Raw genomic sequence first — 288,358 nt, forward strand, 5'->3', positions numbered from 1 at the left:
ACGCATGAGGGTTTCTCAACCATTTCCAACTCTATTACCCGTTTGAACAAGGGAGAACAGATAAAAGAAGATAGCTATCGTCATTGCATTTCATAACGCTTCCCCCAAAAAAGATTAGGAAGAAAGGGCCAAAATTAACTGATAGTTAATCAATGATTCCCATTCTTTTTATATGGCGTACCACTTAAAAAAAAATAATTGAATGATTTCCCAGTTCTTCCATTATTTGAAATTTGACAATTTTTTGCCAGAATGTTATGCAAAAAAAAAAAAAAAACATTATATGACTGTTTATAATAAAAAAGGAAGTACTTTTTTTTTACTATGAAACCTCTCCTAATCACTTCTCCACGTACCGTCTATCTTTGTTGGAGAAACATTATTCTATATAATGGTGAGAATGTGTTTATTGCTTTATTCCAAATACTTGGAGCTCAACCAATCAACTTTCACGACACAAATAAGAGTAACCAACAACTGAGTAAAAAACAAATAGGATTTTTTGAGAGTAGCGAGATCTCACACACTGATATGAATTTTACAGGGATGAGATTTTTGAAGAGTACAAATAAAAAGGTTGGAGCGAAACTTATGGTACTATTGAATCGACATTCTTGTTACATAAGCTGCCTGTTATATGATTTTGGGAGAAGAAAAAGAATTACTACCATAAAAGCGAGAACCAGCAACATTTAAAGAACATTAGCGTAGTGAAAATATTATAATTATATTTGAGCACATATATATTTATTTTATTATAAATTGTATAAGAATTAAAATGAAAGATAGACCTAATTTTTTTTTTTTTTTTTTTTTTTTTTTTTGATAGGTAAGTGTTAACACTCTGTCGATCTAAAGCTTTAAATCAAATAGCGAAACGAGGGCAATAATAATTAATAAACAGATAAAAAATGTCTTGGTCAGAATTTACTTTTTTTGTCCGCCAGAGGCAGTATTTTATTGTTATTTCTTCCTTCACGTAAATAAAAACTCTAGCTACTAGCTATAAACTAGAATATATTTGTATATTAATACTACAAAAAATAGCAAGAGTGGAGTGATAAGTGTAGAAAGTAGAATGAATATACATTATTTATTATCATATTATATTTGACTAATTCATGCATTAATGAATAACTAGTTTAGTTATTTTAGTGATAAATTATGCGAGAGGATAAGATGATGTATGAGAGTCTTCCGAGAATTATCTACTTTGATTGCTCTATATTTTTATTCCTGAATGCTAGGAAAATTGGTATTTTAAAATAGCTTATTATCGTTTCTGAAATATCTAAGCATCTTTTCTATTTATGGCAAGTTGATTAAAGAGATAAAAAGTATGGAAGTCAAATGACAATAGATGGGAGTAATCATTTATTTTTATGTCATTAAATATTAACATAGTAAAATCATTTTTGAAAGGGATAAACGAGGCAAAAACCCGTTCCTTTGTTCCAAGCAAATTATTATCCGTGAAGCATGTCAAATTATTTGTTTTCTTTAAATAGTTATAACTCTACTTAGTATTGGCGTGATTATTGATTATTGTGTATACCTATTTGTATATATTTTTATGGGAGGGGTAGGCCTTACCTTTATTCCAAGTATAAAACAAATTTTAGCTTAAATAATAATGTACAATGTTTCTACGGACATTGAGGTTAGAGCTAAATTCAAGTGAATCTCATTCTAAGGAAACTTATAAGTTAGGTTCATTTATTGGTAGATAATATCCAATGAGTGTCTTTGAAACCGGACTCAAAAGTGGGTAATGATATGGGACATGGAGTTAGCTTGCTTATCTCAAAAATCACACTGTATTTTTATCAACTGTTGATATCTTCATTTTATTTGATACGCATTGTCTATCTGATAGCTTATTGTATTTGATAAATAAATGAAGTAATAAACTATTATCTATTAATGAATTGTTTCCATAAGGGTAAGAAAACAATTTTTTACTTATCCCTGGTCATAACTATATAACAAGTTATTATCATTATTATTAATATGACTGAACTTTAATTATAATTTCCAATTTTGAATTAGACGCGCTTTTTACTTTTTTTTCTTTGGACTTGGTTCTCGGAAAAAAATAGTGGGAATCTTATTTTCATTGAAGAATTCTTCCAGTTCTTCATTTTTTGAGCAGTTGGTATGATTGACTTATTTGCTTAACTAACAACAGAATTTAGGCGCTTTTTACATTTTTTCGGAGGAAAGGCTGCGATATACAATGAAAGTAGTGATTTGGTTTGTTTCGTTATTTAATTAAATTCATTAGGAATTATTTTTGTTTGAGGGGAGGGGCCTTAGGTCTAAGAATCCCCCCGTCTAATGTTATTAATAAGTTTTTCTCCACTCTTTCTCTTTGTTTTTTTCCATCACATTCTCATCAATTAATTGTCCTTGATTCATTTTTTGGTTGTATTTCTTTTCCACAAAATCTTTTTTTCCCCCTTTCAATTCGTGAGTTGATTATTATTTATAATAGCAGACGCCTATCAGTATATAAAACTATATATAAAAATATACTGAAAAAATATTGGATGATTAAAGAACGCAAATTGTATAAGATCAGGGATTCTCATAAACATGCAAGGCCTCAATTTATTATACATTTATACGCTATGTAGAAATATGTTTGTTTCATAGAGGTACTCGATTATCTGTCATTTTGAAATTGAATCTCATAGTGGTAAGTAAGGACAAATTTTCAAGGAATATACAGGGTTCGGAATCAAAACGTGGACTGAATGACTGATTTTAGAAAAATGTGAATAATTTTATTTTTTTGATAAATAATTTTGAAAAATTTGAGACACGACATTTGTGAACATGTTGACTCATTATGGGAACCCTCAGAAGCAATCACAGCCTCCACACGGCGGTGGAAAGCCTTGCAGGAGTTGATGATGAACTTCTCGGACAAGTTGTTCCACTTTTTCACAATGGCGTCCTTTAGGGAGTCCATGTTCGGGTGAGACGTCCAGTTAGTCTCCCTGTCCAATGTGCACAACACAGCAAAGTCCAAAGGGTTCAAATCTGGTGAAGATGATGGCCACATGTCCTTGGGCCAAAAATCAGCCATGTTGTCGGCGCAGAGCTTCTGGCATTTTGCCAATGTGTGTGAGGATGTACCATCTTGGGTACACACATAGTTGTCCTCTGGGTCGGTAGCCATGAGCCATGGCAGTATGGTGAACCTCAGCACCTTGTAGCTAGCCTCCTGGCCGATTTTCTCCCCAGCCTTAAAAAATAAAAGAGGCATCTTCTTGCCTCTGGACGCCACGATCCCCAGTACCATTGTTTGGGTCAGATATTTTGTACGGTACACCCCTTTGACCTTTTTTTACTGTGGATCCATTTGCGTTTCTCTTTTCAAGTTATGTCCTCCAATTCCTTCTTTCCTTGAGAGGTTTTTTCCATCCTTTTTCATATTGGCCACCTTGAAAATGAGGGTCCTGGAGCACTTCACAATGTCCATAATCTCTGTCACCTCTATTTTGGCATCCAGAAGGTCTGAGATCCTCTGCCTTTTTGCTTCTTGCTCACTCATCATGAAAGATTTGAGAAATGTTTATTATTGTTTACTTATGCAGAAAGAACAGAAAATTCGGAATATACAGAAAAATCACAAAACCTCCCTAATTAATAATATAATTGGTATTTATTAACAGTCCACGTTTGCTTCTGAACCCTGTACATATCATATTTATACTTCTTACGTAAGAGGTTTTGGTAAGTTTTCTGGTTTTATTCCTAATTTTGACATTAGAATTTGAATAACAAAAAAAAAATTGCATTATTAAATTGAACTGTCGTAAGTAATATGTTATCAGACGTATTAATAAAGATAGATTTAGATACGAAATAGCAAAATTTGCGATACTATGTTTAAATTATAAACCATTTTTATCTAATCCCACTATAGTCCAACTCTAATTTTTTTTCATCTATAATTCAATCATTCAACAATTTGTTAGGGAATTTACTCTCGCCTAAGTCAAATGTTAAAACCACGAATAAATTTAACAAAAATCATAACACAAGTATCAAATAATTTTTTTTAATCATTTTAAGGCAAATTCATACTAAAAATTTTAAATTCAACCAGAGAGAGAGGAGAAATAAAAGTTTTAAAGCGAGAGACACTTTCTGAAAAATTCCGGAGTCAATAAAACGTATCTCGGTTATAATCGTGGAACAGAAGCTTTTCTAATCATTTTAGTTCATGTAACTTATCATCATCAAATAAATTCAGGGTTTTTTTTTTTTTTGTTTTGTTTTTAATTTAAACAACTTTTTGTTTCATATGTTAATAAAAAATAAACTTTAGAAAGTATACAAGTTTCAAAGTTTCTACCCAGAGTATATTTTCTGATTATTTTGCAAATGATATAAATTTCTTTTTGAAATTTTTTTATTTATAATAAGTAACACAACCCAAAAAATTCCTTTAAATTTTTGCTTCTTGTCTCCTACCTTGAAATTATTCCAGCAATGGTTCTGATACGGAAAAAACCCACTCATTTACTTGTTCTGAATTTAGGTTTCCATAAGACAACAACCTTTCTTGAAAATATACTGCAATTTTGGTATAACCCTTAATCTCAATTTCAAAAATATCTCCTGATATTTAGTAATATCTGACTCTCTAATAAAAAAGCTTGAGAAAAAGAGTTTTGTGCAATCAATTGTATAGTGGTTCCTTTCCAATACCCCATTGATACTCAAACCTAATTATATTGCAATTTGAATCTCATTCATATGCATCATCGTTACTCCAAGTAAAATTAAGTCGATCAAAAATTTGACTATGCGCTCCCAACATCGATTGCAGCTCAGGATGGGGAACTGTGATATAAATCCTATACATTCTTTAGCAGACTCATTTTCTTGGAATTGATCATCGGAAGAATGATTTTCCTTTTCCTTAGCCGTTGGCATTATTATTTCTTTCTTGACTAGTGAACACCATCCTTCCCCAAAGACATTCAATTATATTCAAAACCGATTGAACATGCGTGTGTGCACATAAAAGACGGAGCGTAACCTAGAAGATTTGTTGCGGAGTTATAATTGCAAGTTCTTGTTGGGCTCAGAGTAGAATTGGGATCGAACTCGGAGTATTATCTTGTCGCAGATAATTGTAGCTGATCTCCTCCGAAACATTCCTCAAATTGTCAGGGTTATCATGTTAATTGTAGGTTTCTTTTTTTTAACTTGCCCAATATATGTACACAGTGGTGTTCACAGTGGTTGAACGTGATGTTCAAAATATCCATGTCGAAGAGGAGGAGGAATTAAATTGAACGAATCTTTTGCCCTGTTCATGCAACCTTCAGCATTTTGAAATGCTTGTAAGCATGGATAAGCTCTTCCAATGGTTATCAATTTTGCCACTATACAACTTTCTCCACTACAAAAACAACTCTCACAATCCAAATAGCTGTATAAGAGCTAATACTTAAACAAAAATTAGCTAACTTCATGTAGTTGCACGGGTGAAAACAACTTTTTCAGGGTCTATAACTTGAAAGAGTTTCGTGAAGTTCTCTTAAAATTTGAGACATATCCTTGACAATGTCAACGATTATCAAAAATTTTACCCTACTTGAATAATATCATTTAACAACTGCAAATTTATTTTTGAAAAGTGATTTAGAAGGTATTTAGGTTTTTTCCTGAATTTTTACATGCCTCAAAAAAATTCACAACACCACCTAAACATACTTAGCTTTGGCATGTAATTAATTGTACTTTTTTAAAGCTCTTCATACCTTTAAAAAGTCAAAAAAGATTGTTTTAGAAAAGATTTATTGTCTAGGTCTTATTTTACTGAACTTCAAAAATATTTTTGAAATTGAGATTAAAAGTTACTCGAAAGTTGCACTGTATTTTCAAAATGGCTTGCTATAAAGTGGGTTGTAGGTTTGGTTTAAATTAAGAGAAAACACATTTGAGGGTAGGTTTCCTATTTGATGCATTGTTGGTGTAAAATAGGTAGAATACTACAAAGAAAAAATTGATTTTTATTTTGATGGTGTTGTTAAGTATCAACTTCAACTTTAAAAATCTAGAATACAAATATCTTAGCATTGTACTTCTAAACCGATTAAAGAATATAATTTGATTAAATAAATACACTTGAGACTTATATATACCTTCCATAGTTGATTATTTAATTACTTATAATTGAAAAGTTGGTTAAATTAAAAAAAAATCCTGTAATTTCTTTTTTTAAATCTAGAACCCTAAAACTATGTCAATTTAATAAATCAAAACGATTTTATATAGATTTTGTCGAACTTATTTCTGCTTAAAAAGCACCGTGATATAGATTTACTCCTAAAAAATGATGTTTTTCACATCAATGAGAAGATTTCTGATTAGTGATGAAAATCGTGTTTATTTGCGCATGTTAAAAAAGAAATCGAAAATCAGCATGTAACCCCGACAATTTGAAGAATTTTTTGGAGCTGTCATGTCGTTTCATTAGATCAGCTACAGTCAACTTTGACAAGGAAGATGGGGAGAAGGAAATAAAAAAAGAATTTGTGAAGAATTACTCCGATGTCGATCCTCAATTCTTCTCTGATTCTGACGAGAACTTATAGTTATAATTCTGGGACAAATCATCAACGAGGATTCTGCCTCTTTTTTTAGCACACTTGCAAGCTCAATCAGTTTCTGAATATAGTAGGAAAGGAAGTTTACTACTCAGGACTTAAATAATAAAGAGAACAGAGTAATAAAAGAAAATGAATTCTTCAAATTACCGATTTAAAAAACAAAAAAATGGTTCAGCTAAAAAATACGTAGCTTATAGTGTTTTTATTTGTTCAGTATGTATTTTATTGAGTGATATGTATAGATAGTCTAAATGCATGGAATTAATAGTTGATAGACTTACAGAGATAGATAAAGATTTCTATTAAATTGACTTGAGTAAACAACTAAAGTTTATATATTTTCAAAATAAATACATAAATATATGTTTATTTCATAAGTATGTATGTTTATGGCAACATAAAAGTGGCAACAAAAAACTCCATCTGTGGAATGAATAAAGAAAAATATATAACATGATATAATTTGTATTATGTCAAACATCAACATCTTCAACAATTTTAGGTTGAGTCGGAATATTTTCCCTTTTAATCCGACCATAAACACCAATAAGCGCGAAAAATAGAATGAATCCTAGAACGCAAGGTATAAATGCAAAAGCCTTAATGGCCATGGAGTATCCCATGTAGCGGGAATTCATGTATAAGTCATCTAATGGAAGAAAATAAAATTGAATTAAAATTAAATTCAATAAGACTCAATAGGTATAAATAAGTCTTACCGTCCATATAGGGTAATTGGGTATGGCTATTAATTTGTGACCTTGCTTCATATGTCCATAAAGACTTATCTCCTGCAGCAAGGATTGTTGTGTTTGTAACCGTATATACTCGGCAATCAACAGCTATTAAAGAGATTTCAAGTTTGAAATTTGATTGATTAAGTGACATAAATTAATAAAGAACAATTAAGGCAAGTTTACAAACCTACCGGATAGATATCTAGTGACATGATACTATAATTTCCAAGCTTTAAAATAATCATTTTCAAAACAAAGAGGTTTAAAGTGTTCCTTATTATTTGAAGACAAAACATTAAAATTAAAAAAACTTAACATGTTAAAAGCTGTCGTGCTTCAAAATTTAGTTTATCGTGCCATTGGTTTGCCTTACTATCAAGATACATTTTAAATTCATAGAACCTCCTCAAATTGTTTTTTTTTTTTTTTGTAGAAATTTGAAGATTACAATATTTATAAAACCCCCGGAAGCTATAGGTATTGCCCAGTGGTCAGTTCCAAAAGTATTCGTGTACATGTCCTAGAGATGTGGAAACTCATCTAAACAAAGAATTGTAATCAATTTCTTACCTGTGTATTGTCCATATCTTTCTGGGTAGTAAAATATTTGATTCTTCCACATGTTCAAGTCGAAAATGATAACTAAGAAAATGATGCCGTAGTTGAACCATTTACCTATTTGGATTAGAATTATGGAATACTTTATTATACATTAGTGCATAGAAGTTAATGGGTGCACATGGTTAATGTGATGTCTCACCAGAAATTTGAATTTCTACCGCCTGAAAGAGAACTTCATGTTTATGAAACCCAGGGAGATTGACGTCCAGAGTATTTGTGAAATGAGGGAAATCCCAATCCTGCATCAATATCATTAAATCCATCACAAGAATAAATGATGCGAGAAAAGCTCTAGACAATTCTAAATAAAATTTGTTTTTGTTTTTAAAGTTCATTTTTCGCCTAATTTTTTCCTCACCTGTTGTGGCAACAAAGTCCCGGTTAAGTCTGTCCCAAGTAATCCAGTCTGTGGCAATGATCATAATCACAATTGATGTTACAAGAAAGCTTCCACCCCAGAAAAGAGCAATACGAAGTGCATTGTGGGAACGCCACACCTTTCTATGTAATATTTATCAGATAACCCGTCCATGAACAAATAATTATTATTTAATAGTATAATTACCGAAATTTAGTTGCCCAAGTAGGATAAAGATTATCTTGAAGCATCATGTCTGTGACGATGAGTGCAGTCGTTAAATCCCCAATCCATGTGCCACAAGCTGCAGCCTTCATCACACTAAAAAAATTATAAATTAATTCAGATCTTATTATGTATGTATATATTTTGTAGAAGTTGTAACTTCTATAAAAAACTTCAAAAATTGTAACCCAAAAATGAAATGAAGAATTTAGAGATCTTGTAATAAGAATGATACCATAATTGAATATTTGTTGGATGTTCTATATATATGAATGGTGTACATAAGTAATTTTCATCAAAAAAGTCACAAAATTATAAGTATTTTGTCGTCATTATATTCTTCAGATGCACACGGTAATATTACTTGTAAATAAATAATAAATAAGTAATTGGAAAAGGTCAAAATGAAAAAATAGCATCAGTTCATAATTGGTTTATTATAATGACTGATGTTGTAGTTAAATAAAACGTAATAAGACGTTAAAATCTCAACTTGTTCACAACATATACTTACATATATAGGGTGTATGTATGGATATTGCACAAAGCTCACACTTACTTTGAACTAGAAACACCCATTTTGGAGTCAATGACGAGTTGCTTTGAGGCAGGAAAAGTAAGGACAAGTATGACATTATAAGCATGTGAAAAAAGAAAAAGAGATATGATGATAGTTAAGAACTGAGCCATCCAGGATCCCTGGTCAGCACGAAACATTTTGAGTCGGAAACAGCGTCTTAGTATGATTCCATGTATTATGGTTTTCCTACGACCATTCCACAAAGAATGGCCACCATCCACATGGCAACCTACGTAATAAGAATTTTCTGAAGTTAAAGTACAAATCACCAGTTCCTAAATCCTTTAATCAATTTATGTGTGTTAAATACAATCATGATTCATATTGGTGAATGAATTTAGTACAAATAAAATTTGCTAAAACGCTAGTGCATGCGATTTAACTAACCTTAAGAAATCTCCAGCGCCAATCAGGGGGATACTTTGTAAATATAAAACTGAAAACATGTCCAACAACGGGAATTTCCGATTCTGCAAATGAAATGCGTAAAAGAAAATCATGAGTAATGATTTGATTTAAATGATTCAATTATTTTTTAATATTGAAACAAACACTTTAGAGCATACCCATTTTACTATGTGAAACCGGGTCCTCAGCAAATACAAGAAAGTTGCAAAATATAACAAAATAGATAACGAATAGTCTCAGGTACGGGTGCTGAAAGAATTAAGTTATGAGGCTCTATGATTTTTTTTTATTAAATAATCTTTATAAATACCTGAAAAAAATATTTTAAATTCCCATCAAGACTATGAAGGGTGAACCAAAGTGCTATTCCCTGTTTTGAGGCTGCTGAAAGGAACTGTCCATGGCCCTATAAATTGTAATATTCGAATGTTTTAGATTATTGTAAATATTCAAATAGTATTTGAATTTACTTTATTTTTCCAGACACAAATAACATTTTCTTGCCTTTTGACATCGGAGAGATCCCTTCCGATCCTCAGACTCTTAGCTTCCCGCTTAAATGCAGAGAGTGAGCCTCTCTCTAACTTATACTTGGTACAAAAAGACTGATCTTGCTTATTCAGAGAAGTTGTCAAAAGACCAAAAGGAGCCTCTTCTTCCTCCTCTCCATTCAAAGCCAGATCATCTTCTTCCTTAATCCCCGAATCCCTTTCAACAAGGCGCATTCCACCATCATCTTCAAAGTTACTTAGTTCATTAAATCGTGATGATAATTCTTGCTGTGCCACCTGCCTTTTTGAATGTTGACGATGAAAAGAGGATCTTTTGAGATCCATTTTTGTTCTTTATGAATGCTAGATTTTCGGGGATGATTAAATACTCTCTTCCTTATGATATTCTTCAAGACACAAGATGTATGATACAAGAACCATTACATCCTTATAATGGTCTCGAATTATCATTTTGATTAAATCCTTTAAAAGGAGAAAATCCTATAGAAACTATGTATTGTATGTTGTACGAACAAATAAGTCACCACCCAAAAAAAAATATTTTTTCTAAAGTGAATTTGAACAAAAGGCTTTCTAACTAACGACTGCTTCCTTTCTTTTCTGCCGATGCCAATCCTGCCGATTTGAAAAAGATATCATGATACCCATCATACTATAGGGAAATGTTGATTATAATTATTATTCTGTTCTAAAAGTCAGATATTGTTTGAGTATCTATGCCTATTTTTTACTTTGCAACTTATTGATGTTCATAAATACTCATTTCTACATCCATAAATACTTGAATGTTTATTATAAATACTCTATGATGATTTATAATAGCTTTTAATTCCAAGCACAGCATGACTCATAATCAGTCAACAAGAATAATATCTACTACACTTTTTTTGAAATGAAGAAACTTCATTTTTAACTGACTATACAGTTTGACTACTTTGTACGATAATTATAATTAATGACATGTACTCCAGAAAAATAACTTTCATTTCCATCCATATATTATTGATATGATGCTCATGTAGTTTGAGGGTGTAGAAATAATTGATGATCACAATAAGAGTATTTCAAGCTATGTACAGTCTTGAAATAGGTTGTCATTTGCAATTTTATATCGTAATTTTATAAATTTTATTAACCATTTATCCGATTTTTAATCCTTTATTTCTGTGAATATCATAATAGCATCTTTTTTCATTCAAACAAATCATAATTTTTTGTTTATTTTGCATTGTAGTTTTATGTTGTGTAATTACAACTTGTATTAATTAATTTTTTAATTTTTTTATATTCTACGTTTTTTTTTAATACAAAAATAAGTAATATAAACATAAATTACTAAACAAAAATATTTTATCTATCATTTGACGAAATTTTATAAAGCTCCTTTTTTTCACCACCACCCAGGATTCCATATTACTAGGTAGGGCATATGTATGAGCAATGACTATATTTAAAGTGGCCTTTTTTCAATCCTTTTTTCCGAATTAATTTTTTTAGTACTGTCTTTTTATAGGTTCTTGCTTAAAGATTCGTCAATGGGACTTTTTAAGGACATTGGAAAGTGGAAAATTGGGGGCACTGCTCCATCAACAAGAGTGCACTTAACTTTGTGCTTGATGATGTCAGAGTCATTGGAGTACTTAAAACAGATCCTTGACTATCTGGTTTGTTTCCAATCTTGGGGACAGAAGTTTACTCTCCATTACTTTAGAAGCGCTGGATGTTTATGACATCTGAAAATAGATGGCTATAATATATATGGAATATTAAATTGAGTAACAAGGATGGCAAAACATATGATTGTTTTACTTACGGAATAAAGTTTATTTTTACATAATTGTGGTCAAGTTCACTTCCACAATTTACTATCAGGATCGTGTTCCAGGAATCTAGAAAAAGCCGGTGTTTTTGAAGTACAATTGAATACAATTTAAGCAGGCATTGAACTCTAGGAATAAAATAATAAGAATGATGATAACCACTATGATAAGCTTATATAATACCAAACTCCTTTAGTAAAAATTAGTAGGTTATTTTATCACTAATAGTTAATTTATAAAGATTTTAAGAAATATTATTAATTACTGTAAGGCTAGTGTTGACATAATAACTGAATGATTTGATCATTATGTTTTCTTTATTGTTCATGAGCTGAATGCTTCAATAAATTATCCTCGCCATTCTAGAGATTAAGCACTCTATACTTTACATCTCAATGTTTATAACCTACACCAAAATCAGTGACATATTAAATATTATATTTCAATCAAACAACATAACTTTCTTACACATCAAGAGAATTGAAGGAAATTTTCATGAATTACAGAGTACAGTATTGTGCAAAAAGATGATATTTTGAAATACCTGCGTATAATATGAAACTTGAGGTTCTAGGACAATTGGCTAAAAACATCTTTGGCGAAGTAAAATTTGCCGAACAGACATTTCGTCGAAGGATAATTTGCCGAATGCACATTTTACAGAACCACAACCGAACGAATATTTCACCGAAAAATGATAATAAATTTATTGATATTTACGATTGCATATTTTAATTCCATTTGAAATTATAGTATGATAAATATATATTGTTGATATACTATTACTGCAATATACTTATGTAAATTAATTTGTGTTATATTGCAGGGAAATATTTTTATATGAATTATATTCTTTAATGATCATTTTAGAAGCACAACACAGTAGTTTATGGTTCGAATGTCGTTCGAATCAACCGCCGATGCATTTTTAAGCAACAAGGACCCCTTCTAATATGTAATAATACATCCCAACCCGCATGTTGCGTGCATTAGCTACTGTGCCCTGAGCCAGGTTAAATTCTTCGGCTGCCACTTCCTAGAGCATCAAAGAATCCTTCTAATATCCCAAATACACCCAAATACAAATCTTTAGCTTGTAGAGTTGAAGTACTGGACATCAAAGCTCTTTAAACTCCACCGCTCCCGCGTTTCTAAGCACCGAGGACACCTTCTCATATGCTATGACACATCCCCAGACCTCAGGTTGTGCGCTGTGTACTTCTACGCAAGTACTTATAAATTCATAAAATTTTCTACAATTTCAGCGGCGGTAGGATTTCTTTTGTATTTTTTCTTCGTTGGAAAGAAGCTTGAAGTTGACTCAATTTCTACTCGATCCTACGGATTTTCACAAATAATCTCAGTTTTGACAAGAAGGCTGACTTAATCCACTAAGACTTTTTTCATATATTTTTGTAATTCTGGAGAATCACTAAAACGTTCCAAATCTCTAAATAATGGATGAGTAGCTATAGCTAACAAGTGGATCTTATCTTTAAAAAGGTGCCCCTATCTTTTTTTGATTCCAGCTAATAAAGCCTATACTAAAGCCTTACAAAATTTAAGACTGTGCATCAGCATTTTTCTTTACCACTGAAAGTGATGGCAAAATGTAGCCAAGAAACATATTCTTCTCACCTTGCAAGATATCTAGGGCAGCTTCAAAATCCTTAAAGCACAAAATGTATTCATTAATTAAGTATTCCTTTGCTTTGGAGAAATACATCAATCCAAGATTGCCAAATAACTCATGAAGTTCATCACTACTTTTTTCAAGAGCTCTGAAAATGTCAAAAATACCTTCCAATTTTCCCTTCCACCTTGTCTCTTTTGGGACTCTCAGAAGTTTCCCTACAATATATTTAATAGTTTCAGCTGCAACAATACTACGACTTTGCTTGTTCCAAAGTGATTGACATTTTCCAAAAGCTTTGTCAAATAATCCTTTGAACACAGGATCTTTGAAAGCTGAATCTATCTCTTTCTGTGGAATCAAATTAATACAGTGAACAACACATCTGAAATGATTTGGTAGGCAAAATTCTGAATCTTTTATACATTAATTAATTAATGTTAATTCAAAAAATTGAATATCTTCATCCAGGAAATAATTTTCTTCTTTTTCGTCAACTTTAAATCCATAATTTTCAAAACACTTCAGGAAATTTCTTGCATAGTCGGTAATGGTTCTTCCATCATACTTATTTTGCAAGCCATAGTAGAAAATAATGGTTTTATCGTGAGTGTAGCTGCCTTTTATTCTATAGCATGCTAATACTGCTTGACCAGGAGACAAATCCAGTTTTATCCAATGCCAAGTTATACCAATATAATTTTTCAGCTGACCAAAAATCTGCTGTCAAACAGAAACAGATAATATTTGAGAAAGTTTGTTTCATTTTTCCTTCATGTTAATAAACTGATGATCAATATTTTTCATGAGTGCTTCATAAGAAAGGACATTTAAGCTTGGACAAGTTTCTTGAATAAGTCTCTTGAAATGTTCATCCCTCACTAAAGTTGACGACTGAGATGACTCACATTAAACGATAAATTCTGCTATTAACAGAATGCAAATAGTTTTGAAAAATGTGAAGTAAAAAACTTGAACCTTTAGTTTCAAAAAAAAAAAAAAAAATCTTGAGATTGTGAATATATATAATTTTTCAAAGACTTCTGTACCATGGCAGGACTTTAAATGACGTCGTAAATTGAATTTCAATCTTTCAGTTCCAGTTACCTCCCTCCCACACTTTCAAATTCACAACAAAATTTAAAACTTTTTTTTTTTCAACAGTAAAAAGAAAAAAATATGTTCCAAGTTCTAATCACATTTCAAAGATTATTTTCCTGCTTCCATTTTTAATAGATTTTATCACGATTTTTTCAAAATGTCCTCAAATTATTTCAAATCAATACCAAAATTTAAGTCCATATAGAAGAGGTTTATTTTCAAAAGTACAACATAAAAGTTATTTTTTTTCGCTGAACTTAATGTTAAAATCTATCATACCCTCGTATAATTTTTGTTCTTGATTGATGTGCTCCATTTATGAAGTACTTTGTATCATGGAAGAATAATTATCCATATATTGCATTTTTTCCTTACCGGCTTTAGTTGAATTTGAGCATATTTATTGGTAATTATTATTCATTTTTTATAAAGTACTTCATTGGTACAATAGAACAGTTTAGAGGATTTTGTTGGTACCCTTGGGGAGGGATATGTATTATTCTTTTTTTGTTCCTTCTGATGAGTTGGTGTACATCCATTTTAATTAATTGTCTCCTCTTTTCACAAATTGATATAACCCAAATATATATTTTTTATTTTGTAAAAAGTAATATAGAATGATTGTAGTCCATACTCATATAAGTTGTGTAGTTCCTATTTTCTAACCTTAAACAATAATAAATAAATTGAATTATTATCTATTATTCAGACGAATGTATGTATAAATCAGAAAGGTGTATTCGTGCTTGATTAGATCTAACGGCAATTCTGCCAAATATTCAAGTTACAATTATTAAATTGATAGAATTAACGTTACCACAATCAAATCAGATAATATTAAGTGCTAATGGGCATTGTTTTCCAAACGGTGTATTATGAGGCAAGTTCAAGTGAGCAGTACTATTTATGATAACTATACATTATTTGGAAGAGCTTATAATAATCAATATGATTGGTTTAAAAAAAATAGGTTTGTCAAGAAATTTTATTTGTTTTTTGGTGTACATTGAGCAAAAAAGTTTTAGAACCACTGTCTTAGGGGTATGTAATTCCGACGCAATTTCCTCCAGTTAATCCGCCTGATAATTTGTTTGAGATTAAGCACAAGGTTCTCAAGTTTTTTAAATAAGGCTTGCGTGAGATTTTGAGACCTTATATCAATTTACAAATTACAATATTAGAAAATCGTATTTCGGTTGGGAAAATTCGTTTTACAAAAAAGAAAGATTTATCTTCCAACGCAATTTCCACACACGAAGGAGATGGCGGTGTCTCTGAGGACATTGATGTCTGAATTTTCATAGAGCGACCAGCTACATGAGAGGCAAACTCGTCATCTGAAGTCAGCAGAGAGCCACAGATATGGGATAGAAAAAAATATTCTAGCTTATCTTGAGACATAACTTAAACCGTCTTTTCTTGTAATCTTTAAAAATATTCTTTAACCCTCAAATTTTTGGATGTTATCTCATAAGATGGAGAAAACTTAAAAATAAATCAAATTTATATGAATGAGCGGAAATTCGAGTGATTTTTTTGCTTTTCTAAAATGGGGAGCGTGCTCTCCCTTGCTTTCAATACAATGAGTGTACTGACTAATATTTTAGTTAACATGTTGATTTTCAGTTTCTTTTTTTTTTAACTTGCCCATTCTACACTTGGTTTTCATCGGTGCTTATGAGTCATTCGTTTGTTTGTACCGCAAGTTTCCCATATACAGAATATATCACTCAACCTCCTTCCAATTTTGTTATACCTCAGGTGATTTTGTTAAGTCATTATGAATATGTTTAGTTAAAGGAGCATATATTTGTTTAACGCACGGTAGTTCATTTCTTTGTTACTTTGAGTGCACTCTCATTGACGTACACGAACGACTGTAAAGTATACACCTTAGTACTTTTTACAGAATTACCAAGAGAACTGGTTCACTAAAATAACTAAATCCCCAGAAGAACTGAACCAATAAAAGAACTGACTCATCAAAAGAATTGACTCCTTTAAAGATAATTCATATTTCTTAGATTCGATTCAGGATTAGGTAGCAGCTCACTTGAGCTACTCATAATTTATCCTTTTTGGGGAATTTTGTAGTTTGGGGAAGAAGAGTGGAGGTGAATATAGCTGAGTCCCAAGCAAAGGGGCCCTAAATTTACCTTTAAGAATAAAAAAAATATCTTCGATTTTTTAAATGTCTCGAGTACTCCAATTTTTGACGACCTAGCTAATTTTCAAAATACTCAGCATATAACTTTTGGGGCAGCCTCGAAGCCCTTCATTTTTTTTCAATAACATCCTTATTCCCTATGCTTCGAGAAATGTACAAGTTTGATTGAAAGTTAACATTACCATAAGTAGTTTCCAAACAAACTTGGAGGTAGATGAGGCTAATTCCCCAAGCCAACGAACCGATGGACCCAATTTAGAGATATTATTTTATATTTTAGAAAATTACCTATAGTCATTTTTAATTAGTTACTAAAGTGCAAGACAGTGATCAGATTAATTATGACTATTGTATTATGTAACGAATATTAATTGTGTAATTGCAATTAACTCAGAAATTAAAATTAAGGAATACCGTAACTTAGTTATCTATAGTCCACGATATTTTTTAAATAGATATTTTATACATGGTATATTAAAGAAATTTACATCAAACAGTTTATATTTTTTTTGTAACGATTTTATCTTTATATTTTTTGATACATTGATTTTTTAAGTATCATTTCAAATAATTCCTAAAAATTGTAGATTTTTTTTTTAGTAGCGGGGTTTCAAGTCATTCAATTTACAAAAAGGAATCGCAATTCTCAGCACTAGGAGCAAGAATAGAGGCTACGGTTTCCATGCACCTTCCTTTTCATAAATATATTATAGTCTATGAACATTAGAGGTTATCGTACAAAATGAAAATTGAAATAGCAAAGTTTTAATGCTCAAAACATTTTGCGCTCAAAGGTTTCCGTATGAATAAAACTTTTTTGTATACATCATTTAAAAAATAATTGTATTAAAAAGTATTTGTACTATCAATTATCATACAGCGCATATCTTATATATTTTTTTAAATGTTAGGGGATTTTTGAAGGGTACAATAAAGTAATAAAGGCTTGCACGCTAAAAAGGAAGAAGAAGAAAAAAATACTTATGCCCTTTTTTGCAAAGAAAATACTATTTTATAACCCAAATAATGTAAAATACGTTTTTTTCATTGTTCTGTTACATCTTCTGGTAGATGACTCTTTATATGACACATAATGCGTCATATTTTAAAAATGTTTGTATGGCGATCTCTTGATTTATTAGTTAAACAATTTTACTATTGAAGTATTTTACATTAGGGTGACTAGACGTTCTAGGAGCATATTTTATTTGGCCAACCAAAAGACCTTAATCCAGCGAAAGATGTCTTTCGATGTTTGTTGAAGATAAAGCAACTTTTGAATGAGATCTGACCTGGAAAATGGGTGAAAAGGGACGCATACAATCAGACCACTGAACTTTGATTTCAGTATGGGAAAGGTTTAATCCTCCAAGAATCAGTAAAATATTTGGTCGATTTTTGATAGAGGAATGGAAAAAGACGAACTATGTCTTATTGCCATATGGACCCTTCCCTATTGACTGTATCGTTATTCTTGGATTTTGTCAAGTATGATTTCATAGTTCTACTTTGCCTCTTTGCACGATACTCCACAAAAAATCGACCTTTAGACTCAATACCGACTATTTCGAAGGTTCCATAGGGCAATGAGACATAGTTGTACTTTTTCCGTTGCTCCACCGAAAATCGACCTATAGTCTGTAAAAAAATACAAAAATTGGAACGTCGAAAGATTTTTTCAAACTTTTTTTTAAGTGGACTAAACACAGAAAATATCAAAGCTAAGCAAATGAACAAAGAGAGTGAGGATATGCACGACATTTACTCATGGGAACATTATAGCAAAGGGATACCCAGGGATATGAGTCGTTGCTCTAAAAAGATCCCTGTGGGAGAAATTGGCAAGGATATATTGAGCAGAAAAATAGGACTGGGATGCTTGAGCCCATTGACAAAATTGCAAGAAAAAGGATCATGGAGTCAAATAAGCAGAAAGAGAGGGAAAGAGACATAGAATATAAAGGAAAATTAAAGCCTTCTGAGAAACAGTTTACCGTAAGCGGCATTTCAAGATTTGTTAACATAACAAAATGATGAGCAAGAAGAAAAAAGTAATTACGATTTTTAACCATTCAGTAAGAAATAAACTGAACTACCCAAATCTTGCAATTATGACTGACAGATTTAGACTGTCTGATACTCGCATGTATACTTGTTAATTATCCTAACACTTTTTGCTCACTAAAAAACTCTGTCAAAAGAATCAAATTTTTTAAAGAGTTATTCTTCGGTGCATCTTTTTTTCATCGGTATTTGGAAGTCAATTAGCATAATATGAAGATTTAATATGTTTCTCTACCAAGTTACCAAAAATTTAATAATGTAATAAGAAGATTTTTCAATTACAATAGATACTTTGACTGATTGTTTTGATAGCTTAGATATAATTTTAATAAATATGTATTCATAATCCCATGACAAAAAATTGGCTTAACATTGAATTTAAGTATAATAATTATTACAATGAATTTGGGGATCGATTTTTGAAGGAGTGTGTACATGTGGCAATAATAAGTATAGGAGAGAGGATTTTCAAATAACACCTTAAATATGTAATAGTCAGGAATATTAAAATGAAATACTTAAAAGTTAAATGAGTGAATTATGTTTCATTGTTAAAAAATAATATTTTTTCTCATAAATAAGGAAGAGACAACAATGATGTATTAAAGAATAAAATAAATTAAACATAGTTAGTTAAGAATTTATTGCTGTTTGCCATAGTACATACATACATTATAAAATAGTACAGATATGCATACATTACAAAACTATTCATACATACTTATGGCAAAGAACTCGACCACACAAAGGAGTATACGTGCTACTACAGTAGAAATTGATCTTAAGTCCTACTTAATTTTATAGTTATTAATTATCATCAATAATTTGTTAAATTTTTGTACATTTCATAAATTTAAGGATGCGAAGATCTTCGTCCTCTTCTTGCATTGCTTGGTATTTCTCACATGAGAGAGATGGGCATCTGTTAATAGAGAATTCTGGAACAAACGATGTCTGAAAATGATTTCAGTTCGAATTCATGCTCTTGGTTTTAACCCATGTTTGCAATGGATAGTCTACCCACTTAGAGTGAGGCTTTTTGTTGAGCCGTTACTGGCGTATGGCTCTGTTAAATTAGACATATTGAATAAAAACCTGCCACTTATTTTTTTCCATAAAAATGTTATTAAACCCACCGATTAATAATTATCTAAATACTTTCATAGAATGAGAGGTTGGGAGAGTGTGTGTGTTTTGTATATATAAATAGTGTGACGTCATATGTGAACATTTATAACCAATAAAAATAGTCATAGTGGTTGTTATTTTCTTTGGTGTTATTAAATTAATACACGCGGAAACCTCTGTTTGAATAACCGATCATATTCAGAATAATTATTATTGAATTAATAATAGAACATTTGAATTGTTTGATCGATAAGAAGGGATGAAGATCGACGAAGTGAAGTCAACGGTTAAAACCCAGCGTATTTCCGCGCATAGCCACGTCAAGGGCTTGGGGCTGAGCCCTGAGACGGGAACTGTAATGAAGAGTAGTGCCTCAACTTGCGGTTTAGTGGGACAGGAACAGACACGAGAGGCTGCAGGGATTGTTTTAGATCTCATCAAGGCAAAGAAAATGGCTGGAAGAGCTGTCATTCTCGCTGGACCTCCAGGAACGGGTAAAACTGCAATTGCATTAGCTGTGAGTCAAGAATTGGGCTCCAAGGTGCCGTTTTGCCCCATGGTCGGATCTGAGGTCTTTAGTTCGGAAATAAAAAAAACTGAGGTTTTAATGGAGAACTTTAGAAGAGCTATTGGGCTACGTATCAAGGTAAACGAATCCTGATAGTATAATTAATCAATTAATAATTGAACGAATTTTAATCATTTCCTTGAATCTAGGAAACAAAAGAGGTTCATGAAGGAGAAGTGACAGAGTTAACTCCTGTTGAAACAGAGAATCCAAGTGGAAATTACGGAAAAACCGTGAGTCACGTTATTATTGGTCTAAAAACAGCAAAAGGAACGAAACAACTAAAACTGGATCCATCAATATTCGAGTCTCTTCAAAAGGAAAGGGTTGAAGTAGGGGATGTCATTTATATCGAAGCAAATTCTGGTGCATGTAAAAGACAAGGAAGAAGTGACACATTCGCCACCGAATTCGATTTGGAGGCTGAGGAGTATGTTCCCATACCTAAGGGCGATGTACATAAGCGCAAAGAAGTGATTCAAGATGTAACTCTACACGATCTTGATTCTGCAAACGCGAGGTAATAATCTTTTTAGAAACGTATATTATGTATAGTAATAGTTACATTTTTTAGACCCCAAGGTGGACAAGACATTCTGTCAATGGTGGGTCAACTTATGAAACCTAAGAAGACCGAAATCACAGATAAGCTTCGAAAAGAAATTAATAAGGTGGTAAACAAATATATAGACGAAGGTATCGCAGAATTAGTTCCTGGAGTCCTGTTCATTGATGAAGTTCACATGTTGGATATCGAATGTTTTACTTACCTTCATCGGGCACTTGAATCTACAATTGCTCCTATCGTTATTTTTGCAACAAATCGGGGTAAATGCACGATTAGAGGGACGGATGTTATTTCTCCTCATGGAATACCGCTCGATCTTTTGGACAGAGTACTCATCATCAGAACACTCCCATATTCTATGGAAGAAATGGTCCAAATCATTAAAATTCGTGCAACGACAGAGGGCTTATCTCTTGATGAAGAGGCCATCAATTATTTGAGTGAGGTTGGAGCTAAAACAACTCTTAGATTTGCAACTCAATTACTTACTCCTGCAGCGACAGCGGCTAAAATATGTGGACGAACAATTATTCGAAAGGAAGATATTGTAGACATTGGCGAGCTATTTTTGGATGCTAAATCCTCAGCTGCTATGCTCAAAGAAAATGATGATAAATATATGCATTAAAAGATCAATCTAATGTATAAATTTAGAAGACATTTTAGAATGTAAACCGAATATTCCACTTACTATTTCCCTCAGCATTTGACTTATTGTACCTTATTTTAAAATATATGCTCCAAATAATTGGGTTTTTTTTTCAATAATTAATTTATTCTGATTTTAATCTTCTATTTTTTCATTTTTGGAGGAAGGTTTTGAATTATTGGAAATGATCTCGTTATTATTTGCTACTTACGATTATGAGCAAAAATTATTACTTGAACCAAAGCCTACAAATTTGAATACTGGAATTATGCCCACACTAAATCCATTAGTTAGCTCCAGGGTCTCGTAAAAACAAAGGATAGTCAATATGGCTGTGATGCATATTGTCCTTCTCCTTTGGTGCTATAATCATTTTCACATTATTCATTCCTCTGGTCACATGCACTGTGATGGGAATTCCCGAAGTTTGAATAAAAATAAAAATAAAAAATTAAGTTTATTTTATAGCTTGTAGTCTTCCTTAATGTAAGATAAAATAAAATATAATTCGTATATTACTGGTATTTAATTTAAAAAAAATTTATTTATGACTTATTGTACCTACAATTCCCATATTACTTACTTTTCTTAAGAAGAATTTGAACATGCTAGAAACAAAATAATAAATAAAATATAACAATTATATTTATTTTTTTAACATTAAATGACATACAATTTTATTATATAATTGTTATGTATAAATATTAATACGTACCTAACTCATAGAGACAAAAAATATTTTATCTATGTGTCCTTAATAGGTTATTAAATATTGTGAATCGAGTATTTAATGGATGTAAATTTTACCTACATGCTAAGGAGTTATAAATCTTGAGTGGTATTGGATCTACTACGCAACCTCATCGGTGCGTTTAAAAAATGTTGGGGGGGGATAAAATAAACTACCAGGTTTATGTATAATTGACAAGGTCGTGCCAAGTTCAGGTTAAACTGTTCTATCGGTGTCGGTTCTTTCATTTCAACGGTCTCGTGTATTTTTATATAGGTTCAGTTTGGTAACAGGCACTTAAAACAAGGGGTGTCGCTCGAAAATTCAGGGCCAGGAAATAATATTTGAAATAAACAGGGCCTTATACGCAGAGTGCGCAGTGCCCCAAGTTCCAGCAGTAAACTAAGGTTGCTTAATAAAATGGGTTTCAAAGTGAGGGGAGGGGGCACAGGAAGATGGATAATTGAGGATTGATTTCAGTCTACACATACATAGTACACATGTTTCATATAAAGGGGGTAATAGCTAAGCTTTTAATAGAATATTTTTTAAGCAATATTATAATAGAATATCGAATTAAATACTATTTATGGCTTTAATATTATGAATAATACATATGTGAAATTCTGAATTCTTTTTAAAAATTGTGAAAAAAAGAATATGACAATAATGTTTCGTGGTACTTAAGAGAAAAATAGCAGTTCGTATGAGTAACTTATTTGCCTAACTACCACATGATTTCTGGCCTTCTTTCTGTTTCTTTTTGGAGGAAAGCTTGCGTGATACAATAAAAGTAACGACGTTTTTAAATTACATAAAGTTATGTACATAAAATATTAAAAGGTTATAAATATACAAAAAAAATACAACAAACGAAAATGAGCACAAGAACCGAGATTGGTAAGCAATATACTGCGGTCTCAGTTCGATTTTGTCGGTTTTGATTCTAGCTGTTCAAGAACCGCAACTGCTAGACCAATAAAGGCAAATTTTGATAATTTACTTTATTTTTCAATATATCATATTGTCCCGTGATCCCATATCTGGGACTACATCTTATTTTCATACTATACGCTTGTCGACATGAAAGAGGAAAATATATTTACGTATATTGTATAGGGAAAATTGCATGGAATTACTTCGTAGTCGATTCTAAACTCTAGACTTAGTCCAACAAATAATTTTTATCAAAACTTAATTACAAAATTATCATTTCCATGAATCGCATTCAGTTTATGGAGGGCATCAAAGAAAAATTCCTTCATCATCAAGACAAAAAAAACACACAAACCAAACTGTTTAAATGTATTAACTGTGATGGGAATTCCCAAAGTTTGAATAAAAATAACGCAAAAATAAAAAATTAAGTTTATTTTATAGCTTGTAGTCTTCCTTAATGTAAGATAAAATAAAATATAATTCGTATATTACAGGTATTTAATTTAAAAAAAATTTATTAATGACTTATTGTTACAATTCCCATATTACTTACTTTTCTTAAGAAGAATTTGAACATGCTAGAAACAAAATAATAAATAAAATATAACAATTATATTTATTTTTTTAACATTAAATGACATACAATTTTATTATATAATTGTTATGTATAAATATTAATTTTAATTACTTTTTTGCCGATAATGAAGGAGAAAAAGTATAGATTTATGGCAAGGCTTCTAGAATTTTGTCATGTGACCTTTTTGATTTTGGGAGCCAAGAAGAGAAAAATTCGAATTCCAACAGCATAATAAAAGTTATAATAATTTGAAGCTTTATTCTAAGAATATAATGAATCAAGTCCTGATTCTTTTAATTTTATGTCAGATATGAACAAGATACATGTCTCCTGCAATGCCCCACTCCATATTGAGATTCATACAAATCTTATAAAATTAATGCATATTTATATTGGCAAAGCCTCTTCTCGCTACCACATTACAAAGTCAATGGAGTCCCGAAGTAAAGTATTGTGGTCAAATATTAAGAAAAAACTCGCAGGAAATGATAATCTTCTCGTCTTAGACAAAACTACCGTCCATGACTGCAGTATTGATAAGTTGCCCTTATTTCATAAATTTGGAAGATATTAAGAAGGCTGAAAATAGAAAAATTACAAGCATTGAAATAAAAAGTCTTAACAACATTTTGGGCTCCGATTTCTGTAACGACAGACTAAAGGTTTTTATTATCGATGGTGTACCTTGTTGTATAAAAACAGTCAAAATCTTAAGCAATATTTTTCAATGATGTTGCCTGTCACTTGCCTCACTCATTGTCTGAACATAATAGCAACGCTCTGTCCTAATTACTTCGAAAATAGCAATACTGATATTTCTGAAGTAAATTTTTTGTTTCTTAATCCTGATGATCGAAAACAATTCAATTCAGTCTCAATGGCATGGATGAAAACAGTGATGCAATCAGTAAATCAACAATGATAACGTTATCCATTCATGGCATATAAAACATCTGTTATAGGGAAATTTATACGCACAACTTAAATGTGTAGTGATGAATGAGGTCGCTACACATTTTCGTCGAGGTTATTTTCAATAGAACCTACTTAGTACAATCAATATAAGAAACAAAATATTAAGATAAAATACTATACTCGTATCTACCTATATTCATAATTCTAATCAGTTATTTTACATCTTCATATTCCATAAATAATTATTAATGATTAATTACTCATTCTAAATAGTAAATATAATTAAAGAAAAGAGTGAAAATCCAATACTGTATATATACAATACAATAGCTGTATTTGAGTCCAAATTTTCAGTGTTCAGGAAAAATCAAAGTCCTCATGCCCGAGGTTTTTTCTAGTTCCGAGACCATGGAAAAATAAGTAATGTCTGGATCTACTTGTAGTCTCATCTAAGGCATGATATCCTTTCCCACAAGTTATTCCTTAATATTTGCCAACACTAATTTATTTATGGACTCCATTGGCTTTGTGATGGTGTAGTGATTATAAAAACAATAAAAGAATAATGATGACAGCTTTGGTAAATAAAAACATATAGTAAGCTCCTTGAATCAGCTAGGAACTGAAAAAATCCGACCCGCTTTTATAATAGCTTTTTGAACATCTCTAGACATTACCATGCGCCATCTAAATGAGGATGAGAGCAAGTCGAAACTCTTCTACGAACTCTTTCTGAAGGAATAGAGACAAGGAAACGAATATCGGAATTCCTCTTAGCAAATGAACCTTTCTCAAGAACACATAAGATATAATCCCAAATAAAAAGTTATTTGTTTGAATATTTAATAAAATCACACGCCATAAGCATGATCAAGTTGTAATTAAAGAGTAATCTTTGCCACGTTGAAATACTAAAGAAGATTTTTTATTTTTATAGGATTTATAAATTTTACAAGGTTATACCGTCTATAACGCGTGTACGACTGATGTTTGACTTCCACCACGCTTTTAATAGTGGCTTCATGGAATATGATTGGTTGCGTTTTTTGTCAAAATCTATCTGTCTACCCCAGCAGTGGGTACGATACATCAAATTGAAAATTCTAGTAAGGCCGATTACATGATGGTCTAACCCTGTATTTCTATTAACCTTGTATATTTTATATATATGATGTCACAGAATTGGGCATGTATATCAATAAAATTTTCATAAAAATAGCGTCTATGATAACCTTGTCTATTAGTATTTTGCTTTTAATAAAATTACCATGCAAAAAAATATAATATTAAGTATTGCGGTTCTGCTTACACCAATCTCTGGCGCTCACTACTTTTAACTGTACCGCATTTCAACAATGTCTACGCGCATATGGTAACACTGTACCTCAGTATATAACAAAAGTAATGCAAGTCAAGCTGTGCTGAACATCAGTTTTTTAAATTATAAACGGTTCTAGGATGATTCCCCTTAAACATTTTTGCCTTATACGTTTTTGCCTTGTAACACTTCCGTCTTGAGACGCTTTCGCCTTTTAAAGCTCTCGCCTAAAGACGTTTTAGCATTGCACTGTTTTGACTTTAGAGGTTTTCGCTTTGAGACTTTTTGCCTTGGATAATAATAGAGGAAATATTACTTCTTCTCAGTTATATAGTTGTTAGTTGAATTTTTACTGTTGTATTCCAGCTTATTGAAACTAGAAATAAAAAAGTAAGCCAACTAGACAATCGCAATTCTTCAAATCTTAATTAATTACGTAGGCTTCAAACTTGGGGCATGATTCAGAATAATATATTGGTTCCAGTTTATTTATATTCAACTCTCAATATATAGGAGACAGATAGAATAAAAACAGTTGTCAATTTAACGAGAGTTTCCTTGATATTCTTTTGGTTAGATATGATCAATTTCCTGTTCACATTAAATCTCCAGATAAAATCCTCCTGTTAGTTAGATAGCTAGAATAAGGACTTTTTTCATTCTGCATGAATTAATTGAAAGGCTGATTAGGAAGATCCCTAGGATTTATTGTGCCATATCTTATTTGATAATTGTTTATTAAGGTGACTCTGATAAGTAAGTATCCTCTTTGAAGACATATATTGCATCACAGTAATATAAAGATGGTTAATTAATGGCATAGAATCACAAAATTACATAAGATATAAACACACAAGACTGAATAAAAGAAAATTTACTCTTAAGGCACAGGGAGAGAATCACACGTGAAGTGTCGAAGCGAGCACAATCAAACAAACCTATGATTGTGATAACTGATAAGTTGAAGAAGTATTTTGATACATTACATAAATATTAAATATATCATATTCACAAATACATCTAGAGTTTTTGATATCTCTTCATAGCATTTTGAGTAAGAAATGAACTGCATATGAATGTTAATGATTCTTCGCAACGGACCGTATCAGTAGCATTCCGTGATTCCTTCCCAATGCTTTGAAACCTACCTATTATAGTTAAGGTTTAAAGAATTGTAAATACAACGGTAAAAATTCCACTAACAAACCTCCTTAACTAAGAAGAAATAGCATTCCCTCTATTCCCCTAGTATCCAAGGCAAAAAAAGTCTAAAGGCGAAAGCGTCACAATATTTAATGTCGACGAAACAGGATTATTTAAAACAAAAAAGTTCACACGCACTTTTATATTGGCAAAAGAAAAGTCAAGCTCTGGAATTAAAATTTCAAAAGATCGTCTGACACTTATATTATTTGGAAATGCGGCATGCGATTTTAAATTAAAACTGATCCTTGTGTACCGTGCAGAAAATCCTTTTGCCCTCAAAGGTTATTCAAAAATGCTCCCCAGTATTTTGGCGTGCAAATTAAAAAGTTAGGGTCATAAAAGTTTGATTTGAAGATTTGTTCAACCACTATTTTTACCCTACAAGTGAGAAATATTGCACAGATAATGGTTTAGACTTTAAAATTTTGTTACCCTTAGATAATGCACCAGGTCATCCTACAGGCCTTTCAAATTGTTATGTATTGTCTTTTATTTACTTTTAAATCATGACGTAGGGATTTGTTTTAAATAGATAGGTAGGTACCTAGTGTTTTACGAGTTTGTATATTTTAATACTCAAATGTATGTACGTCCTTTTAAATGTAATCCCTTACAGAATATATGTTTTAGTGTATGATAGTACCCCCAATCCAAAGGTGTTCTTATTGACTTTACTCCGGTCCGTTGCTTCCGTCTGTAAGTGGTGTTCGCGGAACATTACACAAATTTAAATGAACATACTAAAATTTCTCTTTTTCGACCAAATACAATATCCTTCATTCAGCCTATAGACCATTGCAACTATTAAGGCTTATTATGTACTTACACCGAACATTCGTGTAAGGTATCAAATCTACAACGGGAGAAAATACACCCTCATTAATTGAATTTTTTAAGACTTATAACCTAAGCAGCATCAGTGAGCTAAACGTTCTTGAGCGAGAGGGGGATCGCGCTCATTGTTTTGAATAGCAAGCGGGAGCGCGCACACCATTTTAGAAGAGCTATAAAATCGCTCGAATTTTCCCTCATTTATATAAATTTATATTACTTGTTCCGTTCCTTCATCTTATGAGATAACATCAAAAAAATTCGAGAGTTAAAGAATAATTTTGTTGATTTCAAAAAAAGAAGGTTAAAGTTATGTCTCAAGATAAGGTAGAATATTTTTTTGTATGCTGTATATGTGACTCTCTGCTGTCTTCGGTTGACGAGTTTGCCTCTCATGTAGCTGGCCACTCTTAGAAGACTCAGTTCCTTCAAAGATACCGCCAGCTCTTTCTGTGTGGAGATTACGTTGGAAGATGAATCTTTTTCTTTAGTAAACGAATTTTCCCAACTGAAATACGATTTTCTTATATTTTAATGTTGTGAATTAACATAATATCTCAAACTCTCACGCAAGGCTAAGTTAAAAAACTTGAGAGCCCTGTGTTTAATCTCAAACTAATTATCCGGATTAAATGGAGGAAATTGAACGATACCTTGTAATTAAATGTCCCCTAAGACAATGGTTCCCAAACTTTTTGTACTTAAGGCCACCAAAAGACAAATGGAATCTATTTACATACCTATTTCCATTAAATCAATTATTTTGAATATTATAAGTTTTGCAAATAATGTATGGTTGTCAGAAATGATGCAGTAGACTAAAAATTGCCACAAGACACACTTTTTGGGAACGACTACCCATTAGCACTTAATATAATCTTATTTGTATGTGATAATATGAATTCAATCAATTTAGTAATTGTTCTTAATTGTAATTTGAATATTTGGTAGAATTCCCTTCAGATCTAATAAAGCACAAATGTTACCTTCTGATTTATTCACTGCTGTCCTCAGCTACCGTTGAGAGAGTATTTATTAAGGTGGTTTACTATTTAAGGATATATGTCAGAGTTTAAAAGATGAAAACTTTGGAAAATAAAACAACTTGTGTGAATGAATCAAATATTTAATAGTGTTAAAACATTGGTTTAATTATATTATGGATTTTTTTAATTTTAAATATAATTTTAGATGTTTAAGTTTCATTTATACTTGTACCTGATTTCTCTTCATTTTTTGGTATAAATAAGTTAAATAAATTTCAGGAAATTGATTGCAATCATAAAGAGTTGTCAAATTAAGATACTTAGCTAAGAGTGAAAAAAAGAATGTCACTGGTTTTTAATTCAGTGGGAGCGCGATTAAAATTTCTTGAGCAAACTAAAGCTTTAAACCAAGTAGCTAAACGAGGACACACGTGGATGTATTTGCCTTGATAGATGCACGAACTTTCTTGCACCTCTGCAGTCTCATTTCCTTCAGAGTGTCTGTCAACAGGTGGTGTTGTGTCCTTGTGTAAGAGGACAACCCAAAGGCCTCCTTCACATCCCTCCTGATTGTCCCCTCGTCCACATAAAACTCGTTAGAGAGGCGATTCATGGATTTTGTGGGGTTCTCCTTGATCTTCTTCTTCAGGTCCCCCAATAAGCTCAGAATCCCTTTTCAAGTTGTGTCCCCCACTTCTTTCTTTCCTTGAGAGGTATTTTCCATCCTTTTTCATCTTGGCCCCCTTGAAAATGAGGCCCCTGGAGCACTTCAATTTTGGCATCCAGAAGGTCTAGGGTCCTCTACCTTTTTGCTTCTTGGTCACTCATCATGAAAGATCTGAGAAATGTTTATTATTGTTTACTTATACAAAAAGGACAGGAGATTTGGAATATGCAGTAAAAATCACGAAACCTCTCTATCTCTAGTGAGTTATCATTATAATTAATTGATGAACGAATCAAATGAATAATGTGATATGATTGATTGATTATTATTATAATAATAAATGTATGATTTAAGATACAATGGTCAATTATTGTCAGAGAGGAGAAATTGGACTCGAGACTTAAATTGGACTCCATAGTGTAATATAAATATATATGAAAAAATAACCAAGAATAAACATCATAATCTTTGAACTAGAATAAACAAATTATTGGGTTAACAAAACTCCATTTTATAAAAATCTTCTCTAGTTAAGCTAAGTTTGTCTTCTGGACTTCGAATTAGCATTTTTCAAAACTAGTTGGTGCTGCAAATTTGAAAATGACGTCACAAATCATAATAAACATAACGCATACCTATTACTATTAATAATAAATAAACTAATAAACTTAATGAAAGCACCCAAAAAAAATTTAGAAATCACTATTACTATACAATTTATGTAGTTTAATAATTATTAATTCAGTAATAATCTCTATTTACAAAGAAGTAAATACTAATTTATGGTATATCTAGTAAATATTTATAAACATTTTGCAAATTATAATAATAAAAACATTGTAAGATTAAGTTAATCAAAAAAAAAAAAAAAAAATTAATCTCCAACTAAAACATCAGCTCCTAACGCAGACGCTGACATTTCGCTTTCTTCTACAGTGTCGTATTTTTTGGTTTGAGACCAATATGAAATATTATACCACATTTCATCTAAATTAAAATCTTCCACTTTGGCATTAAAGTTTTTAAGTTGTGAATCTACAAGCGATAAATGGCATACATTTCTTTCCATAACTTTTCCTTTTAAAATATCTTAAACCTCAATTTTAGTCCCTTTTTCGATATTTTTAACATAATTAAATGTTTTTTTTAAATCACCTTTTTTTTAATTTTTATTCTATTTTTTCCCTATAACTATCTTCCTCCGATGCTTCCTTCAAAAAAAAATTCTCTTCAGTAGTTCCTTTCCAACATCTTCATCGTATATATATATATTTTTTTTAAATGTCTTTCAAATTTTACACTTTTTGTTATGTTGTCTTCTCCAAGCGGAGTATCCATCTTTTCTAAATAATGTACTGTATCATTCTTTGAAGCTCTTAATCGAAGTGATATATAGTCAATGTTGTAACACCTTGCCAACGTAATTTCTTCCTTCAAGTTTTCAGATAAGTTATCAATGTCTAATTCAAAATACTTTTTAAACTGCCTCTCTTAAACAACTCTTGTGGAAGAAATGCAAGCTTTCGTCAATCATTGAAGGAAGAATTAATTTTAATTCTTTGAAGTTTACGAAAAGAGTTTCCTAAAAGTTCTCCAAAGAAATCATTATTTGATTTAGAAATCGATGCAGAACTGTTTTTTAATCGTTCGACAATTTATTTAACTATTTGAGTCGCATCAAGATTGTTCAATTGATTAACATATGAGTTGTAAAAAATTTTCATCCCTTTCCCCGTCAGAAGTTTGCGCAGCACAGCTAGAACATGAAGTTGGGTTAAACAAGTAATGTTGTTAAAATCTTCATAAATGGGATGTCTTAAGCCTCTACAAGAAGTTCCTGTACTAAAAAATAATCTAAATGTATCATCATATTCTAAAAGTTTTCCAGCAATAAGAAATATAATATGTAGACGATTTTCTCTATATCTTGGTCATTTTTTTTTTTTTTTTGTAGTTTATTTATATTCAAGAAAATTACAAATCCAGGGGGGGGGGGTAACCCTTTCCATTTTTTGTATCTCAATTTGTTGATGTTATATATTAAATTAGCAGCTATCCAATCTTTACCCTTTGGTAAATTTACTTTTCCTTTAGACTCTTCCAATTTCTTCAAAGCTGCCTTTATAGAAGACGTAATTGATTCCACGGGATGTTAATTACAGTGCAGCTTATTCAAAGATATATCGCACTCTTTTTTCATTTCTCTAATGGATGCATGGTTTGAAGGACATCGATCGGTTAAAGTGTTCTTTATGCTGTTAATTATGTTGGTTTAATTTCATTCGTTTGTGGTAAAATGAATGGAATTAACGTGAACGTCTTCTTTTGTTGTCGCATCAAATCCTAGCGTAACATTGGGTTTATTTAATATGAATTCACCAGTTTGGAGACTAGAAATAATGCCAAACTCCCTTCCCATTAATTCTATAATGCTCCGTTTTGGTATAATGATATTATCATTTTAGGGCAAAAACCATTTAAACAAAGTTCATGGTCTGAACCAAGATTCTAATTGATGTTGGATAAGTCTTCAAAAGTAGGACGGTATTAGAATTTCTTGTTGCTATCTCAGAGCTAAGTTTATCCTGTAAGTATAAATTTTCTGATTTTAATTTATCAATCATAGATTGTATTTTCCTAATTAATTTTATATAGTTGAATATAGCTCTTGGAACTATGTGGAGTAACTTATTTTTAGACATGATTCGATTATACAATATTAATTCGTTATGTTTATTTTATATATTTTCAAGCTTGATTTTGTAATTTGAAGTTCTTTACGTAGTGCACTTCCGCTCACATTCTTCAAATTGATTTTACAAGTTTCTGTTTTTTTCACCAAATTAACGTTTTTCTTAGTTAACTCTTTCAATTGGGATACCAATTCTTTAACTTTGTCCTTCACTTTCTTCATTTCCTCAGTGCAGTAGTCAATTGCTTGGTCCTTTGTAGCCAAAGCAAGCTCCAGTCTTCCAGACTTTGCCTTATATTTTGATACTAAAATTTCTAAGTCTGTGTTTTTGTTTTGGAGTGTAAAAAGTGAGACAAATATTTCATTGCATGTTTTAGGGCACTTTGAGAAAGAGAAGCTTGGGGTTCATTTAACTCGGAGGTATTTTGAGTTGTTTTGGAGGCACTTTGAGAAAGAGAGGTCTGAGGGTCATTTAAGTTTGAGGTATACAGAGAAAGATTTATATGCTCAAAAGCGTTAGGCGACCAAAGGAACGGTTTATTACATTCGTCTGATAATCTTGCCATCATATTTTTATCCGAAAGTTTCTTGAATTTTGTATATATTCTTAAGACAATCCGTTTAACAGCAAAGTAAAACAAAAAATATTTTGATATTCCATATCTTGATTCGCATATTTCCTTCAACTTTCGTGAAGATTTCATTGCATTATAGTTTCTGGATATTACATGGACATAAAGAATGTGTCCATTTCTGAGATCCTCGTTTGATTTTGACTCGTCGTCATTTTTTTTCACTGATGAGAGTCGAGATCCGATGACGAATTTCTAATAAGTTTATTAGAATCATTCATGCCTTTGCAAATGGTTTCTCGCATTGACGAAGAATTAAAAGATTTCATATAGGCAAATATATTTTGAAACATACTGATAGAAGTAATCTTCTCTTCAACTGTTACGTAGGTTGTTATATATATATTTCGGGCCTAGGATACACCAAGTGTTGCCAGGTGCAATTTAACATTTTTTTAGCATAATCGTACTCATAATTTTTTGAAGTATGACCATCATTTTTTGTTGTTTAAAGTGACTTGAAAAAATTAATTCGGCAAAAAATGAAATTAAGTCGTGAACATTTTCGTGCGATCATTTTTCACAACTTTTAACGTGGATTATCACGACAAGAGTGCGTTGATGGAATTAAATCTTTGTATGGCGATGAAGCACCATCCTATAACACTCTAAGAAACTGGTTTAATTAATTCAATCGTGGCCGACGCTCGCTCAAAGACAAATTCCGTGTTGGTCGTCCAAAAACGGCCGTTGTGCAAGAGAACATTAATGCCATGCCTGAAGTGATAATGCAAAATCGTTATGTGACATACCGTGAGATAGTGGCATCCTTGAGCATTTCTTCTACCAGCCTACATTCGATATGGCATGTACACCTGACCGTAAAAAGGTTTGTTCTCGTTGGATATGCACATATTGACAACCGCTCAAAAGAAGACTCGTGTCGATTGGTGCAAAGAAATGTTGAAAAAATACGCTCACAGGTGAGTTTTTTTGTGGATCTATGCGTATGAGCACAAAACAAAACATTAATCGCCCGCGTGGGTCTTCAAAGACGAGTCAAATCCAACGAAAGTTGTTCGTGGAAGAAACACTTCGAAGCAAATGGTCGCCTGTTTCTTCGGCAAAACTGGTCATGTGGCGACTTGAGCATCGTAGGATGGTCAATTCTGAGTGGTACATTACAATTTGTTTGCTAGAAGTCTTTGAAGAAATTCGAAAAACGAACAAGAGAAGACGAATCATTTTTCACCATGATAATGCGAGCTCTCCACCTCGGCTCAAACCAGCGCCTTTTTCACTAGCCACAACGTCGAATTGATTGGTCATCCTCCGTACAGCCCTGACTTGGCACCCAATGACTTCTTTTTATTCCTGCACATCAAGAAAAAATGCGTGGTCAACGATTTTTGTCGCCAGAAGATGCTGTTGAAGCGTTTAAAAACCATGTGTAGGAAGTGTCTCAATTGGAGTGGAAAGAAAGCTTCGACAATTAATTCGAGCGCCTGCAAAAGTGTATGAATCATGCTGGAGAATACTCTGTAAGACAATGAAAAAAAATTTATGATAAATAATCGCATTTTCATTATTAGGCCAGAAATATATAAATAGCAGCCGACGTATGTGTTCAATAATCTTATGATGCATTTTGATATTCTTATGGAAAAGTAAGAATGTCATATCCTTTTGAATAAAAAAAGTGAATATTATTTCAAGGAAGCATTGTTGTCAACCTTCCAAGCAATAAAATTGAATACAATTATCTTTTTTTCTATAATGGATATTAGCCAGAATTATTTAACTAATCACTTTTGAACATAAATCATCAAAGTCACCCACAGAGTATATTTTCCAAAAAAAAATCTTCATCTTGGAGAATACTGAGATTTTCCGCTGCAAGCCTTGTTGATAAAGTGCCTTTTTAAGTTCTTCTCTCATGCTTGTGATTAGAAAAGTACTTAGGAAGATTTAGGAAAATTTTCGGAATAGAAGATGGTTTTAAATATAGATTATTGAGATTGATATCCACCGATTTTAACTGTTTTTTTTCCGACTCTTTTGGAGCTTATCTCGATTTTCTGTAACAAAATCATCGTCTTGAAAATGAAGGGAGCATACTTATGAATTCTTAGAAGGTGCCTAGACTCCATCAGCTTGCCTAGGAATCGCTCTAAGCCAGGAACTTTCTAAACATTTATCATGAGGGAACGAGTGTAGAGACACAGTAGGGGCCTTTGGTGCATTTTTATATCCACTGCGACAATTTGGTACTCGATAGCAGGCTGGCATTATGAAACAAAAGATCTGAAACATGATTTCCAATTAATTAGCTACATATGTATATTATATAACAAAGATTGTCTCTTCAATTAATTTTTATCATTAATGTAATAATCATTCAAAAGAGTAAATATGGAGTCAGTTTAGTCAAATAACATTAATTTTCTTACAAGCTTCCTTTAATTCTAGTCTCGACAATATTGGCTTAACGATTCTTAGAATAGGGAGTGAATGATCAAGGATTCACTCTTAATTAGGGAAATGAGGAACAATACCAAATTTCGTTGTTACGTATAAGAAAAATAAAACAAACTAAATAAGAGAACAAAGAACCTTCCCTGTAAGAAAAAAAGGGACAAATTATAAGTGTGAGTCTTACATATGTCTACATCCATTGGACGCAATAAGTTCAACTACACAACTTGTGGGTCGTGGTGTATTACAGTATATTAGAAGGGTTGTTTGGTGTCTAGAAACACGGCAGCGGTGTAGTTTAAACTGCCTTGGGCCGAGGAATTCACCTATTAAACTTGAGATATTAAAAGGGGTTGTTGATGCTCAGAGAAGCGGCAGAGAATAAATTTAACTTGCCTCGGGACTCAACAGTTCACCTACACAACCTGTGGGCCAGGAGTGTATAAAGCCATATTAAAAGGGATGTTTCATCATTATTTAATAGTTTTATCGTCTGAATATAATATCAATTGCAACGAAATTGCACACGATAATATTGTATTACAATGAAATTAATCACTATCATATTGCTTATATGTAATGATATTGCTTCACGATGATATTACCCACAATTTTTTTGTGACACAATGATAATGTACACAACGATATTACCACGTAACGATATTACCTTAACGTTTTTGTCCACGCCCTTTTTACCAAAATTATTCTACCGTATCCATTTAAGTGTACCAATTTTAATTTAAAAATGTTCTTAAATAAGTATTAAGATTTGATGATAAACTTTGCTGAGGCGTGTTCTTGTAAATTAGAAATGTAAATAGTATGATTTTTTTTTTTTTTTTTTTTGAATTGGTCATCTGAAGAATGCATTTTCTTCAGTTGTCATTATTATTTAATTTCTGAGTAATTTACTTCCTTTCCTAAATAGATTTAATTATATTCAAAATCTGATTAAACATTTGCGTGTGCTCATAAAAGACGGAGTGTAACCCTGAGGATTTGTTGCGGAGTTATAATTGTATGTCCTTGTTGGACTCAGAGTAGAATTAGAGATCGACATCAGAGTAATTCCAGCAAAGGTCCTTGTGTATATCCTTTTCTCCTTCCTCTCTTGTAACGGCTGATTGTAGCTGATCTTCTCCAAAACATTCTTCAAATTGTCAGGGATACCATGTTGGTTTTTGGTTTTCTTTTTTCAACATGCCCATTATACACATGATTTTCATCACTACTTACAATCTCTTTTAAAAAAATGTGTTCAAATATATGTGAATAACAAAATACTGTGAGAATAAAATATATAAGCATAATTTAAGAAGTAATTATAAATATAACAATAAAATATAAGTATTTATGCAAAAAAACCGGAAGGCGCCACCTACAAAAAATAAAATTTCGCCAGTATTTAGAAGAATACATCGTAAAGGGATTCACTTCCACAAGCTCTAGTCTTCCCATGGTGATTTTTTTTTCTGTGAGGAGAAGTTGGCTAACAGTAGAATGAAGCCAAATAATCTCAAGCATAATCTGAAGCCAAAGCATCAATCTCATGTTGGTAGGTAATATATGACTTTCAAAAGAAAATTGTAGGACTCTAGGTCATCTCAAGACACAATCCGGAAAGCCTCCACAACATCAGTTAAAGCTAGAGTTCAATTTGTATCTGTTTATTTGATACAAGACAAGAAAAATGAGTAATTTGCACACAAAAAAGGACAATAGATGTAATTTCTAGCAAAAATGTCAAAATGAGTAATTTTGTGTGCAATTGCTTTTTAATATTGTCGTCATAGTGTATGAGTGGTTACATGTTTTGTCAAATTCTGCCTTTCTTGCCCAGCACTCGGTAAGATACATCAAATTGGAAATTATAGCAATAGTAAAATCATAGACTATGATTGGTTGTGTGTCTTGTCAAAATCTGTCTATCTTAGTTAGCAATCAGTACGATACATCAAATAGAAAATTCCAGTAGGCCCTATTACATGATGGTCTAACCATGTATTTCTATTAACCTTGATCAAGGACTCCTGTAAGTAGGACAGGGCACGCGCAAACATGAATTCAAATTCGTGTGCAACATGGGTCTATCGAAAAGAAACAACAATACAACGTGTTTGGTAAAACAAAGAGTAATAAGTTATTACTTATTAATAACTAAGTGTTGTGCTCCAGGGTGTAGAACGGGCTATGACAACAACACAACAGTCTTGTGTTACGATCCATCTGTGGCCAAACAAAGAGAGAAACTCCGGACTTCATACCGCCTGGCTGAGACCCATTCCAAGAGAAACAGATCTAAAGAAGACAGATTCGGCAGCATCCAAAAGTACAAAGCTGTGTTCCCTGCATTTCAACGACTCTGATTTCATCTGTGAGTCTAAAAGAAGTTCGACCCTTGGCAAGGCTCTAAAGAAGAGGTAAGACAGCTCCTCACTTTCGATGCCTTCTGTACGTATCTGTTTCTGTATTTGTATAAAATGTTGGAAAGATAGTATGCTTATAACTGTCCTTCTTTTACAGGTACCTCAAACAGATGTAGTACCATCTCTATGGTCAAACTACCCCAACTATCTCTCAACTCATAAAGCGCCATCAAGGCCAACTCAAGTTGCAACTACATCACGTAGGGCTCAACAGTTCAATGACCTACAACAGCATCTGGAATTTGAACTCTTGATTGAGGAGTCAGTCCTCTCCGTAGAAGAACTTGGTGACAAATTGGCCAAGGAGACATTCCCATCAGACTTCATCCTCATCACAAAACCAAGTGTTGCCCTTTTAAAGCTATCCCATGATGAGAAATTGGGCCCCAAGTAGTAGCCAGCTTCCAGTTTGAGACATCACCTCAGAAGGCAAGGTCAAGACTACGATTCAAGCCATTAATTTGGCTTCCATTCTGGGAAGCAAAAGAAGAATTGAATCAAACAGAGACCTGGCAAGACATTCTCAACAAGTTAGTGAAGTTTCTCATCTCCTCAGAGATTGAACCTATACAAGCTTCTAAGCTCTCTTTCATTCGTGAGCCAATGGCTCTCCTCTTCACCAACCCAACAGTTAGAAAATATTTACATTGTTTTCTTTCAACCGCACTCATGTGGGAAAATGTGAGCTCAGGACTTTATCTGCAGATCTGCTCATCTAATTTGGTGACCCTGCTAACCCCAAGACACCTGAAAAGAGTTGCTGCTCCAGTCAGTGTTGAGTAATCAGAGACACACCTCTGGACTCAATAACCTTCGATAACCCGACCAATCAGCATGTAGACCTGAAAGAGTTCGTTGACATAATGAGCCAAGGGAGGATGTCGACTCCATCCAACCTTCTCTACCTCTCCTGTCTTTATGCTCACTCCATGTTCTCTTAAACCACAGCTACTCCTGAAGATAAAGACAGTTTACTTGGCACCCCAAATCCTAGAGATTCATTTGTTGCCACATTCATTGACAGGATGCAGGACAGTTTAAACTCTGACATTATCGCTGTAGTAGGAGTAAAGTTCGAGGAAGGACACTCCTGGTCAGCTTTTCTTCAAAGAATTTCATTCGCTTTGTTTAATGTCATGGGTAAAAATTTAAGTGCTAAACTGAACATACGATTTTTAACAAAAAAGAGAATGTCAGCTAAGAATTCAGAAGCTAATAGAAAAAAAGCTAAATTTCAATCAAAAACTTTTGAATTATAGACTTGGACCAACTTTTTGCTTTTTGATAGTGCCTTTTCTTTTTTATATGTTTTTAATGTTTATTTTGATTAAAGTACTAATGAAATACCACTTCTATTAGAAATATATAGGCTCATTTTTATAATTTTAAACCTTAATTACTTACCTTAGATATAAAAATAAGACTCCTTTATAACTGATAAGACAATTCAGGCAACCATTCTTAACTTATTGTAGTTTTCTAACATGACATCGTAAAGATTTAAAGCAAAAGCTAATTATGTAGTAATGTCCAGCCTTATTACTCCTTATTAAGAGCATCAAAAAAAGATTTCCCCCCGGTTATTTATGCTTGTATAACAACATACTATTATCATGAAGGATACACACAATTGCTAATTATAATGCTACACCCAATGCAACTACCCCCATTGTTGTGACCATTTAAGCCATTTTTTTTGCCTTTTGATGAGTTTTCTGAACACCATTTCTTGGAGCTTATGAGCCATAGCTAATCCTTAAGTGACAAAAAAGTAATATTTATTGGCTATGTTTTATTGGAAAACTTAATGATCATACCCAAGTCTTTAAGTGAAGAAACTAGTGTCAGACAAACTAGTTGCACACCATCCAAAGTTACAACCCCCGTTGTTGTGACCATTTAAGCACTTGTTTTTGCCATTTAATGAGTCGTGTATCATAATTCTTGATATGTTTAGCTAAAATAGAATGATATTTTGTGGTTAGATTTTAAAAAAATTGAATAGTTACTGTTACATAGTACAAAATTCAGAGTTCCATTTCGAAATTAGTAAATATTTTATACTTTTAACTGATAACTTGATCGTAATTTTGTGTAGATAACTCAAGACATGCTGAAAATTATCTCAACATCACAATTTATAATGGGGGTATTTCTATAAATGACATCCTTACCAACATCCTCCATTAATTTAATGATGGTTCCTCGGGAATGGACGTGTTTACCCGTATATTTCTCCATAAATTTTTTGAACGTAGGATGATTAGAAATGGATGAGGGTATATTACATACAAAAAGCATCTTTGTGAGATCAGAGTTAAATTCTGACTTGATGTATTCATCATTAAATTGATTTTTTAGATGAATATCAATGCTCTTGATATGAGATGAGGATCATGAGTGGTGTGGAATTCTAGACAGGGCAATAAAGGCACATCATTTATATCGACAAATCCGACAAGCCATCTGTTTCTCATCCGGTAAGTATTTTCCAAATTCCTGAGCCTCCATTTTCAGAAATCCAGGCAGAAGGCGACGTTATTTTAGGAATTTTATTCAGTTCTCTATCGACTATCAGCATCTAATATTATATTAATATTGAATAATATAGGCGAGAATGATAACGTTCTTGATAGAAGATGTATATTATTTAATCAATGATGCCATGCGTATTTATTCTTTTCTCCTCGCACGATTTTCTATTCTTACCAAAATTATGACCCTTAATTATAATTAAGGCTGATAACTTCATCGAAATACTCTACTTTGCTGTTTCATTAGTTATTATTCTGAGAATATGGTTCATAATGAATTACAATTTTATGGAGTGTGACGTTTTCAAATCTTCCTGTAACGGATAAAAAACGTCAAAAAAAGTCAATTATACGTAGTATATCTTCATTAAACATTTTGATAATAAATACTTTCGTTATACCCTCAAAAATCATAATAAAGCAGGCAGCTGATAATCACATCAGTATTTTAAACAATGATACCAAAAGTCTTTCTCCCCCCTTCTCCTTGCATGCGTTTTTTTCTACAGATTTATCAACTTTAATCATAATATATGATTGCTCTAAGCTGAGGTTTTATAGTATTGAGTGTGTATGTATGTATGACGTAATAATATAGTAATTATATAAATTAATTGGTTATATATATTTGTTGTGACTATAATTTAAATATATATAATATATATTATGAAGATATAGATTGATAGATATATATAATAGTACATAATATACGGCTGTATAAATGGAAGACATTAATTTTTTACTTTTTTCACAGATGATGAAGACGTATGTAAGCTTTGAAGAGTTTAAAAATATTAAAGGTTACAATAATATGATAATAATTTAAATATTAATTTCAATAATAATAAAACACTCGAGCCCCTCTGCAGCAAATGAGAGTTGAAGAGGCTTAATGAGTAGTGGTAAAATGTACTTGGTAATGTGCATGAATCCAAGAGTGCAAAAGAGCGAGAGAACAAAACACGAGGGATGATTACATTATACATATCAAGGAGTGACAATATGTACGTCGAGGGAATGCGACTTAAAAAGTTTTACTCTTTTCGGGGAGGGGAAGGGGCTGATGAGGTTCTGTTGAATCAATTTAAAAAGTTGTTTTTTGAAACGTTGTCTTTTCAGATAAGTTCTTGAGGAACTATATAGAAGGATGCAAAGTCGAATCAAAAGTGTATATTATGTATGTATAAAAACAATGGACGTTTCCCATTTGGAGAAGGCTTGAATCTCCCTTGCTTCCTCTTTTTCTTTTTCTTCTATGTAGCTTCTGGGTTTTCTTTCCTTCCCTTTCCCTCTTCACGAATTGAATTTGTGTAATAATTATTATTAAATAAGTATTTAAGTTATTTGTAATTTGTCTAGGCCTATTATAAAAAGGGGTGGATAATTATTATTATTGAGTATATCTCAGGTATCCAGTTAGGCAATAGAGGGTAGCCAAAATGATGGTTGAAGTTGAGGCACATAATCCAGAGGTTCCTCCACATAGTTTGATCTCAACCTCCTGCAAAAAAAAAAAAAAAAAAAAAAAGAAGAAGATTAATTATATTATGTACAGTGTGACTATCAGATTACATTATAATTATTATGATTGAATTTACCTCTGGATGATAACTAAGACAATGAGCAGGCTTTTTTCTATAGATATTATATTTTAATTTCTCACAGTAACCTGTTTCGTTGGATGGACCATACTCAATTTTAGTTGGTACAATCGTGAGTTTAGTTGAGAAACAAGGACAGAGTTTATCCGCGACAATGAGCATAAGATTCGTATGTGGAATCAATTGAACACTAAAGGGTCTCTCACACTCGCTGTTGTGACAATTACTAAGTCGACCTTTGATGGGACGTGGTTTTCCGGTTTGTTTATTTGGTTTATAAAGCTTTTCGTCATTGAGCTCGTAGAGAAAGACTCGCTTGTCGCAAGGCTTGGGTGTAGTTTTGTTAATATAAGTCATTGGGAGTAGAGGAATTGGACTTCCATCTTTTAGTGGAAATTCCTCAATTAAAGGATCGTTGGTCGTGGAAGAGCCTGTTGGCTCTGATGGATAAGTATCGTCGTAGTAATTGTCTACATAGTCCTTTACTTCAGGAGGACTTTGTGGCATTGCGAAGCTCCAGTCGGGGTTCCAGATATGGTGAATCTCCATGCGAATTATGAACCATGTAAAATGACTCAATAAAGCCTGGAATGCCCAACCAATCATTTTGAATGGAGTAAATATCATGGATGCATCACTTCCATCCTTTTTCGTTTCCAAGCAAATGGCTTGATAGTCGAATATTTCAATTTCTTTATAGATATTATGTTGAATCAAACTCTCCATAATGGTGCCATCTACTTCTCCAAAAAACTTTCCCGTGTGAATGGGATCCTCAGATATCATTACAAAGCCGTTGTTATCGACAACATAACATTCTAAATTGTCGGATGCACAGGTCCTTGTACAAGGTTCCTGACTTCCTCGTGTCTGAACACATTTCTTAGTTTCATTGAAAAACATTTGTCGGAAAGTGGCATAATCTATTTGCATTCCAGCAACTGCTACAGGGGCCTTCCGGTTTCCTTTACCAACCATGATAGCATGCGTTGCTGTTACCTTGGTTTTTTTGTCTCCCACATCAAAAGGAATGGAATACACGAAAGCTCTTGGATTTATTTTATGGTAGTCAACAGCTCTTTTGTACCAAACCTCTTCCGTGGCCTTGTTATTGATATCCGCAAAATGTCTACGTAAAAAGGGGGCAAAAAGCTATAAATAATTTTTTTCAAGAATACAAGTTTTATTTATTACGGTTCCCTAATATCGTCTGGACTAAGAGGTGGCGCATTTGGGTCCTGAAAAAGCTCAGAGTGATCGCTGAAGCGGAGAAGTCCGGAACGTGTGGCAACAAATGCCAGCTCAATTCCAAATTGCTTATAGGTTCGATTTCTAAAAAAAAAGAAAATATTCTTAGTTATATTCGTAAATGATAATTCTCTAGTTGACAAAATTTTATCTTTTTTTTTGCCCTTAGATTGAGATGGTGTGCCCCTCATTGTTTGACGTCAAAATACATGATAATAATCCCTAACAATACGAAATTTCTACTTTCGTGGCCTACATAGTTTTTGTTTTTTGCAAGTTATACCTTTACAACATTTAAATGACTAAAGCGTGACAAAAGGACAGAATATTATTTGTAGGTTTATGTTTCGAGATTACAAAAGTATTTTAATTATTTATCCATCTTTTCTTTTTCTTTTTATTCAAAATTTCTGCATTAGTACCTAGAAAGGGATTTCTAGTGTTCACCCAAGTGTTTTTTTCTTTTTTTTTTTTTTTTTTGCATTGAAGGATCTAAATAAAATACAAAAGCCATAAAATAGGTATAGTTTTTTATATAGATTTCTAGATTTAAATTTTTTTTTAAATTATTTCTGCATCTTATTCTAAATGGGAGAAGGTGAGCAAAAAATGAGCTCTTTCTTTGAAATGAAAACGGAAAGAGTACCTTAAAAAATAATCCTTTCTTCCTCGAAAATTGATATTTTATTTATAAGTATTGAATAATTATCTGACTTTGTTGACAGTATATGAAATGTTGCACTTTTTAGGCCACAAAAGCAGAAATTTTGAGTAATAATAATGATTATTTCTATGTACATCGAAGTAAAATACAATATGGGATTGGTACATTATCTCAATTCCAAAGCAAAAAACCAGCGGAATAATTCGTTGTATGAATACGCAGACCATAAGTCGCAACTCCTATACAATCATTACACATATGATTAGTATACCTATAACACATAGAAATATGATTGATCACAAATAAGTTAAGCAGTTAGTATATTACACATAAAATAATTAACATATGTTATTGAGCAAAGCAAAATCAGACAGAAGGGACTCAAATCACTCGTACATATGTATGTTACAAGACACATCAAGCCGCCTTACAAGTCTTGGACTAAAGCCTCTTCATCCAAATTTCCATCATCTGCTTGATACTCCTCTTCCACATTTTCAAGATTTTTGTAAAGAGGAGTCGCTTCATTTTCCTCATTAGATTCCTCATCACTCAAATCATAACAGAGAAAGATAAAAAATACATAAAAAATTTTAATACCCATCTGTCTGAGAATATGATTAAACCAAGTCACATACATCTAAAATGTTATTTCCCATAAAACATCACTTATAAAAAGTAAAGAACAATGTACTACATACGTATTTAATCAATGGGACTAAACTTTTACCTTGAGAGGAAATCAAATAATATTTCTAATCCGGAGCCAGCATTAGCTCTATTTAAATTGAGAGAAATACAAAATTATCGTTTTTATTATTGTTGCATAAATGAATGAATTGATTATGGAATGGTTGATAAGATGGATGGAGTAGAGGGGGTAAAAAAAGAGAAAGAGGTGTGAAGGAAAGAGGTAATTAGGAATAAAATAAGAAGAAATATTCATTAATAATATTTATCACATTTGAAGGTATACTGTTTTAAATAGTATAAAGGCGGATTATTACATCCATTATTCGTGTACAAAGAATTTATGTTTATGTCCGTATTATAATTTTCAAAGCTCAACGACTTTCAAAATAAAGAGATTCGGCGATTCAAAATATTTCTTTTTAGGAGGGAAAAATGCAAGGTTGTTAATTTTTGTGCTTCCAAAATTTAATTTATCAGGGTATTTTTACTCAAAGAAGACACATTTTAAAACACATAATATGTTTTTATGATAAAGTGAGTTATTGAGCATTGAAAATTATAATATGCAAAATTTCTATAAATAAATTATATACGTGACATGATAGATGCAGTAACTTGCCTTTAGATATACAAATATTTTAATCAGTACCCTGAACGATGATTCATTAATTATATTCTATAATTTATAGATACCTCGGTAACAATAAACAAAGAAATGAAATACTTACTTATTTGAAGATTTGAAATTTTGAAAATTGTGTGTCACTTTTGCATCAAAGACGAGGGACTGAAAGAGCTCTCGATCACCTAGGAAAGGTAAAGGATGAGCATAGGTAGGCATGTGAATTAATATTAATGATACTTAAAGATGACAAAAGTATAGAAATCCTTCTGAGTGCAAAAAACACGCATCAGAGAATGCCATAAAAAACCAACAGAGTTATATAAGATAGTCCTAGGTAAGGTATGTAATAATAAAAGAAACCGAAAATGAACGTGGTAATCCTCCTGAGCATTTGAAGAATGTTTGGGAGGAGAGCAGCTTAGCTGTCATGACTTTTATTAAATCAGCTGCAAGTAGCCGTGAGAGGAAGGAAATAATCACAAATCTACTCCTTACATAGACTGGAATTACTCGAATATATATCCTCAATTCTACTCCGAGTTCAACTAGGGCTTACTCTTATAACTCCCAAGAAAACCCTCATTCTCCCTCCTCAAGAATTAAATGATAATGATAACAGCTTTAGAAGGTAAAAAATAATGATTAGGTTGCTTCTGAATTTTCTTCATTTTTTTTTTTTAAATTTACGCTCCTGTAGATTTCTACCTTTTTCACATCTTTAAATTGATACTAAGCTTACACATATGAGAATTAATATTCATCATTGGCATTCCAGAAGCTGAAAGAAAAACGATTTAACATATATATATATTTATATGTTTAGTTTAGTCTCATCCCTTCTAGGGAGTGAATATAGGAACATTACATTTTAAACAATTTGCATCATTCTTTTGTTTGTCTTGGCATTTGGGAAGAGGTTGAACCTTTTGTGTTCCCCATGTCCAGTCTCGTTGCTGAGATCTCATGAGAAAATGTCGTAGAGTTTCTTCAGGACCATCAAATTCGCGTCTTTCATCTCCAGCATAGTTGTATTGACAGTAGAGCCAATCTGGATGGATCCTCCAATTACTATCAGCGAACCAATCCGAGACTAAAAATGAATATTTAAAAAAAAACATCACTTTCTGTACTCTCTAATAAAATCAAAAATAAGTGGGGAAGACATGGACCTACCGTTTTTCTTGGCCAATGAAATTTCGACTTTTCCACTCACTCTTTGCCGTCCATAGTCCCGAGGAAGAGCAATACCCAAGGAGAAGGGGGTGTTGATAAGGGGATGATAGAAGTAGTCTTGCTCTCTCACGGTGGCACGTTTCATATCATCAAAATGTTGTCGAACTCGCATGGAAACTCCTCCCTGGAGTTGATCCACCATGTCTCTTCTCATCTATGGTTGTATGAAATGACAAAAATCAGACTAATTTTAAATAGATATTCATAGGTTCAAAATGTAATGCAGTTTAAAGGGTAGAGAAGGACTCGAGGAGATTGATCGGAGAATCCATTCAAAACTTATACAATTGTCTATAGATTTCCTCCCTCAATAAAAAGGTATTTAAATTGGTTGATAACTTATAAAAAGGGATTTCTTTAAAAGTAAAAAAAAAAAACACTCAGTCTTAGAATCAAAAGGACAATTAAAAAAACATCCGTAAAACGAAAACTTTATAACAAATACACATAACCTTCCACACTCAAAGAGAAGAATAAATCAAAGCTTTCAATATTTGTGTATACCTTTGAATTATAATCTCTAAAGCCCGTCATGCCTTCCTATAACGAAATTAATATATATACATACAAATATGGAACATAAATTAATAGTTATTCCATCAACATCATTGGCCTTATTTTCATATTGTACCATCTATAAATATCAAAAAAATATTTATATTACATACTTACATGAAACAATTCAGACTCATTTTCCCGTGGTTCAGCATAGGGTCTGTCCACAATTTCAACCTCTGCCAGATCCACACTATTATAATTGGGCTTCAAAATCTCTTGAAACTAAAGATTATTAAGCGAAAAATAAAATAATCAAACGTATGTAGTTTTAAAATATTTGTATTACCATAGGCCGTAGGTCCGGATGGAAGAGGATGTAACCATTATTATTGACGGCAAAGGAGTACCCATTCACACCAAGCTGTGAAAAGTGAGTTTAAAGTAAAAAAAAATAGATAACTTATGTATAATCAGCAGAGATAAAGTAATAAACAGATCTATTATTCCAAAATTTCGGTAGTATGGGCTCGGAGCCCCACTAAACGTTTTTACATTATTTTAAGAGAGACATTGAGTCTTTTATGTGATAAGGGCAATAAACTAAATGATATATAAAGCTTACAGAAGATAGTTATAAAAGAGGAAACTTAATTGAAAGGGCTTAAAAATGAATAATTAAGGATTAATTATTTTTAAAAAAATCTCCTCCTGTTCTTATATAAATGTCATCCATGCTTTTAGTGCATACTCTTTATTTTCTTGCCATTATAACACTTCAGCTCTCGTTTTCAGTTATTTTATGACTCAGTTTCATGTTCTATATAGATACTAAAATCAGCTTACCATGTGAGGAGGAGTTAATTTTTCAATTTCTTTGATGGGAACATCAGTGCCTGCAACACCTAGGAGCTCAGCAATCCGGACCTAGATAAAGGAAGATAAAGAGGAGTCATAATTTTGTAGGAGGAAGAAAAACCCAAGAAGGTTCTTCTTCTTTTTTTTTAGTCTTTAATGAACAATAATTACATGTAATATGTAATTATAGTAGATAATTGAACTTGTTAACAGTTAATCAAAAAGACTACTACTGCTGTTTGGGTTAAGAGGAGAATTGAAGTAAATACATAAATAGTAGGTATTGGTAGAGACTACTGCAGCTGTTATGCATTACAAGGATGGATATTCTACGTATTTATGGAGGTAGGTGATACATTAAACAACGAAATGGTTAGTTAACATACGAAGATACATGATCATGCTGTGTTACGCAAAAACATAAGGACACAAACAAACTATGGAGGGGGAGGGAGGAGTAGACCAAGTTAGGCCTTGGTGTTGCACATGCTACTACTATGACGTCGACGGGGGGGGTGAGTGAGTGAGAGAGAGAAAAAAAAGACAGAGGGTGATACCAATTGCTTAGCTTATTTTTTTTATATGTTTTTTTTTTCTTTCATTTTTTGAGGTCATGTCCTCGATTTCGCATGGGAGGTGTTTTGTAATTAATACATATACATAAGTTTTCGTAATTCATTATCATGATAATGTGATGAAGGAGAGGGTTGAAGAAGAAGATGAGCAAAGTATACACACACAAAATAGAATTATAATAGTACTACATTTGCTCCAAATCTAATTATAAATAATTACAAAGACTAATGTTAATAATAAAATAATTCGTCACGGGCTATTCAAAGCAGTTACAAAACGAACGACAAAATGTTCCGCGTATCGAAGCGAATATATATAGATATTATACATAATATGTAATAAAGAATAATATAATTCTAGAAACAACGATGGTATGAAGAAGATGATCGATCAAGATACTCAAGAGTCTTCTACTATCAAATGGTGACGTCAAATTTCAAATTGTCATAATATTGATTTCTGTTACTACTAATTAATATTAAAAATTATAATTATAATAATACAAAAAATGATGATACTTTTTGTCTAAATTTGATCCAATCTAAAACTAAATAATATATATATATATATATATGTATGTATGTAATAAATACAAAATAAAAATAAAATAATACAACTAGGATATAGATAGATAGAGATAATTATTGAACAAGTCTTGGAGTTTTTTTTAAATCAATGTTCGTAAGGACAGATGTGTATTACACAAATAAAAAAGTCAGAGGATCCACTCCTCTTTGCTTCATGTAACGCACATCGTATTAACCACACAGTCATAGACGAAAACAACGCTACCCTCTTATTAATTGTATTCTAAAATATGAATATAAGTGCCTCTCAACCTCTAAATTGGTTCAAATAAACTTATACATAATATATTGAAGTACAAAGATGTGAAAAATAACCCTTCCGAACGATTTTTGACCACTCAAAAACTGGTTCCGTGTAGCGAACTTTGAAAGTAAGGAGCCTATTTAGCCTAAAAAATATTTTTTAGATTACTAAATTCTCAAAAAGTTGTTCGGCCTCTACAAAATCATGTCAACTGAGTTAATTATACTGTAAAATACGGACTAGATAATTTTTTCTAAAAAATAAATGTTTGCTCCATCATCAACTTCTATTCATAAAAGCAACATTTTAAAATTATCATAAATTAAGTAATTCCAAAAATATTTCGTATTTTAGAGATTATATAGATATGTCTATAACGTATAATTTATTTAGTTATGAACGAATCATAAAAAAAGTATTTATATTTGTGTATGTAATCACCAAAGTTTTAGATTCACTTTGTAAAAAGATAAAAGTTTTTATTGAAACTGAGGTGTTGATTTTATCTAGATTTTAGTATATTGATATTTTAGGTTTGAGAAAGCTGACATCCTTTTTTTGGAACTATCGCATTTTTTAAGCAGATATCTTAAACACATTACAAATTAGAACTAAAAAAAGACTAAATCATATAACCTTTCCGTAAAATATCAATTCGGTAATATAATGGCTACACCTTTATTCCTTCTCTTATCTAAGACTCGATAAATTTCAACTGATATGATGTCTTCCATTTTTACTATATTTTATAGTTTTTACACACATCAAGGGGCTTTCTTCACATCTATATTTATGTATGTAATATCAATAAACATTTCACTGACTTTGTCAATGAGTAAATGTAATTGAATTGGATTGAGAGTCACTAACTCTAAATACCAAAAGGTCAGCAACAGTTGTTTTGCAAATTTATATTAATGAATATCTAAATTTGTACAAAAAAAAGCAGCATTCAACTTATAACTTTTGCATACTACTGTTATGTTATTTTGTTTAAGGAATCATTATTATTTGAAAGGTGATTCTGCAAAATCAATATATTATGTAGTAGTGAAAATAAAAATGTAGTGATTCCAAGCCTTGGATCATCGGCTTTTCTTTCAATTTTTTGAGTGTGTGTGATTGTGTGTATGTTTTTTTTTTTTTTTTTTTTTTGAATTCTGATGATACCTTTCTAACTTTTTCCACTTTCTTCTTATCCGAGACTCTGACTTGTTCGGTGTAATTCTGTGTTTGTTTGTGTGTGTGTATGATTGTGTGGACAAGTAGTTCAAAATTGATTGTGAAAAAGAAAAATTAAAAGTGTCAATGGAAGTCAACTCATGGGGATTCAAGGAAAATTATTAATTTTTTTTTTAGGTGTGTTATTTTTAAATAGTTTTTTGAAGTATTTAATTATTTTCCGCTTTTTTTTTCTTTTTGGCTTGTGCAATTGAAAGTAAAGATTTTAACAAATGATTGTATAGAACCCGAAGGTTTTACATAATAAAAAAAAAGTAGAAAATAATAATAATAAAAAGAGCAACAACAAATCAAAACAAGAGTGAAGAAAAGAGAAAAAAAACGTAAATCCGTGCAATTTTTTTTTCCCTGTTCATTGTTACTTAATATAAGAAAATTATGATTTAAAGACGTATGAGTAATTTTAATAAATGATAATTAATTTAAAAAATTTGCAAAAATTCATTTGATCAGAAAATTCATGAAGGATTTTTTAAATAACATATATTATCAAAACGTTGACTTTCCGTCATGAAACTTCTCATTTTAATATTATATACGTATATAACGACATTATTGTTATAAATAGTAGCAGTAGAATGAAAAATAAAAAAAATAAAACATATTATGAATAAATAAATAAGAATATTATTAGTGCAGTTATGAACTTAATAAAAAATATAAAGATGCCTTTTCTCATAAAGAAACTTTGAGGAAGAAAAGAGGTTGTTAACACTTAACTCTATAATAATTAATAATATATGAACGTATGTATAAAAGAACGTATATACATATATGATGTAGAGATTTATCGATAAATAAACAAAAAGTGCTCTGAAATAAGAGTTAATAAATATTGTATGAATAGAAACACAAACAAGATAAAAATTTAATTTTAAATCATTGTTTAAAAAAATATATATATATAAAATATAGAGAGACTAAATTATATAGTTTAGAGTAAGCCCTATGTAGGAAGCTATATTCCTTCGTTCATCATTCATCATTTGGATCAATTCAACAAATAGTTTATAAATTATGTATGGAAGAAACGCCAACAAGAACAACATCAAATAAGATCAAAAGAAGAAGAAGTAAGGCCCCTAATAATGAGGGCCTGTTATTTTGTAGAATAATTATATTCATTGTTGTGGGTCATCAACTCTCAAAAAGACATAGATATAAGGGTACATAAACTATGCAACTAGAACAATTTTTCTCAAAAATGAGTCTGGATTAGTAACATTTGTATTCATCCATGAAGAAAAGTTATCTACAATTTCTTTAAACAAATTATTCTTATAAATTGTTTGAAGGCGCACCAATTACTATCTAATGTTATTACAATGATAGAATTAAATTGCCTTGTATGATCGAGTCCAAAATAACATTTTCATAAATCAAATTAATATTTTTAAACTAAATTTAACATTCTTGGGCATTTCAACATATTCCAGAAGTTTGAATACAAAGCCTATAATTAACCTAAATACGTCTATGAAATATTGGCAGTAAGCATTGTATATATGATGTATAAAAATAAATTAATTATGTTATAGATTTTGGTTCAAGATTGTTTTTGTGTTAACTCCTCACTCCTACTCACAAGGCTCAATGTACTTCTCCTACAAATGAAGAAGAGTGGTTTTTGTGAGGAGAAAGAAACCTTGAGACCTTGATAAGGAGGAGGAAGAGGGTGGGGTATAGGGGGTTGGGTGCTGAAAAAACATATATGTGATGGGATGGATGGATCAAGCCCTGTCAAATATGATGTAGTAATATAAAAAATATAATATGTAAAACACTTGACTCCTGTATATTATGATTAGATAGATAAATTAATTAATTAAAGAAAGAAAGAGAGAACATTTAGTGCAGAAAAAGTAATTTTAGTAGTATGAGTTATATATTTTGGTTGATGTGTGAGTGTAAAGTGACTGGGTGTGTGAATAATAGTGAGTGATAATAATCATATCCGAAACATAAGAATAACAAACAAAATAAGTGTAGTTTTGTTTTTTAATTATGGTTATAAATAACAAATTTGTGCAGATAAATAAAACATTTAAAAAGAATATAAAGAAGGAGTTGATTAATTAATTATTAATGATTATTTCTTATTTATGTAGGTAATAATTCATGAGTGTACAATACATATGTGAGCAGTATATGTTCAAACAACTCTGATTCAGGCAAGTAAGTAATCATTTTTAGTAAGTAGCACCGGTAGTAGTAGAGTGAGCAGTAGATTGGTGGTTGCTACCACTATTATTATATAGATTTGAAAGAATCAGGAGAGGAAGGAAGAAGATACGAAGGGTATCTCATTGCTGAATTATACAATGACATATGCTTTTTCTTTTCTTTTCTTTTCTTTTCAAAAAAGGGAAGAAAAAAAGGAGAAAAAGAGAAGAGAGAAAGGGGTAAAAAGGGAGAGAAGAGAAGAGAAGAGAAAGAGGGAGAAAGGAGATAGATATTAAAACGTACACTCAGTTAAGGAAAGAGTACTTTCTTTCCTCCTCCCCCCTCCACACTTCTACGACATCTTAAATAACTTGATAAAAAAACAAAACCTTTATTTATGTTTCCTTCATTATTATTATTACTTTTTTTCTTCAATTTTGCAAATGAGGTTCTTGTTATTACTTTAATATTTAGACCAAAAAAACAAAAGGAAAAAACAAGACATAATTTCTCTTTTTTTTTTTTTTTGACTTTGTAGGTAGGCAGGTTAATGTAATGTGTATTTCGCTATTGTATACTTTATTTAGATTCATTTGTGAAAGCCAATGTTTTTATTAGTCCAAAAAGAGAAATTAAAATGACTTTTTCTATTAATTTGCACAAAAAACATTTCAGAATGGACAGAGGAATCAATCCCTGGCACTACCTTTCTAAACAGCTTTCACTTATATATTACTTCGAGAAATAATTAAATGATATTATTTAACACTCTGAAATGTTTTTATATATATATAATAAAAAGTGATTGGAGTGTAATTGTAAAAAATTTCTTTTCTTTATAATTTTTTTTTGTTTGCAAGAAGGCATTCGTTAATAATATTAAAATAAATAATTAATTGATTTTCTCATTAATTTTGTGGTGATGTTAGTTTTTTTGTTTTTTTTTTTGTTAATTGTTTTTGTAATATTTTTTTTTGTAAAACAATTATCAAACCTTTATTAAAAATGAGCCTTCTGACACTGACTTTAATCCAATTTTTTCAAGTTCCTAAAAAGATATTTATAACTCTAAGAATCGTGGAATTAAATATGTAATGAATAATTAATTAATAATATGTAAGAAATATCATAGCATATATTGACAATAATAGTAAAAAATATATCAAATCCCTGGAAAGTAAATGTCATTGATTATATGATTACCCTCAAAAAAAGAAAATATAAGTAATGAAAAAAACCAAATACTTATAATACGTATTATTGAAATATTAATTATTATGATAATAGATTAACACTCGTATGAGTGTAGAAGATAGTAGAAAAGATAAAGAAAGTATTACCGTGTGATTATTCTTGTCAAATACAGGTATGGAAACGGAGGTCATGAGTCGATATCCACTGAACTTATTGGTTCCACGCATTTTGTCCTATATGTGTAAAAAAGAGATGAAAAAAACATACGTTAGAAAATTACTTATGTTGATATTTGAAGATATTAAATAACACAAGACGACAAAATTTCAACTATATGTTGCCTCTTGATTGGAATGTTTTTTTTTATTACATTAACTCCGAGAACCCCGATAATAACATCGATAATTGGATTTTTTTTGCTTTTGTAGCCTAGAATGTGACTTTTTCGAAATTATTTTTTTACAGCACCTAAATGTCTTAAGTTTTTTTTTTCGCCTTGAAAGATATAAATAAAAGAAAAAACCTACAATATAGTTTGTTACATATATGATTCCAGATTCAAAAAGTATTTTAACTATTTCTGCATCTTCCTCTAAATCGGAGAAAGATTTTTGTAAGTACAAAAAATGAGACCTTCTCTTTGAAGGCCAACAAAGATTTTTATCATTTTAGAGCAAAATGAAAAAAAATACATATAGCTTCATTTTTTTAAATAGTACAGCTTACAGTTATTTCAGATTTGTTGCTTTAAAAAATATTTTTTTATGAGTATATAATTTATCAAGTTTTGTTCAAAGATAATTCAATATTACATAAAAGCACAAATTTCTGAAAATAAAGGCCATCATCACATTTTTCTAGGTACAAGCAATCAAAGACAGCATTTCCATTCAATGGGCAAAAATTGGTTGATTATCGTAATTGTTTATTGAAAACAAAAGTGAAAAAAAAATATACAGAATTGAGTTAATTGTGGGATTCTAATTAATAAGAATGCTTGTAAATTTGTAGGGGGAAAAAATCAAATCAACTGCTACTTTGATTAAATTATAGGTATTTTTTATGAGTTTATATATTATTATTTTTAGTACAAATTCGGATTAATAAGTTAGTTGTACATTAGTTGTAGCAGGAATGAGGTGTTACTTAATATTAAAGTGTTTTTGTATGTTTGGGTGAGTTAGTAACGAGTCTAGAAAAGCAACAAGGGATATTTAAAGTAAGAAAACAAAAAATAATCTCTGAGTACATGTGTACAATTTTACAACCATTGTACACAGCACAGCAATAACTTATGGAATGCAACAAACAAAAGACACATCAAAAGGGGATGTAAGAATCCATTTACACACACAAAAAAAAGGGAATATCAAATGCAATATAGTTAAGTAAAAGCATATTCAAACCATCTACAGATCCAATAGAAGTCTACATATAGTTGTATGTATAGAATAGTTATAGTAATTTTGTTGAGCAGTGTTCGATTTGGCTCATTACGTTCATGTAGAGTCTACCTATAACATATGTAAATATATATATTCTATATACTACGTCTGCAACTGCTGATGAAACCTATGGCTTTCTTAAGAATAAGTACAATGAATTAACTAATTATTATTATTTAATAACTTATAGTATTAAAAGACATGAACATTCCATAAATAATATTTGGATGATCAAGCGATACAATGTAAAAAAAATAAAAATAGAGAGATTGCAAAATTGAGGATAGCAACATAACATTATATCAAATCCTTTTTTTTTTAAAGTTTTTTTTTAGTTTTTTCTTTGCAAGCTCTGTAAATAAATACCTACTTAATAATCCATATGTATGTTATATACAAGTTGTAATTTGAACGTCTCATAAGATCAGCCATTTTAAATATTAGGTACTAAGTATTTTTCATGTTCTCATTTCATTTTGATCTATTTATATTACATATATTACTCTTCAAAATAAAAGCAAGCTGGAGTCATTTCCCTCAAAATGAGACTGGATTACATTTGTATTATTCGACGAATTACCGTCAATTTTTATGTTACAAATTATGCTGATTAACCTTTTGGAGGCGCTGAAAATTGTTATTTAAAGTAGCAAAAATGGATATATTATAATGGGAAGAAGCAATATAGGGCAAAATAAAGTCTCATAAGTCATATGAAGAGACTAAACTATAGTTAAAATTAATGGACATCTCATCCCAAAAAATTGAATAGAAAGCCTAAAATTGACTGAAATATATCTCTGAAATATTGGAAAGTAAAAAAAAATTGACATTTCTCCTTTTTTTTTTATTTAAAAAAAATGTTGCTTATATGTGTTAACTCACATGTAATATTATTCATGTGCGTACATATATTAAAACACGTTCACTAGGGATTTTGATGGATTAAAATTCAAAAGCCCATTAATTGACTTTGTCTAAAACCGGTCGATTTAATTGACTTTCCAATGTATCAGACCGTCCCTAATTTTCATAATCATATACGAATAATATAATAGTAGACCTTTGAATTAATGTAGCACATAATATTTTTTCATCAATTAGTAATTTTCATCTATCGCATATTATTAGAATAAATTCTACCTTCATAGATTGCTTCATCTCATTATTAGTTTGCAACTTGTACAATCACCTGTTGTATGAGCTACAGCTTGCCCAAAATCCCAACTAGTACACAACATATATAAATAAATAGATATAATAAAAATAGTAGGAAAAAAAAACAGGAAAAAAACTGAGACTAGTGTCTGATTCATATTTATGTATCAAAGGTCACCTTTCTTCTTAGTGACTTTTTCCGTTTGTCTTGCATACTATACAATCGCGCTGAGGATATGGCTGGAAGGATTTCAGGCCCTGTCATAAGGCTTACTCTCTTCATAAGTGGAGATGGTTGTTTTTAAAGCAATGTGTTTTTGTTTTTTTTGGTTTTTTGTGTGTGTGTGTTTTTTTATGATAATTTTTTAAAAGAATATTCAATCATTAACATACATCTTTCAATAAATCAAATGTAAATAAATCAATAATAAAGATAATAAATGAATTATAAATAAACAAAAAAAAGAATGACTGCAAAATTAGGGAGGAAGTGAAAAAGTTTCACATCATGAACAAACATGTAGATTTTTCAAGAAAGAGGTAGGGAGAGAGAGAAAGAAGGTTGAATGAACAAAACACATACACGGTAGGAATAATTATTCTTCTGGTCTTGATCAAGTTTAAATGTTCATCTCTGATTTGCTAGAAGCAAAACTATCTAAGCAAACTTAAGCTAATTGCCCTTTTTTCACTTCTTAAAAGAAGATCATGATTATATTATTACATATATATAAGGGTATATGAGGGTGTGACTTCACTAACAAATTTTTTTAACAGTATTTGTTTTCAGCTGTCCATGTTTATTATTCTTATCCGTTTATGAGTGTTCTTAACGATACGTTTCAATACAAAATAGCTCTAGTTAAACAGTCCCGAACAATTATTGAGGAATAATTACATAGTTGAGAAGAATGATCTAAAAGCTACCAAATGATTTTTGGCCTTTTTCCTACTCCTTTTTTATGGAGGAAAGGTTGCAAGGTGCAAGGAAGTCACGCCATGATATATATTGTTTACTTGTAATTAATTCTATCAAAGCAGAATTGTACACTAAACTCCAAAGTAAGGGATGTACTTCGGGCGAATAAGAAAATAATTTCATCTATAATTATAAATAATACATAAATGTAAAAGTATGGTTGTAATGTGTATATTTTTTGAGTGCAGACAGTGTCCAAAAAACCAAAGCCCCCCAAAAATAACAACACTAGCTATGCATGTATGTACATAATACCTAATAATATCTAAATAACTAACACATTTTTCTGTATTCTTGTTAAATGAATTGTAATGCTGTGTAATCTAAATTAAGAATACTCCTTAATGTGCCATTTCTCCAATTGATCCTACATACAGGTAGGTAGTCAATAACTCCAGCCTTAATATACCTATATTCATGGGCTACAGTATACATATCTTTGTATGTATTTACTTATTTACCCATTTATGTAAGTAATACTTTAAATCATGTATACCTCTGAAGGCCTCATATTTAAAGAGAGTCCCTTGGGTGGAATCGTCCATTTTTGTGTTTTGGCATCAATGATTTCACGAATAAGCTATAAATTTATGAAATATTAATAGAATGTTCTTTGGATCTGTGTATCCAAGCTTACTCTTTGCTTCATTTCCTCCTCTTTCTCCAGTCTCTCAATGTCCCGTTCCGTCAAGCCCCATTTGCCATAGGACAAGAAATTTGCCAACTCGTTGTCGTCAGAGAGTCTTGTGATCTTTTCCATAGTTTCCTTCGTGGCTGCAGAGTCGTCTGATACATCCACATCTGCCAAAGGGTCTGCATTCTCTTGTTGCATCCGCATGATTTCCCGATAGTTCTCTGTTCTTTTCTTTTGACGTGATCTCTCTCGGATGTCCCAAAGCCATCGACTCGTTTTTGGATCCTTAGATGGTCGATTGCGTTAGTATTAAAAAGTTAATGAGAAATTAAATTAGTCATCTAATTCACAGAAAGAGATGCACTTTCATGGATTTAAATCAATGTTAGTGAACAAGAAAATATATTAAACATATCATTGTTATAATTAATAGAAAGCGGCCACACTCTCAGAACACAATTTCACACAAGTTCTTACAAGGACAGACTTGCGTATCTTTTTTTCTAATTTGATCATCCATAAGTCCTCTTCCTGTGCATTCTATTCATAGAGCAAAAGATGAAATGATGTATGATTGGCTTCGTATTCATATTATGAGCATGTGATTGTTTTTTTGTTTAAAACTCAATTTTTTTAATATATCTTTGAATAAATAAATGGAATCTGGACTTACCTCTATATCAGCGTACACTCCTGTCCATGTGATGGGATGATTATCTCTATACATGACCATGGGTCGAGCCATGACCGGAATATACTTTAGAACCTGCTCTTTTACCTCCGCCAGAGTGGTCACGTGTGTAAAATATCCTACAATATGCATTGTTTTCATAAATAGGTACTTAATATGAAAAAAGGAAAAGTCAAATATGCCTTACCCTTATTTTGACAGGCAATCCAGTTAGCAGCTTTCAAATCCGAAATTTCCCTTCCAATTAAATAAGTAAATACTCGAACGGGCTTATGTGGCATGTTGTACAGTCTAAAGATTTCTTCATAACGATAAGGAACTCCATCTGTAACGAGCATAATAGCCTGATTGCAGTTGGCTCCCATATCAATATCCCCTCGACTCTTGATCAAGAGCTCAAAAGCCACAGTTAGCGCAGAAGTAAAATTGGCAATATCCTCCGTTTCGACCTTGCTCACAGCTTCTTGAAACTCACGAATGTTTTCATTTGTTGCTTGAACAAGCTCTGCCTCGCCGTCAATGGTTTTGAAACACTCCACAAGAGGAACAGGGTATTTTGAGAATGCATAAATCGTCACATAGTCATCCTCACTCAAAGTTTCCAAAATATTTAGAACGACATGCTTTGCGATTTCCTTACGAAGCCCAGTCATAGATCCAGATGTATCTAGTAGAATTACTATTTCCTTTGGAGAAGCAGCAGATTTAATGTACCAGTCTCGCATTCGCGCATCGTAGAGATCAGGTTCATTTTCATCCATCATCCATTTCATTGCAGGATATTGCCTCATAAAACCCGTAGAAGAACCAAAATACTGCCAGGATAAGGAAGGATCACGATTGTAATTATCTGCGAATACGGGATCAAGACCTCGTGACCATTTAATGGCATTGATCACTTTGGGCTCACCATCAAAAACATTTGTAGGAACATGAACAGAGCTCATACTTGTGTTCACAGGAATGCCCGAAAAGTATTTATTGGAGGTCAATTGAATTCTAGAAAATCCAAGAGCAAATCTTTTGTCATTCTTTTCTCTGTCATGAGCAGAGAGGAGAGAGTCCCACTCTTGGAACTCTTCTTCCTCATCATCGTCACTTTCGTGCAGCACATTTATTTTTTTTGCATTGTAGTAGTGAAACCCCCCATGATTAGGAATGTCTCTGAGGCGATGACCTAAGTCCTTGTCATAGTCATGATCCAAGGCCAAATTCTCTGCAAATTCCATTATTCTTTTGATGGAGTCAATTTTATGCTGCATCATGGTCTCTACAGATGCAGCCATGTTCTTAACCATTTTAAAACCATCAACAGTGGCTACTTTGGCCCCTTGCGAATGAAAATTTTTGAGAAGTGTATCAAAATGAGTGGCTTTCTTGGCTGTTTCCCAAAGTAGGACTCCAAAGCTGAGAGCCCAATTGTCAAGTCTGAAAAGATGGCAAGTACATAAGATTACAACATGTTAAAACAATTTAGATATGTGCATAGTTCATGAAGTCAGTCTTGGTTGTCTAAATTTCATTTTTTATATCTTTGAACATATTTTTATTATTTATAGTGCCTACGATCATACGTGTCATTGATTCATGAAAGCAATAGTTAAGGAGGGAGATTCTAATTTTCCCAGCCTTATCTATGGATATTTTAGATTGATAGGAAAGAACTATTCTTAACTTACTTGTCATTAGGTATTTTTTCTTCGTAATTGGCTCGTGTATGATGACTCTGCGAGTCTGATAGAGGAGGTAGCACACCTAAAAGGATGCAACATATTCCGAGACTCAATGCTGCAATCCTCATATTGTATCAAAATATATGAGAAGCTAGTTTATGAAGGATGCTTGAGTAGATAATATTTTATCTTTCACCGTGTCGCTTGAAGCTTAAACTAATTCATAATACTAACTTTAGTTTGTAAAAATTAATTTAAACACATGTAAGTCAATCTCATAAGACAAAATATAAAACAAGTTTATTTTTTCCTAGAGCACAACTTTAAGAGTCATAGATGTTGGCGTACAAAACACTACATTTATGTAAGAAAGAAAGCTTTTTAAATAATAATAATTATCCAAAAAGAAATATTTTGTCAGCAGGAGAGTAGTCGGACTTTGATCATTTCACGTACTCATACTGGACATGAATGGAAACTTAAACTAGGTATATATATATATGCAATAGTTTTTTTCATCACAACTTTATCACAATTATTAAGTGTACTATTAGTATATATGTTCTTAGGTACACTCTAATTATATCCGTGTTCGAGTCAGTAAGATCATCTTCCTTTTTTTTTTTTTTTTTTTTTTTGTATTTGAAAAGAAAGTTGAGATGGAGAGAGAGAGAGAATAGTTGTGGAAAGAAGGGGAGAAAAGAGAGCGGAGGAGTAAAAGCTTTTTTTCTCTTCCCTCTCTCCCTCCTTATCAGCCCTACGTCACTAGGCCAATTTTCCCATATTTTACTCATTCTTATATATATTGTATTTATGCCTCCATTTTGTATAATTACTTTATAACATTTTTCAAATTGAATTATTTGGTGTTTAATTTCAACAGGGATTGAGTTTCCTTCACTCATTTTTCTTCTCTCTCTCCTTATTTATCTTTTTCTTTGAATTTATTTATTTTTTATTAATAAATAGTAGACTTCATTTATTTTTCTTTACATCCTTAATGCAACCAACAGCCCAATGAATTATATCCTTAATATGAGAGTGATTAATCATGTCACAAGATTTTTTTTTCTCTCTTCTTATTCCAAACATATTTTAGAAAGCATCTTACTCGTAAAGTTTGTTTTTTTTACTATAAAAAAATAATAAAAAGATCTTGTGTCTCTCTTACTAAATGGTAATTTTTGGTAAGTATTGAAAATAACTTCATTGTCTTGTCTTTTTTATCTCTCTTTCTTTCTCCTGCAATCCTCCCCCTTCCCCATGCATCGATTTCGTGGAAATGACACAAATAGCTATAAGTATAGAGGGTGAAACATGAATTTGTATTCAATGAGATGGTTTTTATATTCAAACACACTACAATTATTAATTAGTGTATTCAAATTAGTAATAATATCCATGATATTATGAACATTGTACATTAGCATATTATATTAGTTATGTATCGAATACTAATGATGTGGTTCTTAAAAAAGGGTCTTAATTCTTCAAAGTCTCGTTATCCAAAACCAAGATCGTAGCAACAATATTGATGTTCCTATTCAATATATTAAAAAAATAAACAATTTATTTATCTTGATCTTGTCCTGGTATCGAATGCTCAGGCTTGGGTATTGAGCGGAAATGAGGGTTGTTAATGCATTCCAATCATTTTTGAACTTCTAAGTATCTGCACAGAAAATATCTTGGAACGTTGTTCATTTCTTTGTTCCTTAATTAATTTTATCCAAAGACAACTTTAACCACAGGACCAAATCTAAAACTTGTCCAAACTTAGTTGATTACAATAGTTATTTTTTAACGCTATGGACACTGAGAGAGAACTAAAAATCACGCAACCTTTATTAATTCAAACGAAAAAGTACCATGTCATTAGTGGTACCCTAAATTAACAACTTGAGAGTGAAAAAGTTTTCGTTGACAACTCAATTTTGATATAAATTGATCACGTGATCTCCGTTTCGTTTTAAAAAATACCCATTGAATGAAAAAATAAAGGGATGAACGGAATTTTTAAGAACTGATCAGAAAAGGTGTGAATGGGTCCCTGCTTGGAATACACACAGATACCCATTTACCCCTACGAATGATTCATATTGTATTAATATTCACACTCTCATCCACAAATTTCGAATGCTGATTATTTAATTCTAAATATCCACATTTTTAGATATACAATACATCACTCACAATAATAGTAGTGTATAATAAACACAAAACCAAAAAAAAAAAAAATCATTACAAAATGAATTTATACGACTGACATATATTGTATTTTTCAACCAATTTGTTATTATTAGCATCGATTTCTATTTAATAAATTATTCAAATTAATCTTTGGAGAACAGAGAACAGTCGAGATGCCAAATTAAGTCCATAATCAGATCTCAAGTGTACAAAATTTGTGTCTTATGATCTCAACCACCCGGTTGGGGAAGGGAATAGAGTACATGAGTACATATTGAAGTCAGGACCTATGCTAAACGTGCACCATATTTGAGTGTCCCTTAGGAACGAATAACTGAGGAATGGGCAAAACCTGACCCAGGCATACTATTAAAGTATGTTCGTCACTTTGAGCCCGGTTGACGCGACTTATTGAGGTCAAAGTGTTTGATGCTGAATAAGTATGAGTTTCTAAATTATTCTTAAGATATGTCAAAATATCAAATGTCTAGAAATAAATGTTATAGAGATAAGTAAAAAAATGTTTCATTGAATCTAAAGTGTGTCAAAATCAAATTTATAACCTTGTATTTCTATTAAGCTTGCATCTGGCGTTATAGGACTAAGACCCCTCCCCCCTGTCCTTAGTATCTAAATTCAACGTGGAAAAACAAAACCTTAAAAATAAGTCAACTTATTTACATATGTGTCCTATCAACGAAAGAAAAGTCGAAAAATTAGGTTCATATAATTTATTGATCATAATTTTACTTCACTCACTACTAATATCAATAATCAACATCTAGCTCACTATTAATAAAATATTTATGAAGTTAAATATGTAAATAATGATGTTCCTACTATTTATGATCAACTCAATGCCAAGGCGGAATAGTTCCCCTCCCCTTATTCATATCATATATAAAGTCATTTCACATTACACTCGTCTGTCTACACCGACATAATATATAAAAAAAATAATTTTCTTTCAGAAAAATAACAAAGTATTCACCAGTGTTATAAATAAAAAACAGATTCCTAAAATTATGTGGATAGAATATTTCATGCTAATTGTAACATAAAGACATGTACACCAATGAATAAAATAAGACAAAACATTAAAGACATAAGTAATAACTTGATTATTATAAATAAAGACATATTAAATACAATTTAATATTTTTTTTTACAGGAATCAAATTTTGATTATGATTAGAATAATGATTATAATACTATAAAATGAATATAGGTTTGGCTAATGATACAATTTGTACCGATATTAATATCTAATATATGTATGGATCTATATGCATGAAACACAGGGGAAATTTCAAATTATTATTCAAATAATCAAGATGGGAGTTCCCTTCCCCCTAAAAACAACATAAAATAATAATACTAAATAAATTTTGTTAAAAGATTGATTTTTAAAGAACATGTATAACAACATTTTGTGGAATTAATTGATGTGTTGAAATTGATGTCGAATATTTTTTCTTATTATTTCAGCAGCAAATAAATAAAAATATATGCTCTTTCAATTAGAAAAAATAATAATTTTTTAAACACTTTAATGATGGAACAGTTGACATGAGTTTGAGTCTAATTTAATGAAAAAAAACGGAGTTAAAATAAGTTTTTGTGTGTTTGTTTTTTTCTTCATTATACTAGATCCTCATTGCATTCTTAAACCGAGTAAGTGATGATAATTTTGGACTTTCCATGTCCTTGTTCATATATTCAGGCTCAGAATCTTTGTTAGGAAATTGTAATCTATAAATATCGGGATAAGAGTCCTTAAACTTTTTTACTTTCTTTTTCCTATCTCTAGCTGAAATTTTTTTGTCATACAGCAAATGAATCAAAAGGTCCTGAAGTGCTGATTTAGAACCAGAATCTTTATTTTTTTCATAATTTTCTTTAGATACCTGATGACAATACGTGATAGGAAAGCGTTCTCCCTCGGAATAATGGCTATTCACTAATGACTCATAGACACGTTCTTCCACTTCCCTTCTCAAGCATTCCGGAGGTGTCCAAATTTCTTCATAGTTTCTCACGAAAAAAGAGACAATTTTTCTAACAAGTTCTTCGTCACAATTAGTTATATCACTTGGTGCTAAAATACTACCTTGAAATGTACCAAGTAATAATTCACAAGTTGATTTAGTAGAAGATAAAATTAATTCTGGATTACTAGAGGCTTTTCTGATAAATCTGAGCAAAAGTTGTACTTTACGTCGATCACTAGGTCGTAACAGAAGAGCCAATAATTGAAATGACCTTATTGCCGAGTCTGAATCAAATCTATTTTTTCTTTTTTCTACTTCATTTAAAACCGAATCTGCAGATGAAGGACCAAAAGGTACCTTTGGGGTTTTAACAATAAGATCACCAAATCTTGTTGATTCATACACTCCTTCACCAGTCTTTGGATGGACTAAAGGATTATAAAACCCTCCCATAGGATAAGCAAACCTGTCCTCTGGGCGCCCTCCAGTGGATCTATCTCTTTTGGATTTCTGCTTCTGTCTCCTCACGGTCTTTGACTGAATAACTGAAGGAACATCAGACAAGGGAAAGCGTTCTCTTCCAGCCAAATCATCAACGGATCCAGACACTTTATGATACTCTTCATCTTTTTCACTGTCATCTTCAGCATCTGTTACGGCAGCTCGAAATCTAAATTTCTCCATGACTGCAATAGACTTTCTCGAGCGTGAGGATCTTCTCCACCCTGGTAATTTATATCTTTTTTTATCCCAGCCGTCATTTTTAGGGGGTGATATGAGATGAAGACTATCAGTTTCTTTTTGAGCCACAATTCGAGTTACAGGACTTTCTTGCATGAAAGCTGTTTCGTAGCATGTCTTTGGTGGTAAGGTATCTCTTTTCTTAGAAGAATTGTACAGTGGAGTGGATGTGACGAGGGATGCACGTAGATAGGCACTAGCAAAATGGGAGTAAAGCTCATGAGGGATGAGGGGGGCAGGGAGGCTCGTAAAGTATTCTCTGATCACATTGAACACATCATTTTCAAATCCCTTGTAATTAGGAAGAGGATTCTCCGACTCGGACGTCGAAACCGGCCAGTCAGCTAAACACTTAATTGCACTCATGACCCAATGAGGCGCACGTTGCTTGCGATCCTCAGGAGGGAGCACAACTCCATTGTTGGACACTTTGGTCATATTATCCGTCAAATAGGACAAGTTGACGATATGCGAAGTAATTGCAAGGCCACGTAGTGCGCAGAGCGAGAGGAACACATCTTTCCAATGAATCCCACCCTTATCCATCAGTATGAGGGGATGCAAAATGGAGTCACGAGGCCTAATGAGGCTTCCATGAAGTCTTTCGATGTCATTGGGGAAAACGTAGAGCTCAGACTCCTTGAAGATTTCAGATCGCTGGCCCTTAGAGGCAGCCCGGAATATCCCAGCCTTAAGTAACTTTTCTAAAAGCAAAAGTGTTTGGTCTTTCGAGACGCCAACTCCAAAATTCGCATTTCTCTGAAACAAGAAGACAAGATAAGTAATAAGGAACGAACTCCATTCCAAACATTCCAAACATTCCAGTTACAGACCTTGAGGTATTTATGAAGCCAGTCTACTGCTTCAGAGCCAGAAAAACAATTATCCACTGCTTTCGAGGCCAAAACAGATTTCCTATGACGTTTCAAAGGCATTCCTCCCTGAAAACTCCCCACAATCTCGTTCCACAAACGTGTAGCCCTCCATGGGCCCTTAGGTTCTTCCTCCATCTTCCTGGAGACTCACAAACTCAAAGCCGGACCAAGTGAGACACAAACGAAAACAACAAACAAGAACCTCTGCTTCATACAACAATTCATTTAAATCTTTCTCTCTTCCTTTTCATTCGTTACCAAGAAAGAGTAAGTAGCCAATCCAATCCCATTTCTTTTTATACGCGCGCTTTCCTGTCCATTGTAGTTATCGCTCATCTCTAGCTACCTAGTCACAATTATCTAGCTATCATTTATCACTTCATAATTATCGTCCTGTTATTATATGATGATTGATGTCCAGCTACAACTGAAAGACTCAAGGGAGACCCTTGAGTCCTTTAGATACAACCATCCTAATGCACTTTCATTCCATAATTGGGCGCTGTATTTTTCACGCATGCTATGACAATAATGATTAGTGATGTGCGACGAGCAAAACTCCTAAATTGGTACTTCAGTTTTATGAAGTCAATAAAAAAAAGTTTTAAAAAAACTCAGCTCGTGGGCATAAACAGTCAGAGTATTACTCGGAACTCGTCAAAACCTTGGAATTCATCCAAACTTGGGATTCTTTGTTTTTCTTTTTCGAGCCAATTATAACATCTAAATCTTCATAGACTGATTTCCTTTCTCTGTGAAATATAGAATTTTGTTTTCCATAAGTTAGAAATGTGTTGACTTTTCTGCAATGTGTACTGTTAATTCCAGTACATTTTAAAAGTAATCTATGTTTGATTATTTTAAGACTAGCGGGTGTACTCGACATTACTTGGAATTACTTAGCCGTCTAAAAACTATTATTTTTCTACATATTTTCATTAATATGGATGCAAATTAATAAGCTTCAGTGCCACTAAACACATATTTGTTACAATTTAGCACCAGAATATATTAAAATATTGGTGTGTTGACTATTTAAACTGTTGAATTACGCTTATTATTTCGATTCCAATAAGTTTAAGTAATTTTTAAATTAATCTGTGGAACATAAATTACGAAAACTATTTTGTGTGGTCATCACAAAACTTAAATTAAATTTATTATAGTCCTTCTTGTATATTAGTAATATTTTTATTATAAGGTAATTTTATAGAATATAGATGTTCCTATAAACAACCCTTGTCTTATTACTCCACGCCTTTCCTTCTCCTCATTTCTCCCGTTCGTCATGGATCGCTCCTTTTAATAAATAATTGGTACCTCGGCAACCTTCGTCAAGATGCAACATGTACATGTATATATTCAGTTATAAATGCTAAGTCCTCTAGGAACTATACAAATTTATAAATGACAAGTTTCAATCATTCATTAAAAAAATATGATTTTTTTTTACTGACAAGTTTTTTAGGGAGCTAAAAGTCTTTGGGTGAGTATCCAGTTTTCAGGGAAGTGACCAGTAAAGCTCGTAATTCCTTGAGTATTTTTTTTAGATACTCAAAAATACTCATGTAACAAAATTCAGTTCGCGGCACATCACTAATAATAAAATAAAAATAGTATCATATTCATATCATTCATGACTTTACATTGAGTCGCAGTTACATGATATGTAACAGCAAATATGACTGAGGCAGGGGTCCTATAATTATTGAGAAGTGCCAGTAACTATGAAACGTTGGTTTTTTATAAGTAGGGGATTACACCTCTCCTACAAAGAACCCTTAATCAAGTTGTTCATTTACTTCATCTAGCTCCCCAACAGTTTGTACATGCAGATATTTTAAATACAAATATTTTAACAGTTATTTCTTTCTCCAACTATTAATTATTTTTATTTTTTTGTGGCAAAATCCTCTAAAGAAAATGCATAAAATGAAATTTAATCCCTATACTTAAATTACACACACGATAATCAATAAACTTTACGACTAATTACCGATTGATTAAAACAAATAATAGTCACAAATAAAAGTTAGGACTAATTTTGAAATTGAGAATACATAATTGTACAATATATATACTTGAATACGAGTCTTCAGTTAGAATGGTTAAATAGTTATTACGGAAATTATAAAATTAAAAAAACCTTAGTAATCAGCAGAGAATCGATCATCATATGTATCCATTGTTATGGGTTATTTAATTATCATCTCCCAAATGTGGACAATAACTTGTAATACATGAGAAAATAAGGAAAAAGTTATATCAGCTTAAAAGTTGTTTATCAAATATTATAGATTAAAAAAGATGAAAATCAAGGGAAGTGTATTTCTATCAACCTTGATGAAAATGAAGGATCGTGCTCTTTTTGCCATTGCATCCTGAAGGGATTTTTTTATTTTCCAAAACTGATATAATTTAATAGCTGAAGTAATTATTAGTGCGTGAAGAAGAAAATTAACAATGAGGATTTGTTAAGGAGTTATAAATGTGAGTCCTTGTTAGACTTGGAGTAGAATTGAGGATCGACATTATTGTAATTTCTGCATATATCATTGCTAGATACAGAGTGTTATTTGTATTTATTTTAATGAGAAGACGATTAAATAAAAACCCCATGCCGATTCTACTAGAATTCCCGATTCCTGAAAAAGTATCCGATTGTCCAATTTCAATTAATCGTCCCATCACTAGTTTCTTATGTTTTTCTCATGGCTGCTCGCAGTTAATCTAATGAAACGTCATGACAGCTTAGCTGTTTTCCTCTCTAACATTCTTCAAATTGTCAAGATAAATCTGATTCATTAGTCATTACTAATACCTACGTCATTAAGTTAAATTAATAATTAGATTTATACAAATTATATGGTTGTTATAGGATTAAATGTTTGATCGCATGGTTGCTAATTATTGTAATTGGGGATAAAATGCTAGGGGATAGATAACTCGGGGATTGAAATGCTTGGGTGGAGGGTAGTGCCCTTGAACCAAATTGATATAACCACAAGCCCCCCCCGCCCTTTTACACCCTAGTATTATACTCCATGAGCCATGAAGTTGAAAAATATTTTTGTTCTAGTATTATAATTTTAAGGATTTATAGAACTCATAATTACTTTCTGATTCGAACTTGAAAGTTGCATTGCTCAACAACTGTTCCAATCGACCCTAACATTCATTAATGACATTGCCCCTCTATCATTTACTAACTGTACTTCTCAATAATAATCATAAGGATGAGAGGGAGGGGGCTAAAGGGTTTGGGGGGTTAGATGGCTCGCGGAGTGAAATGCTTGGGGGGGGTCTATGCCGGGGATAGATGTCCTGTTCCCGAAATATTGTATTGAGTAGTTACATGTGAGTGTGCTGATAAAAAACGGAGAATAATACTAATGATTTTTGGGGACCTATTTTCTATTTTATCAAAAAAGCTGTGTTTTAACCGAAGCCTAATTAATCCAGTAAATGCCGGATGCTACCGTTAGTAAATAATAATTTCACTTATGTAATGAGTACGAACCTGAGAGAAAATAAGTAATATTAATTAACAATAAATGTAAAATAAAAGAAAAATAATCAAGCATGACAGCAATTCGAATGGAAGAAGTGCTAATCACTTAATTATCCGTTATCAAATATGATTAAGCTGTAAACATGATAGAATATTCATATTGGAAATTATTATTGAATGGACAAACAAGCATAACATCAGTTTAGACAAGTTCAGTGATGTCTGCTTCGATATGAGCCAGGATATGTCAAAAAGAGAGACGATTGGATGTGGTGAGGCAAACCACAGAAAAGATTTGGGGAGGCACTCAAAGGTCGGGTCGTAGGAGAGTACGAGGAAATGAGTGATATAAGCGAGGAAAACTGTAAAGCTAAGTAAATTACTCTCTTACGACACGACCATACATTCATAAAGGCAGACATGCAAACTTTGCTTTAATAATATGACTATATTAATGCTCGGATATAGTGAAGAGGGATTAAGCACAGAGATTGAAATCACACCTCTTTTTTGCTGAGGGGAACCTTAGATAAATAAATCTTTGATATTTGGCATGATTTGGAGACAAGCCAAGGAACAAGTCAAGTATCCTAATATAGACGAGGAGATTATATTCTTAGAACAAGTAAAGGACTTCAATAAAGCAACATCTATAATCAGTGCCGTATGTCAGGAAGATTTTTCGGTCCGCTTTACAAGGGTGAAAGGTTGATTTTCAGTGGTGAACGTGGGATATTTAAACAGGGCAAATGCTACAGCATATATTAAATCTTGCAAAAATATGGTCCAATGGACTGTCTGACCATTATTTTCTTCAGGCAAACATTGGGAAAAATAAAATGAAAAGGAAAAAGCCATAGACGGAAAGTCAATGCCGACCTATTCATAAAGGAAGGAGTATAATGGAGTATAAAATGCACGGTGCAAGAATGAGAGAAAAATTTTTAACTATACAATTAAGTCAAACAATTTAAACCTCCTTTTTTTAAAATAATAACGGATGAAGATAATGAACGAGATTATAATATACCATGAAATGGTTACATCGACAGAAAATAAATTATGTTCACAAATCTTGATGTTCTTAACTCGCATGTATACGTGGTGATGTGTTTGAAAAAAATGAAGAAAAAAATGCATGTGTTCTTTATCATGAATAGAAGAAGAAGTTTTTCCTCTCTTTCCTTGACGCAAAGGTGTCAATCAAACTGTCCATGTCTTCATGGAGCACCTTGTCCACCATCACCCTGTCCATGTTCAAGAGGGTGAGGGAGGAGAGCCTCTCCTGGTCCATGGTGGTCCTCATGTGGTTCTTGAGCCTTCTGAGACAGGAGAATGACCGCTCCGCCTCACAGCTGCTGATGGGCATTGATGCCAGGATAACGATCACCTTGTATAGCTCCGGCATCAGGCGGAACAGTCCCGAGCTTATTATCTCCGCAGCAATTTGTGACGAAACCATGTCTTCTGTGTCAATATCTGCCTAGAGAAACATAAATTTTAAACATATAATGCAAAATGTAACATTATAATATTAACCTTGAATTGCTGGAAGATTGCATGGTCTGACTGGAGCTGCTCGAGTTCAAGTCTGTAGTGCTTGGCGACACGCTCAATGACACAGGTCTCCACTTCACTGTCATTGACGATTGCAATGAGATCCATTGCTCTCAAGCTCTAATACAATGTTATTGATTGCAACATCGAAATGTGTTTCACGGAAGTAGGATTCAGTTGTTCCTTTCCACTTTATTCTCCTTGGAATCTTCACCTCCTTGAATTCCAAATCAATTGAGTCCTCCTGGTCAAATACTGATTTCATCTCAGACGACTTCAACTCAGCAAGTTTCCATATTGATTCAAAGATTTTCTCATTTTTAAGATCTTCAAGAGTCCTAATCACTAGGTTGACGTGTTTCCGGGCCTTTGTTAGGTCAACCTTTCTACCTTGAAGTTCATCTGACAAACATATTGTTGTTGTTGACTACAGAGAGCTCCTCGGGAGAGAAGATTGGTCCGATATCGAGATTAGGAAGTCTTATTCCATGAGAAATTCGTCTGCTGGGGTAATTTGATGAGTCGCCATTATTTTCTGTGTCTGCAGTAACTTTCTCTTCAGCAGAAACGGACTTTTCAGATCTTGGTTCAGGCAGTAAGGCCTCAACTGGAGCAGGGTCATCGGGACAGGAGGAGGCAGTGACTGAGGATGAGGATGTAGCAGTGGAAGTTTTCTTAACAGCAAAGTTCAATGTTTTCTGCTTCTTATGATCAATTTTCACTTGATACTTGCAGCTGGGGTCATTCTTATGGAGTTTAACTTTGTGATCATTAAAGTTGTCCTTCTGTATTTCCTTCTGACAGATAGAACAAATCACCAACTCTTTGTTAAAATGCGTTTTCCGCTTCCCGTGGTACATTTCTGATAATTAATAAATTACTGCAACAATCCACTCTAAAAAGTACATAACTATTATTTATATCCCTTTTAAGCAGTAATAATTTAATTTATCTTGTATTCAATGAAACAAATTCTCACGCTCTTAAATATTTCAAGAGTACTCCATACGAAAAATGTTGTGTACGTCTTTTTTTTTTTTTTTTTGGGCTGTAAAGTACTTCGCATTTGCAACCAGTAACGTTAAACGTAATATCTAACTCAAATATCCACTCAATGTGAAGTACTTTAAATCTATACGAAAAATGTTGTGTGTCTTTGTTTTTTATTTTTGGCTGTAAAGTACTCTTGAAATAATTGAAGTAATTTATTAATTATCCGAAATGTATCACGGGAAGCGGAAAATGCGTTTTATATTCAAAGGTTCAATCATTTATATTTATAAAATGACAGGCAATATTTGAAAGAGATATTACGGTAAATTACAGGATTTGAATTCAAATTTCTGCGATGAATTGAAATACCCGAGAGTGTTAACTGTAGTTTAAAACCTCTGTTTTATCTATTTGACTTAATTTGGCCCCAATATTGTCTTTTTTTTTTGGTCCGCTGAAGCGGACAAAGCGCAATACTGACGTACGGCCCTGTCTATAATGTAGAAAATAATTGGGCATGTTTTCTAAAATCTACCATCACCACTTTCTCTTTCTAATTATTCTTCCTTTTTTTCTCCCTCTCTCTTTTTATACGAATAACTTTTTTTAACTAGATATTAAATTTACTGTAACATAGAAAAGTACAAATATAGGAAATTAATGAATTATATACTACAAATTTTTATTTTTATAATTTGAATTTGAATGAGTATGAATCAATGAAGTATCTGAGAATGAATGATACTAATTTATATGTTTTCAATAACCCCAGTATATTTTTTAACGACCACTTCCACCACCCTTGTATAAATAAAACAACAATTTATGATATATACATAAAGTTTTATTGATATCATAATATTTATATTAAATAAGTAAAGTAAAATATATATCCATAATAACAAGCAGATTTTTTCTATAATTTCCATAAGTCCACTTCCGATAAACATCCAATATACTTCATCAATTTAGATAAAAAAATATAGAATCTTTGTAAAGCAAATATTTATTCTTACCTTTTAATTATCCAGTATTCAACTCCTTATTTTTTTCGTCTGATTATCAGAGGTTCAGAGAAGCAATAGTTACTAATCTGTGTTTTCTCTTCATTCACTTATCCCGTACAGACACTTAAAGTGGTTATAGCTCAATAATATGATTCAAAATGTGATCAAAAACTTTAATCTTTGATAATTTCTTTCGCCACATATACTCTGGGAGATAGGTGGGAAAGAAATCTCTTGAAGTGTTGAAAACACCTAGCTTACGCATCATGCCCTTGACTCGACTTCACAAAGGCTCAATAGTCTGAGTATGAGCTCTAGTCTATGGGTCCACATTACTTCTCTCATGCACCACAGTAAAGTGCATTTTAATGTATTAGGTTGTTGTAGGATTAATATCTAGTTGAGTACAAGATACTTAGAGACAAGATAGGTCAAAGACGAAATTTTCATGAAAATTTTATTCATACACACGGCCAATTCTGTGACGTCACATATATAGAATATCTAAATCTTATAAGCATAACAAATCATCTTAAACTTATATAATTTCTTGTGGCAAATTTCCCTCTTTGATTATAATATTAAATTATAAAGTAACCACTGTGATAATGAGTTCCTCAAACTTATCAAAAAATATCCTGGAGACTGATGATCCAATTCATTATTCTAAATCTGATCCATTTAGTGAAAGACTTAAATAGTCGATAAGATCTTGTGCTATCTTTAATTTTCCAAATCCAATTGATACTTCCTACCATTTATTCCCATCCAATCATGACCTTAGACAGACTTGATTCGCTAGTTTGTTTTCTCGCTTGCGTCAAATAGGTGGTTCTAATGAGTACCATAGTCCAGTATATGCTCTTAATCGCATTCGACTTTTAATGCTGGGTAAGTAAGCAGAATTTGCTGCTCCCAATGTTCCTATTAAATGTAGAAGCACAAACGAAGAAACTCAAGATATGCCTCCCTTGAATCAATTAGAACCTACATCTATGTCAAAAGAAGAGGAATTTGAACATCATAACTTGGAGGATTGCATATCTTTGTCAATGGCTCTAACTTTTCAAAGGGAATCCTAGACTGAATCTTTTTCTTCATCTCAACCAGACGACCCTGAAGAAATAGGTGTTGAAGTATAAGATTCAGACTTTTACAATCTTCAAATGCAAAGCGAAATACCTACAAGCTTACAGCCGAAGTCATACTTAAATATGCTAGGATAAGAACTTTCATTCGAACACAAAAAATGAGAGAAAAATATAAAGAAGAAAAATCCAAAAATTTAAGTAATAGAAGTCTGAGAAATTTAAAAAAAAAATCAATATTTGAAAAAATTATTATTATTATTCCCGGCCATACATTAATATAATTGTTAATGATATTTTTTTCAAATTGTTAATATATATTTAAAAAAGTAAAAATAGTGATAGATTATTATTAACCCCGTATTTTATTAAGATCGTTGTTGAATCCAGTACGATTGTTATTTGTAAAGTGGTTTTTGGGTGGGATGAACTGGAGATAATGAAGTGGCCCAGGAGCTATTTACGATTGATGGAAAGACCCGCCCATTTCATATGTGATATATTAATAAACAGAGAAGTCCACATCCTTCCAGAGTTATTCAAATAGGATATTGGATATCGCTGAAAACATTTTTAAACTATTGATGATTGTTATTGGCTGCCTTAAAGATTTACAAAGTGAACGTGAGATGAACCAAAGCTATATCCAAATTTACGAGTCTGAGTTCAAATATTCCAAGTTAATGCGCTTCCAGATTTCATAACAAATTTCCATTGGAGTCCAGTCCATTATAAGTTCTTCACAACCTCAAATGCGAATGAACCCATCCTTCTTAATTCAAGGTATCTTCTTATCACGGGAATGAAATATATGTGTGAGTAGTTATCATGAGTTAAGAACAAGGAGTAACATTTTTCATCTTTATCACACCCTCGATTGACAACTGTAAAGCTAAATCTTTCCCAGTAAGTAGTGAATTTCCTGAAAAAGGAAGAATATTGGTTTTGGAAGCTTCCTGGTCTTCTTAGGAAGACTCTTTGGATCCTCAAACACGGGTAAATATCACAATTTAGCAAACTATTGCACATATTTGATATTACGATATTTCTCTTACACCTATTGACTATTGATATTATTAATAATTATAATTTATATCATCTGGATATATAAATATAATTAATGAACTTGTTAACAGAAACAGCTGACTATATTATGTTTTATTCAGCTAGGGAGCACTTTTATTTATCGCCTTGACGTCATATCTGCCTGGCGAATTTAAAAAAAATGATGACTGACCTACCTTTTCTCTAAGTATCTTGGTTGAGTCTAGGGGAAAAAAGTTATGTATAGAAAGAGAGAGAGAGAGGAAAAAAAAGGAAGAATAATTAGAAAGAGAAAGTGGCGATGGTAGATTTTAGTAAACGTACCCAAATAATTTATTAAGATTATATAAGCCAATGAAAACCAATAATAATACATTCAAGACTCCAGTTTAAATAAAACTATGCATATTATTTTTTTTTAAATGCCCTCACAGAAAAATAAAATAGTGCAATATAAATAATATTTTACCCTGAATACAGAATTGAAATGCACATTTCCTTGCTACAATATTACAGATACAATTATAATATCAAATACAACAATTTTTGGATTTAGCCACATGCAATGCATTTAAAATTCATTTGACAGTTCATTTTTCAGAGATTGAACCTACACAAGCTTCTAAGTACTCTTTCATTCTTGAGCAAATGGCTCACTCTTCGTGAGACAGATCCTGGAAGCAGAGAAAAAGATTCGTATTCTGAGTCTTGTCAAATTCTCAGGTAAATAAGATATTTGTTAATAGTAAGCTTTTTTATTTAGGTATTACTTATTTTTACAATATAAAACAATATTTGAGTTTTTTAAATTTTCAGGTCTGACTACTTCAGATATTTAAGGTCTACTGGATGAAGACCTGGTAAAAGCTGAGCTCATTTTGACTAACTGGCAAACAAATGACCTCCAGGAACTAGCTTCCAAGGGAGAGAGTACTTTGTTGCCGGGTATATTGGTTTTTCTCTGAAGAAGAAGATCAGCTGTACATCATGCCAAGAGTTAATGGTCATCAGAGACTCTCCTCCGGACTCAATAACCTTCGATATCCCAACCAATCAGCATGTAGACCTGAAAGAGTTAATGAGAGAGGGGGGTTGTCGACTCCCTCCGACCTTCTTTACATCTCCTGTCTTTATGATCACTCCATTTTCTCTTACATCACAGCTACTCCTGAAGAGAAAGACAGATACTTGGTATCCCAAATCCTAGAGCTTCATTTGTTGCCACATTCATTGACAGGATACCAGACAGTTTAATCTCTGACATTATTGCCGTCGTGGGAGTAAAGTGTGAGGAAGGACACTCCTGGTCAGCTTTCTTCAAAGAATTTAATTCGCTTTGTTTAATGTCATGGGTAAAAATTTAAGTGCTAAACTGAATGGTGACATCCGATTTTAACAAAAAAAGAGAATGGCAGCTAAGAATTCAGAAGCTAATAGAAAAAAAGCTAAATTTCAATCCAAATCTTCTGACTTGTAGACTTGGGCCAACTTTGTACTTTTTTATTGTGCCTTTTCTTTTTTATATGTTTTTAAGGTTTATTTTGATTAAAGTACCAATAAAATACCACTTCTATTAGAAATATATAGCCTCATTTTTATTATTTTGATGGATTTCCCTAGCAAAACACTTTTAAAAACTCTTTATTTTGTAGCAAAACACTTTAAGAGATACATTACATATAGATAAGGGTGATAGTTTTGGTAAGAATAGAAAAGCGTGCGAGGAGAAGAGAAGAAATACTTATGGCATCATTGATTAAATAATATACATCTTCTTCTATCAATAATGAACGTTATCATTCCCGCCTTTATTATTCAATATTAATATAATAATATTAGATGGTGATAGTCTATAGAGAACTGAATAAAATGCCTAAAATAACGTCGCCTTCTGTCTGGATTTCTGAAAATCGAGGACCAGGAATTACCGAATGAGAAACAGATGGTTTGTCGATATAAATGTGCCTTTAGTCCCTTATCAAGAATTACACCCCACTCATTATCATCATATCAAGAGCATGAATATTCATCTAAAAAATCAAGTTAGTGATGAATACATCAAGTCAGACTTTAACTCTGATCTCACAAAGATGCTTATTGCTTCCCCCCTTCTCCTTGCACGCGTTTTTCTCTCTCTACAATATTATCAACTTTACATATAGAATAAACAAACACCCATATTGGAAACGCGTGAGCGCAGTGTCTTGTCCTGTTTAGAGGAGTCCTTGGTCCTTCACAGAGGAAGGTAAGGCAACAGGAAGGAGCAAAACGGATAGCAGACATGAGGGGAAAAAAATTGGTACAGAGCTACCTTCATGTACCTCCTCCTACCAAAAGTGTGGTGCTTTGAAGTTTAAGGGGGTCAGGTGGTCAGCACATAAGTCAGAAAGTGAATCATCAGGCCTCTATTGTGAGTGTGGAAAAGTGAATATCGTTCCAACAAAACTACCCTGTATACATTGGAGACTCTCCAGTATGGCAAAAGTTCGGAGTACTTCCTGAAGAACATCATGCCATACAACTGTGCTTTCAGTATGACAAGCTTTTTTAGGGCACTGAAAAGAGGAAAGTGGGATGGATGGTGACATTCAGAGTGTAAATGCATGTGTAGCATCTCATTGGGTCACAAGGTCACTATTATTAAATTATCTTCGTCTCAAATTTAACCGAGCCAACGGCGGGTAACTTCTCCCAGTATATTATGTATAGCAATGATTATGAAGTTGTTAATATATTATTGGAATACCCTATAGTAAAATCTTCCCCTCTCCTTATGCTAATGCCATTTTATATTACTTATTAGTATATAAAAAAAGTTGTCAGTTTAAAATATGAAAGATTGAACCCAATTGATTGATATCTAATAAAAATTAAGTCATATTTTAAGTAGGACCTTTACTTCATTTCTAATGCATATAATCTGCAGTAGTTTATTAAGTGTACCTGTCTTTACCTTGCATGACGTCATTACATTTATGGATGGAATAAACGAGCTCCAGTCTTTACATTATTACGTTTCTTATGGGTTCCCTACTATATGATATGCATCTTTGGACAATTCGTGATGATTCCACTAAAATACACTCGGCGGATTCTTCTTGCTTCAAATATGCAGACCGATCTGATAATAATTATTATAAGTCTAGTAGCGTAAGGTCTTTAATGAAATTCCCATCATAATACAAATTGTATTTGGTGATGAATGGAAATCATTCAAACTTATCATTGATCTTTTGTAGGATAAAGTATGCTACGCAGATGAGAGAAATACATCTTGGGTGTTGAATAATAAAAAACCTTTCAAACTCAAGTCTGGGATTCGTGAAATGGAAAATCTTTTATCAGAACAAATGGTTGTTTTTTCTAAATGGAGATCGCCAATTTTGTATCAAATGATTTTGTCGTCTAGCATCCTAATAAACATAACTATAAATAAGGAAGGGGGAATAGATAAAATAAATATCGATAAAGTAGGATAGAGTAAAAAGTCTTAATTTACTTAACCTATCTTATTTTATTCAAGTCCCTAGTTGGAAAGGTGATGGAAACATTAATCTCCGCGGATTTTAATTCGAGACATCTGGTTGCAATCAATGTTGAATCAAATGTTGCTGTTGTTGATTTTCGAAAACCCCTATCTTTCCATTCCAAAATAAATGATCCAATTTCATCATTCATTGGAAAAATAAGCAATTTAGAAGTTCAAGCCACAACTTTACAAAAGCGGTAAGAAAGCGGGATTGGAGAAGCATATATATTATGCACCCATATATAAAATATCAATATGATAAAACTACTTTTAGTTGTTATTTGTAAAAAATCTAGTAGTGTACGTCATGTTCAACTCTCTAAAGATTCAAACTTCCTCCTTATCTGGTGGCAACATTCAAGTAATGAAGTACATCCTTGGTCCCCTTCGAGTCCTGATGAGGATAACCACAACATTTACATGTATAGTTTGAAAGATGGATGTAGCCAAAAATTATTTTCAATGTACTCTGGGAGTAACCCACTGCGGTTCACCTTCAGAGGAACTGAGGGTGAGGTTTTGTACCTTGGTCAAGAGGTTTCTTCACTTATTTCTCCTCTTGTCAGAGATCAGTTTGAAACACCAGTGTCCAAAAATATTTTAGAATACACCCTTATAGGAGCTAGCAATAAGAAAATGAAGCGAAAAGTAAATGTCATTTCTCAAGTCACTTGTGTGGGACTTATCAAAGAATTAATAATTATCTGCTTCACTAATGGTAATATACAAATTTTTGATCTTATTCGAGATCAAATGGAGGCAAGCACTAAAGTGCCTTTCATCCCATTCATAATTGAAGTGCACCCTGATGGAGCAATATTTTTTTACCTCAAATACAAGAGGGGGTTCTTCAATGTTTCGATATAGCCTTAAATTCAATTAGGTAAGCAATGATATACCTATATTAAATAGAAAAATAAGAGTATGTAGTACGATATGGGAAGGCTATCTAGATATATCGTACTACAAATTTTTGTTTGTTCTATATACCACCAATATATCGTATATTTAATCATAACTTATTCATCTTCAAAAGGCTTTGGAATGGAGAATGTACTGAAACATCAGGATATATACTTGACCTAGGGCAATATTTTAATAGAACATTGACATTAGAAGATATGCAATGGTGTCCCAGAGATCTTATAGATATTTCCAAGGATGTTTTTCCTTTCTCAAATCGTGTAATAATTCGATTCCAAGGTGGTCCTTTGGTACTTTTGAGGATATTTGGGGGATGCTATAATAATACTGGGAGTATTCAACCAATACACTTAACATTGGAGTACTTAAAATCTAAGAATTATAATTCCATAATACGTTTGCTACGACTTCTAAATTGGTCTTCAGATGGTCATTCCATACTCATTTCTCTCAATGCCTCATTCAATGCTGTACTCAGATCAAGACGTTCGGATGATATTATTGAAAAACTTTTGTCGCTTTTTTACAATCCCAGAGTTTCGATACCACAGACTATTGCAGAAGATTATTCTGAGCAAGTACGTGATTTGAGTAGAAGATATTTCCACCATCTCTTAAGACGTGGAAGGACAGGCAAAGCTTTCCAACTTGCGGTTGATATAGAAGATTACGATCTATTTATGGATTTATATCATGTTGCTACAAAGTACAACTACTCTGATATCGCAGATGCTGCACTCATTAAGGTGTTTCTTTTACAAATATAAAACAGTTTTCATGTAATTACTGATATCCTATTTTTATTCTATAGGCTCACTCTATTTACGAATCATCATCGATTTTGAGGAATAATCACAAAATAGTTAAAGGAAATCGTGTGGTTAGTTTGAATAAAAAACTTAAATTTCGGAAATTAAAATTACTATTTTATCTTTAAGATAGATGAGCCTCATCTTCAACCCCAACTCAATGCCACATATACAAGAACAACGGCAGCCAAACTCATTTCTACAATGTATTATCATCAAGTAAATTTTCAATCATTTATATATATATATATATATAGAAAATCCTTGAATTACATGGTCAATTCGTTATCGAACAACTTAGAGAATATTACTCAAGATCTATAGGTATAAATGGCGATTTTATATGAAAGTAATACAAAAAATTTGATGTCTCTTTAATTTTAGAAATTTTATTATATTTTTTCCGTAAAGCAATTGTTGATCGAAATCGAATTTTTACAAGGATTTTCTGTAATAATATATATCTACTTGATATTTATTATAAATAATGTTTTAAGTAGTTCATTGATATTTTCATTTCTGTCTTCTATATATATAGGAAAAAAATGAGGGAAACAACGAAGAAGTTTTTGATAGTATTAAAATTATCAATTTTGGAGCAGTTTAAACGTTCGAATCTTGATTACTATTTCATAATCTTTCATCAATATATTGATATTTATACGACTACATGTAACATGTATTATTTAATCATAGTATTCACTATCCATGAGTTCTCATTGGAAGTGCTCTCCTTACAGCTAACCATCTTTTCAATGTTCAATACATTCAGATACAAGGAAAAAATCTTGAGATAACAGGATAATAAGTTAACCAAAGAAATGTCCCAATATGTTTATGGGAACCACACATTGAGTTGAGATATATTTGAAATATATATGATATGACTGAAATGTCGTTAAGGCACTTTGCAACTGCACTACCGGTGTGGATGGTGGGTTGCAAGTGTTTATTATGCCTATAAATTTTATTAATGAGGAAAAAACTGAATCTTCAAATGATTAATCTAAAATTTCATTCAAAATAGAGCAATCAGTTATTCTATTAAGGTTAGCTAGATCATATGCATTGTAATACTAGAAATTTCTAATTATATGTAGTAAAAGAAAAGGTGTGAATTTTGGGCATGTTGAAAAAAATTAAAATCAACAAGGTAACATTGACAATTTGAAGAATGTTTGAGAGGAGCTAAGCTTTCATGATGTTTCATTATATGAGCTAAAATCAGCTGTGACGAGGCAGGAGGAGGAGACGGAAATAAAAAGGACACAAACAATGATGAAAATCCAATGGAAAATGAGAATGTGAAGAAAAAAGAAAGCGAAAATCAACATAGTAACCCTAACAATTTGAGGAATGTTCTGGAGGTGATTAAGAATAATGATCAAACGTTTCATTAGATCAGCTATAATCAGCTGTGACAAGAGAGGAAGGAGAAAGGGATATAAACATGAACATTTGCTAGAACTACTCAAATGTCGATCCCCAATTCTACTTTGAGTCCAACAAGGACTTACAATTATAACTCAGCAACAAATCCTCAGGGTTACGCTCTGTCTTTTCTGAGCACACACAAATGTTCAATCAGGTTTCGAATATAATTGAATCTATTTAGGAAATGATGTTCACTAGTCAAGAATTAATTAATAATGACAACTGCTAAGGAAAAGGAAATTCCTTATTTATTTTACTAATTACTAACTAACGGGTCACCTAAAAAATATACCGAATTTACATCATTGTACATAAGTCCGTCCCGAACGTTTGCTTGTATTAGATTACATTAAAAGAATCTTTATCAAAATACGTAATAACAGTGAACTGCGCAAGAGATGAAAAAGGGCATATACAGTATTTTTGACGAATCAGAATTAGAGATAAAGGAACATTCTTGATTGTTAAACATAACGCCTCTATAGCTTATATTCTTCAAGAGACTGTACATAAAGGTCTCTAAGGTAATTTGAAATATAATTATATAAGTATGTCAATAGGCTAACTAAATAGGATTGTTATTGTGACGTCAGAGCCGATATGAAAAGTTTAAATCTTTTTAGTCTTTTATAGGAGTTCATATTTTTGCCATTTGGAGGATATCCAAACCACACAACTCTCTTCGACTTCATGTTCAAGGGATCTCTCCTCTTTGTACCTCACTCTGTGGATCTCAGTAACTATTTCTAGTTCCCTTGGATAGTCTCTTTAATTAAGCTTATATATATAAAATATTATTATATTTCCTATTTGATGTACATGTGATTGTTTTGGAAAAAAAGTTCAAAATCCACAGCTGTTCAAAAAATTGAAATATTTTTACAAAAAATTTCAATATTTTAAAATTTTGATAAAAAAATATTCAAGATATTAAATTTTTTGAAAAAATCAAACATTCAATTTTCTAGAAGAAACAAAAATTCCTTAATGGAGGGGGAGGGGCTACAGCAGAGGTCCCTGAGTTATGATAAGGGTACAAGCTTGTTCATAACTTATGAACAAGCTTGTACCCTTATTCCGTTCAATCATTCATTTTGTGAAAACTTTACGTTAGTTGTCCATTCGTCCATTTTTTCTCCCGTTCAATCCTTCAATTTTTAAATTTTTATTTATTCATTTAATGTTTATCTAGTATAAATAGTATAATTTAAAAAAATACTCATTAATATATAAAGCCCTTTTAGTTTCGTTATACATAAAAATGAGCCTCAAGGGCGTAGCTTACTAAAACCAAAACAGGCAATCCCAGAGGTCCTAAAATGATTTTTATTAAATTAAAATTCAATCTAAAAACAAGGAATACTATGTTCTTAACGTAATCGCCCTTATTCTGACTTTTCACTAATGGGGAGACTCACTCCTTCACTTCTCTCTCTCTCCTCCCCCCGCTCCCCCCACTGACTGCGTGTCTAGCAGGAGGAACATGAAGCAGCTTCTAATTTTAAGCCCATCAGAATTGAGAACTACTAAACCGTACCTTCCTTGCATTGAGTGACAACTTTTTTGCAAACGTTCGGGATGGGGCTTATGTACAATGATGTAATCCGGTATATTTTTTAGGTGACCCGTTAGTTAGTAATTAGTAAAATAAATAAGGAATTTCCTTTTCTTTAGCAGTTGTCATTATTAATTAATTCTTGAGCCTTTATGAAATAATCATCCCTTGATAAATTTTTTGGGCCGTAAAGGAGCATCTGGCTACTGATTTGTAGTATGGTAAGTCTTGTGCTTTGACTGAACTAGCTGCAAGTAGGAGAGGAAAAAAAAAGAGAAAAATTACCCCAGCTACGAGTTCGCAGCTAGCTCACTCAGTTCCTTGATACTTAATAATATTTATAAATTAATTACTAATTGAAATTGTGGATAAAATGGAGGTGAAGGATGGCGTGAGTGAGAAAAAGGATGTGGTGTGTGGTGTTGAAGAGGGAGAAGAGTCTTTTGATGCGGATGGGGGTGGTGAGAAGTGGAATTATCAAGAGGCTCTCAAGGATTTGAGTAATATCGCTCTGAGTGGAAAGCGTATTTTGGAGGAGGACTCTGGATCTTCTTCTTGCAGTAAACGAGCCAAGAGTAATGATAAGGAAGAAGAAGGTGGAGGAGGAGGAGGGAACGGGAATGGAGGGGAAGAGAAGGAAGAGGATATTTTGGAGAAGGATGAAGACTTAAAGAGAGCCTTGGAGTTTGAGGATTCTTCGGTGAATCCCAAGAGTGTGAGTCCTCCTCTGGCTCTCTCGGATCTCTCCTCCTCTCCCGACGGAATCCGAATGGAGAGTTTGAAGAAGGAATTCAAAAAGCTGAGTCGCTCCGAGTTGGAGGACTTGGTTCTCAAGAAAATGGTGGCTTTTCTCTGTTGTGAGTCTGAGATTGGAGAATTGCGTCAAAAGTGCGATTTCTACGACGAAATGAATGAAAAATGGAAGAAAAAAGTTCAAGCACTTCAAAAGCAATGTCAGGACCTAAACACTGTAATGCAACGCTATATTAAGGATGTGAGCAACAAATCAAAGGACAAGGTCACTCCTGTCCGTGTAACTCGGTCCGTGGGTCTTCAAGTAGCTACGGATCGAAAGCGTATTCCTATCCATCAACAAAAGCTACAACAGGAACAGAAGCACACCATTAACACCACAGCGCCAAGCACACCCTCCATGAAAAAGATTACAAACAACTCTTCTCTCACTGTCCTCCCCGTATCGGACTCGAAGCAAAATATTGCAGTCAAAAGTACACCTGAAAGCTCTCATAGTAGAAGTATTATTTCTAATAATCGACCAGAAGCTTCAAACAATAAGAACCCTGGTGTCATAGATTTAATTGATTTGTCGGATGAAGAAGAGGATTCCAGCACAAAAGGAGCAATATTGAAGACGTCAACTCCAGCTAGAGTTGTTAGATCAGACTTTCCTCCTCTGAATAAAACAATTAGTGGAGGAGGGATAAATAACTCTGTTATCGGCCGAGCCTCTCTTGTTCCACTTTCCAACTCTTTACCTCTAAGAGGGCCGAACCCTATACTTCAATCTACACAGTTCGCTATTAGTCAACAGAGACCTAGACTTGTAAGGTTATCTACCGTGACTCCACTACAACATCCTGCACCCCTACCAGAGCAGCAAGTTCCCATATCTAATCCTGGTTGGAAAGTTGTTCCACCTAAACCATCTCTTAAACTTTCTAGACTTAGATCAGGAATTGTTCTGTCTTGGAATTTAGATATGACAATTGAGCATGATAGCGTTCTTTCTTACCAGTTGTTTGCCTATCAAGAATCAAATAGTCCTCCTTCTTCAGCGTTATGGAAAAAAGTAGGTGATGTAAAGGCCTTACCTCTTCCAATGGCATGTACTTTGACTCAATTTATGAAAGGAAATAAGTATCATTTCGCCATTAGGGCACTTGATTCTCATAAACGCGTTGGTCCCTTTAGTGACCCATCTTCAATTCTGCTCTCTTAACTGTAGTCATGATCTTCATTCATGTAAGAATAATGGATAATTTAAAATAACGCGTTGGTCCCTTTAGTGAGTCATCTTCAATTCTGCTCTCTTAACTGTAGCCATGATCTTCATTCATTTCAGAACAATGGATAATTTAAAATAAATGTTTGCAGCTTCTATAATATACATGCTTTATTGATCATCCTTCCAAGACCAAACAGATTCATACCCATAGGAAGTTACTGCCATATATTCTATCCTTAATAAACGCAACTAAGGATGTAATGAATGGGGTGATTAGCCTATTAAAAGTATTGTGTTATTTCACAACTGAATCAATTGTAACCAAGTCATCAAGCGTAACGGAGTATATTAACTTTCTCTTTCTTTCCACTCATTACTCAATAATTTTTTGATTAAAAAATGAACTCTTGATTTAATGTTTCTATTAGTATAAGACACTATACATGTTCTTACCATAATAAGTAACCATGTCAATTAATATTTGCAAACAAATAAATATGTATCAAATTTTCAGGAATATAACAATAAAAACAATCATAGTGGGTTATTAGGGTCCTTAGGAAGCAATCCCATTTCTTGCAGAGCAAAAGTAGCAGCGTCCGATTTGGCTTTCTTCTTGTTTTCACAAGCAACTGTTGGCTGGTATTCCATGCCATTAACTGTGACTTTGTAAATATACTGCTTTTTATGAGGGGGTCCACACTCAAAAGCCTACAATAAAAAAAAATTAATAATGATTAACAATGCAATACTAAATAAAAAGATGTACTTGAACAAAGTTAGGCGGTCCCCATCTTCGCTTAGTAGCAAGTTCCATGAGGGCAGAAACGGGATGCTTACACGACAAGTCTTTGCATGCCGTCATAGTAAGAACAGATCCTTTTTTTCTTTTATACAAGCCTTCTTCTACGGACATTAATCCCTTTTTATCCATTTTAATATCTAAAGTAAGAGGATCTACATCGCCAGATCTATCTTTACCAAGACCCTCCCCTTGATTCCAACCCATCTTTCGAAGCATAAACTCTCCGAACCCACCAGACACCTTCTGAGCAGAAGAGAACTGTTCTTGTCTTGCCCAGGCTTGTATTCCTGTAGATAATTCACCTTTGGACAATACCTTGGCTCCGGTATGTCCCGTGAATTGACCAGGTTTGTTTTTTGACTGTGCCCAATTTGACATTTCTTTTTGTACATTGCACATTTCCTTAAGAGCGTCTTGATCATTTGGATTCTCAGTTAGTTTTCTCATAGCATTAAGTCTTTGAGAAACAATTGAACCAATATCCATGGTTGGACCTTCCACGTCATCAAATACTAAGTCCTCTTGTTTGCAATTGGAATCCTGTTCTTCAAGAAGTTCATCATTCTTAGGTGAAGTATCCAAATTATGCTCTTCGTTGGAATTGCTGTCTATTGTATCAAATATCTCTGGAATTGAAAGATTACTACTTTCCTCAGGTTGTGGAATCATGTCTTTTACAGGTTCACTCTCAGACGTAGGTGATTTTGGTTCTGATTTTTTGTCCTTATCGCTCTCTGTAAATGACTCCTTCACGCGATGTGCATTCCCACTAGAAACGGGAAATTCTAACATACGGTGCGATTTTGCAGCCATTTTGGCCGCAGGAGTCAAGTGTTCATTTGATGTTGAAGAGGTAGTACCAAAACTGATTGGATTCGGGATGGGACGTTCCTTTACGACGAAAGGATGATGAAGAGACTCTGAGTCGGAATCGGAGTTTTTAACTTCATTATCTGAAAATTCATCAGTGATACCCTTCTTTGCAAGTTCTCTACAGAATTGAGTGAGCTGATTAAGAGATTGACCTCCCGATTTGATAGCAACAAGACGATTATGATCCATTCCCATGAGGTTATTACTGGATAGTAGTTTGACAGCGTTTTTCTTTGCAATTGCTAGAAGTTTTTCCTTGTCAATTGCAGACCGTGAAGTTCTGAAATAATCATCTCTGGAACGAGATCTCCTTTTACGTCTTCGGTTATTGCTGCTTCTACTACTACTTCGACTTCTATAGCGATGACGAGACCTTTGAGTGTGTCTAGAATATTTATTGCGACTAGATGATCTTCTGATGCAATGTCTAAGCATAAGAAAATATTAATTTATGGAACATAATAGAAAATAGGTCTGGATTAATGAAAAAATAAAGCCTTATATACCTAGATCTAGATGGTGAACGAGATTTCCTACGTTTTCTACTCTTGTGATCACTATTCCTTGTTTCTTTTTTATTCTTTCGATGTATGTGTTCATTATCTTCATCTTCTGACCGTAGTTCCCCTTCTTCCTTCTCATCAATAGGAGCAATATCCTTGATTGCTTCAATTTCATCAAGAGTCATTTGGGAAGAGTCCAGAGCTTTTTTTCGCACTTTTTCGTCAGGTCGATTTTTTAAATCCAAAATAGACACACGAGACTTATCTTTAAATTGTTTTTCTATGCTCTGTCCTAATTTTTCCCCATATTCACTTTTAACTATTTTTCTTCTCCACATTTTTGTGACATTATCCCATTCGAAAAGATTGGGATCTGGAGGCTCATCAACATACTTTTCATCTTCCTTAACGACTAATTCTTGAATCTCTTTGAGTCTTTTAAGACGCTTAAGCTCTTCACATTCTGGACTCTGTGACTGTTTCCTCTCTATTTTACTTCGCCTATGATAATCCTTATTTTTTAAGCAAGTAGTTGATTCTCTTGTACGTCGCCTATCATCCAAGTAATGCCGACCTTTTCTTTCCTGTAACGAGGATAATCATACAAATAAGGATGCTGATACAAGATATATGCATAAATTACCTGATCCTCTGCTTTTTTTTGCAACTGTAGAGCATCCCATGTTGAATCCCAGAAAACGTCTTCATCTTTATGCCTTACAGGAGGTCTTTCCTCCTGAGATTCCCGTCGATGCTGATGGCGAGAAGAATTAAGTTCATAATGATGAGAGTCTCTTTCTACTCTTTTACTTCTATGTGAATGACGTGGAGAAGTCGTCGTCTTTTGGTTCCTTCTTAGTGAGGAGGAATCTTCGGGGTAGTGATGATGTGGCTGAGAGCGAGATCTGGAGAGTGAAATGTCATCCCCAGGAGTCCAGACCTCTAGTCTTTTCTCCGTCCGATTCCTCTCCTCTTCTCGTTCAGTCTCTAGATTTATTTTCTCATCCTCTCCGCCTTTCTTTCTCCGCTTCTTCTCCTTCCGACTCTTCTTCACTTTCCTCTCTTCCTTCTTCCCCCTTTTCGCGCTTCGCAATTTCAAGGAGGAACTCCTCTCCTTCTTCCGCTTCTTCCGAACCTCGCCTTCCTCCATCTCTGTCTCCGCTTCCACTTGGGAGTCCTCCCCTTTGATGGAGGTGAACAGCTCCTGGAGAATGGCCTCAGAGCTGTTCATGCTCATAGTTCACTCATTAAAGGATTTATGGAAATTGATGAAGGATTGCGTCTATGTCTGAGTCTCTTAGGAACAGTAGCTGCTCACTCACTCAGCTGTTGGTCCTGCTGCTGCTCCTGCTGCTCCTGCTGCTGCTATTCACGCAACTTGCTGCTTCCTTCAATTTGAATATAATATATGATTAAATTATTTTTATTAATTTAATTATTAGTATTCTGGTGAGCGACTGACTTGCTCGCTGAAGGTGTGGAAACTACTTACTACGAAATTGGAAGCGCCCAAGTTTTCAACTCCCAAGATGAGCACTGCCCGCGAAAAAGAGATTTCCATTCCTGGATTGGAGTCATTAAAGTGCAACTGGTCCGTGGGTAACGTTTTGTGTCTATACTCCTCTCAAAACAAGAGTGGTCATGGATCCTCTCCAAAAGAACTCCGCTGGGAAACTGGACTTTTCTCAGGAATCTACCGAAAACTGGTGAACGAATCTGCCCTCACATTCCTCAACCTTCAAAAAACCATGAGTAAGGAAGGAGAAGAGGAAGAGGGAACCAAGAAGGACCAAGCGCTTCTCAGGATCTCTCGACAATACCGTTCCATTCTTAAAGATATTCAGCACAGGATGGATCAAGATACAGAAGACTCATTGGAACTCCTTTACAAGTTGGAACTTCTATGGAATTTGGCGGAAATTCTTCTTGTTCAAAAGACTAGATTCGGAATTATTCTGCCCCAACTTCTTCAATGGATTACTCTACACTTTCAAACCTGCGACGAACTCACTCGTCAGATTCTATCTGAGGATATTCTTGAAAGACCAGAGACTCATCCAAATTATTGGAAAGCACTCATTCTTTTCCTTCTCCAAGGAAGAACGGATCAAGCACTCAAGCTCCTCCATTTACATTCTGATATGAATTTGGATCCCTTTCTTAGCTTGGATGAACTCATACGCAAAATGCCATTTTTCAAAGGATCAAATATGTCCATTCCTGATTTTGAATTTCGTTGGAATCGTTGGCAAAGTGAGGTCAACTCTAGAATTTTGGAAGGAAATTTCTCTACCAATGAGGAGGTGTCCTTAGTTGCAGGGCTTCTCTCTGGCTCAGAAAAAGCTTTTATAGAAGTAGTGCCACTTTGTGAGACATGGTATCAATGGATGACAGGTAAACTTCTTTACACCAATCCTATCGTCAAGGTTTACAATCTTCCATATCATGCTGAGCACGCTATAAGCCAATTTGGAGGCCTGGATGCCATGTGTACATTGGACTCTGTAATTCTTGCTACCATTGAAATGGATGTTCCGGCCATAATGCACGAACTTTGTTCTACACTAGATAATTTTTGGTTTCCTGCTCATTTATTAGATCTGTTATTTCACTCCGAATCCTTAGAGGAGCAAGGACCCAATAATAAGGGAGCTTCCTCAATTTCCTATTCAGGTCTTCGAGAATTTTTATTGTTAGAATATGCAACAAGTCTAGTATCACATCATTCTCTTTGGCAAGTGGGTGTTTTATACTTTGATCACTGTCCAGTACAAGGACCTCAAAGACTAGAAGCTATATTTGAGAGAATTCCTATTAATAATGAAAGTAGGGCAAATAAGGTTATAAATATGGCTTTAGAGAGAAATATGACATCTGTAGTTACAACCACTTGCAAAGTTATGGGTATGAAAATGTTGAAAGAAGGCCGTATTGGTTCTGCTATGACTTGGGGATTACGATCTCAAGTATGACCTTTTTTGATATTTTTATGTATTGTTCATATAGCCTTATTTTTCATTGCACTTTTTTGTTTGTTTTAGGACGTCAAGTTCACGACATTCCTTGCTGATAGACTTTTGTTACAGTATTGTAATGAGGGAGAATTTTCTTCTATTGATCTTCTTGATAATTTGGGATCTGCAATGATGATCTCAGATAGACTCACATTTTTGGCAAAGTATAGAGAATTTCACAAACTTTGCTCAAATTCCGAATTTAGAATTGCAGCCAATTTACTTCATTCTCTCCTCTGGTCAAGACTTGCACCAAAGTATTTTTGGGTTACATTACTCATGGATGCTTCATCATTTCTCATATCTGATGATGTTTTATTCAGTTCAGAGCAAATATATGAACTAATGCATTGTCTCCAGGTTTGTTGTCTTCACTTTTCTTTCTTTGTAATATTCTGTCTTTCATCTTAAATTTATAAACATTCAACTCATAATCTGTAGGAATTGGTGAACGATATGGAACTCCCGAAGAAACAAAAAGCTTTGTTGGATCAGCATGAAGGAAAAATTCGCATCAAACTTGCCAAAACACTTGCTCTTGCTCTTATGAATGAGGCTGATACCAGCAATAATAATATTTGTTTGACCTGATGTTAGTGTTTTTGAACTCAAAATAAATTTAAATTTGAAATAATAAAATTGTACATTCATTATTTATTCATGTTAAGCAGAATATCCATATTTATACGTAGGTAGATTAGTTAGCAAATATTATCATGAATTATAATAATAGTGGTTGTCAATATCATATTATATTAGGTTTGTTTGTGTGGAAGCCGGAGCTATAATAAATAGACTATATCGACAGATATTAGTAATATTATTAATAACCATGTATCTGACTATAAATTGTCATATAATGTGATTTTCACATTCTCAATTATAATATAAAGAATCGAGCTTCTGTAAATGTATGGCATGTAAAAGTTGTAACGTCATGACGTTTCTATTCATGCTGTCATTAAACGCGTCGTTATCGTGTGGTACCACGCAACCTTCCATCCGAAAAAGAAACTAGGAATATGCCCAAAATAAGTTGATAGTTAGCCGATTCTTCCCAACTGTGGAACTATTATTCAATAATTGCTAAGGAGCTTAAAAAGAGCTAATTCTAATAAAACCAATAGAAGGCTCATAACACAGATTAGAAGAAAAGAAGCAGAAAATTGGACAGCTGATAAGAATCTGTATGGTATAATCGTTATGTTAGTGAGGTTTGATTGAATCCTTCCCAACTTGCAATTACTCGACAAGCTTGCACGCTAGCACTAATGGACTTTTTTCTTCTATAAGTTCACTGATGAAAACGTCATCTTTTGACGTTTTTACTTTTCTGTTCGAGGAAAGAAGATTGTGTGCTTTTCACTTAATTTAGAGATCCGATGCTTGGAGCTGTTGAGGGATTGAGAAGACGTCACGGCTCCGAATCAGAGTCCCAATCCACTTTTATTGTCACCCATTCTCAAGTTTCTCCATCATCTCCATTCTCAGGATCTGTCAAAATGTCTCTCATGGGAGCGACGGATCGGACTGATGAATTTCGGAGGTATTGCAAACTCCATTCGCTTGATTAATTTCCATCTCATCTTAATATTTTTTTTTTTAGTATTTTACGATCTATGAGGGACAAACGAATGATGCCTCCAAATTCCAATATACGAAATAAACACCCTCAGGACCTGATTCACTCTTCTCGTGAATTCATGAAGATTGCAGGTCAAATAGGGAGGGATATTGGAGGAACATATGCAAAGCTTGAGAAATTAAGTCTTTTAGCAAAGCGAAAAACTATTTTTGATGATAATCCCGCGGATGTCCAGGAACTAACTTATGTTATAAAAGACGACATGAACGCCTTGAATAAACAAATAAGTCAACTTCAAATGATTGCAAAGGCTGGACCTCAAGGTAATCGCTATGGACCTCAAGTTGCTTCTCATAGCAAAGGAGTGGTTGTTTCTTTACAATCGAAATTGGCTAACATGACATCAGATTTCAAAAAAATATTACGTGTTAGGACAGAAAACCTCAAGGAATCTAAAACACGCCAAGAAAAGTTTTCCTACAATACCCCTCAACCAACATTAAATGGGTCTGTATTAGCAGATGAAGAGGATAATAAAGCAGCGACATCCTTCGCGATTGATATGCTCCAATCCGATTCTCAGCAATTAATGAAACCCCACAATCATCTACAGTCTCGAGCTGAGGCAATGGAGAATATTGAATCAACTATAGTTGAATTGGGTGGTATTTTTAACCAATTGGCTCATATGATCAAGGAACAAGAAGAAGTTATGGTTCGTATAGATAGTAATATAGATGAGACTGGGTTAAATGTTGAAGCGGGTCATGGTGAGATCCTTAAATATTTTCAAAGCGTCACCTCCAATCGATGGTTAATGATTAAAATATTTGGAGTTTTGATTTTCTTTTTTATATTTTTTATCCTTTTTATGGCCTAGAAGAGTTTGATCATCATAAACATGAATAGATTATATTATGTGGTCAACTTTGAGTAAATAAAGAGATATATTCCACACTAAACATTTTATACTTATAGACTTGTTCTGTGATATTATAATGTTAAATGTATATCGATTCCTTATATAAGTTTAAAGATGTTTTTTATATAATAAAAAATGTTACGCAATTACGCATGTTTGGTCTTGTTAATGATAATGAATTTTGATTTAATAATAAAGCATTTATTATATTATTCACCACCCCTTTTTTTATTCTCACTTACTTAGTACATACAAATAGCATTTAATCAAAATGTATTTACAGGAAGCTATAATAGGCAAACTGCATATGTATTGCTGTATACACTTACAAAGCTACTTATACATACCCTTATTCTCCATCTTGAGGCAAAACTCTAAAACGAAGTCTTCACATATCCCAAGAGTGTCTTAAAATTAATTTCTGTACTCTTTAATTAATCGCATTGTTTCAAAACATGTATATATTTTATCAGGCATCGTAAAAATTTAAATCAGATTCCATCAACTGTCACAAGAGTTAAACTTAACACAGTCAGCGCATCATACAGATATTTGTTTATAGTGGACATTTATAAATAAGTCTCAAACTATCAATAGAGTATATAAATGATTCGATAAGGCTTTTATAGCAGGCATATTTTGTCGGTCCCTTAACTGAGTTCTACTGTATTTGAATCAAGAGTGCGCCAATTTAAAAAAAGAAAGTTTCTTAAAAGACCTTTGATATCAATGATAATTTAAGTTAGTATAATGTTTTACATAAAAGATGGAGAGGTTTACATCATCCTAATAGATATTTATGCAGGTCCGGTTATTTTTTATAACATTTTAGCAGTCTTTAAATATAAATTAATTATTAATTGAGTAGCATTCTTTTTATTGAAGGTAGAACATCAATAATAATCATCCATGGGCATAAATTTCGTGTAAATATTTAATATACGAAAGTTGTACATTTATTTTTTAAACTTATTTCTTTCTTGCTGTAAAAAATATATAGATAGAATATGTATCTTTCATCATAACGGTCGAACTCGAGGGCATTATGAATTTAAATTATTTCTTTTCCTTTTAGATTCTATGAAATGTTTATAATATTAATAAACCTACTCTCTGCTATCTACGTATGATTATTTTAAACATTAGCAAAAACAAAAATTGACCATGAATTCTTAATCCCTTACATTTTTTTATGTAAAAGAAGAACATAAAAGGCTATTGATATAACTTCTTAAAAAATTGTTCAAACTTATCGATACATATTGTTAGAAACTGAATGTTACTTAAGGGCTTTTTCATAATGGAGGTTGATTTCGAAACTTATCAACTATAGCGAACTTCACTCGCAGGAACATGCATATATAATATTGAATAAGCTAATTAATCTGTTTATCCTCAAAATGAGCTAAAATTCTCCAAGAATAATACCGGATCGTAAATCCCATCATCAACTTCATTATCAAATATAATGTCAATACACCAATGGATTTGCAATATTCCACATGATTTGATTTCGCAATTTACATGTAATGAATAATATTGATGGATTGTTAGGATATGAACTATTTGATAAAAAAACATAAGGTAATGACAAAAGAAATGAGAATTCTAGTTTCATATTTTAGGAATAAGCTGCACGAATTTTATATATATTTATAGATGTATCACATAAAAGGTAAATTTTGTATCAATATACATCAACTCTGTGCCATAGCTGAGAGTTGTTCCATGTGCGTAAGTCTAGGTAACTCGTTGACAACAGTCTTTGAGACAAGGGTCGCCTCAGTAAATTTAATTTTCCAGGAATTAGAACTAAGAGGATCACGTATTAAACCAAAGCGTTGGTGAAAAACCCCACAGCAGGTGGCTGCATTATGCAAAGTTCCACAAGCTCGAATTATAACTAAACCATGAGGATCCATGTCTCCGCTGACACCTTCAGGGCAATTATTAGGATTGAAGCGAATACCATATTTTAAAACAACGTTTTTGATGGCAGAACAAACATCAAGTCCATTCTCAACAGCTGAAAAGTCTTCAGAACAGACAGAGCCATCACGATGTACACTAATTTTGGCTGAGGCGTCCTTCCAAAAGTGCTGAGGGCCAAAATCTCGGAGTTCATTAAGGAGATCATAGAACCATTGCGTAAATTTATTGGCCATTTCCTGAGCTTCTCCATTGAAAGTGGAAGAAAAGGGAGAGGAGGAAGGAAAAGCTTCAATGAATGAAGTGGGTCCCTGATCCACATCGTGTTCCATCATGGCACAGGAAATGGAGTCTTCTCCAGTCTCGATGCGATGCCCTGAAACTAATGAGGAATGCGTCATTATGCGAAGAGTGAGTGTGAGTTACGTACCCCGACTAGAAAGAGCGGAATGAAGCGTAAGGCCTGGGTCTAGAGAAGCGAGGGACGTAAAGGATGTGTTTCTGGAAGGAGCAGGAGCCTCGGGTAGGGATTCCTCATCAATGAAGGCCGCCTTTTCACTGGATCCCCAGGATTCCAGTACATGAGACACCAGGACAGACTTGTCGGAGTTCCCATCAACAGGCACTTTTTTGAAATGAAGATATTTAAAGAGAAGATCTCTTTTGATCTTTCGTCGTTTGAGGAGATCCAAAGGCGATTCCGTATGAAGCATCACAGCTTGGATGGCCTCATCCTTTGTTTCAGGTATTATTAGTCTTGAAGTCACAGTTTGAGCCAATGAACGAAGATCCGAGGTCTTCATCTGCACCAACAACTCGGATATTCCGTGCTTTTGTCGTTCCGTGAGCATATTTCGATCTTTTTTTTGCGCAGCATGAGAAGATCACCGACGTCACAAACTGATGTCATCATTCATCTCCACTCTTTCTTTCTAGTCTTTTCTTCCTCTTTTTTCTCTTTCTTTCTGCTTTTTTCCCTCCCTACCTAACTCTTTCTAAGCTCAATGGAGTTAATAAATATTATTTAAATAAGTTCCAACACAAGGTAGAAACTTAACTTCAGCTGCTCACGCGCACCCTCTCTCTACACATCACGGAGTGATAAGCATAACATAACTTATATACCTAAAATTAATATAATATCTAAAAATTTAGAAAGTGGAATTGCTTAGAGAATCTAAAAAGCGTGCTATTATTAAAAAGAGTGTAAATAATCTCGCTCGTTTCTTCGCACGCCTCCTCCACCCTCGTACGGCATAGGCACTGGAGGAGATCTTCTAAGAAGAAGAGAGAGTGTGTATTCTGTATTGACTACTAAGAAGTGAAATTGTGGCTGTCGGAGTCCTCTCTATTCAATGCAGTGAGAAGGACGTGAGTCTTGAGTCTCCTTTTCTTTTTCTTTTTGAAATTTGTGTGCCTTGAATACAAAATTGAGAATACTGTATATACTATAAGTATATAGTCTTGATTGTTATAAGTTACATTCTGATTACCTAGATTGATAGTCGCATAAGGATACCTTACTTTGTTGAATGTAAGGAAGTTGAGCTGTGCTGAAGAAGTAACTCTTGGGAGAGTCGCCCACTATTACTATATTAATATAACTTATTAGTGTTGTTGAAGCCCGCATCGGAGAGGCCTCTCCGATCCATCAGAGGAGAAGGAATGGGTAAGCAGAACAGTAAATTAAAGCCCGAAGTTTTGGATGATCTCCGAACCAATACGGAATTTTCGGACTCTGAGATCCAAGAATGGTACAAGGGCTTTTTGAAGGATTGTCCAAACGGACAACTTAGTGTAGAAGAATTTAAAAAAATCTATGGTAACTTTTTTCCTTATGGAGACGCCTCTAAATTTGCTGAACATGTCTTCAGAACTTTTGATGCCAATAATGACGGAAGCATCGACTTTAGAGAATTTCTATGTGCTCTCTCTGTCACATCTAGGGGTAAACTGGAGCAGAAACTCAAGTGGGCTTTCACCATGTACGATCTAGACGGGGATGGCTTCATTACTCGACAAGAAATGCTTGAAATCGTTACTGCTATATATAAGATGGTTGGTTCTGTCATGAAAATGCCAGAGGATGAGTCCACTCCTGAAAAACGAACGGATAAAATCTTCAGGCAAATGGATAAAAACATGGACGGAAAGCTCTCACTTGAGGAATTCATTGAGGGGGCTAAGAGTGATCCATCCATTGTGAGACTTTTACAGTGTGACCCGCAATCATCGCATTAAACTAGTGAGAAGAATGGATCCAGATATAGGGGATTCCATCATCTAGATTTCTGGACTAAAATATCATCCATGCCCTCACTTTACACTAATTCAGAATTCTGTGGAAGCATGGATCTATTCATCTTCTATAGAACTTTCTTTTCTTTTTAATTAATTTAAATTCATTCACGGATTCACTATCATTAATCATTATGCTGTTTTACTTACCTAATTCCTAGTAACGATATACACAAGTTTACTTGTTTTTTTATTTAAATCGTTCTTTTCATTCAACCATATAATTTAAAGCCAAATAATATGTATTTATAAACTATTTATAGTACACTGAATGATGTTGACACCACCCTTATCCATCAAGGAATCAAGTCTCTTTAAAATCAACCGGTCATTCCCTATAATAATTATTAATCATATTAATTTCACAAATTGTATTATTAATGTATGTAGACTATTATAATTGTTGCAAAAGATCTTTAATCATATAGACATTCAGTAAAGAAATCTGTTATTCCAGGACAAGTAAAGAATTCGACATTATAATCATTATTATTAATAGTGTGACCGCAAAAAATAACTATTTAGCACGCTGAGAATCATTTTTTAGATAGAATTAATGCATACTGTCACAGTCCTCATGACCACTTATCTTTGCTTTTCTTGCTCTGAAACAATGTTTTTTTGTTTTTCAAGGACAGCTTTTTCCATACAAAAATATTTTGAGCGAAATATACCTTTGTTACGTATGTATTATTTTTGTATATTCTAACACTATGTGATTTCTTTCATAACTTGACTTGATTTTTTTTAAAAGTTCTCATTGACTCATAATGATTTATCATATTTAACCCTCCTATACTTATACGCTCTTCTAATTCATAGCTGAGTTTTTTTAAAAACCCGGTTCTAATTAGTTATTATTATTCCAACCCCCTTTCTCCCCCGATATTTTTAGTACTTTATATTATGAAGGAATATCAATGCTCAATGCATAATACTAATATATTTTGCCTATGTATATTTAAAAAAAAAATACCAAGTCTGATATGCTGGGATTTTATGGTCACGGGACATAATTTCTGTACACTCATTATAATCGATTTTTGAACGAATTTCAAATTATGCTCCCTGTTTTGTTCGTTCGCTCCCTTCTTTTCATATTGATATTATTAATTAAAAATTAGTTATCATAATAATAAATATTTTAATAATATGTACAACAATTTGTTATTGATAAAATGTAAAAAGAAAAAAGATTTACAAATCTTCATGTAAGTACGTACTTATTACTGCACATTGAGATAAGCACTTCTGTGACTTTTTTCTGTTATTATTTAATTAAATATCTATAGATACATTTATTATAATAAACAATTATATAAACTCCGAGCTGAATAAGTATTTTACCAGATTAGTTAGTATTATTATATTCCGCCCTGTATTAAAATTACTACATGCTTATTACTCCTGAGCTGAATATTAAAAAAATAATTTATCGATTAAATTGTCAATATTAAATCTTATACTGTAGTACTATGCCAGGGTATTGATATATTTTAATTCTATTAAGTAAGTTAGATGAATATAAGATTTCATTCCTATTCGTTTTAAAAAATGATAAATCAAGTCAAAAAAATGCAACAAAAGGAATCAATCTAATATTATTGTCATTATTGGTACTCTGTAGAAGACTGCTAAATGGATTATCCTATTATGTCCATAGGATACGATGGTCACCTTTTGTGCACATTATTTTTATTTCACTATTCTGTTAGGTATGTATGTCACTGGAGAGGGAAGATGCCTGTATCTGAGGACAAATTAATCAAACACATAAGCCTGATATAGAGGAAAATATTATGTTCGTCTCACTACTTTTATCCTACTCCTGAACTAACGCATTGTGTTGGGACACTAATCAATCTTTGGTTTTGATATCGTCTGCTCATGCCAGGTGGATGTGTCCTCAGTTCTGGTATGCGTAGTCCAAACGAAAATTCAACAGATTTCAAGCCTAAGATATACGTACCAAGTGATGGATATGTGTTCAAAATATCTGCTGAATTTCCACCTGCAAAGGAATTAAGAGAACATCATGGAACTCTCACATAATATAAACTTCATCAAAATTTCTTATGAGTATGACTAAGACTTTGGTACTCATGACATAGCTGTTATACGATTTCTCAGGCCCTTGGATTTTTCCTAACATATTTGTCTTTATGGCTATTTACATTTTCAAAGGGAAGACTATTTTCTCCAAGAGATGAGTATAATAGACTGTCCAATTGGATTCACTTTTGGATATCCCTATGGTATTCTCCATCATCCGATTGAACCCCGTGTTATACAAACAGGTTTGGGTAAAGGAGATTGAAAGAATGCAACTAAGTTACAAGTTGTCTAAATGAATCATTAGGAGGGATTTATCTCTCCAAAGAATGCTATGAAGCATTTCAGATATTAAATGAGGTACCAAATTCAAGAAGTAAAAAACCTAATGTGAGATTTAAGAAAGCCGAAATATTTTTTGACTCTCCTAATATCTACTACAAACGGAACGCGCCAAGTCCCCTAATAAACAAATCCTACAAAGCATGGACGGTGTCAAACCAAATGCAAAGATGATGAGAAGAATGTAAATTATGAGAGGGGGCAAGTTTAGTCCTTGTAAAAGGAATACACAAATAATTTATATAACCAATGAAAGTATTGTGTATATTGACTCAGCTTTATAGATTGTGCTCACAGTGTTGATGATGGACCGTTCATATTTGAAGATTCCGTTACAACAATTAGATCAACTATGTCTTACAAAATGTGTGGGAATATAGAGTGTAATATGTGTGCTAAACCATAATTTTTTGGAGTGCTTTACATAAAGTATGACAGAGTATACAAAATATGCTAAGAGGAAATAATAAGAGTCCCAAAATTACGACGACGCATACTCAATGGTAAAGTACAAATGGTAGGCTCATGCTTTAGTTTGCGGTGAGACATTTGGGTGCTCCTATTTGAAAGAGGTAGACAGATTACAACTCTAATGAAAATCACTGTGGCTATACTTATTGGGATTTTAACCAGGTATATTTTTTTTGTAGAATAAACATAAAAATATTTCCAGGACTGAAAGAAATTGTAGTAATACTCAGGACGAACTCCATATGGAAATTTACCTATTTACAAGGAGATATAATATATGTATAACATTATGTAGGTATTTACTTCGATAAAGCGTGTTTCTTCTTCTTCTTTTCCGCCTTTTTTTCTCGCAAATATGCAATTTCTTCATTTGAGAGCTTAACAGTAAAGTTTAGAACAGCCTCATAGTCTTTCGTCATTCTGAAATTAGAGCTTTCCTTATTTTGCAACAAAAAGTATTTTTTGCTCGGCTCTTCCCTACAACAAATTTCTAGTGCTTCTTCTTTAGTTCTTATACTTTGAAACCTACAATAAATTACATAAAAATGACATAAATTTAATTCTACAACTATTAAATAGGGATATTTTATTTATTATACCTCGAATATGGAACCATTACATTTATGAATGGTTTATTATTCTTTAATATCTTAATTTTCATACTATAGTCTAAGTCAATACTAGGCCACTTTTGTTGAAATAATGGTGCGTTCCAATTAAATGCATCTGTGTTCTTTTTAACATAATTTGAAGAAAGTCCAAACCATAGTTCCGAACAAAAATGAGGAGCAATAGGAGATAAAAGAATAATTGCAGTACCTAATGCACGTTGAAACTCCCCAGAGTTTTTCTTTATTTCAAAATCTACATTCCATAGTATATTAAGCAATCCATGAATACGAGAAATGACCATAGCTAAATTTCTATTGGTTCCAAATGAAAAGTTAATATGTCTAAAATAGTAATTTCGGGCATCTACCAAATCTGCCAATTGTTTCTTATATTCATGTTCTGAAATAGGCTCCTTGGTTGATTCCACCTCCTGCACTCTTAAAGTTTGATATACTAAACTCCAAAGTCTGCTCTAAAAAAAGTCAATGAAACAATTTCAATATGAACTAAATAAAATAAAAATACCGTTAATGATTTAATTCGAACAAAGCTATCCTCTGACCAATTTCTATCTGATTTAGGACTAACATCAGCAAGAATTAAAAATCTAGTCATATCACAACCATATTTTTCTATAATTTCAGTAGGTTCAACTCCATTGTGTTTAGACTTACTCATCTTTTCCCATTTGACCTCAAGGGGCTCTAGAGTTCCTTTTTTAACTGGTTCTGTGGATAAAGGATCTTCAACTTCTTGAGGAAGTAAATACTTTCCACTTGATTTTACTTTATAACTTTTAGATTTAACTAATCCTTGAACAATGAGCTGCTTAAAGGGTTCTTGAACTGGTGACACGCCAATGTCAAAGAGAAATCTATTGACAAAGCGAGCAAAAAATAAATGAAGAACTGCATGTTCTTTGCCACCGATATACACATCTACTGGCATATTTTCCTTGCTTAGCTTCTTGTCTATCAATTCTGAGTCATTTCTGGAATATATAGAAAATAATGTAGAATGGGAACTAGTGTTATTTAAAAAAATATTACTTAGGATCTATATGTCTTAAAAAATACCATGAAGAATCAACAAAAGTATCCATTGTGTCAGTTTCTCTAGTAGCATCAGAGGAATAGCATTTAGGACAAGTAGTTTTATACCAATTTTCAATTTTAGAGAGAGGAGAAATTCCTTCTTTGGCGATACCAAGATTCAAGTTTTCCACATCAGGCAATGAAACAGGAAGATCCTCTTCTGGAACTGGAAGGGTTCCACATTTTTTACAATAGATAATAGGTATGGGCGTTCCCCAGTATCTTTGCCGTGAAATAAGCCAATCCTTTAACTTTGAACTGGTTTTATAGCCTCCGACATTAATATTTTGCAGCATTTGAATAACTTTCTGATTCCCTTCTTGAATTGAAAGTCCATTAAGTTGTTCTCCGGAATTTATGATTTTAGAGTCTTTGAAAATAGGGCTTTTAAGACTTAAGCCGTTTTCTCTACAAATACGTGCATGCTCCTCGCTCAATTCCGGAATACCCATAAACGCATCTGTCCCATTATGAAACAGAATATCATTATGAATGACAATTAAAGGAATTTGTTCATTAGAGATTGGATTCATTAGAACTTTTAAACCTCGGGCAGCAAGGGGGTGGTGTTGGGATAAAGCAATAAATGCTATGCCAGAATGAATATAGGATGGAGGATCAGGAGTCCAAACAGTGATAACGTCATCTTCATTTTCAATTGCAAAAGAAATATTGATTCCGTCACACTTTCCTATCCAATTTCTTTGAATGTCTTTGATATCTTCCCAGTCCACAAGTTCTTTTGAGTTTAATCCATCATAGAGGTCTTGAGAATAGCGTGTTGTCTGTAAGTACCATTGTTTTAAATTTTTTTTTCTCCACAATAGCTCCTGATCTCCAGGATTTCCCTTCTTCATCAACTTGCTCGTCAGCTAATACTGTGCAGTCTATTGGATCCCAATTTACACATGATGTTTTTTTATAAGCCATTCCCTCTTTGAACATTTTTAAAAATATCCATTGAGTCCACTTGTAGTAGTTTTCAGGATCACAAGTGGATAAAGGAGGATCACTCCAATTAAAAGTGAGCCCTAATAAATTCAGCTGAGACCGCATCATTTCGATATTCTTCAAGGTCCATTTGGAAGGAGATTCCTGTCTTTCTATGGCGGCATTTTCTGCTGGTAGTCCAAATGCATCAAAACCCATAGGTTGAAAGGAAGGAACTCCGTTTTTTTAGAGTATAATACCGTGCAATTGCATCAGATATTGTGTAGACTCGAACATGCCCCATATGCAAACGGCCAGAGGGATAAGGAAACATACTTAATACGTATTTTTTATCCCCTTTTTTAAATCTTAACATAAACATAGAAAAAAATCATTTCCTTTAACCGATATTGTCAAAAAATTTCAGGACTAACTATAAATTGGATCAGTAAAGTGTCAAACTAAATTCATTAAAGAAAAAAATAATAATTACAAGAAGAAATACGGTTAAAGTACTTTTGACTCTGAAGGAATTCCTCCTCTAAAATTCCCTTCCAATGTTTTTCAATCTCTATACAATGTTGAAGTTCCAATCTGGGAGGCCAAATCCCAGTTCTACTAAAAATAAACCGACGAGGGTTAAATCCGGGTTTCGACACGGGTAAACGCATGTTTATCTGGATATAAATTTTAATTATTCACTTCAATAATATTATTCTATACAAAATATGTTGATTATTTTGTTTTGGTCGAGTTCTAATACTATCTGGAGGAGCACAAGCTCCAATCACGTAACCTATTAAGGTGAAAAACATCATTTTTAATGACAAATTTCTTTTGGTAAAATCATATGATATTTTTCCAATTATAAAAGAGTAATAGTTTGTCGATGTTGTTGCTTTATGTATATTAATATCATGTTTTATTTATTCAACTCTTCCATTTTAGGGTAGCATTTCAAATCACCAAAAATTGTCTTTGTGACGAAAATGGTGGACTGCCTTTACAGCTAAAAATCAAACTATATATTTGGTAAAAGGTTTTCTAAAGTAAATCATTGAACTTATTATTCAAACTGATGAATTTACCATTCCAAAATAAAGTGTCAACTTCAGGATGGGTTTGTACAAGATTATATAGTATGTTTCATTCAAATAATATTAAATATTATGTCAATAAGTTCTTATACTATCAGATAGTATAAGAACTCATTGATTATATCCTCCATTGAACTTTGGTTTTTGAATAATAACGATGATAATTTATTTATATGTTAGTTGCCGAACAGAAAGGGATAGAAAACTTCATACAAGGTTAATAGAAACGTGTAAAGTTTTATTCAAATAATATGAAATATTCCCCCATTAATGTTATTGGGTTAAAGAAGATTCTTATATTTGATACCGAAATAGAACCAGCTAGAAACATCAGGCAGACTGTATCGATTTACAATATCCCCATTCTTGTGCTTAAAAGGATAAAAATAATGTAACTAGGTACATCTAATTCCCATGAAGTAATCATTATGACTCAGTCAGTAGAGTCACATGTATTTACTCAGAGTCGGTTTGTAACACAGAAAATATGTATATTTATCTATAATTTGGAATCGCAAATTTTAAAATAACTGCAGATTCGGAACCGAGATCTTTAAATATTATAAATCCAACCCCAAGAATATATTCGAATCATAATATAGAAATTAAATTTAAATTCTCTGTCCGTAAAATAATAAATAAACATATTTTTTTTTTATAAAACTACACACATTAAGAATCAATTATTCTTAATTTATAGTCTGGAATAATATATTCTGATGTTGGTTCTGAATCCAAACATTTGAATTATGCAACTTCGAATTTATTTGACTAATTTTGCAAATAAACTTGGTTGTGCCGACCTTATGAATTAATCACATTAGTATTGAAAGATCAATCGAAGAATAATATTTCATATTAATTAATTATTTGAATGAAACCTATTACATAATGATCTTGTACAAACACGAACTGAAGTGGATACTTTATTTTTGAAGAACAAATTCATTAGTTTAAATAATTCATGTAATATTTTTTTTCCAAATTTACGTTAGAAAATCCTTTAACATATATTTACATAGATTTTGAGTTTTATACCTTAAGTCAATCTATCATTTTTTGCTCTAAAATATTTTTTTTAGGATTTCAAAATATTACCCTAAATGGAAGAGTTTCTTAAAATACCAACTGATGTTAATATAAAATTAAAACAACGACAAATATTGTAGCCTTATAATTGTCCAGAGCTCATATGAGTTTAGCAAGTCATATTTAAAAAAAAAAGTGGATGTTTTTAACCACAACAGGTTGCGTGAAAGGAGCTTGTGCTCTTCCAGATAGAACTCACAGTCATAGCGCTCGGTAAAAAAACATATGGATGAATTGCAGGGTGACTGTCTATATATAATAATTAATAAGGTGACTATATTTATGGTATATATGGTGTGCCGATAAGAGATTTCTATGCTTTTGTTTACAATTGTACTGGCTGTTTTGATGACGTCACGGAGGAGTCAATTAAGAAGGACATTCAACTTTATATAACTAATTACTAATGTACATCACATAATAGCAGTTAATTTTTTTATCAGACGATTCAATTATCGCAAATTTTTAACCTCCGATGATTATTGTTCTTAAAATAATTTTTTTAAAAATAGATTGTTTTTAATAATAATAATAATAAAATAAGTCAATACATTATATACATTTTTAAATAAATAGAAAAATAAATCAGTAAAGTGATGGTATCAATAATGACAACCAAAGCGATTGACAGTACTCAAGATGAAGCCAGTATAGCTGAATTAATATTAAAATCTTCAAGAACTACTGAAAAAAGAAGGAGTAGACATGTCTGAGTTTGCACTGTCACATACCTTCTTCAGAGCGATTTCACCTAAAATAAAACCTGACTGGAAGGGATACTAACTTAAGAAAAAAACATGAATATCAGCTCAAATACAAGAATTCCCTCTCCACCAACAACCCTGAACCAGAATAGACATCAGGGATAGTGGAAAATTTAGCCACATTCAACACGTGGCTATGCTTATAGAAGGCAAAAATTTCTTTTACGAAGTCAGAGACGAGAATTCATACGTCAAATAATTCGATATGTCTGATAAAGAAGACCACGTTAACCTTAAATGCTCAAAAGTATTAGGTATGCCCCTTAAAACAATTCAAGATGTATGTTAAGAAAATAAACTTTGCTTTAAATGTATTAATCAATGGAATTATGTACACCTATACAATGTCATATGTAAAAGGGGCAAAGAAATGGGATCTCGATTTAATCATTCATCTCTGAAGTGTACGAAAAACAAACTTAGAACCATTCCATTAAATATTAAAAGAAACAACGAAACCATACAAGAAAGGAAGGTATTCAAAATAAGTAAAGAAACGAACACTAAAGACATTACTAAAATAATTAGAAAGCAAATATCGGCTTCCATTTCCGCATCAACCAATCCTTCTACCAAAGTCAGGAATTGGAAGAAAAATAACGAGAAATAGAATGATTCGAACATAAATAATAATGATATAGATAATTGTAAAATTGTTAAGCATTTATCTCTAAATAAGTAAATAAAAAATATTATGACAAAACCATTATCTGCCATTCATGGAGATAAATTACAAATAGATTATTTTTGTTCAAATCAAGCTAAACAAATAAAGGTTATTAATTATAAAGCCATTTCGGACACAATTATGTGTTATTTAGTCAATCCAATAAACTAAAAGTATGTAAAGGTTAGAGCTTTACTTGATTCCGGATCAAATACATCACTTATAAAAAAAGATAGTGCATTAGAATTAATAAGTGAGCCTATGGTTTTAAAAATGAATGTGGCAGGTGATCATAATCAATATTGCCTTGCAGGAATTGAATGTAGTTTTTCAATTAATGAGTATTGACAATAAATTTTTGTCAGAAATCATTACAGCTACTACTCTAAAAGAAATTGGAGAATCTCTTTTGTAGTAATAAATCCTAACAATTATGATCACTTAAAAGACACTCAGTTCACAGAAAGTTATCCGATTAAAGTTATAAGACCATTTCAACTTCTGATCGCTGAACCTTACTATTCTCAACTAAAACTAATGAAGAAAGAACAAATGCTTTCTACAGAAATTTCATTACCATCAGCAAAACTTTCAAAGTTGGGTTGTGTTTTGGGAGGAGCAAACGGAACCTATGTAGTTACAAATGTAAATGTACAATTATCTCAGGAAGTTAACTACATGAATTATGAAATAAAAACTCTATATAAAAACAGTGTTGAACCTTGTAACTTTAACAAATTTTGGTGAGGAGAAAGTGTAGGTATTAGGCAACATGAACCTGATAATAAATTGATCTCAGTTATGGACTTCCAAGCAGAACAACACATAGAAGAAACATCAATGTATGATTCCCCAAATAAATGCTGGTTTGTTGAAATGCCATGGAAAGATCCTAATACAGGAAGTCATTTAATGACAGATAATGATAACAGAGCATTAGCTATCTGGAAAAAGGTTATGAATAAAGTTAAGTCAGAACATCTGTCATTACTAATGACTCATTAGTGGATTACCCTTATAATGGATTTATTGAAAACGGATTTGCGGAAAAAATACCAACGCAATTACAAAAATAAATAAATCACATAACCTACATTTTGACGAGTCGTCCTGTAGCTGTGTTAAAGGGCGGACGTCTAGAGACGTCCATACTTCAATGCTACGATATAACTAAAGTTGATAATATTGTAGAGAAAAACGCGTGCAAGGAGAAGGGGGGAAAAAAGACATATGGTATCATTGTTTAAAATACTAATGTGATTATCATCTGCCTGCTTTATTATGATTTTTGAGGGTATAACGAATGTATTTATTAGCAAAATGTTTAATGAAGATATACTACGTATAATTGACTTCGACGTTTTTTTATCCGTTACAGTAGATTTGAAAACGTCACACTCCATGAAATTGTAATTCATTATGAACCTTATTCTCAGAATAATAGCTAATGAAACGACAAAGTAGAGTATTTGAAATATATTTGAAGCTCAAAGTTTAAAAAAGAAGGCTCTAATTAAATATAATCTACATACTAAAAAATAAACCATTAAACATTTAAGTTAAATATACAAAATTAAACAATTAAAATCATATAACTATTAATAATAATAAATTATAAATACAGAATATTGAAATAATAGATTGATCCGGATAATTTTTTCTTGTTCTAACATCGGAATTCAGTTAAATATGTAATAGCTTTAGGTTGCTATGCACAAGCAAGACGTGGAGTTGAATCAAAAAGATAATCACCCCTCTTCTTCATGTGGAAGTTGCTATATACAATTGTGCACAGGACAGATATATCTCTACCGATGAGATCTAACTAATTATTAATAATAAAGCAAATGTCAAAATCATATAATTAGACAATAAATATACTAATAAAAAAATATTAGAAATAAATTCATCGTAAAGATTTAGAGCAAAAGCTAATTATGTAGTAATGCCCGGCGATATTACTCCCTATTAAGAGCATCAAAAAAGATTTCCCCCCCGTTATTTAGGTATGCTTATATAACAACATACCATTATCATGAAGGATATACACAATTGTTAATTATAACGCAACACCCAATGTAACTACCCTCGTTGTTGTGACCATTTAAACAGTTGTTTTTGCCTTTTATGAGTTTTCTGAACACCATTTCTTGGAGCCCATCAACCATAGCTAAGCCTTAAGTGATAAAAAAGTAATATTTATTGACTATGTAAACTGAAATTGTGGAGATCTTTTTTGACCTGAAATTCGAAATGAAATTGAGATTTCCTTAATTATTAAATTTTCTTAGCATCAGCATAGTTCTCCCGAAGGGAAATGGGGTTGTTGAGTTTTTGGTGAGCCTTTAGGTTTCAGATGTTTAAACAATGTTTGAATGGCTTGAGTTGGAATTCCTTATACCTTCAAAATGTTTAGAGCATAATCGAGAATTATATTATGGCCTCCAAAGATTTCATTTCATTTTTAGGACCCATTGCCTTCCAAGGAATTTGTCCCTTGGAAATGAAAAAAGTGTCATCCCCTCAGCTCCGGAACGATTCCTGCAATCCACAGCACTACAAGAGGCTATACTTGGGGTATTTCAACAAAATATATCGCCTTTATAGAGTTTTTCACCTAAACTATAGTAATAAATTTTGAATGTTTTGGGCCGTTACCCAAAAACATGAGGAAGTCAGCTATCGTGAATGCAGATAGCCCTGTGACGTAATACTACTTATAGGGCTCTGATTTTCCTACTATACGGTACAGTAGGTATAGAAAAAGATAAAAGAAGTATGAATAGTATTATGTAGTTATATCTATAGTTGATAATATTGTAGAGAATAACGCGTGCGAGTAGAAGGGGGGGAGAAAGACATATGGTATCATTGTTTAAATACTGATGAGATTATCATCTGCCTGCTGTATTATGATTATTTATATATATTATTTTATTATATGATTTTTGAGGGTATAACGAAAGAATTTATTAGAAAAATGTTTAATAAAAATATACTACGTATAATTGACTTAGACGGTTTTTATCCGTTACAGTGGATTTGAAAACGTCACATTCTATGAAATTGTAATTCATTATGAACCATATTCTCAGAATAATAACTAATAAAACGACAAAGTAAGAGTATTTCGAAATATATTTGAAGTTCCAAGTTTAAAATAGAAGGCTTAAATTAAATATAATCTACATACTAAAAAATAAACCATCATTCATTTAAGTTAAATATACAAAATTAAACAATTAGAATCATAACTAATAATAACAATAAATTATAAACACAGAATATTGAAATAATAGATTGATCCAAATAATATTTTCTTGTTTTAACATCGGAATTCAGTTCAATATGTCATAACTTTAGGTTGCAAAACACAAACCAGACGTGGGGTTTAATAAAAAATATCATCACCCTTTTTTCCTCATGTGCAAGTTGCATATGCAATTGTGCACAGGATAGAAAAATCTCTACCGATAAGATCTTAATTATTAATAATAAAGTAAATGTCAAAATCATAAAATAATGTTAGATTTAAATCCATATCTTCTTCCAATCTTAGTACGAACAGCTTCTACAATCCCACTTTCATTTATTTCATGTTTATCTAAGAAAAGAAAAGTTAATCCATGCAGTAAAATTTTAAACCTTAATTACTTATCTTAGATATAAAAATTATGTAGTAATATCCGGCGATATTACTCCTTATTAAGAGCATCAAAAAAAGACCCCTGGTGATTTATGCTTGTATAACAACATACTATTATAATGAAGGATACACACAATTACTAATTATAATGCTACACCCAATGTAACTACCCTCGTTGTTGTGACCATTTAAACAGTTGTTTTTGCCTTTTATGAGTTTTCTGAACATCACTTCTTGGAGCCCATCAACCATAGCTAAGCTTTAAGTGATAAAAAAGTAATATTTATTGACTATGTAATATTGGAAAACCTAATTATCATACCCAAGTCTTAAAGCGAAGTAAGTAGTCTCAGACAAACTAGTTGCAAACCATCCAAAGCTACTGCCCCCGTTGTTGTGACCATTTAAGCAGTTGTTTTTCCCTTTACTGAGTTGTGTATCATAATTCTTGATATGTTTAGCTAAAATAGAATCACATTTTATGGTTAGATTTAAAAAAAAATTGAATACTTACTGTGAGATAGTACAAAATTCAGAGTTCCATTTCGATATTCGTAAATACTTTTTACTGATAACTTGATCGTCATTATTTTATGATTTTGACATTTACTTTATTATTAATAATTAAGATCTTATCGATAGAGATTTTTCTATCCTGTGCACAATTGTATATGCAACTTGCACATGATTAAAAAAGGGTGATGATATTTTTATTAAACCCCACGTCTGGTTTGTGTTTTGCAACCTAAAGTTATGACATATTGAACTGAATTCCGATGTTAAAACAAGAAAATATTATTTGGATCAATCTATTATTTCAATATTCTGTGTTTATAATTTATTGTTATTATTAGTTATGATTCTAATTGTTTAATTTTGTATATTTAACTTAAATGAATGATGGTTTATTTTTTAGTATGTAGATTATATTTAATTTAAGCCTTCTATTTTAAACTTGGAACTTCAAATATATTTCGAAATACTCTTACTTTGTCGTTTTATTAGTTATTATTCTGAGAATATGGTTCATAATGAATTACAATTTCATAGAATGTGACGTTTTCAAATCCACTGTAACGGATAAAAACCGTCTAAGTCAATTATACGTAGTATATTTTTATTAAACATTTTTCTAATAAATTCTTTCGTTATACCCTCAAAAATCATATAATAAAATAATATATATAAATAATCATAATACAGCAGGCAGATGATAATCTCATCAGTATTTAAACAATGATACCATATGTCTTTCTCCCCCCCTTCTACTCGCACGCGTTATTCTCTACAATATTATCAACTATAGATATAACTACATAATACTATTCATACTTCTTTTATCTTTTTCTATACCTACTGTACCGTATAGTAGGAAAATCAGAGCCCTATAAGTAGTATTACGTCACAGGGCTATCTGCATTCACGATAGCTGACTTCCTTATGTTTTTGGGTAACGGCCCAAAACATTCAAAATTTATTACTATAGTTTAGGTGAAAAACTCTATAAAGGCGATATATTTTGTTGAAATACCCCAAGTATAGCCTCTTGTAGTGCTGTGGATTGCAGGAATCGTTCCGGAGCTGAGGGGATGACACTTTTTTCATTTCCAAGGGACAAATTCCTTGGAAGGCAATGGGTCCTAAAAATGAAAAGAAATCTTTGGAAGCCATAATATAATTCTCGATTATGCTCTAAACATTTTGAAGGTATAAGGAATTCCAACTCTCAAGCCATTCAAACATTGTTTAAACATCTGAAACCTAAAGGCTCACCAAAAACTCAACAACCCCATTTTCCTTCGGGAGAACTATGCTGATGCTAAGAAAATTTAATAATTAAGGAAATCTCAATTTCATTTCGAATTTCAGGTCAAAAAAGATCTCCACAATTTCAGTTTACAATAACTTATATTTTACTCCTTATTTGGAACCTCCTACTTGCGAAAATAGAGAAATAGACTTATTAGACATGAATCTAATTTCATCAACAATAGAAGATGAAACTTTTTAAAATGATATATATATTTTGCATTAGTCAATTTAGCTGTCGCAACATTAAATGTGAAAGGATCTCTCGCCCATCCTGGACTTGAACCTGTAGTGGGGAAATATCCCTCGAGAGACTTTGTAAGATCTTCTAAGTGCATAGTAATTACTTGCTTAAGCTCTACAGAAGTACCTCGAATTCCGAAGTACATTTCCTCAGACAGCTCTTTGAAGATATGGTGCTTCATAGCACTATTTCGCACGTAGTTCACACATTCAACAACAACTTTTAATTCTTGCGCTACTTTTAGAGGCAAGGTTTTTGTTGCCAACGAACGTCTGTACAGAACACATTGTGTAATAATGATGTCTGGTACATCGGATTCCATGAAAGATTGTTGCCTCTGAAGAAGTCATCCATGAGTTTCTTCATATCGACTTCCCTGGTCGTTGTTGTAAGAGGCTTACAAATTAGAAAATCTTCTTGTATCGCGTTATCTTTCATATAGGTCACAAACACAAAAAGCTGGCTTAGATGGGAAATGGTAGTGGGCTCATCGAGTTGGGGGCTGAATTTTGCAGGGCTTGAAATCAGATCTGCAACTACTTGAGCCAAGATGTTATTGCTCATGTCGTTTATTCTCTTGCTGATAGTGTCATTTGAAAGAGGAATTTGAGATAACTTATCTTCAGCAGCTTTTCCCAGCATTAAATTCGCCATCTTCAACGCGGTTGGTTTTACCAGTGTTTCACTAATGGTGTGGGGTTTGCCCTGCTTTGTGATGAGGTAAGCAACTTCGTACCATGCTGTGAGGATTGTTTTGTCGATGGGTATAAAGTGGAGAACAGGCAGAGTAGCCTTTTCATCAAATTTAAATCTCTTCACCTTGAATTTAGCAAGTGTTATGTTCTTTCATTTCCCATCTCCATGCAGCTTTAGGAAGTGTTCCTTCAGTTTTAAAGGTGCTAGACTAGAATTGCTCAACTTGGCAGTGCAAATCATGCATTGAGGACGCTTACTCCCTTCACGTTCCTTTATACACGTGAGTCCATATTTTGTGTATTCATCCAACAACTTTTTTTTTTGCTGGACATAGCAACAAGGGATTGAAAAATTATCCATTTAGACCAAAGTGAAGATTTTTCTGGATCTATTTATACAATTTTGAACATGTAATATCTCCATGAAAATTTAATTTATTTGAACTTTTGCTTTTGCCAAGGACAATCATGATGACCGAGATAATACCTGATTATTATATATTTTAGATATGAAGTACTTTTAATATTATATCTAATATATATTCATAGGAAAAAGCAAGAAAATGGCGCACTTGACATTTTGAACATTGTTTCCTTTTTTTTTTCTCCATGCTTCTTTTTTATTTTATACATACATAAGAAAAATAATAAGGGGATATATTATTTACCAATTTTGAGACTCGAAAATACATTTTAATTCAAAAATATCATTTACATATGAGGGAGGCTGAATCAAATTTCTTCTTGTTTGACAACCATTAAAATAGTCTCTTCCGTAATTACAGTCTAGTTAGTAAGTGGACATGGGTGGGGGGGGCTTGTCGGGACCCCTGAGAGTGTCTCACCGAACCCAGGTTAAGAACCACTGATCTAAAGGAAATAAATAACAACATACAAATCCAACTTGGAGTCTATGAAGCAGAAATAAAGGAATTTATTGAAGAAGTTGAAGAAGAAAGATGTCAAAATTTAGGACGCAGAATCAAAGTTTAAGTCTTTAAAAATGCGCCTCTCTTCGGTATTTAATTCAAACCAGATAAAAATTTTAAGTTGTAAGTCTTCACATTCCAACATCCGCCTTTGGTCTAATAAAACCATTGATTAAAACCAATAAAACCATACAAAACCATAAACCCACTTCAGTTAAGATTCGATGAGGAACTATATGTTGTCCAATTAATCTATTACGCCAAGAACTGTTTGGATTAATTTGCAAAAATGGAGGTTGTATTCAAATCTTATGTAAATTAATTCAAAAAAATAAAAAAAGTTGTAAACTCAATAACTAAAGTAGCGGCTCTATTAATTAAGTCGTCTATAAATATCATAAAATTTTATTTTTTTACTGTGTCTAAGTATGTTAGTATAAGAATGCACATACATTTACGAATGCAAATTGCGATTATCAAAGAAAATAGAATAGCTTCTTCTACTTGTGGAAGACGAAGAATGTGTATGCAAAATTGAGTAAGTTAAATAAATTATTATGAAGGTCATTATTCCATTTTTCATAATAATTAAGCTCACTAAAATTATTTATTTAGTATTCATTTATTGTATTAAGTTCTTTTTGGGCCATTTGATATCTGTCACAAGGGGGGCGCTGAAATTTTGTGACGTAACTCTTCTTATAGGGCTTTGATGAAAATTAGATGCAAGTCCCCCTTTACAATATAGTCCCAAGTTAAAGCCTAGCTGAACGATTACCAACAAAATGTAGGATTGTAATAAACACTTCTAAGCCCTATCAGAGAAATAAATTTACCAGGTCCAAATTAATTACCAGAAAATGTTCAATTAATTTTGCACTCAAAAATGCACAAGTTTATTGCAACAATAGATGTAACAAAAATGTTTCTATCCATACGACTATAAAAGGAATTTGAGATATTAAGATTTCTTTGGAGCAATTCTAATAAAAATCCTCCTGAGATCTATCGGTTTACCAGACTTCCATTTGGAGGTGTATGTAGTCCATATAGGGCAAGTAATTTTCTCCAAGCTTCAGCAAAACGATGGATAAAATCAAATCCAAAAGAAGTAAATAATATTATCTTGACTAAAACTTATATGAATGATATTCTGATTGGTGCTGATATTGAAAAAGAAACAATTAATTTAATAAAAGAAATCTTGATCATTCTTGAAATTGGTGGATTTCAAAGTCACAAAATGATGGCCAATAGTCAAGTCATATTATAAACCTGTTTTTCTCCTCCGAAAGTTTGGAGGTTTTTTCATATTCTTCCTCTACTTAAAGTATTGTTACTCTTCCCTAGTGAACGCATCCTATTATTGTAGGCAAAGCTTGCAGTCGATAGAAGGTTCATGACTCCAAGTCCAACATCTTTAGCTTTTGATTTAAGCAAATTTAAAGGCGCATCGTGGAACAGGACCGTTATTTTACGAACATACTTTCTGATTACAATTTGAAAAGCCGTACAGTCTCCCTTTATAATCTTGTTTATTGAAATCTAGCCTTTTGAGCCGCAATTTTAGATCATTGATCATATCCACTCTTTGTTGCTCAAAACTAGAGTGGTGTATACCTAAATACTCGTAAAGATAATTTAGTTCCATATTTTTGATTGTACCCCCGAACTAAGGAGCATACAGGAAGAGTCAACTTACATGAGGCCTTTTTTATTCCCTTCTATGATAGACAACAGACCCAACTTGTTACTATTAATTGATAGACTAACTTTAGCTGCTGCAATTTCAAAAGATTCTAAGTAGACCTGAAGGCTCTTAAGGTTGTTACATAGTAGCATTGTAACATCAGGGTACATCCTTCTGTTGATAGGAGTACCAGAGATCTCAATCTCATAAGGTGCAACATTGTCCAAATCGTGAAACACAGACTCAATGACTAAAGAGAATAAAGTGCCTGACATTGGTCTCCCTGCAGTATTCTTCTGCAAAATTTAGCATTTAACTCATCCTCAAGACTTGCGCCAACATTTAGATAGACCATTCTAATAAAATTGGCCAATAGGAAAGGGACCTTGTGCAATATGAGGGCCATAATCAGCGAGTTATGGCTATTAGAGTCGAATGATTTACGCATATCAAGCCACACCAAAGAAAGTGGTTTACCCTTCTTCTTGCTATACACAACAATAGCTTTCAGAAGCATGCTATTGATAGAACACCCGTCTATTTTTCGGAGCCCCACCTGCTCTTCAGAGATCTTAATTATCTGTGGTCTACAATCAGTAATCCTGTGTAAAACACGAACAATATGTCATAAGATAGAGATAGGTCTGAAGTCCGACGCATTCTTCGGATTCTCAATTTTTGGGATAAATGTAGTACGGCCTTTAACAATCTATTGTCCATTTTACCACTGCCCAATACTAAATTCCAGTGCATCAACAACTCCCTCAGGTCCAGATTCCTGATGTCTGGCCCTGTATACACAAAGAAATCTTTCCCTGCTCTACTCAGGGGAAGTGCTTTAATAAAGCTCGTCTATAGTAATAGGGGCCATAATCTTTTTTTTATTAGGTTCCTTTATATTATATATATATAAACAAAAAAGATAATATAAATATAATAATAATAAAGTCCTGGGCAATTACGTAAAGATATATAAAAAATATTGTAGTTTAAATTTAGTGCCCCGGAGTTGAACCATATCTACTATAAATATACATGCAGAACAAACTTACTAAAACGAACTAAAATATCCTAATTAAGTGAAATAAAAAAAAATAAAACGATAAAATATGATACCTTTTCCTAAAATTCTTGATTATTCTGTTACAAACTCTTCCTTTGTTGGATCCCATAGATGGAATAAACTTGATCACTTCTGATGCTGTCGGCCATGTATCCGTTCCTATGTTTGGAATTTTCAGCAATAATGCCACATATCTCACAGATGCACCAAAAATTATACTCCTCACTTCTTCCAAAACAATCGGTTCATATGATGTTAGTCTGCTCGCAATAAGAGCTTTTGAGTTTAGCTGAGCAAAGTCAATTGCTTTGGTTTTGGGAGAAGCATAATCTTAAGGGCTTCAGGTCCACCATACTTATTGAAGTCAGGGATCTTTGAATCATTAATTGATTCCTTCTCAAAGATTGACTTCCATTCATGCAGTCTCGTTAGATCCATATTGGTCCGCTGCCCAACCGGGTCAAAGGTACCCCCGACAATAGCCTTAGCGACCCGTTTAAAATTCTGTTTCAAGCCTTGCTGGGTATTTCAGAACGCTTTTTTATATTCAATACTTTTACTGGCCTCTCTCTGTTTGGCCAGAGCTTGCCTTCTCTGGTATTCATTTGTCTTGTACTTCTGGAACTTTACAACCAGCCTATTATCAAGATTATTTCCCTTTTTAGCAACTCCCTGTCTTCCAATATCAATTTAGTTCCAGGAATGAGGGCTTTAGGATGGAGCTCATGAGAAGAACGAGGTTAGCTCTCGTGGCTTTTAGAAGCCGCCTATTATGGGTTAACCATAAATCTTTGGGTCTGTTACTCGAAGGCGGAAAGAAAAGCAATCTTTCACAGGACAACCTTTATGACAACCCCCATACAGGGTACCGATTCGTTTTTAAATATTTAAGGATAAAATTAAATGCCTAATTCCCCAAGTTATCATCATCCTTCAGACCACTAATTGTAGCTCCTGCAAAAAGGTATAGCGCATTAATCTTCACCGGGTACATCCTTTTCATAACAATTAAGTAATGATTTGCTATGTATTTAACCCCGCTCATAGGGCTAAGGAACCTACGAAGTTAGGAGATGTTGTAACTATCGATATTTATCCTGTAATTACGTATAAGTGAGATCTCTAGATCTAGTTCAACCTTCTTGGCCAACGTAGACACATTGACAACGAAGTCAGATCTAAGGGCCAGGATTGGTGCAAGAACTGGGGTACTAACAAGAGTGATGCCCTGGTGAACAGTTTTGGGTGTGTAATTTATAACATGACTGTTCAAGTACTCAAGATCAACACCTCCACCAGCTACATCCACATACTTAACAAATTGGCTACCTTTATTGTGTCTCATTTCTTCATTTACTCCCTGTTTTACGGCAGGACTATCTGATTTAGGTGCAGGAATCACCTTTTTATTACGTTTTGAGTTTCTAGTATTATATGATTTATTTTGCCACAGGCCCCGCTTCCGTTAAAACCGGACCCTACATTTAGAAAGAGAGAAAACTGTATAATTCATACATTTTAAATGTTCGTAGAGTCAACCTTTAAACCCTTCCTTAAAAAATCATGTTCTGTAAGTTTTCTTTAATATATACAATGTAAGAGTCCCAACGATTAGTTTCCTCTCAATGAACTTTGAGAACACCATTTTTTTTATTCAATCTTATTAACGTTTAATACTAAAAAAGGATTATTCTAATCATCATAGATATTTTTTATAAATTTATTCTATCTAACTCTTGAAGTTTAAGCATGCTCCTATCGATTTTTTATCGATTAGGTTATGAGAAATATGACAATTTTTCTCCCAAAGAGCATATAATATGTAATATTATAATTATCATTTATCAATAAACATGAATTCGGTGATAACAGCGTAATGCACATTACACATATGTATGTCTTAGAAAATATTGTATGTACGTTCATATTACGTTGTCTCTTAATCAAAATTTTTTGTTATTATGTTACATATAAATATTAATTACTTTTAGACAAAGCCATTTCTGGAGAGGTCTTGCATTTACTATAGTTTAAAATATATTTAAAATAAAGAAGGAAAAAATGTTTACATTGGTTAAGTTAGTTGTCCTAAAAGTGTAGTGAAACCATCAATTTATATTGAAAACCTCTAATACTGTGAATTTAACTTCCCAAACAAAATACCTAAGCTCCAAAACATCCTAAACTCCTTTTAGTTTTTTTTGTCTGCTATGGATCTATCTAACACTGCTTTATTAGGTTTTTAAAAGTTGATATATTGAGCTTGAATATAGCTTGGTTAAACTTAGAATATCCATAATACTACATATTAAATAGAAAATAATAGTCTAACCAAAAGTTAATTGACGGCCCCCCCCCTTTTTTTTTTGTTTGGAAGAAAAGTTCAGAGATACAATAAAATTGCCCATTGCGGCGATACTTCACCAACATAAAAATTTACTCTGTATTTTCTTGTAAGCCGTCTATTTTCTCACTATCAATATTTTGAATATTGATACGTTGAAATAAAATCATCCCTTGTTTAACTGTGAACAATTCCTACAATGATGAAATAGTAATTCCAAAATTGAGAAGAATTGGCGTACTACATATTGATTTTGGAGGTAAACCTCGAGATACAATAAAAGTAAGGATGTGCTATATGTACAAATTATCTGGACATTATGGATTTTTTGTTCTGATTTTACATGTCATAAACTAATAAATAGAAGCAACTTAAAAAGATATATGTAGTTCCATCAATATTTGTACACGAAACACACTCCTTAATCTTGCTGAATGTGAAATAGGAATTGGGTGTCTTCAGAAGCAAGACAGAGGAAATCATTGGAATTATTAAATGAACAAATAGACGCGTTTCACTCATTCAAACAACTCAATAATTTGTCAAATATCAAACTAAGATTGTTTTTAGAGCAAGAGCTTACTTTTTATACTTATCTAAATCATAAGAAGGTTCTAGTTTCAAAGTTTGTGTATATTGTGAGTTCAAATAAAGTTAAGATTGTTGATGCAATTCATAACGTCATAGTTTATTTGAAAGGTAGAAAGACTATTATGTGGAACCAAAAGATCTTATTACAAAAATTTAGGAATTGATTTCTTCTAATATCTTGTTTACAAATAAGTTAAAATTTGCAAATTTTGCTCTTCACCATCAATAACGGTAGAGAAAGACTAATATATACAATTGACCTTCTTTTCAAGTGTTATGGGCGAAGTAAAATTATATGAGGATTTTTAAACTGATTGAATTAGAAAACGTCTAATTTAATAGTAAAAAAGTCCTTCTTTTAATCTGCAAGAAAATAGAAAACGCAAGAGACATAGTTATCCTGGAGTAAATAAAAGGGTCAAATGTATCTTGAATTCATTGTATGCCTTTCAATCCAAAAATTATTAAATTTAATATTATAATTGTATCTATAATATTGTACCAAGTAAATGTGCATTTCATTTCTGTATTCAGGGTAAGGTATTAATTTTATTGAACTAAATTATTGAATTGATTATTTAAAATGATGAATTTGTCCTTCAAAAATGAATTATCAACTTCAGTTTGTGTTTGTACAAAATTATTATGTATTAAGTTTCATTAATATAACTAATTAATATGTGATTAATTAATAAAGTCAGTTTACTTGCACAATTAGTCAAATTGACTTAGAGTTGCATAATTGAAAATAAGGGATTCAAAACCAATATCACAAGATATTATTACAAACAATAAATTAAGAATAATTTGTTATTAAATGTTTGTATTTTTAATAAACTTGTTTAAATTGATTTATTATTTAAGGGACTAAAAAGTTAAACTTAATTTCTAGAGTATAATTCGAATAGTTTCTTTAGGTTGGATTTATCAAATTTAGAATACTCGCCTCTAAATCTGCAGGTATTTTAAAATTACGACGCAATAACTTCAGTTTTCTACGCTTAAACATGGCCAGACACTGCTCAAAATCCTCAGCACGTTTTTATTTTTGTCAATAGTGAGCAAACGCAGCTCCCACATTAAACAAAGCTCTCTTATAAACAAATTATCAAGCAATATAAAGACAGCACGTTATTTTGATGTCTTTACGACGTCAGCTAACTCACACAACTTCACTTTTCGATCATTCGAAATTATTTTGGGAATTTTGTTTAGGTTTTCTCTTGTTACCACCTCATTTTGGACGTTTACTGCGTTCTGCATCATTGTTGTCTCTATGGCCCCGTTTGCAAATGTCAAATCAAAGTTTAATTGTTGTTTTTGATGGTAGTTTAAATGGTATTTTTTACCATCAAGAAGCTGTTTTTGATCCAATTTTTTAGTGAAATAACAAAAAGTAGCGTCACACTTTGCACAATAACTCACAAACTCAAAAACAAATTGTCATGAAATTTTAACCGTTGTCTTTTGAATGTTGGTACTAACTTAAAATGAGATGAATTAAAAAACAGAGCTATCTGTGTTTGAAGCCTGGGACTTTTGATCCCATGTGGTCATATAGTGATTCCTTTACCGATTTGTCCCATCTACATCTAAGGATTTTTAGATATTTTTCCCATCTGCAAATATATTCATCATATCTTCAGGTGGCACATAGACAAGAGTTGTATAATCACTACGTCCTAAAAATAGTTATTTATGCACAGGGTTTTTGAAAAAATAGAAAACCCGTTAAACATACATGTAGATAGCAGTCGTCGAAGCTGACATTGTAGAAAAGTATTGAACAATTAGGAATTGTCGTTTATAGTTCTTGTAGAGGTGGTAATGGGTTTCAATCTGCCTGGAGGGCCCAAGGTTATACTCCACAAATCACATGTGCCTGGTCAGCAATTCAGGAAATTAGGAGGGTAATTTGATTCTGACCCTACAAATGGAAAAACTATTATCAGGTTGTTAAATGAATCCAACCTAACGTATTTTTAGAGGAATCACTATTAATATAATAAAATAGTGGTTCTCAAACTTTTTACAGTGTGTGGCACGCAATAGATTACTACCATTATGTTTTATGAGCTATGACCAATAATAACAAAGGTTGAACCTATTTATCACGTTCTTTCACGTAACGTCACGTCACTAAAGGGACTAAAATATGTTTCGGGGTATCTAAAATTGATAATAATCCTTTAACTATCATCCTATGAATAGTTATTTTGCTTTTTAAAAAGGACAATTTATAGGAAAAGGCCATTTTTGAAAGATTTTTACATTTATTAAAAAAAGTGGGACCCCAATTTGTTCTAACTAAACGCAAGCCGGGAAGAGTAATCCCAGTCCCCACAAAAAAACAGCCTAAATTGTACCTGTATTGTATATTGTTTTTTATGGATATAATACATAAATTTAAAGTTGATAATATTGTAGAGAAAAACGCGTGCAAGGATAAGGTGGGAAAATACATATGGTATCATTGTTTAAAATACTGATGTGATTATCAGCTGCCTGCTATATTAAGATTTTCGAGGGTATAACGAAAGTATTTATTAGCAAAATGTTTAATGAAGATATACTACGTATAATTAATTGATTTAGACGTTTTGTATCCGTTACAGTAGATTTGAATGCGTCACACTCCATGAAATTGTAATTCATTATGAACCTTATTCTCAGAATAATAGCTAATGAAACGACAAAGTAGAAAATTTAAAATATATTTGAAGCTCAAAGTTTAAAAAGAAGGCTCTAATTAAATATAATCTACATACTAAAAATAAACCATTAAACATTTAAGTTAAATATACAAATTAAACAATTGGAATCATATAACTAATAACAATAAATTATATATACAGAATATTGAAATAATAGATTGATCCAAATAATATCTTCTTGTTCTGACATCGGAATCCAGTTAAATATGTCATAACTTTAGGTTCCAAAACACAAGCGAGACGTGGAGTTTAATCAAAAAGATAATCACCCCTCTTCTTTATGTGGAAGTTGTTATATACAATTGTGCACAGGATAGATATATCTCTACCAATGATATTTAACTAATTATTAATAATAAAGTAAATGTCAAAATAATAAAATTAGACAATAAATATACTAATAAAAAAATGTTAGAAATAAATCCATCTTAAAGATTTAGAGCAAAAGCTAATTATGTAGTAATGTCCGGCGATATTACTCCTTATTAAGAGCATCAAAAAAGATTTTTTCCCTGTTATTTGTGCTTATATAACAACATACTATTATCATGAAAGATATACACAATTGCAAATTATAATGATACACCCAATGTAACTATCCCCGTTGTTGTGACGATTTAAGTAGTTGTTTTGCCTTTTATGAGTTTTCTGAACACAATTTCTTGGAGGCTATCAACCATAGCTAAGCCTAAAGTGATTAAAAAAGAATAATATTTATTGACTATGTAATATTGGAAAACCTAATTATCATACCCAAGTCTTTAAGTGAAAAAACTAATCTGAGACAAACTAGTTGCGAACCAACCAAAGCTACTACCCCCGTTGTTGTGACCATTTAAGCAGTTGTTTTTGCCATTTAATGAGTTGTGTATCATAATTTTTGATATGTTTAGCTAAAATAGAATCGTATTTTATGGTTAGATTAAAAAAAAAATTGAATACTAACTGTTAGATAATACAAAATTCAGAGTTTCATTTCGAAATTAGTAAATATTTTATACTTTTGACTGATAACTTGATCGTCATTTGGTGTGGATGACTCAAAACATTTTTATATGTATTTCTATAAATGACCTCAGTACCAACATCCTCCATTAATTTAATGAATGTTCCTCGAGAAGGGATAGGTTTACCCGTGTATTTCTCTATAAATTTTTTGAACGTAGAGGATTAGCAATGGATAAGGGTATATACATGCAATAAGCATCTTTGTGAGATCAGAGTTAATGCCTGACCTGATGTATTCATTATTAACTTGATTTTTTAAATGAATATCCATGCTCTTGATATAAGATGAGGATAATGAGTGGCGTGTAATTCCAGACAGGGGACTAAAGGCACATTTATATCGACAAATCTGACAAACCATCTGTTTCTCATCCGGAAATTATTTTCCAAATTCCTGGGCCTCCATTTTCATAAATCCAGACAGAAGGTGACGTTATTTTGGGCATTTTATTCAGTTCTCTATCGACTATCAGCATCTAATATTATATTAATATTGAATAATAAAGGCGGGAATGATAACGTTCTTGATTGATAGAAGAAGATGTATTTATATTATTTAATCAATGATGCCATGCGTATTTATTCTTTTCTCCTCGCACGATTTTCTATTCTTACCAAAATTATCACCCTTACTGGCATAATATACTTTTATCTACTATATTACAGTGCCTTCAGTTGAATGTATAATAATATTGACTACCAACTTTTGAAATAATAATGCATACATGTGACTTCTAAATATATATATTAAAAGCCTTGGATAACTTATATCCTATGAATATAAATATATAATTAATATAATGAACTTCTAATCAAACGTGGCAATGTACGTCTCCGAACCTTTCTTCCTAAAAAGAGAGAGAGAGAAAAAAAGAAGAAAATTAGGACTTACAATCGATACTGTAGGCGCAAAGGGGGTTGTTATTTGCTTTGTAAAAAAAATAATGCATTTTTATAACGTTTTGAAAAGAATACATCTTGTATTGAATGACAATATTTCTTTCACAATAATTAATCATTATTTTTTGAAGATACCATTATTGTTTAACCTTTTCACATCTATTACAAAATTTTAGAAGTTCAATTTTTTTGCTCAGAAAATTTAATGACCCTTTTTATAAAAGTAAATTAACTAAATGAATATTAATCATTTAAAAAAATATAAAATATTACGTAAAAATAGTATACAACGATGGAGTGATCAGTGTTATTATCAACTATTCCAATCGTTAATGTTCTATTATTGTTTTGAATTGAAATGTAGTAGTTGAAGAAATAAATTATAAGCATATCCTTTAAATCAAAATTTCTCAAATGGTCTTACAATTAGACCTATTGTATTTATTCTAGGTTATCAAGCTGCAACCTATTTTTTTAAATATGAGTAACTTTCCGTCGCCTCATACATCTATTTTTGGGAACAGGCCACCTACCCCCCAACAAACTACCCCTCGTCCTTTAACCCCCGACCAACTACCCCTTGGGCCCTTTGCCCTCCCCCCATCATTATTATTGAGAAGTACAGTTAGTAAATGATAGAGTACCAAAGTAATAAATGTTAGGGTTTATTTGGAGCGGGTGTAGAGCAATGAAACTTTCAATTTCAAATCAGAAAGTAATTATGAGTTCTATTAATCATCAAAATTTTAATACTAAAATATAAACATTTTTCAATTAAATACTTACCCTGATTGTTTCGCCGTATGCATGACATATAAGATACAATAAATATTTCGAATAATACCTAACCTAATTTTCTTAATCCTTTTCCAAAAATGTAAAAACATTGAGTTTTAATAGGTTATTTATACCATGAATTTAGATCTTGATTATATTGAACTAGTTTGTACATGATGTTATAATAAATATCCGAGAAGGGATTTGGATAACTCCTTAAATCCGGTGAAATGGAGTCATCCATATCCAAAATAAATAGATTATTTATATCTAATTTTTGATATATGTGTTTTTACATTACAAAAGTCGAATAGAATTATCCAAATCTTCTCAAGTAGTATCCATGGCATATTTGTAATAGAAAGTTTGAAAATACTGATTTATATGCACATTTTTGATGATAACTTAAACTTGGCAAATTCATATGAATTTTGTACAATTATAAGATTATAATATTTAGCATAGTTAAAATTTTGTCTGAACATCACGTGGTATTTTAAGCAACTATTCCATTTTTTTACATATAATTCTCCTGAATTAACAATAAGGGTTGATGAGTTATTTAATCACGGAGTCAGTTTGGAACGCAGAAAATATGCATATTTATCATTGATTTGGAGTCGCAATGGATGAAACATGTATCCTTCACTTTATTCCAGAATCAAAACGATCATCATTTGAGTGGACAGTAGCTGGTGAACCTCGTTCAAAGTGCCTAAAGTACAACAATCATCTGGAAAGTTTATGGGCTCGGTATTTTGGGATGCACATGGCATAATATCCACAGACTATCCTAAGAAGGGAAATACCATCAACAGTGAATATTATATATATTGCGTTATTAGAGTGTTTGAAGGACGATATCCACCTTACTCTCCAGCGTTGGCTCCCAGCTGACCTACAAAAATGTTTGCCTCTAAGAAATTTCGCTCCAATCAAGAGGGTATCACTGAAACTGGGGACTATTTTGAAGCAAAAGATAAATTATTTTATAAAAATGGCGTTAAGATGTTAGAGCAGCGCTGGAATGATTTTCTTGCCCTTAATGGAGAGAAGATTGATGAATAAGGCCAATTTTGAACAAAAAAACGTGTTTTCTTTTTAAAGCCTCGGACTTTTCAGTCCGTGTATTGTGTATAGAGTAGTTGGGGACAATTTTCTGCAGATGGTAATTTTTCTGAAGACAATTTTCCGATGACAATGTTCATGCGGGCAATCTTCCTAGACCTTATACATACATACAACCCAATACTATTGAACATATTTCGGTCAATCACGAGTTTTTTGGGATTAGTAGTGAGATTCAAGAGTGGTAACTATAGTTTAGAATCTTTGTTAAGTTTTTATACTTATTTTGGCTCCAATATGGGCTTTCAATTATAGTTCATCAATTTCTCACTTTTTCATCGGGATGATTAATTTATGGTAATTTAAGTAGTATAACTTGGAGCGCTTCCAAAGGGTTAATTAGAATAATTAATGATTATTCTTCGTGTAAATATATAAATATAATTCAGACTCAATTTTGTGAAAAAAATTCAAGGTTACTTTTATGTTGACGGCTCACCTATTGTAATCCAATGTGCAAATAACATTATATGTTAATGAGTTGTAAAAGTTGTAGGCACATAACTGTATACTATATAGTCTACAGTTATCCGTCGTGTATTGCACGTAGGGGGTACAATTCAAAATAACATGTGAGTATATTTCTTGTATACATCGAAATTCGTACAAGGGAGTAGACTAAGAATCCTTAGAAGAGAAAGCATGATAAGGAGTAAGGACAGCCTGGGAGAGTATAAAACACATTATATTCATATTATAATTATTTGTAATAATACATCATATGACATACATATAACAGTGATTAGTTTATCTTTAACTTTCTCGATGGGAAGATGAGATAAATGAAATATGTATCATATGTAGCTTCATTATAATTTTGCAAACACATATATCTCCAGAGAGAAGAATACTGAATCTACGTACTTAAAGTTCTTTCTTTTTCTCCTGCTTATTATTTGAAGGAGAGGGGCCAAAAAAAGGGCCGATGAGAAAAACCATATTAGTCCTACTATAACAAGGAAGAGAGCCAGGAGAAAGGCACTATGAATTCAAGCCAGTAGTAGTAGTAGTATGGTAATTCAAATAACAAAAATCAATATTGCCTAGTTACGTGGACCATATCTATGGCTCTCCCTCTCTCTCTCTATCTCTCTCTCTTTATATATCTTTACATTTAGATATCTTAGACCCCTAGTACTAAACAATCTTGAATCTATACACCACCACTGCTGTACGATACATTCTGGTAAATCCTTGATATTTTATATAACGACGTGTTGTTGTTTTTTGTCTTTTATATATATACATAGATTAGAGATTTCGAAAGTCCTTCAAAAAGTCCTTCAATATGATGATGCTTAAGATGATGAATCCCTTCGGGTCCGTAACTGGTAAGTAACTGCTGTGTACATCCATATATATGTAGTTGAAGTTACAATTTACATAATATTACATACAGGATTGGGGTTCATTTGTGCTCGCTATAAATGATCCTTTCCTAGTATTTTTTGTGAATGATGCAATCCATATATCTTTTATTATAATTATTGCGTCTTTAGCACGACTTCTAATTTTTTCTCTAAATCAAATTTTTAGACAGTATTCCTGGGGTTGGAAGTAGCAGCAACGACGATGATGGAGAGACCAAGGAGGAGCAGGAAGAGCAGGAAAGACTAAGGCAAGAGGCTATTAAACAGGCTGAGCGTGAAAGACGGGATAAATACAAAAAACAAGAGGATGAGAGGGAAAATCTACGACAAGGAATTCGAGACAAGGTGAGAAATACTTAATGATTATTTCATCTAGAAATTAATGAACTAATCCCAACTTAGTATGGAATTGAGAAAAAGTTGGATGACGATGATGAAGAAGACGAGGATGATGACGATGACGAAGGCTTTGGAGCTTCCTCAAAGAAACCTCAAGTTCCTGATGATCCCGTAATGCGTAAGTCTATTATTTACCTATTAGTGGAGTGAGTGAAAGGGAGGGGTTTGTAAAAAAAGAAGTCATTCAGAAGAATGTTAATTTCTTCTATTTTTTCATACAAAAAAAAAAGGGGTGACAATTTCTGAATGTAAGAAATATATTTTTTTCAATGAAATATACATACTATAGTTGTATTTAAAAAAAGCCATTTGAGAAAATAAAACGTATATGTTTTCTTATTATGATTTTTTTTAAAGGTCTATAAGTGAAATTATTCAAAAAAAAAAAAGTTCTAAATTTATTATAAAAATAAATAAATTCAAATTACAAATAAGGAAGGAAAGACAAATCAAAAAAATTATGAAGGACTTAATTATTTACAAATAGAAAGAAGATCTCGAATTTATTTTCTTAAACAAATAGATGATCCAAAGTTGTTCTAGCAAAGGTTTCAATTTGTAAAAATCGTGTCATTCTGACATTAAATGTATTCATGACTCATGACTACAGGTCATTAATTAATTAACGTAGCTCAATGGACAACGTGCTCGGGATAAATTATTCCCTTGAACTAAATGTGCTTAGGTTTACGCCTCGGTTGTTCCTACAAAAGGAAATATGTTCTATGTATATGGACTTCAAAGAAGATTCCTAGTTCAGATGGAGTAATTGTAATACTATAATATTTACTTATACTTAATCAGTGCAAATCCATCTGAACAATATATGGAAAATTAAAATAATAACAATAATTAAACATTGTAACCAATTTTGAAGAAATAAAAAGTATCAATTAAAAAGTTCTCTTAACAATCACTTTGGGGTTATTCGGATCTACAAAGGGAGGGGGAGATTATTAGATTTATAATTGTTATCCTCTCCTTCATTGCTTATTAAATAAAAAAATTGGTTCACTTGTAAAAAAAGGTCAAAATATAATATATTTATTTTAAGGGTCTATTTTAAATAGTAGGCAGACTTTATTTGACAAAGTTACCAAAGACGCAGATAAGATCACTTGCCAAATCAGTTCCTCCGTTTACTAGTTTATCCCGACGAACAAAACTGTGATACATTCATCACTAGATATGAAAATTGTATTTTGTATTTTGAGTAGGTTAAAAAGCCAAAATTTATATCGTAATCCTGGCAAATTGAATAATGTTTTGGAGGAGAGACGCTTAGCTCCCATGATGTTTCATTAGATCAGCTATAATCAGCTGTGACTAAGGAGGAGGGGAGAAATAAATAAACAATGCCATTGGCAAGAACTATTAGGATGGCGATCCTCAATTCTACTCTGTGTCCAACAAGATATTACAATTTAACTCCGCAAAAAATCCTAAAGGTTACTCTCCCTCTTTTATGAGCACACACGAATGTTCAATCAGGTTTTAAATAAAGTATGAAACGAAATTCACAACTCAGGAGTTAAATAATAATGACAACAGTTGAGGAAAAAAGAAAATTCATTCTTTAGATTACCAACTCTAACAAACAGGCTAGCTAAAAAATACACACGATTTATATAACTATACATCACCGTTTCTGAATGTGGGGAGGGTAACAGAGCCATCATGAGACCACTGTAATCACCAATTTAAAGTTCAGTGTAGAATGAGTGCATAAAAAAACGAGAATCAACATGGTAACCCTTACAATTTGAAGAATGTTTAGGAGGAGAGAACGAATAATGCTCAAAATATTTCTTTAGATCAGCTACAATCAGCTGTGACAAGAGAGGAAGGAAAAAGGGATGTAAACAATGATATTACTCCAATGGCAATCACCAATTCTACTCTGAGTCCAACAAAGACTTACAATTATATCTCCACAACAAATTCTCAGAGTCTTTTATGAGCACACACGAACGTTCAAACAGGATTTGAATATAATTGAATCTATTTAGCAAAGGATTTTCACTACTAAGGAATTAAAAAATAATGACAACTGCTTAGGAAAAGAATTTTTCAGGTTACCAATTCCAAAAAAAACGGGCCAGCTAAATATACACTGCACTTTCATTATGGTAATCACTGATAATTGATTGAAATTTGAAAAATCAGACATTTTTTCTTTAAAAAAAAAGCCCAACACATTTATCACTACACCACGTTCCACTCACACTAAAACCGGCCCTGGCTTTAGTTATGAATTATTATCCGTATCTCTATCCAGATCGGGATATGGACCGCACATAATCAAATTTCCATAGAACCCCGCCAAATCTAAGATCGGCCCTGGTACTAATAGCTAATAAAAAATAACATTTTCTTTAGGGATATATGAGGATTGTAAATGATTAAAAATTGGAGGGGACATGGTCCCTCCCCTTGTTGATAATTTATAAATATATATAATTCTTCTTTTTTTTCAGAGGCCAAAGCAATGGCTGAACAGCATTTAAATAATTTGAAAGGAGCTGCTGGTGACAAATGTGTACTCCAATAGTCATTTCTACATTATCCATCATTTTCCCCTCTTTTTACTCATTTGTTGATCTTTGAAGAATCTCATATTAATTACTTTATACATATTGTGTATTAATTATCATTATTATCTTTTAATTTAGAAGCTTATTTATAATGGCCTAGAAAACAGATACTTTTTAATCTAAATTCAAGTTAGCATCTATTATAATAGGTATATTTACATATTTCTAATATTCTTAAAAATTCTTGTAATCATTGTCTGGGAAAAAGACTCATTGATACAAGTAAATGAGAATGTCCTCTCTAACAAAAAACTTTTAAAATTATTTTCATGGCCCAAATTCGCTTTTTTAATTTTTTTTAAACTTAACTTTATTTAAAGCGTATTTTGTTTTAAACAGATTCTGAAATTATTATTATCTCTTGTTATACTCATTTAATTAGTCTGTTAATTAAAGAAATATATTTTAATTAACTAACATAGTATTTATATATACATATGTATGATTTATTATATTGTTGATCAATTAAAAATAGATATCTGTGTACTTATAAAAAACCAAAGATTAGTTACTCATTAATTATTTGTTATCATTTAGATTAAATATTATTCAAATGCTTAACACTCATTTGAATTTAAACAATTAATTTGTATTTATTTTCGAAATAAACTAAAAAAATGCTCTATGTATTTATAATAGCAGTGCTTGCCAAACATTTTGACTTTTGCCCCCTCCCTCTAATTTTAACAAAAGGTCATAAAAAAAATTAATAAAATATTGACTGAAGATATTTTTAAACCTCTCTTTTCACCCTGGGGTTCTTTTCTTCTCTCTTTAGGGGGGGGGCAGGAATCTCATAGTTTGAGAAGCACTTATTTAAAGTTATAGTAGAGGTACAACTACGACAACACGTCTGCAAAATCTTATTTACATTTAATGATCATTACGTAATTGTTTTACAATTGTAGTTGAATTATTTAACTTGTTCTTACATATAATTATTTAAATGTTTATTTTCAAATCTGCTCAATATTATGAATAAAGTCTCTTTAAATTGTCTAATATATTAATAAATATATATCACATTTTAACAACAGTACATTCATTTTGGTTATTAAAAAAATATAAAAGTCATATTATAGTTCAAGGAGATCAATGAAGCGGGAAGGGAAAGTCTCGTTTTAGGATTAAACCAATGCATAAAATAAATAACTAAAATGTTTCTGATGACCTTCTGCATCATTCCTTTGGCTTCGATGATTAGGTCCTCATGCCTTAAGGACAAGTCATTGTAGTTTTTTAGGACGAAATATATAAGCATTAACTACCTAAAATAAAAAGTTAGACTGCATTTTTTTGTTCAGATGTCAATTTCTTGACAACACTTATCCTTATAAGTGTTCTGGGCGTTGATTGGTGGAATTAGACTGATAGATTGTTAATCTGTGCACAATTTCCAACAATTTTTGAACAGTATAATTATGTATTTGGGAAAGTTGGCTTGCTACCAACTAATTTGGGACCTTTTGTCTGTTCTCTTTTGGAAAAAGGTTGTGAAATACAATAAAAGTAACGACGTGTGACTTGAGACGATTCACGAGTAGCTACAAAGAATCAATTCAAAAGTTATTCAAGAAAATTTGTAACACAATGCTTAAAAATCAAATCCTATGTCAAAGGAATGTATTCCATGGCTATTTTAGGTATGTTTCTTTATGCAACGAAGTGTGTAACACCTGAGCAAATATCAATATCTCCGAGTACGACCATAATGAGTAAACTAAATATTTCACAATAGCGGAAGCTTTACCTATTTATAATATTAATCCTCGTACAACTCGCCTAACACCTACCACTGGTGAGTGGTAGGTGTTAGACTTAGAATGATATATCGTATTGAAATCGAAAAACCAATATATCTGGCAAATATCCAATATCTGCATTGTATCGATATCGGCGAAATACAAAGGAATTTCAATATTTGCTCCGATATTTAATATGATGCAATCAGTAAAAAGGAAGAAATATAAAATTTTATTGCTGTTCAATTTTTGTAGCCAGGATATGCTTAATACACTGAGTACTCTCACACAGATGCATGAATGAGTCCCCAGTAATTTGACCTTAAACTAATTTTTCCTTATGACATTTGACCATAAAGCAATTTTTCCTCAGGGATATTTCCCCTAAATATATAAATAAATGAAGTTTATACGTGGTTATGCTATATTTTTGATTGACATCAAAATATGCAATATTTATTACTATAAAGTACTTTAAATGCTAGTTTTCTGTTGGAATAATATAGAATTAGGCTTATTTTATTTATAAAATTAATTTATTTGTCATAAATGTTTAAACAAAAGAATCTTTGTATATAATATAATTTTCCATGTATTTTAAAGAATCATGCAATTTTAAACATAAATTCTTCATGCAATAAATATGTAGCTAATGGTTGTTTAGACATTTCATAGTCGGTTGCATCAAAGTAACCGACTTTATAAATTACATTTTCCTCATACAATTCTTCTATTTTGAAGTTATTCACTTCTTTTTTGTCATTTTCAATCCAAATACAGGTGCTATGTCTTCCGATATATATATGTTAATTATAATAGAAATAATATATTATTTATGGAAATCATTTAGATCTTTGAATTCTGACATGATTACATCTGCAGTTCCTCCCTTCAATTTTGCCTTCCATTTATTTCTATCTTTTGCGGAAATAGTAATACAATATTCCAATTAAATATTTGAACTTCACTATAATATTTTTTTTTTCACTTTTCATATTTTTACGGCCTAAATTCATGGTTTTCTGCATTAACTGAACTATTTTTTTAATTTACCATATGTTTTAAGTGGTGTAGAGTTATTATCTTTCGATGATCGAACTCTACATGATTGATAGTATATACATGGAAAATAAAACATCATCGGATATAGTATATAATAATCCTTAATTGAATACCCTTACAGTATTATACAAACCTTTCACAATTATCTTACCACAAGGATGTAGGTACCTGGAAGGACCAAAACAAATGCATTTTATATAACAGGAAATTATGAATTGGAATTTTCAATTTAATTAATTAAATACTATAGTTAAAAATGGTTGCAAAAAAAAAAAAAAAAAAAATGAGGATCTTAGGGGAACTCTCGATAACCTAAATCAGGGTTTCCCAACTTTTTCTTGCTGGCTTTAATATAAATTGCGCCCTTCCCCTCCAATAAACACATATAAGTTTTTCTTCCAAAATGAACATAATTAATGGGATGGGTGTATTTGGTATAGGGAGGGTAATAAAAGTTCTTTTTTACCAGGTTAAAACTTACTAAACAGAAGAACGTTTGGTCATTCTAAGCTTGTTTATTTAATTTATATAAAAAAAAAGGTTGGAAAGAACTCTGCCCTTCAAAATTATTCTCTTTAAAAGAATGATAATTAAAGTGAATAAAAAATTATTATTATTATTATTGCAAGTTTAATTAAGTATATGAGTAGAAATAGAGAGGGGGGCCTCATCGATAGGTATGCAAAATTGTTGAGCATGTTAGTATTAATTCGTAACCTGCAAGATATAAGTGCTCTTACATAATTGTTTCCTTCTATTTTAATCATTCAAATGTATTAGTAAACAAGGAGCCCCAAAGTTTTAATAAAGATCTCTTTCAGTCGAAATGTCGTCGATCGAAGTTCCCAAAATATAATTTTACTTTTTAAATTATACTCACGAAGATATATACAACTTGATACATCCTGGTTTTTATACGAGTTAGGGTAAGGGAGGGTGTGTATAAATTTCGAAATTCTTATTGAATCGGCATTCGTTAAGAGGCCATCAAGCTTTTTATTTCTCTTTCCTCTCGAGTGAGGATGAGCTACTGAAGACTTAATAGACTCAAATTCAATTATAAATAAATTATACCGGTCTTCCCTTACTCTAATTTGTGAATTAAGGAAGTGAGCTCCATACTAAATTTTTGATTAGTTTAGTTTATTTTCTGAAGTTGTTGTTTTTTTCCTTGGCCCTTCCATTCTGGAGAGTGAAACACCTTTTTAATAGCTACTCTGTAACAATGTTATAATAAGCAACCCGTTGTTTTTGGGGTTCACAGCTTGATACGTCCCCCGATGTATGATGAATCTATTATTTTGTGTGTTCTCATTCGAAAGCTACAACTCTCATGAATGTTAATCGGCTCAAGAAGTCTTCTCTTTTCTTTCATACTAGAGTTTCAATCTAATCAGAGAGGAATAAATCTTTATGGTTTCAAATAAAACTATAAAATTATAATATATAATTTAGCAACACTCATCCCCGAAAATATACATGGCAGTCTTAAAACCAATAAATGTATCTAATATATAGTAGATTTGTAAATAGGTTTGAGTGTTGATAGGATCTTAAGTCCTTTTTTTTCCTAACTAAAGAGGAATTTCGAAATATGTTTCACATGAATTGTTCATTTTTATACAAGATCCAATTTTTAAAATAACCCTTACATATGTTTTGAATTAGGCTCAGGTTTAAAGTTGAACAAAGAATGAAAAAGTTTCATGAAGTTTCCCTCGATAGCCATGTAATTTCCATGTGTAGCGATAAACGTTAAAGTTCTTCATCACTATCAATGCCAAGCTATCTAAACAGTCTAGAATAAAGGAAATGTGGCTGGATCTTATTTACTACTGTGATAACAGTATTAATTGTTTTGTGAAGTCTACCACTAAGATTGTTATGATACCAGATGCTGCTTGTAGATTACATAAAGCACTGCAAGTATACCAAGTACAAATTTTCAAGAAATAGACGAAGAAACGATGACTTTCTATCATGAATGGTGCACCATCTTTTACAGTGCACGAATGTTAGCATGTGGGTGATTTTCTCTTGGAAAAATTATCAATGGTATCATATACAAACTCTCCTTTATTATTTAATATAAGATTTCTTACAAATTTAACTTCCTGTACCAACTTTTCATCTTTGGGAAATACAAATATAAGCGAGAAGGGCATATTCATCTCGAAGTAAGATGAACTCATCTAATTGCAAGCTAAATTATGTTGCAATAAGAATGTTGCACAATTTATCTTCTATGTTATCAGGCATTTCATCTATTCTTCCTTGAACTGAGAGAGATATACTTATAATTTGGCTTGGTGACTTATGTACAATGATGAAAATCCTCTGAAGTATGGGCATGTTAAAAAAAAGGAAACCGAAAATCAACATGGTAACCCTAATAATTTGATGAATTTTTTGGAGGAGATAAAGAATAATGCTCATGACGTTTCATTAGATTAAATTTAATTTGCTGTAACAAGGGAGGAAGGAGAAAACGATATAAACGAGGAAATTTGCTACAATTACTCTTATGTCGATCCCCAATCATACTCTGAGTTCGACAAGGACTTACAATTATAACTACTCAAAAAACCCTCAGGGTTACATTCTGTCTTTTATGAGTATACACAAATGTTCAATCAGGTTTGAATATTATTGAATCTATTCAGGAAAGGATTTTCACTAAGAAGCAATTAAATAATCATAGCAACTGCTAAGGAAAAGAAAATTCATTCTTCAGACTACGAGCTCCAAAAAACGGGCCAACTAGAAAATACACCGGATGTTCATCCCTGCTTATGCACAACTTCGTACATAGTATTTTTTACTGCCCAATTGTGTAAGCCTGGCCACACCTACAACAGCAGAAATAAGTTGTAGGGAGCACGCAAACCGTTATTCGATTGTTGTGAAGTCATATTTTCAAAAAAATTCGTCCCTTGAACTTTTCTAAAATATGTAGACCAATAGTTTTCATGACTCTCGAGAACTTTTGGTTTAAATAGTTACAGAAATAAAAGATTATTTATACAAAAAATATCTTAATACCGTTTTATAATTACTTGAAGTCCTAAAAGTACTTGCTTGAAGCTTTAGGTTACATAATTTTGGTTCTAGTTTAGTTTTTAACTTAAGTATAAGTATTCATTCTAAGTAGTCTGTTTGTATTTGAGAGTAATAGTGTCCTGAGTATAGGTTAAAAAGTAAAGACACCAATAATGAATTACATTCATACAATCTAAAATATTATACATATTTATTGATGCTAGCTTTTATTCACATTTTTTTTTAATGTAATCACTTAAGCTAGCCTTAAGTTATTAATCTGTTGGCCAACGAAACAAATCAATTATGACAAAACAAAAGAAATGCTATCTAGGATGATTTAAAAAAAAAAAATGATATCAAACTAGTACACGTATCCCAGTTTGACAACCATTGGCATACATGATAGCATTTGTATACTTACTATATAAAATAAAAAATTCTGAATTGTAACTCTCTGGCCTAAATATTATTAATATAAATAACAAAAATATTCTTGAGAAACTTCTTCACAGTTTATTTACATAACCTGACTCATAATACTCTTGAATGATTAAATTCTACCTTTTTTATGCATAGACTTATTAATTAAGGCGTAAGGATGGTAAATGGATTTATTATTATATAATTATGATTAGGATGTTAGGTGTAGATTATCCTAAATATAATATGGAACTTTTTCACATATCGAATAATTATTATACCTAATAAAATTATATTTCTCCTTAAATATCCGTAATATGTATTAAAATATTTAAAGTTGCCTTTTTCAACACTTTTCAAGAACTGGAGTACATTTCTATGATTTGAAGATTTCCAGACAAGAGTATGTTGAGATATATCTCATTTATTTTTAAAATGACATTTTTTAACAGCCCATCTGTGTTGAAAGTTTCAGAAAATGCTGTTTTCGACCTATTAACAATTGAGTTATGCCATATATAAATGACTGGGTTAATGAGCCGGCTTTAGGGTATAAGGTATCCCTGCAAAGCATTTTAAAGGGCCCCTACAACTTGAAATTCGACCTTACTCCAATATTTCACTTGACTGGGGCAGAACTTATTTAGGTTGATGGTTATCTTGTAGTATTTCATAAGGTACCCAGTTAGTAATTTTTGTTGTTCACCTCTCACAAATCTCACTCCTTTTATAACAAGGACATATAGAGTGGAATTACTCTGGTGTCGATACTAAACTCTATTCCGAGTCTAACAAGGACTTAGACTTATAATTCCTGAGAAAATCCTCAAGATTACTCTCTGTCTTTCATAAGCACACGAATTAGTTACTTTATACCTAGATACAGACTTGTGAACGGAATACAAAATTTACTGGCGTTCAGCGGAACACACGTTCAATCAACGTAGCGCGAATATTTTTGTCTAACGTTGATCACTAAAAATGGGATTTTAGCGTTCCATTCCACTAATTCTTACTGCATTTACTCTCAAAATTGAAATAACTTCCACGATCAGTGTTTCCACTTTTTAAAAAAATAGTGTCTCTCAAGGACATTTTTAGAACTTTTTCTCTCTAATTTTAACAGTTGTGAAGGATCCAAAACTTTTTTTTTAACACTTGTATAACATATCATATTAGCGACTTTAAGGGAAGAAATTTAGGAGATCTCAATTTTAATAGATCTATAATATAACGTTATTTTTATGATTTTCACAAAGTAAATCAAGTTTTCCTGAATTTGAAAATTTAGACTACTATTTATTATTTCTGTTGTAGTGTAATTTGAAATATGGAAGATTCAGAGATATAAAGTAGAATCAAGTGATATTTTATCCTCCAAAACCGTAACTTTAATCAACAGTACCATATGTCTCGCTCCCGCTTTTTACATGCACTTGCTCGATGCCAATTTCTAGATATAGCTAGTAAGCTTCTTTTTCTACTTAATTAAGAGAATGCTGAACAGAACACTTAAAACAGCTGAATGCCAAAAAAAAAAATTGAACGGAACGCTTACAAGCCTGCCAGATGCTCCCTTCTCAATAAATAAATAATAATGATAACAGCTTCAGAAAATTTAGAAAAATACGTTCAGTTGACAACTGCAAAAAGTCGATCCCGTTTTCTACTACATTAGGATATATTTTATACTCCACGTTATGTCCACTAGTTATGGCACTCCATATTTTTTTTTGCCTTTATAAAGCGCTTACGTCTTGTAAATGTAACGAGTGAGAGTAAAATATTATTAACTATACTTATCGATCCTCTGTTCATGTTTTAGTAAAAGTGTATAACTCTATTTGACAAAGTGCCATCATAATAATATTTTAAGTATATATTGTATACTTCATGAAGTAATTTATGTATACATGCACATTGTAGGAGTAAGTATGTAGTTTTTCCCTGCCCAATATATATTTTCCTTGTTTAATTTGAAAATTATATACAAAAAGTTCATGTCCTGTAAATGAATTAAAAATATACATTCAAAGCTCAGGAAATCGTGTGGGCCAATTTGATTAATTATTCAAACATTATCCAAATAATATAATCGATAACAGAAATATTTTAACTTATTGCAATAGTTATTTATAGGTTTACTAACTAGTGAGAACTTTGTAAAAGATCTCACTACAAAAATATGAGCTTACTTATTTGTTTTATTAAATATTTAACCAACTTTAAGTGTGAACTATATTTTCAAAAATTATACATATTATATTATCATGGGACGCACTAACACTCTTGTCTAATCTAAAGAACTCAAGGGCTCTTGAGTTCTTTAGTGTAATCCAAGATAAATAGAAATAAAAAGTTATACCATAACGCTTTTCCGAATAATGTTTGACTTCCAGCACGCTTTTTAATAGTGATGTCATAGACTATGAGTGTTTGTGTGTTGTTTTTTTTTCAAAATATGTCTGTCTTGCCCAGCAATAGGTACAATTCATCAAATTAAAAAGTATATCAAGCCCAATTCCATGATGGTCTAACCTTGTATTTTTATTAACTTTGATATAATCTAATTGTGAGATAAAGACCAATTCCTAGTCGAATCCAAATCCCCAACTCTGGAAAATAGTAAGGCAAAAAAGGCAACAACTTATTTTTCTTATTGAAATCTTCATATAATTATGTTTAGTCTCAGTCAACTCCATATTTTCATCCATTAGGACATTTCCATACTTCTAAAACTATCTAAAATTACGCAAATCATCTTATTAGTTGTTAACTTACTAGTGAGAGTTATTAAGCGTTGACAACAGACAGACAAACAAACTTTGCTTTATGAATATAAATATGCCTAAGTTTAAGCATTATTTTAAACAAATTTGAAAAAAAATATAATAAAAAATTCTACAAAATTAATACCACAGAAATTATTATTAACTAATATTGTTAGAATATCCATCTAAATTATATTACGATATGTATTTCCACACTTTTTACTATTAACTCCTTAGCCCCCAATATATATATAACTGAACATGATTATTTCTTTAAAATATTTTCTGAATTTTAGTTACACACGCTCTTTGCTACATTACTATTTCTTAGATCGAGTAGTAACACTGAAAAATTAGGTCTCACAAAAAATTCAATCATCCAGACAAACCTCGCTTTATTAACATATATTATTACTACTAGTATTTAATTAATTTTTTTTTTCGACGTCGTCAACTACTTTTTGACATCATTATTTTATGTATTATATATCTATGGTAGGTACAGCTTTTTTGAAGTTGTATAGAAAATTCAGAGCAAAACAATATGCTTATAATCATTACTCAATTAATATACAATTGTGTTATATGAACTCATTCTTGTAAAGTAAGCTACAAATGATTAATAGCTATTTCCTTTCAAAAAACAAACGAGTTTGTTCGTTTTTTACATCTAATAGGATAAAATTTGAAAAACAATTCACGTTCTGAATCATGATTTAATTCTACTTTTACAATCTGTTACAAATAAGTAAAATAATATGTATATTGATTAAGTAAGTTTGATTTTTTTATTTTTTTTTATTTTACTCCACTAGAGACATTATGTTCTACTCTAATTTGATATTAACCTTCATATCAGCAAAAATGTTGGCTCCTAATTTCTACATAGTTGAAGGAAAAAGTACAAAATGTAAGCAAAACTTAGACCAAGATACCATCAAATTCCTCATTTGGAATCGACATAATATGATTTACCCAGAGATACTCAAATATAATCAAGATAGGAGTAAATTGTTTAATCAATATCTCCCAACAAAGTTCCTTGTTCATGGTTATCGAGACGTTGGAGACACTAATTGGATCCAAAAGGCTAAGATTGAGTATTTAAGGAGAGGTAAGTATTTCCATTTCATCCCTTAAAAAAAAAAAAATACAAATCCATGTACTCATGTATCATTTCAGAGAACTGCAATGTAATTTCCATAGATTGGAGTGTAATATCATTTCAAAATTATATATCTGCAATATGGCATCTAAAGGAAGTTGCATCAGTGAGTAGGGATTTCCTAAGCAATTTGAAAAACTCAAGGATCCCTGGCCATCAAAATTTGACTGCTCTTCATCCTATTGGATTTAGTTTGGGAGCTCATATCGTTGGAATACTTGGAAAGATGTTTAAGAGTCAACTACCAAGGATAACTGGACTGGATCCCGCAAGTACATATCTTTAGTCATTAACACATTTTTTTATTTTTAAATCTTTTAAATTTCATAGGACCCATTGTAGAGATACTCCCATCAAGCTGGAAATTAGACAAGAAATCTGCTCAATTTGTAGATGTTATTCATGGGGCAGGTCATTACCTAACAATGACTGGAATGGTGAATGAGCCGAAAATATTTTTGTACGCAATAGTTTTCATATATTTTTTCTATGAAGGTAGGGAATGTTGATTTCTTTCCAAATGGTGGGGTGTCTCCACAACCAGGCTGTGAAAGAGAGCCCTTAAACTTGGTTTGCTCACATTTACGAGTCGCTGATCTCTACGTAGAGAGCATTAATAGTCCAATAGGGTTCAAATCTCGGCTTTGCAACTCTTGGAGATTATTTGAAGTAAATATTCATTAAATTATTAAAGGAAATCTGAACAATTATATCATTTTTTAGACTCGTCAGTGCAATAGAAATCCAACAAACTGGATGGGATATCGTGTCGATAAACATATAGAAGGAAAATTTTTCCTATTTACGCGCTCATATTCTCCGTTTGCTATTCCTTTATGACAATTTTATAAAGTAATTAATTAATTAATTATCATCAATTTGTAGTATATAAGCAATATTAGTTTGATAATCATAAATGAACATAGTTGTACATTATTTTACTAATAAGTAATACATAACTATGTTCATAATCTGAAACAAGGGCTACAAGAAGAAACAAGTGTCTGTATGTTGGGTGTCGAACTGAATCAGATAGGACAATACCTTCTGGCGTCGTACTACATCGATTTCCCAAATCCTTTATTCGTAAGCATAAATGCATCAACATAACCCGTCACGAATCCTCATAGATACTTACGTATAATTCTGTAGTTTGCTCATTACATTTTAACGAAAGAGATTATTTTTATATTCCTAAAGCACAGAAAACACAAAAACTTAAGCCTGAGGCCTACTCTTCAATTTATCCCAAAAATAAACCATTAAAGAAAAAAACTACTAAAAATTCTATGGCATGTGAAAAATTATTCCTGCAGTTAAGAAAATGACTTTAAACCCAACAATAGACAACACATTTGATGATCTTATTTTTAAGGCAATGAATTCCGAAAGATATCAGTTTTATTAAAGAAACATAATTTATAAGGTTATTTTGTCTCAAAGATGAAGGTGTAACAGAAATATCATACGATATAAAAAAATTTCCGAATCTAACTTTTAATTTATTTTGTCACGGAGATAAATTATCAGAAGATATTGTTTTATTTTTATGCCCGAAGGGAAAAATTAATTTTTTTCTACATTTCTAAAAATAATGTAGTTCCTTAGCGCTTACAATTTCGGTGTGTCATCTCAATTCAATGCCATTGATAGAATAGATAAATTTATTAATTTTATAAAAGAACAATTCTGTCTTTTATTTCAAAATAAAGAGAAAAACTCAAATAAGCTCTTATATGCCATATGGTTTAAACATCACCATTCTTGTATTATGGTGTTAGAAAATTCTTATCACTACGTCATAGTAATTATCTGACGAGAATAACCAGCTTTTTAAGAGTAGAATGTGGAATAATTGATTCTAGTAAAATATATTTAAAACAAAGAATAAAAGAATTATCCAGCTTCCAACGATATATTCATTTGTGGATTGATGAAGGTAAGTAATTTTGTAAATTTATGAAGATTAGTTATTTTTTTGTAAATTATAGTTTATACAAGTCAAAGATTCGAGTTTGCAAGTGGAAAATGTTATGTAGAAGTTGATGGGAATATATGTAAAACAGTTTTAACATTAATGATTTCTTCATTAACATCTCGATACAAGGATGTTGTTTCCTCATCGAAATTGATAAGTTCTCACCATCTTATCAATATGACATCATTATTAAAACTTTAAAAATGTTGGATGATTTAGGTTTCTATGTCATAAGCATGTCATTTGACAATCATACCAGAGCCCTAAAAGGGCTCTGAGTTATCCAATTAATAGACAAAATGCTTGTTGATTATATGCGTAATGCATGTCTTTCAACTTCATATGGAATCCAATAGGCTCCAACAAAAACAATATATCCTTTTTTCGAATTGGTACATAATTTTAAAAATTGTGTGTTAATACTCTATTTACTCAAAGGTAACTTTCCAAGCTAGCTGGGTTATTTTTTCATTAGAATTATATTATATATTACTTAAAATTATTTTATTTTATCAATTTAAAATTTGGGAAATCGATGTAGTCCGACATCGGCTCCAGTTTGACACACAACATAAACAAACTTGTTTGCCATAATGAATGAATTATTTTATTATTACAAGATTAATATCTATTAAATAAATATAATATCATTTGAATGAAACTGATACTACATAATCTTGAACAAACACGAACTGAAGTGAATACTTTATTTTTGAAGGGCAAATTTATTCGTTTAAATAGTTAATTCAATTATTTTTCATGATTTATTTTAGAAAACCTTTTAAAAAATATATACTTCGATTTTAAACTGTGAACGTGAAGTGAGTGCTCCATTTTTGCCTCAAAAACAATTTTTGGGGATTAAAAATGCTAACCCAAAATGGAAGAGTTAAACCACTTGATTTTGTTAAAAACTACAACAACGACAAACTATTACTCTTTTATTAGGAATTGTCATCAAAATTGATGTTTATCACTACAACAGGTTGCGTGATTGTGCTCCTCCAGATAGTATAAGAACTCACTGAATAATTGTTTTTTAAATTTACCATACAAATTTATTTTTATAGGTTTGTTAATTCCATTTTTATTGAAAGTTCCGTACTTTGTTTGAAACAAGTTGTATCAGTCGAAGAACGGAACTTGTTTCAAACAACACTGATTAAATGGTTCTAATTAAAACATTTAATGCTTTAGTTCTAATCATAGGTAGAGATAAAAAATATAGAGTGGTTACTTGAAGAAAAAATTGAAGAGAGAGACAGCTCATGAATACTACAACTAAAGGATCATAACATTCAAATTTTATATAGAAAATAGCCGTTTCGTCTTACTTAATAATGTGATTTTAGGGGCCTAACAGACTTAACGTAGTTCAAATTTTTCTCTTATCAAAATGACAAGTATATATATGAAATCTGTAAAATGTAAAATAGTTCATTATTATTGTTTTAATAGTTCATCAATCTCAATTTTCTCTCTTATGAAGGAGTATGATCTCTTAAAGGAATCTCCACAATTGGTTTCTAATTTTGCCTTGAATCGCATGAAGCCTATAACAATACTATGATGAACATTTTCATGTTCGATTTTTTCTTATAATTTCCTAATATTCTCGTTTGTTCTAGTAAATACTTATTTTAATAAAATGTGTTTTATAATATTATCTATGATAAATAAGCATGCAATCAGTGAAGTATCATTTATTCTACAACATATTATTAATATTTTTCAAATTATTGATTTTTAAACTGAATTAGATATGGCAAATATCAAATATAACAGCTACGTTTCATCATCTTTCGAATTTTTACACTTTTTTGTTAAATGGTGGCATAAATCTTTAACATTAGTTATCCACTTCTGGAGCCTTCGTTTTTTATAGAAATCATTTTAATTTTGAAAGACTTTAAATTTATTAAAAGAACTTAATTTTTTTCGGAAAGAATCATAATGTCTCTTTTTGCTTTTTTTTTTTTCACCACCACCAAGGATTCCATTGTATTAGGTAGGGCGTATGTATGAGCAATGACCATATTTACAGTTGGCCTTTTTGCAATCATTTTTTCAGAATTCCTTTTTTTAGTACTGTCTTTTTATAGGTTCTTGCTTTAATATTCACCGATGGGACTCAACTTTTTTTAAGTGCATTGAAAAGTCGAAAATTGGGGACACTGCTCCATCATCAAGAGTACGCTTAACTTTGTATTTGATGATGCCAGAGTACTCGAAGTGCTTAAAACAGATCCTTGACAATTTGGTTTGTTTCCAATCTTGACGACGGCAGTTTCCTTTAGAAGCACTGGATTTTTAGGAGATCTGAAAATAGATGTTTATAATATATATGGAATATTAAATTAAGTAACAAGGATGCCAAAACACATGATTGTTTTCTAAAATTATGAAAATACTTACAGAAAAAAGCTTATTTTCTCATAATTGTGGTTAAGTTCACATTTCTTCCACGATTGTCTAGTAAGATCGTGCTCTAGGGATCTAGAAAAACCCGGTGTTCTCGAAGACAATTAAATGCAATGCAATCAGGCATTTAACTCTACAAATAAAATAATAAGAATGCATCAAATCCCTATGATATCCACTATGATAAGCTTACATAATACCAAACACTTTTAGTAAAAATTAGTTCTAATTTTAAGAAATATTATTGATAACTGAAAGGCTAATATTGACATAATATTAATAAGTTATTAAATAACTGAATGATCTGATCCTTGTAAGTTATAAGTAACTTATATATGTTTCTTTATTGTTCATCAGCTGAACGCTTCCTCGTCATTCTAGAGAGTAAACACTCTATATGTCTAGCAATAGTTCTAATACTAATATAGTGGAGCACAAGCTCTAATCACCTAACCTGTTGTGTTGAAAAACATCATTTTTGATGATAAATTCTACGTGGGGAACTTATATGAGCTTATATTAATAAGATGATTATGTATTTATATGTGAGTTGTCGAACAGAAAGGGATACAAAACTTTTTACAGACTGAATCGATTACTCATATCCTCCAATGCATGAGTTTATAAGGATTAAAATTATGTAATTTTAAGTAATTATATTTAATTAAGGCAGGAGTTAGTAAAGTTGCATGTATTTATGCAAGGAGTTGAATGAATTTGGAATTAGAATAAGTTTTATTCAAATAATATGAAATATTCCCCCAACCCCTATTAATATTATATTAATAATGTGATGAATTCATTGGGATCAACAAGATTCTTAAATTTGGTGCCAAAATAGAACCAACTGGAAACATCAGTCAGACTGTATCGATTTACTATATACACATTCATGAGCTTAAAAGGATCAAAATAATGTAATTTTTAGTAACTAGGTTCATCTAATTCCTATGAAGTAAGAATTATAGCTGATGAGGGAGTCGGGAGTCAGCAGAGTCACATGTATTTACTAATTGAGTCGGTTTGGAACACAGATAATATGAATACTAATCTATGAATTGGAGTTTCAAATTATGAAATAGCTGAAGATTTGGAGCCAGGATATCTAAATATTATAAATCCAACCTAAAATAACTGTTAAAATCATACTCTAGAAATTAAATTTAAATTCTCAGTCCTTAAAATAATAAATAAACATAACCAATTTAATTAAAACTACACACATCAAAAAATAAATTATTCTTAATTTATATTTGGGAATAATATTTAGTGATTTGGACTCTGAATCCAACCAATGCCATTTATATTGTGCGACTCCAAATAAATTTAAATCCTGGTGCAAATACACTCCGCTCTACCGTTCCAATGGCAATCGGAGAATAATAATTCATATTTGAATAAAAGTAACTACATAATAACCTTTATACAAACACAAACTGAAGTTGATACTTTATTTTTGAAAGATAAATTCATCAGTTTAAATAACTACTTGCATAATATTTTGAATATTTACGCTAAAAAAGCTTTTAATATAAATATACTTCGATTCTGAATTGTATAAATTATGTCAGTACATCATTTTTTGCTTAAAAACAATTATATAGGATTTCAAATATTTTCCCAAAATGAAGGAGTTGCTTAATATACCACGTGATGAAGATATAAAATTACAACTACGACAAATATTATAGACTTATAATTGTACAAAGTTCATATGAGTTCACCAACTTGAATTTATGATAAAAAATGATGTTTTTCACCACAACAGTTTGCATGATTGGAGCTTGTGCGCCTCCAGATAGTATTAGAAATCATTGGTTAAGAGTGGCAATCCCAGGTTGAAGCACTCACTCTACGCAAGTTTTTTTAATCAAAAACGTTTCTATAAAGATCAGTTATAAAATGTTAACTTTGTGGAATATATATTAATTGTAGCACGTGAGTTCACATAGATTCCCTAATGGTGATCACTGATCAGTGCTTATTCTAATTAAGCCACTGATGAAATAAAAAGGAAGAAATATTGTAAAAAGTCAATTAGGTTTTCTCATTTGATTTAAAAGCATAAAAAATACACTTCCCCCTCATAGAGATATAAAGTTTTTTATCTCTATGTTCCCCCCAACATGAGGTTAAGTGATGAGCCTTGGTCCACTCCAGATATTAGTAGATCTCATTCACTAATTAAATTAAGCTGGTGCTTCAATTCAATAATCTAGAAAGAAAAGGAAAGATGTATCCCAGTAAATTTCATCCAGTTATACATTTTATATTAAGGCTATTTCGATCCACGATTGACCTTTTTGCTTCCTGGATTTTCTCTTTCTTTTATGAAAGTCAAAGCAAGTTACCTCCTATTCCTGAAAATGATTATGAAATTTTGACGTTACCCGTGGTAGACTTGGCTTCCAAGATACAAAATGGTTATCTTACCAGCCGGATCGTTGTTCAAGCATATGTTAATAGAGCCATAGCAGTTCAACCCTATATAAATGCATTTGTTAATACAAGGTTTTTATATTCTCTATGGATTTATTAATATATTATAATATACATGCGTAACAGTACTAGTCAGATATTGGTTGTGAAAAATATATGTGACAGATCAATCATTCAATATGATCAGTACGCCCATCTATAAATTCGTTATATAAATCAAGATAAAAATCGCATTTTTTTATATTTTTTTTTGTATAAATTATAATTTGAATTGTCATCCCCATGCGTACATAATATAATGTAATAACAATAATAATTCTATCTTTTTTGTGTTAGGTTTGAAGATGCCTTAAAAGAAGCAGATGACGTAGATCGTCTCATCCAAAATACTGCATTCAATGAAAAATCACAACTCTTTGATCGCAAGCCCTTTTTAGGGATTCCTTTTACAACAAAAGATGCTTTGGCTGTCAAAGGATTGAAGCAAACAATTGGACTCATTTCTCGGCGAGATCATGTGAGTACGGAGGATTCAACTGCAGTAGCCAACCTTAAAGCTGCCGGAGGAATCATTTTGGGTGTAACAAATGTTCCAGAATTATGCATGTGGATGGAAACATACAACAAATTATACGGAAGAACGAATAATCCCTATCATCTTGGTAGAATTCCCGGAGGATCCTCTGGAGGTGAAGCAGCTGCAATTTCATCAGCGTCCTCTCCATTTGGAATTGGATCGGACATAGGTTTGTGTATTTTTCCTTTTTTGATTTCCTTAAAAAGTTTATTTATCATCTAGGGTTTTATTTATTTTTACAGGTGGCTCTATAAGAATGCCATCCTTTTTTTGTGGAATATATGGTCATAAATGCAGTACTGGAGAACCCGTTTCGAATTCTGGTCAGATACCTGTTGCTGTAGGAATAAAAAACACTTTTCTATCTACAGGCCCTATGACTCGTTATGCGAAGGATCTTTTACCTGCCTTTAAAGCACTCATATCCAATGAGGAAATCTGTGTAAATCGATTACGTCTATCTGACCCTGTTAACGTTAAGGATTTAAAAATTTATTATATTGAAAATGATTCAGACAGTTGCCCTCTCATAAGCAGAGTTCACAAAGATCTCCAAAAATGTCAAGAGCAATTACTAAAAAACTTGGAAACAAAATTAAAGCTAACTGTAGAGCGTATTTGTATTGAAGAATTTTATTGGAGTTTTAATATTTGGAGTCAAAAAATGAACTCAGAGTCAAAATCCCCTTCCTTCGCATTAGAAATGAATAATCTTCGTGATCCTCCAGTAAATCCATTCAATGAAATATTCAAATGGTTCTTGAACTCTAGCAATCATACTCTACCATCCATAGGTATATATCTATTCATATATAATTTTCCTGCATGTATCCCTTCTTTTAGATTCTCTATTTATGTACGTTATATTTCGTTTTTAGGTTTGGCATTTATGGAAAATCATATTGGCCCTCATAATACACACCATAGGGATTTCTTAGATATGTGTGAATCCCTTCGACACAAATTAGGGGATATTCTGAGGGACGACGGTGTACTCATCTTTCCAAGTCATCCCGTTCCAGCTCCATATCATGGTGAAGCCTTACTTAAATCTTTTAATTTTGCATATACTGCAATATTTAATGTTCTTGGGAATCCCGTAACTCAGATACCCTTAGGGATTTCTCCCGAAACCAAAACTCCAGTTGGAGTGCAATTGGTTGGTGGATTAAATCAAGATCGTTTGACAATTGCTTTAGCGGTGGAAATTGAGAGGATGAATGGAGTTAGTTGTAGTGGCGGGGGTTGGAGGACTGTGTTTTAAATCTACAAATTGTTGTGATGGATCCTTTTAGTCAAAAAATATTAAAACATCGATATTTATAAAATGGATTATGTATTGATAATTTTTTCATTCATGATTAAGTTAGTATTTGATACCATTTAAAATGGGCATATTGTTGTTCATGCTTTGTAGTATAGTTTATATTATGATATACATTATTTATTAATAATAAATTTGTTGTCTTGGTGAAAGTAATGTCTTCATTTTTTTTTTTTTTTTTTTTTTTTTTTGTACACAGAAATATATATTTAACGGTGTTCTCTCTCTCTCTCTCTTTACCTTCATCGACCATAGTCTACTTAGTAGTAGGCTTTCCATATACAATATTTTAATAAAAATTATAACTACGCAGTGTTTTTCCTCACAAGTAGGTTCATAAACAACGAATTAATTATGATTATACTCGAACATGTCAAATTTATTGTTATTTAAAAAAACTCATCAACATAATTCTTAGTATGCGTCTAACTATACAAATATAATTATAAATTAAATATAACGATGTTGAATCTGACATAAACTCTTTAATTGATAAATAATCATGTGGGATTGATTCCTTTTAGCTGATCAATTCAGGTCAAATTAATCAAAGCTGTTTGATGACAAAATATCATTATTATCTTTCCTTCCTCTATCCCTTCCACGTTGTTATAAATCTTAGTAATTTTTATTGTTTCCTATCAGGTGTGTATGTTAATTCCACATAATTCATGCTCATACATATGAGGTAGTTAGTGAGCCCTTTGGGTTCGTTTTCATACACATAGTGAATAATAACATGTACTATTACACATGGTGAGAACTTGGAACATTGCTACCATAGAATACACAAGGGAAGGATTGGAACAAGATAATTTTTTTTCTTCTTGCTTTACATTAGTCGTCATAGTACTTCTTTCTTCTTTTCTTTCAAGGAAATCTATAGTTATATATAACTTAGCTTTAGACTTCCTTGACATAACATACTCCCTTCAATGTACTATGAATGGTTATGTTAACATATATTATTTTTTAAGAGCTGTTTACTCTTAACATTGATTAAACTTTAGGTTTTAACTTTTGTGAGAATATCAGATCTTTTGTATTCCCCCGGGATGTATAACTGGTAATTTACGATATAAATAGACAGAAAATAAAAAATCATATAACTTCCTTTCGAATCTTAAGGAGAGAGAGAAGTTATTAAAGGTCATAAAAAAATTAGGGCCAATTAGACTTCTCTCTCAAATACCAAGAAACCCCAATGCTGAATAGCTTAAAATTTGTAAAAAGGTAGCCTCTTTTTTCATCACAAATTTTATACATAGTAATTATTTTGTAAGCAATTTCTACGAATAAATTTGAAAAAATGATACACTCTAAAAATTAATTATAAATTCGGAAAGCAATCAATCTATCTTTGTATTTGACATTATTCATCAAATGGAAGTTAGACTTGATAAATTGGATATCAAATAAAAATCCAAATTTGGACATAGATTCCGTAAAAAAGCAAATTGCAGGGGGAGTTATATAAAAGAGGGATCATGTTCAGCAATTTAATCAGCTAAAAAGCTTTGAGAAGAAAGATTGTACTACGGATTTAAAAAAATAATAATGCGGCATTCTAACTATTTCGAAGAGTTTAATATTAATTAGTTAATTAAATTTTTTATATTAATGTTGCCTTCTCAGTTTTTTTTTCAGTAATTTATATCTGGTTCAAATCATTTCCACCTAAATAATGATTTCACTTCGGCAAAAAGAGTTCAAAATGTCCAAATTTATAAAAAAAAATATACGGTTTTTTTTAAATTAATGTACTGACATTTCATTAAAGTTATTGCCTCAAAACGAAACTAAAAATTCAAATTACTCCCAACTATTTAATAATTGCGGGGAATTGTTCACAACTTAACAAAAGCTAATTATAAATCAACCAATCAACGTTTAGAAGAAAGAAAGATTTTGAAACATCGACATCTGTCAAAACACATATTGTAAATTTTAATTAGGAATGTGAATATTCTAAATATATTACTGTCTAAATTGAGGCGAGCGTAAAGACCTTGCCTGAGAAAATTTCATAAAAATATTGTAACTTTGAGCGGCGACATTTAGGCTGAAAGAAATCACTATAAGCTATAGTGCTCATTCTTTGTTCCAGAATTTACAAAATAGGGCTCATTCATATTTTACTCTTACCAAGAAATACATAATTTTTTTATTTTACGCTCACCACAATTTAGCCAATATTCACATCCCTGATTGTAATATATGTGGGAGGATCACACCTCGCTAAGGAACTTAAATCACGATGTGATTTTTATTGCATCTCTCAACCTCTGCCCCTTCAACAGAAAAGAAAGGAAAAAGGCTTAAAACCATTTATTTCTTTGTCAATTCTTTCAAAAATCTTATATCTCATAATAATGACATCTAGTGGTGGACTAATGCATTTATAGAATAGAAATATCAAGCAATATGCGAGAAATGTTTCAGGTGTATGTAATTATTTTTAAATTAAACTCACAGCTAGCTGCCTATGACATCCTCAATCATGACACCATCATCAACATCCCAATTGAATTGATCTGAATAGATTCATACTGCTTAGGAGCGGGCTTGACATACATATATACCTACATACAACAGAATGAGATAAATAAAAAAGTGAATTTATCTAAATGAGACTAAGAGCTATAAAGTATATCGATGATAATACTGCAAAACAATTGTGTCGACGTCGTTGCTTGATGATGATACAATTATTTTTTTTATGATTATTCATTACTATTATGTAGAGCATTAATTAGAACAAATATGTGTTTGAAAAGCAACCTGAATCTACATATATACATAGTTCGACAATGATTATTGTTGTCCCTTCATGTTGGCAATAGGAAGGAAAGGTCAACAAATCATCCGTGGCCTTCAGGTAAATCTTCATGATGCACTGAAAAAAATAATGAAGCCTAAGGACATGGTTTCATTTATCGTAAGTGTAGTACTTATGATATTCATCATAAAATTAATCATAACATCAATATTTAGATAGATAACTACATAAACGTAATATATATAATAATATATAGTTGTTTTGGATCGGGGTCCTTGAACTGATTTCCTAATCAGTCGCTCCCCCCTTTTAGTATTTTCTTTACATTTCGATCTTTTTTACCGTTCGACGATCCTAATGACCGATTAGTGGGTTATTCATTCCTATGGTAATGGCTCTCTGTTTTTCATTTTCTTCACAAGAAATCTAGAATTAAAGAATCTAAAAACGAAGAAAAGAACTATAGCAAGAACATATTCTATTACGTTCTTGCCATACACCTCCTACTTTAAACTTTAGATATCTTGTCTCTTAGAAAGAGGCTATGATTAAACTTCAACAGGTGAAATGACGTAGCTAGTAATTATGTCATTTTAGCTGTATTAGTTACCATAAAAGACCAAAAAAATAATACATAAAGAACAAAAAGATCAACGCGTCAGCTAAATGAAAAAAAAAAAAAAAAAAAGCAATAGAATTAAAAGTAGAAAAAAATATGTGCACAGAAATAGATATTTTGCTATATATTGATTAATACTTTATAATCAAATGTTGACCTGAATTTCAGCGGTTTAACATACCACAAAATAAGGCTGCAAATTCATCTGAACTGACCACATTGCTCTTTTATTTCTATATTTGTTTTCTTTGTAAAAGACAGATAACGATTGGTCCTAGGACTGACAAATTTTATTAGGACCGGACTGATATGAATGCAGTCTTTTTAGTTTTTTTAGACAGACTTAACACTAATATACAGTAACTTTCATTATATTTCTCAACTTTTTCTTCTTTAAAAAGAAAAAAAAGGCTCAATATCAGTTGATATTAATTTCTATCAATATATCAATTTCTAATTCTTTCATTGTGACTATTAACGTTTGTGATCATTCTTCGAAGAATATAAATGTAATCCAGATAATACAAGGCTCAATTTAAGAAAATAACATTATTGTACTTTTGTGCTAACGAATCTAAGATGGGAATTAATCACAAAAGCTAACTCAAGTTCAAGTAATAAAAACAAGAATAGACAATCGGTAGATTGTAAACCTCCGGTTAATATCATTTTCCCTAAAAATGGGACTAATGTACCTCAGTTGGTTCTAAAGATATGGTTGATTTAAACGTTTTGTGTGACTTTGATCTTGAGCTCTCAAAATTTGATGACCTCTTACTGTTAAAATATATAATCCTCCTACAAAGTTTTACCAAAATCAGTCAATCTTTTTTTCTGTAATCCTCGTAACAAACAGACAAACAAATGGAGGTAATTTCAAATTGCCAATTTCCAACTTTGTTGCGGAAGTCATAAAGTGGTATAAGTAGAGATAGAAATCGGGTGTATCTTTTAGGTTTTCATTATTTTTAGAATTGGTACTAGATAGAATGAACTTTCTTTTCCTCAACTGTTGTCATTATTATTTACTCCCTAAGTAGTGAGCTTTATTTTCTACAATATTCAAAACCTTGGTGGGTTCTAAAAAAAGACGGAGGTCCTCGTTGATGATTTGTTACAGAATTATAATTGTAAGTTCTCGTTGGACTCAGAGTAGAATTGAGGATCAACATTGGATTAATTATTGCCCATGTCCTTGTTTATTTCCTTCCCCCCTCCTGCCTCGTCGCAGCTGATTTTAGCTGATCTATTGAAACATCATGACAGCTGAGCTGCACATGAATCAAAACATTTTTCAAATTATCGGGGTAACTATATTCATTTTCGGGTTTTTTTCTCAACATTTTCTGAATACCCGGGTTCTCATCCTTCGGTATAAAGAATAGAGAAAAAACCGAGAGACGAACAAAAAATATCTTTAAAATATAAACAATACCTGTTTTTATGAAATTTAATGCTGAATCACGAAACCTTTATCCAAAGGTATTTTTCAGGTGACTGAGTTTTTCATTTACTACTAATACAATTATACATATAAGACACGTAGCAGCAGATCTCAATAATATCTTCCACATAAAATATATTATTAATGTTTAATATTATTAAAATAATATTAAATAATATAGTATTCACATTATTTTTCTTATTTAAAAAAATCTTGATTGCATTGTTTTTCAAAAAAAATATGGAAATACATATTCATTAAATATATATACTTATAAAAATAAATATTTAAAACATCGTGAGAGAACAGGAATTAAATTTCCCATATTTATTTCAGAACATAGGTATTATAACCAAGCAAAAAGTCTTCGTCTTTTTGTATCATTGAAAAATATTTAGAAAAAGAAGCTTGAATGTTATATAACTACATTAGAGGGGAAAAAACAGACAAAAGTCATAGTCTAGTTGAAATAAAAGTAAAATATGCAATATTTACATATATGTAGGCCTAATCAAGATAATTAGAGACATAGTATATCAATTTGTCAACCGAACGCCACAGATCTGGCGGAAAGAAGATAAATAAGTTGAGTGCCCAATAACTACAGCTCACATTTTTGTAAGGAAAAAAAGAATGCGAGGAGAAAGCGGGAGCGAGAGATATGGTACCATTGAATTAAGACCTTTGTTAATATAAGCTAATCTTATGAAAATAATATTAATTAATAAGTTTTTAATACTATTTTTTTATGTAGAATAAGTTAAACTACAAATCTAGAGGTAGTAATTTTCAAAAATTCCTGCCTCGGTAGAAATATAACTCGCCGCCCTTTTCTTAACCTGTATGGTCGACGCTGACATATTGGCCAGTGTTTATACACAAATGTTTCTCAGATCGTTGATATTTTAGGGGTAGGTAGCATCGTCCTTTGTCTCAATGTCGCTTTATACCTAGTTGCCAAAGTTCCTTTAACCAAATTTCGCCTCACTCTAATTTCCTATTTAAATATAATTGAATGGTATTTGATATATGACATGGAGTATTAGCTTGAGTATATACCCAATTTTCACACCATAGGAGCTTTTGAAAATAGGAAAAATAATGTGGGCCAAAATACTTTTCTATTGAATGCTATACATTTTGCCATTTACCCAGGCTAAAGGAAAGACTTTTCTATCACTTCAATTTCTCCTCTACATCCAGGGTGATTGAGGATACTTTTACCTTCCCATACATCTAACACTTGGGGCCACATCCTCTGGATTCATGACGATGTCCTGGTACTCCTGGAATTGGCTACCCATTTCTCAGTAAATATTTTGAATAAACAGTAAATAATCTGCAAAAACATTTTCTTCTGTAGCTCATACATTTTAATATAACTTTGGCATTTATTGACAAAGAATAATAGTTCAACGAAAAATATTAAATTGAGCTCTTGAGTCAACAAAACATTTCCAAATGTTTTATAGTAAATAAATGGAAGAACAAAGAAGTTATTGTTATTTCAATAAGTGTCCGAGCGATATTGGGACATACTATATATATATATATACATATATATGAGTTAATAAATATTGGTAATTTCTCCTTTCTTGATTTCTATTCCAGATTATTTTTATGTTGACGCAAAACATTTCTCTTTTTTTCCCCTGCATAATAACTACAGATTTTTTTTTTTATTATCGATTTCTTACTAATTTTCTTTTTAATTACCTATGTTATGCGTACATTATAATAATATCTCCAGCTCAAGTTTAATTGGTGGAAAGACTCATCACTCGCCCATAACAGGCTTACTAAACACAAGTTGTCAATTACCACAATATCTCATTTGAGACATTACATCCTCATCGTGATCACTAATAATAAGTCATATTAATCAAGATGTGTTGAGGAAATAAATAGAACATGTTCATAGGAATAAATAGACACAGTGAGTCAAACTCCTCAGAGCATCACTACTTTTTCCTTTAAACTATTTTTTTATTCCTAAGATTATGTAGCGTACGTAAATCTATTTTAAACAGAAGAAGAAGAAGAGAAATCAACCCTCAAAGTACCTACATGTATACCTATATTATGAGGAGATGCCTTGCTCATAATTAAATATCCAAAAGGAAAAATCAAGGAAAAGCTCGTAGTGGACAGTGTGCAGCGTTCCTTTGCTTTGTTTTTGAAGGGCTTCTCCATGCATGCATTTGTACACTGTATATTATTTATAGTGTATATGTATACACTATATATACATATGTATGTACAATCAAGTTCTTACAAAAAAAAACACACACATACACATACAGAAGAAACTTCACATAACGGGGTGGTTGGCTTAGTTAGTTATATTATTGTGCTTGTATATATATAATCGTTCAAGTCTTCGCTATCAGTGCTTTTAATCTAGCCTTGAAATTTTGGACTTTATTTTTAGAAAACAGTCATAATAATAAAAGTAATATATATTATAAATACATTTCTTGTAAAATGATTTTTTTTAAATAAAAAAATCCTGAGAATATACTAATAATATATAGAATATTCAAGTTACGATTTTGTAGAAGAATTAAGTTGTACAACAAGCAGATTATACAACTTGCAATCAAAAAAAGATGAAACATTGTGATTATTAGGTATAATTTAATGATTGGAGTAATTTTCTACATTAGTAATGGGAATGGTTAATAGATACATAAATCTTATTGCTGATTATAAATGACAAAGTTTGAATTAATAAATATATAAACAATTGAAGTACTAGTATCAATTAATCATTTCGTAACTAATATAATTAAAACGGTTTATGCTACACATATATACATATATTTATTATATAATATGATTTTAATTTTTTTCTCTGAAATCTGGACCTCTCCATAAAAAAGAGGGAAAAAATGAAGATCCAAAATCAGTTGGTAGTTCCACAAAAATGTGAAATCCCGATTATAATAATGCGTTCCGAATCGAACGCCAGAGCCGTCCCATGTACCAAACTTTGTTCAAATATATCCCTAGCATAGTATCATTAATCAATCTTGACTATATTGGAGATATTTACATCCAATGTTCATAAGAATATTAACTACTAATTTCATTAAGCCTAAATCAATAATAATGGCAAACAATTCTTGTCCATGAAATATACTTGGGGATTTACTGAATGAATTCAATTGGTAAACTGAAGTACTTAAATTTAATATTTGTAAAAATGATAGAGGTTGCCTTGGGACATTTTTAAAACCATTATTAGAGATGAGAATGATTAGAAGTTAGTCCTTTCTTCCCAACTCTGAAAATTTTCTTCAGCAATAAAGAAAAAATAATAATTAGTACTTAATTTGGACTTAAAGATGGAGACAAATATTTACAAGAAAGTATAAAAGTCATACAGGGTTACAAATGGTAAAAAAATGTTTAGCAAATATAATTTAATGAAGGATAAATCTTTTTATTCGGGCGATGAGATGAACTAGTGATATCTCTTGGAGGTTTGAAACAAAGTTTCCAGCCTCCATTATTACTCTGAGCTTTATTGGGAGTAATAACAGAGACACTGAGCTTCTTTTTATCCAGCAGATGCCTGTAAGTCTTTTTCACTTCGAATTGAGTGAATGACTGTTGTTAAAGGTAATCATATAAAATAAATGTGTATTTTCACAATATTATGTGGATGTAAATTATAATTGTTTTAAACTATTTTCTATGTGTACACGTTGCTTTAAATGCGTGTTTAAAATAGTCCAGATTTATTCAATCGACTTTTTAGTATGGAATTATTTACAACTTTGCAAGAGCGGATTCAAATTTGACGAATCAGTATTCAGAACACCACCAACGAAAGAAAAATCGACAACTGACAAAAGAATAAGACGTATGAGACGTACAAATTGTAACTTGAAATAATATTTGTTAGCAGTAAAAGTTTCGACTAGTTCTACAAAATCTCAACTCGTACACAATACAATACACGTACAATATTTTTTTCTGAATTGGGCTAGGATTACATTAGTATTTTTTGAGAAAAAATCATCGTCAACTACTAAAAACAAATTATTTTAATAAATCTTTTAGAAGCTCTGCAAATGACACTTAAAGTAGAAAAATTCATTTTTGGAAAAGCCATATCGGGCCATAGTAACTATCATAAATTAGATCAAGGTTTTAAACTATAGTCAACATTCTTGATTATTGTACTCTATCCCCGAAATTTGAATATAGAATCCATAATTAACCGAAATATTGGGTTGTATCAGGTATATAGATGTATAAAGTAAAAAAATTTATAAATTGGACCTTCATCCATTTTTGATTTTTGTTCAAGATTATTCTTATGTTGACGCATCATATATAAATGAATCAAATATGGTGACGGTCCATTTATGATTTTTTGAGAGTGAATAATAAAAGTTATTATAAAAGTAACAATAACAAAGCAAAAATCGGATGACAAACACTGAAAATATACTAACACTTGTAGTCACTTGAAGTCAATATAAATCGTACATACACATCCGTACACTCATACACTCTATCTCATTAGCAAATTATTTAAAGTAATTACTAATATTATTTATTATCCATCAACTATTTCTAAAAATGATATTAATGATATGTCTAAAAAACTATATACATGTGCCATGAAGGCAGATTAGATATTTTATCAAAAATCTTCTGACTATAAATTTATGTATAATATTATACATCTATAGGAAATATTTATATTTTTGTAATCCGACGTTTTATTGACATCATAGGGATGGGACTATTGTCTAAATTGTCTGAGCGTAAAAGCCAAACCTGAGTGAATGTCATAGAAATATGAAAAATTTGAGACAGGATATATCTGCTAACAGAGATCTTTATACACTATTTTGCTCCTTGCTTACTGATACCGCTTTAAAATTATGAATTTTTTATGTGTTAAGTTCAATATTAACAATACAACCTACAGCATTTATTAACTCTATTTTCTTTTTAGTAATAACAATAACATGATTACTCATCAAAAAAAAGTTGTTAAAACCATAAACATGATCCATAAGAGAGAAGAAGCATCGTGGAGACGGGATCAACGTGATGCAATCATTCTCGTAAGAGTGAATTTTTTGATGTTTTTCTCACTTTTAAATACTGTCGTCAACATTATCAAACCAAATATCACGAACGGATTATGTACCTATCGGAAAGTAGCTTTCTCTTCTCTAAAATGTCTCCAAGTGGTAGATTTTTTCATTAACTCCCAGATGAATATACCTACATATTATGTAGGTACTCTACAAAATATTATACACAAAATATGGCATTGTTTAGGAGAAGAGGGGAAAAAAGGAAGCCTTTTGAAAGCAGGAGACGGATTGCATTTCTTTGAGTTCGCTTCAAGTCTTTGTTGTTGTTTTTTTCATACTTTGTCATCATATATGACCTTGTCCTCTCGTCTTTTTTCTATCCATACCCCTCCCCCGCCTCCCCCCCACAAGAAGCAACTTCTTCTCTATTACATATATATCTATACGTGTAATGTAAATTTGTAACTTGTATATGCAAATTGTACATGTTGCAGCCCAAAAATGAGATGAATAATTTACGGTAAACTTATGTTGAAGGAAATACAATAATTGAATATTCCATGGATGATCGATATATATTATTAAGGATGTGATTTGTGAACTTTTTTATTGAAAATTACTAATGGATAGGACGTATTCCAGAAAAATTTACTCTCTATTTTTTTGTTAGGTGGGGATTTTTCAACTTCATTCTACATACTAATCAGTGCTCTGAACGTTGATTGCTTGAATTTGAATGATTTTTTGTTAAGCTGTGACCTATAGTTGATTGAATAATAATTATATAATTCGTAAAAATTGCTAACCACCAACAGATTAAGGTTTTTTTTTTCTTCTTCTTGATAGTAAGGCTGCAAAATACAATAAAGATAACAACGAGATTATGGTTCGCAATCTACATTATAAAGTACAAATGCATGCAGTTACATTATTACTCGTAAGTGCATAATAAATAAGTAATTATAATAGATCAAAATGAAATTATAGCATATGAAAATAAAGCGTAATATGACGTAGAAATGGTAACTTTTACAATCTGCTCATACACGTGCAAAATTGTACAAAACTCGCATCTACATAAATAGAATTGGTTGGTAATTTTTCCAATATATTATTAACAAATGAATTAGTAAAGAAATACGGAAGAAGGTTATTGAATAAAAAACTGCAGAAGTACTTTTTCAAATGAATTAAACTCATTCTTTTTTTCTTTGTGAGGCTATAAATTACATCTACAATAAGAATGATGGGGGGGGGTAGGATCTATGGAGGAGGTGAATAGAGAGAGGACTATTAAATCACTTTACTTAATACCCATAAAATTAGTGTACATAGTAGCAAACTAGTAGTAGCCCTCCTGGGTGAGGAGTGATTAAAAGAAAAAGGAGAAAAATGCATAAATTATGTATTAGTACAAGTACTAGGGCGACATCTGATGTATCAAAATATATTATGTTAACAACATACTTCATTATGTACACCCCATTTTATATATTTTATTAGATGAAGAAAACGACAAATAATAAAAATCATAAAAAAACGTTGAGCCCAAGTTACACTCTTCTTCTTGCTTCACACATGCGTCGTTGTTTTGTCGTGCATAAAGACCTTGAAAAGTGCAGCTTAAGTGTATATGTAAGCATATAAAGAAAGAAAGAAAGAGACTAGGGGAGATTGCAGTGAAATAATGCAGCAGCGCCACTCTGCATGCACTAAAAAAGGGAAAAAAGGAGAGAGAGAATTAAAGAAGAAAAAAGAAAAGAAGAAAGAAAAAGGGGGAAAATAGCTTTATTCTTATTTTTATTATACTGCTTCATCATTTTCAATTAGCATCTTTCTTTATGTATTATTTTTTGTTATTACTATAATAACTATATGCAGCCTAGCAACCTCTTCCCCTCTCAGTTCTCTTGGATTCACTCAAACACACTCACAATGCACCCTTACCTAAATAAAATATTATTCTATTATTAATGCCTTTGGCCTTGAGACACTGCAACAACTACCTGAAGAGTAGTGGTGTGGTGAAGAGAGGGGGGGGGGGAAATGAGGAGAAAATATTATTATTATTGTATATTTTTGGGCTTATAACGGCTTTATATCAAGTTCTAAAAATAATATGTACAATATACAATGGTGTATACCTATATTTTATGTCCTTGGGATTGAGTAACTTGAAGGTTTCCGACTCCAATCTCTATCTATTTATGTATTATAATATATAGCCATTTCAACAAGTCAATTAAAACGATTGGCACGAATGAATTGCTTATTAGTTTATAAATAAATTATTCAGGGGTTGTAGAATTTGTGATGCATCAACACAAATATATTCCTGACTAATTATCAAAAAAAGGAGAAAATATGTCCAATTTATTTTTACATTTCAATTATGGCCTTTAAATTCAAGTTTCTGGGATGAGTTGAAATAGCTAATAATGTTAATCAAGTATTTATTTGATTTATGAGACTTTATCATATTATTTTAAGGGCATCCTATTTTGAAATTAATTCATTTAAAAGTATCTATTTTTTTAGACAAAATATTTTGGAATTTTGCCTTTCAAAACTTTAAATTTTATTTTCTGTTTAAGTCAATTTTTAACAATAATATGTACCGTTTGCCCTTTATAAAACTGGACATTTAATGAACTTATAAAAGAAGTCGGATGTAAAAAGAGGACGTTTCTGGGGTGGAGGAGGACAAGTTAATCAGCCTATATTATTAATTTTTAAGTAGAAAAGAGATTTTTTTAGCGGATGTGAGGCCTCCAATTAAAGGATCAATCAAAATATTTGATTATCAAAAATATGTGATAATTAATTATTAGTTGAAGAATTCAGATGTAATCCAGACTGAATTTTGCGGGGAAATTACTCTAGCTTGCATTAGTGTTGACAAGCCAGATTTTTTCAAGCAATTTTGGGATATAATATAAATATACATTTTCCCTTACTTTAAAATGCATTTAATTAGTTAAGACTTAAAGGATTCTTTGGGTTTTTTTAATGGGATGAACGTGTTTGTTAAGTTTTACGAAACTATCTTAGCTCAAAATAGATAAAATAGATAGTATTTTTTTTTTCTCTAAAAAGAGAAAAGATAATCCTGGACATTCGATATTTTTTCTTTCCCTTCTTTTTAAGAGTAGGGTAAGTACTAAGAACTAACCCACCACAACTATGCGTATCTCTTATTATTTTTTAATAATAACAATAAAAAAAGTGTTGTTTTTTTTAGTAGAAGGGGCTGATGTCTGAAATTGTACTACACACAATAAAAAATACAGTATATAATATATATTTTTATTGTTCGTCAAATAACGAACGCATGTTTATTATCAAAATCAAATAATATTCATATCGCTGTTATACAAATTTCAATTTTATTTTTTTAATCCCTTTTTCTACCCTCAACTATATGTATAAAAGTGTGAGATTACAATGTTTTATTCCATTCGATACAATATGTATGTATATCAGCTATGTATATAATATATATAACACACAAAAGTGTCATTTTATAATATATATAAATGTGTACAATGTATGTACATATACGCACAAGCCGTATATTGTATATTAACGAGACGTTGTTGTCCTCTTCAATTTCCCTGATCCAATTTCCAAATTTTTTTCCCCTGGTATATATTTTATTTATGTCCAAATGCAAATGATCATGATGAAAGAGGACACGGGGTTTTGGAATGAGTCTCTATCGTTTTTATATATATATATATATATATAGTAGGGACGACATATTATAGTACTACATCATCATATTCATAATATGTTAGGAACAAAATATGCATATTACAATTGAAATAAAATTATAAATTAAAATGTCTTTTTTTTCGTCATAATTAAAAATACCCATCTAAGATTGCATTAAATAAATCGCAAGTAAAAAGTAAAGTAATGGTGACTTTACACTAGTATGTGGACTCAGTGTTTTTATAGTTTTATGTTAGAGTTATTTAGCCATTAGTTGACTCTTATTTGTTCGACATTAAATGATATATTTTTTTTCCAAATATTTGCCTTTCAATTGTTAGCATATATAATAATATTTTTTACAGTTTTTTAATACTAGCTATTAGATATCAATAAACTACCTTTCAAAAACAAGGCCAATCACCAAAAAGCAACTCCACCAACTCCAATATTTTTTTCAGCAGTAGCAATTATCGGTCCGTTAATGATGAGCCATCCATAGTCACTCCAGTCAGACCTCAATAATATAACTGTGATTATACATTGAAAATGCTAGCGTATACTTCAGTTAGTTAAGTGAGGATTGAAATATGTGTAGGATAAGTCTTGAAATATGTAAAGTCAAGTTAATTTAGAATATGAGCAACCGAATTCTTAGGAATATATTTTTAAAGTCCATGCGCAAATTGGGATACGAGCAAGTTGGGTTATAAATTATACAATCAAGTGCAACTTTTAATATTTGGTTCAATTTTAACGTGAGCACCCAAAAGGGGGAAAAAAATATATCCTTTTTTTTCATTGTTGAGGTGACATTTAAAGTTATATTTCTTCCTTTCTTGAGGAAATTTTTTGAATTACTTGTAATATTTGTAACATAATTTTCTGGAAAAAAAATAACAACTGTTATTTTAATGAAATAATTATGTAAATCAGTTTTTTGTCCGAGTCCTTTGATTAAAGATGTGTGTAATTTGTTATATTTTTTACATTAAATTATGAGGCCTGTGCTTCTATTGACCCCCCCATAATTTCCGAAAAGTATCATGAAATTTTCAAAATGTCTTATATTGTATTTTCATGCCATAAATTTATCTCACGTAATAACCCTACAGCATATTCACAAACACGAACAACATCATTTCACCGTTGAGTGAGATGGGAGAAGAAAACTCTTTTAAATAAAATCTTATTTTCAAAAACATAAAAAGTCAGATTTTATTGACTAAATAATATGTCTTAAAATTTAATTATGAAGAAAGAAAGTAATAAGTATATATTAACAAATATATCGCGACCCCCTTAGTAAATAATAAATACTTTGATTTTAAGTATTTCTTTTATATTTTTACGAAAAAACTTTGAATTACTTTAATTTTTAGATTGAAAAAAAAAATCATTTTTGTATACACTTTCTCGAGAAAAAAAATCGAATAAGGACACCCCTCCCTATTGATCTATTAGATGGAGTTACATCAATTAGATATTAGTTGAGATTTTACAAGTACTACAATAAATCCATCTGAATTGGAAATTGAAGACAAACATATATTCAATTAAGGAGCGACCGAGTATCAAATTTATGCACGTTCAGTTTAAGAAAATACATTTTTGTCCAATTCTACATACATTGGATCTTTTTTACCCCAAAAAAACTATTTGACATATTCTATCTTCATTTTTTTTTTACTAAACTTATTTCAGGACTCTCAAGTTTTGAAATAAGTTTGGCGTGAGATCTTTAATCATCAATGTGTATGACCCAATATGAATTGTCCCTTTAGAAAATTATCATTACCCACGCCTATGCCCTTATTTACTAATTTAATGCACTGATTAATGGATAATTTGGCTTTAAATGTGATAAACGATGAATTCCAATTTTTAAAACTATTAAGATAATTTCATGAGTAGGTAGTTAGTCGAAAAATGTATATAATAAGAAATTAAAGAGCATTAGTTGAAGAAAAAGAAGATAAAGCACTCAATTTTGGGGGAAATTTAACTTATTTTGTGTGTGTGTTCCTCACAAATATGTTTTGTATGAATGCGTGCAATAGGAAAATGATGACGCCCAGCAAGTACCGTTGTTTCATTCTTTCTGTTTTTAGTAGGACCTGTATGACGCAAAATGCATTTTATACTATTATTGTTATTATTTTTCTCTCCCAGTTGAGGATGACGCTTAAAGTTTTTATTCTTCTTCTTGTTATTATGTGTTATCAGAAGCGTCCGTCTGGCGGTTTCTCCCTTCTTGGTTATTCTCCTCCTTAATAATGTCTGAAGTCACTGTAGTTAAAAAGGAAGGAAAAACAACAGTTACGTGAATCCTGTTAAAAGGTTTTATACTTATACATATTTGATATTATACGTATGTACATAGCCAGGAGAGAGGACCTCATCAACGTACATATAACTAAGCATAATAAAAAATTATAGAGGGGCATATAAAAGTGATGAATCATTAAAAAATGCGATGCGTTGGCCAGCGGCCATATTTGTTTTTATATTTGATATCCTGTATGTCGTATTATGTATCGTATGCACTATGCAGTATGTAGCTAACTGCTGCGGTGGCGGTGACAGAGTGCCTTGTTGTACTATGAAGTATCTATGCTGTTTCAAGCATAGAGAGCATATTATAATATATAACTTTAAAATTAGGTAGGATCCTCAATTTTTTTTCGAAGAAAGAAATGGCAAAGGTTGTGACATGGGCACAATTGGTAGGCGATATATCCACTTTAGATTACCTGTACAATGTATGCACGCAAGTTTTTGGCATCCTCCATTCCCATATTCGCATTCGGTACACATTTATTTAACAGCTTCTCTTTATAAAGTAAGCCCTACCTTCCCTAAAATGTAGTTACCTTGTATATGGAACTTAATCCCCCCCCCCCTATTCCCCTCTATATTACGAACATTTATGAAACTAAATTATAACCCCTCACACCTCCAGTTTAAAAATCCTATCTAGGCCTCTAGGTTTTAATTGTAATCGTTTTCTTGTACTAGCCATACTATGTCGAAGTGCCTTTTTGTTCAAGTATCTCTGGTTCATATATGAATCGCATATTTTAAACTAGAATGGGCACTCGGTAGAGCGCAAAACCTCCTCCTAAACTCAAATTGAGTTTTGTGTCAAAGTTATGGTCCATAATGCATTTCTTACGTTTTATATTACCTTAATCTCTTAAAATTTAGTGGATTCTTACTGTGACCATATATAATCATCGACCCAAGTTTGATCAAAATAGATCTGTAAGTTTTACCGTTTTCTTAGTGACTAACAAACAGAGGCAAAAACATATTCACTTGTTCAACTTTGTTGAGTAAGTAAATATCAGAACTTTCAAGTCTCACACAATTGGCATGAACCTCACGCATTATAATCCATCTCACGCCACACATTGTACATCTCAGTTCAAAATATCTGATTTAGAACCATAGTGTTTTCAATGGAAACCGTTCATCCCAAACATAATTAAGACCTCAAAACAACCCACAATAACAGGCTAATTTCTTTGAAGTAAATAATATGTATGAATTTTTTTGCATGCATTATTCTTCATAAATCAGATCATAGTTAAAAACTAGAGAGTCCGGTTGAGTGACACCCTTACACTTAGTATTAAAAATCTCAGGCAGAACTTATTAAAAAAATAGAGAGTCCTGAAATAAGTTGTAAAGGATCCTTAACTTTAACAAATAACCAGGATCGTACTAACATTTTTTCCTGTCTCTCTTTTTTCTCCAAGCGATCATACAATGGGCAATATAAAGGCAGTGTCATCCTAAATCAATAATAATCTATATAAATTTTTATAAACTATAAGCAAATGATCTATCCTTGAAGGAGTACATACATACTATAGATAGACTTAGGTGGGTATTGACCTAAGTTCAATGGACAAGCTGGAGTTGGTTGATATCTATTTTCCTCTTGCGTGTGTGTTGTGGATATGTGAGTTGCGTATGACCCTGAGGATTGCATCTCACTCTCTCATCATCATCCTTAAGGACTCTTTTTATAGATGGATGTATAGTATACAAAAGTAACCATGTCGTATTTATTATAGTACCTATACATATGTAGTAATTCCAAAAATGCATCGTGTTGATTGGGTTGAACAAAAGGGAGAAAAATAGAGAGAGAGAAGAAAAATTAATGGGTTTTGTGTGATTATACCAGAAGAAGAAGAAGGAATTTTGAAATATTTGGTCTATATAACTTAATAATACATATTTCATTATTTTTATTCTTGGCAGATTCCTTGGAATGATGTATGTAGTTAAAAAAATCCCCTTTGTAAGGAGGAGTTCTTGATTATTACTAGTATTAGGATACATATACAAACTAAAGGAATTACTTATTGCCATGAATGTTATATGTATGAATGTATGAAATATTCTGTCAAAGTCAGATCCCTTACTTGGTACTTGATAACAAAAAGTTATAACGTCTTGAAATCAGGGATTTTTTTTTTTTTTTTTGATAATGTGTGGTTAATAACATTTTTGTATGATATATATAAGTAGTTTTTTTTAAATAGACACGTATGTTTTTTTTTTTTTTTTAACTTTTACCGGACATGCATTCATTGTTCTGGTTCCGTGTGAATGAGTTTAAAACTGCATTTTATGTATATACCATTATATTATAATGCTATTGTCATGAAAGTTTGTATGTTGTATTTATAAATATAAAAACACCGTGAAATTGCTGTTGTTTTTGTTATTTTGATGAGCCGTGTCCTATTCCAGACTCTGATAGGACAGAAGAATTATTATTATGTAATCTATATTAACGAACAGCAAAGAAATGTAAATATGGGTTCAATGGACACAGGCAGTATTATAAGTGCAGTAAATTTCTTGTTATTTTAAGAGTTAGTATATGTATCGGCCAATCTTCATAAGTGATTGGGGCTAAGCCCCAAATGGTGAAGGTTAGCAACGCTCCTGGTACCAACAGTAATCTAATAATAATGATTGGCATTTTTAGATCTCAAATTAAAAACCCAGTTAACTAAGCCTTGATCTACATGTTTCTAATTTGTCATGGAGTCTTAAATTTGTAGAAGGGACAATATCTAAAGAGTGGATTCTTGAGAAAAATTATCACTCCCTCTGTGCACAAATGCACATAATGTGTATATACTCAAATCATAATTGCATACTGCATATGCACATGCAACTTTTAACTCACTCAGCTCCCTTGCATGTTATGCAATTCCTACTCCATAATCTACATATATGTATAAAGACAAATCTCAAAGACAACTCACATAACATAATGTATGTGTGTACTCACAGGAAATGTAAGGCAAGTCATTAAGAGATAGGGGAGTTATAATTACACATTATTTTTATTTTGCTTGGTGCAACGCAACGACATTGTATTACCTCTGGTCCTGAATTAGTGTTTTGAAAAAGGGAAGAAGGAAACTGCAACTTTATATCAAAATGTCATGCAAGAACGTGTGGTTTTATTCTCTGTTCAGTTCAATATCTACGTATACATATATTGTATCCTCCTCAGACGAAAAGAGAGGGCTTTGTGTGTGTATATATATATATGGTATGTACTATGTGATTTCCTCTTTGTTTTGTTTTTTATACCCTTAGTTTTTATTTCATTTTATTTTTAACATTAAAATAAATCAAGCAAGAAAGATAAACATCAGTGAAAATATTGTGTCTGCACCAGAGAAGGGTGGCTTGCTCCTTACTTGCTTTATCTTTAGTACTGGTGACTGGTGTTGAGGGAGCTGCAGTTGTTTTTGTTATTACGATTATCATCGTCGTCAACACTTGCATTGACTCTCAGATATAGCGTCTTAAAACACAGGAGCAGCAAATTGAGTGTTTAATTTGTACATTATTTTGTGTTTGTATCACTTCCTCAGCTTCTAAACACTCGATATATCCTCTATAAATAAGAATGTATCCTAATTAATTATTATCAGTACATATGTTACGGAGTACATTTATATATTATGAATAATAACCGAGGATAGTTGCAACACTTTTTTTTTGATTATCTGGAGATAGTTTACCTCCTACGCGGAAAAATGTAACACAGCATATATTCATAATATGTCTGCTATTGCTTACACAAATTGCATTTGTATGCGATTTGTCAAATGTTGTAACTGTCAGACAGTAGCCAGGAACTGTTTCAACAGTTGAAGATATTTTTTTGAGAATAAGTCTTTTTAAGATTATGAGTAATTTGTTTGTTATTTTCTAACTATAAGCAACAGATTAAGATATAATAAGATTGATATTATACATAGACAATTAAAGATCAGTATTACAGAAAAAATTTAATATCACAATTTTTAGTCAGATACAAACTATAAAAACATGTTTTCTGCGAAGCCTGAGTAAATGAAATAATAAAGAAGAATAACCAATACGAGGAAAATTGCGTCAATTGTCCCAACTGATCCATTTATACAGAGCGTTATAATATCTCAAATTTATCCACTAGAGTTATAATAAAATCGTATTCAGTGATAGTAAAATAATTCATTATTCAAACGATATAAGTTATACCCCTAAACTGACGGAATTATTACAAAATATTTATCATCCGAAAAGTTACTTTTATCTCTCAAAATCAGTTTTTATCCAATATTGTGATTATTATATTATCCAAATGTAAAGTAAATTTTGAGGCCATAGGTAGGTTGTTTGATTATTGTGACTGATTTTTTAAGGAGCAACAATATGGTGAAGGACCGATTTACAGTTTTATATTAAGAACCAATACAACCAACATGTGTTTGTACAGGTCTGTTCTGTTGTAAATATCCGCCAGAAAAAATTGAATATGAATCGGAAAATTAGTTGTATTGTAAGCAAAATTGGTAATATTTAGTACAAATTTTGACAAATTTGCATATAATATTCAATAATTGGGGAAAAGCAAATATTTTCAATAGAAGGTCATCATCACATATACATACATATGTGAATTATAATATGTAATACATTTCTCCTGGATGTTATGAATGACTTCACTGTTTTATGTTGAATAATGAGTATAACCATTTATGTTATGCTTGATCCTCAATTTCTGGACCACAAATAATAATTATCCTTCATCATTTTTTACAATCATGGAAAATAGGTCAAACACTGATTCCTTTCAAGCCATATATATATATATCCATCCAATTCTCCCTAATTTTTCATTTTTTCCTTCTTTCTTTTTTCGATGTATTTCTAAAGTGAGTGAGATACATAATTGCAACTCATTTATCATGTGAACACCCTCGAATTAAATCTGGTATTTTCTTTCTAATGAAAATGAGTCAAAATCTCTTCAAAAATTATATATGTATATATATAATATCCTTTGGTAGATCCAAAATAAAAAAATCAAGGCGAGAAGAAGGAAAAGGGAAGAATTAAGACGCTTTATCCGTTAAAAAAAATATTGTCGTGAAGGGAAATTTCAAACATTATATATATATATATATATATATAAATGTATGTCAGGAATTATAATGATATCAATTACATGTTTGAGGGTTGAAAAATGAATTTGAAAATGTTTTCCCTTCTCGCTCACTGTCTTTTAGCTTATTCTGATAGAGTGAATATATATGTTTTCTATGTAGGGGAGACAGGGGTAGTTGCAATGTGCCCTTTTTCTCGAACATTACAATACTATAGGGTCTATCATTTTATTCGACTTTTCTTGGAGATATCGGGTAAAAGTAATTTTGTGGAGGAGCAATGTATTGTAATCATCTAATTAGTTTGGGGGAAAGGCAACCTTTATTTTGTTTAAGGATATACTACTCAATGATCAACCTGCTGCATAGTACTCACTCAAGCTTAGTGTAGGGGTTTAAGGATATGTGTTATAAGGATTGCCTTCTGTATGTTCTAAAGTAGGCTATTCGAAAAGTTTTTCATTTCTTTTTACTGTAACAGCTAAAAAATTAGAATCAATTTTTTAGCTGCTGCTACTCTCTGCGGTAAAATATTTATAAACTATTATAATATTTGAAATAGATTTTCATAATAACAGACATATTCGCCACTTAAGCATGAATATGTCATCATATCTGGCTCAAATTTCAAAATTAAAGTAATTACGACTACTGTGTCTAGTGTTCATGCTCAGTTTATGCTGGACGCAATGTAAAAGCAATTTTTTAATCTCATTGCTTTTAGGGTTTCTATCAATATATGTAATAATCTCATATATAGAAAATCTTATAGCTTGAAGAGGTAAAGATTGGACATTACATGTATATTCTCAATGAAGCAGTGATAATGTGTTTTTATGTTATGTTCCATTTCTGCAAATCAACTCTAGGTATAATTGAGGATCGTAACTAAAATCGTTTTTGTCAAGATTTGGTGTGGTTCTGTCACAGTTTGAAATTAATAATAGTCATTGTTGACAACTTTTACCGTAAATTTGTCCTTTCTAAAAAAAAATTGCCAAGTTCCTCAACAAAAAAAAAGAAGAATAAGAACAATCCAAATAAGGCCCTGGTCTACCTTTCATATCAGTATGTTTGTAGTGCTTTTATTTGTAAAGCAACATTTGAAATATCCACATTTTTATTTGTGTAGATAGATATAATATATATATTTAATATGTATAAATGAACATTAAATAGTATCTTTTACACTTCTGCTTATAAATTATATACATATGTGTTGTACCTAATAACGAAAACACACTTGCTCTCAATCACGATAACATCGTCAATACATTTGTAAATAGAATAATTAGCTAAATTATTATTATTGTTCTTCATAGATATACATACATACATACAAATATTCGACTTTGCCTTGGATTGAGTATTGTACATACGCGAGAAATAAATATTTATATCATGGTTGCTGATGTGTACACCGTACCTATGTATTATATTATATACATATTGATATTATTATTACACTGAATAATATGAGGAAGAGTAACAATTGTGATATAAATAGTAACCCAGATGATGGGCGACTGCTCTGTCACGTATGTGAAACAGGTGTTGTTCCTTTACTCCTATACTATAGCTACTTCGTTCATCTATTTGTACTTAATTTCGTATTCGTGTAAAGTTCTTTGGTTTAACCGACCCCCATCTCCCATCAGGGAGGAGCTCTTAGAAATGGATTCATGTAAATTATTATTGTCCACCATGACCTATGGGCTATGGTGTACTACGTCCTTCTCAATACTTACCTATATATCTATGAGGGGTGGAAATCCTTGAAAACATGACTTAGAAACTTTTTATTTTATTTATTTTTTGGCAAAGGATAACTGCAGCTATTGTTATGTTGTTCTTGTTGTTACTTCAATTTGAAGGAACATCCTTTTGCTTCTTTTGAGGCCTCATAAGTATGTCCATGAAGGAGAAAAGAAACATGTATTATTATTATTATTATTTTAAGAGCATGCCAAATCCTTGTTTTTTGGACGAGTAGCTACAAACTACGTAGCACATACTCTATATCTAGTTTTGGGGTTCGCTCTACTTAAAAAATGGGCTTGATCCGTGTCCAAAAAGATGAGGGTTTTTTTTAGGAGAGAGAAAGAAAAAGGCCATTTAAAGAACATTTCGAACTACCATTTAAATTTCGGATCACAGTTTCAATTCACAGACTGGGCCTCGTAATATTCATGCAGATCAGTCTAAAAAAATTACTTAAAACTGAACCGAAAAGAGAAAAAATCGTTTTCAGACCGAGTTTCAGCACTAAAACCTACATACTACTGAGTAGTGACTAACTGCATTCCAAAAAACCTCTCAGATCCTCCATAGAATGTAGTTAATCTCCTACTAACCAAATATTGACTCAATCAATAGTAACGGGTACTCAAGGATTTTCATTCTTTTCTTTATTTATATATTTGGTAGTAAAATATTATATAGGTATAAATATATAATCCTATAGCTGTTCAATAGAGGAATGAACTACTACTCAAAGGTCAGACTTGCATGTGCTCAAAACTTCAAAAGTAACACACACACACATATTACAAAAATTACCCATTTTTTTGAAAATGAAAAATATAAAAAAATCCCTGAAAATGATTAAATATCTTCTTCTAGTGGGGAGTTAAGTTATTTTTTGAAGTTGATTAATCGGACGGGTCCCCTTTCCCTGTTGTTGTTCCCTCCCTGTCTAGCACCAACACCACCTATGTATATGCTACATATCCCTTAAAATATCTATATATAATAGCTCCTAGTAAAGAATTTATTTTAAAAAAAATCATTTATTAAATTCAGCAAAAAAATACCGTTTGATATAAAGAAAGGTAAAAAGAAAGAAGGGAAAAAAACCACTCATTTATAAATTTTTGATGTCAAAAAGATATTTTTGTTAATTTTCTCATATAGAAGGATGGATGACCATAACGGGAAGATTTTTAACAACCCTCCTCCCATTTTATTATTATTATACTCAGGCCATTGCACTGCCCTTGGATTAGGACTTTTATAATATACATTGTACAATCATAACCTCTACCTCTCTAGATAGTAAAAAAATAAAATTAAAAAGTTGGTAAATAGATTGCCTTATTTATATCTCATTAGATGGCGGATTTTACCATTTTTAAGTGACGTCATTACATATATACTGTCATGAATAGTAAAATGGTCATACTAATATATGTATGTACATATTAAAATTGGCACAATAGTAATACCACCCAAAGTATCAAACATTTTTTGTGTCACTTGTTGTTTGTTTCACTACATATAAGTTTTAGTGCTTCTAAAGTTGATTTATTGAGCATGAATTAAATTTTCTTGACAAAAGATTAGTCCAGTCATTGGGGAGATAATGGGCTAACTATCAGTTAATTTGTGACCTCTTTTTATTATTATTTTAAATGGAGGAAAGACTGAGAGATGCTATTAAGCTTGTATGTGGTATATTTACTGGTTAACCATTGATTTATACACCAGCAACAAAACAATATTTAGAGAAAATGAGGCTCTCCCCTAAAGTATGTAAGTGAGAAACGACAACTCCACTTTGTTATAAAGACAAGAAAACAATAAATATGAACTAAATGAAACGATAATATTACGAAATGGATTATACTTATTTTTTTGTAATGCAAAAGGGATCAAATAATGAGTTATAATCCAACCTTAATTATTCCATTTTAAGGCCTTTTAGTCTTAAATTTTCACTCTATTTACTCGCTTTCTTCAATTGTATGTATCATCTAGTTTCTTCTTATTATCACTCAGCACTCAGTAGAATCACCAAACAGGAAGGATAGCAACAAATTGTGTAGCTCGGTCCATATAGTCGCAATTTTTTGCAAAATAGTTTGATTGATAAGCATCATTATCTCTATTATATACTTGTTCGTATTAATAGTTTTGTGTCACGAGCAATGATTTTTAATAGTATATTTTTTGAGTTTCTTACATCTACTCGAATATTTACGAGTTGTATCTGTACCTCGGGGATTTTTTTTTTTTTAATTTTGCACTATTCCTTTCAAATAATTATTATTATGCTTTATTGCCTAATTTTTATATCATTTCCAAACATTCATCCATAGAAAAGTTATACGGTAAAATATAAGTAATCATTTTCTTTACCAGAATTGATAATACTCGAATCGAGTTTTTGAGGCATTCCTTTTTACTTCATCAAACTCTATTTCCTATTGGGTAGTTTTACTCGTAAAGCATATATACTTATCATTTACTAGTATGCAAATTTTCACCATATATTTGTCAGCTGCCGATTTTTCTTCAACTCTTTCTTTTATTAGTAGTGTCCTGAATGTTAATTTGTTGGCTTTGAATAATAATTACCACTGGTTAATGTGCAGTGGCACAGGAATCATAGGACCTATTGGCCCCGACTTTTGTAAATTTGTTATAGTAATTGCAATAAAAAAAATCGTCTCGTACAAAAAAATTTTAAATTTTAGAATTCAATTATTCTTTCTAATTAAGTATCTTCCAAAAAAATTGAAGACCCTTCCCCTGCACGAAAAATCATAGTCATATCCCAGCCCCCCCCCCCCCAAACACCTAGGGCCGACCCTGATGACGTCATCTTTATTTACTTTGGACCCAGAATGTAATTGTAACACATTCAGGGGCCGCTGTTAAAGTGTGAATATAATTATTTTTTTAAATGAAGAACAGCTGGGGAGAATTAACTGACAGATTTAGGGCCTTTTTTTTCTCTCTTGATTTTATAAAAAGGGTGGAAAGGTTGGGAGAATGATTGCTATGTGTTTGGTATTTATTTTTTTAAATTGTTATACACATATATATATATATAGGTATGTGTGTGAAAAGTTTGTACGCATTTCTAATGCTCCCTCAGGTGAATTTAGTGATGCAATGCAAAGTTTTCTTCTTTTTTTTAAAAATGTAATCGTATGTATGTATTTAAAAAGGAAAAAAGAAGTGAAAACAACGACAACAAAGTCTGCACTTTGTCTAGTCTTAACAATAATAAACAGATTTGTATTTATTTTTTCATTTCTGTTATTTGTTTACTCTTTGGGTTTTTTTATTTCTTTCATTTCTTTGAACCGTCTTTTTCCTTGTCTTTTTCTGCTCTCGTCGTTGTTGTCGTGAGGGAATGAAGAAAATTGGGCGTCTCAAGAAAACGCATGGATGATTATTAAAAAGTACTCTCTAACTCCTCCGTGAATTCTCCTCTCCTTGCCCCACTCTCGGCTTCACAATATCTACAGTCTATGTACAATGTAAACCCTGCTGCCATACCAATACCAAATACATAATAAATGTAATAATAATAATAATTTCCAAATATATTATTTTCAGTGTACACGCACATTTCGCCGCAATCTCTATTTTTTAAATAAAAAAAGATATTTTTAGCTTAATATATAATATTATGTACATGTTCCATTCTCTTCCTCTCTTTGAAAGCTCAAGGTCATTATTATTATTTCTCCTTCATTTTCTTCTTCAACTATTTATACGTATATAAATAGTTGAAGAAGAAACCAGTGCTTGGAATCTCATTGTTTAGCTATCATTCTCATCATGTATATATAGCCAACTATCACAAAATCAATGATCATTGATAGATGATTTAAACTGTACTTGATAATCTCATATTATTATCATTGCCCCCCTCCCCAGGATCCATCTCCTATTCCGAAAGTCCTGTAATTGAATAAGTATGAAATTGAAACAGTGTTTCTCTCACTTTATAAAATCTGAGTGTACTTACAACACACCAGATACTTGCTGAGAGACTATACAAAATGGAACTAATATCTGAAGGACAAAATATATATTTGAGGAATGCTACTGAGCCCATTTACAAAAAACAGTGGGCATACAGTTTGAGAACCACTACTCTGAAGAGTCCAGGTATTTTGTTCCATGGATATATAGAATCGGTCTTAAGGGGAATATTACAGACAAATCCTTGAATTGAAAAATTATACCCTTAACTTTTTTTTTAATGATTCAAAATAAATATTCCATATCAACCATCCATATCATTATTAAGAAGAGAATAAATTTTTATTTGATTTGGTTCCATATATTCTAAACCCAATTCTAATTAGATTGTTCAGGACTATATATATCTAAATGGTGGATTCTATTACTGAGGCGACTTAAAATAAAAATGGAGACAATACCAAGATTATTAGTCGTAGAGCCGGTTTTAATGTTTGCGGGATCAATGGGAAAGATAAATGTGCAAAGTTCCTTTCATCTATATATTTATTTTAAATTTGAATTTCAATTTTTTTTTTTTTTTACTTAAGAAATTTCGTATCTTGTTATTTGCGAATATACGTAATTTTGCGCAGGTTACTATCTTTTACGTTAAAGTGCAGGACCTGGGATAAATAAAGGAAAATTCTTGAGCCCTTATGAATAATTAACTTCCCCCAAAAAGATGGAATGATTAATTCTTCCCTCGTAGTATTGCATCCCTTCCTGAATCTACCTTATGCTATCGGGTAATATGATTGAATAAGTCTCAAACAGTATCTCAGGAACTAATGATCCAAACATTTCAGATTATTATATATGTTTTATTATTAAAAAGAATACAAACTCGAGAATATATACATATGTTGAAAATTTACTCTAAAGCCATTTTGCAATCCAGTAACCACAAAGAAGAGGGGAGGGGGAATGAAATGAAAAACGTTAATTGAAACTATTTAAGTATTAGAAAATATTATATATATAAAAGATTTCACAAACCGGTTTTCTCTCATCTTAACGTTTATTAATTTATATATATATATTCGTTAAATGTGAAGAGAGGATTTAAAAAATATTTTTTTTCATCTTTGAAGATAATATAATATTCCCATCTCCCTTAAAGCATTATATTATGCTATTTGCCTCTATATATCATACCTATATATAAGTTAATAATTTCTGTTAATTACTTTTTTATACTACTATACTTAACGGGCTTAACCAATTGTACATACACTTTAGAACGATTTATTTTTCAACTTTTTTGAATTTCGATTAGGGTTAGTTTGGAAAAGGTGTCACTAGGACAGAAAATAACCTATGGAAAATGTTATTGTAATACAATGTCATCTTTAAATCCGTCCGTCAACTCTGTGTATGTCAGTATGGAGCAAAAAAAGAAGAAAGATAAATTTTTGATGAATCACTTGATGCACACATCTATTTTACATTTTCAGTCTTCAGATTATTTAACATTAAAGTAATTGGTCAAAATTCCCTTACGTTGTTATTCATCCTTTTTGCCCCATAGGTTGACTTTAGCAAAAACATGTAATAGTATTTTTTTATAGGATAAAAAATCTCTATCAAAATTATTTTTTAACAAAATAACGAACAATGCTTGTTTTTTTAATAATATATACTTTCTTACCACGTGACAAATGTTCCCCACTAACACTAATCGAGATTCAAAAAAGTTCAAAAATGAACGGCCCTATTCTAGGCTATGCTAAAAAAAAGACAAGTTAGAATGAGAAAAAGTCAAAAGAGGCCTTTTTCTCTCCTTTTGACTCTGTAATATATACGCATGTATGTTCAAGGAATCCAAATGTGTTGTTTTTGAATGATTAATTAGCTTAATTGACCTTGAAATCCACGTATAGATATATAATAGACATACTGGAGGAATATATGTAGAAAGAGAAGAGAGAAGGAATGATTTTGATTTTTTTAGAGTGTCCTGGAATGATGTTCCAATAACGCATTATACAAAATATGTGTCGTCCATCAGATTGCCAAATCCTACAAATATATAATTTCTCCCCCCTCCGCACTTTGTTTCTTTTTATTTTTGGAGGTGTTCGTCGTGGTTATATTATCTTCATATGTGTACCTATATATGTATATTTAAATTTTGTGGTTACATACGCCCTTGAACCTGTTTTATTGGCCAAAGGTGAAATTTTCTCTCGTTCTCTTCTGTTTAGGACGAAGGAGGCAAATTTAATATTTTTTTCGTTTTCGTTTTTTAACGTGAAAGTGGGTATTAAAATAATAAATATAAATTTTCAAACCCTATGTGTTTTTTTTATCTCTCTTTAAAAATAATGGCATAACTCAAGGATTTCTCTGAGGAGAGAGGGGGTTGTTTGATAGTATATCTATCTATGTATATATGTGCCTCAGTATGCCTGGGTAACATGCTCATAATCTATGTATATACCTAATATATATTATTAAGTTTGTATTTCATTGAATCATATAATAGGATTCAATGAATGCTCCTGCCTGGGATTTTTTTTCTCTTTTTCTTTCTTTCTGACGTCATTTGCGAATGACGTCATCACTCTCACTTACTCTACAATATTTTTCAAGCCATTTTGATTTAATCGCCTTGAAAAACAAGAACCAGCTTAATGAGGAAGGGAAGAGAAGAGAAAAAAAAAAGAAGCTTTCTCTTGCAAGCCAGCTAAGGCCTTTTTTCAAGCTACAAATTCAAAGCAAAAAATAATTATAAAAATTAAAACGCAATTCATTTTGTATAAAAAGGGTTTTGCGCAATTTGCAAATGGCGACGGATAATAATAATATGAGAATTAGTGATAGGAAGGAAAGGAGAGTGAAGGCACTGTTGCTCCTTTTTTTATCTATAAGAGTTCGTCATTTCCGGTCAATGAAATTATGAATTGACAGTCCCCTGTCAAATTGTGACAACGTGATTCTCTTATCAATCTCTCGCAGCTTCCATTTGGTATATGTATATAAGAGTGATGCGTTGTATACGACTTGTAGTTAGTTGGTAATTGTTTGCCCCCCCCCCCTCCCCTCACTCTGCTTTTTCCATGTTTTCTGCAGTAAAATCAATTATTTTTCTAGTTATTGTTTTTGCCAACTTTTTTGCGTCAAAACAAGAGAGAGCCTCTCTCCCTGCGCTGGCAGAATATCACAATACTACTACTATCGACTAACTTACATACTATATATTATACTTGAACAACAAAAACAACAACAAAAAATGAAAAAAAAAAAAATAGTGAGAGTGAATTTGCAGAGAAGAGGAAGCGCAAAAAAGCAGAGGCACTAGTTCAATAAGAGAGAAAAAGAAAGAGAGAAAGAGTGGCCGATGCCGAAATTAAATATTCTTTGAATGAGGCCAATTTTTTTATACTCTTTATTATTTTTTGCAAGGTTCAGTTTAAACCCGTACACCTTCGCAAAAGGGAACGGGAAAGGAAGGAATTATACGTAGTTTAATAAACGAAGAATCAGTTTTATTAGTACATGTACTATACATAATAATTAGAAAAAAAACCAAACCAAATTAAAAAGTGTGATTGTGTAAAAAAAATATTGTATGTAGTTGAAATGGAAGTTTGTCAGCTACAACGACATCAAAGTGGTCTATTCTTAGGTGGAGGGCATCCAACCCATTATCCTCGTGGGTCTTGTGACTCTCTCTCCTCATCCGGCTACTCTAACTCAGAGCCTGGAGCAGCTAGAGCTTCATCATTTCGAGAGTCCTCATATATCTTTTCCCCAGATCGGCGCAGGAGGCATCGGTTTAACTCCCTTCACTCTGAGCCATCCAGCTACAATGATAATGACTTAGACTTAGATTTAATATACTTGGAGACACTTGAAGAAGACTACAAAAGGGCACTGAATAGGTAGGGTCATATTCTATGTAAATGTATTTATGGGGGGTACGAATAGGAAGTAGGAGGAAAGCCAATTAGCATGATGTAGTAAGTTTGTTAAATAATAATAATAATGATCATTACTCATATACTAAAATAATGGTTTCCTACAGCTTTCTCTTTCCTTTGAGTTGAAAGAGAAATCTTGAAGCTTTCTGCAAAATATATGTATATTTTTAAATTACGCAAAAAAAGTCCCAGCAGAAATAATAAATGTGAACTTATAAAAAAAGAAAAAAACAAAGAATATTTCTTCCCAGGCCGTTTAAAAAAAACTTTGTACATTAGTTTATACTTTAGTCGGTTTCAAGGATAAATCCCATTGGTCCTTTCTTCTTCTTCATTTTCCTCTGCAAAAATTTGCAGAGAACTTTTCTTTGCTCCACTCGCTTTCATTATTTGCTCTGAAAATCCAGATTTTCATACATAAAACTAGAAATTCTACTAATTCATTCTGCTATTATATGTATTATCTATTCTTCTCTCTCGCTTAATTATTGCTATTTTTGCTCGGTAGAGGGTAGTAGGCATAGATATAATAAATGTAACTCAAATCAGTAAGTTTGGTCAGTAAATAATATCTACTTAATTTATAAATATAGACTAATTCGATTAAAAATAATTAAAAATAAATTTCCCTAGGTTGAGAGATACAACATTTTACATGCATACATATTTTTATGGATGACGTAGTTACGTACTGCATACATAATAATACAATAATATAGAAAGAGTCATAAATATTAAGTATATAATATTCAGTTACTACTTCTCCTTGTCCTTGTTTTCCCATCTACTGTGTACTTTTATGAGGTATATGACTTTTTATGAATCTGACCTTGTTTTGCACACATGATTCGATGCATATGTTGATGAGTAACGGATCCTTGTGATGCTCCTCCTAACGGTCTCACATCCCCACTCTTTTTTCCTATCATTTTCCACATCATATTTAGTTATGTATTTATATATACCGTGTAGTGAATAAGTCTTGCACCTTCTCTTTCACTGTAGAGCTGTTGTTATTAACTTTCAAAAGGGATATTGCAAACAAATATATATTACTTTTGTTCGGAGGTGGAAACAAGAAGGTTGATGATAGCAATTTTGATTTGTTTAGGCCAAGTCTATGACGAGTTTGCAAAAAAGAAGTCTTTAGACTCATATACCGTGTCAAAGATGTAAAGGCATAGAGAAGTGAAGTTCAAGAGCTGTCCTTCTTGACTCAAAAGCATTAACAATTCCGTATGGAGAGTTATAGAAGTCTTCTTAATTAACTTCTGTACCTCAACCCGATAGACGACTACATCTGATGGCATGTGGAGTCCAAAGCCTGCCGAGTCCGCTACAGCAACATTGACGACCTCAAGTTATCTATGAATAAGAAAAGAAAGAAAATGAGTTGCAGCTACATTTTAGATGAGTACGCGATATTTGGCCTCGCTTGGAGGCTTTTATTGCGGAAACCAAGTTCAAATTAATGTCCCTGTATGAAAATATTGAATAAAACTCTCTTTGATATCTACCAAGTCCGAGTTCATTTGACTTCCTTCAGATTAAAATGAACTTACATAAATGATTTTGAGCATGAAACTTCCACTAGAATGACCTTTGACATGTGGCTAGGGCTACCCTTATTTTGATTTCTTAAATAGAGGACTCTTGGAATAAGGGAGAAGGGGGTTTCTTGTTTTTCTTTTTTTTAAAGAATACAAATTGGATTTCTTAATGTCTTTCTTTAATTAAAAATGTATTTTATATTTAAGTCGATTTTTATCATGCTCTCCTGGTATATACTGCCGTAGGGATAATTTGTTTTGGATTTAGACCATTCTTCCCCGGGAAATAGTTTTATTTGAATAAATGTGCAATACCACTATACAAATAGGTAAAAAAATAATGCCCATAATTAATATGCGTAGTCCCAATGTATGATAATAATTTTTGGATGTGTTTAGAATGTTTTAGCGGAGGAACGAACCCACGTCAATTACCTCTATACCAATGTTAGTATAGAAGTATTTAGTTCCGTATCAAACTACAACAAAAAGAACAGCAACCCACTACTATGTAGGCACAAGAGACTAGCAAACACACATATTTTATGCTATCCAATACATAATTATGTATGTATTTTTGAAGGCGAAATAAAATAAATTGGAATTCACAAATTTTATAATAATATTACAAAATATTCAAGGATTTCCTTCAGTGCAGAAGCAAGGAATGTATTTACTTATATGTACTCACATAGTATGTACAGTACGAACTCTGTCTTCTTGGCGAACAAGAAGAAGACGAAGAGGGAAGAAGGAACGAATCATTAAGAAAGATAGAAAAGGCGGATTTGGCATTGAAAACTGGCATTATTATTGTATTTACTTATTATTAGAAGAACTATCTATATGCATGAATGTGGATCTAATAGCAAAGAAGCAGATTTTCAGCACCACAAGCTCATAATAGTAGCTTCCATGTCGTCGTATGAACATACATGCATGTATACATTAGGTCAACAACTCTATGCCTTTCTGTTCAATAACCTTATTATGATTATTTTAGAGGCAATGTATGTTTTTATATTGTACATGGCAATGCCCTTTTCCCGTTTTTTTTTGTTCTTTTTTTTTTTTGCACCCTCCCCAGAAATTAGTTACAGAAGATTAAAAAAAATATGTCGGTATCTATTTTACATAATACAGTAATAGCTTGACATAAAAGTTTGACGTGAGTAAAAAAAACAGCCTTCAATTGGACGTATCTCAATGCAAATTTTAGCTCAAACTCAAACAAAAAAAAAAAAAAAAAAACTCGTATGTTGGGAGCACTCGTAGCTCAAGGTATTACTGTATATATATATATATTCGACTCTTTATCTCTCTGACCTAGTAATGGGGTAGAAAGGTAATCATGGAAGAAAAAAACAAACTACCAACTAATAATAACAATACCAAGATACACCATACCTTTATATATATAAGCACCATCAGATAACTTCCGCATCGGCGAAAATCATTTTTGGGCACGTAAGACCTTCTCTTTATTTCTTCTTTCAACCCCTTCTAATAAAAAAAAAAGTAAGAAAAAGTTATCCAGGCGTGCAACCACCACCACTGTCAGGTCCACGAACCCACATTTTCAATCTGCCAACCTTACTTTATAATACGTAATATTATGTAGTGTGTATCATAATTCAACCCTTTCCCTTTAAAGAGAGAAATGGTCCTTTTGAGGAAGAGGTGGAGTGGGGTATTTGGTAGGTAGACGTAGCTACAAAATAGAAGAAAAAAAAATAGGGAAAAGAGATTGCAAAGAAGGTTTTTTAAAGAATGATTCTATAAAACACGTAATATCGATGATGTATGTATTAATATGAATGTGTATAAAGTAGACACTACGTCGTGAAGGAAGCAAATAATGTACATATATATGTAGTACTAAAAACACACAAGATAGATAGATAGTAAGAGCCTTGCCTTATTTTCAATTTTGACGACTGCTTTTTCCACTATGGCATAATATTATAAAATATATGTACATCTACTATTAGTCAGACATAGAATAACAAGAAGAATAAATAAATTTTACTTGTCTGAGACGTAGATTAAATAATACAGTGCACTGTACAATATATTGTATATATTTATGTAGTATTTGGAGAAAAAGGGAGGCTAACAAAGAAGAGATAGAGAGAGGCTGTTTAGCCCCCCTCTCTTTGGACGTGGAGGAGGAGATGTATCCAGGAGCGGGGGGGGGGTTGAGCCCATCTATGACGGAAGTTTACTTATGAATTTACTTAGTTATAATACTTGATGATATAAATTACCTACATAGTACATTTTCAAGCCTTGGATCCATCCACAAATAATGCCAATTCCGCCTGCCTGGGTGGGCGCCGCAATTTTTATTTTTATTATTATTTTCCAAGTCATACGGAAATTATATTATGTATTACGCTTCTGCTTAGAAATGGTGATGGTGATATTGATGAGGATGATATTTTCCCCGACCCCCACGGGCCTGCTGCTGCATAAGACATGCCCGTTTCCACCTGCAGGAGTACTAAGGGGTTTTTAAGTATATTTTATAATATGATATATATATATATATTATTATGAACAACGAAGGGAAAAAAATAAGTATAAGAAGTAATATATACACATATACATAGTATATGTATAGAGTAGTTATGCACTTTTAGCTCGCCGGATTTCCTTTTATTTTCCTTCTTTTTTTCGGCCATGAAGGCTTCAAATTATTTTTATGAATTTGTAGCTGCATTTAGATCGTATCCTTTATAGAGTGTACAAGTCTATATATGTATGTATATTTACAATATATAGTCATCTAAACATTCAGCAGCATAAATCTTCACCTACATAACACGTAATAATTCAATAATTCAAATTCCTTGGCCATATTTTTCTCTCTCGCGCTTCTCAGCTGTGCTGCTTTGCTATTTGTGTGTTTTTTATATTCTATATTATTCATTAACTGATTTATTCAATTATTTAAAAGAAGTGATTTCTTTTTAGTTTATAGATGTAACTACAACATTTATAACATTTTCTTTCTCTTCTTCCTTCCCGTTGTTGTTTTTATTATTTTAGTTTTTGTTTCTTTTTTTTAGAAAGCAGGGAAGCAAACAAAATATTGCAGTAACTGCAAGTCTAGAAGAAAAGCAGTGAGCAGTGTGTTTATAGTATGTACACCTTATATTTTTATACATTGTACACTTTTTCTATTACTACTATATTCGAGTTGTGATAAGTATAAAAAAGAAAGAAGGAGAGCTTGAGAGGAATAAGAGAAAGAAAGAGAGAAAAAGATAGAGAAGGGTCATCGAACTACTTCTACTCAAATAATAATACTATTATAAATCACAATACATATTATATCAAAAAGTGCTCCTTAGATTCTTGATCAAGTCATACCTAAAACAACCAAGCTATCAACAACTACCGCAGAGAGTAACCAAGACCTCAGCCTTCGATGTTGGGCCTAAATCACCACGCAATGCATCCATTACACTCTGTTCTCCCTGGTCTCCATGCTGTCGCAAATAACCTACCTCGTCCCAATGCATCCTCTCCACATGGGCAACATCCTAATAGTGTGAATAGTGCCAATGGTGGGAATGCCAGTAGTTCCGGATCGCATCACGGATCCTCTCACCACCATCATCTTTCACTTAGTAACTCATCCTCCAGTCACGGATCTCAACACCACGGCAACAATAGTGGCAACGCGGGCGGCAGTGTCAACTGTATGAGTCATTCCAACTCACCCAATACGGGATCCCCACCCAATGGGCTCCCTGGTCTACCAGGGAGTGCACCAATTAATATGTGGCCATTGATTTGGAATCATATCACAAAGTAAGTTGTTCTTCTTTACTGTATTGCATTGCGTTCTTGATTTTTATAATTTGCAATTCAGGGGCAGACGACGCAAAAAAAAGAAGCAAAATATTGCAATTCTTCCTTCTCTTTTCCCTTTCCATACATTAGTGGAATAAATAATATTACATCACGACGTGGGTTCCTCTTCTCTCCTTTTTTTTGCAGCAGACTACGCAAAATAAACTGCAAAAAAAAGAGGGGGAAAACTCCAGTTTTGTGTCTACGACATAAAAATAGTACGGAAGGAGAAAGTACCCTGCGTCAGGCAGAGGTTGAAGACTATTTTAGCAATGAATTACTTTGATGAATAAGACATAATTTTTAATAGATTTCCCCTCATATTTGTATGTAATTTGTCTCCCCTCTTCTCATAATTTAGATAGCTTGAGGTAGAAGGAGAAAAACAAGACCCCCCATACACACACTACTCCTCAGTCAGTCCATTCCTTTTGCAACGACTTGCAATTAAATCATTCCATAGATAGAGGAGGGGGAGGGAGGGGGTAGTTAGGAATAATATTTTAAGCCTAAAAAAGTAGAAAGCCCCAATTCTTCCCTTCTCCTCCTGCTAATATCGCTGCTGCTTTCAAATCTAAGGTGAATGACTCAGTTCATTTTAGCCAGACATGCGATATTTAATTATCATAGTATATATGTATTTACATTTATTATTTAGTGAATCTATGCGTGTAGTGTGTACTTCATAGATAATGTAACTTAGCGAAGGCCTCATACAGACAATCTACGTATATTACAATATGGCTTCTTTTCCTCTTCCTTTTTTCTTTATTCTGCTATGATTCTGCTGCAGATGTCTATAATAATAATATTAATAGCTATTCTGTGACGTAGGAGGGAGGGAGTAGGAAAAAGAAGGACGATTGAGGGGGAAGGGAAGGGGAAAAATACTGCAATTCATAAAATAAAAAAAATCGTCAATTAGTAATTTTTATAATGAAATGATTAATTTCTTTAGTAATTATATCAATATTTATAACTAATATGTGACGTATGAGTAGGGAAAAGAAGAGAAGAGAAGGGAAAAAATACTGCAGTGCAATAAATAAAAAAATTCGTCAATTAGTAAATTTAAAAAAAAACTGTTATTAATTCCTTTGGTTTCTAGCTATCCCTTCTATGATGTATTTATCGTACGTACATAACTCACTTTATTATAAATTTCTCTTGATTGATTAAAAACACACACAAATGATGGGAGGGGGTAGTTGTACTACACAACATAGTACCTATGCAAGGAGTAGTGGAGGTGAAAAAGCACCTGAATTATTATGATTGTTACATTTCATTATCTTTTCCTTTTGATATAAAAAATAAATTAGGCCAACCGGGTGTTTGCGAAGAGAGCGCGATGGGGTAAAACGTCCTTCTATGCTTGTGTGTGTGTTTGTATTTTTTTCACATTTTGAAAGGGAATAATAACATTTCCGTGACTCTGGGGAGAGAGAGGGGAGAATGTATATATTTATTATTATTTAAATGAAAGTTCGGCAAAATTATTCATTACGAAATGTTTGACCTGTAGTACAAGTAGGTATAACGGGTTTCTTCTAACTATACATTTCTAATTTTAACTAGTATGGTCAGTCAGTTCAACGTTCCCTCGTTTTGGCTTTTATAGCTAATATAATAATAATATAATCTTGCCCTCTCACTCCTTCTTTGCAGCTTTTAATGAAAACTTGTGTTTGTACTCTGTGACACGTCAATGCAAATAAATATGTACTTTTTGTTCTCTTTTCTTCTTTTTTTTATCGAAAAAAAGAAAGAAAAAGAAGAGGGAAAGAGAAAGAAAGAGAACGAACCAGAAATGCAAATAATTTGAACGGCCCTGAACTGCCTTTTCCTTTATATTATTATTATGTAAAAAAAAAATATTTGATACATTAAAATGCATTAATGTAGGTATCTATAAAGTAAGTTGGAACAAGAGGAAATTATTCGTCAATATTACTGCTGCTAGCTGACTATATATGTATTTATATAGTTTTTTTGTGAATGCATCCTGGATTTGCAGCTTCTTCTTCTTAATAAGGAAGCGTCTGGTTTTTTGGGCTGCTGGGCTGTGGTAAAAGACAAGAGAATGCGTGCGCGCTAATAATTTTTTTGTCTGGAAAATGCAATTCTTTCAGGTTGCTATTGACTGTGAAAAAAGTTCAGTTTGCAAAGAAGTGTGGGTCTCTGAGTAGTGTGTGTTATGGCTAGATAGAACCTTTGGTGTGTTTATATATTTTTTTAGTTCTATCAATTTGTTATCCTTTCAATCATCTTGGAGCCGTGCTTTGTTGGTAGAGGTTCTGAAGTTAGAATGCACTTCATATACTAACTACTTACTATAAGTGTACTAGTATTAGTTATAGTGTGTTGTGTAACAACGACAGTTAACGACAATTCTCACTCCTTCCATTACATCACTAATCATACTATATAGCCAGCACATAGTATGTACTAGGATTAATTAATTTATCAATTTTCAAGTTGATGTCGACGACCTTTTTGTATGTCCCCCCCCCCTTCTCTTTTTTCCCTTCCTTCCCTTCTTCTTTCCTACTTTTTCTCCTCCTCCCTTTTTTCGCTACTGCCAATCTGCCTCTTCTGCAATTCAGCCGCGCAAATATTTTTAATAAATAACGGGTCTGCTTTTTTTGTTATTTTACTTTGTACTCTTTAGACCCCGTATATATGGAGTAGAGGAAAAGAAAAGAGAGAGAGAGAGAGAGAGTGAGGCAAGAGTACAAAAGTGAATTTGCAATTATTTTGACGCGAATTCACTTTTTTGCGTACTGCTATTTTAAGCAACGTTGCATGAATGTTGTGTGGGGGGGGGGAACTTAAGATTATGCAGTGTTTTTTTCTATGAATCTGTCTTTTATACATTGCTTAACATTTAACAAAATATGTATCTCTCAGAGTGTTAGTAGAAGGTGGAAAAAAGAGAGAGAAACTCCTAATGAAAAAGGCTAGGCTTCACATGTACATTTAACATAGACATAGTACAGGAGCAGCGGAAAAGAGGGGGTTGCAGTTTCGTACTCTCTCCCCCGAAGAAGTACATACTCCCTTTTACGCAGGCTTTGAAGGAAAGGAGATTTAATACTACTTCTTTTTTATATTTTTTATTTGCAATCCAAGAGTTGAATGTACTTTTTCAGTCTGAGTTGAGTGAAGAGAACATGAGTGTTTATTAGTAATATGCCGAACTTTTATTTATCTGATATAATGAAGTGAGTAAAGAGTTGGTTCGATAGTTTTTTGTTTTTTTTTGTGCGTTGAGTTGAAGGTTTTTAAACTGGTTTTATTTTATGTGGGGGTGAAAGTTACCTGATGAATAGGCTCCACAGCCACTAACAGGAAAAGGGGTTATTTAGAAGACTGTCTTAATATATATATATTTATAGCATTAAATATCATCCATCCTAACCTTATAAATAATAAAAACATAAACATGTCTAGCCTGACGTTGTTTGTGATATCAGTATTATTAATGATCCCTTCTTCATTTCCAGCTTACTACCTCAATTGTCGATCGCCAAGATGGACCCTCTATCTCAAGTATTCTGTCTCCGATGGAACAATCATAGAAATAACCTCCTCTCGGTCTTTGATCATCTCCTACAAACGGAAGCCTTTTGCGACGTCACCCTTGCCTGCGATGGCTCCTCCATTAAATGCCATAAAATGATTTTGTCCGCTTGCTCCTCTTATTTCCAAACTTTGTTCATGGAAAACACTTGCGAACATCCCATTGTTTTTCTTAAAGACATCAAATACAATGAAATCCGGGCCATTCTGGATTATATGTACAAAGGAGAAGTCAATGTCGCTCAAGAGGAACTACCCGGTAATTTTATCATCTCTTATCTTATACTCTTAGCCTAATAATAATAACAATAACAGCAGCAGCCATTTCAACAGATGTAATAATAATTATATAATTTATTTCGGGAAAGAGGGGGATATATTTTTTTTATACTAGAACGACGACTACTCGGCTCCCATGAAAAAACTTTTTCCCTTTTTATATTTTATTTTTTGCTAAGGGAATAAATAGTACTACTATAGTTAGATATATAGAACTGCTAGAGGGAGTTGAAAAAGAAAGAGAAAGAGAGCAATGACATTTCCCCCTCCCCCACTAAACTAATATTCGACTACAACTAATACTACAGCTCTTCTTCTCTTGCTTGCTCTGCTAGTGCAGATTTATCCTGAAAAATTTAAGATGCGAATTGAAGGGAAAGGGAAAGAACAAATAAGAAAAAGAAACTAGGTTAAAGTTACCCCCCTCTTCCATATTTATAAGAAAAAAAGATATTAAAAGCTGCAAAACTCTAAAAGAAGGGGATAATAGGGGGAAGCAAAAGTTGCCCGCCTTCTCCTCCTATTGCAGCGTCCCCCTTTTGCATATTGACCCAGTTATATATACTTATTAAAAGTAGAAAAAATAAAAATCTGCAATTATGCATAAACTTCACTTTCGCTATTTTGTATAGGTCTTCTAAAAGTGGCTGAACTCTTGAAAGTGAAGGGTCTCGTAGAAGAGGAAAGAGAGAAACTACTCAACAGTTCCAAGGAGGGGGGTCGTCCTTTGATCTCGGTAGCCCCTACTGAAAATGATGGAAATAAAAATAATAATGGAGTTCCCCCCTCCATCGTTAATGGTGAGGTCAAAAGAAATGGCAAAGAGGATGTTCGTGGATTCAATATGTATGGCCCAGCGGGTCTACCTATTTGGCCACTTTCGGGCATGTTCCCTGGTGCTCACAATTTATTTACTGAACAAGGGACTAATAACAAAGAAAGTAGTCCCTCAAGTCCGAATGAGAGAAGATCCGACTGGGGAAGTGGTCATAAAAGGAAGAAAATGTCCGGTGGACATCATGCTCCTCCTAAAGACCCCGTCATTTCGCCTCATCACAACAATTCAAGAAAGGAAGACGACCAGGTTAGTAACTTAATTACTATTTGTAGACCAAGAAGGCGTTTAATACTATTTATCTCTCTTAATAGCCCATTGAATCCAATATGAATAGATCAGAGAGTATGGAAATGGATGAAAAAGGACAAGGGTCTCAACAGACTAACGGCAGTAGTGGATCACATTCAAATGAAAAAGGTGGAATTGCAAATTATGTACCGAATCAAAGACTGGAATGGAAGAGATATAAACAATACACAAGAAATGATATAATGGCGGCGATTGATGAAGTAAGGAAAGGTATGTCAGCATTACAGGCTTCGCGGAAATTTGGTGTACCTTCACGCACCTTATATGACAAAGTTAAGAAAATGGGAATCACAACTGGAAGACAAATGCAACGGAAATCTATGCCACAATATCCAGCATCATTTCCCTCACTTAGCGTATGTATCTTAATAAATATTATACAAGTATTTCAATAAAAAAATGAATTTTTTCTTTAGTCAATTTCTGATACGTACAAAGACTTAAAGGATAACGAAGATATGAATGACTCTGACATTGATACCGGTAGACCCTCCATGGTAGCCCCAACATTTCCGTCTTATGTAAGTAATCGACCAACAAGAATAAATTTATCATTCTTATAATTTCCTGATTTATTTGATTTTCTTAGATGTTGAATATTATGGAAAAAATGAAAGAGGCAGAAGGAAATGGCGGAGGCGAAGGAAAGCACGGAATAAGTCCCATAAATTTAAGTAACATGCTAGCAAATGCAAACAATAGAAGTTCTTCAGATATGATGAGACCTGAAAGTTCCAATTCTCCTATAAATGCTGTGAAACGATCATCGGAAGGATCTGCACCGCAAAGCCCTAGCTCTGGAGAAAACGAATCATCTTCAAATGATCAAGAATCGAATGGCGTAACAACATCAGGAGAGATCCGTGCTCAATTTATGGCAGATTTACGTCGATTAGGTACTGGCGGTGGCGGTAATAGTATTGTGGGAGATAGCAATCGAGGCTACTCGGATGATATACCCCTCTCTCCATCAAAATCCCCATCAGAAACCGCAGATAATTTATTACCTCCACGCAAACGCAAAGTAAGCCAAGAGCACCATCTTCAAGCTTTGCTAACTGCTGCTGCAGTCGCATCTGCAGCTGAAAAATCCGCTGAAAACGGATTAGATCGTCGAGTAGAAGTGAAGGATGAGTGTGATGGGAATAGAAGTCCCAATTAAAAAAGGCCCAGTACGATATCATTCTTGCAACTTAATATAACATTCCTTATAAAAAGTGTTTGTTACGTATATGTTCATTATATCAAACTACAAATTATCACTATGGAACAAAAATACTTATAAAAACCTTTTATAAGTAATTTCCCCGTAACATATTAAAAAAAAAAATAAGACAAGAAATGAGAAAAATAAGACTGATCTATGTAAACTTTCTAAGACTGATTTTCAATATTGTTATTATTAGATAATTTATTATCATTATTTAATTTATATGTATATATATATATATATATATACATTTCTGCAATTTAAAAAAAGAAATTCAAATTATAAGACTGAATTTTGTTAATCGTACATGGTTCCTCCTTCCTTAAATACAAAGTAAAACATGTGTTATCTTTTTAATTCGGAGAGACAAAATACGCTGATTTTTGGTGCATCTCCTACACTTTTATTATTAACACTCCAAAAATCCCTATATATACAAATATATATATTCATTCGAACAGTTTGTAAATAAAATTAAAACTGATCCATATATTTTGTCATTTATATACATATTCAAAAAGCAAAAACCTCTCTAACAAAATAAGACTTAACTATGACTACTATTACTAATAAAATAATAACGTGCTATTCATGGGAATCCTTAATAAGACTGATTACTATTATATATATATTATTTTTTTTAAACCATCCCCTCCCCCCCTGATAGGAGAATTAATATATATATGTATATATTGACTCCGCAACTGTGAACTTGATCATGATTGTGAGAACGTTGTAACTTAAACCAATAAAGTCGACCATACTCTATCAAGTATACACAATATCTATGTGTTTGTGTTGTAATTTCGATGTGGTTATTAATTATTATTATCAATTTACTAGTCGAATATTATGTATGTATATATATATATATATATTTATATGAGGCAATTATTTTACATTCAGTTTTGATTAATTCTGCAATTTAAATCAATCAGGACCTTGTACAAAAAAAAATAATAATACATTAAATACGTTTTTTTTTTTTGCTGTTCTGTGTGTCCCTTTGAAAGCCTGGTGAAGAAGATTAACAACAGATTTATTGCAGAGTTGATCTAATAGGGGGGTTGTTTCGTATATACCTATATATATATATATATATTCATTTATTTTTAAACAGACTGTGCCCATAATTGGAGAGAGAAAGTTAGTTATTATTACAAAGAGGGTATATTATGTGTATGTATACTGTAATTTATTTTGGGAGGACCTTGTGTTATTATAAGAGATAAAATGTATTTTTTTTTCTTCAGATATTTATTTTATTATTTTGTTTTCCAAAAAAGTTGAAAATTTGCTGTACACACTATACAAGCACTACCTCTGTCACAAGAGAAAAAACGATTTTTTTTTTTACAAAAAAAAATTATTAATTCAAAGTATATAAGTAAATATGAACATAGGTATGTATACCCCCAAATAACCCCTTCCAAATCTTTCCGTATCTTTGTATAATCATTAATTTCTGTGTCTCACTATTTCTATTATTTATTGATCATCACCTATATTTTTAGTGTGTTTGTTGTTGAAAAAACTGGGGAATTAAGTAAAAGTTCCTCATGTTTGTTAATCAAAATATCTCCTCCCATTTTTTGTGTATCCTCTACGATTTTTTTTTATATTTTTAAATCATTGTTGGTTCTCTTTCTTCTTCTTCTTATTTCCTCCAGACCGTATAAGAAATACATACTTATATGTATTATATGTTAATATTCTATTTTTTTGTCTTCATAATTCTATATATACATACATACATAAATATATATATATATATATATATATTCCGTTTTCTTAGCTGTATTAATTTGATAACTTATAAGACTGAACAAAATGTGTGTGTTTTTTTTTATTGTAAAAGAAAAAAAAACAAGTGAAAATGATAAGATTTAAGACTGATTTGATTTTTTTTTGTTTAAAGTATTTTTTAGAATAGAAAAACGTAATAAAAAAATATATGTATAAAAAATATGATTAAAATAGCTATGTTATTATTACAAAATAAAATAGTTCTTGTAAATACTTTTTTTTTAAATTATGTGAGAAATAAATTATCTATTCAACGGATTTTTTAAAACTTTTATTTACATGCATACGTCATACATATATTGGGAATTTGCTCTTGTTATTCATCGTTATGTAGTTATTCAAGCTGTTATATGATGAGCAATTATTACAAAATATCTGCAATTAATTTTTGCCTACGTGTCACAGATCGTTACTTGTGAGACCATTTTTGAGTTAAGAAGAAATAGCACCATAATACATTAAAAACGGGATTTATTTTTTTAGGAAATATACGTAATACTAATCTAGACTAAGCAAAGTTTGTCTCGGGTTAAGTTATTATTGACTTCGTGCTGTATACCTTAGAGGCTCAACCTGTCATTCATATTAAATAAAAATAATATGGAGAACATATCTAGCTATATTATACTAAGATCATTGTATAATTTTAATTGCAATATTTTAAACACCAGCATTGCCAGGTAATCTTGCTAGTTCTTAATCTTTAATGGGTCAATATTTTTTTATAGGCATGGGTCTAATTTAGGGAAAACAGCAATTTGTTGGTCCAAAATTATTAAAAAGGTTTTTTGCTGGGGGATCATTTTTAGGATTTCTTAAGCAATATGCCTTATTTGAAATATAAATAATTAGTTAATATTTCATTGTAAATGATTAAAAGACTCCAATTTGTTTTATTTCTTTTGAAGGTTTGCTGTCTTCTATGTCAGTGGTTCCCAAACTTTTTTGATTTCGACCACCCTAAAATATGTGGTTAGACAATGTGCACCTCTCATTGAGAGATTAATATAAAATTTAAAGTGTATTTTATGCAAATAGATGAATTAAAGGCCATATCAACCTTATAAAGTTCAATATATAGGCATATAATATAAGTTATTTGACTTTATAGAATAAAAATAAAGATTTTGATTACTATGGAAATACTTGTTAAAATTATCAAGAAAAGACTAGAAGTGAAGAAATAAACCATTTTAAAGTTTATAAATTTATCGCGTTGTCTTCAACAAATTTGTAAAGCTCAGAAATAAAGTTTATATGTTGATTCAATGCTCCAATTTACGGAAAAGAAACACACGAATTTTTTTATTGAGAAACAATATGTTTGTATTTTCTACCTGCAATGAGATATTAAGTGAATTCAAATTATCAAATATTGAGGAGAAAAAATACTAGTTTTGTTACTCATCCAGATTCATTCATTTGCTCAGATCCACTAGTATTACATAAAATAATGCAACTTTTCCATTTTACACTTAACTCCCCATGTATGAGTAATTTCTAGGATATATTAATTATGACAAGCTCAATAATTTTTTGTCTTTTTTTTTTTTTGATGGTTTTTGTAAATTTGGAATTCAGTTCAAAAACTGTCTGGATATCTTTTCGATTTCTTTGTTTCTTTAATAAAAGTCATAAAATCACTTTATAAATGAACAATAACTAACTTATATATACATGGAATTTAAAGGGATCTTCAAACACGAAATATCATTGCCAGATTTGTATTATAAAATAGAGACCAACTATGATAAATCTTATTCGAACATAATTTAAAGGAAATTATTTAAAAGCTAGGTGGGTTATTGAATGTGTTACTAATTTAAAGTATTATATTTTAGATATCTGTTTGGATTTGCAATATTTGAGTTGAAAAAAAATTGTATTAATTTATATCATGAAATAATTTGAAGTGAGTTTGTGATTTTTTATATTCAAAACATTAATGTAATCATCAATGGATAAAAATGATATTTAATCGTATACATTAAAGTATTCTAATGTTGGGCAGTAAAGGTCAATAAAAGTCCAAAAAATTTAAAGTCGCCATCAATTAGTTTTGATAAAATGACCCACATTCAAGTATATATGGATTGTTTAATCATGAGTATAAAATGCTAGTAAACGATTCTTCATCTTGGAATAAAATTTCAGCTCGAAATTCCATTGATATTTTAGTTAGTTACTCTAAAATTTTAAATGTTAAAATTTTACTTATAAAATACTAATAATTATAATTTTATGACAGTAATTAAAAAACAAGGTAATCAAAAATATATCCGGCAGTTTTTGTTTTAAATTCCAAATTTACAAAAACCATCAAAACAAAAATAAAATTAATTGAACTTGTCATAATTAGTAGCCTAAAAATTGACTATACATGAGCAATTAATTATAAATGGCTAATATATTTCCCTTTCTTCTAGAATAAATAATTTTAATTCGAAAAAGATATTTTGATACAAAATATCATCAATTGACATGAAGTATCATTTAAAGAACAATACATATTTCGTGTAAAACTATCTCTTTCGAATTTGAAAAAACATTTATTCTTGAAGGATGAATAATATATTCGCCATTTTAAATTTTTAAAAAATAGTTATCGTTCTAAAATAAAATTTAAACTCATTTGTCCAATAACATTAAAAATATTAATAGCTATAGACAAATGAGTTTAAATTTTTTTTTTAAATATATTTTTATTAAAAACTTTAAGAACATTTAGTAATAATGTAAATTTTGTATTTTATACATAATAATTCCTCAAATTTTGATTTGTCGTCCACTTTTTATGTCTCAATTTTTTTAAAGCCAGTTAAATAATGGAAGATTAGACATTAAATATCAATTTTGTCAAAAGCGTCACGAAAATTTTTCTTATACTTCTCAAAATGGTTAAATATCGACATTACGGAATATTAAATAGCTTTCAAAAGTTTTGGGAACAATTTCTACAAAAAAAAACATATTTTTACAAGTGTTAATATGTATTAATGTTAGTACACGAGTTGTATAATATACAAATATAGTATCCGGAATTGCCCGGAGTTATTAGACGTTGACAAAGAGGAAACTTTATTTTAACAATAATAGAAGACAACTCCATAAGAAATATTCAGTTTTACTCTCCATTTTCATAAGCACACTCACACGTATTTACTCAATATTTAGATTTTCTCTGCTCAAGAATAAAATATTAATAGCATGATATTTTTTAATATGACATGTTGAGCCATGGAGTACTCTAGTCTAGAGACTTTAGTCATGGCTCGTTGCTAAACTTCATTTTAAAGTCACATTTATTATTTGTTACTTTATATAATGTACTTCCTTTTTTTAAGCTTTAGCTGCATATGCTTGTTGTTAAAAATAAGTTATCAATTCCTTTTTTATGGTATTTATTAGTTGACTTATACGCCTCAGAGATTTAATTTATTTTTAAATACCATTTTTATACAAATTTTTCTTTGTCTTTAATATCACGCACACGACAGATTGTATTGTTATTTCTTAGATCATGCATCTACGCAGTTTGACATAAGATACACTTAAAAATGACAGTAATATGTATAGACACAAATACATCTTATTTTAAAGACTTTTCACGGCAACTCATTGAATAATCTAATTATATCACATGGTCACAATGTGAAACGTCCTAATTTCATTAATGGAGCATCCTTTTAGATTGAATGAAGCAAGAGTTGATTTAATTATAAATACTCAAAAGTATGTTTCTTCAGAGCTTAATGATTATAATTTTAATTTTAGTTATATCACTGTTTTTAAATTACATAGTTGTTGGTTTAATTTCAAATGTAGTTATAAATAGAGGGGACAAAAATATCTCTTAGAAATGTGAGGGTTTTTATTTTGGTAGCAATCTAAACAGGCTTTTTTTAATCTCCAAATTATTTACTCACTGAAGACTGGTGATTTAACAATATTCCATTGAGCGTAACGGTCTTTTTAAAAAGAAAAAAGAGTACATCCATATGTAGAGTTGTATAAAATCGTTTGTAAAAACATTTTTGCTGAAGGACAATTTGCCGAACGGATATTTCACCAAAGCACAATTTGCTGAATGTAGATGTTGCTGAACGGAGATTTTGCTGTTGCCCATTTGGGGCATTTGGGCGAAAAATTATATTAAATTTATTCATAGGTATTTAAGATTGCATATTTTAATTCAATTTAAATGATGTTATGATAAATAGGTATTATTCATATGCTATATAGGTAAATTATTGAGCGTTTTTTTTGTTTTGTTTTTTGCAGAAAAGTATTTTATATTTATTAATAAACATTATATTAGCACAACACAGTAGTGGTTCACAGTAAAATGATTATGGTAAAAAGGTTGCAGACAAAATCATTGCATGGTAAAATTGTTATGTACATTATCATTGTGATCCAAAAATTGTTGTGGGTAATATCATTGTAAAACAAGTTCACTGGAAGCAATATATTTGTCTATAATCTCATAGCAAAACATTATTATCGTTTGCAATTTTCTTACAATTTATATTATATTCGGACAATAAAATTATTGGAAGATGAAGAAACTTGCTATGAAATACCGCTTTTTTGCCCAGAGTTTGTACAAGTGAAACACTGGGCCACAAATCAGTTTAAAATCTACTGCCACCGCGTATCTAAGAATTTATTTCCCTTTTAGAACATGATATAACATACACCGAACCACATGCTGTGGAGGTGAACACCTGGGCCCCGAGGTAAGTCAAATTACATCGTAGCTGATTTTCTAAGCATCAGACAACTCTTTCAATATCCAAAAATACACCCCGGCCACAGGTTGTACAGTTGAAATATTGGGCCTCAAAGCAGTTTAAACTCCACCGTTGCCGCGTTTCTAAGCATCAAGGACAACTTCGAATATGCTAGAGTACACCCAGGCTCACGGGAAGAGTAGTACAGAAGGGGTCCTTGTTGCTTAGAAATGTGGCAACGATAGAGTGTATTGACTTAAGGCACAGCACTTCACATGTACAACCTGAGGGCCGGTGTATATTTTGTGATATTAAGAGGGTTCCTATTTGTTTATGGGTGTTTTGGAGGAAGAATTTAACCTTCCTTGGAGCACAGCAGCCCATCTTCACAACTCGTGAGTTGGATGTATTATAGCATATTAGAAGGTGTCCTTGGTGCTTAGAAACGCGTTAGCAGTAGATTCAAACAACGTTTGAACTACATACTACTGTGTTGTGTTTATAAAAGGATCATTAATTTACATAAAAATATTCTTTTGCAAAAGAACACTAACTAATTTACCTATATGGCATACATATACCTACAGTATATCAACAATTCATATTAATCAAATGAACTCTCATTTTAAAATGATATTATATTTATTTATATATACGATTACATTCCTTTCGTCCTAGAACCGTAGAAAATATTACCTACCGGTATATAAAAATGAATAATATATAATTCATTTTTACAGAAGGAGAATTCACATTTTAAACGACTCTATACATACATACTAGTTACTTCGTCACTCCTGGAATTAAAGAATAGGTCATTGTGATAAAGTGCAACATAATCACATATACCAGGGATCATGAATTTAAAAAGAAATCATAATATGCATTATAATGTAATGATTAAATTAAACTTAAGTATCCTAAAACAAATACTTTATTGAAATAGAACTGACTAATCCACAGTCAAATAGTTCCCATATTGACTCTTTATGGACTTGATACAAGAAGAAAACTTCGCATTACAGTTGTGTTTGAAAAAAAAATGTTGGCCATCCAATTTCCGAGGAATTGTTTGACAAGATTTTTAGACTTAGCTAGAACAAAGGCATTCCCATTTCGAAAGATTATTGTTTAAAATTAAATAATAAGCCTAAAAAAAAATATATATAATTTCTGTCTCTATTTTTTAACTAATGAAATTAACTGTTTTTCTTACGTTACTTCCTATTTTTCTTTTTATGCTACTTTTGTTTACAATATTAATATACTTTAGTCTAATGAATGTATAAGTGCGAATAAATTTTTTTATAACTTCATATTTGAGGATAAATTATCAAATCAAAGTCTTAATAAAATTTTATGTTATCTTCTGAATCTGCTTCGCTCAAAATATGACCTAAAAGGAGATGCATTAGTGCATTGGTGATACTACAATCTGTAATTTGTTGAAACATAGAAACAAAACATTGGTCTTCTTCAGATCTGACAGGAGCATTCTCAACAACCATTTTCTTTCTGAACCACCTATTCCGACTATCCGAAATCGATCCATGGCCTCTACCGCATTAGGATGAGAGTCCAATAGATCTTATTATTGAAAAAAAAGTTTCGAGATAATCTTGATTTAAAGAGCTTAGAGGTTTTTTTTTCTAAAGCTGTTATCAATTATCAGTATTATTAATGATGAAAATCCATGTAGAATGGGCATGTTAAAATTAAAAATCAACATGGTAACCTGATAATTTGAAGTATATTTTGGATGAGAGAAATAATATATGGAAGGCCATTTCATTATTTATGTATTGATACATTGAAGAAATACTTATGCCCTTTCGGTAGGACATCAAAGCAGATCGCTTAGGCAACACCACTTCACCAGTTTTATTTCTCTTAATTTGCTTCATTATTACAATCATATTTATCATGCATTGGAGAATATCCTTTTCTATATCCAAATTTACTCCATAGGCACATCCAAAGTCCTTTTTTGATAATAGTCGGAGCCATATCTCATCAAAGCACAAGACAGCTAAGTTTCCATTTGGATTTCAATTGGATTTGATTTGTTGAGCGATAATTTTAATAATATTTGATTGTATTCCAGGAGCTGTTTTAAAATTTCGGATCCACCGTTTGATACACTAGGCACCAGAAGTAGCACACTGGATGGAATGTAACGGTAGGCTTTAGAGGAAAGAGACTTCAGTATCAGACCTTTAACAAAATTCTCCTCATTCCATTTTCCAAACTTCTTCCCACTGATAAAGAGTTTACATTGAGATTTAGTAAATCTCTTTTCCAGTTCTCCTTTCATCACTTTCTTAAAATTAGATTTCGATTTTAATAATCTATTTTCCGATTGAAGGATTTTCACAGATTTCGTGTAAATCTGCATTCTGTTTCCTTAGTGATTCGAGTTCTAGAATGAGTGAATCTTTCTGGTATTAGAAGCCCTACTAATTTGTATAATCCGGGATACACATGCTTGATTAGATGCCTTAACTTTTTCTAACATAAGTGCTTGAGTTGATTTTACGTTGGTTTGGGATGATTTGTCTAATGTCTCCAAATATATTTAATTAGAATCTTCTTCAAAATGGTACACTATCTTAATTCATTTTGTTTTCCTTAGAGCTTGCTCAAATCCTTTTCTAGGTATGAGACTTCTGGAAGGGATGGTATCTTCTTTCAATTTTCTTTTTAAAAGTAATCCCAGCAGTTCACCTTTAAATCCCTTTTATAAGCATTTTCCTCAATATGATTATCACAAATTCTAGGGTATTTTCCTAAAGGGTCCTTTCGATGATAAGCACTTTCCCATTTTTTCCTCCTTGAGAGATCCTTTGGAAAATGATAAAAAATTATGTTGTCAGGAGAATCACAAATGGCAATTGCACAACTAACAGTTTCATTGTGCGAATACATTTGATTATACTTTTTCGTAATAATACTAATACATTAGTAATAATAATTATTTATTGTAAAATGTAATTAATACTCCAAAGATACCAAACTTCTCTCTCTTGGCCCACAAGGTAGTCCCAGTTCTTAATTTTGGCCTTTTGTGACTTTGTATTTGGTACCCATTCTATTCACTATGACGTCAAAATCTCCCTCTCTTGTCCAGCAGTCGGTACGAAACATCAAATTGAAAATTCTAGCAAGCCCGATGACATGATGGTCCAACCTTGTATTTCTATTAATCTTGATATATACTACCTTTCTTTTTCTTTTTTAATATGATGCGCTCATTTGCTGCAACATTGTTATGTATTAAAACTGCATGATAATTTGATCTAAGAAATAACAATTATATATTGAGCGTGCGCGTTATATTAAAAAAGAAATATCTATGGTCATAAATCCTAAGCATTTTTTAGCAGCTTGTTTTTGTTGTTGTTCGCAACCTGATTAGTGTTTTTTTTTCTAAAGCTGTTATCAATTATTTGTATTATTAATGATGAAAATCCATTGTAGAATGAGCATGTTAAAAAAAATCAAAAATCAACATGGTAATCCGATAATTTGAAGACAACCTATTCCAAAAAAATGGGCCAGCTAAAAAATACACACGATTTTCATCACTGAGTATAATTTTGATATTTAGGAGAGAACATCAAAGTATAAAGTGTATGTGCCCATGAAAATGGGGAGTAACATTGATGATTTGTTGGGAATTACTTTTTATATTAATATTAAATTATCAAAACAAAGTTTGGCGGTTTAAAGATGCCTAATAACTCTGAGCAATGCCGGTTATTAACACAAGTAACATAGTATTTACTCATAGAAAAAGAAATGGACAATAGTATCTGATAATTCGTCGACGTTTTATATGGATATTTGTTTACAGAGGAACTTTAAAAAAGTACCAAATTAATTATAATTTAGTACCTAAAAATTATTTAAATAAATAAAAAAATTTCGTAGACATATTTTTTCATTCTGAATCTAAAATTCAGTTTCAACTGTCTTGTCTAGTTATCTGTTATGCTATAACTAAGAATGTCCTTTATGTAATGAAAAAAGTAACTTTAGAAATTAGAAAAAGAAAAAACGTTTGGTGTGTGTTTGAAATTTTTTTATTATTATTATTTAATAAGTCGCCGTATGGTTAACTTCTCTCCTAAAGTAAGCATTTTTGCCTATCTTTGATGTCAATTTATAAAAATGTATGATTAAATAAACATAAATGAATTTAAATATTCTTCCAATGAAACCGTTGTCGTGTTTTTTAACTTTTCTTTTATCGTAATATTTAGTATATTGGTGATAGTTATTATATCAGTTTAAAAAATCTTGCCATTTTTTCGTGACACCACTTTCTATAATTTCAAGATATTTTTTATAAATCATATGATCAATCTGTTAGTAAATATACATTTAAAAAAAATGTTAAACAGTTAAGATCACTTTTTAAATAAGAATTGTTTTAAAGCTATATTTACTAACTGATAGATCATATTATTTATAAAAAATATCTTAAAATGACATATTTAACTGAATTCCGATGTCAGAACAAAAAAATATTATTTGGATCAATCTATTATTTATATGTATTGTTATTAGTAATTATTATGATTCTAATTGTTTCATTTTGTATATTTAACATAAATGTATGATGATTTATTTTTTAGTATGTAGATTATAGATTAACTTGGAACATCATATATATTTCAAAATTCTCTAATTTGTCATTTCATTAGTTATTATTCTGAGAATATGGTTCATAATGAATTACAATTTCATGGAATGTGACGTTTTCAAATCTACTGTATTGGATAAAAAACGTCTAAGTAAATTATACGTAGTATATCTTTATTAAACATTTTGCTAATAAATACTTTCGTTATACCCTCAAAAATCATAATAAAGCAGGAAGCTGATAATCACATCAGTATTTTAAACAGTGATACCATAAGTCTTCCCCCCCCCTTCTCCTTGCACGCGTTTGTCTTTACAGGATTATCAACTTTATATATAACAAGTCACCTTGATATATAAGATGTGTCGATAAGAGATTTCTTTGCTTTTGTTTACAATTGTACTGGCTATTTTGATGACGTCATAGCGGAGTCAATTGATGAGGAAATTACAATATATATAACTAATAGTATTAATGTATTAATACTATTAGTTCATTTAATAGTATTTTATTTTCTTATCAGACAATTATATTTGTGTAAATTTTTATCCTCTGACAATTACAGTATTAAAACTAATTTTTTAAAAAACAGATTAAAAGTTGTTTTGAATATAAAAAAATGTTCAGATACATACATTTTCAAATAAATATAGTACATATAGTGAAGAAATCAATAAAATATTAATAATATGTGGATATTATGCACTATATATGAAATGCTCATATGAAAAACATAAAATAACAATAAGATCTCATTTTTTTAATTATTTTGAATATAATAAAAGTAGAGTTAAATGTAATTATCTTGCCAATATAACCTAATATGATGCCTCATAATAAGCCTCATCTACCTTGTAATTTCGACTCTTCTCTCTCCCTCTCTCTCTCTATATATATATTAATACTCGGGAATTCAAGTTTTCTAAAGCATCCTCCACTTTTATATAGTATGGAATTGTTAGTAATACAAACCAATAATAGTTATTTAACTAATAATAAGAATGATTTTGAAGTTTATACTCGCCTGACAAGATACTCAATAATGAAATAGCATTTGCAAGTCCAAAATAATACCTAATGAATCAAATAATCGTAATATAATTTTGATATATTTTAAATATTGTCAAAATCAAACAATTTATAATTAGTTCGTATGTTATACAGTTAGTAATTGATTTATTTTTGTAACGATCCCAGATTTAATAATAAAAATACTTAGATATTATCCTTCACTCATTGAAATTATTTTTTTGTACTATTCATGAACTAAGTACATTTGTAATGACTAATTTATAAATTGACCAATTTATTTCAATATTCTCAAATTAACACTTGCATTTTTTAGTTCAAGTTTTTAATTTAGGTACTTCACTGTTATTCTTGTCCTAGTTTTAACAAAAGAGACAATAAATTCCTTAGGCCAACTTGTATAAAGTTTAACAAAAAGATCAGACAGCCTTTTAAAAACGTTTGCTCTTTTCTCAAGGCCGTCATCATGATTATTGTGAAATTCTTGGAATTTATATTCTAATTGTTGGCAAATTTTCAATAACTCTTCCGAAGGAATGCTAAGGCCTCCCCGAGAAACAAGCATAGTCCAAGAACTAGATGTTTGCCTGTAAGGTTCTGTTTCACTTGTTTTCTATCCAAGATGTGGATATAAAGATTTGAATCTGACCAATCACTTTGAATTCTTGAAGCTTTAAAACATTGTTGCTGGAGCATTTCTTTGTAAATGCCAAAAGTCTCTAAATTTTCATAATGTTCCTAACATTCAATTACATCTAATATTTCTTAAAGTGATTAATAAGACTGATTAATTGTACGTACATAGAAATCATGAGTCAAATACTTTATAACAATTTGGGCATAATCTCTCAAAGCCGTTTGATCATTTTCAGCTGCTCTATTTCTAAGGAATAAGTTATATTTTTTGCCAATCATGATAACTTTTAATCTTCTAAGGGTCTCAACCGGAGATGTGGGATCATTACTTCCTGCGAGATCACGAATTCGAGAGAAATATTCACAAGACATTCTTGATTTAAGTGAGTTGTTAAAATAAAGCTCAGTCCTTCATTTTTCTTGCATTGAAACAATGCTCCTGTACACCTAATTGAGATCAATATTCCCTTTTGAAATGGAAACTGATAATATTTACCAATTACATTCATTCCCAAAACTAATCTTTCCATTTCATATAAGGCATGGAATTGTTCTTCAAAATGTAATCCAAATCCACACGAAAGTTTTGTCTTGTTGTAAATAATACTTGCATTCATGCAATTAAACAAATCATTGACAATTTCTATAATTCTTGGAATAATATGAGTTAACACAAGTCACTAATACTGAACTTGGGTCCGGTGTGACGTCATAAAAAAATTGTTAGCTAACATCAACCAGACTGTGTTACAAGTTTCTCATAGACACAACTTATATATAGGGAGCATCGAGTGAGTGTGTGTAATAAGCGGGGGCGAGATATATGGTATCATTGATAAAAAGTCACAGTTTTGGAGGATCGAATATCACGTGATGATGGTATAAAAATCTTCTATATTTCATATTACACTAGAAGAGTTAATATAAAAAGTAGTTGAAATTTTCAAATTCGGAATACATGATCACTTGTAAATTTAGACATTCCGTCTCCAGTTCCTCCAGTTTTAATGATATCGGGGGCTGGCTAAACAATACACCATTTCTAGAACACCTTCAGGACGGACTGCAGTAGGATATTTAATCCGGCAAACTAATGCGATGACCCAAAAGTTTAGCATATGCCCGTACTGATTGTATGTTTTATATTAAGTGTAGTAATAAATGTGTTTTTTTAAATTAGTTACTAGTAAATTTATAAAAAATTAAAGTATTATAGTGTATATTTGCGATAGTAAGTTAAAGAACTATGGGTAAAATAAAAATAAAAACACAAATAAAAAACGATCAATTATAAAGAAAAATATTAATTAGAAATTTTAATAGTAGCTATACACAGAAAGTGAAACAAATTAATAATAACAAACGACACTAAATATTACAAATGGATTCAACAAATTATTGGGGACAAATGAAACAAAATTAAAGTAATTAAAATTAAATATTACGAATGGGTTCAACAAATTATTTGGGACAAATGTAAATTATAAATATACAACAATAATGAGATATTTTTATACAGAAAAAATATACTAATTATGAGTAGAAATAAAATCCGTCTTTTTCCTATTAAAATTCAAATCCATCTAGAATCCTTATTTTTCGTCATCTAAGTAATTTGTAGAGTTAAGAAAAGAAAACTGAAATTAATATGTTCAGTATTTAAAACGAATTATACTTATCTTAAATAAATTGTACTTCATCATGTTGGAATCCATGGAGCATACCCAATTAGTAACCCGAAAAAACTGATATTAATATCTATTTGCACGCCATTTGAAAGTAAAACTCACTTTGACAACATTCATACTGTTATTGTTGACCATATTACTGTAGTTCTCTAACACCTTATCTCGGAGATTATGAACATATATGCTAATCTTAAATTTGAAGAAGTATTTGTTTAATTTATTTTTGAATATTTAAGTATATCAATAATAACTTACCCTAGTCTTTACATGAAGAAACTGATGTTAGACTAACTATTTGCGCGTTATTTGAAGCTAAGACCCCCCTTTGAGACAAATTCATACTTTTTTCTTGACCATATTTCTGTATTTAGAAATAAATTTAATTTATTTCTAAAAAAGTTATTTGATAAATACTTACTCTAACAAATCTAATATTTCAATATTCCATTTTATAATTAGCTTGTTCCTGACACTTTTTACTGATAGACAGGATGAATGGCTCTGAATATGCTGAAAATCCTCTCTAAGTCACAATTTACAATAGGTGTGTTTCTGTAAATTGTCTCCTCAGATTTTGCTAGGTCTTGTAAATCTTTGTACGCTGGATTTTAATCTAAAAATGTATTTAATTTTGTTTTGAATGGCACTAGCTTGATATCAAGGCGTAAATGTTTGACAATAGTCAAGCTAACAAGTACAGGGAGTCTTCCTTCTAACGTGGTAATAACCTTGGTAATTAGGTTAAGATTATGATTAATTATTGACAATTCTTCATAAATAAACTAATCATTTATAATGTCCTTAGCTTTAACGACTGTTGGTATTTTTTCATTGAGGTTGTTTAAATATTACCTAATTACTTTGAAGTTATCGAAATAATAATCAACTGCTTTCAACCAAGTTCCCTACCATGTGAAGATAGGTGCTGGAGGGGGGATAAGGGAATTTGGTAAGAAGCAGTAAAATTCCATTTTCTTAGCCCGGCATTCAATTTTTTTTTTTTTTTTTTTTTGACATGAGCTCGTTTGTCTTTTGGAATTTTTTACGTGCAAGTTCAGCTACGTTATGGAGTCCATGAGCTGCAAAAATAATATGTTTCAATTGGGAGTAGCTTCTTTTGAGGTCTTCGCCCGCTTTTTTACTGTAGGAAGCTTAATCCGTGATGAAAACTTATAACTTATTTTCATAAAAGTACAAACCAAGAGTTAGTTGAATACTCTGAACGACAAAATTTGCAACATTAACGACATTAGCAATTTTTATGTCTATCATGTTGATTAGATAAGGACAATCCAAGAAACGGTCATCCAAAAGACCCATCAATATAGCTGTCATTGGTCGTTCCCGGTTGTCTTCAGTCTCATCAACAGCTATTAAAATATCTTTATCTCAAATTTTCCCTTTAAATTTAAAGATTACATCCTTGCTGACAACCTGTATTAATCTATGTAGAGTAATTCTACTAGGGACGGTTCCATCGGCATATTTCTTCATAAACTTTCTCTACGGCGAAAAAAAGGTATATTATAGGAAACTAGCATCTTTAAGAGTCGGTGGTAAAGTTGTCAGAATCAGAATTTCGTTTTTGTAATGTGGGACGAGGACATTAAGTGTCGTTTGACTCTGGATGGGGGCTGTAAGAGTATTTACATTGGCATATTCGACAAAATATTTTGTTGTCGTCCGGTAGGTAGCTCAAAATTTCATGGCTTCCTTTTATTTCAATTCAGGTTTAGAGAGAAATTTTTATCGGCATTTCAATAATTTTACTGTACAAACTCAAAGGTACACGGGGAATAATAGATTCTTTGGGAAGATGTTAGCACAACAATAGTTCGAGAAAGAATGAATAAATAAGAAAAAAGGAAAATTCTGCCAACTATTTTTCTATGTTTAGCTACGCTTTTAATAAATATAACATTAATATAGTAGACTTAGTTAATTTCATGTCATAGCTAAAGTTGATAATTCTGAAGAGAGAAAAACACGTGCAAGGAGAAGGGGGGAGAGAAAGATTTATGGTATCATTGTCTAAAATACTGATGTGATTATCAGCTGCCTGCATTATTATGATTTTTGAGGCTATAATGAAAGTATTTATTAGCAAAATGTTTAATGAAGATATACCACGTACTTAGACGTTTTTTATCCGTTACAGTAGATTTGATTACAATCACATTTTAATTCATTATGAACCATATTCTCGGAATAATAACTAATGAAACGACAAAGTAGAGTATTTCAAAATATATTTGAAGTTCGAAATTTAAAAAAAAAGGCTTAAATTAAATATAAACAACATACTAAAAAATAAACCATCATACATTTATGTAAAATATACAAGATTAAACAATTCTAATCATATAACTAATAATAACAATAGATTATAAATACAGAATAGCCTTTATTATTCAATATAAATATAATATTAGATACTGACAGTCGATAGAAAACTGAATAAAATGCCTCAAATAACGTCTCCTTCCGTCTGAATTTCGGAAAATGGAGGCCCAGGAATTTGGAAATACTTACCGGACGAGAAACAAATGCCTTGTTGGATTTGTTGATATAAATGTGCATTTAGTCCCCCCTCTAGAGTTAAACGCCACTCATTATCCTCATCTCATATCAAGAGCATGGATATTTATCTAAGAAATCAAGTTAACGATGAATACATCAAGTTAGACTTTAGCTCTGATCTCACAAAGATGCATATTGCAATCTTTTTTGATACTCTTGATAAGGAGTAATATCGCCGGACATTACTACATAGTTAGCTTTTTGCTCTAAATCTTTATAATGGATTTAGTTCTAACATTTTTTTTATTAGTATATTTATTGTCTAATTTTATGATTTTTTCATTTACATTATTATAAATAATTATTTAGATCTCATCTGTAGAAATATATCTATCATGTGCACAATTGTATATAGCAACTTCCACATGAAGAAGAGGGGTGATTATCTTTTTGATTAAACTCCACGTCTGGCTTGTATTTTGCAACCTAAAATTATGACATGTTTAACTCAATTCCCATGTCAGAACAAGAAAATATTACTTGGATCAAATCTATTATTTCAATATTCTGTATTTATAATTTATTGTTATTATTAATTATTATTATTCTATTTGTTTAATTTTGTATATTTAACATAAATGGATGATGGTTTATTTTTTAGTATGTAGATTATATTCAATTTAAGCCTAGTTTTTTAAACTTGTATGTAGTATGTAGATTATAGATTTGGAACATCAAATATATTTCGAAATTCTCTACTTTGTCGTTTCATTAGTTATTACTCTGAGAATATGGTTCATAATGAATTAAAATTTCATGGAATGTGACGTTTTCAAATCTATTGTATTGGATAAAAAACGTATAAGTCAATTATACGTAGTACCTATATCTTCGTTAAACATTTTGCTAATGCTTACTTTCGTTACACCCTCAAAAATCATAATAAAGCAGGAAGCTGATAATCACATCAGTATTTTAAACAATGATACCATAAGTCTTTCTCCCCCCCATTCTCCTTGCACGTGTTTTTCTCTACAGGATTATCAACTTTGCCTATAAATATAGTTATGTCACACTAGGCTATCCGTTTTGACGATAGCTGACTTCCTCAGGTGTTTGAGTCACATTCAAAATGCAATACTATATTTTTCGTGAAGAACTCTACAAATGCGATATATTTTGTTGAAATACCCGAAGTATACCCTATTATCGTGCACTGTGGATTACAGAAATCGTTCTTCAGCTTAGGGGATGACACTTTTTTGATTTACAAGGAACAAATTCCTTGGAAGGTAATGGGTCCCAAAAATGAAATGAAATCTTTGGAAACCAGAATATAATTATCGATTGTGCTCTAAAGAAAGTAATACTATGATAAAGGGCTAAAACAGAACTGTATTCTAATAATAAAATATTGTACATTAAAAGAGAATACTTCAAATATGAGATCAACATCAGCTTTACATGTATATGCAACACAAACACGCTTTGAACCTAGAAATGATGCCATTTTCGCTAAACAGGTCCAAATTAGTGCACTTCATTTCAATGAAATTATCTGAACTGCCGCAACAGTGAGGTTGATAAGCCATCTGAGTCAGCTAACGCCAACCAGACTACCTTGGAAGATCCTTATTGCATCACCTTTTATATATCACGGCGTAATCTATAGTGTTATCTCGCTAACACAAAAATACCCTACATATTTTGTTGCCAGATGTCAATTCCAGCCTCTCGCTGGATACGTCATGGCTATTTCATAATGTATTATTTATGATAAATTTATAAAAGTTATTCTATACTTATTAGTTTCCAAAATAAGAGGAATACAATTTCTTGTTGATCCCTCGTCGTTTATAAAATATATATATTGACCATTATATTATTTATATGAATACATTTTAGCTAGCATATAGAAATCCAAATTTATAGCTACGCTTTTAATAGAATATTACTAAGCAATATTATAATAAAGAATCGAATAGTATACTATATATATATTAATATTACGAAATATATATATAATTTATTTTAAGAATGGTGAAGAAGTAATATGACGGTGGTATGATAGATTTTCTGACTAATTACCATATGATTATTGGCATTTTTTCTGGTTTGTTTTTTTCTTTTCTGAAGAAAGGTTGCGTGATACAATAAAGGTAACGACGTGTTATACCTTGATATAATGTGTATCGATAAGAGATTCCTTTGCTTTTGTTTACAATTGCCCTGGCTATTTTGATGACAACATAGAGAAGTCAATTGAAGAGGAAATTCAAATTTATATAACTAAATGTATTATTACACCATTTAATAGTATCTTATATTCTTATCAGACTTAATTATAATTAATTATATTTGTGTAAATTTGTACCCTCCGACGATTACAGTACTAAAATTAATTTGAAAAAATAGATTAAAAGTTGTTTTGAATAAATAAAAAAAGTTCAGATACATACATTTTTCAAAGCCGAGATCACAAAAAGTAAGTTACAAACCATAAATTAATGATAATTGATTATTAGATGTGTGTATTTCTAATGAAATTGTATAATGTTGATTTATTTTAAGGCCTGAAAATTTAAATTTAATTTCTAGAGTATGATGAGAATAGTTTCTTGAGTCTAAATTTATTATATTTAGAGATCCGGCTCCAAATATGCAGGTATTTAAAATTTGCGACTCCAATTTATGGATAAATATACATATTCTCTGTGTTTCAAACAGACTCCGTGAGTGAATAACTCATCCGTCCCAATTATTACTTCATGGGAATTAGATGTACTAGTTAGTAAAAATTACATTATTTTGATCCTTTTAAGTTCATAAGTGGGGATATTGGAAATCAATATAGTCTGACTGATGTTTCCAATTGGTTTCATTTCGGCACGAACTGTAATAATCTTGTTTATACAAATTAATTAATTACATTATGAATTCATCATTAATGGGAATATCATATTAATGGAATAAAACTTATTATAATTACAAAACCATTCAACTCCGTGTGAAAACATGAAACCTTACAATTTCCCGGCTCAATTAAATGTAACTACTTAAAATTGCATTATTTTGATCTTTGTAATCTCAAAAATTGGGGATATGATCAATCAATTAAGTTTTCTATCCCTTTCTGTTTCGCAACTAATATATAAATACATAATCATCGTTATGAATTAATTACATTATTATTCAAAAATCAATCGAGGATATAATATTTAATATTCTTTAAATGAAAATTAATACAAAATCTTATGCAAACACGATCTGATTTGAGGTTAATTAATTCAGTTTAAATCATTACTTTAATATTTTTATTTTTATTCGAAAACTCTTTAACGTATATCTACTTAGATTTTTGAGTTGTATACTTTACGCCAATCCCTCATTTTTTGATGAATTTTTTTTATGATTCCAAATATTATTCCAAAATGGATTAGTTACTTAAAAAAACACGTTATGATGAGAAAAAATTACAATTACGACAAATTTTTAAGTTGCATGTCACATTCCAAAATCCGCCTTTGGTCTAATAAGACCATCGAAAATTCACTTCAGTTAAGATTCGCTGAGGAACTATATGTTGTCCAATTAATCTATTGTGCTAAGAACTGTTTGGATCAATTTGGAAAAAGAAAGGCTTTATTCAAATCTTATGTAAATCAGTTCAAAAAAATGAAAAAAATTGTAAACTCAATAACTGAAGTAGCGGTTCCATTAATTAAGTCGTCTATAAATGTCACCGAATGTCATAAAATTTTATTTTTTACTGTGAGAAGTATGTTAGTATAAGAATGCACATACATTTACGAATGCAAACTGCGATCATCAAAGAAAATAGAATAGCTTCTTCTACTTTCGGAAGACGAAGAATGTGTATGCAAAATTAAGAATTATTATTAAAGTCATTATTCAATTTTTTCATAATAATTAAGCTCAATAAAATTATTTTTTTAGTATTCATTTATTGTATTAAGTTCCTTTTAGGCCATTTGATATCTGTCACAAGAGGGTGCAGAAATCTCGTGACGTAACTTTATACCCTTTATTTGGGTATCTCACAATTCTGCATCTTTCCCGTTCTTTCTTTTTCGAATCCCTTTATTAAGGCTACTAAAAAAAGGAAAGTGGCTCTGTGTAAGCCAAGGAACGAAACGAGGACCCACGTGACCATTAATTGAAAAGTGTATTTGTGTACAGAAACTTTTTCAATTATACAATTATGATTTATTGATTGTTATTACAAGAATAAATGTATAATTTAAAATACCATGGTCAATTATTTTCAGAAGTGGGAACTTGGACTCGAGACTTGACTTTGGCTCCATACTTTAATAAAAAATATATTTATTTACATTAATTAAATATATAAAAAGAACGCAGAATAAACATCATAACCTTTGAACAAGAATAAACAAATTATTGGGTTAACATAATAATATAAAATTGATGTTTAACTGAAATATTTGTCATCATAAAATCTTCTCTAATTCAGCTAAGCCCGGTTTCTGGACTTCAAATGAGCATCTTCGAAAATATATTAGATATCATAACTCCAAATTATATCGTGAAAATATAACTAAACAGTAGATAGCGAGCAAAAAAAGATTTTGGTTGGAAATTAAAAAAAGGAAAAATAAATGAATAAAATAATATCTTCTTTCCCCACAGTAATTTCAATGTGTGAGCGATACTTGCTTCATCAATCAGTAATCACTATCTTTATTACATCCGAGCCTACGTCAGTAGTAAGTAAAATGACAGATTAATGTCATATGAAAAGCGACATCTTGTGAAAAAGTGTAAACACACTGCACCATTCTATCTCCTCAGGCTAAAGTATTACAACAAGTAGTGCATTGAGCACCGTTAGCCTAAGGTAGGGGTCACCAAGCTACGACCCGCGTACCAAATCAGGTCTGCGACGTCAGTTCATCCGGCTCGCCGACTGTATTTGAATGTGATTGATAAAACGTATGAAGAAAACCTTGTCGTAAAATTTTAATTTGAATATTATCTTTAGAATACTAGTAGATTCTGATTGCTATGTGTCTTAAATTTATTATTGTTGTAGTGTATTTTATGTGTATTATCTTGTAAATAACTATGGAGAACATTTGTCCTGTTCCATGTATTTCTATAAATATATATTCAATATACATGAAGGACCTGCAGGAGCAAGATTCATTCCCTCCATCTTTACTTGGGTATCTCACAATTTCACATCTTTCTCGTTCTTTGTTTTTCGGATCCCTTTAAGACCTTTAGAGGTTATGGTAGATGTTGGTTCGAAGTGGATCGAAGCAGCGAACATGACCAATACAAATACACTCGCTATGCTGAAACAAATGTTCGTGTGGTTTACGAGGGTTGGGTTTCCTAAAAGTGTTCATTCTGACAATAGTCCACAATCCTCAAACAGCGGATTCAAGTCTAAACTTTCGTATCACCCGCAATCAAATGGCTTGACAGAACGGTATGTTAGCTCAGTTAAGGAAATGATAAAGAAGACCCCTGGCCTTCCTCTCGATGAGATCTTGTTCTCATATCGAGCAGCTCCATTGGATTGAGGGGAATCCCCGCGAAATTGTTGTTTTCGCGCCCTCTTGGGACGAGACTGTGACTGTGATTAATATGAGACTGTAATGCTGCCTGATCAGACGAGAGAACGAAAATAAAAATGGAATGGAGGTATGGTGCCTTAACTTTGGGAATAGAAATCCTAAATGGCTCCCAGGCATTGTCATCTGCAACATTGTATCGACTGTTTTTAAAATTGTAAATGGTACCCAAGAGTTGAAACGCCATATAAATCAACTCCGACTTTGACGATCTCGTTGATTGGGGGGGGAGGGGTAATGTTGCAACTACATGGAAAGCTGATTAATATCTCATATTTTAAGTATTCTCTCTTAATGTACAATATTTTATTATTAGAATACTGTTGTATATATATGTATGTTATATTTGACTCCAAATGGGGCTGTCTAGGGCAGAACTGACTTTAGATCAATGCTTAAAGGAAATGAGACTTTATGAGAAAACAACAAAAAAAAATTAAGGTCAATGAGGTGCGTGTCCCAGGAGATGGACAGTATAAAAATGGATAACACAAAAAGTTACGGAGAGAAAAAATAGAGCCTTGTAGATGGTGTGGAGCTAAGGAACAGCACAAACAAATAGATTACCCGGCTCAAAAATACAAGGTAAAGTGTCGAAAGTGTGAAAAGATAGGGCACTACGCAAGGATGTACTGAAGAAACCAGGATAAAAACAGAAGAGTAGAGGAGGTGGTGGATGAAACACCAGATATTCAAGAGATAAAGACTTCTCCGCAGTTTTTTCTAGATACCATTGAGGAGGAGGAGTGTGGTAAATCATGGTACATTACCATATTGGCCAATGGGATACCTGTCAAAGTAAAAGTGGAGGAGCTAATGTTACGGTGTTTCCGAAAGCATATATAAAGACACTGAAAGTAAAAACAATGGAAAATGTAGGACCAGCAAGAGGTCCAGATGGGAATATAATAGAAATGGAAGACAGATCGTGGATTTAGTTTGAATGTGGAGAAAGAAAACTAAAGTGAAGAGTAATTTTTGGAAATGTAAAGAGACCACTACTGGGATAGTGAAATTATGGGTTTAAAATAAATTAAAAATAACTATTGATAATTTGGAATTTCCGAGTATTCCGGGGGAATATAAAATAGAACTAAGGAAAGAAGCAATCCCACGGGCCGAATCAGTAGCAAGGAAAGTTCCAATACCTGTGTATGATTTACTAAAAGAGGAAATAAAAAATTAGAAAATTATGGTATCAATGAAAAAGTTATTGACCCAACAGATAGGTGTTCACCTATTGTAGTTGTATAGAAGACTGTGGGAATAAGTTTATGTGTGGATTATCAAAAACTGAATAAATATATTCGGATTCCTAGGTATCCAATAGGTTCGTGTCACATTATAATAGCTCGAATAAAAGGAGGTTTTCAAAGTTGGATGCAGTTATGGGATTCCATCATATTCGTTTAGAGGAAGAGAGTAGTCTCCTCACTACATTTATCTTCCCTCTAAGGAGGTATAAATTCAATCGTCTCCCGTTCGGAATTTCGGCTGGACCAGAGGTTTTCTAGGCGAAACTGTGCCACTTATTAGATCTTCTTGAAGGCGTGCATGTACATATCGATGACATTTTGATAATTGGGATTGATAAGGAGTTCCACGATAACAGGCTAAAGAAAATACAAGATATTCTAAAGAGAAATAGAGTCCAGCTGAATGAGGATAAGTGTGTCCGAGGAGTTACTGAAGTAAAAATTTTGGACTACATGATATCAACAGATGGAATCAAGGTTGATCCTGGAAGAATAAGAGCAATTCAAAAGACAAGAGCATCGAAAAAAGTGGGAGAGTGGAGATCATATTTGGGAAGGGTAAATCAAATTGCAAAGTTTGTTCCTAATATAACGGAATTGACGACACCACTTCACGCTTTATTAAAAAAATGTTCATTATGTATGGGACAAGCCGCATGAAGAATGCTTCAAGAAAATTCAAAGTGAACTTTTCAAAATAGACTCACCGGGAAGATACGACAGAAAGGAAGAGCATCGTGTGAATACAGATGCGACTGCACATGGTTTGGGTGCAGTGCTGTACCGGAAAAAAAAGGAGAAGGATGGATTCCCATTTCATATGCAAGTCGGACTCTGACAGAAGCTAAGAAGAGGTATGCTCCTATAGAAAAGGAAGCTCTAGCAGTGGTTTGTGCTTGCGAATATTTTGCTGAATTTATTTGAGGGAAGAAATATCAAATCGAGACGGATCATAAGCCATTAGAGTGTCTGTTGGGAAGTACACCATTACCTGATTTGCCTCTAAGAATGCAGAGATTTAAGCTATGTTTGCAGTGGTATGATTATGATATAAGGTACATCTCAGGAGAAACGCAACATATAGTGGATTTTTTTAGTAGAAGAGGGAAGGATGCCTCAAAGGATAGTCATCCGTCGTCAGACAAAAGGATTGAAGCTGATATTAATTATATTACTATAGGAATAATCGATGGTATTCCAGTATTTGACAAGCGTTTAGTTGAAATAGCAGGGTTGACTATGGAAGATCCGAAAATATTCACCAAATTCCAGAGGAAATTAGACCGTTTTATCAATATCGTGATAACATTTTTCGTTGGAGGTAATTTAGCTGTTTACGGAGAGAGAATAGTAATACCTTTGGAATTACGGTGTGATATACTACATCGGTTGCATGAAGGACATTTGATGTGATATATTCATGTGGAAAGTGCGTGGAGTTTGAAAGCAAGAGTTAACTTTAATACGTAGTGAGTGGCTATCAGGACCATGAAAACTTGTTGTCTGTGATTTATTTATGTTTCAAAGAAAAGACTATCTTATAGTAGTGAACTATTACAGTAGATACATCAAAATATAAGTCGAAGGTCCACATCAATAGTAGAAGTACTGAAGTCAGTATTTGATAGACATGGTATTCCTGAGATGTTGGTTTCAGACAATGGACCATGTTTTACGAGTCGGGAGTTTTCAGATTTTGCAAAGGAGTGGGGGTTTAATCAGATTTTCTCATGTTCAAAACAGTCACACCAGAATGGGTTAGCTGAAAGAGGCGTGCAAGCCGTAAAAAACTTTTTGGAAAAAAATCAAGATGCAGAAGACGCTTTACTGGCGTACAGGTCGGCTCCATTGCAAAATGAAAAATCACCTCCTCAGCTCCTCTTTAATAGTGAGGTCAGAACAAAGGTGCCAAGGATTATAAGGAAGCTGGATGATGAGGAACTGAGAAAAATTGAGGAACAGCAGCGAAAGGCTAGTGAAAATTATGATAATGAACATCATCGAGTGGTTCGAAAAATAAACTTGGAGAGAAGGGACATCTTGAAGGTACCAGACCTAAACAGAGAGGGATACATCGAAAAGAGAAATGGGAGAAGGGTGAACGTAAGAATAGGAAAGCAAGCCTATGTCAGAACTCTGGCACAATTACGAAAGGTGGAGTTTTGAAGGAAGAAAGGATGGATTGTTTATATTTGTATTTAAAAAAAAATGTTTATGTAAAAAAAGGGGGATGTTGTATATATATGTATGTTACTCCTAGCGGTGTACTTTAGTATTAGAGTACATAAGAGAGATATGTATAGATGGGGGGAGGGAAGGATAGAACAGGAACAAGGGAAGAAGTTCTAAAATAAAGAACTATAAGAATATATTATAAATACAGTTCTGTTTTAACCCTTTATCAGATAGATTTTTCTTCCCATCCCCTTCTTCTTGTTCCTTCCTCTCTTAAGTTCCTCACGGTGCGTCCCGTGCTCCTGACCCCCTCAACACTTCGGTCACGAGTATACTTTATTAATTGTATCTATTTATCCAGGTATTAGCATACACAACAGTTTGTGCCATGGCCTGCTGTACCAATCCAAAGGATACCCAGTATTTTGCATTTCCTTCGAAAAAATGGATGCTCTAGCGTCTTTGAATCTCAGTCTGCAGGAGAAAAGACCCAATTAATATTAAGAATGCCAAGATTTTTGATAGTATTTTATTTCCAATGATTTAGGCGGAATCTCCAATCTTAACTTCTTGAATTAAAGGCCAAAAAGAAATTAAAAAGTGATGCAGTCCCCTCACTTCATATTTCCTTTGCTACATTTCAGGTGAACCCAAATCCTCCAGAGATATTCGTAAGGAAACTATCGAAAGGAAAGAGCTTGTGAAACAACTTTTGGAAGCAAGTAACATCCAGGAAACCAGTATGGACTCGGAAACAGATTCTGATAATGAAGGGCTCATAGAAATTTGTAGCAGGATCACTAGAGCTTTTGACCAAGATTCAGATTCACGTTTACAAAATCGAAAAAGGAATCCAGTGTGAGGAAGCAAATGGGCCTTCGTTTTGGTAGCACAAATGCAAAAAATTGCAAAAATAACTTTCTTTTTCTATAAGGGAATTGTGTTGGTACAAAACCATGTCCAAGTTACTAAACTCAAAAAAGTTTAAACAAAACTTATTAAGGACCACCCTAGAAAAGAGCCACATAAAATTCCAAGTAATAAGAATTATAGATCCCTTAAAGAATTTCAATCGTGAATATTCAAAAGAGGATGTAAAAACATTTCAAAGCTTATCATTGTAACCATGAAGACACTATTGGCGGACACCCAAATGTATTTGAAAGGCTGCATAATCATCAAATTGAATTATAATTGGCCAAAACAAGGACAAGAATTAATATAAATAACCTCAATAAAAAGCTGAAACTGAAGAACGCAAGTGCTAATCTGAGAAAACTTAGACACATTGGTCAATTTACAAATTAATATTTATTATTCATGTATGCTGTAATTTTTACATATTACTATTCTTTTATTCACCACTCTTATATTATGTAATAAAATGACAAATTCGATAATATACATAAAACATATTAATAAAAGATTACATACCGATAATTCATTATTATTCATATATACCCTGAGCAAATTAATGTTAGTTTTTTTAAATAATTAGTTCTGAAATTGATTTTATTACTATATAAAGGGTCAAGCAAGGATATCGTCAAGTTTCATAACAATAGAAATAAGTATTTGAAAGGATTTACTTTTATGGATATTAATATAAATTAAATATTTTTGTTTTTTATACTTTTTGGCATGGTCCTAAGTTTACCATTGTGTACTATAAATAAATTTTAATTATATTTATCTAATTTATTCAAATAATTTGTGTTACCTTACAATGAATTAAGTCTGGATTTTAAAATTATTACTTTACAATTATATAAGTAAGGGTGATAATTTTGGTAAGAATAGAAAAGTGTGCGAGGAGAAGATAAGAAATACTTATGCCATCATTTATTAAATAATATACATCTTCTATCAATCAAGAACGTTATCATTCCCGCCTTTATTATTCAATATTAATATAATATTACATGGTGATATTCGATAGAGAACTGAATAAAATGCCTAAAATAACGTCGCCTTCTGTCTAGATTTCTGAAAATGGAGGCCCAAGATTTTAGGGAATTACTTACCGGATGAGAAACAGATGGTTTGTCGGATTTGTCGATATAAATGTGCCTTAGTCTCCTAACTAAAATTAAACACCACTCATTATCCTCATCTCATATCAAGAGCATGGATATTCATCTAAAAAATCAAGTTAATGATGAATACATCAAGTCAGACTTCACAAAGATGCTTATTGCATGCAATATAATTTATGGAGAAATACACGGGTAAACCTATCCCTTCCCGAGGAACCATCATTAAATTAATGGAGGATGTTGGTACTGATGTCATTTATAGAAATACATATAAAAATGTTTTGTGTCATCCACACCAAATGACGATCAAGTTATCAGTAAAAAGTATAAAATATTTACTAATTTCGAAATGGAACTCTAGTATTATCTAGTATTAGTATATTTATTGTCTAATTTTATGATTTTGACATTTACTTCATTATTAATAATTAGTTAGATCTCATCGGTAGAGATATATCTATCATGTGCACAATTGTATATAGCAACTTCCACATGAAGAAGAGGGTGATTATCTTTTTGATTAAACTCTACGTCTCGCTTGTGTTTTGCAACCTAAAGTTATGACATATTTAACTGGGTTCCAGTGTCAGAACAAGAAAATATTATTTGGATCAATCTATTATTTGAATATTCTGTATATATAATTTATTGTTATTAGTTATATGATTCCAATTGTTTAATTTTGTATATTTAACATAAATTTATGATGGTATTAGTATGTTGATTATATTTAATTAAAGCCTTCTTTTTTAAACCTGGAACTTCAAATATATTTCGAAATACTCTACTTTGTCGTTTCATTAGCTATTCTGAGAATAAGGTTCATAATGAATTACAATTTCATGGAGTGTGACGTTTTCAAATCTACTGTAACGGATAAAAAACGTATAAGTCAATTATACGTAGTACCTATATCTTCATTAAACATTTTGATAATAAATACTTTCGTTATACCCTCAAAAATCATAATAAAGCAGGCAGATGATAATCACATCAGTATTTTAAACAATGATACCATATGTATTTTTTCCCCCTTCTCCTTGCACGCGTTTTTCTCTACAATATTATCAACTTTATATATAAGTCAAAGTGCTATGTGGATCAATAGTGACGTCATTAGTATTTCCTTCTTCTTTTCATTTTGAAAAATACACGAGCTTAGAATTTCCTCAAATAACCTCGAGTAATTTTTTTGCATCAAATAAAATAGTTAAATAGGTTAATATTTTTGCTGAACTAGATTATCAAGAGACATTAAAAGATTGTTTTTAAATTTTTGAGAAAGTTACGTTTCGTTGAGTTGCGTTATTATTTAGTAATAAAAACTCGACTTTGTTTAATTGAATCATGTCATTTAATGTAACTAAGTGATTTTTTTTGCGTGTAGTGTTGCTATTCAATCTTCGTTTTTGATGTCCACTCTTGAGATCTTTTTAAGTAACGGGTGGCCTATCTAGCGGTTGCATTTTCAACTACCACTTTTTTGACGTCTGACAGCTGTAGTAACATTCTCATTGTGTCTAATATTTTGTAAAAGGGATCCGGTTTACGAAATGGTTAAGTTTACGCTCAAGGAAAATTGGGGAATACTGAAGACTTACTTCCAAAATGGAGAGTCTTCAAACGTATCTGCAAGAAAATTACGTCGGTCGAAATAAAGCGCCTTCCAGGCAGTTTGTGGATAAATTTGTGAAGCGTGCGCGCGGAACTGGTTCGCTAATGGATAAAACAACGGGTTCCCGTGTTCGTTTAGTGCGCTCAATCGAAAACATTGCTGTTGTTGCCGAAAGCGAAAAAACGAGCAAGGAGCTGCCATTACGGTCAATGGTGAGCGCTATCGGGGCATGTTGGAAGATTTTTTGTTTCCCCAAATGGAAAAGGAAGACTTCGACAATCGCATCATAAGCCGAAACGGCAACGTCAACTAGCCACCTCGTAGCTGCGATTTGACTCCGTTGGGACTATTTTTTGTGGGGAACCGTCAAGGATAAATGTTACGCCAACCATCCAGAGACGATTGACTATTTGAAACAAGAAATTGGAGTCGCCATTGCAGCTATTGAAGCTCACACAATCGAAAATGTATTGAAAATTGGGTCGACAGAAAGGGATAATGTAAGGCCATCGACGGCGGCCATATGAATAAAATGGTGTATTATTAACAACCGGAATGTTGAGGCTTTCAAATAAAAAAAAAATATTGAAAAATATCCATGCGTCTTTTTTTTATAGCGATATCAAAAAGAAAAAGTTTCGTGGACCACTCTTTATATGTTTGTTATCTTTTATTCATTGTGGATAAATAGGTCAATTACCTGAGAGAATTCGAACTTGACAGAATACCAACGCTGCATCAAGTAGCTGCTGACTTAATTGATAGTAGATCAATTGCAATTAATCTACTATATCGTTCGATGTGGGAGAAGGGACACAGACACTTTTGTAAATAATAAATTTATTCTGATCACGATGTACATACATAAATATTATAATTTATTAAAACCACCCTAAGACATTTTAACTAAGAAAAAAAGTAGAGTAGCCAAACATGGAGTCAGGGTAAGTGAATAGGGTACCCAGTTCCTTTGAGAGTCAATCGAGAATATAAATAAAAATAAAGATCCAAACAAACTGGAAATTTGAAAGAAAGATCCATTTAATACTTCTTTGGAAATATTTTGTCCAATTTTTGCTCCGTAGGGAATGATGTGAGACCCAATGGATAGTGCGCTAGTATTGGAAATAACAAAAAATAAGGCAATACATGCTTTACCTATTGGAACGTTCTCGCTTAAATATAAACTCATTATCAATGAAGATATAAATTGAACAAATAGTAGGGTAAAAATCATCATCCAAGAACTAATTCTTCTTGAATCCACAAACTTGGTCGTTAACACAGTTACAAAGCAACTAAAATAATAATCCATTAAATATATTCAAAAGAAAGTATCTTTAAACCTTAAGACTATAGAAAGGGACATTAGTCCGCCAGTAATTTTTTGTCCGAAGCCGTAGCGTTGTAAGTATATGGGCAGAAAAGTGGAACTCCAATAAATAGGAACTGTACTTAAAGCATTCACTGAGAGTAAAAAGACAATGTCCTTATCACTGCAATAAAAGGGGGTGGCTCAGTCGATCAAATGATAAATAATGGTATTGGACTTACCATAAAATTTTAAAAATATTCTGCTTAATACTAGGAGATGGATCCTGCATTTCATCATAGATTGGTTCTGGGAAGGTAAAAGCAACCAACATGAAAATAACTCCAATAATGAACGCAACTAAAAAGATAGAACTAAATTGTCCGAGAATAAATCATAGTAATTAATTTTAATTGAAATTTACATAAAAGAAGATAATTTCGTATTTCATCTTGAATATTTTTTTTCTCGTTAATTATCGGGATTGGATCATGAACAGCAAAAGGGCCAATGATTGATGCAAATACAAGTCCAATATTTGAGCATATCATTGCTATCCCTGTAGGATATGTTGTTGAAGCTGATCTAAAATAAAGGGACGAAAATTTGGATAAAGAGCTGTAAAATATGACTCCAACTACTCCAATCGTGAAAGAACTTATATAAACCAATCTAAAAAAGAAATTTATAAAGAAAGAAAAAGTAATTATAAATCATTCTTCTTACGTAGTAAAAATATTTTCTGGTTCATTGAGAACTAAAAGAGGAATAACTCTGATTGAAGTTGTTAAACATAATGGAAGCATGCACATATACTTGATCACAGTAGACAATTCTATTAAAGTAAAAGAATCAATGATTAAATTTAGTAGTAAGGGGAATGGGATCGCTAAAATTACACACAGTAATTATAATCGTACATATAAATTAAGATTTTATAGAGTACAAACGGACTTCTTCATATAATTATCAAAAATCAATCAAATTAATTATTTTGTTTCGACTTATTGTACCTTAGTAGTTATTGATATGACTTATGTATGTACGACTATGTTTTTAATATAAATTATATTGGACATTAGAAGAATAAATAACCTCACCATCAATGAACATTATAAAAGATCAAATGAGATATTAATAACTTCTTCATAGGAGTACTGTAAACTCTTGTATTTTGCTAGCTCAATATTCAACTTGAACACTTAGTTTATGTACAATAATTATGTACTAGACGAACATGAAGGCTTCGCTCGTACGATGTTAAATGATTAATTTACATTTTCACAAACATTTTTATCATTTATCATTTACAGCCCCAATGAATCTTTTGAGATCTAGAGACCTCAATTTTTAAGCTAAACCTTTTAAGTTCTGTTAATATTCTATCAATATAAGGCCTATAATTTTATTTATAACTTAAGTTTTCAAAGAAAAACTAAGATTTTTCCTAAAGTAGAACATAATTGATAGATGCTCTATGAAACACCCTGCTGCTTGAGGAAGAGAAAAGTACACTATGTTAAGTACAAATTAACTCAATTCAACAAGCCGTTTTTGAGTCTAATGATAACAAAATATAAAATGTATGTTGTACAAAAAATGTGGGCTTAAAATATCAAAGCTTATGCTTTGTAGACCATTGACTAGATAATTTAAACTCTAGTGTTAAATATTTGCTCTGTTTTTCATAAAATCCTAACTCATAAAGCCAAAAATAATAACATATAAATAACTTATTGACCTCATTTTTCAAACTAGGCTCTGACAGACGGACATAAGTCTACAACATACTTATAGTTATGTTCATATAAATATATTAAAGAAATTACTGAATTTTTTTAAAAGAATCCACACAGGCCATTGAACGAGGGGTGATGAGAGAAGGGCTATATTTGATTGCCACGATATAGTAGTCTCTGACCATGATGGAAACGCAAATAAAAGCGAGTTTTCAATGGGGTTCCAATCAACAAAAGCAAAAGATTGTCCAAACGAAAAGAGTCCATAGAGAAAAAGAGCAAACTGGCCATTGCTTCCATAGCGAGGAGAAGTCACGTCTTCAGTTGAACCCGATTCAGAAAGTGCTCCATCTCCCTCTTCTACAGCTTGGTACTGCACTTGAAGTCTTCTTTCAGATGAAATCAAAGGAGTGTTTTCATCCTTAATTTGTAAGAGAACAGAGCCTTTCTCTTCGGGGAAAGGCTCTTGGGACCTACAAATTGAACCATCAAATGTCTCTGGATTCATTTTAAGTTTGACTAATTAATGTATACAATATTTAATATTATATTCAATCCATGCTGTGACACTGAGAATGGTGTGACTCAGTCATCAACAGCAAAACAATCTTTCCTGTGATCATTAAAGCAAGTTAAAGGAATATTATATGAAAACAATACTTTTGAAAATGTTTATATGCTACAAATACAGAAAGTAAGTAAGTACTTTGAGCTGTTGATGGTGTATTATGCTCAAATTATGAAAATGATGTACAATATTACTTGAAGTCACTATCATAATTAACTGAAAGTACAGAATACATGAATATAAATTATACAAATGATTTAAAAAAGTAAATTTTAAATTGTGTAATGTTCCTATGACGGAAATTTATATTAACCTTGGTTCCTATGAGTTCTAATACGATATGGAGGAGTACAAACTCTAATCACGCAACCTGTTATGCTGAAAAGTATCATTTTAATGATAAATTTGACTTGCTAAACTCATATGAACTTTGTACAATTATAAGGCTATAATATTTGTCGTAGTTGTAATTTTATCCCAACATCACTTGGTATTTTCAGTAACTCTTCCATTTTGGGATAATATTTGAAATCCCTTAAAATTTGTTCATGAGCAAAAAAATTAATATATTTTGAATATATAAAATTCAAAGTCAACATATATTTAGTTAAAGGGTTTTCTAACGTAAATGTTCAAAATTATTAAACTGATTATTTAAATTGATTAATTTGTCATTCAAAAATACAGTATCAACCTTAGTTCATGTTTGTACAAGATATTATGAAGTAAACTTCATTCAAATAATTAATTAATATTGAATATTATTATTCGATTAATCTTTAGATACTAATGTGATTAATTCATAAAGTAGGTTTATGTAAATGGTTTCTGGAATTTTATCACTTGGGAAAGCTAGAAACTGAGACTGTAGAAGGAACCAAGATTCGCAGTGTCCTCACGAGTCTTATACAGTTTAAGAATTAATCATTTGAAAAATATCAATAACATGTTGAAAGACTTAATTATATTAGTATATAATATTTTTTAGAGTAAATTATACTTCATTCATTAGATGTTTATTTATCTTAAATATTCTAAAACATTTTTATTAAAATTACTATGTACTAGAACAAACGAGAATATAAGGAATTTATAAGAAGAAAATCAATTATGAAAATGTTGTTCATTGTGTTGTTATAGGCTTCATGTGATTCAAGGCAAATTTTAATACCAATTGTAGATATTACTTTAAGAGATGAATTATGATACTCCTTCCTAACAGTGAAAATTGAGGTTGATTTATTATAATAACATTGATAATGAACTATTTTGCATTTTACAGATTTTATATTTATACTTGTCATTTTCATAAGAGAATAATTTGAAGTAAGTTGAGTACCTTCATTATCGATTAGGCCCCTAAAATCACATTATTATGTCAGACGAAACGGCTATTTAGTATACAATATTTGAATGTTTTGATCCTTATGTTGTTTGTCTCTACCTTCAATTTTTTCCTCAAGTAAGCACTCTATATGTTTTATCTCCATGATTAGAGATAAATTACTATACTGTATAGATGATCACCATCTACGCAACCTTTGAAGCTCACCTTTTTTGTTAGTTATTCCTGGGACTAACTCTTTTAGTAGTTCCAGGTTATTCAAAGGATATTGTTTATTACTGTTCTGATACTTAGTACTTTTAATAATGCAATTAATTATATGTGTGTGGCTCGTAAAAAGTGAAGGAATCAGTTCTTGAACATGAGCAAGTCTTCGTGACTCCTTATTTCTTCTTCAAATCACGAGGCAAATAAGTATCTACTTCATTGTCATCATATGGGATTCAAGATGTCAAATTTTACTACGAGACAGCAAATGTATTTCCTTAGTTATAGTGGCGAAGGATATCCCCCTCCCTAGAGAAGGACTTAAATGAGAGGAAGTTGAAAAACACTTATCGGATCCCTGATTAATTTGGATGATCTTTTCTGACCTTAAAATTGATGAAGGAGGGATAAAATAATCTATGTAGCTGGATACATTTCAGGATCATTAGTGCACGATTTTTCCTAATTTACATACTACAACGTCAACATATATATCTATGGTATCTTTATAAATGATCAAACAGGTTGAGGTTTTTGAGGAAGAGTTATTAGCATAAGCGTACGGAGATATATCATATTCGATGACTATTCATATGGAGCCTTATAAAGTTTTAGGGATTTCCCGGTGTGCCGGCGGGATGGTTTCTCTCACCATAAATAAAATAAGCCTTTCAATGACTCATTTTCCTTATCCCATTCAGTCCAAACCTTACTTTCATCCTTTGGCCATGACTCCAAAAACCTCTGAATACGCAACATTCATATTGATACTCCTTTCGTCGTTACCTTTACTGTTGATCCCATCATTGACTAGGCATAAGCCTGATATCAATATATTTTATGAGTCTGAACGTCTTGATTGATAGTCTCCTAATTATATAAATTCGATATTTCAACTTTTTCAAATAGTATATAATTAAAGCTTAAGAAAAAACGAAAAATCCAATGCTGAAGTTTATCAGATTAGGGTATTTGTGAGCTGCTAACTTTGAATTATTGTATTAAGATCATTATTACATTTCATATTTAGTGTTTCTGAAATCTTCATTTAAAATAATGGACACTGTAACTGGTAAATTTCATTGATTGCTCGAACTTTATATAGTTATAAAAAAACTAACAATGACGTTGCGTTATCAATATTTGAAGAGAGTTAGATGTCGGAACAACGGGATAGAGTTCAATTAAACGAAGCGTATTGTCATTTTAAAAACGTTAACATTATATTAATTTAACTATAAACCTACTACCTACCTGGTCTGTTCTAAATAGTTTCTAATTATTTAGAATTAGACCGCAAAACATAACCAAATAAGGAAATTTGTTTTTTAATATAGTCCAAATATATTTTTTTTTCAAATTTACAAACATTATTGAGAACGAACATATTATATTATATATATTTACCATGTTAAATATCATGCTGAATAGAATATTAGTTGATGGATTGAAGTTTGTTTATGCTTACTCCATGATATCTTACATCACAGCTACTCCTGAAGAGAAAGATAGTTTACTTGGCACACCGAATTCTAGAGCTTCATTTGTTGCCACATTCATAGACAGGATGCAGGACAGTTTAAACTCTGATATTATCGCCGTTGTGGGAGTAAAGTGCAAGGAAGGACACTCCTGGTCAGCGTTTCTTCAAATAATTTCATTTGCTTTGTTTAATGTCATGGGTAGAAATTTAAGTGCTAAACTGAATGATGCCATCCGATTTTTAACAAAAAAGATAATGGTAGCTAAGAATTCAGAAGCTAATATAAAAAAAGCTAAATTTCAATCAAAATCTTCTGACTTGTAGACTTGGACCAACTTTGTACTTTTTGATTGTGCCTTTTCTCTTTTAGATGTTTTTAATGTTTATTTTGATTGAAGTACTAATAAAATACCACTTCTATTAGAAGTATATAGCCTCATTTTTATTATTTTGATGATTTTTCCTATCAAAATACTTTCAAAAACTCTTTATTTTGTTGCAAAACACTTGAAGAGAGACATTCTATTTAGAATAAACGAAGATCCATATTGGAAACGCGTGAGCGCAGTGTCCTGGCTACAAGAGTCCTTGATATAGTCTAGGACTAAGCAATTTTCTTTTCTCTCGCGTGAGGGGTACATGAGCCGGTATACACGTACGTAACTATAGAAATTTATTTTCCCTCTTTTTTCTTTTTCTCTCCTTTAATTACTTACTGAGGTTTTGAGTTATATTTGTAAATCGGCTTCCTCCCTGTGATCCTTGAACAATGCCTGATCGCCGTATTTTTCCCTTCTTGCTCTTCAGACAACCCCAATTATGGGGTCTAACTCCCGGTCATCCTGGATCTCTCCTATTATAAATAAGCTTGCGTCTCTCCCTCGTCTGTATAAAGATTTTTCCCTTCTTGCTCTTCAGATGGGGTCTTATATAAGGCCTAACTTTTCACAGGTAACAAACTACTGAAAATTATCATTTATTTTAAGTATCAACGCCCTCATTACAGATTTCCTCATGATCCAAATGTGAGAAAAAATTGGATTAAAAAAATTATAAATATCCATCGAATTTAAAAAAGTCGCTGTCAATTTGCTCACTTCATTTTCATTCAAATTGTTTCATCACCGAGAGTTGTGATTCGTTGACTCGGAGGAAGAAGAAAAGGGAGTCTCAAGTTCTTTAACGGCGGAGATTGAAAAAGGGTCAATTCCAAATGCACCTTTCTACCTCAGCCAACCTCTTCCTACAACTCGAGGAATAAATCGTCTCTTTCAAAATAGAAATGAAACTTTTCAACTTAGGCATGAACTTCAGGTGGAGAGTTATTTTAATGATGTCAAATGTGACTCCCTTTTTGACCTTAAAAAGAAATTAGGTGAGATCCATTTTAATGCAAAAAATAGTATACTATTTTTATGTTAATTACAGATGATACAGAACTTGTCGATGGATTTAACGTTCTGATGAGAAAATGCTCAGAAGAAATCATCATATTCAAGATATCCAACAATATTGGTAAAGGCCCACAAATCTTGAGTTGCTTACTTATTAAGAAAGACTTGTAATGTAAAGCTTTTTATAATGGTGTAAAGATACTCTCTCTTGAAGTGTTGTATCAGCAGCCCTAATTTTACGAAAGTAAATTCCATTCATGATGTCAGGTAGTTAATTATTTTCCTCAAAAGAAAAGAGTAAACTTTGCATGCGAGCAAATCCTTTACGCTTTATCTATATAAAAAAAAAACAGTACACATCAAGGACATTATCTATTGCAACTTCCTTAAAACCAAAATTGTGTATAGATTTCTTCGAAAGGAAAATTTGTTGACGTTACCCCATCCTAATCACATCAGTAAAATAACAAAAACAATGAATATGTCTACAGGTTTCACAGAAGTTACAAAAGCTTACCTATCCTAAAGAATTGACTCTCTATCTAGTAGAGAAAAGATTTGTATGCTCATAACGGATGAAGTTTATACTGCAAAGCAAGTACGATTTCACGATGGGAAGCTGAGTGGCCATGGAAATGATAAAGTAACTAAAATGCTTTCTAGTGTTGGTGGATCATTTGAGGATATAATTCAAATAAAATCATCTCATATGCAGTCATTCAGATATTACCAAAAATTTGAACTTTTTAACTAAAGAAGTCGCCAAATTGGGATTTAAAGTAATAGGTTCTGGAGCAGACAATCACGTTTCGAATAGACGGGCTATTAAGCAAGTCTTGTACCAAGGAGAGTTCAAACGGTACATTTCAAATCCAGTTGATCCAGAAAAACCATTTTTCCCTATGTTTGATGGATCTCATATTCATAAATGTATAAGAAACAATTGAAAAAAAGAAACAATTTTTGAATGTCCAAATTTCGATGGCGAACAAATTGGATTCATGTTTTGAAACTGTATCGGATAGATTCTGTAAATAATCCGAGGATGGCACATCGTTTGAATTAAAAAGCTCTCAATCCAACATTAAATGAAAAAAACAAATGTGAAACTTGTGACATCATATTCCATGACATTACGATAAGTGGCATGCAGTATTATTATGAAAAAGGGTATCATGAATTTAAATCTACTCTTAATTTCTAAAAAATCATAAGGAAGTGGTGGAATATTATAAATGTTAGGAGCTCCAGATCTGGAAAACGCCACAAAGACTAGACTCGAGAGCCACTTACATCAACAGACTGTGAACTGCTCAAATTTCTCAGAAAATTTGTATCATGGATTCAATTCTGGTTTGAAGAGTCAAAGAAAAAAAAAAATTAAAAATTCTTTGACTAAAGAAACATTTGAGGCAATCTATCAAACTACCTCATCGTTGGATACTGCTGCTGATACTTACTAGAGAAAAGGGGGTTTGAATTTGTTTTGTCCGGGAAATTCCTGAGTGATTGCATTGAGTAGAGATTTGCCCAATATAGAAGCATGAGTGGCTGTAATTACTATTTACAATCCGACAGTTACTTCAATCAGAAAAAGCCATCAGACTTAGGACCATTATGAAGTACACTTCGTTGTCGATTCGAGACCTTAAAAAGAACATTGGAAGAGGCTATAAAGATAGATGAGTCAAAATGTATGGAAGATATTGCTGTTTTTCTTGAATATTTGGATGACATGGTTATTCCTGTTACAATCGAAGACGAATCTAAAAAGAATATTTTATTCTTTATTGCTGGATTCATTTGTTATTCGCTTTCTAAAACAATTAAGTGTCAGGACTGCAAAATTTACTATCTTGTGAAGTCAAAGAATCAGATTTATTCGGTTTTGTTGATAGAAATTCTCAGTCGGAATATTTGAACATTTGCAATCGAGGTGGACTGAAATCTCCTTCATATTCTCTATAAATAATTGTAATATTTATTAATATTTTTATCATACTGTTATGAGCCACCAAATCCTTTACAATATCTTAATCAATTCTGAGAATCTACAATCTTTGTTAGCATCTGCAGTGGCGGCGCAGATGGAAAATGAAGAAATCACTGATGCAATTTTACTACAAGAATGTAATTTTGGTCATAATGTCTTCAAGGATAAAGCTACTGTCATCTCAGCAAAAATATTTTCATGCATAATTTTGTTCAAACACAAGTTAGACTTTAAAAAAAGAGAACGGTGAAAGATAATTCATCTTTAAATAATCAGCGAAAAATAGCCAAACTGCTTTTATAAATTCGATGTATATTTTAAATTTAATATGTATTAATAAAAATTTGATGATAGAAAAATAACCATTTGACTTCATTTCAGACCATTAGATGGTACATAAAAATGCTTTAGGTGTTAGGGATGCTTCTTTTGAATGTGAGATGTCAACTGAAGGGCCAGTCAAAAATCTGGGATGGCAAATTAAAAGAATATAATTTTTGAAACCATTTTGAATTTAAAAATGGAATTATTTACTTATTTTTATATATAAATTTTCATTTGGCCAAAAAGTAACCTTTTGTCAAAAAAAAACCTTTAACCTTTTTGACAAAGTGGCCTTTGTCGTATTATGTATCCTACTATAGGTGTGTATTTATAATAAATAATTCTTTACATTCTCTTCCACTTATTTAGTTACATTTATTTTTGTTATGACGGATCTTGTACGCCTCCTCTTTTAACCCGTAGTACTTTTAATCATGTAGTCCTAGTATATAGTAATGCACGGATTAGAGCTCCTTGATTGTTGTTCCTTAAGCTGGTGATCTGATCAAAAGGGTTTTTCAGCTTATGATCCATTTCATTTATGTCTTTCTACCTAAAGGCATTTTATTTCTACCTATATAGCTAGCTAATTATGAAATATATTTTTTACGTCTTGTTTGATTTTATATAAATCTTTCTTAAATTTTACATTAAAAAATGCGTAATTTTCAACTAATTTAGATCAAATATATATTTTATATAATTGTTATATTTGGATAGATAAGATTCCCCACCCAAGGATATTAGAATTTGAGCATTTCTTGTTGAGAATAAAGTATCTCGGAGCCCTTCTTTTGTCTTAACTCTTAGGGAATATGAAGTATTTATGTCTTTAATGAATGAAGATCAATCTAAGCATATGAAAGCACATCTAATTTAAAAATGTGTCTCTATTTATTAAAATTGTGTGTGTATATGTTTGATATGTTTCAACCATAGAAAAAGAAATATATTTCTTTGTCTATGGTTTCAACATTAAAATAATAACCAATCTATCATATTCATGCTGTGATAATCCTAAGTAAACATATCTATTTTATTACAAATTGATAGATGTAACTTTTATGATTGTCTAAATCCTCTATAGTTACTTTCAAAGATTTTTTACCATGGATATATATTTGATCTAAATTAGTTGAAAATTACGCATTTTTTTAACATCCATTAGCTGAAAATACCGATCGAAATCAATAATTTGATGATATATATTTAATTTAATCATTTCTAGGATCTTTATAAGAAAAAAGACAATTTTGTATAATTTCATAAAAAAATATAAACTTCAGTAAATTATAAATATGAAATACAGTCAAAAACATAAAATCACTCGGTCTAACAAGTCCCCCCTCTTTTAAGTTCATTAAAAAAAAGAATCAGTAATTTGATGGGTTTTTCATCGATTAAAATTAAAATAATAAGATGATTACATGAGCCAAACATATCCGTACAATATTCATTTACTCCTAAAATAAGTTTTGCAGGAGCCATTGCTATTTCCACAATGTTTCAAAGCTTCTATAGTAGAATCATAAGATAACTTCAATTATATACTGACTTTGGTTTTTTCAAAAGGTTGAGAAAATAAGACTTGGTGAGATAATTGATGTGTATATTTGATTCCCGGCCCTTTTCTTTACGATATATTTCGACAACATGGTGAGAATGAGTTTCTAAGGGTTCATCATGGCTTTGAAAAGAGGAAAAATCTGAATGTTTCCTATTTTGAGATTGAGAACGGATTTTCAATAGGCAGCGTGGTAAAAACATTTCCAAGTTCGTTCTTAAAAATATCATTGGTTGATCGAATGCCCATCAGTCAGGATGGTGACTGGTCTAAGCCCAACGTCAGTGACAAGTTTAAGAACTTTGAAGAACCATTGTTTCATTACTTTTGAATCAATCCTCGATGGAGGAACCATTGCAACTACATCGTTATACCTGCCTAGAACACTTTTAAATATAAAACACAAGATTGTTTGGGTTGATCCATTATCCTCATATCCGTACAGCTTTCAATCCCTGAATTAAACTCTATGTGCAGAATACACCTCGTCTATGATGATATAGAGACATTTCTGTCCTTAGCATCGAGCGAAGCTATTTTACAACTCAAATAATCAGATGTTGAGTTATCTATTCCTGATTCCATTGATAAAATGCTGGTGAGACTTTTGATGTGTTTTTCTGAAGGCAAAACAATTAAGCCAGACGAAATTATTTCTCAATATAAAGTCGGACTTGTTGTTTGCCATAGCACGGACATTCCTAGAATTAGTGGAGAATATATCCTGCGATATGGAGTTTTTGAATGAAGTAATAGCTGTTCATGTATAAATTCAAGATAATTACTTTTTTCCTTGAAGTTATCGAGGGCATCTATGATATCCTCTAAAATAAAGGATTGCTCATTTTCTTCTTTATAACTACTCAAATAGAATAGAATATTTTTCACATTTTGATCCTCAGGTTCAAGTTCATGAGCAAGAGATCCTTGCTTGACTTTGGTGCTTGAATTGCAACCAGGACTAAAAATTAAAAGTATTATATATCATGAATAATACATTTAGAGTTGTGGAGTCGGAGTTATAAAAAAAAATTATAAGACTCCACAACCATGTAATAACTAGTGAAGCATGACTCTATCATCAAAAATAGTTATAATTGCAAACATTTATATTTTAACATAGTTATAATTCGATGATACTTCGTAACTGTAGTAGTAAATAAAAGGACACCATCACAGGTCCGGATTTATCATAATGACTGAAGGGCCTGAAACCCTAGAGCCCCGCGCTACACTTACTACAAAAAGTGCTATATAATAGGCCCAGCGTCCCCCAACCTCCGCAGAAGAATTGCACAAAACATCCGGTACCACTCTCTCCTTTACACTATGGGACCCTGCACGCTGTGGACCCGTCCCTGGAGCTCACCAATTGTTGGATGCAGAAAATCTTACACATCTCCTTCAATTATAAACGTATCACCTCTAGTAAAAACCTCAGGATACTTTTGACTAAATTAAAATGAAAAACAACGTGGATTTACTTATATACGTACGTTCTCCATCTCTTTACTACTCTAATAAAATATTGCATTTTATCTCTATGAGTCTATGGTTTAATAACATTTTAAGGAAAAAATATAATGGCAGGTTCTTAGTCAATATGTATAATTTAATTTCTTCTTCAATATATCATTGCTACTTCTTTAGTTATAAGTCACGTGGCATAACGTCACTAAATCGTCACACTATTGCAATGCTTATGTATCCTTTAAGCAGAAACTGTTTCATGAATGATAAACAAGTATGGCGAATCCATTTGAAATTCTTCATTGGATCTCAAATTATAAATATCAAGAGGAAGTATGAATTCATGTCGAAAGATTCAAATTACTACCTCACTGTCGAATAACTTAATATATATAATTAAAAATGCCAGTGCTTTATAGTGGATTCTCTGTCACATGGTATGATCCTAGATCTTCCACAAAAAGGGAAGTTTATTGCTGTCAACCATCTTTCTAATGTTCAAAGATTTCGGATATAAGGAAACAAACACTAAGATATCAGAAAAATACATTAAGCAAACAAATATCTCAGAATGCCCATGGGACTTATACATGGAGGTGGATAATAGTTAAAATGTCGTTAAGACATATTGCAACTGCACGGCTGGTGGTTGCTAACATATATGCTTTGTAAATTTCATCAATCAGGAAATAACTGAATCCTCAAAGGAAGAATCTTGCCAATTCAAGACACCAATTCGAAGTAATAGGCAATTGTATCCCAAGGGGAAAACCATTGATGGGATTTTCAACCAAGGGTTTCACTATAATTTAATATTCAGTTTGATTAACATTACTGGGTAATAAAAAAAAATATAACTCACAGAACAGTATATTAACGCAGACTGACGCCAGAACGTCATAGACTGTATTTAAGAAATTAGAAACTATTTACTACACAGTAACTCTTCTAACACTTCTGTAATTACCGATCTCACAATACTGACAAAATAAGTTTAAGGAATAATACATTTAATTAGTGATTATATATTTTGTGTACAATTTAAAGCTTGTATAATCAAATTATACATGTTGCAATTTCTTCGTCTTAAAATGCAATTATTTAATTACATTATTGGTCATTCTTTAATACAACTTACATTGATACTATCATTTTATTTTGATCTATCCAAAGTACATGGTTTTTATGTATTTATGAGAAACACTACCGGAGGCATTTGAACTTGATAATGTGCCACAGAATACTTATATTTTAGTCATTTGTATTAAAATAGTCAAAATTACACCATTAGATCATCCATGGAATATTTAATTATTGCATGATTTTAATCTCAATTCTCAAGTACTGTAAATCCTTCGTTTAAAATTATTCATTCAATTTTTTGGTATTTTTCTTATACAAGTTCTAACTTGTACAAAATTGCAACTTGTACACAACATGTATATTGAATAAAAAAACACACTTCCTCTTGCTTAGTGTTTGAAATCCAATGATCGAGCTGTTGCAATTTGATTTGAACGAGAAAGTGCAAATTATTGTCCTTCAAAGGCTTCAAAGGAACCGTTTAACATCCGACACGACTTGACTGCAGATATACGGCGCTAGTATCGCGGCAAAACTTTAAAAATATTTTAAACAATATTTATAATTATGACTGAAAACATTATTAAATGTGGAAAATCCAAGCTCAAAGCTAAGTTTATATAAAAAGAAAATGATGCAAAGAATAATTTGAATTTTTGGAAAGAAATTCGACTCACTCTTTTTGTTTAAAATTTGAGATCCTTAATTGTACATCGCGAACTATCCTTACATATTGGTGAAGAGGCAAAAGCTGAAATCAGAAATACTGACGTTATATATGACGTCATTCTAAGTGCTGGATGAGAAAGAAGTAATTAGTAAATAGTATACTAAATAGCAATGCTGAAACAGAAAATGAAATGGGTTAAAGAATATAAGGAAATCTAAGTTTCACAACACTTGACTTATACATACTCAAAGTCATAGTCATACATCATATGAGCATACTTGATACTACTTGTGTGCGAATAATTAGATTTTCTACTGGAAATGTCGTTGTTCTAATCAATCAGTTTGGCACGTTTCCAAAATGGAGGAGGAAGACTTACCCTTCAAACATCGGATTTCCATGTCCAAAATTCGATGGATTCGAACCTATTTCCTGTCACTTTCCCTATTTCCTCTTCGAGTTCTGTCTGTTTTGATCTTTGTAATCCTCTATTGGATGGCTGCCTCCGTGACACTTCTTGGGAAAACAGAGAGCCCCATGGTCGGCTGGAGAAAGAAAGTGAAATGGATTGGGGTCCTGTTCGGAAGATTTGCATTTCGTTGCATGGGTCTTTTTCCCATAATCAAGGGAGAGCCTAATCCAGAAGCCCCTGTCTTTGTTTTAGCACCTCACTCTTCTTTCTTTGATGCTTTTGTCGTCTTTTGGTTGGGAGAGATCCCTTCCATAGTCAATCGCTACGAGAATCAGAATATTCCCTTTATCGGCAAATGCATACGTATGACTGAATCCATTTTTGTTACGAGAGAAGCCGCCAATTCACGTCAGCAAACAATGCAGGAAATCATATATCGAGTCAAAAACCCAGCCTGGCCAAAGTTGGCCCTTTTCCCAGAAGGGTCCACTTCCAACAGGAAAGCTTTAATGCCTTTCAAAAAGGGTGCTTTTGTTGCTGGTGCTCCAATACAGCCAGTTATTATTCGCTATCCAAATACTGTGGATACCGTGACATGGACGTGGGATCAATCCCATGGTACTAAAACAGTTGTTTGGCTCACGCTCTCCCAGATATATACCAAAGTTATAGTCGAGTTCTTACCCATTTATTACCCCTCTTCCAGTGAACAGAAGGATCCCATTCTCTTTGGAAATAATGTTCGTCAAGTCATGGCTGATGCACTCAATATCCCCGTCTGTCAAGATAGTTTTGAAGAAGTCAAAAGAAAATACGCTCATAAATATAAATCCAAAAAACTGGATTAACCCTTATACATATTTTAATTTTATCCTTTCTCTCTCTCTAGCTATACTGTAATATGATTGAACATGTATATCAGTAAATATGTTCAATCAATGATGATCTTTTATTAATGACTCAATGTAATATGTTGCTGTTTGTCTTAATATGTACATTTTGCAGCTTAAACACTTCCAAATAAGTTAATTTTCAGTTGTTTCAAAAAAGTATTATTCATATCCAATCTCAAGAAGGCCACATGTACTTGCACATTACACAGTCATACTCTCCAAATATTATACAAAAATATAATCACATTTATAGCCTTATTTTAATTGTTCTCGAGCTTTATTTATTAGTCTAATTTGTTTCATAGTTCATTAAGTATAACAGGATACATAGATTCAAAGAACAAATACAATCGTAATTTCAATGAGAGTATCGGTTTGGATTGTCTCACTTCAATACATCTATTTTACTGCACAATAATCTTCCTTTATACCTAAAAATTCTAAAGCATTTTTGTATCGTATTTTCTCCTTTACATTCTCCTGGAGTTGATTAGACTCCTCGATTACTTTTCCAGGGTAGGCTGAATTAAATCCTGTTACTTCACCGAGTGGAAAAGGATAATCTGTTCCTAAAATAATGCGATCCTAAAAATAATAAACTGTGTCAAAGCCAAATTGATATAGGTGTAATATGCATATTTTGAACAATTACTTCTCCAATAGTTTTGACCAAAAAATCCAATGCCGTGGTATCATGAACTAAGGAGTCTGTGTAAAATTTTCCAATGAATTTCCTTGGTGCTATATTTGTATCTGTTGCACATAAATCCGGACGCACGGCAAACCCATGATCAATTCTACCCAGAGTATATGGGAAAGATCCACCACCGTGAGCAAAACATATTTTAAGTCGAGGAAACCTTTCAAGTATGCCCCCCATCAGGAGTGATACTATAGCCGTGGCAGACTCTGCAGGCATACCTATATGCATTCTTTTATATTTTTTAAAATTAGGAAAAGAATATAATCAAAACTTGCCCACGAGCCAGGGTAACCAATATTTAGAGTTTCTTCCACCCATTTGCATATCCCAAGGGTGAATGAAGAGACAAGCATTCAAGTCCTCTGCTGTCTTAAATTCAAAACTTAACAGAAATTATGATACTAAATCAATTCATACTTTATAAATAGGGAAAAGCTCTGGACTATCTAAATTCCATTCACCAATGTGAGATCCAATCTGAAATCCTGGCATTTTTAACTCCGTCACTCCTCTTTTCATTTCCTCAATTGCTAAAAATAACTATCTACTTAAGTATTTAAAAATAAATGATATGTTTGCATTAAATTATACCCAATTTTGGTGCTTGTGCCGGAATTGTTCCTAAAGCTACAAATCTTGTTGGATACTTTTGTACAGTACTTGCCAGGTTGTCATTGAGAAATCTAGAGAAATCTAATGTATGTTCAGGTTTTGCCTAGTTAAAATAACAGATTATGACTTCGGTTTTTAAATTTTGCCTCAATTACGAAATACCCAATAGTTAAACATAATGGGAACTGTGGAAAGTGCCTGAATGCTTATTCCATCTCTATTCATATCTTTAATTCTTATCTCCGGATCCCAACAGTTAGAATCCACACGTCTAAAAAATTTCCCATTTCGCATCATATCTGCTTTACCCTTCTCTTGGCATTTCTTGTGATCCATTTGTACCCAACCATCATATCCGTATTTCTAATCATATAAATATGGATTTAATAATAGATGTAAGTTAAGATTATACCTCCTTGAGATTTGGCCAAGTTTCGGGTAAAATATGATTATGAATATCAATTTTCATTCCTTCTTTCTTCTCAGTCCAGTCAGTAAAACTAAATTTTATATAGTTTCTATCCTTTAAGCATAAACATAATACTGACACATGATAGAGAGTTGGGATGTACAAAAGCAAAATAATAAGCCATTATGACGAGAAAAACTAGATTTTATAAGAAAAAAAAATACATAATATTATAATATATTAACATTGTAGGGGGGGACCAGAGATTCTTAACTCAATTACCCAGAGCTGGTTTAATTAAGACACGTCAAAATTTACCGCATCATACCTAAATATGTGTGCTATTGTTTTAAAATATTTAGAGATTATAGGATACTCAACTGTAGTTTTTCTACAAATGGCACGACCCTTCAAGTCTTGCAATTGTCCTATAGCCAGGGACAGTTACATCAGTTAAAATTGAGTTTGAGCTAGAAAATTAGACAAAATAATATTATTTGAAGAATAAATATCTTTACTTTTTAAGGTATTGAGTGATTAACTTTCAATTTATTATAACAGATTAAGGCGTAATAAGATTTATTTTATTGATCACTGATCAGTTCTATAGAATACATAAATCCACTCCCACAACCCTATTCAGTGCCCTACCCTGGCTACAAATATGGTTACTGTCATGTGTAAACATTGAATATATAAAACTAGTGAAATGAATTTTGCAATGCTCATAGTGCCAACAATATAGGATAATAATTAATAGCAAAGGGTTACCTGGCGTTACTTCAGGCAAGAAGGGAGCGGGAAATGACATCGACAATAATCAATATTATTCCTCCTTAATTTTTAGATCCCTTCGGCGCGGGCGAGCATTATAATATATGTATTATTATTTATTACGAATAAAAAATAATGTTATGACTTATGTTATAAACTTTAAATAACATATCACCGATGTCTATGCATAAAAAAATTGTCTAGATCAGAAGTCCATTTTTTATTTTTGTCCAAAAATTGCCAAATCGAAATTCTCAAAGAAAATTGCAAAATTGTACTTGGAAAAACAAAAAAAGTTCTGGAGAATAATGTCGTCGAAAAATTAAACCTCGATAGCTGGTTCATTTTGCAAATATTGCAAAGGACACACAGATTGACATAAAGTATTTATATACCTTTACAGATTACACCTCTGAAGTTCATAAATTTAACAAGTCCTTACCTTTGTTGTATCACACAACCTTTCCTTCAAGAAGAAACAGAAAAAAAGGATAGAAATCATCTGGTAGTTAGCCCAATAAGTCAATCACACTAACTTCTATTTATTTCTTAAGGACTTCCAAGCTATCATTGTCTCTTTATCTCTACCAATTTTAAAATGAATTAAATATTTATATTTCTCAATATTAAAATCCTTCATAGATTTTATTCGTTACTGTACATTAATATTGTTTTTTTAATATTTTATTAATAGCGTAGCTATACATTTGTATTTCTGTATGATAACCAATATTTATTCATAGAAATAATAAGATGGTCAATCTGCATATACTGTATATATTAGAGTTTTTATGTGTGTGTGTCCTGTATGGGTAACACCATTGGTCTTAGGAGACTGAAATTTTGTATGGGTGCCTCTTTTGAATCTGGTAAGGCTAAGACGGGAGTCCCAATTTCGGGGAGAGAGGGATCACATAAGAAGGGCTTATTCTATATAAAACACAAAAGTTATTTTTGGAGTTATTGGCGACTAGATAGGGGGTTAAGTTATAAATGAAAAAGTGAATGGCTTCTCAAAAAACAACAAACGGTGAAAAACTTTGAAAATTTTACCGGTGATCGTTTCCAATTACTTTTATAAGTCATGTCGTCTTGAGCTAAAATTCGTAGTGGTTAGAATTTGCTGTCTGATCTGCAGGAAACTAACTGGATTTTTTTCCTACATAAACTGAATTAAAAAACAAAAAACAATAACTTCAAATTTTAAGTAGGAAGTCTTACTTAAGGTTAAGTGGGAACAAGCAAATCGGCAAAAATCGTATGGCAAAAAGCGTGATACAAAAAGATTTATGTAGATAATAAAAATAATAATTGGCATACGATAAAAATTATAACAGTTGTTGCAACTGACACTTTTTTACCTTAGCATTACAATATCTCAAATTTCTCCTGAATGAAATGAATTAATTTTGAATTTTAATAAATCATATGGAAAAAGAATAAATAATTTAAATGATAAAAAAAAAACTTTTCATATAATGAAAAAAACATTGCTCCTTCAAAAATTACTTTTACACCTCAAAATAAGTTTTTATCCAATATCTCAACATGTAATTGACAAAAATGATTGATTTTTGCCACAATAATTTGCATTAAATATAAAATTATGTTGTCAATCTTGTGACTTTAGTTTTCTAGAGAAATGGTCTGTTGCAACTGTTATTGGTCTCCTCTAAATAAAACATCTGAGAACAAATGGTATTCAAAGATGATTTTAATAATTCCTAAATTCATATATGTTGTACATTGCACATATTATTAATTATGTAAGGTAAAGATAATTATTTTATATACTAGATATTAATATTAAAAGGATTCCTTTGATTTTTATAATGAAGTGGATTCAATTTCATTCTTTGGGGATGCAGTAAGAGTGATGCCAGCAGCATTAATCATACTATGAAAAACAGAATCGCTATTCATATACAATTCATTAGGTGATCCAAATTCTATGACAGTCCCCTTATCCAATACCAGGATTTTATCATAGTCAATGATTGTCTTTAAGCGATGAGCAATCGTTAAAATAGTACATGATGGAAAATAGCAACGAATTGTTTCTTGAATTTTCTCGTCAGTTTCCCAATCCACTGCTGCAGTTGCCTCATCAAGGATGAGAATCTTGCACGATCTTAATAAAGCTCTTGCTAAACACATGAGTTGTCGCTGTCCAGAACTTAAATTGAGTCCTCCTTCAGAAATGGAATGATTTAATCCATCCTTCAAATCTCGTATATATTCTTTCAAATGAACGGAACCAAGTGTATTCCAAATGTCGTGATCAGAAAACGCATTTTCGGGATCCAAATTGCTTCTAAGTGTTCCACTAAAAAGAAGGGGTTCTTGGGGTATTACAGTCAACGATTCCCTAAGGTCGTGAAGTCCTAATGTTGAAATATCTTTTCCATCAATGAGTATTTGACCATTTGCTGCTTCCACAATTCTAAATAAAGCTACACTCAAAGATGATTTCCCAGCTCCTGTTCGTCCTACTATTCCTACTCTTTCACCTCCAAATATTGTAAAGTTAATTTTTTTGAGAACTAAATCGGAATTTGCTTTATAACGCAATGAGTAGTTTTTAAACTCAACTTTTCCTTGACTTGGCCAATTGTAAGAAGTATCCTTATGCAGCCGCCACTCCTTTTCTATGTCCAATCCAGCATATTCTTTTAATCTTTCAACGGCAACGATATTTGTTTCTATCTCAGAAGTTTGTCTTACAAGCCAATTTAAATTTTGGGTCAGGATAAGAGCATAACTTATAACTAATCCAACCTTTCCTGGTCCAACTAATTCAGGATTTGTCATAGTTAAAATGGCAGCTCCAAAAATACAGAGATTTCCAATTGTCTCTAGCCTCATTGCGAGCCAGCGATTTGCAATGATACTTGGATAATTGCATCTTTGATTTGTATCAATTTTATTGATAGACTCAAGTATAAATTTACTCTGGACACCATATGCACGAATGGAAGAGAGCCCATTCAACGACTCAGAAAAATGAGAGTAAATAGGAGAACGTGTCACAGATTGCAATCTTTTAAGCTGTCTTGAAGAGGCAACATATATATTTTGTATGAGAATGAATACCAGAGAAGTGGGAAGTGCAAACAGTAAGAAAAGAGGTAAAACACTCACAATCAGAATTACAATTCCTAAAAAACTAAAGAGGCATGCAAGCCATTGACGTATGTTTGAGCCGAGGATATTATCACATATGCTTATGTCCTTAGAAAACCTATTCAATATTCTTCCTTGTGGTGTTGAGTCAAAAAAACTAATTGGTGCTCGCATAATTCGATCGTACGTTTGATTATGAATAACTTTAGAAGCTTTGAGTGTAAACATGGCGACAGATAGCGAAAGCAAAAATATAGTTACAGCTTGACCAATACCTAGAGCACCATAAACTCCCAAATAGAGGTCTCTGTATTTAGGAATAGTAGCGTTTCCATAATCCTCTTGAGTCCAGGCTTCTAGCCATATTGATGATCCAAACCCGAATAGTTGATTAAGCATCTGATTAAAAATTATTAGAAAAGCACCTAAGAACCCAATGCTCTGAATATAATACTTATATACTGACCAGGAGACCCGACCTGTTTCAAGACCTTCCTTCTGTATTATAGCCGCTTTTTCTAGATTGTTGACGGTAGCATCAAAAGTCTTAGGAATATTGTTATAATTGTTTATATTATTTTCTTGTACCCCGTCCTTTTCTTGTTCTTCCTCTTCTTCAATGGTTTGAATAATTTTTTTCTCTAACAGTTCTTGATATGTTCCTTCGTGAATGATCTCGCCTTTTAACATAACAGCGATATGATGCACATGAGGTAGATAAGAAATACCATGAGTGACAAGAAGTCTTGTTTTATCTTTGATAATTCCTGTGTTATTGTTGAGAACATTATTAAACACACTTTTACCCACTTGAGAGTCAAGAGCTGAAAGAGGATTATCAAATATATAGACATCAGCATCACTGTAAATTGCTCTTGCCAAGGATATTCTTTGTCTCTGTCCACCAGATAAGTTTATCCCCCGTTCTCCAATTTCTGTTTCATCTCCTGCTGGCAACAGAGACAAATCATAAGTTAAGCAACAATACTCGAGAACTTGATTGTACCACTCTTCATCATAAGGCTTTCCAAAGAGGATATTGTTTTTTAGGGAAGTGTTTTGCATCCAAGACTCTTGAGGAACGTAGGCAATCTGTCCTTTTATTCTCACTTTTCCACTCTTTTTAACCATTTCTCCAAGGATTGCGGAAATCAAAGATGATTTCCCACTTCCCACAGTACCAACAATCGCAGTGAGGCTGCCATGTTTTATTCTAAGATTGATGTTTGAGAGTGTATTTTCTGAATCTTCAGTGCTCCACTTAAAATTTCCATCACGAATGACAATGGCATCGCCTTGATCTATCTTTTGATTTATTTTCATTGGAACACGCTCAACGGCATCTTTTTGGAGTTCATCAGAAGTAAGGAGCTGGTTGATCCTCTTTAAGGAAACAGTAGCAGATATGGCTGCCACTATCACGAATGGAAAAGCTGCCATTGGTATCTTCATTTTGTTGATGTAAGACTGAGTCACAAATGCCTTTTCTGCTGTTAATATATTTCTATCATCAACCATGACAAAGGTTGCAAAAGATGCAAGCGCTACAATGAATGGAGTGGATGACCAAATAAATCCCATAAAAGAAGTTAACCATGCTGCTTTCTTCAAAATTCCAATTTCTACTCCTCTTATTCCTTCAATTTTGTTAATGTACGATGGCTCCCATGCATAGAGTTTGAGAATACGTATTCCACCTAAAACCTCGTTTAGTATCTTGGTCCTATTATCCTTTGCCTTCATTTGCTTCATTTGGAACTTTTTACCGAAATAACTCAAAATAGCATTCACAGGAATAGTGATGAGAAGGATCCCAGTACCTCCTATAATGGCCCAACCTAGTTCGTTATACATAAAAATTACGCTCACAACAATTTGAAAGGGAGAAGACCAAAGGAGTGTCAAAAAAGGCATAAGATCTGCAATTCGAGACACATCTACAGACATTATGTTGACAATTTCACCAACACTCTTATTTTTTCTGGATGAATTTGATAATTTAAGACATTTCCTGTACACAAGGGACGTGAGAGACGCTCGGATTCTCATACTTACTAAAAATACAATTTCAAAATACTTTGCTAGTAGTACACTTTGGAGAAATGACACTATAATGAGCATACTAGGATATAAGTATCCCTTCCATGACCTTTCCTTCATTTCAAATTCACTATCAGCATGATTGATCATAAGTTTCATGATTTGAGGAAGAACCATGCTCAAAATATCAGAGAAAAACTTAATAGTCGAGCCTATCACGAATTCAAATCCAAAGGCCTTCATCAAAGGAATTCCAATTTTTTTGTTTCCAGATTTAAAATAGTATTGATCTAATCTACGACTCGTTTCTCCACAAGTCAAATCTTTGTTCAAATTCCATAAATCATCCTCAGTGATGGGCTTTTTAAATCCCTTCCAAAGAAGTGGTGTGATCCATTCATAAAATAATAGAGAAAAGAAACTTGCATCTTTTTTCGGATTTTCCTTGGTTTTTTTAGACTTTTGCTTCAATACTGTTTCAGAGATAGAATAGAGAACTGTAGCGACCAGGACACAACCTGTTTGCAAACAAATTAACCATAGGTAATCTCGTCCAAGGTCCTCTGGATGTGATTCTATCCTTCGTATACTCAGACATGAGGAGATGAGAAGTAGAAAATAAAAGAAGAATTGAAGTGTTGATGTCTTTGAACATCGACGAATCACACCATCGACATGAAGAAAGAGGGAAAATCCAAATGAGGTAATCATTAAGAAAATCTTCAAAAAGTCGGATAAGGTATCAAAATCCTGGATGAAAATGCCTTCAAGGATGCTAAGTACAATGAGAATACAGGGTATTGCAGCTTTGAAAATTGAAAATGGATCAAAGAGAGTCTTGGGTGAACTGCACTTATTTTTGTTGTATAGGAGTTCAAGAGGTGAAAGCAGAAATAGTATCATGGATGGACTCAGTGATATAATGGTTTGAAAAAAACAATCCGAAAAGTAGGGATAATTTGTATCCCATATCTGAGATAAATCCCAGAAATTGTCTTTACAAAATTTCATGTGTACCTTGTTGATGAAACTGTATCTATGATTAACTAAGTCTAACTCTTTTTTTTTCTTCATACAAACGATTGAATACTAAATATATATATAGAGATAACTCTACGAATCCATGGATAATATTATCTATTGTTGAAATATATATAATGTTTTGTTTATTTGATAAACTATTTAACTATTTAATTAATAATTTAGAGGCAAGGAGATAAAAAAAAAAATATACTTCATATTCAAATGAATTGATTAGTATTCGCCCACAATAAAAAACTATGTATCATTTTTTTCCAGTGAATATTATTGAAACTCTATATTTTGAAATTAATTTGTTATTAACTTTGATTTTTATCTATATAATTCTTTCACGTTGAAATATGGCACTGAATCTTACACTACAAACTTGTTTTTTTTAAAGGCTCTAAAGACTAAACCTAGGGAGATTGAATGGTTATTTTCATATTTCATGGCTTAAATGGGAATAAAAATGTGAGTTTCAGCCGGTGGTAGCTTCAATACCTTAATTTTGCTGAAAAGTGTGATTCATTCATTCATTTTTGGACAAATATGTTGTTACATAAAGTAATTAATTACTTTTAATAATTATTTTGAAAATATGTTTCTAAGCCTTAGAAATAGTAAGGTAATTGTGATCTATTTCTATCATTAAGGTATGACAGTTTTATATCTATATTTATATTGTTGTTTTAGTCATATCATGGATTTCAATTTTACATACATAAATATAACATCAGGCGAAAAATTCTTATTTATTTTGTGATAACAATTATATTATTATTAACCTCGCTTTGCTATAGATAAGTCACTATGTTGCATAATTTAACAATTAGTGCTGAGATTCGGTTCGAAATCTATTTCCTCTCGGGGTTTTTTTTTTTTTTTTTTGACCAATATTTTATTGAGAGACATGTCAGGCAAGAGTAAGTTGTACACATATATGCCTATGAAAATATTTACACTTCAGACGGCGTCATTGTACCGATGTTCCCAATTTGGAAACACACATGACGTCAACAAAAATTCACCTATAAAATATGTCCAGGCCTAATTCTTTTAATGGGACCGATCAATACCGATCTTTTCTATTGGACTGATCTAGATATCCTTTTTTGATCTGACCGGTCCAAGCCTAAGTTCGTTCAAGTATCGAATGAGTTCGACCCATCAAAAATTATATATATATCCCACCGACCTTTAATTTTCAGACCGAATTCCAACACTAATACCTACTTTCTATATTTTATGAATAATTGTAGAATAGGAATAAAAATAAAAAAAGAGAAGAAGGTTCATAAAAGTAAAAATTATATAATAATGACGAAAGGTCTCGCTTACTGATAAGATTACTACCAACTGCTAGTCAAGCTAAATATAAGGATTGTTTTTGTGATGTTAGACCCGGTATGAAAAGTTTAAATCTTACCACGAAGCATTCTTATATATGAATCGGCATCCATCTATCCTTTGTATAATGGATTTTTTTTTGGAAAAATTACCGTCTTGAAATAAAAAATGTTAATTAACATAACAAGTAAGAATTTTTTTTTTAAGAATTGGCCATTCGAACAAATTATGCAGCAGCGGATTTTTTCTCAAAAAACATTTTTTTTTTCTTTAGGATTTCGAATTATGGAAAGACCAAAGATCGAGTTTCACTATCATTTATATAGCAACTTATGAACATAGGGTAGGTTAAATGAAAGTTCAATAAAATACGGTTCAACCGACCGTTCCTTGACATATGATGATATGATATATGATGTATTTTGTGGGAAAATCCGCCATTATCTTACAGGATTTGGAAGAAAAAAAACAAAAAAAACCTCTCTTTTAGTATATCATAAACAAGATAATGTGTTAAAATCAACACTTTCCAGTTGCTAAATGAATCTGTAGTGATGTGGGTCTTGAGATCGATCTTGGTCTCAAAACTGATTTTAAAAGGAATATTACCCCCAAATCGATTTTTTGTCATTAACTAAATGAAAACTTTAATTTTCATAAGAAAAACAAGAAAATATTTTTTCTCTATATCTGGAGATATGTTGTGCGTCAACATAAAAAAACTTTGAACAAAAATCAAGAAAGGAACACAATCCCAATAAAGTATATTTTTACCTCATATATATATATAGTATGTCTCAATATAGCTCGGACACTTTTTGAAGGAACAATAACTTCTTTGTTCTTTCACTTATTTACAACTAACGGTAGTAACAAGTAATACTCGAAATTATGATGCATCGATGAACAGACAAACTTTGCTTGAATAATATAAGCTTTTTATGATTAATTTAGAAGATAAATCTGGAACTTCTCCAGAATGATGATAACAGCTTTAATTTTTTTTTTGTTCAGGCTACCAACAACTAAAAAAACTCGAACGCTAAAAATTCTTAAGGTTTACAACGCTGATCATATGTACAACCGTTTCCTTTTATTTTATAATATGAGGCGCTGAGCTTTATCTACACACGCTCGTTGCTAAAAATGAACCGTCCTTAGACAAACCAACATTGCATTATTTATAATAAAAAGTTGAATACATATTGAAAATATGCCATGAGATTAAGCTTTTAAAGATTTATGCAACAGTGCAAATAATATGCATTGACAAAAAAGATGAACAACTAAGCACCTATAACAGACCAAACAATGGATTTATAAATATATCTTCACCCTTTAATCTACGAAACAGGATTTAATTTTGGATTTTTACGAATTTATGGGTAAAACTTACTTAAGATTTATTTTTTCTCCTTAAAATTAAATAAATTACTTAAATTTTACAATATTTTCTATTAAATAATCATCCAGGAACCCATAAATTTAAAAATTGGGTTTCCCAGGATATAGATACAGAACAATTTCCCAGGAAATGAGAAGGACTACCCCATAATCAACAGCCTATGAAAACAAAATACTTGGCCGAATCTTGTTTGGTCTATCAAAATTTTTGGAGGGCAATTGCCTCCTGTTTTCCCTTTTGATGATCTTCAAAACCACTCATCAACTGCTCAATGTACATACTATATATGTATTATAGGACATATTAATTTGCCTAACCTTAATACAACTTTGATTTTTAGACAGAATCCTTTCCTTCCTTCAAACAATACCAATTTTAATTCAATTCATAGAACACTTATGTTATTCAATGCTTTTTTAAAATCATTTTTGATTCAATAGCAAGCCTGGTTAATTATTGCATCTACATAATTTCTTAAGGTGCGGCCTCACTTCTTCATTCATTGCATATGCCAGGTTATTGACCCCTAAAGTGATATTCCAAGACACTTTGTGTCTTACATACATATGGAAATAGATGATGGATTAATTTAAATCTGTATCACTCGGGCTAAAAGTTTCAGAGAAAGACATTTATTTACAACGCAATTCCTCTACTTTAAGGAACAGGTTTCTCTATTAGCTCCTCGAGAAATTATTTTATATTCCTTCTTTTTCAGAAAAATGAAAATGGCCTATTGACCCTCCTCCATGTGCCAATTACATAATAAGAATGACGTCAGATTTCTCTCTACATACCTATAAATTATATAGTCTTTTTTTAAGTTCTTTCTTCTCCAAAGTAATATCAGTAACATACATATATATGTATACTCATTATAGTTATGGGCCTGGGGCAAGATTATCATCGAAATGGATATACGAGTAGTCGAGTACCATCATGTGAAATTGTGGGAAATTTCTCCACTGCTTTATTATCAGGGAGTTTTTTGCCAACGCTCCTTTCATATAAAAACAACAGAGAGGCAACCAAGCAAATATTTTCTTCGATGATGATGATGTAATACTACATATAACATAATACCTACATACATATATACAATTATTTGCACGCCGAAAACAATAAAATTTACGTTTGACTACAACAATTTCCTATTTGGGGATCTTTTCTTCTATCACCATAGAAAAGTAAGGAGTCAGAGAGAGTAAGAATCTTTAAGTACTTCATTATTCGTGATTTTAAAACATTTAAGCATATATTTATGTATATTTGAAGTGAAATAATTATATCAATCATATTTGAATTGTAGGTTGAGTGTGAGACGTGATTATGTGGATCTTATCTTAATAAAAAATATCGTCCGCCTCCCTTCATAAATATCTTATATATATATGAAATTAAGGATTAGGCAATTTGTTCCAATCATCCATTGCAAAATTACATCTTTTATAAACTTTTGAACCCTTTAAACAACTCAAAAATTTCATGGAACCTCTTCAATCTGAAATAATTGCAAACATATGGTTTTCTTGAAAGCAGACAGTTAATTTTTTCCTCTTCTCTCTAGGTTGGTGGAAAATGCAGTGTATTATTCTATATCTATTCATTTTCTTGACAAAGGTTATCTTGGCTAATGAAGAATATCCAGAGTCTGAGGAAAGAGGACTTAATACAGCGGATGAACTTGCTCTGATCCGCGCTAATTCCGTGGGCATCACTCATTTGGACTACTACGACGGACCAGAGATACTTTGTGCATTAGACCTCTATGAAAGGGACTTTCCCGAGACTTTTTGCGAAAATATTACCAGAAACGTTTGTGATGAGGAACTCGTCCTGCGGTTTAAAAGATTCAAAGAGAATTGTACGGATAATCGAGAATATTGTTCTACGAAGCAGAGAACTCAAACTTTCTTTGCTGAATCCGTTCTGTGTTTCAAATCTAGATTAACTATATGTCCAGATGGGAATAGTAGTTCTACCTTCAATATAACAGAATTGGAAGCGGAAATTCAAGAGAATAAGAACGACATTGTTAAGGCCATTCAAGCAACAACTTCTACCAACTTAACTTGTCACGACAATAGGAAAGTACATATATTTTTTTTCCTTTCTTTCAAAAAAAAATATTTTTCTTTATATATATATGGAATATTACGCGGCGTTTACAAGGGTCATTACTAGGACTCTTTTTCTTGGGGGAGATGTTGGGCTTTTTGACAATTTTTTAGAATAAAAAAATTTAAAATAAAAGTTAAAAACATTCTATTCTAATTTGGGGGGGGGGTAGAATTGTAAGGACTATATGCCTCCCATAGTGACGGGCGCGAATATCTTAAATATTGATTCTATGATTTTCATTGTGAATGATAAAATGCAATTTGAATTATCAAACGTAATCCTTCTAACAATCTCTTATAAATATCAATTAATTCTTCAGAGTTGCAGTTTGTACTGAAATACCTCAAACTGTGACCATCACGGAGAAGAAGCAGAAATGTAAAAGACGTCGTGGACGAAAAATAGTCGAAGATTTTAAGTAAGATTCAATAAAACGAAAATATAATAGGAAGTGAGAGGTTCATTTTCAGAACAGAAAAATTTTGCATCACCTATGCGAATGGGACTTGGACTTGTATGGATCTGAAGAAAGAAAAAGAGTCGCATAGACGGAAAGAGGCCTGTATAACGAGTGAGTCAATTAAAATGGTCAACTCAGAGATTATAGAGCCAAAATTGGACTGTGTATATAAGACACTCCGGCCCATTTGCCATAGATCAGATTGTAAGCTTGACAATAATGCAGGTAAGAATGTGTACATTAATTATGTATCCCTCATGGTTCTTTCATTCAAGAGCCCATCTGTCAGAAAGTCCCTGGTATTCCAAGACCCATTAAATTAAGTGAAACTCTTTGTGAGGAATGTGTGGATGGAAGGATGAGAACGGAGCCCGTACTCGTGAGTAAAGAGATATGTAGAGTAAAGAACGAGACATTTTGTGTGGAATCGATTCACGTGAGTTATATACTTGTATCAAAATATATTGTAGGTAGATATTTGGAAGGGTTTAAGAAAATCTTCTCATCTTTAGAAACAAAGTAAATGGCGAAAAATATGCACCAAGACTAATGGAGCAGAATTATCACAGAAGGACTTCTACCGGATAGAGATTGCTCCTGAGCATTGGATTACTACGGAGTACTTGGATGTAGCGGACGCTTTTAGGGAGGTCCAAGGGGAAGCAGAGCGTCAATATCGAAAGCTAATACTTGAAGAAGATAAGGTAGAGAGTGCTACTCCACCTTCCACTACACAAGATCCAGTCCTACAAAACTTTATTGTATGTGCAAATGACCACACTAAGTGTAAATTCACTTGATAACAATAGTTATAGCATATATATTATAATAAATATAAAGTAATAATTCATACCAAGGGAATATTTGTTGGTTTTTTATCTTTTATTTTTTATTCATGCACGTCTATTTGTTTATGAAAAAAAAATAATGATGATTAAATAATAATAATCTAAAATACACGATGACATGACAAGAAAATTTATTTATATGTTCATATTAATAACTAAGCATTTTACATCTATAATTATCATCACTTCAAAACGTGAAGGAACAAAAGCCTCGTTTTCTTGGAGAAAAAAAATACAGAATACTTGTGTTGAAGTAAACAACAACTCTTTTTAATCCAAGTCATCAGTAGAAGCAGCAGGCTTGGAGGGTTCTGGCTTAGGCACTTCTGTACCCGGTGGCGTTGGACCAGATCCCATATCAGGCATTCCATCACCCATACCAGGCATACCACCACCCATACCAGGCATACCACCCCCATACCAGGCATACCACCACCCATACCTGGGAACATACCAGGAAAGGCGCCTCCTCCACCACCCATTTTGGATGACAATTTTGAAAATATTTTCATTAGCTTAGGATGATCTTGATATTTTGATATATTTTGAGGATTCTTAAGGATATCTTGAAGAGCTTGTGATACTTCAGGATCTGACATGGCATCAAAGAGCATATCACTACCAGCTGCATCTTCTGATCCAGGAGTTTGTGCCTTTGCAGCCTCTTCAGTTGCCTTTGCACGAGCCTCTTGAGCCTTTTTTATTCTTTCCTTCTTTTCTTTGAGTTCCTTTTCTTCATTTCGTCTCTCCACTCGACGTGCATGTTCCTCTAACTTCTTAGCCTATTTATAATTAATTAAAAATAGATTAATATTAAAATTATTAATTCATATGCTGATCTATGCAAATTGCATGTACAGACATTCAATTACACATAAAACATTTGAAAATTAATGAAATTAAATAATAATAAAGCTTGAAGTAGCCTAATTATTCATGAGTTATTTTATCTATTACTAATAAGTAATTAGTATGTATGAATGTATGTATGCAATCGAGTCATTCTTAGAACTTCCCTTAAAATAAAGAAAAAAATATGTATTTTGGGTGCAAGCCAAGCACATGTTTTCTAATCTACCGTGAGTCTATGAGATCCTCAATAAGTAGCTCATCCTTTGCTCTTAGAATCCAGCAAATGAAGTATGAATGCAAAATAAACAATGAAAACATAAGGACCTTTCATTAAGATCGATTTCAAATGAAAGGAATCAGGAACACTTGATACTATTAAGAGTGTGTTTACCCGGATATTTAAATCACCCGTTCTTTTTTGGATACAAATAACAGTAAAACTCATTATGACTTTTTATTTTTTACTTTCCCTTCTTTTCGAAAATCTTCGGTGTTACTACTTTTTTTAAGTCAGTCGGATTGCAACAACTCTACCATACAATATACCTATATTGAAATTGTGAGGAAGGGGTGTGCTTCAAGGCGTATTAGTACTACTATGCTCCAAGCTTTTGCCATTTCTTTAACCGTGTTATCGGTGACACTGGGGGTGATCCCAATTATCACTGGGGTCAGGAGCTCATCGGGTAAATTATATTAACATATTAATCAAGAGGAAGTTAATTTACATAATATGTATATACATTTATTTTAAGATTGCGAACTCATTGGTAAAGGAGGATGCCGTGGGCCCAATTGGTCGTTTGAAGATTGGCCTAAGAACATAGGCAAGAAGGAAGACTGTTGTTCCGGCTGTAGGGAAACTAAAGGATGCACCAGCTATCATATGACCAAAAACAAGGAATGCGTTCTCTATGGACATAAGGAAATAATTCCTGCTCAAAGCCTCGCCGGAAATTGCTTCAGATTAAGGGGTAATAGATAGAGATGATAATTTTTATTACTATAATACTACTACTATGTTGTTGATTTATTTCCATACATACAAACATACCTAGGCAGCCCTTCCTTTTATATGAAATACGGTCAGAATCAGATCATGAACGTATTTTTTTAAGAAATACAATTATTACTTCATGTTCCATACATACAAACATTTAATTTGGCAAGAGATACAGGTGAAAGTAAGATGATATGTTTAAAGAAAAGAAAGGGAGGAGAACATAAGACCTGAATGACTACAAGGATATTATGTAGACAGCTATTCCTTAAGTTTTAATATGTACAACACCATACGATATATTAATTATATTCATCATCATACTCGTTCCTTCATGATTACACAGAGCACAATGAGGAAAGTGGTTCTCATAGGACCCATGGAGATGAATTCATTTCATCAAAGCAATGTGAGCAAATGGTAGAGAAAGAGTGCGGCGGGAAGTTTATTAAAGGTAGTGAAAGGATGATGAAATATTTATTTGCAATTTTACAATCATATTTGTGTGTGTGTAAGACTTAACACATCAAAAACTTAACATATACATTATATCTTTTGTCGTGTTTGTTAGTTGTATGTTAACAGTCTTATCCCAAAGAACATTAATGCATATATATTTATGTTTCGAAGTAGACAAGTAAAGAAAAACAAGCAAATATGTGTGAATCGTCTCAATCTAATACATATTAATCATGATTTATTATTTCTTTCACCAATTCATAGCTTCTTATAGTTCTATTTCCTCCTCCATGGATAACTACAACCTACTTAAACATATCTGTAGTCACGAAATAGTTCCTTCCACTATCATTCTACAAGAAAACAAGTGGGTCTCAATTTCTTTCTCCTATGTATTTACTAGGATTCTCTAAGACGACCTTCTCTTTATATATAAAGATACTTTTTTGAACATTAGTAAAGCCTTTTTTTTTTCAATCAGTGTGATACATAGTATATATATGAATTAACAAATCAATTACTTATATCGTAGGAGTAAAACTACAGTAAAAAAATCCTTCTCCTTTCATGGTCTTTTAAAAAATACCATTTTGAATCCTAGTAGCAGCTATTTAGAAAAGGACCAAGAGTGCAATTTGAAGAATGGGTAATACTTGTAGGTCTATACCACATTATGATTATAATAACAACAGTATTGATAGTGGTAGTAGCGAGGAGGACACAGGGACAATTAGTAACTACACAAGTACGGAGTATACTTCTATCCAAGGATTAGAAGAAGATGATGAGAATGAGGAAGAAATTAATCAAGGGGGTATATTTAATACTAACTTAGATCTACCACCAATGTCCGTAAAAATCATCAAGGAAAAGAAGTAGTTATTTTTCTAAGAGTACAAGCCATATGACGATACATATATTATTTTAGCTGCTCTTGGTGTCTTGTTCTTGACATAATTAATTAGTACTCTTTATATACATATTTATGTTAATGTCACATTCTAACAAAGATATTAATATTCATAGTCACATCCAATTCACACATAATATTTTTATAGAACCAAAGAAGCCTACACCTGAAAAGAAGAAGCCTATAAAGGACGAACCTAAGCATGAAAAGAAGAGTAAAGATTATTCGTCTAAGAAACTGGAAAAAGAAGTGATAAAGGAACCCAAAAAACCTTCACAGCCCACTGTCCAGAAAAAAAAGACACAAGAAGGTCATAAGAATCCTTCAAAAGAGGAGAATAATAAGAATAAAAAGATAAAGAAATCTAAGGGATCAACTTCTACCATAGACAAAGGTTTCTTTTTAAACAGAATTTCAATCATTTTAATTTCTACATTTTATTTAGTGGGGAACAAATACTTGCTTAAAGTGGGAGAGGGAGGATGCAGAGGAGATGGTTGGTCAAAAGGAGAGTGGCCTAAATGGTATGCAAACATGGACACATATACTTGTGCCAAAGCATGTTTGAATAGCAAGGAATGCACTGCCATTCACGTTCTAGAGCGCGAAACTTTGGAGGGAGAAACTTTATTAGAGTGCTTACATTATAATCACAAAAAAGTTATTACCGTTCCCAGACTTGGAGGTAATTGCTATAAATTAGTGGACAATATTCAGACTAAGGATGAAGGCAAAGAGGACGATTCAGAAACGATTGTAAGCTTCAGTGAGTAATCCGCGAGTAAACCAAGCAAACTATATAATAAAATAATATATAATATTCTTAAGCTTTCATCTAATTATGACTTTTCATAGAAAAACCAGTGGAGATTAAACACCTTGGAAAAGGTCGATGTAGAGGATATTTATGGCAAAGCTATGACAATAAATGGCCTAAAGTTTCAGGACATTTAACTCTTAAAGAGTGTTCCGAGGAATGTGCTAGATTTAAGGGATGTACATCATTTGATATAACGGAAGAAACATCCAACAAAAAAGCAGATTGTCTCCTCTATTCACATAAAGACATTGTACCAGCAAATTTCCAAAAAGGATCATGTTATGGCCTAGTGGATCGACTTCATTCAAAAGAGAAACCCCTTAAAAAAACTCAAAACCATGGAAAGAAAGATGTTAATACTAATATTGATGAGAGTGACAATGATTATGAAGAAGATGAGCTTGAACTTGATGAAGGTAGATAGAAAGATAACTTTGACACATTATTCAAAATCTCAACTCATAACACCTTTTTCTTATGATAATAGATGCTACCTATTTTCACCAAGGACATGGAAGATGTAGAGGTCCTAATTGGACAATTGGCAGGAAATGGCCAAAATTAAAGGGGAGGAGGTCAATTCAAGGATGTGCCAACTCTTGTCAGTTGAAAAAAGGATGTACAGGCTTCGATATTTCTGATGGAAGTGAAGCTGACCAAACATATGAATGTGTATTATATGGCCACAAAAACCCTGCACCTGCATCAAGCGTTCCAGGCGAATGCTACAAGTTGGAATTTGTTACTGAGGACGACAACTCAGATGAGAATGATGATGAGGCGGATGACTTGGACGAAGCTTTTTCAAATATAGGTAAAAAATTATATAATTTAAAATAGAGTAAATTGGTCAAAATATCTAATATCCTCCAGGTGATGATGTAGAGAAAATAGATGAGGGAGCTTGCCGTGGTGAGAATTGGCAGAATCCTTCTCAAACCTGGCCAAAAGTGAAAGGCATTTTAATGCCAGAAGAATGTAAAAATGAATGTGGAAACACAAAGGGCTGCACAGCGTTCGACTTATCGCCGCTTGATACAACAGCTAATGCGGAAGGAAAGTTCAACTGCTACTTATTTGGACACAAGGATGTAATTGCAGCTTCTGCAGTTCCGGGGAATTGCTTCATTTTCCCGGACGCAATACCCAATGATGAAGAAAATGACGATTATGATAAAAAGGAATTTAAAAAACTGGGAAAAGGCCTTTGTCGAGGGCCAAACTGGCAGGATAAGTACTGGCCAAAGGTCGGTAATTTGGTGAAGGAGGAATATGAATGCTTCAAGCAATGTAAAGAGAGAGGTGCATGCACTGCTTTCGATGTATCACCGTCCACAACCCCGTCCAAGTTAAATTGCTTCATGTTTGGACATGGAGAAGTGATTCCTGCATCGAGCTTAAATGGTGACTGCTACAAGATGAAAGGACGATCAGCACGAAAACGTTCATTTAAAGCACACTCGACGCCACAAGTTTTCAAAGGTGTATGTAGAGGAGAAAACTGGCAATCTTTGAAGGGATGGCCTGTCGAAAAAAGCTCTATTGTTTTAAATGCAGATGATTGCTCCGAAATGTGCGAAGATATGAATGGCTGCACGGCATTTGACATCAGAAATTCTAGTGGAATGAAAATATGCACCTATTATGGTCATAAGGAAGTCAAACCCGCAGCTGCAGTACCAGGAGAATGTTACATATTCCCGCTAAAAGATAATATTAGCGACGAGAAAAAAGTAGTCGAAGGACAGACTTACATAGGAAAGGGAGCCTGCAGAGGACCTGGATGGGCTGGTAAGAAATGGCCCAAAGAAATCAAGGGGAAAAGAATAAGCTTAAAGGAGTGTGCTCAAGAATGTTGGAGCCTAAAAGGATGTACAGCTTTTGATTTAAGAGAACATGATAATGAAATAGTATGCACTATATTTGGCCACAAGAATGTAATACCTGCAAGCGCAGTTCCCGGCGACTGCTACGCCGCTCCTAAGGTCTCATTAGAAAAGTCCAGGAATGGGAAGAAAACGGAAGAAAAACTGAAGAAAAAAAAACCAGACGTAGAGAAGCCTAAGAAGAAGAAATATTACAAAATTCCAGAATATAAAGAACCCAAAGTTATCAATGATGAAGAGTCTGATGATGACGCAGAGTGGCTATTTGAGCCTCCCCCACCTGAAGTTCGAGCTCGAAATCATATTGAAGAAATTCTGGATATGACAAAGTTAAGTACATACAAGTCCGACAAATTGATAGACAAAACTCTCAAGGATCTAAAAAAAACATATCAATCCTCAGTTGAGCCATTAGAAACCCTATTTAAATACAGAGAACTAAGTAATCGACATCACGGAGACCCTGAAATTTTTGCAAACCCCTTAATTGTATTGATGGGCCCATGGTCTGGAGGAAAATCTACCATGATTAATTACATTTTAGGGACTGAGTTCAGCAAAAATGCATTCAAAGCAAGTAAGTATTTTTATCATACATAAACATTAGTATTTTGATAATATTTTTGCTAGCTGCAGAACCATCAGAAGGTTTTAATTTCAATATTGCCATGTACGGAGATAGTGAAGAAGAACTTGAGGGTACAGAGTTAGCAGCTCAATTTGCTTTTTCTAGTCTACAAAAGTTTGGACAAGAATTCTTAAAAAAGTTGAAAGGAAAGAAAATGCCCAATCAACTTTTAAAGAAGGTGAGATTTCAGCAAAGATCTTCAAAGAAGTTTCCATAAATGCATGATGTGATTCTGATTTGCCTAAACAGGGGATTTGGAGAAATGTCTGTTTTTATACTTCTCCAGTAGCCTGTTAGGCATCTTAGGGCATTGAAAGCAACATTTGAAATATTTTTTTGTTGAATTGTAAATAATTCATTTTTAAGGCTACATTTGCAGAAATACCAGGTGTTTTAGAAACGGGAAGCGTCCGAAAAAGGGACCGTCAATATCCATTCAATGACGCTTGCCAATGGTTTATAGATCACGCCGATCTTATTTTACTTGTTTATGACTATGCTAAATTGGACATCGGGCCAGAAACAGAAGCACTTCTTGATCAATTGAAGGGAAGAGAAACCCAAGTAATTATAACTTATATTGAGGTATACACATACATGCATTCTTCATATTAAAGGTACGGATTATACTCAATAAAGCTGACGAAATAACAGCAGATGAATTATTGAAAATCCAAGGAAGTTTGGTATGGAATGTATCACCATTGATGGCAAGTATGGAACCCCCAAAAATGTATGCAGGATCTTTCTGGTCTAGACCATATAAAACTGGCGCACCAAAAAAGCTTTTAAAATCCCAGGAAATATCCCTGTTAAAGGACATACATCAGGCTATAACTAAGCAAGTAGAAAATAGGATTGCAACTGCTCGACGATTTGCGGTAAATTATTTACACTTAACTAAATAGACGATTGTTCTCTTATAAATCAATTCCTTCATAGGTCCGAGTAAGAAATCATGCTAAAATGGTGGACTGCTACCTTAACACTTACTACAACCACAAAGGATACTTGGGAGACAAGAATAAGATTAGTGCAGACATAATTGATAACCCACATAAATATAACATTTATCAAGGTCTTAGTACAATGACCAATATCTCCAGATACGACCTTCCTGATCCAGAAAATTATAGATACTTTTTTAATCTTCACCCTCTCTATGACTTCCCTACACTTAAGTCAACTTGTACATTCTTCAAAGGTTGTCCAATTAACAAACTGGATTTAGCAATAGCATATGAGTTTCCTGAGCTTATAACTGCTTATAAAAAAGAATATAATAGGATGAATAGTTCCAGCAATGTATAATTGGGAAAAAGTCGAGAAAAATTACGGATATGAGTCACAATTCTTAAATATTTTGTTATTTTATGAGGGAAAAAAATGTATTACCTAATCATACTGGAGAATGTCAGTAATTTATATTATATTTATATATATAAAAAAACAAAAATATACTTACATTCGGAGTGACTTCCTTTAACCATTCATCAGCTTGTTCATCAAAATCAATTTTACAGGCAGTTCTTAGATCTTTTACTGCATCTAAGAATTGTCCAAGAAGTCTACATATAATTAATGATATATCAGTTAGTCACTCATTAAAAAAATAGAAAGATAAATAAATGCAAAGACTTCTAAGTTTAAATACCTATGTGCTCGCCCTCTAAATTTGTAGGCTGATGCATTATCTGGATTGAGTTGGATAGCCATATTGCAATCACGAATACACGCTTTAGGCTTTTTTATTTTTAGATAGCAGGTCCCACGTTTAGCAAACATGGCAGCCGAGGTGGGGTTAATTTTAATGGCTTCTGTGAAGAAATCAACGGACTTTTCCCAATCCCCGGAGCTATAAGAGCTCATAGCTTCAGATCTTTTGTTCTCAAACAACTCCATTTCGGATTCGCTCAATTCAACTTTTGAAGGATCGCCCATTTCGTGTTCGGTGTCATCATTGTCCTCTAAAAATTAAATGACATCATCATTAAGTACAGCAAAATTGAATTCAAATTAAATTTAGTATTTACCGATAACTCCCTCCAAATCAAGCTCCACTTCAGACTCCATCTCCTCATCCTCCTCAACGACTTCCTCCATTTTTTCCTCCTTTTCTACTTTTGGCTCTTCCGCTTTAGTTTCTTTCTTGGGCTCAGTCGGCTTACTCGATTCTTGAGTGGGAATTTTTCCACCCATTTCAAGAATGTAGTCACGGAAAAAGTCCAGCTCCGGTAAATGTATTATATGAGGACATTGCTTCAATACTTTGATCAATTCCTTCAATTCATGGACTTTATTTGGTGGTAGCATTCTTGCAGTTTTCGCCTTGGAACCCTCTCGAACCTTAAAGAAAAATTATACAACTGAATGAAATTTGCCACATTGAACGCAATTTAAAACTCAATGCTGTACTCAGGTTGGCGAGCCTGACTCATCTTCATAGCGAGGCAGGTGGAAAAGCTCACGCATATTTTAATCCATCTAATACTCTCAACCTCTACCAATTATAATCAATATTTCCAGTTTTTGAGAAACATTCTCGGAATATTACTACAAATTTAAGATAATAAATAGGAACTTGCGAGTTTTCAATCATACCTCTTTCACGAGTACACTTTTGAATCCTGTTCTGTTCTATCCATGGCTGGAGCCTGTAGCACAGGACTTAGAAATCATGTCATATTATTTTGCAATTAATTTATTCCTTAAATTGAATCCTATAAAGGATTACGCCCAATGGAAATACCTCTTCTTTCAATTAAGATATAGAGCACTTTCATGTGACGTCCGTATTGTTGATGTCAGTTTTTCAGTTTATGTCTCCAAGCTGCAGAAGTTTTTATTGAAACCCCATTTTTTATAAACTTAAATATTACTTCAATTTATTATACACCAGACCCCAACATCTATTAAAGATATGTTATTACATCGTTATACAATCTAATTTTCATATTGTAACCAATAACTTAACAATGGAAAGAATAGGATATTTTTCTCAACTTTTCGCGTTCCTAATGGGTAAAAAAAAAAAAAAAAAGTACCAATACAAATCAAGTCATTTCATATAGATTTTCAGTACATATTACTTCGATTTAATTCAAATATGAATATTTATCTATGACATCAAGTATTATTCAAAACAGGTGCAAGTATTTTTTATTCTAATTGGAAATTTGTACATTTTACATAATAAAGATAACTACTATGAACCTATGAAGATAGCGTCGCCCTCAATAAGGATGCAATTTATGACTTCATTGAAAACAAAACATTATCATTTAAAACTTTTTGTCATTTTCTTGGCCACAAAGTTCACAATCTAGTCTAATAGGCTCACTTCTAAATATTCCCTTGGATTCATGTAAGAATCCAGAGGAAACTACTCACTTGATTATTTTCTAGTACCAAAGATTTCCTAGCCACCGATTCTTTTTAAGTACCAAGGTACTAAATAGCAACAAAGATTATGTTCTAATATTTTCATCTACATTCCCGTCGAAATCAGATAAAAAAGAAAGAAAGAGTCGTGCTTTAGAGGACGGTTCTAGATTTTTACATAGGATCGGGAAAGATGAATAGAGTCTACACCAATAATTGGAACGAACTATACTTGTATAAAAATTTTATTAAACAAAAATGAGAAAACTGAAGGATTTCTTTAACCAGCGATTTAGTACGGTAGAATGTTCATTTGCCATTGAATAAGATATAATTAGTAAAAATTACACTTCTTAATAATTAATAAAGGAATACAATTAAATTATCTTAACAACGCTTCTAGGATAAATACAATATACTATTTCAGAGGATTTAAACCCAGAGATATCCTCAATTTATTAGTTTCCTCAATGGACATTTCATCCGCTCCACCTTTTGACTTATATGAATTTGATGAGGAAGACTTTTGCGAAGATTCTTTCCGTCTATGGTGGCTACGTTCATCTCTTCTCCGATCATGTCTCCTCGGAGATCTACTTCTTGAACGCGACCTATTCCTCCTTCGATCACGACTTACGCTCCTACTCCTTCTCCGACGACGTGATGATTTATAACGCTCTGAAGATGAATCTCTTCTTCTTTTGGATTTATGTTTTTTGGTGTCCCCTTCATCATCTTTCAAAATGCCCTCTTCCTCTTCAGATGAACTCTCTTCAATTTCTTCATCCAAGTCTTCATCTAGAATAGAGACTCGAGGCTCAAGATTTTGGGTTTCCTCTAAAATACTTCTTATTTGAATTCTGGGTAAAATAGTGTCACATAAGCGCTCTTCCCTCAAGAGTGTATCAACAAATTCATCCATATGACTCAAGTTGAACTCTATTAAAATAAGTTTCCATTATATTTACTTATTTTCTAATATACTAATACAAAAAAAGAAAAGAAACATACTTCCTTGTTTGTCTTGTACACGTATTTTTCGATAATCGTTTAACAGTGGCTCTAAGTATTTATAACAATCTAAGGATGATCCAACGAGGCGTAGATAAAACGCTCCAAGCGCTCGAACATATCTATAGAAATTAATTAAAATATTCAAATCAATTTCGAAAGAAATCAATTAAAGGAGTCTTTACTTGAAATCCTCATTTTTTATGAATTCAACTACAATGTCTTTTTCTGGTTGAATTTGAAGCATTTTTAACACCAAGCAAAGAAAAGGTGTTGGTTTGATATTTCCAGCAAACGTTCCACCTATATAGCGGAGCTCCATAGCCTTATCAACGAGTAATTCCGCTAAATATCAAAATAAACAATTAATTATTAAACCAGGCGAAGAAATATTATATTATAAAACCTGTAAGAGCAAAGCACTGTTCCTTCCAATATTTGGAGTCATAGATACGTGTACGAATGACTTTCTCGATGAGGTACTGAGGATTAGTTCCTTTGATTGTAGTTGCATCTTTTACCGTTCTATTTGCCATAATTACGACTTACGATCCCATAGAATTAATTAATATTTCATAGTGTAAGTCTGTATGCGAGTGAATAATAACAATGAAAGGTTTAGTTGAACACAAAAGGAATATTAATAAATAAGTTTTCAAGGGTACCAGGTTAATTTATCTTTTTTTTACATTACTGCGTTTTCACTAATGTTGAATACAATCAAATTAATAAAAAATAGATAATACCTAGCTAGAGAGAAAAATTATTTATGAAATGGCTAGATTTTTACATACAATTTTATTTAGGGACAAGAAAAGTGAGTTTATTAGTGTAAATTATCTTATTCTTGCAAATTTTATTGTTAATTTATTGTCTACACTACGGAAATGAGAATGTGTAATGCTAATGAATCAGTACTAATTATGTATAACTAGGCTAGACGTTAGATGTTTTTAATAGACCGTAAATTTTAAAGTATTCATTTTGATGTCCAATTACAAGGCCGAAGTCTTAACGAAAATGGGTTTTTATTTTTATTATAATATTTGATCTGTTAAGCCACAAAATGGTAAAGTGAAAAGCCGTAGAAGTGACCAATGTTGGCGAAATATTATTTAATAATTCATAAGTATTATAATTATACTTGTTGCATACAAACAAAAGTAATAATATTACATAATTTAATCTTTATAATTTGAATAGTTTCAAAATAAAAAATTACCTTCTTAAAATTCATATTCTGTTTAGTCCTAGTCTAAGCTAAAGCTTCCAACCAAGTAGCAAAATGAGGACCCACGTGATCAATAGCTAAAAAGATTTGTGTTACACATAATTTTTTTTGACCGTTAGAGGTACTCGGACATATAATTAGGAGTAATTATGTTGCTTAATAAATTTTACTTTTTATTTGAGCTTAGCTAGACAAAATTTAGCTTTGGTCCATGGAGCATAATTCAAATCTCGAGTCCAAGTTCCCAACTCTGACAATAATTGAAATCAATAATTTTATCTTAAATTATACATTTATCATTACACCATTAATAAATCAAAATGTATAATTTAAAACCCTTCTTCTCTGTGGTGGGATATTCACAAAAGGAAAAATCAAAGAAATTATCATTTGTTCTTTCCTCACAGCCAAACACATCTTCTACCTCTTTGCTTCTCAGCAAAATTAGAATGTGAGGCTTGCCTCGTTATTATTTATAAATTATATCATATAATATAATAATCATATCCTTTGCTAGTATGATATAATTTATATGATACAGGCAAAGGCTTATACCGCATTGCTCGGCCAAGAAGGGAGTTGGACATCATATTGACAATGGTCAAAATAATTGAAAAATTATACAGAAAATAATTATATATACAGAATTATTCTATTGTACTAATAATTATTATACGAATGTTTCATTGTTGTCGAGAAAGATCCTGATAATTATAATTCTCTTGCTATGATCGTAACAATGTAGCGGAAAATTGACCATATTTTACAGTACATTTTACCAGTGATGAAAATCCGGTGTATTTTTTAGCTGGCACGGTTTTTTTTTTTCCTTTTAATTCGAAATTCTAAAGAATGTATTTTCTTTCCACAGCAGTTGTCATTATTATTTAATTCCTAACTATTGAACATCATTTACTAAATAGAAACAATTATATTCAAAACCTGATTGAACATGCGTGTTGCTCATACAAGACGGAGCAAAACCCTGGAAATTTGTTGTGGTGTTATAATTGTAAGTCCTTGTTGTACTTAAAGTAGAATTGGGGATCGACATCGCAGTAATTGTAGCCTTGTTTATTTCATTTTCTCCTTCCTCTCTTTTCACAGCTAATTTTAGCTGATCCAATGAAACGTCAAGAGCATTATACTTTTTCTTCTCCAAAACATTCTTTAAATTGTAAAGATTACCATGTTGCTTTTCAGTTCATTTTTTTAAGATACTCATTCTACACTGGATAATCATATTTGCTAATCACTAATAATAAAAATGCAGTGTAAGCACTTGTAACCTTATTAGTAGTATTATGAATGTAAAAAGAAAAAGTATTGTGTTATAAACTTCTAATACGATACCAACATTTATGCATCAAAAAAATTGTCTTGATGATAAGTTCATTTTTTATTTCTGTCAAAAAATTGCCAAATCAAAATTCGCGAAGAAAATAACAAAACACTATTTTGTTTAAATTTTTTTAATAGCATTTATTGGCATTGTAAAGAGAAACACAGACCTACCAATATTTTTTCTGTATTTGGAAAAACAAAAAAGTTATAGAGAATGATGTTCAATATCATACAAATGAAATATAAATACTAACAAGAATAGGGAGAAGCGTCATCCATTCGCCTTTATTTGATTTTTCAACTGGCTTTGGCTGAGGCCCACAAATGAGTAACTAAAATCTAACTAACTCGAAGATAAAGCTATAAAATCGATTATAATTATGTAGGTACTCAAAGACTCGCAACTGGGAGTTATAGTTTAATATTGCAATAATAAATCCTCCACTTTTTTCTAGGCCCATTCATCAAGCTGTGTATGCTACCAGGCCTTAAAAACATATGTCTTTCTCTAAGTTTATTAAATAATAATAAGTGGGCTACTTCCCAAATATATGATTTCATAGTTTTTTGGAGCTTCAGTAGATTTATTACCTTGGATTGGAGTTCTGGATGAAAATCTATATGTCAGTGTAAATTATATATAATACCTCCCCCTAAACTAGAGCAAATAAAGTGAGCATGTTACAATATGTCAATTTACGGAGAGAAAGAGTAAGAGGCGTGCACAGAAATATATAAGTGTTTTCGGGATCCCTATAGAAATGTTGGATTTTTATTATGGGAAAAATTAAAATTTATATAATTTATATTTAATGCGATGTATTGGATCAAATATGAGCTATAATGGACTTAATAACATTCATTTATCTAGTATCTTGTAATGTTTCCATTTAATTTGTTTATGAGGCATCAACTTCAGTCCAACATTAGTACCTTTAATCTTTATTAATCCACAATATGAAAGTACTTTGTCTTAATTTTTAACCTCTTTTTTTTCTTAATAATTATCATTTATTGTCTGGATAGCGTGGGAAGATATTCAGATACTCTAATTTTCTACACTAAAATTTTTGATCTAATAATATATGATTTTTCAATAAAATAATACGACTTTCTTAAACACCAAGAGAATTGAATACAATCTTCAGAATTACAGAGTACAGTATTGTCTCAATGTTGATATTTTTAAATACCTGCAATTGAATTGTATTATAAGAAATTCGAGTACACAAATATCTTCCCACACTCCCCGAACAATAAATGTTAGATATTGAAAAAAAGGAGATGTTAAAAATTAAGACAAAATACTTTCATATTGTGCAGTGATAAAGATTGAAGGTACTGTTGTCGTATTAAAATTTATGTACTTCGCACGAACAGATTGGATAAAAACTTTACGAGATACTAGATAAATAAATAGATTAATGCCAATATATCTTTATATGTCGCTGCGGGTAGGTATAAAATAAAGGAAATTCAGACAAACCCTACTCCTTATCCAGTTAAAGTAATTTTAAAGTTGTTTTGTAGTTGTTGCATTTATTAAGCGATCCTCACTTTAGGTCATTGATGAGTAGGTTAGTTTATTGACATGGGGTTGAACAGGGTTTAATTTACAGGGGTTAATACAATCATTTTTTTATTTGTGATAAAGAACAAACATCCACAAAAAAAAATATTAATCATAAACTCGGTTTAGCTACATATTGAGAGGATTGTTACGTAGAAATTGTTGATTGTTTAATATTTAGTGTTACTGATTATTAGATTTACCACACTTTAACAATTTGTATCTTGGCATTATCCCTTTTAAAGTGGTTCTCGCGTGAGTAAAATTTTTATTGTGTCATCTTCAATGTAGGCGTATCTGTGTAAGTATCACCGTACGCAATCAGGAATCAGGAGTTCAGGAATAATTCTGAAGAACTCAAACTTTTTTTATCAAACCCAGGAGGCCACCAAGCAATTTTTTTAATTTGGGGTTTACTGATAAATATATTCGTGTTTTTGGGGGTTTTAATTGTTCTTCTGGAATAAATTAGGTACTTTTACATTCAATTTATTAAACTAACATAAATTATAAATAACATTTTTTTATTTGAATTTTTAAATCCTTTGACAGACAAAAACATGCACTATACACCACCAGCATTTTGTCCCCAAATGTGTCTCCCTCCCCCTCGTGTGTCCGTGGAACAGGTAGGCTCATACAGGTCATAAGTCATAACTACATACTAGTTTTATATATATAAAAATAAACTTTTGAATCTACCTCCTCTTCCCCCGTTTTTTTTTTCTGCCTAGCATCAGTGTTTATTTTTCATTCTACTATTAAAAATTAGAAGGGAATCCCGATTAGATTAGCAAGTTAATTCATCTTAGATGAACACTTATGAGAATTCAATCTTCTCAAAAAAAAATTTAGGTTTAAAAATGAAGGGTGAGATCGCATTAACCATTTAATTCGTCTTGAATTGTTAAAATTTAAATAAACACTTATTGCTACATTGCAAATGAACACATATTGCTGTAATTCAAAGGAACACCTATAAAAATTTAATTTGTTCTATAAATCCAAATAGTAACATTGTATAACTGAAGGTGTTTTGTAGTTGGTGCATATATCAAGCGATCTTCATTTTAGGTAATTTATGAGTAGGTTAGTTTATTGACATCCCATCATACTTTTGATTTCCATCCCATGTGTGTCTGTGGAAAGTGCAGGCTCATACCTTTACTTGTACAATTCTTATTTTTAGCTTTTGATCGCAATTTCACACCCTCTCTCCTGCATACGTACTTTGTACACAATCCCTAAAGTGGACTGTAGTATCTCAAAATTGACATCTTGGTGGGAAATTATTTATAGTAGGCATGAAAATCTCCTCAAGCTAACAGGAGGGTTTCGTCACTTTATTTTATAGCTGTACTGTTCAAATTCTTGTCGGAGGGAGGGTGGACCAGCTAAACAATTGACGTCTGATTTTAAATATATTTTAAGACGTCTCTTAATATTCTATTTTAACGTCTTATGTGATGTATAGCAGAATATTTCAATTGAAAATTAGTTAATAGTTAAACTGGTGACTGTAGGTCTCAGTTTTTTTTATTTTACCAGTCTAGATCACGGTTCAAACTCTGACTCACACCTTTTCATTTGTCAATAAAAAGTAGATGCTTTTGAATATCAATCTTAAGATTTCTTAATTTTAAAATTATCTAAATACTACGTCATCTTTTATTATAACTAAAGGACTCCCTTGAGTCTTTTAATTATAACTAGAGCTAGTAAATATAGCTGAAATTCTTGGAGCTGAAAACTACGCTTAAGAGAAAATAAGGGAGGAAAAATTATTCAGAGTCCAATTTTTTTACAGGTTACCAGCATACCCTTTTTTAAATATAGGCTTGCCGGGATAACAGTAATTTTTACATCTATAATTATAAAAGGAAACTATAATTTGAATAACTTGATAATTAATTATTATTTTCATTTTAGTATCCTTTAATTGGAATAAGGGAATTATTATGCACCTAATAAATGATATTTTAAACACAAAGTTAAAATATAATTCTTCAAAAAAAGAAGAGAGTATACGTAAGATGTGTAGGACTTCAATGAATGTTAAAGTATATACAACCAAGTGTTGCATATAATAATAATGTAATGTATGTGGGCCATTGAATGATACTTAATTCCAGAAAATATATAATTAAACTATGAAGTAATTAAAAATTATTTAATTAGTTTCATTTCCTATAATAGTTCTATCAAGTCACTCAGACAACTCACAGGTATGTATAACATTTCCGATATAACATTCGTTACTTTATTTATTACATATTATTTAGCTTTGAAAGTCTCATTATAATCACTTGGCTATCAATAGCTAAATTGTAGGATTCCAATGGACATCTTTTTCTTTTTATACTAATTTGATATGTACAATGTAAATGGGTAAATACACTTTATGCCATATTACAGTCAAGGTAGAATGGAACACGACTATACGGTATATATATTCATACATAGGAATATTATGTTAAGGCCTCTTGACATACAGAGATTTTCCTCTACATAAAGTAATTTTCTACCTAAGACTATTGTAATAGCTTAAAACAGACCTTCGTGCTTTGCATTCTTTTAACTGGAATTTGAAAACTTTTAATTGCACTTAATTACAAGAGTTACAGAATACTTCAACTAGCAAAAACAGCAAAATCGTTTTAAAACCTCTTTGGTTTGGTGTTTTTATTTATTTTTAAATCCCAATAACTCAGTTTTTAAAATATTCAAAAAAAATAATTTCCATTGTCGATAAAAAGGTGGCTGCAAAGTCAGTAGGCAAACACACAGAGGGAGGAATAAAGATCTAAAACTTGTAGCAGTATAAAAAAGCTACTAAAACGTGATATTTGTGGAATCAAGAAAAGACAACTGAAAACCAACTGTGATATGTTTAAATACTATATTTTTATTAACACACAGGTAATAACAGCCTGGGTCCTCTAGGGAACAGTTTGAGAGTTCTTGACGATGAAGACCGTGTCCATGGCGTACAACGCTGTCATAATGCCAGCTCGAAGCGAATCAAGATTTGGATAAGAAGCGCAACAGAAGTTCATCTACAAGATTCCTTAAACTGCAAAGTCTAGGGGATTGAGGTCAGGGCTGGAGGAGAGCCACATTGAGGCAGGCTAGCAGTAGCCATAATGTTGCTGCAAAAGTTTTAGTTCTTCTTGGCTGTATGGGGACTGTAATTGAATTCTTGTTGTTGTACCTAGTCCCAATGGAGATGCTAACGGTCTCAGTGGTCTTCTCGGCACTGACTCCAGCGCGGGAGAGATCGCACACGCGTTGGCTTTTTGTTGTTACTCTGACATTTTTACACTTATCACGGCGTTACCTCGCTAACGCAAAAATACGCAATGTATTTTGTTGTCAGCTGTCGATTACTTCGTCTCACTTGATACGTTATGGCTCTTTCATAAATGATTATTTTAGATAAATAAACGAAATAATAAGTTATACTATATTTATGCTCCGTTTCCAAAAGGACAGGAATACAAATTCTTGTTTATCCCTTGTAGTTGTTGTATATTTGTATACATATACTACCCGTATTTTATGCTGAATTATCTAATAAATACTTGCACAGCTACCAATTTTTTTGGGCCTTTTTTTTTGTTTCTAAAGAAACAAATATGATCCAAGTTTTGGGTTCAACTCAGTAGTAAACCCATTAACTTGGGAAAACATGATATATTTATTAAATATATACTTTCAGGGGCGATACAACATTTATAGAAGGCATTCCGTTGCTATTTTTATAGAACGATTTCTCATAGGCCACAGTTTTGTTGGTTACCTCTTCATTACCGTGGATTTTTTTTTCAAGCGAGCATTCTTTTGAGGTCTGCAAATAGAAAAAAGTGACAGGGGTCTTGTCTTGAGAATATGGTGCATAGGAAACAGTTTGTAACCTCATTCATGTAATTTTGACATAATTTTCAGTGAATTGTGATACATTGATGAAACATAACTTTTTTTTTCGTGATTTCATCCTTCAAACGCTCTAACAGTGATATTTAATAATAATTGTTAATGGTCTTGCCCTTTTTGAGGTAATCAATGAATATTATACCACGTGTATCCGAAAATACTGATACCATAACCTTGCACGATTTGGATTCGGTTCATCAAATATAATCCCCTCGCCTGACACTCTATTATACTCTGGACTGTAGTGATGAACTCACGTTTCATCCATAGTCACATATTGTCCAAAAACTCGTATTTATTAAGGTTCAATTTTGATAAAAAAATGTTCCTAATAATAGACACATTGTTGCTTATGATCGATTGTGAGTTCAAATAGTTACCCACTTTGCACTTCCAAATATTCATGCACAATTTGTCCAACACGTTTCTTTGATATCGGTAGAGCCTCAGATCCGTCGAGGAAACTTAACTTTATGATCAATCAAAATTATTTTCTATACTTTTTTTATGTTTTCGTCGGGAACTGCCTCTTTCGGACGTCCACTGCGTACATCGACTTTGACGCTCATTTTGTATCGTTTATATTTTGCAAACCATTTTTCAATGGTTGATTTTGCTGATACAGAGTCCGAATAATGCCTTGGCTAGAATAGTATGTTTTTTAACGAAGTAAAAATCAATGCTTCATTCACATAAGAAATTATTTTCTTCTCTTTTTTTTAGCAATAACAAAAGTTTCTTCCCTTACAGTACTATATCTGTCAAACCAATTTTTTGACAGCTGTCAAACTTGTACACGTATCGTTAGAAGGTTATACTAACTAAAAATAATAGGATTCTAGTTGTGTCATCTATTTGTCACCCTAGAAAACACCGTGTACTACCGGTAGTAAATAATAAGTGGTTCAAAAATCTACAAATGAACAAAAAAAAAAAAACATATGAAGTAATAACTTATATGTACATATGTGATATTAAGCCGTGAGGAAGGGTAACATCACCATTGAGTCATGCCATTACTTGGGTTTCCTTTATAAAAATATAAAAAAATCGAAGGGACATAACTCATTAATTAATTATTCAATTCAATGGTCAGCAAAATATCAACTTTTTTTTGCCTTTGGATTGAGATAGTGTGTACCTGATTGCTTTTATCTATATAAAAATGAAAATAACATACATGAAATTTCTTGTTTTGTGATCTACTAAAAATATTTTTTACAGCATCTAAATGATCTAGTGTTATTTTTTGCATGAAAAAATTAAAATAAAATATAAAAGCATGAAATATAGTTTGTAGGTGAATGGTTCCAAATTCAAAAAAATATTTTAATCATTTCTATATATTTGTCTAAATCGGAGAAAATGTACTATAAAATACTTTATAACAACAAAAAAAAAAAAAAAACACATTAAAAAAAGATTTAAAAGTTTATTTAAGATTTGTTGCTTATTTGTGTATATGGATCAAACTATCAAGGTTTATTGGTAGTATATGAAATGTTGCTATCTGTATTCCACAAAAACATAATTTTGTAGTTATAATAGGGTATTTTCATGTTTTTAAACTGCATTACCGCTGCATTTCTAATATGGTAAAATACAACCCAACCCACGGGTTGTGGGGTGGTGGTCCCTGAGGCATGTTAAGTTTTCTGAGCATCAAAGAACCCTTATAATATCTTAAATACATCCCGACCCTCAGGTTGTACAGCTAAAATACTAAAAATTCTATCTAAAGGTCGCCATGGCCCCAAACCCCAAAAAATTGGATACCAGAATCGTTTCTGGTGCCTTACGAACCTTCATGAAAAATTTCTGGAAAATCTATCAATTGGTTTGGCTGTAATCGAGGGACAAACATACACAAACAGACATACATTCACATTTCATATATAGATTCTTAGTATATCCGTCTTCCATTAAGAGATATAAGCTCTTTTTACATCAACTCTTTATTATTCAATGTACGATGATTTTTTTATAAATATGACGCGCTGAGCTTTGTCTGACACATCGGTCAATAAGTTACGCGGGAAACTAAGTAAGACTGAATATTTTAGCAAAATTCAACTTTATTCATCAACATAGTCTCCTTCAAGAATGATACATTTTTTTAAATAAAATGTTTCGTCTATTGTGACTTACCGACACAAGAACTCTAGTTTATTGCGGCAAAACTGCTCCAAACAACGCTCCGAATCCTCTGCACGTTGCAGTTTTTGGTCCATTGTGCTCTGTCATACAATTTTTTTTTCCAAAATAGTGAACACACAGCCATTTGATATCTTAAGGATGTCAACTATATCGTGTACCTTCATTTTATGATCGGGCAAAACCATTTTTTGGACTTTTTGTATGTTTTCAGGAACAACTTCAGAATTTGGGCAACCAGAGCGTTCAGCATCATCGGTGTCTGTGCAGCCAGATTTAAACTCAGCATACCAACGTTCCACAGTCGCTTTCAATGGAACACAGTTCTAATAACACTTATCAAGCCAAACTTTTGTCCTTAAGGTATTTTTTCCCATCAACAAGTAGTGATATACACGAAATTGGTGTGAATTAACTTTTTTCACTTCAAGCACTGTAACCTCTAAACAAATAGTCCGATTGTCATAAAAATTTGATATGTTTTGTTTGAAGGCTGGTACTACGTAAAAAATAGATTTGACAATAGTGGAGTCATCTGTGAGAAAGCCTCGGGACTTATTGCACGATGTTATATATACGCTCGTTGCTACAGCGTTATTTACTAAGTCAAGTAGTAACACTCAAAAATCATATATCTAGAAAAATCTAGACAAAATTTGCTTTATTAAAAATAAGAACACACCATTTCAATTCAAAGGCAAAAATTTATTGATTAGTGTAATAATTAATACTAATATACCAAATCTATCTGCAGTTAATTTAATCCCTTAAAGCTTTAAAGTCCTTTTTTTTCCAATTACATAATTCCATGTTCGTTCTCATTTTAAGGGATTCATTTTATAGTTTACATAATAGAAATGTGATATCATAAAATTGAATCCAATGTACAAGATTAAAAAGTACGATCTTTTTGAAGAACTGGGTACCTACAACTTATAAAGAACTGCTTTTAAACATACAAACTATAATTAGTATATTATGTACGTTCCCTAAAGAAAAAAAATGAATTAACTTTATTCTAAAAAAAAGTTTTTAGTTGTGTAATTAAAAAGAAAAAAAAATTAAAATTATTTATAAACAAAACCCGCACGTCTTTCTTTGATGGGCCTTACACATTTTTAAAACTGGGACTGGATACTCGAGAAGATTTATAATGTACAGAAAATTGAGGTAATTAAGATTTTTTGTTTGTTTTTGGCGCAATTTCTCCGAGTTTGGTTCATATTTTCCGCTAAGCGTAAATATATAAAACAATAAACAATGCGAGGAAAAAAATGGTAACAATTGTTTTATTTGACCCCTTTGCTGTACTACTCATTACAATATCTCAAATTTCTCCTCAATGAGTAAGTTTGAACACCTTATAGGAAAATAATTAAAATTTCAAATGATACAAGTAGAGTAAAACAGTTGAACATGAGGGTTGTTTACTTATTTTAGTTTGTAAGCAAAGGGACAGAATGTGGCACTGTTTTGCGGCAAAATAAATCAACTCCCTTAGTATAGGTATTATTTAATAAAAAAATATAAGTGTATGTTACTCAAATACAAGGTGAAACTTCTTCTTAGCATACACCATTTCTAAAGAACCTTTTTTAACAAAAAACTACAGAATGTTCCACCACCTTACGGATAATATCCGCATATATTTTTTTGCAACTAACTTCCCTATTGAAAAAATTGCAACACATCAAAATTTCTTTTTTCTCTAAAAATCAATTTTGATCAAATAATTATTAGAAGGAAAGTTGACATAAAATATTGATTTTTTCTCACAATCGTCTTCATTATACGTATTATAAAATTGAAATGTACATTTTGTGGCTTTTTTAATGCTCGAGTCAAAGGGCAAGACACCGTTCTGTGGAGTGACTGTCTTCTCTACATATAAGGGGTGAAAATAATATTTCTGAATTTGAGGGGGGAACAAAAATAAAATTCTAGTCTGTATTTTATCAATTTTGCCTCAAACAATTATAGAGGGGACATGTCCCCAATGACTTCCATTAGACTATGGTACATACCTGGATATGACCCTTTATCTTGGATTGGCGATCCTTTTCTTATCATATCACCTCAGAAATAGACTCGTGATCACAACTAAGCATGCTAAAAATTTGTTAGGATGACTTTTTTTTCAGTTCTTCTTAACGTACCCATCAGTTATTTATTTAGAACCATATATATGAATGTACCTAGATTTGCACGTTGATCGAGTTCATTAAAATATTTTGAGAAACGACATTCCCTGCTTTGATTACAGTTATATTAAGAATGTCTTTTAGTCATGTACTTAAATTCTGGTCCCCATGTGGAGAAACAATTAAAGTATGAGATATGTAGTTAAATAGAGAATCAAATAAAGGGGAACAGATTCTACTTTAAGGGTTTCCGATTTGTGGAAGCACTTAACATTTCAATACTTTATTTTAAATAAGGATTATCCTATTTATAGACCCTTGTTATTTTTGATTCATGATGAAGAGAAAAAACATTCAAATTTGTACTAATCGCAGAGAGTTTAAATTTGCATGAGATTAAAAAAGCAGAATATAATTGTGTTTATGTATGTAAATAATTATAAAATGCTTTGACGACAAGCCGAACTATACTAGTGACGTACATGCAAGTCTTTCATATATATATATATATATATACACATTGAATTTCATTGATATGATCACGATTAAATATCTAATAATGATAAATGAAGATTATAATTGCAGTATTTACATATACCTTTTAAGAGCACTGTTATGGAATATATTCAAAATTCATTTGTAATGATCTCTTTTTACTGAGGATTTGATTGTCAATCAATGGAGAGTTTTAGGATTCTTCATCCACACCAGGGGTTCTCAAAACTCTAAATATATAACAAACTTTAAAAGAGGTTAAACTTTGCATTTTTTACCTACCCACTCTGAAAAGTTTACATGTTCGTAAGAAATTTGGTTTTATCATATATATTTTTAAGGCGTAATACATAAAGGTTCCATCTGGAGAAGTGTTATTCAGTATACCATTATTATAGAAAGGGATTCTTGACCTTTTTTTAGTGATTTACCACTTGTAAAATATTTATTTAGTTAAAGTACCTCCTTACAACCAAAAAACATTTTTAGCTTCAGCTTATATTTTAGAAGGGAGGGGGGTTAGATTTTTTTTTGCAAAGCAATAAAAAAATTTACAACATAAAATTTTATAAAAAAATTTCAAAATATTATTTTTTTTTGGAAAAAAATTCAAAAATCCACACTTATTAACAAAAAAATAATTTTTTTGGAAAAAATTTCCAAAATTTATAGATATTCTCAAAAAAAATTTCAAAAGTTTTTTTGTGGGGAAAAAAATTAAAATCCACAGCTGTTCACAAAAAATGAAATTTTTTAGAAAAAAATTTGAAAATCCATAACTATTCACTAAAAAATTATATTAAATTTTTCGAAAATATAATTCAAATATAACATTTTTAGTAAAAAACGAAAACTCCTTAATATGGCGTTAGTCCACCTCCTGCAAAGGCCATTGAGTTATGTACCACTTGTAAAATATTATTTCAAAATCTCAAGTACCCCCCGAAAGTACCTCTAAGTACCCCAAGAACCACTGTTAAATATGAATCGGAGTATTGAGCGTTATTTAAAAGAAATAGTCCGCCGCTGATTAACCCTCTAAATATCTAAGCCAACTTCCCTCCCCAAAATGAGGAGAATAAAATGTCATAAATATACCGCCCCCCCCATATGTATTTTATATTTATCAATATTAATAAAGCAAAGTTTGTTTGTGTGTAGGGGTTTCTGATGTTTATTATGCCATAAACATATTTTTGATCCGAGAAATAACAATTTTATCATATGAATTAAAGTTCGCAGACGGTTTGAGTAGGTTCAGCCAGTTAGCCCCCTAGAGACTAAAGTAACTTTCGGCTCATCAGTCATTGCACCAAGCTAACTTTTTTTTTTAACCTGTTATTATTATTCTTTCATGCTTGAGGAGAGAATATCTATATACTGTGTAGCTATTTGTGAGTCTCCTCATGAAAAACTGATGATTTCTTGGGTAATTAATAGTTATCTTCTATATTTTTTAGGCAAAGTTTATCTGTTGAATGATGGCTAATAACTCTGGACAATGCCAGAAACCTACCCTCCCCCCTCCAAACAAAAAACCAGTGCATGTGAATTACCATTAACAATATTTTTATTCTACATATAATTTTAGTCAAAAAAGTATCAAAGTATTGATACTAGTTCTGGTACCGGAACCAATGCCGCTTTTAACGTTACAAGCGCCTGCGGCAAGATAAATGTGTGGGTTCTTTTCTTATTTTAGAAAATTAAATTTGGGACCCTTTCTTTTTTTTTCAAATAACCTTTTTATTTAGATATCGAGCGGCCTTAAAAAAAAAGATATCTATCAATGGCTTGTCCAGTCAATAGACGGGCCTTGACTGGGAAAATGTAACCGGTCCTCTAAAACTGTCCTTGACTAAAACCGATAAGAGTATATTGGTATCGTAGCAACAATAATCTGGAGTAAGCCATGAAACCCCAAATGATTCTATTACATTTTATTATTAAAGTATCGAGTAACGTTTAATTAATAAATGCAATTACATAGAACTCTATATTATGTATAAGCATAAATACATACTTTCCTTCTAGGTACAACCTTCTATGTAAGACCTTTTTATATCCCATGATTAATTATAGTCATTTGCGTTAAGCATCTTCTTCACCTCAGGGTTCCCTTCAAACCAGTTATTTTGTCAGTAAGAAATTACAAAAAAAAAAAAAAAAAAGAATAGAAAAAAGAACATGAACTATTTGACCATGTATTCCATAATATTTTAAATATCTACCTACCTATATCTTTTTCGGAATGGAAAATATTAAGCCCCTAGAATTAAGAATCATATTTAGTTAATTAGATGCTATTTGCACTTATTTCCTTTTGTAGAGAAGTTAGGACAATGCTCAATTAATAATCTATAACGTAATTACTATTCGGTTTGAATAGAGGGTATGGACGTGACGTCACAATAGATTATTCAAGTCGAGCTATTTGAAATAAACAAAGGTCAACAGTGTATTTCCCTTTTAAATGTTTTATTAATTTTCATAGGTTGAATAATGGGATTATTGTAAAAGAACGAGGAGAAGTGGCGAACGAAACTTATGTTATTACTGAGATAAGATACATGTTAATATCAGCTGCCTTTTATATGATTGATATGATCTACTATCAAGAGGATAACCTTCTATATTTTAAATGACATTAGTACAGTGTCAATATTATAATGATAATTAAATTGATATATATTTGTTTTATTATGGACTTATATCCCTATATGGGCGAAATTAAGATCAACTTAATGTAAAAAATTGAAAGTGATATCTTTTTACTTAGTATAAGCCCCCTTAAAAAAAATTTATTTGAAAATATATTTGGATCTTCCTATCAAGGATTTTCATTGGTGTCCTTTTAAATGAACAATTCGATTATAAAGAACTTATGTTGTTATTTCATTTTAGCCATACCTATTAAAAAACGACTCTAAAAGTAACGTTATTTAACTTTCTATTTATTCTAAATATATATATTTAGTTGTTAAATATAAATTTGGTGACTTAAAAAAATTTAGATTTACAATTAAACTATCCACTATGAAATTGAACGAAGCAAAACCTTTCTGACCCTAAGTAAAATGGGATTTTGCATTTACTGCGTTGCCATTTCGTTTTCATACGGCATTTTGGCATGTTTACAACGCTGTTGTGTAGAAAGGGGGTCAGGAAGATGAGATACGAACTTTAGTTTGAGGAATAGCTTTGACTCTATTCCCAAGTCGTTTCCTTCGATTTGTAAATTGAATTTCCATAGTGCTATTTGATGGACGACCGGCTCCTTTTTATTTGGAGCCTTTCCTTGGAAAAGAAGTCCTCTAGCAACTTTGTTTTTAAATGTATGAAGATAATCTTGTTGGTTGGAAGGAATACTAAGCCTATCACAATCTCTTCTGTATAGGAGGCAGCAGTTTATAATTGTCACTTCCAGTAAAGGAAAAACTATTTTTAGGTATGCCTTCTCAGACATGGATTCTATATAGACCTATAAGAGAGTCAATCAAATCGATTCCCCTCATAAATGAAATGTAAGTCTTAATGATGGAGGGGCATGACACAGTTGCAAAATCTTTGCATTTTCTGATTGACTTCACTAATTGGTTGAGCTGAAGCAAAGGTGGAAATAATGTTTACACATCTATTGTCGAACCATTTTACAAGCCTTAGTTCTGTTTCGCCTGAAAATGAAGATAATTCGGCATATGATCCTCCTTGTTTCTTCATTAGCTCTTTGTCAGATGGTAAAATATGTGCTACATCTGGAACTCGATTGATTCTCACAGTTACCAGAGAATATAGAAATTTTATATCCAATCTATTTTATATGTATTTATTTCAGATTAAGTCATTTAATCGAATTATTTATATTTAATCTTTAATTTTTTTCTACTTCTAAAATATTCATTCCTTTTAACAATTAGTCAAATAATTGACTTAATCATATTTAATTTCAAAACATTTTCACGCAATGTTACATTACATATTTTTCATAGGAAAATTAAACAGAAAAATATCAATCATAATGGATTTTTTTTGACGGCAAATCTTTTAATTTGATATATATGGTTTATTCTTTAGTTTTAGCTATAATATAATGCAGTTGAAAAAAAAAATGTTAGCTTCTATGTAAGGCCCTATCTTATCTGATTTTGTTTCGGGTTGACTTCGGTTCAAATCAACAAGTTTCAGAAATGTTCGCTTCAAAATACTCACAAATACAAGTGCTTTAATTTAGATTTTAATTAAAAAATAGTAGAAATACATTATTGCAAAATATTAGAAAATACGCTCCAGTCAAACCACAAGTTCAATTTGGCATTTAAATTTAGTTTATTTGTATTTACTCATAATTTACATACAAGTATAAAAAAACTTAGAATGGGATCTCAATTGATTCACTTTCATTTAGGCCTATAATTGAAGAAGATCATATATGCCATACTAGTAAATTCCTCATTTTTCTTTTAAAATAAATGATTAATTTTTTTTGTAATATACCAAAGGTGATTTTTTTAATGTTCCTTTTTGGTCAGATAGAATTGCACTGATTAAGTATAAATAAACATTATAGAATATTAAAATTACTCCAACTAACCTAGAAATCTTGTGTGAAGTCCATAGGTATAAGGTAATTTTTTTCCTCTAGGATTCACCTCGGTGCAAACCTACGCACATTAAGTTCAAGAGAATAGTTTCTCCGAATAATTTCATAAGTATTTCTAAAAGTATTCCCTGGGTATTTTATTTGCAGAAAAATGACAATCTTTGTAATTAATAATTTACTATTATCTCCAACTACAACTACCATGATATAATCACAGTACATTTGTTTCAGTGCCAATTAATTATATAGTTGAAGGTCACACTCGGAATTATACAAATGATATATAACTTTTTAGACGACTGATTTTGTCAATACAAACACTGTAATATCATTTTAAGCTGGGCAGACCTCGAAGTGGACTTTTATATCGCACAATGTGGCCTTCTTTTTTGGAAGTAGTTATGGCAAAGGAATATCGGACGGAGTCTTGGGAAAAATAAAATATTATTTTTGTTGACAGGTAGACTACAAAACAAAATAGAAAAGTTTAGCATTGCAACCATAACATGAACAATTTCAAGCATGGATGTGTGAAACTCATGCAATAATCAGAGATGTGAAATAGTGCGATTCAGCCGAAAAAATTAAGTAATATACTATTATGGAAAATATGACCTTTTATAACTATAGGCCTGAATGAAGGTGATTCTATTGATATCTCAATTTAATTTTATGCAAACTTATGGGGCATGAGTAGGTTAAAGTTACTAATAAAAAATAGGCAAATCGCACTAGTGGCTTGACTAGTAATACTATTTAATATTTCACAATAATGTTTGCAACGTATTTTTTGTACAAATGCTATTTTTCAATAAAATTTTGAATAGCACATTTGTGTCCTAATAAAGTTCGAGGATCCTTCAATAAGGGCCAAACCTGAAGTCTTTAATTTCACAGATAGTATTTCTTTGTTGGGATCAAATCCCTGACCAAAAATTATCAAAATTGGAGTCGGGATAGTGTGTACACTCATATGGAATATCTTTTCTGTTAATAAGATTTAATTTGAGTTCTGCAAGTCAACGTTCCAGACACTAATATGGAGTAAGAGTAAACAAAGCTGAAAAAAACAACAACAACATAGAATGTTGATGTTTTGGGGATACGATTGTAAAATAGTCAAATAGTTCGGAATAATTGTCTAATGTTGATTGGATTAAATCGAATGAACTCTTATGAAGCTGTAAACAATTTAATACTATTACATGGACAATTTTCCAATAGTTGGGGATGACATATCTATTTTCTAACTACAAACTGATTTTGAGCTTCTTTTCCTTTTCTCTTTTTAAAAGAAGGAAAAATTGAGAACAGGGCTGTGACTTCGACTAATTAAAATAATTGTGTAAAAGACAGTGTGTTTTTTTTTCGCCAAAAAGTGAAATGATTTATCAAAATTTTGATTTTTCGTGTCATTAATAATAATAATTCATTGTTGCCTTATTTCATTTATGTTATCAATTATATGTTTTTACAATGTTAGTCACGGCCTGGTTGAGAGATCCAATAAAGACTACATCGTGCTATGTGCATCAATTGAAATATGAGTCATCCCTTTCTTTTTCTATGGTTTCGTAGCCATGCAGTTGTTAATATCCCTTATATTCCCTTTGCCGTCGTCTTTGACCAATACCTTCAAAATTAAGGATAGTATCTATACATAGTATTACCTACACATATGTGTACCATCATAGGAGGTTATAAGTTACACTAAGGGTAATGGATACTTATATTGTGTTAAAAGAAGGAACAGAATTGAGAAATTTATTTAATGATGAAAAATAAAGTAATTAATTCGATGGATCTCTTCATTTTATGAGCCATTCATCAATATAATTATTTTTATAACATACAAAATTTGATGTTTTATGTATGTACATATAATCAATCCATCATTCCATATAGTTTTTATAACACAAACCCGGCTTTATTAGGCGTTGAACAACAGTCAAACTTTCCTATAATAATATAAGTTTTCTCTATTAATATAGAAGATCACTCCCAAACAAATCATCAGTGTTACTCTCCGTTTTTTATGAGAACACACACATTTTAATTAGATTTTCTCCCCCTCCAAAATAATACGGAAAGTTGATAACAGTTTTAGAAAATAAAAAAACACTGTTCAGGTTTGCATACAATAACAAAAACTGTCACCCTAATAAATGCTTAGACAGATATTAGGATAGATTGTAGATCCTTTTTCTTTTCTTTTCTTTTCCATAGTTATGTCTTAGATCAAGTACTAACACTCAAAAATGCAGTACCGATAAACACACAGACCAACTTAGTTTTATTAATATAGTCAGGCTTGTGAACGGAACACAAAATTGAATGGCGTTCCATGGAACGGAATTTTTTTAACGGTGAATGCTAAAAATGAGATTACTAGGACATAGTTATTTTGGAAGGGATGCAGTTGTCCACGGGATAGTATCCTAGAAATACGACTATGGAAATTCAGGGGCAATTTTTAAAGTTGGAGAGGGACCTAAAGCCTCCTCCTGATATTAATATTCATATAAATGTCAATTAATCACTCTTAAAAGTCCATAATTATAATTTATGTCCCTTTTACAAAGTAATAATTTAATTTCTCTTGTAATCAATGAAACGCACAACCTCAAGCTCTTAATTATTTCAAAAGTTCTTTAGAGTCAAAAAAAAAAAAAAAAAAAAAATGCACTCAACCTTTTTAGAATGGGTTTATTCTACTTCACATTGAGTGGATATTTGAAGTTAGATATTGTGTAAGTTTAACTTTACTGGCTGCAATCAAGGTTAATAGTAGTTCTATTAATCTTGGCTAAAATAATTTTTTTTAATGTCACCTAGGTATATGTTGGGGTTTAGTTAAAAAAAACTATTATTTTTATGAAAAATACACGAATCATAAAGTTCAATCATTTATAATTATAAAATGACAGGGAATATATAAGAGATATTACGGTCAAATATAAACATTGAATGAAAATTTCTGAAATGAATTGAGATACGCGGGAGTGTTAACTGTAAAGCAATATTGGCCCTAATATTGTTTTACAGATACAATTGATTAATTTCCTAATTCTATAAATGTGGCGGTAAGTTTTGGCTACTCCAAAGTATTAAGCCGAATCATATGTTCATTGAAATGTACTATAATTTTTTTTTTAAATTTATTCCATTTTCAATTTCGAGAAAAATCATTCTAGCTTCCTTTTGGGATGACGTGCTACAAATATGCAATTTTATTATAATTACTCCGTACTACTAAGAGCTTGTAATAAGTTATATGTAATAGATTTTAATAATTAATTATGACTTAATTAATCTATATTTACAAATGAGATTATTTTAGGAATATAAGTAGAAAAACAGTAACCAGAGTTGCAAGTTATTGATAGTATTTCACAGGATATTGGATAACATACAGGGTAAATACTCAATTACTGTTACCTATTAAAAATTATTATAATACCGTCAACTAAATTTTAGAATATTACTACATTTATTGTAAACATATTTGTCAACTTAAAAAGAATCTCTGATCACTGCTAAAAGACTTGAACGTGTCTCACTTCCACATAAGTTTCTTTAGTTTATGAAAAAAGTTCATTTCTAGTCGAGGGTATTTTGATAACTGACGGTAGTTGAGTATTTACTTTTATTATTTTACTTGATTTAAGGTCATATCATATATTTTGAGAGATGTGCAAGTTTTTGGATAATGGCTGTGATATATAAATACTATTCCCTGCTGATGTTGAAGAACCTCTAGAGAAAGTTATAAAATGAGACGACTTCCCCAGAATGTTCCCCTTTTGCATATCACATTGATCTACTTTTAAGAATAATATTTTATAAATTATTTTTTTTTGGCTTTGTATGGATCGTCATGAACGAGTTGAATTGTGTCAAATAGGGAAACCATTTACGTTTAAGTAGTACCCTTTGGATATTTTCTAAATAAAAAGTATTTCACTAAAGTAAAATTAAGTATATTCACTAAATTCTTTTTGTTGATATGGCATCACAGATTGATAAGACGATTCACTTATATATATATTTTTTTCAATGAATGGAATCATTTAATTATTTCAGAGGAAGATATCTTCAATTGATGGATGTACCATGCTAACTATTCTTGGTAACAAAAGGTCATTCCTGTTATTGTGAGTCATAAAACTATTTTATAAGTTTTATTTTCCTTTCCGTAGAATTTTCCATTATAGTATTAAGAATAATTATGGTTATATAAAATACTATTCTGCGTAGAGGTGGAGATCCAGGAAGGTAAATATTTGGACATATCAAGTTATCCTTACTCTGAAGACAATCATAATTTTTTTTTAAATTGTGGATTGCATCGATGAGGAGATGAATTCACATTATAAGAGTGAGGAATTGAGGTCTGAAGATTAACTCCACAAAGGTTATGGATATATAATTTTCTATTTATTGTGTGATTGTCAACGGACAATACCACAACAGTAAAACCTATTTCCCAAGGAGTACTCATGAAAGGATTGTATTGATTAAATAGTAACTCCACAGTTAAGTTTACCACTGGGATGAGGGCTACAACTTCCATGTATTTCCCCGAGACTGACTTGATAATGAGTCTGAGTATATTTTTAGAAGTTTGATTATTTGTAGTTCCCACAAATTTTCCTCTGACAAACTCTACTCTTTGGGGTGAATAAATCTCCTCGATCATTAGTGTTATATTTTTTTCTCTACTCTTCAAGCCTCTCATTCGTGCTTTTAAGTAACTTGCCGTGGATAAGGTAATCCTATTTTTTACTTAATCACACTGGATACGGTCTTAAGATATCTGAGAGACGGAAAATACATCACATTGGATGTATATATTTGCTCATAGAAGCCTGAACTGACATTTTACCATTTCAAAGCAACGGAAAGGAGTCCAGAAGAATATCTAAGCATTTAGGTTGTTTTAAGAGATGAGGCATTTGCTCCATTATGAATGAGAGCTTAGAGGATTGAATCTGGTCCATTTCTGCCGATTAAGAAATTAAGAAGCTCTTCACAAATGTTGTCAAATGTATCTTTCTCGGTCTGACCGTCTGTGGAGGCAAGAAAAGCGGCAATGTTGATGGCTTATATCAATCATATCTCTTGGCATGGCCCTAAACCATTTGGATAGGTTTTCGGAGTCTTTTATGGGGAATTTGTGAAAGCTCACATCCGGATCCTTTGAAATGCCGTCATAGCTCTGCTTGCATACAGGAGCAGAACACTTATCACCATTAGTAATTAAGTAATAAAACAAATTAATTAACTTTTATGGACCACGTTTACCTTCGTTATAATTTATAAAACAAAGGAAGAATGTGTCAGCCTCCTCGTGCTGAAAAAAGTGAGGGCGATTTTAAGACACACTTCCAGTTGTTTCGGTATTCCTTGGTACATGGAACGAAATTAATGGCTGAACGATGAACGCCAAACATTTTTTTTAATGGAACGCTAAAATAGCAGAAAGCTTACAATCCTGAATATAGTTAATCATGAAAATCCTGTGTAGAAAAGGAATGTAAAAAAAAAAGAACCCGAAAATCAACTTGTAAACCTTGACAATTTGAAGAATGTTGGAAGAGAGAAATAATAATCCTCATGACGTTTCATTAGATCGGGTACAATATGCTGTGACAAGGGAGAAAAGGATACAAATGAGGATATTTGCAATAGTTACTCCGATGTCGATCTGCAGTTCCAAAAAAGGACTTACAATTATAACTCTGCAACAAATCCTCAGGGTTACGGTACGTCTTTTGGGAGCACAAAGGAATGTTCAATCAGGCTTTGAATCTATTCAGGAAAGGATGTTCACTACTATCAACCACCATGTACTTTTTATGTATCTACAACCTACTTATAGACAATTGACATACTGATTATTGTGAGTATGATTCTTTATTATTGTTAGAGGTTAATTTATGGTGATCCGATTTCTGAATTCAAAATCGGAGACATTTTTAATGCAAAGGTGAAAAATCATTGAATATAATAATGATGAAATAAAAAACAGGGACAAATACTTCATACGTCAGAAGTTTTTTATACCTTTGACCGTGGAGGGTTAACCCCAACGGTGGCTGTCCCCATAAATTTGGGAGGTTCGGTTACCATAGGTTAATTAAAGGGATTCTGTTATGCGTTGGATTTTTACTTTTATTCCGATTCTAGTCTAAAGTCGCAATTGAATAAGATTAGATTCCAAATACTATCCCAGTCTCCAGTTCTAATTCATTTATGTTATACTAACATAGGATTACTCGAAGTTGCTCAGGCCAAGGAGGGAGCGGAAGATCAAATTGACAATGGTCAATGTGGTTTCTTCTTAATGTTTAGAACCCTTCGGTGCGGGCGAGCATTGTAATATCGTACCTATTATTATTAATTAAATAAAAAAGGTTAATAAACTTCAAATAATATAGCACCATATATGCATGGAAAAATTTGTCTAAATGAAAAGTCCATCTTTTACCTTGGTCAAAAAAATCCCGAATCGAAATTTGAGAAGAAAATTACAAAAAAATGTGTTTCTTTAATTTTGCAAAAATTATTGAACAAAATGACAGATATTTCAGTAAACCCTAAATTTTCATGAGTCAAATTTATATGGAAAAGAGATTCCAGACAAATTTCTACAAATTTTATTTATCTAAAAATCCAATATTCCATGGAAAATCCATTTTTTTTGCACC

The 288,358-nt window shown here is 31.7% G+C and overlaps 24 protein-coding genes, 9 long non-coding RNA genes and 1 pseudogene across 102 annotated transcripts; 19 read left to right on the plus strand and 15 right to left on the minus strand.

The window, feature by feature from the left end:
* Positions 1-6,834: 6,834 nt before the first annotated feature.
* Positions 6,835-10,646, minus strand: LOC121120617 (transmembrane protein 117). Of its 2 annotated transcripts, XM_040715493.2 has the most exons (11): positions 10,035-10,646; positions 9,875-9,970; positions 9,723-9,813; positions 9,544-9,626; positions 9,136-9,385; positions 8,559-8,672; positions 8,352-8,494; positions 8,133-8,294; positions 7,943-8,047; positions 7,355-7,477; positions 6,835-7,284 (listed from the first exon to the last, which is right to left on the minus strand). In XM_040715493.2, the coding sequence occupies exons 5-11, from the start codon at positions 9,291-9,293 to the stop codon at positions 7,109-7,111; spliced, it is 981 nt and encodes a 326-aa protein (XP_040571427.1). In that variant the 5' UTR covers positions 9,294-9,385; positions 9,544-9,626; positions 9,723-9,813; positions 9,875-9,970; positions 10,035-10,646; the 3' UTR covers positions 6,835-7,108. The 2 variants fall into 2 exon arrangements, with proteins under 2 accessions (XP_040571427.1, XP_040571428.1); XM_040715494.2 differs by lacking the exon at positions 9,723-9,813 and having other exon boundaries at positions 10,035-10,629.
* A 7,311-nt stretch (positions 10,647-17,957) lies between these two features.
* pont (RuvB-like helicase pontin) lies at positions 17,958-21,886 on the plus strand. The gene is made up of 3 exons (XM_040714501.2): positions 17,958-20,635; positions 20,707-21,077; positions 21,132-21,886. Exons 1-3 carry the CDS (start codon positions 20,249-20,251, stop codon positions 21,751-21,753), a joined length of 1,380 nt encoding a protein of 459 aa, XP_040570435.1. The 5' UTR covers positions 17,958-20,248; the 3' UTR covers positions 21,754-21,886.
* Positions 21,887-41,881: 19,995 nt separating this feature from the next.
* LOC121120839 (voltage-dependent calcium channel subunit alpha-2/delta-3) lies at positions 41,882-62,407 on the minus strand. Of its 40 annotated transcripts, none has more exons than XM_071889441.1 (21): positions 60,652-62,407; positions 59,160-60,400; positions 58,955-59,091; positions 58,759-58,821; positions 58,285-58,566; positions 58,144-58,227; positions 54,212-54,298; positions 53,866-53,919; positions 50,637-50,693; positions 48,048-48,128; positions 47,551-47,625; positions 47,379-47,486; positions 47,211-47,246; positions 46,647-46,860; positions 46,339-46,563; positions 46,213-46,251; positions 45,577-45,655; positions 44,587-44,706; positions 43,438-43,575; positions 42,241-43,372; positions 41,882-42,143 (listed from the first exon to the last, which is right to left on the minus strand). In XM_071889441.1, the coding sequence occupies exons 1-21, from the start codon at positions 60,771-60,773 to the stop codon at positions 42,033-42,035; spliced, it is 4,485 nt and encodes a 1,494-aa protein (XP_071745542.1). In that variant the 5' UTR covers positions 60,774-62,407; the 3' UTR covers positions 41,882-42,032. The 40 variants fall into 40 exon arrangements, with proteins under 40 accessions (XP_071745542.1, XP_071745545.1, XP_071745544.1 ...); XM_071889444.1 differs by lacking the exon at positions 44,587-44,706 and adding an exon at positions 44,886-44,933; XM_071889443.1 differs by lacking the exon at positions 58,759-58,821.
* A 1,446-nt stretch (positions 62,408-63,853) lies between these two features.
* LOC121119855 (DEP domain-containing protein 1A) lies at positions 63,854-66,941 on the minus strand. Its single transcript, XM_040714661.2, has 2 exons — positions 66,401-66,941; positions 63,854-66,326 (listed from the first exon to the last, which is right to left on the minus strand). The coding sequence occupies exons 1-2, from the start codon at positions 66,575-66,577 to the stop codon at positions 64,482-64,484; spliced, it is 2,022 nt and encodes a 673-aa protein (XP_040570595.1). The 5' UTR covers positions 66,578-66,941; the 3' UTR covers positions 63,854-64,481.
* Positions 66,942-76,231: 9,290 nt separating this feature from the next.
* LOC139905772 (uncharacterized) lies at positions 76,232-77,222 on the plus strand. The gene is made up of 2 exons (XR_011780812.1): positions 76,232-76,365; positions 76,459-77,222. It is a non-coding gene; the product is annotated as an uncharacterized lncRNA (long non-coding RNA).
* Positions 77,223-77,830: 608 nt separating this feature from the next.
* On the plus strand, positions 77,831-81,797 carry frtz (WD repeat-containing and planar cell polarity effector protein fritz). Of its 9 annotated transcripts, none has more exons than XM_071889485.1 (8): positions 77,831-78,792; positions 78,882-79,112; positions 79,166-79,368; positions 79,446-80,054; positions 80,208-80,841; positions 80,907-80,975; positions 81,034-81,123; positions 81,443-81,573. In XM_071889485.1, exons 5-8 carry the CDS (start codon positions 80,293-80,295, stop codon positions 81,509-81,511), a joined length of 777 nt encoding a protein of 258 aa, XP_071745586.1. In that variant the 5' UTR covers positions 77,831-78,792; positions 78,882-79,112; positions 79,166-79,368; positions 79,446-80,054; positions 80,208-80,292; the 3' UTR covers positions 81,512-81,573. The 9 variants fall into 9 exon arrangements, 5 of the variants coding, with proteins under 5 accessions (XP_071745586.1, XP_071745585.1, XP_071745584.1 ...); XM_071889484.1 differs by having other exon boundaries at positions 77,833-78,792; positions 79,468-80,054; XM_071889483.1 differs by having other exon boundaries at positions 77,844-78,792; positions 81,034-81,110; positions 81,443-81,797.
* Positions 81,798-84,164: 2,367 nt separating this feature from the next.
* Positions 84,165-86,390, plus strand: LOC121120307 (uncharacterized). Its single transcript, XM_071889480.1, has 2 exons — positions 84,165-85,919; positions 85,977-86,390. The coding sequence occupies exon 1, from the start codon at positions 84,267-84,269 to the stop codon at positions 85,851-85,853; it is 1,587 nt and encodes a 528-aa protein (XP_071745581.1). The 5' UTR covers positions 84,165-84,266; the 3' UTR covers positions 85,854-85,919; positions 85,977-86,390.
* LOC121120305 (Son RNA binding protein) lies at positions 86,244-89,364 on the minus strand. The gene is made up of 4 exons (XM_040715162.2): positions 88,684-89,364; positions 88,044-88,624; positions 86,629-87,964; positions 86,244-86,570 (listed from the first exon to the last, which is right to left on the minus strand). The coding sequence occupies exons 1-4, from the start codon at positions 89,275-89,277 to the stop codon at positions 86,394-86,396; spliced, it is 2,688 nt and encodes an 895-aa protein (XP_040571096.1). The 5' UTR covers positions 89,278-89,364; the 3' UTR covers positions 86,244-86,393.
* Positions 89,365-89,388: 24 nt separating this feature from the next.
* Positions 89,389-91,693, plus strand: Nup75 (nuclear pore complex protein Nup75). The gene is made up of 3 exons (XM_040715163.2): positions 89,389-91,006; positions 91,082-91,414; positions 91,496-91,693. The coding sequence occupies exons 1-3, from the start codon at positions 89,570-89,572 to the stop codon at positions 91,643-91,645; spliced, it is 1,920 nt and encodes a 639-aa protein (XP_040571097.1). The 5' UTR covers positions 89,389-89,569; the 3' UTR covers positions 91,646-91,693.
* Positions 91,694-92,070: 377 nt separating this feature from the next.
* Positions 92,071-93,773, plus strand: Syx5 (syntaxin 5). The gene is made up of 2 exons (XM_040715486.2): positions 92,071-92,600; positions 92,661-93,773. The coding sequence occupies exons 1-2, from the start codon at positions 92,437-92,439 to the stop codon at positions 93,517-93,519; spliced, it is 1,023 nt and encodes a 340-aa protein (XP_040571420.1). The 5' UTR covers positions 92,071-92,436; the 3' UTR covers positions 93,520-93,773.
* Positions 93,774-95,161: 1,388 nt separating this feature from the next.
* Positions 95,162-96,593, minus strand: LOC121120609 (uncharacterized protein C3orf38 homolog). 2 transcript variants are annotated; one of them, XM_040715484.2, is made up of 2 exons: positions 95,921-96,593; positions 95,162-95,872 (listed from the first exon to the last, which is right to left on the minus strand). In XM_040715484.2, the coding sequence occupies exons 1-2, from the start codon at positions 96,339-96,341 to the stop codon at positions 95,259-95,261; spliced, it is 1,035 nt and encodes a 344-aa protein (XP_040571418.1). In that variant the 5' UTR covers positions 96,342-96,593; the 3' UTR covers positions 95,162-95,258. The 2 variants fall into 2 exon arrangements, with proteins under 2 accessions (XP_040571418.1, XP_040571419.1); XM_040715485.2 differs by having other exon boundaries at positions 95,162-95,866; positions 95,921-96,487.
* Positions 96,594-96,791: 198 nt separating this feature from the next.
* On the plus strand, positions 96,792-99,114 carry Nca (neurocalcin homolog). Its single transcript, XM_040715487.2, has one exon. It carries the CDS (start codon positions 97,156-97,158, stop codon positions 97,729-97,731), a length of 576 nt encoding a protein of 191 aa, XP_040571421.1. The 5' UTR covers positions 96,792-97,155; the 3' UTR covers positions 97,732-99,114.
* Positions 99,115-100,791: 1,677 nt separating this feature from the next.
* On the minus strand, positions 100,792-103,822 carry LeuRS-m (Leucyl-tRNA synthetase, mitochondrial). Its single transcript, XM_071889478.1, is given in 7 exon segments — positions 100,792-100,907; positions 100,957-101,178; positions 101,253-101,737; positions 101,791-102,256; positions 102,315-103,165; positions 103,167-103,532; positions 103,534-103,822. Coding segments are annotated over 7 exon segments (2,532 nt in total). The 5' UTR covers positions 103,672-103,822; the 3' UTR covers positions 100,792-100,903.
* A 4,997-nt stretch (positions 103,823-108,819) lies between these two features.
* LOC121120193 (uncharacterized) lies at positions 108,820-127,276 on the minus strand. Of its 3 annotated transcripts, XR_011780819.1 has the most exons (5): positions 127,175-127,276; positions 126,884-127,107; positions 123,578-124,487; positions 123,385-123,524; positions 122,775-123,319 (listed from the first exon to the last, which is right to left on the minus strand). It is a non-coding gene; the product is annotated as an uncharacterized lncRNA (long non-coding RNA). The 3 variants fall into 3 exon arrangements; XR_011780820.1 differs by lacking the exon at positions 122,775-123,319 and adding an exon at positions 108,820-109,082 and having other exon boundaries at positions 123,385-124,487; XR_005864949.2 differs by having other exon boundaries at positions 123,385-124,487.
* On the minus strand, positions 110,027-111,135 carry LOC139905670 (uncharacterized). 2 transcript variants are annotated; one of them, XR_011780639.1, is made up of 3 exons: positions 111,067-111,135; positions 110,875-111,013; positions 110,027-110,811 (listed from the first exon to the last, which is right to left on the minus strand). It is a non-coding gene; the product is annotated as an uncharacterized lncRNA (long non-coding RNA). The 2 variants fall into 2 exon arrangements; XR_011780638.1 differs by having other exon boundaries at positions 110,027-111,013.
* Positions 127,277-127,391: 115 nt separating the features above from the next.
* On the plus strand, positions 127,392-131,838 carry LOC121120192 (uncharacterized). The gene is made up of 5 exons (XM_040715037.2): positions 127,392-127,630; positions 127,695-127,775; positions 127,981-128,159; positions 128,217-128,331; positions 130,691-131,838. Exons 2-5 carry the CDS (start codon positions 127,733-127,735, stop codon positions 130,762-130,764), a joined length of 411 nt encoding a protein of 136 aa, XP_040570971.1. The 5' UTR covers positions 127,392-127,630; positions 127,695-127,732; the 3' UTR covers positions 130,765-131,838.
* A 7,025-nt stretch (positions 131,839-138,863) lies between these two features.
* LOC121119897 (pancreatic triacylglycerol lipase) lies at positions 138,864-144,678 on the plus strand. Of its 7 annotated transcripts, XR_005864876.2 has the most exons (8): positions 138,897-139,001; positions 140,660-140,958; positions 141,027-141,281; positions 141,340-141,446; positions 141,505-141,678; positions 141,733-141,861; positions 144,185-144,390; positions 144,446-144,678. XR_005864876.2 is itself a non-coding variant. In XM_040714718.2 (7 exons), exons 2-6 carry the CDS (start codon positions 140,667-140,669, stop codon positions 141,847-141,849), a joined length of 945 nt encoding a protein of 314 aa, XP_040570652.1. In that variant the 5' UTR covers positions 138,864-139,001; positions 140,660-140,666; the 3' UTR covers positions 141,850-141,861; positions 144,477-144,678. The 7 variants fall into 7 exon arrangements, 6 of the variants coding, with proteins under 6 accessions (XP_040570652.1, XP_071745592.1, XP_071745591.1 ...); XM_040714718.2 differs by lacking the exon at positions 144,185-144,390 and having other exon boundaries at positions 138,864-139,001; positions 144,477-144,678; XM_071889491.1 differs by lacking the exon at positions 144,185-144,390 and having other exon boundaries at positions 138,864-139,001; positions 144,446-144,544.
* LOC121119898 (uncharacterized) lies at positions 144,676-145,786 on the minus strand. The gene is made up of 3 exons (XR_011780821.1): positions 145,602-145,786; positions 145,403-145,541; positions 144,676-145,306 (listed from the first exon to the last, which is right to left on the minus strand). It is a non-coding gene; the product is annotated as an uncharacterized lncRNA (long non-coding RNA).
* Positions 145,787-147,358: 1,572 nt separating this feature from the next.
* Positions 147,359-149,900, plus strand: LOC121119896 (fatty-acid amide hydrolase 2-A). Its single transcript, XM_040714717.2, has 4 exons — positions 147,359-147,919; positions 148,184-148,593; positions 148,667-149,218; positions 149,303-149,900. Exons 1-4 carry the CDS (start codon positions 147,642-147,644, stop codon positions 149,686-149,688), a joined length of 1,626 nt encoding a protein of 541 aa, XP_040570651.1. The 5' UTR covers positions 147,359-147,641; the 3' UTR covers positions 149,689-149,900.
* Positions 149,901-179,414: 29,514 nt separating this feature from the next.
* Positions 179,415-194,215, plus strand: LOC121121081 (uncharacterized). 7 transcript variants are annotated; one of them, XM_040715952.2, is made up of 7 exons: positions 179,605-180,483; positions 185,429-185,891; positions 189,440-189,774; positions 190,427-190,878; positions 190,944-191,297; positions 191,358-191,462; positions 191,531-194,215. In XM_040715952.2, exons 2-7 carry the CDS (start codon positions 185,506-185,508, stop codon positions 192,101-192,103), a joined length of 2,205 nt encoding a protein of 734 aa, XP_040571886.1. In that variant the 5' UTR covers positions 179,605-180,483; positions 185,429-185,505; the 3' UTR covers positions 192,104-194,215. The 7 variants fall into 7 exon arrangements, with proteins under 7 accessions (XP_040571888.1, XP_040571886.1, XP_071745601.1 ...); XM_071889500.1 differs by having other exon boundaries at positions 180,008-180,483; positions 185,144-185,891; XM_040715950.2 differs by lacking the exon at positions 179,605-180,483 and adding an exon at positions 184,785-184,899.
* An 11,990-nt stretch (positions 194,216-206,205) lies between these two features.
* On the minus strand, positions 206,206-207,049 carry LOC139905778 (uncharacterized). Its single transcript, XR_011780826.1, has 2 exons — positions 206,944-207,049; positions 206,206-206,877 (listed from the first exon to the last, which is right to left on the minus strand). It is a non-coding gene; the product is annotated as an uncharacterized lncRNA (long non-coding RNA).
* A 10,680-nt stretch (positions 207,050-217,729) lies between these two features.
* On the plus strand, positions 217,730-218,251 carry LOC139905703 (uncharacterized). The gene has a single exon (XM_071889352.1). The coding sequence runs from the start codon at positions 217,730-217,732 to the stop codon at positions 218,249-218,251; it is 522 nt and encodes a 173-aa protein (XP_071745453.1).
* A 129-nt stretch (positions 218,252-218,380) lies between these two features.
* On the plus strand, positions 218,381-219,700 carry LOC121120741 (uncharacterized). The gene is made up of 2 exons (XR_005865187.2): positions 218,381-218,547; positions 218,622-219,700. It is a non-coding gene; the product is annotated as an uncharacterized lncRNA (long non-coding RNA).
* Positions 219,701-222,734: 3,034 nt separating this feature from the next.
* On the minus strand, positions 222,735-225,867 carry LOC121119869 (choline/ethanolamine transporter flvcr2a). The gene is made up of 6 exons (XM_040714682.2): positions 225,053-225,867; positions 223,950-224,058; positions 223,648-223,895; positions 223,466-223,583; positions 223,258-223,407; positions 222,735-223,209 (listed from the first exon to the last, which is right to left on the minus strand). The coding sequence occupies exons 1-6, from the start codon at positions 225,468-225,470 to the stop codon at positions 222,804-222,806; spliced, it is 1,449 nt and encodes a 482-aa protein (XP_040570616.1). The 5' UTR covers positions 225,471-225,867; the 3' UTR covers positions 222,735-222,803.
* Positions 225,868-226,933: 1,066 nt separating this feature from the next.
* Positions 226,934-232,314, plus strand: LOC121120947 (uncharacterized). Of its 2 annotated transcripts, none has more exons than XR_011780827.1 (3): positions 226,934-229,401; positions 229,552-229,940; positions 229,994-232,314. It is a non-coding gene; the product is annotated as an uncharacterized lncRNA (long non-coding RNA). The 2 variants fall into 2 exon arrangements; XR_005865277.2 differs by lacking the exon at positions 226,934-229,401 and adding an exon at positions 229,492-229,516 and having other exon boundaries at positions 229,572-229,940.
* Positions 232,315-233,467: 1,153 nt separating this feature from the next.
* On the minus strand, positions 233,468-240,909 carry LOC121120944 (2-amino-3-carboxymuconate-6-semialdehyde decarboxylase). 2 transcript variants are annotated; one of them, XM_040715823.2, is made up of 12 exons: positions 240,864-240,909; positions 240,474-240,562; positions 240,096-240,290; positions 239,846-240,046; positions 239,663-239,786; positions 239,489-239,601; positions 239,347-239,440; positions 239,021-239,289; positions 237,071-238,953; positions 235,080-237,003; positions 234,626-234,801; positions 233,468-234,564 (listed from the first exon to the last, which is right to left on the minus strand). In XM_040715823.2, exons 3-9 carry the CDS (start codon positions 240,150-240,152, stop codon positions 238,768-238,770), a joined length of 1,044 nt encoding a protein of 347 aa, XP_040571757.1. In that variant the 5' UTR covers positions 240,153-240,290; positions 240,474-240,562; positions 240,864-240,909; the 3' UTR covers positions 233,468-234,564; positions 234,626-234,801; positions 235,080-237,003; positions 237,071-238,767. The 2 variants fall into 2 exon arrangements, with proteins under 2 accessions (XP_040571757.1, XP_071745599.1); XM_071889498.1 differs by lacking the exon at positions 240,864-240,909 and having other exon boundaries at positions 239,021-239,277; positions 240,096-240,509.
* Positions 237,424-238,626, plus strand: LOC121120945 (lysophosphatidylcholine acyltransferase 2B). Its single transcript, XM_040715825.2, has one exon. It carries the CDS (start codon positions 237,424-237,426, stop codon positions 238,321-238,323), a length of 900 nt encoding a protein of 299 aa, XP_040571759.1. The 3' UTR covers positions 238,324-238,626.
* A 209-nt stretch (positions 240,910-241,118) lies between the features above and the next one.
* LOC139905779 (uncharacterized) lies at positions 241,119-241,642 on the plus strand. The gene is made up of 2 exons (XR_011780828.1): positions 241,119-241,205; positions 241,270-241,642. It is a non-coding gene; the product is annotated as an uncharacterized lncRNA (long non-coding RNA).
* A 920-nt stretch (positions 241,643-242,562) lies between these two features.
* On the minus strand, positions 242,563-247,158 carry LOC121119545 (multidrug resistance-associated protein 1 pseudogene; annotated as a pseudogene).
* A 1,291-nt stretch (positions 247,159-248,449) lies between these two features.
* LOC139905781 (uncharacterized) lies at positions 248,450-248,742 on the plus strand. Its single transcript, XR_011780830.1, has 2 exons — positions 248,450-248,586; positions 248,674-248,742. It is a non-coding gene; the product is annotated as an uncharacterized lncRNA (long non-coding RNA).
* A 2,348-nt stretch (positions 248,743-251,090) lies between these two features.
* LOC121119643 (uncharacterized) lies at positions 251,091-253,363 on the plus strand. The gene is made up of 6 exons (XM_071889502.1): positions 251,091-251,109; positions 251,372-251,889; positions 252,243-252,343; positions 252,396-252,610; positions 252,661-252,821; positions 252,898-253,363. The coding sequence occupies exons 2-6, from the start codon at positions 251,383-251,385 to the stop codon at positions 253,183-253,185; spliced, it is 1,272 nt and encodes a 423-aa protein (XP_071745603.1). The 5' UTR covers positions 251,091-251,109; positions 251,372-251,382; the 3' UTR covers positions 253,186-253,363.
* On the minus strand, positions 253,348-262,188 carry LOC121119644 (putative protein FAM10A4). Its single transcript, XM_040714372.1, is given in 5 exon segments — positions 253,348-253,652; positions 253,655-254,015; positions 261,254-261,356; positions 261,443-261,755; positions 261,822-262,188. Coding segments are annotated over 5 exon segments (1,206 nt in total). The 5' UTR covers positions 262,102-262,188; the 3' UTR covers positions 253,348-253,503.
* On the plus strand, positions 254,357-261,279 carry LOC121119642 (uncharacterized). Of its 4 annotated transcripts, none has more exons than XR_005864802.2 (12): positions 254,357-254,771; positions 254,841-255,059; positions 255,432-255,539; positions 256,603-256,848; positions 256,900-257,220; positions 257,310-257,690; positions 257,762-258,088; positions 258,148-259,737; positions 259,791-259,966; positions 260,168-260,352; positions 260,406-260,669; positions 260,731-261,279. XR_005864802.2 is itself a non-coding variant. In XM_040714366.2 (12 exons), exons 1-12 carry the CDS (start codon positions 254,684-254,686, stop codon positions 261,097-261,099), a joined length of 4,287 nt encoding a protein of 1,428 aa, XP_040570300.1. In that variant the 5' UTR covers positions 254,357-254,683; the 3' UTR covers positions 261,100-261,279. The 4 variants fall into 4 exon arrangements, 3 of the variants coding, with proteins under 3 accessions (XP_040570300.1, XP_040570301.1, XP_040570303.1); XM_040714366.2 differs by having other exon boundaries at positions 260,155-260,352; XM_040714367.2 differs by having other exon boundaries at positions 259,797-259,966; positions 260,155-260,352.
* Positions 262,189-263,398: 1,210 nt separating the features above from the next.
* LOC121119645 (pre-mRNA-splicing factor 38A) lies at positions 263,399-264,803 on the minus strand. The gene is made up of 4 exons (XM_040714373.2): positions 264,587-264,803; positions 264,366-264,525; positions 264,181-264,302; positions 263,399-264,108 (listed from the first exon to the last, which is right to left on the minus strand). Exons 1-4 carry the CDS (start codon positions 264,714-264,716, stop codon positions 263,588-263,590), a joined length of 933 nt encoding a protein of 310 aa, XP_040570307.1. The 5' UTR covers positions 264,717-264,803; the 3' UTR covers positions 263,399-263,587.
* Between the last annotated feature and the right edge of the window lie 23,555 nt (positions 264,804-288,358).

The sequence above is a fragment of the Lepeophtheirus salmonis genome, chromosome 6 (assembly GCF_016086655.4).
Source record: "Lepeophtheirus salmonis chromosome 6, UVic_Lsal_1.4, whole genome shotgun sequence".
NCBI lineage: Eukaryota > Metazoa > Arthropoda > Copepoda > Siphonostomatoida > Caligidae > Lepeophtheirus > Lepeophtheirus salmonis.

Coding starts and splice junctions, on each gene's coding strand:
- LOC121120617 (XM_040715493.2), bottom strand. CDS start 9,293: ATGTTTCGTGCTGACCAGGGATCCTGGATGGCTCAGTTCTTAACTATC. Junction 8,495..8,558: donor ACTTGGGCAACTAAATTTCG/GTAATTATACTA, acceptor AATATTACATAG/AAAGGTGTGGCGTTCCCACA. Junction 7,285..7,354: donor CCAATTACCCTATATGGACG/GTAAGACTTATT, acceptor TTCTTCCATTAG/ATGACTTATACATGAATTCC.
- pont (XM_040714501.2), top strand. CDS start 20,249: ATGAAGATCGACGAAGTGAAGTCAACGGTTAAAACCCAGCGTATTTCC. Junction 20,636..20,706: donor CTATTGGGCTACGTATCAAG/GTAAACGAATCC, acceptor CCTTGAATCTAG/GAAACAAAAGAGGTTCATGA. Junction 21,078..21,131: donor CTTGATTCTGCAAACGCGAG/GTAATAATCTTT, acceptor TACATTTTTTAG/ACCCCAAGGTGGACAAGACA.
- LOC121120839 (XM_071889441.1), bottom strand. CDS start 60,773: ATGAGGATTGCAGCATTGAGTCTCGGAATATGTTGCATCCTTTTAGGT. Junction 50,694..53,865: donor AAGGCTCATTTTTAATAAAG/GTTTGATAATTG, acceptor AAACAAACACAG/AATTACACCGAACAAGTCAG. Junction 47,247..47,378: donor ATGAGTCTGAATTGTTTCAT/GTAAGTATGTAA, acceptor ATTTCGTTATAG/GAAGGCATGACGGGCTTTAG.
- LOC121119855 (XM_040714661.2), bottom strand. CDS start 66,577: ATGGAGGAAGAACCTAAGGGCCCATGGAGGGCTACACGTTTGTGGAAC. Junction 66,327..66,400: donor GGCTTCATAAATACCTCAAG/GTCTGTAACTGG, acceptor TTCTTGTTTCAG/AGAAATGCGAATTTTGGAGT.
- frtz (XM_071889481.1), top strand. CDS start 80,293: ATGCAATGGTGTCCCAGAGATCTTATAGATATTTCCAAGGATGTTTTT. Junction 80,842..80,906: donor CAGATGCTGCACTCATTAAG/GTGTTTCTTTTA, acceptor TTTATTCTATAG/GCTCACTCTATTTACGAATC. Junction 80,976..81,037: donor TAGTTAAAGGAAATCGTGTG/GTTAGTTTGAAT, acceptor TCTTTAAGATAG/ATGAGCCTCATCTTCAACCC.
- LOC121120307 (XM_071889480.1), top strand. CDS start 84,267: ATGGAGGTGAAGGATGGCGTGAGTGAGAAAAAGGATGTGGTGTGTGGT.
- LOC121120305 (XM_040715162.2), bottom strand. CDS start 89,277: ATGAGCATGAACAGCTCTGAGGCCATTCTCCAGGAGCTGTTCACCTCC. Junction 88,625..88,683: donor AAAAAAAAGCAGAGGATCAG/GTAATTTATGCA, acceptor TCCTCGTTACAG/GAAAGAAAAGGTCGGCATTA. Junction 87,965..88,043: donor CGTTCACCATCTAGATCTAG/GTATATAAGGCT, acceptor TCTTATGCTTAG/ACATTGCATCAGAAGATCAT.
- Nup75 (XM_040715163.2), top strand. CDS start 89,570: ATGAGCACTGCCCGCGAAAAAGAGATTTCCATTCCTGGATTGGAGTCA. Junction 91,007..91,081: donor CTTGGGGATTACGATCTCAA/GTATGACCTTTT, acceptor TGTTTGTTTTAG/GACGTCAAGTTCACGACATT. Junction 91,415..91,495: donor AACTAATGCATTGTCTCCAG/GTTTGTTGTCTT, acceptor CATAATCTGTAG/GAATTGGTGAACGATATGGA.
- Syx5 (XM_040715486.2), top strand. CDS start 92,437: ATGCTTGGAGCTGTTGAGGGATTGAGAAGACGTCACGGCTCCGAATCA. Junction 92,601..92,660: donor CGGACTGATGAATTTCGGAG/GTATTGCAAACT, acceptor TTTTTTTTTTAG/TATTTTACGATCTATGAGGG.
- LOC121120609 (XM_040715484.2), bottom strand. CDS start 96,341: ATGCTCACGGAACGACAAAAGCACGGAATATCCGAGTTGTTGGTGCAG. Junction 95,873..95,920: donor TTCCGCTCTTTCTAGTCGGG/GTACGTAACTCA, acceptor ATTCCTCATTAG/TTTCAGGGCATCGCATCGAG.
- Nca (XM_040715487.2), top strand. CDS start 97,156: ATGGGTAAGCAGAACAGTAAATTAAAGCCCGAAGTTTTGGATGATCTC.
- LOC121120192 (XM_040715037.2), top strand. CDS start 127,733: ATGATGATGCTTAAGATGATGAATCCCTTCGGGTCCGTAACTG. Junction 128,160..128,216: donor GACAAGGAATTCGAGACAAG/GTGAGAAATACT, acceptor ATCCCAACTTAG/TATGGAATTGAGAAAAAGTT. Junction 128,332..130,690: donor TCCTGATGATCCCGTAATGC/GTAAGTCTATTA, acceptor CTTTTTTTTCAG/AGGCCAAAGCAATGGCTGAA.
- LOC121119897 (XM_040714718.2), top strand. CDS start 140,667: ATGTTCTACTCTAATTTGATATTAACCTTCATATCAGCAAAAATGTTG. Junction 141,282..141,339: donor AACTGGACTGGATCCCGCAA/GTACATATCTTT, acceptor TAAATTTCATAG/GACCCATTGTAGAGATACTC. Junction 141,447..141,504: donor ACCTAACAATGACTGGAATG/GTGAATGAGCCG, acceptor TTTTCTATGAAG/GTAGGGAATGTTGATTTCTT.
- LOC121119896 (XM_040714717.2), top strand. CDS start 147,642: ATGTATCCCAGTAAATTTCATCCAGTTATACATTTTATATTAAGGCTA. Junction 148,594..148,666: donor TGGAATTGGATCGGACATAG/GTTTGTGTATTT, acceptor TTATTTTTACAG/GTGGCTCTATAAGAATGCCA. Junction 149,219..149,302: donor TCATACTCTACCATCCATAG/GTATATATCTAT, acceptor TTTCGTTTTTAG/GTTTGGCATTTATGGAAAAT.
- LOC121121081 (XM_040715952.2), top strand. CDS start 185,506: ATGTTGGGCCTAAATCACCACGCAATGCATCCATTACACTCTGTTCTC. Junction 189,775..190,426: donor CGCTCAAGAGGAACTACCCG/GTAATTTTATCA, acceptor TATTTTGTATAG/GTCTTCTAAAAGTGGCTGAA. Junction 191,463..191,530: donor CCCCAACATTTCCGTCTTAT/GTAAGTAATCGA, acceptor TGATTTTCTTAG/ATGTTGAATATTATGGAAAA.
- LOC139905703 (XM_071889352.1), top strand. CDS start 217,730: ATGTTGGTTTCAGACAATGGACCATGTTTTACGAGTCGGGAGTTTTCA.
- LOC121119869 (XM_040714682.2), bottom strand. CDS start 225,470: ATGAATCCAGAGACATTTGATGGTTCAATTTGTAGGTCCCAAGAGCCT. Junction 223,896..223,949: donor CCAGAAAATATTTTTACTAC/GTAAGAAGAATG, acceptor TTTCTTTTTTAG/ATTGGTTTATATAAGTTCTT. Junction 223,408..223,465: donor AATATTTTTAAAATTTTATG/GTAAGTCCAATA, acceptor CTTTTATTGCAG/TGATAAGGACATTGTCTTTT.
- LOC121120945 (XM_040715825.2), top strand. CDS start 237,424: ATGGAGGAGGAAGACTTACCCTTCAAACATCGGATTTCCATGTCCAAA.
- LOC121120944 (XM_040715823.2), bottom strand. CDS start 240,152: ATGAAAATTGATATTCATAATCATATTTTACCCGAAACTTGGCCAAAT. Junction 240,047..240,095: donor CTTGGCCAAATCTCAAGGAG/GTATAATCTTAA, acceptor TTATATGATTAG/AAATACGGATATGATGGTTG. Junction 238,954..239,020: donor TGGTCAAAACTATTGGAGAA/GTAATTGTTCAA, acceptor TATTATTTTTAG/GATCGCATTATTTTAGGAAC.
- LOC121119643 (XM_071889502.1), top strand. CDS start 251,383: ATGCAGTGTATTATTCTATATCTATTCATTTTCTTGACAAAGGTTATC. Junction 251,890..252,242: donor ACTTAACTTGTCACGACAAT/AGGAAAGTACAT, acceptor AATTAATTCTTC/AGAGTTGCAGTTTGTACTGA. Junction 252,822..252,897: donor TTTGTGTGGAATCGATTCAC/GTGAGTTATATA, acceptor TCTCATCTTTAG/AAACAAAGTAAATGGCGAAA.
- LOC121119642 (XM_040714366.2), top strand. CDS start 254,684: ATGCTCCAAGCTTTTGCCATTTCTTTAACCGTGTTATCGGTGACACTG. Junction 254,772..254,840: donor TGGGGTCAGGAGCTCATCGG/GTAAATTATATT, acceptor ATTTATTTTAAG/ATTGCGAACTCATTGGTAAA. Junction 255,540..256,602: donor CGGCGGGAAGTTTATTAAAG/GTAGTGAAAGGA, acceptor ATATTTTTATAG/AACCAAAGAAGCCTACACCT.
- LOC121119645 (XM_040714373.2), bottom strand. CDS start 264,716: ATGGCAAATAGAACGGTAAAAGATGCAACTACAATCAAAGGAACTAAT. Junction 264,303..264,365: donor ATAAAAAATGAGGATTTCAA/GTAAAGACTCCT, acceptor TAATTTCTATAG/ATATGTTCGAGCGCTTGGAG. Junction 264,109..264,180: donor TGTACAAGACAAACAAGGAA/GTATGTTTCTTT, acceptor TTATTTTAATAG/AGTTCAACTTGAGTCATATG.